The sequence below is a fragment of the Pipra filicauda genome, unplaced genomic scaffold, assembly GCF_003945595.2.
Source record: "Pipra filicauda isolate LSUMZ 115617 unplaced genomic scaffold, ASM394559v2 scaffold89_size2521313_pilon, whole genome shotgun sequence".
In the NCBI taxonomy this organism is placed as follows: domain Eukaryota; kingdom Metazoa; phylum Chordata; class Aves; order Passeriformes; family Pipridae; genus Pipra; species Pipra filicauda.
In genome coordinates this window covers 1,277,815-1,520,090 of record NW_024105086.1, presented here as the reverse complement: position 1 = coordinate 1,520,090, position 242,276 = coordinate 1,277,815, and the positions used below count along the sequence as shown (strand labels likewise).

Genomic DNA, 242,276 nt, shown 5'->3' with positions numbered 1-242,276 from the left:
GCGCGGCCCCCGCGGCTCCGCCCTCCCGCGCCCGCACAAAGCCGCGCGGGCGGGCGGGGAGCTCCGCGGCGCGGGGCGGCGGAGGGTCCCGCGGAGAGGAGCCCCCGCGGGCGGGGAGCGAGCGCGCGCCTCCGTTCGAGCCGCCGGGGAGCCGCCGGTGCCGCCCGGACCCCCCGCCCCGCTCAGCCGGCGCGCATCCCCCAGACCCGGAAAAGCGCGAGCGCGGGCGCTTTAACCCGAGAATCAGCGAGAGGGGCGAGGGGCGGGGCGGAGGGGCGGGCGGGGCCGGCGCGAGCTCCGCCCCCCTGGGCGGGCGGGGGCGGGGCCGGCGGGCGGCGCGGAGCGAAGGCTCGCGAGGCTCGGGAGGGGCCCGGCGCGTGCGCGTTGAGGCGGCCCCGCCGCCGCGCTGTGTGAGGGTTGGGGGGGCCTGGAGTTTCTGCTGAAAACAGCTTTTGTGCCGCCTCTGCGCCCCAAATAAAGCATTTTCTGCATTCACCTACACTCGCAATAAAGCATTTTCTGCATTAATTGCATGTAGTGCACGTCAGTTGGGATGCGCTGCCCCAGTCAGTGTCCATGGGCAGGGCTCGCTTCGCTGTCATGGCACCGCTGCCCCTGTGCTTTGCCTGCCTTCCCACCTCTTCCTCGCACTGCTGTTCGCAGGACATTGGCCTCCGTGATTCCTGAGCTGCTCCAAGCCTTTGGCTTGGGGAGTGACCCCATCCCCGCGCTGCCCACTGAGGCCTCGGGCATGAGGGTGGAAGGATGGGCCTGCGAATTGGGAGCTCTTTATATTAAATACAAAAAAGCTGCTGGCACAGCTCAGGAGCCCTGTGGGGATTTACAAAGTTCTCCCAAGCCCCGCGTTCCCAGGACCGACGGCCCCTCGGGGACACCAGGAAGCCGCCGTGTGTCAAACACGCCTCGGAAGATTTCCTTCCTACCCCAAGTCCAATTCTGTAAATTTAGGAGATCAAAGCTATGCAGGCACACAACTTGTGTTTGTCCTTTTTTTTTTTCCCTCTTTCCTTCCTAACAAACAAGAGTGTTTTTGTTTCTCCCCTTTCTCCAGCCACCCCTTCCCATTCTCTTTACCACTTGCCCTTTATGGCACAATCGTCTTTGTTGTGCTCAAGGACTTTATTGTCCATTCCAAGTTGTTTTATAATATTTCTAGTGTTTTCTTCAAAGAAAAAGCTGAGGAAATATGACATTTCCTCCACTGTAGACTGTGCTGGGGCTGTGCCTGGTACCATTGCAGATACAACAACAGCGGGATGGACAGCCTGGATCTTAAAAGCAACTACCTTTAACATCACACAGTCATTACCCTGCAACCACAACAGAGAGAACATAAGATGCTCTCAAAAATGAGTTGGTTTCAGTCCCATAAAGTCTAGCAACGCTCATTTTCTTTTTTTTTTTCCTTCATTTTGAACTTCCGTAGTAAAAGTAGCATTTCCAAATACCATGTCTATTATCGTTCCAAAGGTCAGAAGTTTGTACTAGTTATTTGGCAGAACACGTTATCCTTTTTCAACTTTAGTACATAAAATATTATTTCCACTAGTGTGGGAATCTTCAGAGATTCCCTGCCAGGAAACCAAATGGAAAAGATGGAGATAAAAAGTTCTCCTGGATAACTGAGGAAAAGAAAGAATAAAAGAACTGAAGCATTAATCCTTCTTTATTACGATTCTTTTTTTTTCTTATTTTTTCCTTCTTTTTTTATTTTTAACCGGAGATGTAAGAGCAAATCAAGTAATTTTCAGCCCAGTTTATATTTAAAGATAATATAAAAGACTAGTCAATATTCCCCAGGTGGAGGTGGCTGGAAAAAAAAATATATTAAAGACTAGGAAAACACCCCAGATTTTGCTGAACTCTGTGCTGTCACAGTTCTCATGGATCTGTAAAAATTTAAGCCCTATTCTTGGTTTTTAGAAGGGAACTCATTCTACCACCTATTCTAGCTGCTTAGCATTCCTGCAATGAACATAATACTGAGGTGGACACACAGTATGGGAATAAAGTTAGTAGCCTAAAAAGTCCTTTTACTTTTGCACACAAATTCTCCTATTTATTGTACACCAGCCCACAGGCAAGGAGCAGTAGGGGAGCCAGAGCTATTCCATAGGAATAGCTGCTGTTCCAATTTAATTGCTTGGCAAAACTGACCCGTGAAACAAGACTTTCCTCTCTCCAAAAATACCCGAATTTGGGTGGGTAATGGCTCTAATAGCTGCAATTATTCCAGGGGTTATTTTAGCTGTCGGGTTTATTTTCCCAAATATCTGGAGAACAATGGAAACGAGTGTCATGATCCCAAGTGCTGACTGGTGTTACAGCCAAGGTCTCCCGGTGGTAAAGCCGACGTAGTTAAACACAATTAAGAGGCTTTCACAAGTGAGTAATTTTGGGGCTGGGATTGAAGGATGTGGCCAGGCAGGATGGTGATTGTCCATGCAGAGGGGAAAATTTGCTTTCCTTTAGCCTGGATTGTATCACTGTGCCCTAATGAAGCACCGTTACTTATCACAGAGGTTTTTTATTGAAAACCAGCAGTGTCTGTAGGCTTACATATAAGAATCAAAGGTGCTTTGCTATTAATACAGATGAGTTTCAGTCTCAGGAGACTGTTTTCTGCTTCAAACATCCGTGAATTTGGGAAGACCAGCTGAGTTATGGAGTACTTCTCCCCCTCCCAGCATGTTCCCTCAACTGTTCTGGTTCACTGACACTCCCGAAGATGCCTTTTCATCTCACGCCTTGTACCACCGTGTGCCCATCCCAGATTCCTCAGGGTAAAACTCAACTTCCTCACCTCTCCCACTGGGAAAGATTCATAATCAACATGCACTGAAATATTTTTAACTTGTATTTTTATATTTCTGTGTGTTTCTTGTCCTGTGAGTTTTATTACAGCCTGGCAATTTCCTTCCTCTTGTTCTCCAATCTGGCTGTTAGGCTATTGGTCTCTTAGCTTTGGAAAAAAAAATTCCCTTTGGAGATTCATGCATTTCATTGGCAACAACTACCAGCTAAGTATGTGGTTAACACACCGCAAGGAAGATACACAAATTAATTCTCTGCCTGACTAGAGGAAAACAAAATATTCTGGGATTCCCAAGGGGAAGAACCTCTTCAGACAGTTTTACCATATATGCTTATTCTGATGATGAACTTCCTGAATAGAACATATTTATGATGGTTCAGTAAAAGTCTGTGAAATGGGGGAGGCAAAGGCATCACTGGGAATTTTGTGGAAGTTCACCTTTTGCAGGAAAGTTACGTTTTTACAAAAGGCACAACACTGCTCAGGCAGCTGCATAAGAACATTGATCTCCTGGCTAAAACAGCATTTTGCAGCTTAAAATTTCCATTTCTGAAATTAAATGTGAAATACCAAATTATTTTTGCAAAATCAAAACCAAAAATGGTCATTCTGTATTGTACTGCTAATTCTGCCCCTTCTGAGGCGAAATTCCCCACTATGCATATTCCCAGAGCTTCAGTGCAAAGGATAAGGGTAAAAGGTGGAAAAGAAGCATCAGAACTGTGAGATCTCTATCTCTCTGCTGTATCATAATAACATTTTTAAAAACTAAACCCACATCTTTGTTCTCTCCAACTAAAGACTAGCTCAGCTTTCCTTCCACGTACAGGTTTTTCCTGAAAGGTAAAAGCCTTGTGCACATAAGCTCCTTGTGACAGTCAAACAATTGCTTCCCAGCCTTTATCCACAAGACTGAAACAAACGGGGAGCCTGACACCTTTTAAATTGGGGATGCAGCACTTTGTTACATAAGTGGAGATACTTAGGTTTTACCTCCAAGGGAGACTTTCCCTGCTTTTCCTGTTCCCTGTCACACAGCTGATGGTCTCTAGTGTGCTGAGTGCTGGTGTGAATGGACTAGGAATACAGTCAGCCTTAAAATTGAAAGGTTTTAAGATTATATTAACATGCAAAGAGAGGGAATGACAAGCCCCAGCTGCTCCCTGGAGCAGCCTGAGCCATAGCTCAGCTGGAGAGAGCAACCCTTTCCTACATCTTAGCTCCCACCTGAAGGGCACATCTCTCAACTGAGGGCAGTTTATGGGATGTCCACGGGAAAGGCTTCATGGAGGGCAGGTGCAAATTCTGCAGTAATGAATATTTTGTGCTTGAGGATGCACAGTGTGTTGGGAACATCCCACCCTGCCCGTCGTGTCGGGTAACCCTCGGCCAGTCACACACCGGGTCGCTCCTGGAATCCCAGTTCCCAAGTGAGGAGCAATCTGCAGAAGGAAGCAGTGAATTGGGTTATTTGCTGTTCATTTACTAAGGTTTTATGAACACAAAGACTGGCATTGATCCGGACCCTCCGAGAGCTGCCAGTGAGGACAGTGAAAGCTGCTTGTGTTGGAAGAGCACTGCCTGTCCCGTGACACTGACGTGTGTTCCCATCTTCCTCATTTCTCTTCCTTGTTCCGATGGGAGAAGACAGGTATGAAGACATTCCTATCCCTTGCCACTGCTGAGTGACTTGAAAGGGTCTGTCCAGGGCCTGCCACCACCCTGCTGCAGTCACCAAACCCTGATGGATGTGAGTGGGATGAGGAGAGAAAGCACTGCTGCCAAGTCACTGGAGCATCCAACCTGCCCCAGGCACGGTGTACTGTACAACAGTATCAACAGTGCCTGGTGAAACAGAATAAGAACTGACAAAAACATTCAAAATTGTTATAAAATAACATCTGAAAACCAGCTGGTTTGCTCCGAGCCACAAGTTCTTGCCCCAAACAGGTACACACTCTGCAAAGGAGCAGCTCTGCCTGAAACAGGCTCTTTTATCAATTTTTTTGTCTGTCTGATGCTGTTTTATTTTTGCTACACACAACCTACAGATATTTGATTCCAGCCCCAGCACTTTGTTGGCAAAACAAAAGAGCATATGGACCTGTCTAGATATTGGAGTCATCCAGCAACAGTATACAGATGTCCACGCTCGAGACTGAAAAAAATTAAAGATGGGGGTGGCGGGGGAAAACCTGCCCTGACAGGAGGCAATCTGGAGTCTGGTGACTGCCTCATTTGCGTGGTTTTTTTCCTATAATCAGGTTACAGCTTCAGCTGAAAGATTTTCTTCATTTGCCCTGGAAAGCTCATGCCAAAAACCATTAGAAAGGGGAGGGTGGGGAAAAGAATGGGCTGGGCACAGATAAAGATGAAGACTTAAAAAAGAAATAACAAAAAGAAAGAACACTCTTGCCATGGAAAACTCCCCACCAGTAATCTGGCATCACTTACCAATTTAACATATCTAATTCCAAACATTTAATGTCTCTTTCATTAATTTTTGGGGGTCATTAAATGTTGTACAACTATAAGCCACAAGAAGATTTCACAAACAGCGGGGATTTTGTGTCTGTGACCTGTTATAACCCAGAGAGAACATGCAATGGGATTTGTATTTTTCTACTGAGCAGCTATTTTCAGAGGCAAAAAGCCAAACACTTGCATAACTCAATGTGACCATTCTGTGCATCTGTGGCATTTGTCAGGGGACAACACTTTGGCCAACAACATTGAGCTAGTAAAAGAAGGGGACATGCCTACAGAGAACAGCCAGTTTAAATATGATAAAGATTAGAGTAAATAGGATTTTAGTCCTTCCCCTTTTTAAGTAAATGGAGTAATTCTCCGAGCATGTGGAAAAATAATAAACAACTTCTCCTCTGCCAAAGAACAGGCCAACGGTCTAGACTTTTTCTTAACTGGCAATCATCTAAGATTAAGAAACTGGGAATAAAAGCCTGACACACGATTTCGCTGCTTTATGCAATCGAATACATGCTACTTATTTGTGAAATCCTACGAGAACTATTACAGCATCTGAATCGAGACCAAGGCTGGGGAACACTCACAGTTCTCGCCGTTCTCTTGCTGCTGGTGTCAGGGTACTTTGCAACCACGAGCTTTGCTATCGTAGCTGAGGCCAGAGCGACAATTCAGCAGCATCACAGCAGCTTTCCACTGTCTGCAGACATTTTGGTCATTTGTAGGAAGGTACAGGTCTGTGTGTTTGTGTTTTGTGCGTGTGTGTATAAACTATAATTTGATTACAGGGAAATGTTGCACAGTTTAGTAGCCTCAGTCCAGGCCTGGAAGCCAGGAATGCTCGGTGAACTCATTGCAAAGTTATGTAGGCCAAAATTCCCTGTATCATCCTCTGGTTTTAGTCACATTTCAATGCTGTCGGTCTGATTTTCCTGATGAAGAGAGGATAAAGAGCTCCTGCTGACATGAGTTCGTGAGCACTCAGCTCCTCCACGCTGCTGAACTGGGTCCCCTCTCCTTGAAGCGCTCGGTGGCAGAGGCGGCTGCTTTTATCAGCTGTCTTCGCAGGATGTCATACGTCCTTATTATTCCTTATGATCTCTTCTCTGGTTTTTAATGACCCTACAGAGCTAATGAGATGTTTAGTTCCCCCACCCAAGCACAACCATACGGAGGAGATGATATCAGGCAACTCGCTGAAACCATTAAATCTCAGGCATGCGGAATATCCAGAAAGTTCCTGTTTTCAGCATGTCAGTTTGAGCCTTCAAATGCAGAAGCGCACGGCCTGCTCACATGATGCCAGCAGCACAACAGAACAAACTGTCTTCTGCAGACAAAATCCTGACTATTTTTAACTTTAAAAAGATCTGCAGATGACTCTTCTTCCACTCGATGTGGTTTTCCTCCCTTCCTTCGAGAGACCCTGCCCTTGGTAACGTCACACGGTAATTCTGTGTCAGGGGATGTTGATTCCCAGCAGCATTCCAAAGCCTGTGCTGGCCTCTTCCCACCACCCAAAGCTCTCCTGCAGTGGACAGCTGAGAGATCACCAGACTCCCTTTTACTTTCATGTGTCAGAAAGCTGAGACATGATGGAGATGGCTGTCCCTCCTCAGCTGCAGGGGAGGCACACGAGGGTGGGTCCAGAGGAACGGCCTTGCTGGGCAGAGCAGGAGCTGAAGGTACAGCCCCAGCCAGAGCCAGCAGAGTTAGACTCCTCCTGGAAGACCTGCTTACTTTTCCACACACAAAACAGGGAGAGACCCTCCCTGCAAGCCCTGTCATCCCACCCCGAGGGGCTGGGGTTTCACCCAAGAGGGGAGGCTGTGTCCAGCCAACAGCAACCCCTGGAGTGCCTGTGGTCTGTGGGGGGAGAGGGAAGAGATGCTCCATCCTGTGCTTTTCCAGTAGATGCTTCTGCTGGTTGTTTTTTTAAATGCTAAGAGCGCAACCATTCCCTGCATGAAAGGAAGCATTGTGTGTGGAGCACAGGAAGAATTTCCTTTACTGTAACTTGTAGGGAGCAAAGGAAATAAAAGCAGAGCAGCAGTTAGATGAAGGTCAGATGATTGTATGAATCAGAGGGTGATGCAAGTTATCGAGTGTGTGGCTCAGTGCTCCGCCCAATAAACCAGATGCCACCTAAGTACACAAATACCACTTACCTATGATTGCTTACCCACATGGATGTAATTCTCTTGCTCAGAGAGAAGGGGCTGGTGTTTTTTTGGTTTCTTACTGTGATACTGTGAATTTAACAATCAGGAAAATATTTATTAAGTAGGACAGCAGTGATGACATCGAGGCAGACACAATTTCTTTAGATTTTTAGGCATTTCATTCCACCTAGGTGAAAGCTGAGACACAAGCATTCCCCAGTCCAAAACACTGAAGAGGTGACAGAGGCTGCTGTCGGGGTATTGGCAGAGTCGTGTCTGGAAACATATTTGCAATTTCCATTAAAAAGGGGGAACACCATGAAATTTCTGCAGCAACCTGCCTGGCCCATAGGAAGCACAGTGACTCCCACAAACACCCTGTCTCTAGGAGGTGTTACAGAAGTGATGCACTTTTAAAGAAGGTACCAAGAGAAATGGAAAGAGGTTGTGGGTTTGCAGTTAAGGAGACCTTGAGGTAGCAGGAACCACCTGAGTTTTTTCAGCTGTGTCTAAAGAAGGATGTGCACACACATAGTAAAGAATCTGCGATCAGAAACGGCAAGCAGAGTATTGCCATGAGAAACTAAGAGAGCAGAGCTCAGCGGAAGCCTGGATGGGATTCTCCAGTAAAGGATGGGAATCACCAATAAAGGCATCTCCTGGGGTCTGGTGAGACTGGGAGAGGAGACAGGTGTCAGGGACACCCCAAACCTGAAGGTACAGTGTCTGCTGCACAGCCCACCAGCAACAGTGGTCCAGCAGATGAAGCTGTAATAGAATCACAGGATGGGTTGGGTTGGAAGGGACCTTAAAGATCACCCAGTCCCAGCCCTGCAGGGACACCTTCCACTAGCCCAGGTTGCTCCAAGCCCCATCCAACCTGGCCTTGGACACTTCCAGGGCTGGACAGCCACAGCTTCTCTGGGCAACCTGTGCCAGGGCCTCCCCACCCTCATTGTAGGAAACTTCTTCCTTATATCTCACCTGAACTGACCCTCTTTTAGTTAAAACCATTTAGTTTAAACACTGTGGGCAAGGGGGGGGTGAGGGTTCTGCTGGGGAAAGTGTTTCCTTTGCTGGGATACTGAGACCACCACATGCTCCAGCAGTGCTGCTCAGCTGCCTCCTGGGCTGACAGCCTGAGCAGGAAATAGCCACATCCCAAATTAATTAGAAACGCCTAATGAGCTCTCATGCTTTGCCTGGAAGTGACGAGGGCAGAGGACAGACACGGCTGATGAAGACATTTCCTCCAAACCCACCTCTGCTGTAACCATCTCGAAAAAGCAGGAATTCACCCCGTGTTTCTGAGGCTGGTGACGTGCACTGGACAAACCCCGCGTGGGCTCCAGCTGAGCCAGGGATTCCTTCACTGGAAGGATGAGCCTGAGATCCAGCAGGGTCAGCAGCTTCCCAGCCAGCCAGCCTGGGAAAAAGCAGACGAGGACGCGACAGTCAACTACAACATCTCTGGGAAGCTGTATTTAGGTTAAGGATTATTTTCCCCCTAAAAATGGGTGTCTGAATTCACAGCTGTGAAGAGCTGTGGTTGCCAGGAGCCACAGAGAGTCTCACAGAGCCCTTGATTTTAATTCTAAATCAGTTCAAGCCTTACAGTTCTTAAAAAACTGTATCTGTTTCCATGGGAAGAGCCTGCTTTTCACTAACCTATAATTTAAGAAATAGTTTGGAGATTTTAAGCTGTATTTTGAAGACTAAATTCTCCTCCAGGCTGATGGCTTTTACAGCCTGACCAGCCTCAGAACAGTGCCGTGTGAAATGACAGAGATCAAGACCTTTAGTTAAACTGTACAAGAAAAACAGCTTTGGAGAATAAAGTGCATGATCATTAATTATTGCAGCACAAGCAACACAGCTGTAATTTTCTTGTTCGCCCAGAACATCTCCCTCAAATTTTATCAGTCATATTGTTAATACATGCAAACAGGAACCCTTGTTTTTTCATCTCTTCTGGTAGTGATCAAAATTAGGCAAGATTTTTAGTTACAGCTGCTATTAATAAATTTACTCCTTGAAAATGTGGTATTTAATTTCTTAGGATTCAGTGCACTCACGAAGCTATTGAAAACTATAATTGCTTATGGTTGTAATTTTGAAGCAATTAGAGAAGAATTGCTGAATGTAGTTTTGCAAGCACATCGAAGTCCTCCGAAGTGAAAAGCATCCCTGGCAGGAAAATCAAACACACAAACCCTTTGTACCCTCTGCCCTAAAGTCACTGTTTATTGACACCTTTGTAGCATAGGGACCTTTTGCAATCTCCACCCCAGAGCCCCCAGACCAGGGTGTTTGCTCAGGAGAGGTCCCACCCCCGGCCCGGTGTCAGCACCAGGAGTCAACCAAGGCACATGCTGGGATCCCCCTGCCCAGACTTGGGCTGTGCCTCCAGGTTCTCTCCCCACTGTGCTCTGTGCTGGCTCTGGGCTGTTCATAAACCACTTTTCTTCTGGTGACTTTAGTGGAAATGTTCTAGAAATTTTTTCAATGAGCCGAGGAAACTAAAATAATGAGCCCTTGGGAAGTAGGGAGCTCGTTTCTCAAGGAGATGCTCTCACCCGTCTTTCCTCAGCCCGGCTACAAGCACTTCCATAAGAAACACCACCTTCATTTTCAATGCCACTCGAGGAAAACATTTGTTTTCTGTTAACAGGCCTGGACAAACTGCACCTTGAGCTCTCCCAGCCGGCCCCAGCCATGTGACACATTCGTGTGTCCCAGAGCTGCAGCTTTGGCCCATCCTGCTCGTGGAGGAAACGATGATGAGAGCAGGGCTGGTCACAATTGCTCCAGCCCAGCAGAGCTGCACGTGACCTGCACAGCTCCCTGTTCCTCCTTAGTGCTCTTCCTGAAGAAAAAAGCTGTGTCTGTGCCACCAATGCCACCAGAACTCATGCTGAGGAGTTAACGAGGAAGGCAAAGCAAGTTCCAGATTAAACAGACACTCCGGTTACAGGGGGAGAAACTCAACAACAGGGGCAGCCAAAGGCATGGTGGCCACAGAGAGTTCCTCTCTCTCAGTGGTTTAGAAAGCATGGGATAGATGAAATCTTCAAACCAAAAAATAGCAGCATTAAACAGTGTCTTTATGGGCTCAAACCCAGTGGCCCAGGGATGGCCCTGAGCGCTGGCACTGCAGCCCCACGGGGCTCCCCAGTGACCTACGTCGGAGGAAGTGGCTTCCTCTCATTCACACAAGGTTGTGATTTTGTAATGGGAAAAGGACGAGCCAGAGCAGGACATTTCCCTCCTGCCACCTCCCCTCCCAGATAATAAAGGTCAAAGATTTTTCTTGGTCTGTAACTTCATCTCTGGGACACTCTGTCTACAGAAAAACTGTTACCAAAGGAACTGGGTTGCAGGTTTTTAAGGAAGAGAACAGCAAACAGGAAGCACAAAGGTGTTCATGCAGTGAGAGGTGGATTGTCCCAGGACCCACCAGCAGCACTCGCACTGGGGCTCCTCTCCCCGCCTGGGGCCTGGCCAGGGCCGGGGCACAGGCAGGGCAGCTGTGTCACAAGAAAAAGGCATCTGCTTATCTCCTGTGCTGCTTTGGAAATCCAGGACCAGCCTACGGCCCAAATACTTCCTCTGGGATGTTGCAATAAGGAGCTGCTGGCTGGGCCGGAGCCCGGTCGGTGCCGCCCGGCAGTGCAGCCCTGCCCGTGGTCACGGCCCTCACCCTCGGTGCTGGCTGGGCACCCACGGCTGCTGGGCTGGCCTGCAAGGTCCAGAAGCTGTGGGGAAACCTGGCCTTGAGACAACAGCAGCTGTTTGCAGCAGGACAGGAGCACCCGACCCCGGTGGGAAGCAGCCCCGTGGCCCTGCTCGCCCCACAAACCACCGGGCTGGTTATTCAGCCCCAGCCCGGCCTGTGGTGATCCCCTGGGTGCCGATGGGCCGGATCTGGGTGCACGAGCTGCCCTGCCCACAGAGCCACCCAGGGCATTGCTCAACCCACAGAGCTTTGAGCAACAGGTACCAGGCAGGGGAAGTCCCAGCGCTGGCGTTCAGCCAACGGGCACCCACGGGCACCAACATCACAGCCAGGAAGGGGCCGTGTCACCCTCCTGTCCTCTGAGCTCACGGCAGGAGGTGCTGCCAGGGGCCTCAACAAACCCACTCCTCATGTGCTCCAGGTAGCCTTTCCTCAGCAGTGACATCCCAAAACACAGGACCAGCTCCTTGCTGTCACCTGCCTGCCTTCTGCATCTTCCTCTTCTGTGCCACAAGCACCACGACTGGCACTGGGAGCCCTCCGTGCCCGGGTGCAGCTGGTTCTCGGGAGCACAGCTGAGGGCAGGAGCTCAGGCACTGATCCCCATCCTGGGAGCAGATGTCTTCAGCTCCAGCTGGGAACAAACAGCTGGAACACACAGAGGTTTAGAAATCAAATTCTGCCGCTGTACAAATATTTTTGGTAATGAAAATAAACAGAGACATGGGAGTAACATGCTGCCTCCTGCTACTATGCTTCCAGGAGGAGATGAGCTGCCAGAGAGCAGAGGGCCTGAGCAAGAGCAAGCGGGTGACAGGGGGGTGATGGCTCACAGGAGGCCGTTCATTTCCAGAGGCCACACAACAGGTCCAGCCCTGCAGGATGGCCAGCAGGCATTGCTGAGGCAGGAAACTGCCCAGCAGTGGTCCCTTGGGGGAAGGAGAGCCCCAGCACCCCTCCAACACACAACCCCTCATGCCAGCTCCTCAGCCAGGTTCCCAGGGGGATCCACAGCTCCACGGGATGCTCCGTGTTGGCACTTTCTGTGCCGGCTGGGGAAGGATCTCTCACCTCTGTACCTCAGTGAGGAGCTGTCCTGCAATGTCTGTTCCTTCCCACTGACCCCCAGCCAGGGGAGAATGAACACCCCTTGAGGGAGCCACCGGGCACGCTGGGCACAGATTTACCTTCCAGCTCCTCTGCCAGCAGGCTCCCAAAGCAAAGCTTCCACTGCTGGGGAATCAGATCCTGCTCCAAAAGCCTGGCCAGATCCCTCACGATTTGAACTTGTGGTTCTTCGACTGTCAGAGCGGAAAAGCTCTGATTCCAGTAAAGCAGCATCCCCAGCCAACACAGCAACACTTTCCAAAACCCCAAGCACTGGTGTATTTAGATTTGCCTGTAGCAACAGCAAGGATGATGTTTTTGTGCAGAGGGAAGGCAGGAAGGCTGCAGGGGCGGTGTGAGGAGCCTGTAACTGCTCCTGTACCATGAAATAAATGAGGGCATGGCTGGAACAGAATGTGAACGCTGAAGCACATAAACAGAGACGTTCCTTGCAGCACAGACACTCAGAAAACACGTGTATCTCCAGGCCCTCTGCTCATTTTTACCTCCCGCTACAAGGCCAATATTTTTTAACGATAGATGTTTAAGAGAGAAGAAAGCAACAGCAGCTCAGCAGAGAGCTGTTAGGAGCTCTTTGCTTTTGTGCAGCCAACACAGCAAGCTGCTTCCCACCCCTGGATCCAGAAATCATCCTCTGGTTACTCTGCACTGAGCCACACAGAAAAGAATCATCCCCTTTCCTGCAGACCCCTGGGAATCACGCAAGGGATGAGAGACCCAGTGGTACTCAGGTGCCTGTGGCTTCCCTCCTGCCCTTGCCTCAGCAAAGTAAATTAGCTTTCCCCTTTGTTTCAGGAAAATTAAGGGAATTACAGAAAAGAAGTAACAATACATTAAAAATACTGGCTAGCAAGTGCCATGTCCCAGTCTAGCTGGAGAGTTAAAAAGGAAATCAATTCTGGGCATTAACATCAGCGTTTTCTGGATGCTGCAGTGATTATACTGCTGAATGTACTGCTCCCATCATCTCTGCCAAACACCCACACAGACACATGACTCCAGCTACCCTCGCCATCCCTGTCAGGAGGACACCTCATGACCATCTACTCCAGTAACACCAAATTCTCTGCCCTGTCAGGTGCACTCAGCCCGAGGAGCCCTGCAGGAGGTCTGGCAGTGCACAGGGCACATCCCCAGCATCCCCTGGCAGAGCCTCCCCTGCTCCCAGCTAATGCTGAGCATCTCCTGCTGCAGGTTCTGCTGGAGCTGCCCTCACCTCACCTCCAGCACTGCTGTGGGACCACAGGCTCTGCCCTGTGAGTCCATGGTGGCACAGGAGCACCAGGCCAGCAATGAGCCTCTGTGTTATCAGGATTAAAACACAATGGTTCTGTGTTAATTGCTTTTTTGTTGACTCACCCACACTGAGCACTGAGCCATTTGATGCAGTGCTGCTTGGGCTGGGAACGGAGAACCGGCTGGGCAATCCACTCCTGCCCCCGGGGGAAGCTCACGGGGTGTCACAGGACAGCACTCGGGAGGGGGCTGCTGGGGCTTTCATTCCTGCGAGAGATGAAACCAAACACTGGGGTCACAGGCACCCTTCTACAGGGCAGGGCTTGGCAGGTGCAGGTGGAAATCCCAGAAGGCTCCTGTGCCATCCAGCTGTGCTGCACATGGAGCCTGCACTGTCCCCTGCCCACGGCTGGGCACTGCAGGACAGGGCTCAGGGACATCGACCTCACCTGGGGGAGGTACCTACCAGGGAAGGAAAACACGAGAACGTTTTATCACAAATACAAGATGCAGCTGCTTCAGGCAAAGGTTTTCATCTCCTGCTTGTTCTTTTTCCTTTTTTGGGAGCACCTGATTTAACTGAGATGCTCTAAAGCCTCATTTCTGTGCTCTGCTATATCTTCCTAAATTAGTTATTTTTCCTGTTGGATGATTATCACTTCACTTTTCTTGGCAGCACTGTCATCACAATTTGAACTTACATTTAATAAAAACTTAGAGACTCCTCAATAACCTCCCTTCCTGTGCAGTGACCCAGAGAGACAGAAAAGGGATTGTACCCGGGCAGATGGGCACCAATACAATGCCTTGTAGGAGAGGAATTGCAAACACTCCTGTGACAAATTGCTTTGCAGGTCACTTCAGCAATGAATGCACAAACCAGTGCACAGACCAGCCCCTTCTGCTTGTGTCTCTTCTCAAGCAAATTCAAGCACTGGTACAGAGGGTCAGGGCCTCCCTCCTGTCTCACTATTGCTTTTTGGGGGCCAATGACATTCCCAACTGAAGGGACAGCAAGTTCAAACACAAATTCTATTTGAAACTATTAATTCCTTAAGAAACCCCAAATTAAATGGCTGCAGCAGCACTAAGCACAGGAAGCATGGCCCAAAATGGACAGGGGAGAGGAGATGGTTCTATTCACACACTCACCCACGCTCTCATACATGCATAAAAAAGGGACACAAAAGGTACCAGAAGTAAACTGACGTATTGTATTTATTGCACAAATTTCCCCTAAAATTGGGAATGGTTATTATAATACAAGTGCACATCTTGGGAAATATATACAAAAACAGAAGAGATAACAAGTATGTACATTTTACCCAGCATTTTACAAGTACCACCATCTAAATAATTTAGAGAAAGCAAAAAATTGTCATAAAACATCTCTAAGAACTAATAGGGAAAACATATGCAAGGTGTAAAATCTGTTCTTTTAAACAGTTTTTGTTCTTAGCAGCCCAGTGTTTGCCAATTGCAACAAAACCAAATTTGCTAATTTGTGTTTCTAGTACACTTAGTTTTCAGCCAGAAAATTAAGACATGTTAATAATGGAGATTGGGAATAGTGGAAAAAAGAAATCAAACATTAGTTTTCTATTCACATAAAACAATCGCGATATATTTTAAAAAGTCGACGCTATAGCCTGTAAAAATCCCTTTTTGTGTTATTTAACAGACAGACAGACGTACCACATTGTTCATGTACCCCAAAAAAATTAACTCACGGGAAAACTTCCCATGCCACGAGGGTTTTGGTTGTGTTTTGCCCACAACACTGCTGAGAGGGGCCGAGGGGAGGGACTGGCACGGGGGAGGACACCGAGGAAGCTGCATCAGCCTGGGACTGACTGAACACATCATTAACACCACTAACGAGCAGCAGAGGGCACAGGACAGCACAGAAGGTGCCCCCCCCAGCCACCTCCTTCTCCTCTCACATTAATATTATTTCAAGCCGTGCAAGGGCCTCTCTGGAGAGTCAAACCCATTTCAAAGCAACCCCAACGATTTGCCAGTAATGGCTCGGAGGAGGACGCAGTTCTCCCGTCAGGGTCACTGCAAGCTCAGTCCTGGGGGGTGCCAGGGTTAGGGGGCAGCTGCCCAGCTCTCTGGGCACTGCTACAGACAAACCCACCCAAGGAAGGAGTGCACCCTCAGCCCCCCTCACCGCCAGCCCTGGCAGTGCTGCCATGGCCAGGCCACCCCTGCCAGCCTGGGCACAACTCAGGACTCAACTACTGCCCACAGCACGTCCCCAGCCAAGAGTTCAACAGCCACACGTGGAGCTCAACCCTGGAGTTCATTACAAATGTGTTTACACAATCAGGCCCTGTGTCATGCTCGTTCCAAAAACCAGATGTAACACAACTGTGTGGCGAGGAAAGGACATTTGAAAAACAGGGGAGAAACAAACCCTTGGATCACACATCGAGTTCCTCCCCTGCAGCAGTCAGCGTGAGGGTCTGTGCACAGGGTTCCAGTGACACTGCTGGGTGAACGCTGGGGTCACCTCCTGGGGTCACCTCCTGGCGTGGGGGGCAGCTTTGCCCTGTGGATTTTCCCTGGAACAGCTTTAAGGGACAGATTTTAAACAGCGCTGAAAAACCACCCTGGGTGAATCCTGGCCCCAGAGAAGGAAGGGAGGAGAGTTCTGTCGCTGACAGTGGTGGGGGGCAGGGATCTCCCCGTTGTTTTCAGGTTTATCAAATGGTTCAAATAGATTTGTATTTGAAGTAACCCTGCAAACACCAATAGCAGGCGTGTTGTACTATGGGAGGGATGATCACAGAATGATGCATTTATAGAATTTCTCACAGAGTTTAGCCACCAAGTGAATACGTGTCTCCCACTTGTGAGGATAATCCATGAAACTCAATATACTGAACGTAATCAATGAAAACAGAAGCTAAAAATCAGCAACATTAATTGGCTGCCAGGACAAATACGTAAAGCAAAGCCTAGAATGAAGTGTCCAGTTAAACTGAGGTAGTAGAGCCTTTGAAAACATAATCCACCTCCCACTGTCTATTTACATGACTTACACCAGGTTGGGTCCATCAGCTACTCGTACAACTATTGTATATACAGTGACAAACCAGTGATGGCTGAGTAAAAGAGAAATGCTGAGAATAAAACAAACAACATTTCCTGCTGGTAATTACACGAGTGAGTAGAAAAGGGATTAGAGTCATCTGCAGGGTATATTTGTCAAAAAATAATTTGGATATTACTACACTATGGTGTAATCAATGTTCATTTCTTTTGTAGAATGCTTTTAAAAAATGTATCAATTAGTTACCTGAGCAATTAAGGGTAATAGTCTACTCATTTTGTCCCCAATGCTTTGGTACAATTATTTCTAGTTCATTATTTCAATAGCTGGCTGACTGACTGCTGTAAAAAGAACATGGTGTTGCAAGAACATTAAAGATCATAAAAAAGTTAGAGGTAACTGTCATGTCATTCTGGGGACCCCGTGGGGAAATTTCAGCCAACATTCTCTTTAGATTATTTTTGTTTTTAACATTTTGATTACGTTGTGGAAGAAAAGCATCACTTAGTATAAAGCAACATTTAAACATTATAAACATTTAATACTGGTTACAGCATCCAGCCAAGAAAGAATCTCCATCGCTAGTTTGTCTGTTGGCCTCTTCCTTCCTCCTCCCTGTCCCCCTCTGTCCCCTGCTTTTCCCTCTTCCCAAGAGAAAGGTCATAAATAAATTCTGGAGCTGACTGTCATTAATAAGCCTTTTACAAAACAAAGTGGGCCCCGTTCTTCCTCTGGGAAGAATCCAGAACTGGACTATGACATGAAAAAGTAGAAGTTGTTTACAAATCATCGCAGCTTGAGAATTACAGATCCCAAGGAGATCCTGCTCAGCTGAGGCCGGGCTGGAGGCAGCAGCTGCTCTCTCCTGTTCAGTTCCTAAGGGCTGATGGCATCATGTGTTTCTCAGAGCAGTTCTTCCTCCGTTCCCCAGTGTAAGTCACAGTCAGCCATTGTGGCAGAAACTGCTAAAAAACGCAGATCTTCAGCTTTGCTAAAATCTTCACTTTTCCGTGGCTGAAAGCTCGGGCTTACTCAGTTTTCTTTACTCCTTTCTTTATCCTTTTTGATAAACGGCCGAGTGGGAGAGGAGAAGTCTCCAACTGTTTGCACACTGTGCAGTCATATATGGAGGTGCTGCAGCTCAGCGAGCAGTTTGTTTGAATTGCTGCAAAGAGAAAGGAGCCAGAACAAGTTGTCTTCCAACTTTGTTTCCAGAGAGGCAAAAAGTTTAAGTCTGTGGGCTCTGGCATGTTAAAGTAGGATCTGGGCAACGTAGGGAGAGTGAGTGCTCGCTACAGCTGCCAGCAAAGGGAGGTCGCTGGATTCAATCCTGGAAGGAAGCAGAAGAGTCACATTTAATCCAGCCCGGAACATGGTGGGACTGAACACGTGTCAGTGCCCACAGAGCCTGCTCAGCCCCTCCACTTGGGCCCTGGGTTACTCTCTGCAGCTGCCACACTGTTCCCAGCACCCTCCAGCTGTGCCTGCTCACGCACTGCCAGCGCTGCCTCAGCTCCTACCTGTCTGGGGGGGTTTCACAGCACCAACAAACTGGTGAGGAAGCAAATGGAGGGAGGAAGAACACCCAGTTCCTTCCTAACCTAACAGCAAAGGGAGTAACAGCTGGGGGACACAGTGCAGGAGCAGAGGACTGGGCTGAAGCAGTGGCAGCTGCTCCCCCAGCTCCAGCACCACACGTGCTCCATGTGCCTTCCTGCTCACCCTGTACTCCTCTGCCTTCCTGTGAACACCCCTTCAACAACTCCTCTGCCTGTGCCCCACACCCACAGAGAGGTACTGTGTGCCTTACATGACACAGAGGGTGTTTTGTGCCACATTAGGGAAAGCCAGCCTGGAGGAATCAGGAACCCGTGTTGTTCAGTGCTGACTGACCACCTAAGCAGGGAGTCTGATAAGCTCCAGAGTGCTGAGCCCATCTTCCTGCCCGGGGGGAAGACACAGGCTGGGGATCCTTGGGATCCAGCAATGGCTAAGCAGAAGCCTGTGGCCATGGGTAACTTATGAGTTCCAGTCCCATTTGGGAATCCATTTTGCTGTGCTTAGAACAAGCCCAGGCAGGGGATGTGGCACCAGGACACCCAGGGTGTTTGTGACCATACCCCAGCACCACGCCCAGCTCCTTCACGTGGACTCTCATCTGGCCCTTGAGATACTCAGACAGCATCTTGCTTTTGAAGTAGAGCTCCTGCAGCCGATCCTCCAGGTGCATCACACACTAGAAAGCAAAGGCAGATGTGTGAGGGAAGACAGAGCTCTCTCTGAACCAAAGCAGCCTCAGAGCAGAACAGCACAGACCACACATGCCTGTTGCCTGTTCTGTGCTTGTGTCTAGCAGAGATATTCACTGGCAGGACTCTTGCTTTGCAGCAGAAGCCTTTGATTACACGTTAAATCAGAATTAATGAGGCAGCTGTTTTAATTACAGACTGGCATTTCAATAGGCAGCTCAAACAGCTACACCAGAGGATGCACTGGCTACTGAAATTGTGGCTACAAACACTAGGCAGAATCTTACACTTTCTTAAAGGGTGCTTTAAAACCATCACCCTCTCGATTGCCATTCAGACTTACAAAGTTCGGAGATAAATTATGCTTGTAAAGCTGAAGAGTGGAATGAAGCAGGTTGGAGACAAGACTGGAGACTAACACTTCTTTTCCCAGTTTATTGTCAATCATTCTTCTCTGGCTACTGGCCACTTGCACCGTCCACTTGTCTGTGTCTGCAATAATGCAAACGGCCTCTGCAATGGGCTCGTCCAGAACAGGGTGCTGGGAACACAAAATGAAGAGCAGAACCCTGAGAATGACAAATGACAACGGTCTTTTCACAAAACATCACCATCCTGGGCAGCAGGATAGCACCCCTGGACAGCAGGATAGCATCCCAGACACTGTTTCCCCTAAAATCCAGTTACATGTGCCCACGCTGCACTCCATCCATTAAACAGAGGGGTTTTGTGAGCAAGGCACAGTCTCAGAAGGATGGTGGCTATTCTACCTTCTCTCCCAGGCTCGAAAGTGTGTCACTGGCTGACAGCTACATATTTTGATATTTGGCATAAAGAGTTCTGACATATCTAAAGTATATTTTAAACTCCTAAAACTGAAAGTACCAAAACTCCAATTCGCTGTTCAGCACGGCTGTGTTAACAAGGTCGGGTTACTCCCAGTTGTCACTGGTTTCCCTTCATGGGAGGCCAGCAGAGGGAGTCAGGAACCAAGCCTGTGCCTTGCCATTCCTTCCAGCGGGTGCTGCACCTCTCCCAAGCCCTGAAAAAGGGGTTGAAAAAGGGAGTATTTAGAAACCCACCGTCCTTCCCTAATACCTTTTTTGGCCTGGACTGTTAGGAAGCACCTCCTTCCAAAGAGTCCCACAGGGACCTCACACAGTGCTGGGATGCAGTTACTGTTGTACTTGAAGAGAAGCATAAAAATGTGGCTCAGTCAGGCTGTGTTTCAGCCACATCTGTCCCACAGCAGCAGGTACCTCACACTGCTGCCTCTCTTGCCTGAAATTCAATTACACTTCCCAAATGGCTTAAACATGTGGCTTAAACCAGCCCCTGGAACAACCACCCAGGGAGCAAAACTCGTTCCCTGTGGAGCTGGGCACAAGGGAAGGAGATGAAATGTGAGGAAGAGCCACAGGTCTGATGCACACTGTTAATGTGAGAAGATGGAAAAAGGGGATGTTTTGGAGGCTCTCAGGAAAGCGGCTGCTCCCCAGCCTGTGCACATCTGGGGTTTTTCCCCATTCCCTTGGGAATAAATAGAGGGAAGCAGAATCACACTTTTCAGTGACAGCCCACTTTCCACTCCTTTCCTGGGGACTAAAAGAGGTAGGGAATACCACGCTTCCCAGTCATGCCCCAGTTCATCCAGGGAAAAGTTTCTGTGGAGAAGAGATGATCGATCACCAGCACACGTGAGCAGCACAAGTCCCTTTTGGACAATTATCTTTACATTGGTTTCTCCTTTTCCAGTGAAGCCATCACCACTGGACACATGGACTACAATCCTAAAGAAGGAGAAATGCCCTCAAAATATCAAACATTCCTGGTGGCTTCACTGTGGAGGACACATTCTGCTGCACAAGCACATTGGTCAGACGTGCAGGGACAGAGGAGGGAGCAAAGGGAGCTTCTGCCCCTCTGCAGCAAGACCCTGCCCAGGAAGAGATGCACAACCTCAGCTTTTGGGCTGGTTTAACATCATCCCATCCTGTGGGCACACAACCACCCCCTGCCATGCCTACAGGAGATAATGATTCCTCTATGGCTTAGCACCAAGATCCCTCTTCCCAAGGCAAGGGCCTCCCAACTGGCTTCAGTGGGAGTCTAATCTTTTGTGATCCAGATTTGCAGTGAAACACCCACGTGTTTCAGATATATGAACTGAGAGAAGAGAAAAAATTGGTGACCTGGGACTGGGGAAACGTGACAGGAGCTGCGACAGTAAATATTTCCACTACCAGCAGGTTTGCATGTTCAAAAACATTTACCTTCCCCTACTGTGAGAAATACATTTACCAAATATAGCTTAATTACCTGCACAGCATGAGACAAATCTGACACCAAACAGTGCCTCAGCTTTTCATCACTTCCTATTCCTTGCAAAACAAAGTCAGGGACATAAGATGAACAGTAGCCTCCTAGTAAGGATCTTCCAAAATTGGCAATACTGGGCTGGACAGAGTTCACTTCAACTAATTTTGACCTGCAAGAAAGGCATATCAATAATAAACAGCAAATTCCGCTTGCAGAGAGGTTGCATTTCCACTTTTATCATAGCTCTTCTAACTTCCATTCAAGCACTTTTTAAGGAGTTTAAAGTCAGCTTTTGCAGTCATGGAAGCAGAGAACACAAGCCAAGATCACAATGCACAATTAATACTTTTTTCCAGACCACTGATCTTGCCATATTCCTTAACAACCAGCAAGCTCAAGAGACACTTTTCCAACCCTGATGCCAAGTTAGGCTACAGTCCTCCAAACATGTGACATGAGAAGAGGCTCCATCTTCTTTAGGCTGTGTTACTGCTGAACAGTACTTACCCAGGGAAGGGAATCTCATATTCCTCTGCCCAATCTTCTTGCTCTCCTCCATAATAGTTACTGCCCAGTCTAGTTAGATCATGGCCTGTATCCTCACTTTCACTGTCACCCAGGGCACTGTCTGAACTCTCATTTCTTGGAATGTCCCAATCAATCCCTGGGGCGACTTTTTTCTCTACGTTTTCTCTGTCCCCACAGGGGACACGAATAGAGATTTTCTCTCTTTGGTCCTGCTCATTAAAGCAGTTTTTGTAGGTCTCTTGTCGAACAGAGTCCATGAATTTACAAAATTCACTAGGTGGTTTGCAAGCCTTTGTACACGGCTTTTTAGAAAACTCTAAACTACTGTTGTGAGCAAGAAGGTCCGTAGCTGCTTGCCCTGGAATATCATCAATAGTCCGGGTTTCAACTGAACTGTCATCAGTGAAATACTCGTCAAACAGGCTCATGCTCTCAGCACTGCACGGGTTTGGGTTCCAGCTCTGATGCTCACTAGCAACTTGAGGAAAGGGTTCAGCTGTCCCACAGTCTCTATTTTGGTCCTCAACAGTTTGTTTAGCTTCACAGTTCTGATCAGCAGACACTGCTGCCTCCGCTGCTGGCGGGCTGTGATGCCTGGCAATTTGTTCCACTACTGCCTGACTCCTCAGCTCGATGTCTGAGTCAGGTGACATGGAATCTCCGATGAGGAAAGTCACCTTTGTCTGGGCCTCAGCGGCGCAGGGGAAGGCGTCGCAGAAGAGCTTGTCAGGGGGCTTCTTCTCCACGGCGATGCCGGGTGTCCGCGTGCCCCCGCCCGCGGGGCTGCCCGGCTCCAGCCCCTCCTCGCCCCTCCACGCACTCCCTGGGGCCTCCACTCCAGAGTCTGGCCCTGCAGCCGCCCCCGTGCACACCACAGTCTCCAGCTTGGTGTCCATGCAGGGCCTCGGCTGCTTCACATCCACAGCATCTTCCTGCCCGTCGTCGGGGACGATGGTTCTGCTCTCGTCGGAAGAAGTTTCCAGCTCTCCCTTGGGAGTGCTCTGCGTGTCTTCTCGCTCGTGCTGTGGAACCCCTTCTATGTTCTGTGCCAGGGAAGAGGGACATTTGCAGTATTTACAGCTGCAGTTGGCAGTTCTCGTCTCTTCAGACTCCGTGGGCAGCAGGTTGCCCCTGTTCTTGTGCATCGTGACGAGCACATACTCAGACTCTTCCACTTCTCCTTTCTCCAGCGTGGTGGTGATCACAGTGCCGGGCATGACGATGGCCTCATCCTCCCCGTTCTCTAGAAGATGCGTCTCTTGAAGTTCAGAGCATCTGATGAAGTAAGTGAGGAAGTAAAGCAATCTCTGGACCAGGTCATGCCTTTTGCCAACCACAACTGTTTTTGCCAATCTCACAGGTGATCCAATAGCCCCATACAGGTCACCTAGGACAGGAAATACACAATTATTTGGCATCTTTGCAATAAATTATTCTCCTAACAGCAATTGTTGGGGCTGGATTTCAAAGACCAGGTCTACAACAGAGAAATACTAAAGCAGCAGAGTGATGACAGCTATCCTCTAGTTTGTTTTCAACAGATAGAATCCCAAAGATGCTGTTGGTATCAGTCTGTAAGGTGAGCCACTGGTCAGGGGGACATCTGATCTCACACATCAGGGACCACCTCACTCCAGCTTTGGAGGCTCGTCTCCTGGGATCCTTATATAGCCATGGGAGAGAGGAGGCGTCTGCATCCACCTACCCTGGAGAGTCTGGAAACTGGGCTGAACTTTTACCCACAAGAGAAAGCTGTAAAAGAAGCAAACCTATGCCAGGAATGAGGGCAAAAAGTGATGGTGGCAGGTGCATGGCTGGAGCCAACCTCCTTCTGTTCCCCTCCTTGAGCTCTGCTATGGGTTGGATGGGGTGTTCTGACTGTACTCGAGTCACCTGGGCAGGTGTTGTGTGTTCTGGAGGTATTAGGGAGCTGCAGGGATGAGGGGACAAGGGGCCCAAGAGGCCTCAAATGCCACTCTAACCACAGTGGGTCCCTCAAGTCCCATGAGCTCTGAAATCAAGTCTTCTTGCCAACTCCCTGGCCATTCTTGCCTGTACCAGAACAGGACAACCTCCCAGAACTCTCCCTTCCCTTCCCTAACCAAATTCCAGGAGAGTGTGTGCAGAGCAGGGCATTCTGACCTTATCTCCCCTCCTCTACTTGCAATTAGCAGACAGTATGACCAGCTACACTGACTGGGCTTTGAGACCTTCCCAGGAGGTTGCTGAGCCATGATTTCCTGTTCTGTATCAATCCATTATATTAAGAGTGTGTTCATTTCTGATCAAAAGATGGATTTCCTCGATTTTCTCTTTCTAGAATGAGGCTTATTGATAGCAGCATCCCAAAAATTAAAAATGGATTTTCCTTCTAGATAGAGGGCCAGGGGAGAGCTGGAATCCTCCACCAGCACCAGGACAGGTGACCTTAAGGGACCCCACAGAGGTGACTAAAGAGGGCCTTACTTTTGGGCTAACATTTTACAATACATAATGCCTTAAGAAACTAGAGTACACATAAAAAAATACAGTGACCGCCTCTAAGCTGGAAATACACACTTTTGTCTCATTTTGAATTAAGAAATAAATAACTTGGGAGGGAAGTAACAAGCATCATAAACCCATTCCTGTAAAGCTGCTGGTGGTTTAGAGGTGATTGCTACATACCAAGCTGTGCCCACAGAGGGTTGTAGGGATGGGTTTTGGCCAGCATGTCCACACTCTGGGAAGAATGCTTCTCCAGGAAGATCCTTATGGGCGGCTGGCCATTGGGCATGACGGTGGGGACCCAGGCCAGGTGGTTAGTCAGCACTGCAGTCAGCAAAGCTGGTAAAAACCTGAAAGCAAAACGTCCAGCAATGGGGTTTTTTTCCAGGTACACACTCAGGATGTTAAACTGACAGCAGCTCCACAGTCTAGATGGATCAAGGATTGCAGAAACAGCCTGACAAAGTCAGCACAGATCATCCCTTCAGTCCTGGTTTTCAGGGACAGAAGGGGTGGCTGGACCCTCCCTCCCACCCCTGCAAAGCTCATTCTTAGAACACGCATTTAAAGTAAAATGAAATTTTTACCTCTGTGGCATCTCAGTTCCTCTGTTTGGCAATAACTACGAGACTTCCTATTTTGCAAGTTTTATGCTGTGAAACATCTCAAAACCAACTTATTCTGTTCACTGTAAGAAAGCAGTGGCACTGTGTGGCCTCTGTACTCCAAGGAGATCCCAAACCCACAAGATCTGTGACTATGGATGAGAAGGAAGGCTATCACTACCAAACCTGTAAAATAGCTGGGTGCTGTGTTCTTTCACATAACTGTTGTGCAATTCCAGCACACAAGGCTGCTCCTTTCAAAAATAAACCCCCTCAAAGTTCTGTAGCTCAGCCAGAGGAGCTGTGCCCTTATGCTGGCAAAACAGTTTTCACTAGCTAAGAAATTAAGGCTAAAAACCTTTCTGAAAAACGTTAACTATCTGATTTATTGCAGTGATAGAGCATGGTTTCTGCTCCGTGGAGGGAACTTCCCTTCCCAGTCAGTTTTCCTGGCAGGAGCAGAGCCCAGGAGCCTCCACACGCCAATAGATGGTGCTGGTGGCCTCAGCAGCTCAGGTGTGGGGAGGAAAACAGTTAAATGCCTCAAAATAACATTATTTGAATAGTTTACAAGCATCAGGAACCCTACAGCTTCCATGCAGCCAATTCCTCACTGGAGACAGCCAAAGGAGGAGAGGAGATTTAAAACTGGATTGGAAAGGATACAGAGCATAATTTCTTCTTGCTTCCATCACTGTAAATCTTACTGTATTTAAAATAAAGCAAACAAACCCAAATAAAGGACCATTTAAATGTAACCAAGATATGTAGGTCTCAGAATGGCAAGGATCAGGATGGCCCAGGAAAAAAGCTTCCACTGAAGCAGGAACTGATTTTAAGAAAACACATTTGAACCCCTCACAGTTCCCTGTGGTTTCTCCCCTTGCACTGAGGCAGGAGCAGGTGGACCACACTGACCACTGGGGAGAGAAGAGATGACAAAGGTGGTGGCAGAGCTGGAGGATGGGAGCAGCAGCCCCTTCCCTGAGCCACCCCTTCCCCCCCTGCAAAGGGAGCAAGCAGCTGCTCTGCCAGTGCCATTCCCACCCAGCACACGTCCGTGCTCGTTTTAGGACCTCACTGGAGCCAAGCGCTTTAAAAACTTCCCCTACTCGTGCCCTGGGGAAAGGGGATGAATTGTTGACATAAGAGTAAATTTATCAGATTCACCCCAGTTTATCAGGAACTTTCTTTCTCAGTTTTCAACACCCGCTCAGGGCCAGGGCCTGAGGCCAGAGAGGTGAGCACTGATCAGCACACCAGTGGCATTTATAATGATTTAAGGTTTAAGAGCAATTTGTGGTCAGACAGTATTACAGAAACAGCTCTTCCTGAATGTCTAACCCTGCTCATCATATGACAACTGATTCTGAAAGGTAGATTAGTGCATTTTGTAAGGTATGTTCACCCACTTCCAGACATCCACACCCATCACATGCTTCCTATGGACATGTTTCAGATGTTCAGCCTCTACCAAGATTTAGAGGATTGTGGGGAAGCAGAAATGTACTGAGATAATTTCTTATTTCTTTTTTGTTTTAAAAAGAAGGTATTTATGGGCGGCCTTTTGATTCTTTGATTGCCAGGATTTTAACAACCGATTATTTGAAATTTGGTTTGAAACAAAAAGGCACAATCACATATGGAATTGAAAAACTGAAATCCACCATACTGGTTCTTGGAAGCGTTTTCCATCAGGAAAGTGAACTCCTTCATGAAGCGATGGCAGAGCTGGTTCTTCTCGGGTGTCCCTGACATCATGGTGAGCCAGACGGGCTCCCCGATGCGGGGCATCGTGTACAGGTTGCAAATTGTCGTTCTAGAAAACAAAACCAAAACATCAGCAGGCTAAACAAACAAACAAAAAAAAAGGAAAGGCAGAGATCCCAGCTTAAAGAATTCACTGCAATGTTTAGTTCCAGCTGTCATTTCTATCAGAAACAAAATTTCTCTCGTCCACCATCATTCAAACCATGTTGCTCGTTCAATAGTAGGAATTCACCCTTCACCAGGGAGAGCTGAACCTCACAGGTTCCTCCTGCATCCACCTGAACTGATCCCAAACACAGCAACACTCCCTGCCACAAGTCAAGAGCTGCCCTACTCTGACTGCAGAAGGAATGATTTCTTCTGTTATCTCCTTGCTTTCTCCACTTCATTCAAAACATACTTCTGCTTTATTTATGACTAGGACAAGTTTATCTATATCTGACTTATACCTGAACTTCCTCCTTGCTTTAAAAACTTGGTGTATCTCAAGGCCAAACCCACCCAAGTGTGATGTGTAGAGCAGGGGAACAGCTCACCTCTTTAGCTTTAAATAGAGAGTATGAGAGTCAAAGTCACCCCATGGCTGTTCAGGTTACACACTCACCCACATCCTTTTTGACTCTACAGAGGACAGTAAATCTATGATTAAAAATTTGGCTCTGCAGTAAAATACCAGATTAAAACCCCTCAGATTACTGTTAAACTCTTGAAAATCTAAACTAAATCATAGTTTAGTTTTAAGTACAAAGCCTCCATTACGACACTATGGGAACTTGTATTTTTATCATAGTAAAAATGTAAGCCCGAAAAAAACCAAAAGGACAAGGGAAATGACTGATCAATTCAAGTTTCTCCCCACTTAATGCACTACTTTTTCTAGATGAGGTATTTTTGTTTTACAAGACAAAGATTTACATTATCCCATTATCCCCAGTACCACCCCCTGATTTATAAAGATCTTCTCTGCATATCTTGGTCTCAAAATTTATGGACACTTCCAGAAGTAAAGCCATGGCTGTGCATGCCAGGCAGGCAAACACACTCGAGCAGCAGCTGCCAAATCTTCTGTGGTTTAGTGTTTAAAGTGCAACTCCCAGGAAGTGAGAGCAGCACGTCAGCAGCAGCACAGCACATCCCAGCCCTGGCACGGGGGCTCCCAGGGGAGGAAGGAGTTACCCCCCAGCTATTTGGCAGAGAAGCAGCTGGGTGGGGACAAGACCTTCAGAGCAGCTCCCCAGAGGGCACTGAAGGTGACTGGAGTCACTGGGGCTGCTCCAGAGGGAGGGAGGTGAGAGGGCAGTGCCATTCTCTGCCTTATTTTTTCCACCTGTGTTCACCAAATACAAAATCCATCCTATGTGCTCACAACAGTCCAAAAAAACCCTGTCTTCCTCAAAGGTTACAACTTCAGACCCTCCACTGCCACAGGCATGATGAGAACACCAGAAAGCAGCCAGTGGGCTGGAGAGAGGGACAGCTGAGTTACCTTTGCACTGCCCAGCCCTCAGAGGCTTTGCTGGCTGCTGGGTCACTGCTCCATGTTACCCTCTGCTCCTGGTCCTCTCCTGGGAGGAAAGCCCAGCCTGGTGACAGACTGGGCACAAAGTCCTGCCAGACTGCACACGAGTGGGGCACCAGCACTGCCACATGCAGGGGACAGGGGGTCTCTGGCAGCACAGGGGCTTGGGGCACTGGGATTTCATTCCTCTGCAGGAGCAAGCTGGGACTCCTCTGCAGGAGCAAGCTGGGACTAGGGATGGGATTATTAAGGGAAAGCTTTCTGTTCACAGCTCATTAACTGGAGTGGATGTTAAAGAGGCCCCAAGAAAAGGAGAAACCCCAAGTCCAGGGACTTCAAAGCTCAAAACAAGTCTCAAGACCTACACCCCCCAGACACAGCTGACCTGAGAAGCTGAAGATAAACAGCACAACTTAACGTAAAATACAGCTTATTTCTCCTTCCTATTCAAACTAACCCGAGCCAAGCCTCTTGCAGCTCGGCTGTTTTGAAAAAAGAAACTACTTTTATACTAAAACCAACATATTAAAATATTTGTTTTCGTTGAAAAGATAGCCCGAGTCTTGTGATTCGTTATTTACTATTCTGGTAACCCTGGCTGCATCTGCAGCTGATAGTGTTTCCTCCGAGCCAGATCAGATTGCCCTGGCCCCTGGCCAGCAGGCATGTGACTGCAGTGCAGGGAACCCTCCATGCCAGCGCAGGCAGCAATGGCACAGAGACCAAGGGCAAGGATTAACTGCTTCCCAGCTCTGCAGGCACCCAGGGAAACGCTCCCCTGCCAGTAAGGAAAAGGCAAAACCGAAAACAAAACAAAACATAAAAACACGAGAAACCCTCCCCGAACACTACAGGGAAGTTAATTGGATTTAAAAAACAACAACCATTACAAACCCAGTTGGCCCCTCTCCTCTCAGCCATCTGCAGCAGGAGCCCCCTCCCCTCCCCTCCCTCACCGCCCCCACACACCAGCGAGGGAAAGTTCAGTTAATGAGAGACTCTGCTCTTTTGAGGGTTCCAGTGCATTTAAATTGGTTTATATTTGGAAACGCCTCCGGGAGGCTGAACTCCAGCCCGGAGCTTACAGGCACCTCAGCCCCAGCACTGCAGCACCGGGCACAGGGGCCGGGGAGCCCCTCAGGAAACACCTTCACACCCCACAGGGCGGGAGAGCCAACTGCCAAGCGGAAAGGGAGCCCTGAGCAAACCCCTCCTCAGCCCCTCTGGGGTCTGCCCCAGCGGGCACAGATGGCACCGAGGCGAGCAGCCCTGCTCCTGCAGACACGATGGCACAGCACGGCTGCTCCTGCCTCACCCTCACCCACACACACCCCAAACCACCCTGGCCTTGGGCCCGGATTTCAGTACCAGTCTGAGACATCTTTCCCTGGTGCTGTGCAAACCAAACGAGGCAGACAGCTCCTCACGGATGAGAGCATCCTGCTGCAACCCCTTCCTCCCCGAGGAAAACACACGGACCCCCAGCCCTGTGCCCCCAGAGCTGCTCTGCCATTTAGGAGCCGCAACACAACGGCAAAGAAAAAACACCAGCGGCTTATAAAGCTTAATTCACGTGCATTTGCTCCCTTATCCTCATTTCTTCCTTCCAAAGATGGCTTTTCCTTAAAAAGGAGCAAGTAAACAAAGGCAATCCCCACTGCAGGGAGTGCAGGAGCAGGGGAGCCCCCGCGACTCCGTGCCCGTGCTGGCACCACCAAGCAGAACGCACCAGTCAGTTCACAGCAGCATAAGCTGCTTAAAAATTACTGGCAGAAAATAGGATCAAATCTGTCTGCCAGAAAGCAGAGAGAGGTGTTTCCCCAGGCCCCGAGATCAGGGTTTCCTTGCCAGCCTGCGTCTGTGCCACACAGGTATTAGTCAGATGCATAATCTGTGTTATCAATGTGCTGCGCCGGCCTCGGGGACTGGGGGAGCCGAAATGTTTATGCAAGTACAGTAGCTTATTTCATAAGTCATGTGTCTGCACAGCTGACATCCACAGAGAGTTCTAAGCCTCTAAGTCAGGTGTTAATAGCTAAACCCATCAGTGCTTTAGAAAATTAAAAATTGCTGTAAAGTGACTAATGATGTGAGGGTAGGCCTGGAGCTGGGCACCAAATCGATGGCAAATTTATCAACAGCATCCATTTGCAGAGGCAGCCTGGGCCTTCCAGAGAAGGCAGCTTTGTTTTTCCCTACGTGAGACAACAAAAGTAAAGCAAGGGTCTGTTTTGCTGTCTTTTCCCCCTCTATCCTCCAGTAGCAGCAGATAAATGCCTGCTGACCCTGCAGGCAGCTCCTTACAATTTCTGTTGCAGGTAGTGGGGTGACCTCCAACCACAGCCCCTTTCCTGCACGCTCCCTCCTCCCTTCTCTGATCAGCACAGCAGCACATCCCCCGTGCCCCACTCATCTGAGGTTATTCTGATCACCAGACTGCACATCAGCTACTCTTGGGCACCTCTGAAAATGTGAGGGTTTAAAGAAAAACAAACAAACAAGATTCTCCTTTAAAGCCACCCCAAAACCAACCAGACTGCAATGAGTTAAACCAGCATGGGATTACATTTTAGAATCACCAACCCACTGAAGTCAGCACCCTTCTTCCCTCCAGCACAGTTTGCTAAGAGGGCAGGAATCAACACAAGTCTCAGGTTCACCAAAGGACTCGGCTCCTGACTTCCCCGTGACTTCAGTGGGAAAGCAGACGCCTAAAGAGATAATAGTGTCCTAAATGGGTTTGCTGAACCTGTGCCAAAGCATCTTTGCATCCAGCCTGCAGTATTTAAATATGCTTCTTGCTTCTTACCAGACACATCCTGCATGGCTTTGAAAAGCAAGGGGCTCTTGCCTGCCACAGAAATGGGGATGTCACAGGGGTACAAGGACCCTGCCTGGGCTGGGGGCACCGGCTGCTGCCCACCTCTGAATGCAATCCCTTAAAAAAGCCAACAAAACCCAGAATTGCCAAAGGCTGCTGCCCCAGGAAATTCATTTCCATGAAATTAAACTGGATTTAATTTACCTCGTTACACTATTAAGGAGTAATATTTATATCACCATGGAAACCTCTGCATAAAACTGGTGGTTGGACACATGCTCCCAGTGCTGGTTATGCAAGGGCTGTGTCATGGGAATGATCCCAGCTCCTGGTGTGCAGGAGAGTGCCGATCTGCACCTTCCTCCTCAGCCTGTCCACAGCACCCTTCCTCATCCCATCCCAGCTCCACGCTGCTGAGCTCCCCTCCAGCAGGAAAAGCCAGCATGGGGGATTTGGCTTGTGTTTTCAGGGTTATTATTCCTACTTTTGACTCGGGATAAGTGCCCCTCCCCAGCCCTCTGGAACTGTTTAACTTGGAAGGACAAAGGAGAACGGGCAAAGTCCGCTGAAGGTACCTTGAGGAGGAATGTTTTGGGGGAAGATTTGGGCAAACAGCTGGGGAGGTGCTGTAAGAGAGGGTGAGAAGGCAGAGAAATGGCTCGGGGGGAAAGCAGGGGTAGAGGCAGAGCAGAGCTGGGGGAGCAGAGAACCACGGCGGCTGCTCCCAGTTGCTGAACTCGTCTCAGGCCCCTGGGCAGGATCAGCGGCTCCCAGTCACGAGCTCTCTCTGCTCCCTCTCTTGGCACAGCTGATCCCATCCACCTCTCACCGCAGGCCCACGTGCTCCCTCTTCCCTGCCTCCTGTCCCTACAGAACATATCCTCTGCCCTTCCTTGTGACTGCCTGGAGCTTCTGAAAAAAATAAAAAAATATACTGTGCCTTCATCCTGCAGCACCACCTAATCCATGGCATTCAGGTAGTACGTGGAATTGTGGAAAAGAAAGTGAACCCTCAGGATCCTTCGCTGTTAGTAAAACACATCCTGATGTCAGGATTTTCTTTTTATAACATCAGAGCACTGTCTTCAATAATGTCTCTAAGAAGTAGCTCTACAGTGGTTGTAAAAGGAAGCACCCTGCCACTCCCATCTGAGAGGAGATGAATCACTCAAAACAGATGGATTTCATCTTAATTCCCTCCCCCCCATGACTTCAACTATGGAAAGAAAATACAGCTAAATGCCAGGGATGTGCTTATCTGTGTTACTTTGTATATTAACTGTTGAACAGAGAGGCTCTGCAGGCACTGATAGCCAGAGATTACAGCACTGCATTTTACTGTGGGAAAAGACAGCTCTCCTTGTTCCTACCTGGTTATCTGAAATACCTTTAGAGCACAATTTAGAGTGGGGTGGGCTTTGCTCACACATCAGGAAAATACACACTAAGGTGGATTTCCCAAACATGGCTTTGCAATGCTTTTCCCCCTCTCAACGGGCCATAAAAGATAATTTAAGAGGTCACTGTGAGCTCCATTAACACCTAAAGCACAGAAAACATTGATCATCTGTGTCCTGTTCACATCAGGCCCTGAGGGATACACACACTTGGCAAAATCTGAAAACAGAGACAGGTCAGAATGGCTTGATATCACCAATCCTTTGCCGTAGTTACACTTGCAGAAGACTTTACATATTGTAAGTTACTTATCCTGCACTAAGAAGGTCCTCATAAAACAGACTCTGCTTTTGAAGGAACAGCCACAAAAGGCAGAAGTCACACTGCTCACCTGAATTCATTAAGGGCATCCACAATCCTGTTATAGGCCAAACTCCGCTGGCTGGCATCAGCTGATCTCCGGCTCATTTTCATAGCCTTGAAAGCAATCATCAAACAGATGAGTAACACAGAGCTTCAGAAGCACAGAAAATGGAAAACAAAGTCATGTGTTTGCCTCTATCTTCCATGCAACTGGTCATGCAAAAACATTTGTTAAGTGATAAAATGATGGTACAAGTGCCAGCTTTCCTATCTGAGGGAAGACAGGTGAGGCACATTTGCAGCTTCTGCTTCTTCTATGCATTTCATCATTTAAGGCACAGGAGTCAAAGTTTTGACTGCAATGATGCAATTCCTACACCCAAGAGCAAGTTGATCCCACCTTTTGTAACAAGCAACAGGAGTTAGGAATTAAATCTGACAGGGCTGGGGGAACACAGAGCAGTACAAGGGCAAGAATCCAAAGCGAGCGTGTTTACCTGTTCTATCGCACTCTTCAGTTTGTTCATGTGACTCTCAAAAAGAGGGAAGTGTGAGAAGAAGAACTCGTTGAATTTGTTGTTTTCGTCTTCATCTCTTGAGAGTGAAAAAATAACCCCAATTGCTATCTTTTTCTTCCTAACAATTCCCGGGCTTGGACCAGAGCTGTCATCTGACAAGTTGAAACTTTCATCCATGGACCTTGGAGCATGAAAAAAAGAGAAAGTTAATGTAATCCACTGATAAAGTTGTACCTTGGTTTGCTGTGTAATTCAGTTCTTGAACACTTAACTTCAACAAACACCTTTTGTTTGCATGTGTTGTCAAATCATCACCTTTGACAACATCCACTTTGTGATTTTTTACAAGCAACCATTAACTGATCCTGCAATCACAGAAGCTGGAACCGGATTGAAAGTGTTTGTGGGATCAGAATATGGTATTCTAGTTCTCTCCCATCTCTGCCAAGAATTTGTGTTGTGAGTAGGATTTTAGGGCCTCTTATCCTCAAAAATACAGCCTACAGATTTACATGCTGCTGAAGGCTTTCCAGTTAGTGCAAAACAATGAATTGCATGAGGAAAACAGAGACTAAAAAAGATCAGCCTGACTTACACCTCTGTCAATACCCCACGGAGAGCAGCAGCGAGCGCAGATGTACATATGCAAGAGCAGAATCAGGCTGACAACGGGGGAAAATGTATGGGCAGCAACCAGCATTTGAATTCCCAGCTCACCATCGAGGGAAGACCCCGTTCTCCAAGCTGGTAGTCTGGCTGCGACGCCAACGCCGCTGGTAGCTGCTAGCACAGCTTTTGTTAAACGAGGAGCCCGGGGATGGGAACGGAGTGATCAGCAGACTGCTAAGAGATGCTGCAAGAACAAGAGGAATAAATAAAAATCTCTCCTAGAAGAAAGAGCATTTGGAAAATAACACCAGCAGCTAAATGAAGCCCCTCAAGATATACCGGTGTTGCTTCTCGGGTGCTTTCTCTTTTGCTTATCTGTGTTTCTTATCTAAAAATAACCAGTTTATAATGACATTAACGAGCCATACAAGCATTACGAGGGTGGCACAGTCCTGCAGCTTTACATAAGAAGCAACGCACAGGCTGTACCTTGCTCAGCAACCTGAGTATTGGGAAATAAATTCTTTGTGGAAAGGAGTAATGTTGATGACATCCTTCCAATCCTAACCCCAGTGCCCAATATCCCAAATTTTAAGGGAGGAGAGGGGTGTTTTGGAGGCGAATTCATGTTTTAATGTCACTGTCAGGGAATCACAAAGTCCCAAACTGGTTTGGGTTGGAAGGGACCTTAAAGCTCATCTTGTTCCAATCCCTTCCACTAGACCAGGCTGCTCAGGGCCCATCCAACGTGGCCTCCCTGATTTGGAAAGGAGATGACAGCAAGTATTGTTTAGAAATGCTGCAAGCTCATTTCAATATTTAATCTGCTTTGCTTTAATAATTGGCCCTGCTGTCAGGTTACCTGTGAGATGCCTGAAGCACCATTTGTTCCTGTACACAGAGGCATCATTAATGTTATACAGAACAAGCCAGAGCAATCCCATTTCAGCACTATTTGCTGATGTGCAGAGATCCCAGTGACCAACATTACTGAGTCTTTCTGGAGTGTAGGGGGTTAACACACGGAGCTGCCATTACCAGATCTTGCTATACCGCTGTCTCTGTCCTCATTCTGCTCCCTCCCAGGCATATCCATAGGGTTGCTATGAACTGTAAAACAAGGAATACCAATTAGCAGGGGAATATACAGTTCCTTTCTTGTTTGCAGATCTCCATGTAATTAATGAAACAAAAACATGCTCATTAATTCAGATCAACAGCACTGCACAAGGCCATCACCAAGAAAGGCTGCTTAGCTGAACAAGCCAAAACACTTATCTGAAAAGCCTGTATGTGTTTTTCTCCAGTCCATACACCTACCTTAGTGCAAACTGAAACTGGTACACTTTATTTCTTTACACAGATAATTTTCAATGAAATTTTAATGTACCAAGAGGATGTTGGTCCCACTGGTAATACTCAGTGTATGGACAAAAAACCACCAAAACCCAAAATGAACACAACTTCATTCATATACCAGCTTTCTCAGGTATTATAAATGTAATTTCATAAGAATTTTCAATGCTGTCTTGAAGAAAATAATACTTTTGAGTTGTGAGCAGTGCATTGGTTGTTCAACTAAGCCAAAAGCTGTCCAGATTCAGAGTCTGTGTACACACAAGATCAAAAGTGTCTCAGGCTCAATGGTCTTTAAATGTGATATATTTTACAAATGTGTGTGTGAAATAAAACTACTCAGCCATGGAAATAAGACCCAGCCACTAAAAGCAAGAAATGTCCATTTTGAGTGAATCTAGGTTAGCTTTAGTTTTTACAGTTTAGTTGAAACCAGTCCAGATTAAAATAGCTTGACACCATTGTGAAATATTATTTCCAGAAATACGAAATCCATATTAAAATATATAAGTTTCCAAAACAAAGCAACACAAACAACCCCAAAGAGGACTATTAAATGCCTGTTGTCCTCTGGGGATTTAAGGAACGTATCCAAAAAGGTAAGAGAGCAAACATCACTGTCCGTTTTGTATTTAAAAAAAAAAAAAAAAAAAAAAAAGAAATCTTATTTCCAGGGCTGAACTACAAATGCCCCCCCAGTTTGTCACCCAGCTAGACTAGCCCACAGCACACAGCACACTGCAAACCTGCAAAGAAAGAGGCGCTCCGGATGAGGCGGAGCGGACCTTGCTCTGAGAATGCCCGCCTGGGGCTGCAAAGCTGGGAAAGACCTACACGGCAAAACGTAAAATACACATGAGAGAATGAGGTTAGTAAAGCAGAACAGTCCCTAGGGAGGGGGCCAGGGCAGGGAGAAGATATGAGCCAACATAAATGCAGAGTAACGTAGGCAGAGAACAGCTCTGAGGCCTGACAAGAATGCTGGTGTGAGGGTAAGTCCTGCAGTTGGATGGCACAGTACTTATAGAATTAACATAATAGACCCAGCTTTCCAGTGTCTCCCATACAAGGATGAGGTTTCTCAAAAGGGCTTTTTTTTTTAAGGTTGAAAAATGATTAATTTATGCAGGCTCAAAGCCTAACTTGATCACAAACAGGAGATTCATCATGGAGTATAATGTTTGTTTTAACATCCACAGTGGTGGGGTGGCTGGGAACACTGGTGCTGAAGAGGAGAGGGGAAGGGGGAGAAGGCAGGCAGGAATTCATCTTAGTAGAACCAACAGAAAATTATGGGCTGAAGTGGTTGTTGTGAGAACAGTCAGTACATCAGTTGAGTGAAACGATCACACAGAAAATAAATGTTAGCAGTCTCAGTAGTTCATTTTAAAAGTAATACTGGGTTGTAGATATACCAAGAAAACAGTGTATTTACTGTACACAAAGTCAGGAAAAGCACTTTAATGAGTTAATTGCCAGTCCCTCTCCTACATGTGAAGCAAATGCCCACTCAAAGTTTTCGGATTATACAAAACACGAAGGCTGCACCTCAAAGCTCCCTTCCATTCTCTCAGGCCTTCACTCATTAAAGAGAACACATGACCAGAGCTGCTGGTTTGTTTTTTCAACCAGTGTATCTAAAAAAAGCACGTTGTAAATAGTTCCCAACCAAAACACACAGACCCTTCTCCTGCCACAGGTGAGTCAGGAGCTGCTGAGCACAGTTGTTAGAAACGCTGCAGTTACAGATTAACTCCTTTTTCCACTTTGCCCAGGGTTCCCTCTGTGCTTAAATGGGAACTGTAAACAAACACTGCTGAAAATTTGTGCAGCTCAATCACAAAGAAAACTTCAGCATCCTCTGCTTGCAGGCAACCTCGTGCCTCTTGCCACACACCCTTGCTCCGAGGTGCCCACACCTCCTGGGCAGCTCTCAGGGCAGCCACTGGGCTGCTTGGAGGGGAAGAGTCACCCTCACCTCAGAGCTGGACATGGGTGGCACTGCCTACACCTGAATCACATTGAGTCCTCTCCTAAGAACTGCCTTATCTGAATTGGAACTTGCAGTTTAGATCTCTCTGGTGATACAGCAAACTTTTGCCAAGCACAAACCACAGCAAACCCTAAAAGTAGATGAAGTGATCTCCTCTCTCTTAGATTGGGCACCTCATGCACTGTGAAAAATCACAATTGAAGTCTGAAAGGAATAGTGAATATTAAGAAAAATGCCACCTTTTAAACTATCCTGACCTAGTGAATTCAGGAAGCATTTAATAGATAAAAGGTTCTTGCAACTTTAATTGGCTTCCCTTATAGAGAGACTATTGGGAATGACTTTAATGAGGTATACAGCTCATGAGCCTGAAAAGCATTTAAGCCCATGCCTAGGAGCAGTCTTATCAAAGTCAGTGTGAAGGAGAGAAGTAAACACTCCCAAGAATTAGGACCACATCAAAGTCAGAAACCCAGTTAAGAGTAACACAGTCATCAAATCCACTCCTTACTTCCAACCCTATAAAAGCATATTTTACATACAGCAGTATTCTGGAAAGCAATTCTAAAAAGAAGCCCCTTATTCTACCTACAACAGACATTTGCTTGGAGAGTCAACAATCAAAATGAAGGGACAGGGAGGACGTGCTATAGAACCATGAATCAGGTGGCTACTACTGGAACGAAGCACTGAAGCCCAGTATCTCTACTGTCATCTCAACTGTTCCCAAAGGGAAGAGCCAAGACCTTCCCCTCTTTGTTATCTAATGTTCATGGGGCCTCCACCCACAGCCCTTCCACGAGGCTGAGAACCAAGGATGCCAGATGGCTTCTCAACACTGCTTAACTCCCATGGCCAGACAGAGGAGAGAACACAAAGATACTCTGTCTAATCTGATCCAAAGCTGCAGCACAGCTGTGCAAGGTTAACTGAGACTCGGAGGAAACACGTGGCCACACGTGCTCAGGTGGGCAGAGTACAGAGCAGAATGAGAATTATTAACGAAAATAAAACTGGGGAGCTGAGCCAGGCACAATCAATCCTGCCTGACCTGAGACGTGCTGCTCAGGACGTTCTACAGAATGTTATTTTCCAACATTTTCTGTATTTGCACTGAAGTATGTCTAAATATTTCTATTATGCATTTTATATACACATAAACAGCTGTGTATACTGAACTACTGCTAATTCCCAGAACAGTCTGATTCATTCTCCTCCAAACTTCACCAATATTAATTTTCTATTGCATCTTTAGCTTTTTTTATGTGATTCTCTTTAAAAGACTTGCATATTCTAGAATCTATGATTACTCAATTAAAGATATCAGCAAATAAAATTTGTTTGTAATTACCTATATTCCCAAGAAGTCCATTCATAATTGTACTGTGGTCAGGCTTTAATGTATTGCTGTCTTGATTAATGAACTCAAGACTGTCCTGCAACCTATAATAAATATAAAACATACAACAAAACCAGTGATTTGCATTTCAGTAGAACAAAATGTTAGTTCATTATAGCCTGAATGGAACAGACAAGGTAAGAACACAGGCTTCCACTAGGAAAAGCTTTCAGAGCCTAAGCCATGTTCTCAGGTGGGTCAGTTAACACACAGAAAACTAAACTCTGAAGCCAGATATTTTTGTAACACCTTTTTCTTCATCTTGGACTGAATTTCCCCCGTTGCAGGCACTTCTGTACCTTACAACATCAAGCTTCCCCATATCAGCATGGAAGGAATGGTTCATTCATTCACTGAGAGCAAACTGAGGTGAAAACAACTGTGAGGGGAAGGTGAGGACGCTACTGACAGGATGTAACAAGAAGTTACTTTTTTAGAGAAAGAATCTGGAGGGTCCAAAAAAAAGTCTTGTGTGTTTGTACTGTTCACCTGCTCGTGTGCAATGGCTACAGGCTGGGGGGACTCACGTGTTGAGGCTGCCGTAGATGCTGCTCCCGGTGCGGGCTGTGAACACCTTGCTGAGCATGAGCTGGGGAGGTGAGCTGAGGAGGGCAGGAGGGGAGAAGGCAGTCAGAAACACAGTGCCAAGCCAGGCCTGGCTTTCCATTTCACAACCCCCCAGATTTTATAGACCTTCACACGACACAACGGCCTTTTGTTTCAAAAGTGACATCAGAATAACGTTAAGGCAAACACAGAAATCCCTTTTACTCTGCACTTGTGCCATTCAATTCAGTAGGCAGTAGCACTGAGTGAGTCTTCTGAAAACACCAGCAGCAAAACATTAATCTTACCGGATCTGGTGAATTTTCAATGTGGAGCCCTTGTAGCTCATGGCCACAGAGCCAAACATCATCTCTCCAAGCATGTTGGCATCTGAAGAGCACCGAGAACCCTGCAAAAAACAAACCCAACAACATTTGGGTTTAAGCCTTTTAGAAGCACACTTCTATTAGGGGGTGTAAAAGACACGAAAATATTCTTTATCTAAAAGATAAACATGCAAAATATCTTCCTAGAACACTGTTGAACACGCTAAATTGAACGGTTTAAAGAAGATAATGCTAGCACGGAAAGTGATCTTCATATTGGCTGTGAGCTCAACCACTAAAACCATTGAAGAAACCTAACCCATCTGGGTGAAGGGAAGCAGATTCCAACTGCATTAAGCCAGGGGACTAAAGTTTTAAGAATGAGATAACACACCTTGCTGAATAAAAACCATTAAGCTTAAACCTTGCCTCTCCTTGACAAGAAGAATCACCAGTTCACTGGAGGTCTTAGACAGACTGTGCACTGGAGCCAAGTTGGACCAGTGTTTTCTTGACAAACACTGATTCACAACTTATCCTTGGATGGTATTTTTATGGGATGACTCTTTCCCTCGTGCTCCCGTGATGGTACCAGCAAAGAGCTGCAGCATCGTGATGCCAGGCTACAGTTGTGCAGTTCCTGCTTCTCCGTTGGCAAGAGCTTGCTGTAAGGCACCCAGGCTAAATACCAAGGAGGGATGTCACTATGCTGCATCACAGGCTAGGCCAAATTCTGCAAACAAAACCTTAAAATTAAAAAATCACTCAGGGCAATCAACTGGAGATGACTGCTCTGCTGACAGTCATCTCATTTGTGTACTTTGAAAGGCTGAGATTACTGTCCCTTAGTCCAGGGCTGTCTCATCTCTAGGCTGGCAGAGTATTAGTGCTGGGTCCCCACTTGTGCCTTGCCCTGACTAATTTAAAATATGGTGATCGCTGACTCACAGAGCTCAGCCAGTTCACAGGTGAGTACTTTGGTACTGTGCAAGAGAGCAACACATTTCCTTCAAGATGTGTGATAGCCCTCCACTTCCTTGGAGTAATCCTTCCCAAAGATCCCTAAAACCAGTCACAGAAACAACTCTGTGCTTGGAAAATGCTAAGTGCCAGGTCTTCATACTCCTCATCCAAGCTCTGAACAACCAGGATCCTCACCCAGATTGCTACACAGGATTGGAATATAGAATGATAGAATGGTTTAGGTTGGAAGGGACCTTAAAGCTCACCCAGTTCCACCCCCTGCCTTGGGCAGGGACATCTCCCACTAGACCAGGTTACTCAGAGCCCCATCCAACCTTTCCTTGAACACTTCCAGAGATGGGGCAGCCACAGCTTCCCTGGGAAGCCTGTGCCAGTGTCAGACAGCGAGCCCAGAGCACACCCAAGGACAGAGTGTCCCCACCACGGGCTCCTACCAGCAGCAAGGAGGGCTGTGAATATCCCACTCGAGGTTTCTGCTCACACTCACCCACAGAACAAGGGCAGGAACAAGGAAGTGCTCATCAGCCAAAAGGCAACACACAACACATCTCAATCTTTAGCTCTTCTCAAGCACTCTCAATTAAGATGATGATACTTTAACAGCCATACTATTAACCTCTGAAATCTGCTATCCCTGCAAGAATCACTAAAAGCAGCAACCACAGTTATAAAAATGAGGATACAATTGCAAGGTTTGTTAGTGTTCAATGACAGGGCAAAACCTGATCATTAGCTGGGCCTCGGTGAAATTTCCACCTTTCCCTCCCAGGATATCCCACTGCCCAGGTGCACTGCAGGCAGTACTGGAAAAACCAGAATTTAAAACCAGTCAGTATGACCCAGCAGCTCCAAGGAAATCCCAGCATAGATGTTAATGGCTCTAGGAAATAACAGGTTTGCCAGCATCATGAAATCTTGACTTGAGAACACTGCAAATTACTACAGCCACACACTATGATTGTTGGTTTTAAATCTGTTGCAGATCTCCAAATGAAGGACACAATTCTGATTAAATGTCAAGCCCTTGATGGTCGGTTTTGATTTCAACTTTCTGCTGTTGTGAAAATCTAATTCTAAAGCTGAGGAAAAATACTTTATCTTAAAGTATTGATTTTCTTTGTCAGGCAACCAAATTAAAGTGAAAATCAGCTGCTTTCAAATTTAATTGTAGGGGTTTCCCTTTCCTTTGAAAGACAGACAAGCACTGCTGAAGGCAAAGCGCGTGATAAGATGTGCCCATGGCCTGTTCAGTCTGGCATTTCATCTACACTTAATAACAATAATTTTACCCTGCATAACAGAAGACACATATTTAATGCATTTAATATGGAAACACTGTTACAGCCCAACTCTTCGGGCCTCTAATGCTGCAAAATAAAGGTCAGTCAAGACCAAAGTAAAGTGCAATCAACTGAGGAAAGGGGTTAAATATTAAAAACTCAAACAAAAAATAGCTAAGGAGCATCTGGCAAAAAGGGCACAACCTGCAGCGCTGCCAGCCTGGCCACAAACCAACTCCCCAGGCCATGGTTACCAGCTCCCATAAAAACTGATCATAAAATACCCACAAGTGTTGGTGAGTGCACATTAGCATATTAGAGGCAGTAACATGTGCATGATTTGGAAATTACACTTCTGAATATATTTACAGCATTTAATAGTCCCTCTGCTGTACATACTGTCCTGTCAATAACCAAGTGCATCTGAAAATTAAAAATGAAGAAATAAACGTCAAATGTTGTGATCAACAAACCTGAAAGACCTTCAGTCCTGCCTGCACTGACAAGCACAAGGGGCAACATCAGTGACATGATGTGCAAATAATTGTGGGCAAGCTTGGAATCATGTCCAGCTTCATCTTAATGGATTCTAATCATATTTTGAGGGATCTGGATGGGACATAATTACAAATACGGAAGCCTGGAACAAAACCCCTGAATTTCACACTGCAATTAAAGTTGCTCATATATAGTCAAAGTGTATTTAAACAAGAAAACATAAAGAACTATTTTAAAAGTCCCACAGCATTGTATTATTTGAGCTTCCATTTACGGCTTTACAAAAAACTGAACAAAACAACTTATAAATACTGCAAATACATTAGGTAACCTCTGAGGTTACAGACACAGCAGTGAGAACATAGGAAATGCCAGGCTGAGTGATGTCTGGACAAACTTACTCGGGCCCTTCTGCAGACCTGATACAAACTTTTATTGGGCATTAAAGAATTCTTGTGTTTATAGCTCTGTGCTCACTGGCTGGGGAAGCCTGGAAGGAGTCTGATGAATGCAGCAGATAGTTTACAACAAATATGTTGTGGAAGACCAACTTCAGCTGGAAGTCTGTGGCACAGTCACGTAGCCACACATCAATTCACCTCAGCAAGACTCTGAGTGATACACATGAGGAAGTGGGCACTTAAAAGGGGAAACTTTCCTCAGTTTTACACTACACTGTCATGCCAACCACTAAAATTAATTTCCCTTAATAACACTGACCACTGTTTGGACAGAGCCTGCCCAGGTGGAGAGACAGTTTCTGGATAGTGGGGGGCCATCGTTTTCCTTGGGCACACAGTGCACAAAGGAGGTTACTCTGTGCTGGAAGGGAGCTGCTGACAGAAATGTCTCTTCCCTTCACAACCGCAATTAAATGCCCTTCCAGGAAGGGAGGAACAGAAAACAGATCTTCAGCCACCTTACCAAAGCTGTGGAAAAGAGTGTGATGAGAAAGAGAAAACAGGAATACACAGCTCTCCAAATATAGCAGGAGCTAACGTGACAGTGGGAGAGTCAGCACTGGAAGGTTCTTCATTTCTATCTACGGGAGATTAAGACATCAGTAGTACTGTACTTCAGAGCAGGTTGTGGAGATAGCTTCCCTCAAACACACAATTACTTCATTACAAAGAGTGGAAGGGCTTAGTTCTATTTTAGGGTGGCTTAATATAAAACACTTGTGATCCATGGAAGGAGAGATGACAGAAATATATCTGTGTCAGATGACTCTAGCTACTCTCATGGCCAAAATCTCTTATGTAAAATGGAACTCAATTGCACTGAATCCCTTGTTACAAAGCTGTTACACAGACAGTCCCTATAGAAAGTGTTTCTCTCTGTTATTTCCCTGGCATTTAGCAATAAAGTAAAATAAACTACTTCATCTACACCAAGATATTTGGGCTGAGTCTGATCGTACTGAACAAATGGTATCACTTGGGTCATGAGACACTACAAGTGCTCTGGAGAAGTCTGGGATGTGTCTCTCAAGACACATCCCGAGAGAACCAGCTGGCTGGTTTCAGACTTGTTCAAACCCAAAGCTACAGCACCAACCATTCCTGAGTCAGAACCAAAGCCTGGTTCTGACTGAGAACTGAGCTCCAGCCTCTCACTTCGAGCATTTTAAAACAGTCGGAACCTCACGTGCTCATGGTAGTTGACATGGGTTATGCAAACAAAATCAAAAGTGACTCACCTGGTATTTTGGGCATTGTTCTTTTGGATCAGAGAACGAGGAGGATGAATTGATTGAGCTATCCAAGGAAGAAGAGCTGTCTCCTCCAGGCTTCAGCTGGCAACATTTCCCAAACACTCTCACCTGAGCATCACTGCAGAGTTTCTGAAATAAAGACAATACATGTGACACACTAAGATCCACAACCTGAAAGCACTGCTAGCAGCATTGTACTTACCTGTTTAGGTAAGATATTTGACAGCTGAAAGGCTTATGCCCCAGAAAAACAGGTAAGAGAATATACATCTGTGCCTATTGCAGCCTGGCTGTACAAAGGAAAGCTGAGCTCCTTTAATTCCAATTAGCCCGGAGAAAACAGGCCATTCCAACTCCATTTTCCTGAGTAGCCATCCATCTCTGAAGCTTTACAAATTACATTTTTAGACCCAGGATTAGGAGAGAGGATGGCAGCAAAGCATTTCCAGCTGTCTTCACTCTGCTCCCCGTGCCTGTCAGGGCAGAGGTGACACAGCAGTGATGGGCACACAGAGAAGGAGCAGTTCACCATAAATAATCAAATAAGAGTAACATTGAATTCAGGAGATTCATATTACAGGGATAAGTGGACAGAAAAGATCCTGGTTTCTACAGATCTCTCCCTGGCTGTATATAAGCCCCTTAGCCTTTTTAAAGAGTGGCACAGAGGTGACACGTTCCTCATGTTTTCAGTACGAGGGAATTGTGAGGCTGAAAATGAACAAAGCTGAAAAAGTTAGTGTTACAGTGATACCTAAAGATTTTTAGGTTTTTTGTAGATTGTAATATAGCTGTATAGTTTTCTTTCACTTTAGACAGTTACTAAAGTGTTTTCTCCTGGTTTGCGCTACTTTCCAATGAATTTCTGTTTAACAATTTTTACAAGAGATTTTAGCAAGGACATCCTGTTTGGGATGTGCACCTGGACCAGAATAATGAGATATATTGTAGTCAAAACAAGATAGAGGGCCCAGAACCCTTGGAGGGGCTGAGGGTGGTACCAGGGGCAAAACGGTTTTTGAATGTACCCACTAGATATGGAAATTAGTTAAAGTTATAGAAGTGTGAGAATTCTCTGTGTGTGTGTGTGCCCATGTACTCCCTGCACCTGACAGCCTTCATTAAAGAACTGCTCTCTGCCTTCCCTATATTTATATTGTTTGGAGAATTTTTTCTTCCATTTTAGGCATCAATAGAGAAGTCAGAAAAGTTTCACAAAATTATGAAGAATCAATCCACAGGGTGAATTCTGATGGAGATTCAGACAAAGCACAGCAGAAAAGGGAGTTTGGAGGGCCCAGATGGAGCTGATGTACAGGATGGGCAGGATCTGCATCCACTCCCCACACACAGTATAATCAATCACTGGCACAGGAGGTGCTCCACTACTGTTTCATTCACAGTTTTAAAACATTTGTGATTTCCCTTGTGAATCTCAGCAGCCCAAGCAGAATCAGCATCCACATAAGTTAATGGTGTTTATACCAGCACTGGCATTGCCAACCCTCTTCACCTAAAGATCTCAATGTATTTTTCACACACTTGTTACACTTCAGCACACCCACGTAAGGTTGGCATTATTTACATCTGCTGGTGGGCAGCACTAGGAGACAGAAATAGCCTACACTGCTCAGAATTCCATACCAACTCTGCCCTGAGACTTCCTCAATTAACATTTCCTACACAATCAGCAAACCAGTAAGAGCAAGCTGCAAGTAAATCCTGCTGGAAGCAAGATTCAAGGGACAGATGGAAACCCAGAGCTGCTGTTGTATGTCACAGCTTCACCTCTGGACTCACCTTTCATCACCTCTCCTTTCAGCCAAAAACATTAATATGCCTCAATCCTTAATAGCTATGTAAAAAAGGAAAATGCATAAAGAAAAGTGTGAAATAGCCAAGGCACAGGGTGGTAATTCCATGACTCTGCTCACTAATCAGGAAGAACTGTACAAAAAGATGACTGGCCTTACTGCTGTGGATGGATTTTGAGGAGGGACATAATGGGAATCCCATGCCTCTCTTCTAGGTTGTCCAGGTTACTTTTTTAGGGAGAGGTGACTGTCATTTGTCCCTAATTGGGGGTGAGATTTAGCAAAGCAGCAGAACACGTCCAGGATTACGGAGCCCCACGTGGCAGCCTGCACTGCTGCTCCCTCAGATTGCTGCTGCCACAGAAAGCCTCAAGGAAAAATGTGCAGAGAAATCAGTAATTCCGTGGCAGAGGGAGGGGAGCGTTCCCTGCCCAGCGAGCCCTGTGCTCTCCTGACACATTGTAATATCCTCTCCTTACAACATCCCGGGGAGCAGCTGAATTCCTGCAATACGTGGATTTGCTAATGGCTGCTGAGGATCTGTGGCTTGAGCACAGTGCACAATGGCTGGAACATGTGAATGATCATCATATGACTTCAGTAGGAACTCGTGAACTAGAATTGCATTTTATCTCTGACACAAACAACAATGTCCTAGGCTAGGCAAGCATCATGTGATAAAACCACATACAATCCACAGGGTTACAGCAGCTTTTGCAGGCAAACCACATTTCAGCTTGCATTTTCCATCAGATGTTGAAAGTTCCTTCTAAAAAGTTACAATTAGAACTAAGCTTCCTTGAGAATGAAGAAATGCATTTACTGGCTTTTTTCTCTGCATTAAAAAGAATAGGCTAACTTTGCAAATTAATTACTTTAAAATCATTTATTCTCATTGTCACTGCATTTTTCTGCACAGCAGCTTTCCCCAGATCCACTGGGGAGTCTGGTAACCTGAAGTAACAGTGGCCTAATTTAAATAGCAAACCAGGAAAATGGCTGTTTGGTCTTTGCAGTGGAGTTTAATGAACCAAAACTACTGCAAGGAGTCTTTAAAGCAGGTCAGGGTCTTTCAGCCACCACTTTTCAGAACCTTGCGAACAGTAAATCCCTCCTAAAATGTAGATCATGGATGAATTTTGGTGTTTGCTCTCTTACAAACTTAGCATATGCTCAAGAAGAACTTGTTGGACAATGAGATCAAGTACCTGCAGTGACTCTGTGCTCTGCAATTTCTGACTCCAAATGCCAATGAAATTTTAGATGCTACAAATCCCAAAATATTATGCATCAAAGGAGTGGGATTACTTGCATTCCAATATAATAGTCCAAAGATATTCAAGCCAGGTTTCCAAGAATAAAAAGGTAACCTAATTATTTAAGAACTGTACGAGGGAAAGTTTCAAAGTTGTGAATTTTCTTTCCAATTAGACACGGTTGCATCAAATCAGCTCCCTGGGCAAGGTGCTGCCAGAGTGCTCTGGAATGCCCTGTTTTGCTGGAGAGCAGAACATCTGCTGGAAGGATGCCGTGGATCCTGGCTGCCACACTGCTCTCCCTGCTGGGGCCACACTCTTTGTTCTCTCTCTGCCAGCTCACTGCAGATACCACCCAGCTCCAAAGAGCTCTGCCAGTCCCAGTTCTTACATTAGAGGTCATGGGTTGCTGAAAGTCTTGGAGACCTATCAGGTAGTTCTGAAGATAACTTAGAGTAAAGTGTCTCTATAGTATGACAGGGTACAAAGGAGTTTTCTTCCTCAGTTCTTCTTCTAGAGTCTTTTTTCTCCACATCTGTCAGCAAAGACCTTTGACTCTTTGCTACAAGGTCAATAATCTCCTCAATAAGTGGAAAAAACATGCCCGGTGCTGAATTTCTGCTGGGCAGGTTCTGCTTTGGGGATAATAAGAAAGTTGAAAGGAGCCTGGTGTGTTGAACTAAATCAGACTGTGTGTAGGTGTGTTAGGGCTGTGAGTGACAGGAGGAAAGAGAAATGTCATCCTATGCTTTATTCTTTTCTACCTCTCTGAACAGCAGGTGCTCAAATACCACTGTGGTGGCAGTGATAGAGAAATATGTGTTTCCAAGCCAAGTTGCTACTCTTCAAGAGCTCTGTACCTCGTTTCCAGGACAGGTTTTCCAGCAAAGCTGAAAAATTATTCCGAAACAGATAAATTAAGTCTTCTGCTTTATTAATATCTGTTAGTCTGAATGTGCAATTAAATGTATGCATCCACCTAGGACATGGGAGTAACCTGAACAGGCATTCATCTCTCCCCTTCAGTGCTGCTGTAAAAATCCAGGTATCTTTCTTAAAACACAGCTGTCAGTGCTGCAATCTCCCTTTATTTCCAGAGTCGTCAAGTTCCTCTATTACTCAGAGGTCACTGAAAAAAGTCAAGACAACCCCGTGCTCCCCCACTCCACTAGTATTTTTCCATTTCTGTTTAGAGAGAATAAGCAGAGCTAAGAAGGTGGGACTTGATCTCTGTGCTTACAGCTTTATCCATCTGCTCAGCCTGGCTCAGTGGAAACCTGTCCCGAGAGCCAGACAGAGTCCAGAGTCTCCATTTCACACAACTCACCTAAAAGCAAAAGGCTCACTATCCAATTACTAATCCTTCAAAGCAATTTGCTGTTCAACATTTATCCAGTGCTGAAGTATATTGGAACACGTGGCTAATCCTGGCTTGTTTCAACCAGCATGCCACTTCTCTACTTTGGGATAAATATGACATTTGGAGTAAAAGAAATTGCCGCTGTAGGAGATCAAATATCATGTGACCTTTCACTGAAATTATCCTGAATATAAAGACAACTAGGTTACATGGAAAAAGTGAACTTTCCACTCCCCAAACCCAAGTTCATTACTGCACCTCTAGATCTCAAATTCCACATCCCAGGTCGCTCTTTCTCTTTCATTTCTTCAAAAAACCAAAACTAATGCTGCTTCTGAAAATCCCCTTCTGCCTCTGGGTCCTGGCAACAAGTCACTGCCCTTCTCTGATTCCTTGTCTTTCCCTCTTTCCTGCCACACACCCAAAGTCTAGAGCCCTGATCAGCACTGCGCAGTTTGGCTCTTCCTTTCCTTCCTCCCTCCTCTTCCTCATGGTCCCTGGACACCCCTCCTTCCCCCCTGGACTTCACACCTTCCTCTAGGCTGATCTTTAAGCTTAGGAAATCTTTTAGCTCTCACATGTCCATCAGTACCTCTCTTCAGCCAGACCCCAAATGGTAACCACGGGGTCATAAATCCCCAGCGGACAACACGTGAAGGAAAACAGTAAAACGAGACAATTAATCCCTGTCCCTGAGCTCTCCCTCTCTGCTCCAAGGGACACTATGACACAAGGTTCCTCTTCTGAGCTTCTACTTCACTTTACTCCCCGCTGCTCCCTCGTGGCACCATTTCCATGGCATCCTTATCCCAGTCAACTGGTGGCCCTTGGAGGCAAACCCCTCGTCCTTCAGCTGGCCTGTGCACAGGGGCATTTATGGGGACACAACTCAGCACCACACAGTACCACAGTGCCAGCCCCAGCGCCAGGGGAGCGTGGGTGCAGCGTCAGGGTTGGGAAGCCAAGCACAGGGCTCAGGGAAGGCTGAGGGCCCAGCCAAGCACAGGGCTCAGGGAAGGCTGAGGGCCCAGCCAAGCACAGGGCTCAGGGAAGGCTGAGGGCCCAGCACCAGCCGGACCCCTCAGCTGCTACACCTGAACCAGGAAAAGGAGCTGCTTGTTGTGCTTGATTGGAAATACGAAGCAGGCCCAGTCCCACAGCTCCAGGAGGAGCACACACAGCTCCTGCCTTGGGAACTCGGTACAGCCCAGGGGCTGGCATGGGGGACAGGAGAGCAGGAGAGGGGGTGTGGGAGGAAAGGAGCAGACAAGCACAGAAATGACTCTTCTAGTAGATACCAGTCACAGGTTGTAACACTATCACCTGCAAATCAAGTAATACAGTGTCACTAGAAATGAGACACTTATTGGTATGAGGAACAAAAGAAAGAGCTCTCTAAAGGAGATAGTGTCTCAAACCCATGAGCTTGCCCACAGAAGTACTTTGATACCCCAAAATCTAAAGGATGTGGATGCTTGGATGGGGTCTGAGGCTGTGTACAAAGGCATCAGTAATGTCTGCTTCTTGTACCCCACACTGCCCTGGTACATTCCATGTGCAAATGCCTGTTCTGATCCCTTTGCTCATGACCTGGTGCCACAGGGCTGGAAAGGGTATCCATTCTCTTCTAGGACATCCTGGAAGAACTCAGATATGGGAGGTACCCAATTTTCTGATGCTTGGGAGGCAGCAGCCTTTCCCCTCTGCTTCCAGAGCCCGGCTGATCAATAGCCCATCCCCTGGAAAGGCGAGGAAGGACCTCTCCTGCTCAGCACCAAAAAAGGTATAGGACTCACAAAGGGGATCTCTCTGCCTCCCCCATGCCAAGTGCCCACAGCTGCCCGGGGTGGATCTCTGCCTGGCCTGGTGCAAACGCCTGGCACAGCCCCGGGCCAACATTCCGGGTGTTGGGAAGAGCTGCCAGCCCTCCGAGTCACCAGACTGCTGCTCAGCTTCCCTGGCCAAGTTTAACTCTAACAAAACCTGGGGAAAACACGACTTCTCCCGAGCAATTCAAATATTGTAATGGCCATGCTGCAAACTCTGAGCTGCCTTCAGTGTCCTGCTGTGCAACACCCTCTCCAAATTCTTGCTTACCTAATATTTAGCTTTACTGAAGACATGAAGAGGCTGATTTAATACCCAATGAAAACACAAAGTCTTTATTTGTGTTTAGTCACATTTCCCTCATGGATAAGATGAACCTAGTAATGCTTAACTAATTAGAGCCCCGCTTGGTGTGAGCACAAACTCAGCAGTTTTCACTCATCAAAAATTCAGAGCTCACTGGTTTATTTCTTGAAACATCTGAGTCTGGAAAGGTTTGCTCTGATGCTCCTTAAATTTTACAACCATACCTTCCCTTATAGAATGCAAATGCCTGAGCCATGTTCAACCTTGGTCCACTGTACATATCTCTTGACATATATAGAGATTAGATACATAAAACAGACCAAAACATATCTCACCTTGCTGCAGAGGCATACAACTCTTAAATTATAATTGCTTTCATGTCTCATGACAACAGAAAACGGGAACTGAAGAGCACAGCAACATAAAGCAAACTTTGATTCTCCACATAAGACTGATTAGCCTTCAACCAGAACAGTCTGGGCACTGACAGGCACTTTAGCAGATCTCCCCCCCACCCTCAGTGTTATTTGTAAATCCAGAGGTATAAATCCTGTTGGGAAATGTCGGGGGGAAGAGATGTAGAAAGCATTGGCTTTTGTGGGGTGCTGAACAGACACCCTTTGAGAAGGGAGAGTGCCCAGCCCACACACAGCTTGCTGCAAAAGGGCAAGGGTGCCTTGGAATGTGCTTAGAGCCAAGATCTGGCTTTGTATAGGCAGGGTGTGTCTTTGGTAGGAAAATCATGATAAAGAGCTAGAAAAATAAACAATGCAATTCCTTGAAAATGGCCAGTACGTCCTGCTGGCTGCACAGGCCTGTGCTGAGCTCACAGCGAGCCCAGCCGAGGACTCTCCTGCATGTTTTTACCTGCAAAGTTTTGTTTTACGAGAAAAGTTTTGCCTGACATGACATTATCTGAGTGCTGCAGAAGGCAAGTATTGTAGCCAGCAAAGGTTTCAATATATCCTCTTTCAAAGTCTTCTAATACTATGAGAAAAAAGAAATATATCAAGTTTCTAGAGATGAATTCTGGATATTTCAAGTGCCCTGGGAACAGTTTTCTCCACCAGTATCATGTACTCACTTCACAGAGATGGTGACTACAGCTGTTTCCCTCCCCCTTAGCAAAGAAAAAGAAAGGAGAGATTAATATGGAACCATATCAGCTCCATTATCAGCCATTTATCCTCTTGTTGAGCTGCCAACGAACTTTCTGAAATAACCCAAACCAGTGAAGTTTGCAAGTTCAGTGTGCAAATACACAACTTAAGGAGGCTTTCAAGAAATTAATTTAAATAGAGCAAGAGGATTTACACTGTACATCTTTTTTATTAATGAAGCAATACTTTATAACTAATGAGGTAACAGTGATAAGCACAGACAGCAATTCATACCAATAAACCATTTGTAAAGATCTCTTGTCTTTAAAAACCTGTTTTCCTGGCAAGAACACCTGAAAGAACAAGAACTAATAAAACCATTCTAACAAGTTCAAATTAAAAAGAAAGATGCATTTTTTTTCAACCTTTGTGAAACTTGCTTTGCTTCAAAAATTCTCTGTAAGAACTAGGAAACTGGGATCTTGATTCATGGCTATAAAAGCACTGGAGTAAGCAATGGAGAAGCCTCCAAGTTTGTGCCTGATAAGACACCAAGTGACTTCAGAGGTTTGGGTATTGGACACAGGCAGCACCCAGGACCAGGGTGAGGAGCATCAGGCTGGCAGCTCTCAGCTAGAGGCTGGAAGAGTCTGCAAAGCTGGATGAACAATCTTCTGGCTGTACTCCAATAGCCAAAGGAAAACCAGAGCTTGGGGTAATGTGTTACTTTGTGTACTCCTGCTTACAGAAGGACCTCAGTACATCCTACAGGTAAAAGCAACTGGAATCATAAATTTCAGTTCACACCATGCTTTCTGCTTGCAGAGCTTAAAATGGTTTGTGGGTGCTTTTAGAGATGGTAAAAAGGAAGTTCAAAGCAGTGAAATAAGTTGTCCAACCTCACACCACCACTTACAATAGCACTGTGGCTAGAAATTAATCTTCTGGCCAGAGCCCTTAGAAGGAAGTATCCTCATCTGACCGCATCCATTACAGTTTCAACTAATAGATTACCATGCAAACCATGCCAAAATGAAAAACAGAGGAAAAGTTTTCAAGTAACTTTGTGGGGGAAAAAAACTGTCAGCAAAGCATACAAACAATTGGCAAAAGCTAAACAAACAGGACACAAGAGGACACAGGACTGGGAGGACCTTCTGATTATGAATGCAGAGCCCAGCACAGTACAAAAGCAGGTCCATAAAAACCAGTTCCTGCCCTGCCTCAACCCCCAGCACTGCCTGCTGCAGCCCCAGGAAGGAATCCTTCTCACTGAAAGAGCAGAAAGTAGACGAGCCCCAGAACACAGGGATCACTACAGTATTTAAATCTGGTAAGAGTGAAATTACTGAAGCCTGAATAATTTGCAACTTAACAGGCATTTAAATATAGCCCTGCATATAACCGACGTTTAAATGTCAATGTGAATAAAACAAACACGTGTGCTTTGTCAATCTGGCCATCTGAAAAAAACACCAACTATAAACACGTAAATGGGCAAAATACTCACCGACACTGAAACATCCTCGATTTTTCTTTTAGCACTGGAGTCAAACAAGACATTCCGTCCCCTCCTCTCGCAGTCCTGATACACGATCAGTCGGATCTGGCTCGGGTCAAACTCCGGCAAAGGCCAGCTTTAATTAAAGAAGAAAAGAGCAGAAGGATCAATTACCACAACTCTTTATTACACTGTTATTTCTACATTATCTGTATATACAACTTGATTAAAACATAAAGTCAAGCAAATGCAATGCCATTTCATCAAACCCTTTGATGCTGCAGCCAGAACTATGCCTTTTGTTTTTTTTTCTTTCTCCTACACGTGCCAAATTACACTGTCATAAACTCCACCAATCCACTACAACCACATAAAATGTTCTCTGCAGCATTAATAGATCTTGTGCTCTGTCTTGTGATATGTTTTCCTCAAGTTTCAGCTATTTAAAATCAAAGTCATAGAAGAACTCAGCTTTTGTGTTGGAAGACAAAAAAAACCCACCAAGAATAATAATCACAGGATGGTTTGGTTTGAAGGGACCTTAACCACCTAGTCCTCTCCACTTAAGCCACTGTGACTGCAGGCCATGGTCAGCAAAACACACACAGCAGTCCTGACACACCTATTCCCAAACTGGTTTTGCATTCAATGACAAGGGAAGGAGCTTTCCTGAGTCTCTGCCTTCCCTAGTGCCACTACTCCAGAGCAGCTCTGCAAAGGGAGAACCTGCAGGGCTCAGCCTTGAGAATCACTGCATCATCTTGCCTTTAAGGGTGCTTTGTAGCCATCATCTCGAGTTTCCATTTTAAAAAGCCAGCCATCACTTTAAAGCCCACCAAGCATTGTTGTCCATTGGCTTGGGAATCCATTTTCACTGATACCTTCTCTGTTCTTGGAAGACAGGAAACAAGACACCTGCTCTATCCATGGAGCCACCAGGAATCATCTTTCAGCTAGTTTACGAGCCACTTCCTAGACCAAGGGAAAATTTTAGCTTCCTTATCCTTGGCTTTTAGGCAAGCAGCATTAGCATGAAACCCCAAGAAGCCAGAAACAAGGTGCTGGAACTTTCCAGCCATTAATGAAGCACACAGGCTCCCAATTTACAAGAAGCAGCTGTACATTTATTTCAGCAAAAAGACACCTATAATATGTATTAAGGCAAACCTGGCATACTAGACTCCAAGACAACAGGGAATTTTCCCCTCTAACTCACCACCCAAAAGGTTTCCTCCTCTGCACCCATGTTTTATGTGACCAATACACCAATGATGAAGTATGACTCAACAACTCCTATGACAGCAGAAAGTCAATTTGATCACCAAAGTCATCATTGCCTATCAGAAGCTTTTAAGACTGCCCAGTGTAGGTACACAGGCTTTACAACCACCTTAGTCCAATGAGGTGAAACTAAGCATCAAGACATGCAGTTATTCAGCCTCCTGACAGAGGAAATCCATTTCCTAATCAGCCCAGCCCCACCATTTAGCAACAGGAGAGAAAAACAGAAGCTGCTGAAAAGCCGGTGTGCAACAAATGTCAAAATCAACTTGTTACAAGAAAAAACCTTGAGTAACTTGAAGCTGAAATAACTTGATGTCTAGATTTGGGGTCAAAGAGCCATGCACCTTCCCATTTGGGCACCTAAAGCCAAGTGTCCTCAGCAGAGGGACATGCCCACAACAAAGAGCAGACACCCAACTGAGCAAATTCTGTACCAAGACCCAAGCACAGTGAAAAGAGCTCAGCTTACATTTACTGGGGTCTCTGCTAAATGAGCCCCATCTTGCATTTCATAAAATGAAAGAAAAAAAAAATCTCTGTTTTTATACATGTCTGGGGTGTTACCAACCAAGAGGCTTGAAGGCACTAATGCTGGGGGATGGTAACTGGTAAGAGCATGACTTTGGCTAGAGGTGAGGAGAACCACTGGATAAACTGGCTTCCTGGAAGAACAGCCTCCATATATTTAAATGAAATCAGGGCAAGTCCAGAAACTAATATTTTTTTCCAGATAGGCCACCGTGGTTCCTATAAAGAAGCAGTGTGTGACAATAACAAGGACTTGCTGGCCAAAAAGGTGCTATCACTTGCTCCACCCTTGCAACGCATTTGAATTTCCTTCACACTCGGACAAAAGCATGTCTTCCATTACCTAGTACTTTTGATATTTGACTTTGAAATTACTGGCAAAGAAGGGCAGTAGCTGTTCCAGATCTTAGGAAAGTCTACTTATAAAAAGCTCCAAGAGCAGATTACACACTAAGAGGAGAGAAAGCTAAATATAAAACTCCTGGTGTATTCAGAAACATATCTGATCAAGGTAACAGGAGCTTGTTTACTTCTCAGCTTCTTCACATGACATTTTAACTTTCTCTAGACAAGCATTTAGTAGCTATTATCCATCATAATTTGTGATAATTCCAAAGAAGCGTTATCTCTGTTACATAATAGCATCCTTAAGCACATTTCAGCCTTGCAAAAACATTCCCTGGCAAGAGCGGGCCACTTCCCAAAGCAGAGGAGCCTTTCCGAGAGCTGGGGGAAAGTTCATTTAGGCAGACAGTAAACAGAGGCAGCCTGGCACCTCCGACTCACCCCCGCCGGCCAGGGAGAAGCAGGACACAGAGTAGCTTTGCTTTTGTTGTTAGCAGGTTTAAAATACCGTTAAGCTTGATATCTGCATAGATTATCCCCAGAAACAGAGAAATTCCTGCATGCAATAGGCAGGGCGCGTTCTCAAAACAAATATACCAGGGCAGCACTCCAGCCCTCCTCTTCAGGCAGATGAAAACTGACCTAGATCTTCTGAATATAATTAGTTCTGTTTATAAATGGAAATTAACTTTGACATTTAACTGATGTTTTCTTGAGATTCTTACAGGAAAACCAGGAGACGGAGAATCAGATGTTCTGGCAATGTTAATGAAAGGTGAGTCTCCGTCTCTCACCCTGCTCTGGAAACGACAGTTTCTTAATGAGGACTTTTTCCTGCCTGACCTGTCTGCCATTCTTTGATCTTTCCTTGAATCCGATTAGAATTAAAGGAAAACACAAAAACAAATCCAGAACAAAAACACACAAAAACCACCACCAAGAAAACCCCAGATATCAAAGACATTTTCCACACAATGCTGTGAGTTCATGGAGGGACAGAAAAACTAAAAACTAATTCCTTCTGAGCAGGACACTGCTCCTGAGAGATCTCCACTACACGTGGGGATTCTTCTAGAATGACATGTCCAAAAATACCTGTATGGGGTAGGAATCTCTTGATGCATAAATGCTGTATCAGATGTCTCAGAAAAAAAAAATCACATAAACCCAGATCTCACACCGTGACAGATCGGTCAAGGTTGGAAGGGATTTCTGGAGTCCAACCCCCCTGCACTGATGCTAATGCAAGTACGAAGTGCAAAAGGAAGGAATTATTTGGGACAGAATGGAAAACTTCCACATGATTAATGATGAAATTATTAGAAACTAATAATAACAAAATCAGGGCCTGAAAAATGATATTTTAATGCATGTTCACACTTAAGCCCTACTGTTGTTCAGCTCTTCACCTCTTTCACCCTTTTTGTTTTCCTGCCTTTTTTATCTTCAATCACTAGGAATATTACCTGTAGTTTACATTTATAGATCCATGGCGTGCTTCCTGACACCTGTACTGTAAGATTCATGGCAATCCAGAGCTCCAAATGCTCTCCAAGGATGGATTTTCTCCAGTTCCTGGAGTTTACTACTGCCATCGACACTTCTCAGCAAGAACTGAGTGACTGTAAATTGGTATTAGTTCACTCTGGGCAAGTTTTAATAGATGAAATGACAGACACAGCAATCCTTCATTACCCCTCCATCAATTAAAATACAGGACTTTCCCCTGTAACTGAATGCAAGTACATCCCTTCCTCTTCATTCCCACTTTCAATACAAACAGTACTTCTTCATTACATGAAAGGTTTAGCTTAGTATTACTTTTTCTTCTGCCTGAGACTTTAGTTTTAAAACTATTTCATATTAACACAGCTTAGATAGTATCAATCATTTTTTAATAAACACAGATATTTTAGAAGTCATAAAGAAAAGCAATTGAGGCAAACTGATCAAGGTATTAAGAAGACAGGAATTGTAAAAGAGTTTTCTAAAAAGTAAAGTTGCTCAAAACCAGAACGTGACTAAACATTGAAAAAGTAAGTTGAAACTATCAAACTATTGTTTTCCTACATCATGTTACCCATAGTTATAAAAATTGCCTGGTGATGAATCACTTGGAACTATTTTTAAGTGCATCTACGCAAATGATATTTATAGTTTATGCCAGCTTATCTGTTCTGCGTGGTTTTCATGTTAGCACCTTTTTAGAGGGTGACAGAACAGCCAGGCAGAGCAGCCGGCGGGTCCACCTTGCCCCGCGCTCCCCTCGCAGGCTCCTGCTGGAGGAGCATCAGGACACAGGCACAGGGATCCCAGGGCTCATCTGCAGCTCCTGCAGATAACTCTCCATGGATTGTCATTGCTGCAGGTGCTCAGACCCAGCCAGCTTCCACACAAACACCTGACAGAGCCTGTGCCTGCCTTGAAGAGCTGATGTAAACACAGGACTGTTCCACTGGGTGCACTGGGATTTCAGATGCAGGTTATCTCCATGTTCCACATCAAAGCATGCTCACCTGGACCTACACAGCCCAGTATAATTTAGGATCCTGCAGTTGCTTTGTTGTATGGAAGGATGATCAGATGCAGAAGGAAAATGGTCCTTGCCTAGTCCAGCCACCATATCATACTCCTCTCACCCCTGACTGAGATGCCTTTTCCAACAAGGAATTCCCTTTTCCTGCCCAAACTCCTCTGCAGATTTCTATTCTGTTACTGGATTTTCTCTCTTTTGGCTTTGAGAAGATACAAAAAAAGTCAAGTATATAGGATACCTGGAGAGGGTATTGTACATATTTTAATACCTTCTTACATTTAAATAATTCACTTATTATTTGACCATTATTGTACAAAAACAGCTGCATAGACCGTTCTGAAAGAGCACAACTAATTTGGAAGCAATGAAAACAGAACTGTACTGTATGTTAATAAAGCTTCCACCTTTGAAGACCATCTCTTTTTAGAGGTATGGGCAGGTTATTTATTTTTTTTAGCAATAACACCTGAAACACAGAAGAACTTTCTCAGGATTCACATGACAAGGATGATCCAGGCAGCACTGCCAATTTGCAAAGTTGGCATTTTAAGAGAGAGATTCCATCGAAGTGCTGGTGACATAACAACCATAAGGCTGCGAGGAGGAAGAAGATCCCTAAAGCAGAGAAACCATGGGGCCCACACTTAGCAAAAATTTTGCAAGATAATTGTCTTTACGAGAGCTGAGGTCACGTCAGGGCTGAGTGACTGGTGGTGAACACTTGCTGATTCTGCACAGAAAACCAGCGATTGTGCCTGGCCAGGGCCAGGGAGGAGCCCTGGAGGGTGGATTGCGAAGGAGCTGGCCCAGCGCTCGGGTGACACTGCCCTCTGCCACCATGACCTCAGCCAGGCTTTCGCAGAAGTCACAGGACCTGTGTTCTGGATAGCCTGGAAGAGCAGACACATTCTGGATCGCCCCAGGGACAGCCACCCTTGACTGCTCCCAGCGGGGACACGGTTTAGGTTTATCACACTGGAACAATGTTTCTTTGCCATAAATTAAATCCAAGCGCTCCCCTTTTCCTCTCCTGAAGGAGGATGACCTGTCCACAGGCACGGCAGCGCTGTGGAGGTCAGCTCCTGCTCCATCCCTAAGTCTGGCTCAGTCATTTACCAGCTTAGCAATCCTCACCTGGAATAGCTGCACTTCTTGAGCTCCGGGAAACTTGTGCTGCTTATCCTAAGCACATATTGTACACCAGGCACAGAGTGCATCAGCCAGGTATGTCACAGGCAGTAAATAAACCTGGACCTGGACTGCAACTAGCTTCCAAGTTCCTTGGCTATGTCCAGTTCTTTAACTGTATACGAAGCTGACTTTAGTTTGTTTTCATTTTTTTCTCCCTTCCACCAAGTCACTTGACTCTCATTAAGATACCTAATTTATACTCTAAAGTCTAATAGATGAGCCAGATGCCTTTCCACAAGCAAAAAGACATAATATTTACAGGTTAAGTGCAGCCTAGTCAATACATTAATCATAATCTGGAGTGTGATATTGAAAATAAATTGGTGGGAAGGTTTTGTTTAAGACGTGCAGCATGTTGAGTAACTTTGCAATTCGCACAGCTTCAGAATTTACAATCAGTATTCGTAATTTCATAAAATATTTTTCACGTCATTTTAAGGATCACCTGCTCAGCTTTCAGCTGATTTAGGCAAACATATGCATGCAAATATTTGCAAATGCACACACAAGCTCCATGCTCTTTTGAAATACCTGTTTTAATTAAAACCACACACAAACGAGACACAGCTCATTTCAGTTAAATTCACTAGCACTGAACACAACGTTTTACATTATTCAAGCAGACTGCACTTCCCTTTGCAAAATTACAACAGACAGAATCAATCCAGGGAAAAAAAATTATTCGTGCCGTTTAGCATGAAATTATAATAAAAATCATTTAAAAAATTAAATCTGTAAAAGCTTCACGTATCCGGAAAAGAAATATTTTCATCACAGGGAAAATAATAAGCTTTCGAAAAATCAAAATAATCTCAAGAAGTGTGCAGTGACCGTACCTGGGAAGCATCTTTGTCCCCCGAGCAGTTCCACTTTTCGAAATCCCTATAAACTCCTGTTGTGCCCGGCTGCCAACTCAGGTTAATAATAGCAATGAGCCATATTCATCCAAAACCACAAGACTGTCAGGTGACATATCAAGAGGTCTGAATTTAACTCAAACAAAAGACTCTCCACGCTGCAACGCAAAAGGCTTAATCCTAGCAACAGGATCACAAAAACCACCTTAAGGGCAGCGGCTCCGGGGGTTGCCCCAGGCAGCGTTCGCGCTGCCCCGCGGTGTCAGACCCCCAACGCTGCCCCTCCATCCGCGGTCCCGCCCGGGGAGCGGAGCCCGGCCCGGCCCCGCCGCCGCTTTGTGCCTTCCCGGCGGAGCTCAGCGCGACCCGCGGGGACGCCGAGCGCTGCCCGGGCTCGTCCCCGTCCGTCCCTCCGTCCGCGTCCCCGCGCTCGGTCTCATGACACGCTCCCCTGGCAGCCCCTCAGAGCCGCGGCCGGGGCGCTCGGCCCGCCCGGGGGTCACAGCGGGGCGGAACCCCCGCTCCCCTCACAGCCCGCACAGCGCCGGGGCCGCGGGCGGCCGGGCCGGCGCTCACCGCCATCATGTGACCGCCCGTCAGCGCGGGCCACCTGCGCCCGCCATGCCCGCCGCCATCCCCGCGCCCTCAGGGACGGGCCCTCGGCCCCGCCGCCCTGCTCGCCCCCTGCTCGCCCCCTGCCCCGGCCGCTCCGCCCGCCCCATCCCCGCCCGCGTCCCCTCCCCGGCGCCCGAACAAAGGGAGCACTGTGCGCCCGGCGGGGGCTCATTAATATTACACGGGAGGCACCGCGACCATGCGAGACAATTGGATGGCAACGGGGGGGGAATGAAATATGTGAAATAATGCCCCCAAAGAAAACTCGACCGGCCCCACAGCTGTAAACAAGGCTCCCTGACTGCTCCTGCCGTGCGAGGAAAGCTGCCCAGGCATCACAACAGCGACTGATGTTGAACAAACTTTTATCTTTAAATGGTAGGGGAGGAATGAGAGAGCTGGACAGGGAAGTGACAAAGGAACTGGGCAATCCAAAAACGCAATGCACATCAAAAGCCATAAAAAGTCTTGTCACGGGCATATGTGAAGCTAATCACTCTTGCTATTAATTCTGCATTCCTTGAATAAAACTCAATTAATATATGAAGGCAGAAGGCTGCAACATCATAAATCCTACTTCGATTTTTTTTTTTTTGCAGTGTTTGAAAACCTACAGGTTTTGTCAATATTTTAAACAGAAAAGCAGCAAAAACGCATTTATCATCAAGATCTCCTTTCCACTGCATCCCACAGCCCAAAGCACGGGACTGCCGATGGTACCCCTGTATCACAGAGTGGGTGAGCTGATGCACTTGTTCGTGGGCTCTGCTCCCAACACCCAGCAATCCCAAGAGTCCAGTTGTTGTTTGCCCTGTGGAATGGATTCCACAGGGGAACACCAAGCTCCCTCTTCTGCTACACATCTGGCAGAAATCCTTCATCTATTCACACCACAGCAGTTTTGCTGCTGTTGTATAGAAAGGTAATGTTTTTATGTTTGGTGCTGGGCAAGTGTTCTGACGCAAAAGCGGCAAACCTAAAGAGAGATAAAACCATTATCTTTTGTTACCATGAATGCTTTACAGGAAGTTTCTCATTTAGAAATGAAGAGTTGGGGCCCTGACCTCACAAACACATACATTACAGACTTGGCTTTTCATACCCCACTAGTGCCAGGGAATTCAATGGAATTACTCACATGAGCAAAACTGGGCATGTGCTGTTTACAGGAGACCCATGCCTTAAACCCAAATCTTGCCTTCAGAGCTTAAAATGCCAAGCTTTGGGAGATGTAAGCAGTAACAGCTGACTTCTCCTACCTTCTTGATCTAGTGAGGAATGTGCTGTGCACAGTAACTTTCTTTACCTGTGTGGCAAAGGCACCACTCTCTAAAGGTTACTGATGTCAAAAGTGACCTTTTTTCTTAGACATGCAATGCCGAGAAGTTCAGTGCCATGTATTATGTAAACATTTATTTACAGGAGTAACATCTAAGGTTTCCATTTTACCTCAGGGTAACCTGATGCGCTTAAAAGACAAGTGCTTTGAAAGCAGACCCAGCCTCCATCCAAACAACTGACCAGGAAAAATATTGGAAGGAATTTCTCTGCAAATAGAGACAGACTCAGATTGTTCGGAGAGTAAACAGTGCTTTAGCCAGATCAGTGAATACTTATTGCTTGAGGAAAGACTTCAGATACTCAGTGTTTGTTCATACACCATACCCATATCCAAGAAAACACTCAGGCCTTTGTAAGATGAGATATGCACCATCCTCTTCTCTAGGTGTATAGCCAGGCATCTCTTTGAAAGGGTGAAGGCTTTCTTTTGTGTGTGTGTGTATAAATATGAGCTTGAAAAACAAAGCTGGTAATATGATTCTAGTTCAGAAAAACACTTAAATTAAAAAAATAGAACTGTCAAAATCTCCTGCTGCAGCCCATCACCTTCCAGGGAGATATTTCAGTATCCATGCACATCCACCTGACTGCAGATGGGAAAGATGTGGGTGATGATGTTCAACCACATCCAACAGCCCCGAGCCCTGGACTCTCTGCAGACCCCCATGCCTGACCAGGGCTGTGGCACGTTCTTAAACATATGTAAGCCAAAGAAAACCTCAAAACCAAACAGCACCAAAAAGATTTTCCCCCTTCATTTTATCCAAAGGCATTTCTGAAAACATTTAAAACCACTGCAGAGGCTCATATGCACCTTTTGGGTATAAATCATCTGATTTTAAACCGAGCAGACAACAGAGTTTGCTCCAACCGCAGGCTAAAAAGTAATGAAATGATTCATTTTTGGTCTTCTCTGCCTTAACGAGTTTTTTTCAGTCTTTCTCCTGAAGGAAGGCTTCCCTCACACATGTTGGAAGCACACACAACAAAGAGCCAGTAAGTGAGCCAAGAAATGTTTATTGCTTAGTAATGCACGAAGGTAGGAGCTGGAAGCCACAGCAGACCAAAAGAGAGAAAACCAATTAGGATTTTATTTGAAATCTGACTAGAAATACTTGGACACCATTTCTCTACAAAATACTTGCCTTAGATTGCCACTGAGCTAGACTTCTAAAAAAATGTGCTTTTTGTGCATTTTTGTATCCCTGCAAAAAAGGATTCTACTGAATTCCTCGCTGCTGGAGAGGAAGAGTGGAGGTATTAAAGCATGAACGTTCTGTATACACCTGGAGCACATACACATACCTGCACACACGAATATAAGCCCAGCCAAAGGTCAGCAAAAGCCAAAACAATGAGAAAGATCACTGCAAGCAGCCCTCAGGAGTTTCAAAACCTGGGCCCCCTTTTCTTTAAAGGAAACCAGATTTTTAAACAAACACTAAAAAAAGTGCTTTTGATATGCAATAAGAAAAAAAAACAAACCAGAAATCAACAGAGAAGCAAAGGTTATAAACTCTCCATTCACAGGATTCTCACTACTAGCCTGAGGTCTCATGACTGGAATGAACTATCTCTACCAGCACTGTAAAGGAGCATCAGCACAACTACAAATCTGCCCGGGAGCATTTCTGGAGGGTAGGACATGGAACATGATCTCTCTTTTAAGAGCATGGATGCTGAGACCTCAGCAGATGGACTGTCCCCTTCACTGTTGTAATTTCTCAAGTCATGATAAAAGATGATGAAAATAAAAATAACTATCAAAGTAAAAATCTGCTGCACGGTTAAGGCACTGGAACATTGGTGTTTGTTTTGTATCACATTTCCATTCACAATCTACTATAAATAAGACACCAAACAAACCTCCATAATACCAACTGGTACTGCAAGACAAGAGGGCATTTTCCCCCTGCCAAACAGCTATTTTATTGTGTGCACTGGGGTGTGCAGAGCAGAATCTTCTGCTGTAGCTATTAAAAATAAAGTGTAAATAGCTCAGTACTGTGTGTGTCTAATGAAAAGTTGGGGAGAAAGAAGTTCCAATACAAACTGCTTTTGATGAGCACACATAGTTGTTGGAAATAAAGAACCTTCTAAAACCACCCAGAATTGTGTAGTGCAGCAGAGGAGGGTCGTGGGGAGAAGTCTGTGTTCCCTCCTTTATGCTGTGCAGTTCTGGAGATGTCGTGACAGGTTCAACAATCCTTAAATACACACATAAAACCAACTCAACAGAATGAAATCAAGCTCACAGGCTTGGATTTATCAACTGCAAAGTTTGCTTAAGGAACTTAGTGGTGAATTGATGCTTTTTATTTTGGAGATCATGAATATTAATAGATGAGACAAGGAAGAGAAAAGAAGATATATTACAGTCAAGGTTAACTGCAAGACCTCTCTTGCCATGAAATTGGAGACATCTTAGAGGGATCACTGTAGCTCCACTATTGCTATCAACCAATATTAATAATAATAACAAATCCTTGAATGATTCTTGATGGAACTAGAGTACTTTGGTTGAGGACTCCTAACATTTTCCTGTTTTTAACAGACAAACATTGAGTTTGTCTATTAAAACCCTATATTTAAACCCTATATTAAAACCCTGTTGTCTGTATTTATCTTCAGCTTAGAGTGTCTTTAAGGCTTTTATTTTCATTCACTTCCCAGCAACTGTAATGACTATGGCAGTTTTCTTCTTTTTGCACCACTGAAAACTGAGATTCTCAATACATTACTTCAGGAGATGCTAAAAAAAAATAAAAAGCTGCAAGATGCATAACCAAATTGCTGGTGTACTTTATTTATGCCTGACATGGCAGGCAATTTCTGCACCAAGTAAACACATCTAAAAAAGCTTTTTTTTTTTTTTAATCAGACAGATATATCTAAAATTTTTCAAAGGCTAAAAGAATGTAAACAGCTGCATTTTTTTATGTCATGTTTTTTAACTGTGAGCTGGGCTGGGGTGGGTGATGCTGTGCCCAGGAGATCTCTGCCAGGGCACCTAACCAAACCCTTTCTCCACTCCAAAAGCCCCTGGCCTGGCAGCAGGCAGCTGGGATAACCCCTGGTGGAGACCTTCAGCCTGGAAGTGCCACTCCACGGAGTGCCCAAACCACTGGTACATGCAGTGCCAGCACACGGGGGTAAGGACACGGCCCGGTGCAGACCCTGGCACCTGCTGCACAGCCCTCTGCTGGGTCGGGGTGCAGGGAGCCATCTGCTTGTGCTGATTAAAACATCCTGTAATACTTGTTTTGTGACTTTTATAAAGGGAAAAAATATTGCCTTGGTGGTGAAAGTCATCCTGTGCAGGCAGCGTGGGGCTCAGAGCATTCCTTGGCTGCAGGCCACGGCCCTGTCATTGATTAAGGTGGCTGCACTTGTGACCGAGTGATAATTGAGAGCCCAATAAATCTCCACACGAGTATTTGCCACTCAGAGATGGAAAGAAACTGTTATGGACCTTCATAACGAGCCGAAAGCAAAAATACTACAACTGATATTAAAAATGTCCAGAATCCCCCCCGATCACTCCCAACTTCCCTGCCCAACATTCACATTTTCAGTTAAATTTCCAGGGGTGTCAAATGCACAAGGACTACATCTTCAGGCTTTCAGCTAAGTCATCCCCAGCACAAACTCAAATCAGTCCAATTTCTCAAAATTTTGTTGAATACTTCCAAGTCTTCCTTCCCCCTACCCCAGGTCTCATTTATCTGCACAGGCAGCATTGCTTTAGTCGAGGTTTACGTGATATTCTTTCCTTGGAAAAAAAAAAATTATTGAAAAAGAAAAGCTGCAGCTGTTCAGGGTTCCTTGGAAGAGGAGGAAGACAGATGTAAGTAGTTATTCTCTAAAGATTCACAGGGATCAGTGCCTGAGCAGCATTTTACTCTGTCCCTCATGTGACTGTTTAATTAGGTGTTGATTCACTCAGTCATGAGACACAAGGAAACAGGGCTGCAAGCCCCAACGTCAAAGAAAAAGTAATGCCTGTTCTGCCAGTTTCTGTATTAGCAAAGCACAAAAGGGACATCCAGTTCTGAGAAGCAAAACTCGTGTTTCCTTGCTCATAAACCAAATCATCAAATCACTTCAGCCTTTCCATACAAAAAAAGAAAAAAAAAAAGAAAAAAAAAGACCCATGAATTACTTCAGAGGAAGATGCTTGTGAACTCCCTGATTGTTCTCCACTGTCAGAGCTGGGACCAGTGTGATGTCCAAGGGTGAGCTGCCTGGCCAGGCTGAGCAGGGTGTGCCCTTCCCTCTGGCAACCCAGGTCCAAGCTGCTTCGGGACACCGGGCTTTCTTCTGGGGTTTGTTTGTTTGTTTGCTTTTAGAAAAGGAATACAAGCTATTTTGCTATGCCTTTATTCCTGTTGTTAACTGAATTTCTTAGTACCACAAAGCTTTTCTGTTATGGGGTCTGGTTGCCATAGGAACAGGCTTTAAAAATATCAAAGAAATTTTCAGCACATGGTAAACCAATTTCACAAACTGTGTATGTTTGTAATAGGAAAAGCTGGCGGACAATCATTTGTATGTACTCAGTTCAGCCGAGGTCTAACGTAGGGATAATCCCAAAATGCTGCTCTCAGTCCAAAGCCTGGGGTTGTAGAGGACTACAGTGAACTTTAGCTTGCTATGTTACCAGGTCATTTATCGAGACAGTCACATAAAATTAACAGATGACGATCATTTTTCCAATGAAGGTGACATTTAAACTCAGTGTGTCACTAAAATGGATTAAATGCCAAAAGCTCTCTTCCTGAAGAATACTACAGTAAACCTTTGATTTTAAACATTGTGTGTTTACAGTCTCACCCTCCTCATTTGTGTAGGTTTTACAACTTATTTAAAACACATGCCTAATGCTAAGCTCATGAGCGGCTTCGTTGGGAGCAATCAAACCACTTACAGACTTAGAGCACATGCTTAAGCAGAGTGCTGACTCAGCCTTATTGCCCCCTCAGACTGCACCAAAACCCCTTCTCAGTTACACAGGAACAACTGCAAACTAAAGACAGAGGATGATTGTACAAGTATAACAAATTAATATCCATGGAATGAAATCCCAGGCTGCGCTATCTGTACGTGATGCTCATTTATACCGACATCCCACGAGTCCTAATGATAGATCCTCCCTGTGAATCAACAACTGTCTGGCACCATCACATGCCATCTAAGCATCTCCAACACCTCCAAATGTTCAATGCAATGCTTGGCCCAATTCTGCAGCCTTTCAGCACAGAGTGGGACCTGCGGCCGTGACAGCCGTAAGCCCAGAGCCCTTAACCCGTCCCCTCAGCTAACCCTCACAACTACTAACCACCAAGTTCCCTGCATTTCAAGACTACTGCCAGGCTCTGAACCAGAAACAATTAAGAATGATTTCATAGCTCTGCCAAATAACACTAATGAATATCTAGGTGGACTGGATCTATCCTACAGCTGCTTTTCAGGAGGGAAGAGTTTTCTTGGCTCCAGCCCATGGACTGAACATCCCTCCCTTACTGGCTCTACAAGTCAAACAGGCCTCTACTTAATTTGCAGAAGGGATGAGATCTTGATTTATGCAGATATTGAAGAGCCCCAAGACTACTGTGAGGAGCCCAGACTGCTCAATTCTCCAAGGCAAGAGTCATGCTGCTCAACTGTTTTCCAAATTAAGCATGCAAAGGTGACCTGAAACTATTTCAGGTAGATCTATATAGAGCAGACACTAAAGACATTGCTTGACTTCGCTTTTATGTAACTCATAAGGACATGAGGAGAAATAAAAAGCAGATGCTTGAACAAGCCACATGGCCATCCAGCTTCATTTAATATTGGCAAAAAAACACAGACTGACAGAATAATGGAGCAGCCTGGCACCTACAAAAAATGCACTAAAACTGTGATACCTGAACAGTTTGGTTCCCAGAAGCAGAAGAGCACATAAGCATGTTTTTAGCTATCAGCTAAAACTTGCTCAGCCTTTAAACCAAGCTTACTGAAGTGCTCTACTGGGTTTGCTCTACTGTGCTTTGCTTACTGCCACAGGGCACTCTGCACCCTCAGGCTTTCTGCTATCCCCTTCAGTTTTCTAAGTCTCACTACATGCTCACAGTTTTGGGTTTCCAAGAATGGTAGGAATGGAAAATACAGGGAAGGACTGGCTATTGCCCAAGCTTTTCAACACAACCATCCATCCAGAGGGATTTTCCACTGCAGAACAACTGAACTGGTCAAGTATTACTGAGAATACCACAGCACAGATACATGGAAGTTCTAAGCACCAGCTGAGCACAGCTCCTACATGTCCCCAGAGCTTTTCTTACAGCTAAAATCTTTGTCTGTGATCACGAAACTGCAGGTTCAGCTTGGCATGCCCTCCCTGGGTATCAGCACAGGAACTCACTCCAAACACACACCTTGCTTATCACGGGATTGAGCTGGAACACACAGTCCAAACCAGCTCTGCCTCACAGAATCAACAGAATCACTTGATAAAACCTACATTGTTCCACTGGGAGAGGCTGTACTTAATCAAGATTATATATATATATATATATATATACACATATATATATATATATTTAGTATGTGTTCAATAAACCCCTTTTTGCCAGTGGTAACAGATTTGATGAGAAGGCAATTCCAGCCACTCCCAGCCACCACAGCTTGCCAGCAGATTTTAGACAGTCCACAGGAGCATCCCTAAGATGTGGGAACTTGAAGCAGCCTAGTGGTGCAGGTATCCTGCTGTGAACCAGCCACAGCACCACATGAAGCTGTTTATTCCACTGCATCAACAGGAAAGAAAGGCTCACGTGCTGGACAGCAAGAGCTGTCAATGCCATCAGGACATTTTGGACTGGGCTGTTCTGTTGGATTTTTTTTTTTCCCTGAAAGGAGCTGTTGGCAAAGTCATCACTCCCTTGGCTCTTCATTTCCCTTTCCCCTTCTCCTGCTTGTGCATGTCACTTGATGTGACACAGCAGTAACCCCAAACAGGATGCACCCCCCTGCTTGTGGCAGGAGGAGTAGGGGACAGTACAGCACCCAGAGGAACCCTTCAGAAAGGAGAGGCAGCACTGCAGGGCTCAGACAGGACAAAACTAAGAAGAGAACAGAAAAATGGAAGGGAAAGCAAGCTGGGCTTTAATTCTCTTCTTCCTCTGTCTCTGTGTGCATGTGTGTAAATACTGGTTCCCAAAGCAGAGCACAAACAGGGACAGTGACAATGAGGGAGAACATTAGGAGGAACAAGGAATCCCAAGCAAAATGAATCACAGAATCATTAAAGTTGGACAAGTCCTCCAAGATCATCAAGTCCAAGCTTCGAGCGAATACCACCATGCCCACTAAACCATTAAAGCCTGTAAAATGTATATATTTCATCACAGCAGCACCATCCAACTGCTTCCAGCTACACTTGCACATGGACCTTTGTAACCTTCTGAACACAGGGCAACTCCAAAATGCCACCACTTCATACTCGTTACACTCACTTCACACCCAGCATTTCCAGCCTGACTTTCATTTTTTGTACTTAGCAGCTGTCAACATTCATGTTATTCTTTCCAAATAAAAGCCCACTGGACCCCTCTCCCCCCTGCTTTACTGTCACCATGCAAGAGGTGTTCCCTGTAAGTTTTCTTTTCCTGTTTTCTCTATCCATACAATAAGAACAAGTGAATTTTACATTATCCTGCATGGTTTTTTTTCTTCCAGTGTGGGCACAGACCAGTGTCACCCCCTGAGTGTAATTTAGCTGATTTGTCCTGCTAGCTACTGACAAAAAAGATCAGTCTTTAAATGAATATATACTAAATCCAGGTGGGGAAAAAATAACAAAACCCCAAACAAACAAACAAGAAACATGCCACCCGCTGTCTTACCTTCTGACCCCAATGTGAGAAAAAGTCTTACAAGACACAAAACACAAACTATCCACCAGCCCTGTGAGCCTTCCTCAATTCAAAAAGAAAATCTAATAGCACATTTTAAAATAGCTACATTTTCAGGCTAATCAAAATTAATCATTTATTGATAACTGCACATAAAATACTATGAAAAAAACTACTAAAATTTAAAGCAAGTAAATTAATCTTATAGCAAAGTGATATTTTTGTTTATCTGAAAGAAGTTTGATAAACATTTCTTTGTAAAGATATAATTCTGTTTTAGTCTCAAAAGATGTTAAAGTTGCTTTGATTTTTTTTTTAATTCTATACTTTTTAATTATGTCTGTTTTGGGAAGGGAAAAAAAAAAAGGTCAGGAGTTCATGATTAGCATCTCCTGGATGACTAGAAAATACACTCAGTTAAGAAACCACCATGCTCATTTTCACAGCTTCTTAGCCCTCCATGCTGTCAGTAGAACAATTTCCTTTTCTACTAAGCAAGTAATTTCCAGTAACTCACAGCAGCTGAAATATGTTTAAGTATTGAAAAAACCAACCACCTTTTTCTGTCTGACTATTTAAGTTTTATGTCAGAGTTTGGGCTGCCTTTAAATAGAAACACAGTTAGCACTGTAAGCCAATTCACAGTCCTGACATTTGAGGCATTTCTTTAACTCTGTCTTAAGGGGTAGTACTGTTATTTTTCCTGGAGGAACAAGAAAATTCTGGCAGACTTCTTCTTTAACAGCTTCTCAGAAGCTCAGATAATGTCATTCACCAGAACAGGGTTCTGAGAAGAGGCTCACGCTCCCCCCGTGATGTGCAGCCTGTTCCCTGAACACCCAACCCCACAGCTTATCATCTGCACTCAGTTTTCATTAACACCTGAACTAACGGAGCTTTTTCTATCAATTTCTGGTGTCAAGTTCCATGAAAGTGAGTAAACAAACTATTCAGCCAAATCTCAAAATGGCAAGAACATTTTCTAGGTAGGGCTTCACAGGGCCTGGGGGGACGGGGATGGGGGGAGTGCAAAAATACCCGCCAAGAATCTCATCATTCCCATCTAACAGCTCACACATGATGTGCTTCCTTCTGCCTGACTGTCCTCTTCCATAAGCACCCCCAAACATGGCAACCTAAGTGCTGAGCCCACTGGCTTTGGAGGCCTGACTTTCCTTGGCACGTGGGTATGGGGCAGACAGTGTGTGTCTCAACACTCGCTAGAAAGCACAATAATTCAGCAGAAAAAGGTTTTGATATTCTGGTATTCACAGTAAGCCAGGACTGGCCTTTCTTGTGGTCACACTGCAGCTGTTCTCTGGGCACACTATGGAGCCACATGTCTACTGCCTTCCTCCAACATGCCCCAACTCTGGCTGTCCCCAGGTCCCTTCTGACACGCCCCTGGAAACAGGAATATGATGAGGTGCAGCCAGCTCAGAGCTTCACTGGTACTACTGGGCAGGAGGCACCCAACAGCACCCACAGGATTTTCACTGAAGTTAAGGAAACTCAGCTCACTCAGACTTCTCACAGTCTCCACCAGACACGACTGAGTTGATCGAAAGGTTCAGAAATCACCAAGGGGAGCGCGGGGCCAAGCCCTGCACTGTGTGAGCCACCATTTCCATGGCTACTGAGGCTCAAATAAAACAAAATAAGGAGGCATACAGCAAAGCAACTCCTCCTCTGGGCAATGCTCACACAAGCTACCTTCTCTCTCTTTGAGTGGAAAAAGGCACAGGAGCTGGGGTGAAGATACTGCTCTGGCTCAAACAGGCACAATGCCAGGACCTAAAGTCAGGGCTGAACTGCGCTCAAAGTTTCTTCATTTATCAGCTAAAACAGCTGGCAGAGAACTGTAATTTGGCTCCTGTTTCTTCCCAGCTCTATATCACACAAACTGAAAGAGCAGAGGGTTTTTGGTACTATTACAAGTTTTATGCTTTGTTGACATTTTGGCTGGAGCAAGGGAAAAAACATTTGAAGACTCTGTGAGTGAGGCACACGCAGATCTGGAGGAGCATCAAACACCACGAACGCACAGGGCACGATCAGTACTCAGAGTAAAGGAAATAGGACGTATTTTGCTCATTTTAGGCCAAAATCAGTACTGACGATGTTGTGGAAAGGTCCTGGAGAACCAGAGCAGCATCAGTGTTGTGTGACAGATGATTCCCTAAGTGACACTGGCATCACTGCAGAGTCCTTCACCTGTACCAAGTCAGGGTTTCTTTCAGGGCCAGAGTTTCAAGGACAGACAACACATAAAAGCTGGCAGATACCCAGATTATCACCCCAAAATCATCAGACAAGACTGTTACAAAGAATTTTTACATACAGCCAAACTGCTTAAGTCCAAGGGTTGAATTGTCTTGATAAGGACTATGAAATTAGTTTTTCAGAAAAGACGGAAAACTTTATACAAGCATGTTTTACTTGCAGATGCACGTTACATGCATGCACTGTTAATGCTCTGTGTGTAGATTGTTGAGCATTTTGTGCTGCAATTCACGTGTTTGAACAAGTTTCTCTGCAGTGCATTGTGTTCTGAATAATAGTATCTCCAGAAGCTATCGGTCTCAGAGAAGAAAAAGGTCGTTTAGGCAAATGTGTGGAATTACCACAATTAAAAGCTTCGGTTGAGCACTGAGCAACAGCACAAGACATTGTTGCAAAAATAAATAAATCCTTTTCGATACAAAGACTACATAATAACCATTCACACTTCTATGAAGCAGAACACATTTGGGCAGGTATTGTTAGAAATTAGTGATCAGTCCCGCAGGGATTGCCCCTTCTGAATGCAGTGGTTATGGTCACATTCCACAGGCACAACAGAATCACGTGTGTATTTTGTGCAAATATATTTCCCACATATGAATATTTCCCATATATGAATTCTGCTACTACTCAGTGTAAGGTGGAGCAGCCAGTGCATTAGCAAGCCATTTAGAGATAAATAAAATTACTTCCTGTTTTTAATGGGCATAACTTTTTTTTCCTCCAGCAGATATTTTATAGATTAAGGTTCTCTGTCTAATACCAAAACCAGAAAATTTTTCAAGTCCTCAGAGACAAATTCTGCTCTTGGCCAATTCTGGAATCCGTGCTGTGGATTCGCTGCTGCAACTGAGCTCTGCATTTTTCCTAACGTTACTCACGGACATGTGATCCTGCAGACATTCAGTTCCAGATGTAGCAATGGGAGGGAACACAACCTCTGAGCATGAAACCACCGCCTGTGTTACTTTCCACTCGTAAAACACGCTTCTAAAGTGGTCACCTCCAGCATTCAGCCAAAATTACAGCACAAGTTTCAGGCTCCAAGTCACACTGGACCAGTTCATTCCAGAACAGAAGCCTGGATGCAGCCAAGCTGTCACCATGAGCACACTCTAACTCAAAGCATACACACAGCAAGGGATAAAGCCCTCTGAAAACACAAGGACAATCCATCAGTCAAACAGAGGAGCTGATCATCCCAAGGCAGCAGGGTTTGTAACATGACACATGTAAACACACCTTTAGTCACCTGAATGGTGGAACTGTTTGGGAAAAGGAGACCCCACAGTGCACAAACTGCACCCCATGCCCTTGGTATATCCTCATGCCCTATGACCTCACCCAGAGAAGGAAGGGGAAAAACCAGAACCCTCAGGTTCACAGAAACACCCTCTCACAACAGTTGCCAGAGTAGCCCAAGTGTGAGGAAGCATTTCCTCTTGAGCATATCTACACGTACATGATTCACTTACTCCAACCTCTCCTCAGAAAGTATTCTAATTTAGAGGAAGGAGCTGAAACGCTGGAAGGGGAACCAAGAAGGTGCCTGTTCCAGGGGCTGCTGGGTGAGGCAGGAGACCACAGCTCTCCCCCGACACGCCGGCCGTGCCGCAGGGAGGAAGCCGAGCTGGCAGCACCGACCTCGTGATGTCCAGGGCGGGCAGGGTGACCTTGTGATGCCAAATTCTCCAGATCCCAGCCAGCCCAGGACATGCCAGGAGGAAAGGCAGTAAGGGTGACCCTTCACTTGTTAGCTCATTTTGTAAGGAGCTTCAACTCCTTCTAAAAAAGCAGCAGAAAAATTTGTGCAAATATATTTCCCACACATGAATATTTCCCATATATGAATTCTGCTACTACTCAGTGTAAGGTGGAGCAGCCAGTGCATTAGCAAGTCATTTAGAGATAAATAAAATTTAGCAGAGGGTTTTCCACTCCCTGTTGCCCGTTCCAAGGGCGATGGGAGGAAGCTGAGGAGAAGCGAGGTGTAGGCAGGGTGAATTCCCACCAGGGCAGAGGAAAACCTTCCAGGGCACAGAGTCAGGTAGGCACAAGCACCCCAACAGTTTAGAAATTATTTGGTCATTCTCTGCATTCACGTGCACCTACAATGCTGGGGATACCAATCCAAGTGAATTCCTTTGGATCTGATGATAATATGAGTAAACAAGCACTGGGGGAACTGCCAGCCCTCTGATTTACAGCTCCTTAGCCACTGTACAGACCCAGCTTGCAGCACTGCCTTACCCAGAGCTAGCACCTAATTTTCAAGGACATGCTGGATGTTTTAGCAGCAGCACATTCCTACCTGGAGAAGCACTTGGGAGACCTACAGAGTGGTGGCAAGGAGGGCTGGGAGAGTGGCCCCTCCAGCCAACTATCTCCAAGCTCCAGAGGTGCTTACTGTGGTTTGTATGCCTCTGCTTCCAAGATGAAAGTTGACTTAAAGCACTGGAAGGTACATAAAAGCTCAGATGACAGGAAATGCAAAACAGAATTTGGCAAAATGAAGTGCTTTAGAAAACAGCAATATATTTCAAAATACAAGCCAAAGTCATCAGAGCTATAGAGAAAACTGCACATAAATCAAAGTGAAGTATTTATTAAAACTTGCTACACTCAAGCTAATGAATGCAACCAAAAAGCCAAAACCAAACTCTTCCAGAGATATTATGGAAGAGCTGGGTTTTTTTTTATAAAATCCAAAACTTAAAAGGACATTAAAGGGCAGAAATGAGCTTAATAAAAACACAATAGAATTTTAGAAGTTTAACATTTTGAATAGTCTTAAAAAATTATGGGACAAAAGCTTTTTAAATTCATCAGATAACTGGAAAAGATGAAAAGCTGGAGCTATTACAAAATGAAGTCCAGCTAAAGTTCTTTTTGAAGATAGATTCTGAGGTGGTGAAATTCCAGGAGTTTTACAAAAATTGGCAAAAAACTTGCACAATGCCAGAAATGAACAAAAATCAAAACACACTATTTCTTTAATAGCAGGTTTTGGTCAGACTGGCTGGATGCATTGACAGCAGTGCTGAGGAACAGCTTTGGAAAGCCTTGTGCAGAGCTGTTAGGATCAGGAATTTGCTGGCTGCATTGCTCCCAAGGACTGACACAGCTTGGCAGGAGATCTGCTTCCCTGGGCTCAGCTGGGCTGTACACAAAGCTACCTGCTGCTGAGGGAAAAGACATTTTGTGGGGAAAACCTCTGACTGGAAAAATCAACGTCAAGACAACTTTTTATGTTCCTCCTTCACCTCACTCCAGCCTCCACATTAAAAAGTCCCTGGTTACATGTTATTAAATGTTTCTGAGTGTCTTTGCACTTTGTTTCAAGAAATCAGCCTCCGGTTCACAAAGCAATTATGCCTTTCTAAGAGAGCATGTACTATTTTCACTGTGCAAGAACAATAGCTCTGCAGAGGAACTGGCTCCTGAAGCATCTTTGCATCAGGCTACCCATTCCAACTCTGGGTTTATTGCAATTCCCTGGATGAATCCTGCTGCCAAAAATGATGTGAAAGGAAACAAATCTCAGGATACCATTTAAAGTCACTGCCACGGGGAATAGAAAGAGTCTGGGCTGATGGGGGATGCTTGCCTAGACAGATTTTGCAAAGTACTACTTTGCAGTCAGCCTGAGGCCCTTCCTATCTCAGGAACCTCCAAACTATTCTCCCTATACAGGAGCAGCACGTATCACACTAAGACCCCAAGAAAGCACATTTCCAGGATGACCAAAAATGGCTTTCTCCATAAGTAAAGAACATTTAGAGTCATTTATTCCTCTATCTCCCCACATGAAAAACTGCACTGGTTCTCAAAAATAACCAAAGCAAAGCCCTAAAGGAAGAATGTGCCCAAAGATACCCCACACTGTTGGTAAGACTCGAAACTGGAAGGGGTTCTGTCAAGCTTGAACAATCACCACACAGCTGTACCTCTACAACAGGTGCTTTAACAAGAGCAAAGCCGTTTGCAAACAGCAGTGGAATGCCCCTGGGGGTGAGAGGGCTCTTTAGAGCTCCCTAGATTAAAATAAAAAAGAGACACTGAAGCTTTTATTGAGCTGCAGTGTAAAAAGAACTCCTGATTAATAATCCCTCTATCCTCCAGCGAGGCAGGAAGGATGTCTAGAGAGAGAAGGGAACAAGTATTTGAACTTTATACAGAAGATGGAAAAAAAACCCCCACTGAGTTTCCCTCCTACAAAATGTACAAGTCCTTAATTCAGTACTACAAGACCATCCCTCTCCCTCAGGTTAAGGGTGCTCTGAGCCCAGCCAGGACCCCAACAGGCACAGTGTCCTGCAGAACCTCTGCTGCAGTCCCTGCAGCTGTATTTACCCTTGGAAATGCTGCCCACACACCTCGACAACAAAGCCTGAAACCTCCCAGGAATTTACTGAGCTTTGGGCTCAACCTACCGAGCCCATTCTGAACAGCTTTATGGATTCTTACAACTGCAATGCTCTCAGTCTAAAATTCTAGAAAACTGCTTACCTGAAATTTTATATTCCTAATAACTGTAAGAGCCCAAGCCTGGGCTGAGCTCTCCTGTCACCAGCAGCCTCCAGTGCCAGATGCTACAATATGGCCAAGAGCTCCTATTTATAGTAAAAGTTACCCTCGGGGAAAATCCACTCACGTGATTATTATTTGCAGTAGACAGCAGGTACTCCACACCTTGGAATTTAAGGGCTTGTCTCTTCCCTAGAATACTTGCAGGTGTTTCTGTGTTTCTTGTAAACAGATTGTACCACTAAAATTTTGAATATTCTTGCTCACCGTGTGAATGTCAAGCTGGGCTGAGAGATTTCAGCCTAAGGGCCAAGCCTGCCAATTACCCTGGATTAAACTGAAGAGCTAAAAGACTAATAAGTAGTGGATCTATTGTGATTTTCTAAGGTTTCTTCTGTAAAATAAAGTGCATATATATAGAGATATTAAAAACATATATATAAATGGCAAACTGGCACCTCAGCAAATATTTTACAGTTGCTAACTTACTGGTCACATTACTAAACCTGTCAACTTCTCCAGCACCCAGTTCTGAAGGGTTTTACACCGTCTGGGTAGACCCAGGCTCACAAAATTTCACACACCCACAGTAGAAAGAGATTCTGGGCAGGAAACAAAAAAAAAAAAAAAAAGGAAGAAGAAAAAAACCTCCACCACAAACAAAACAACAACTAAACAAAATACGTTTCCACTGAAAAGTATGGTTTCATTTTTGTAACAGTGGAAGGTGAGATAAGTAGAATTAGTAAATTTTCACAGTGAGCCTGATGGAAATGCAAAATATATTCATAGTAAAAAAAACCCGAGCATCTAAATCCTCCTGAAATGTTCAGCTATACTGGTGTCACTGCCACAGTAGTGGGGCTTCTCTCTCCAAGCACATATTATTCACAAAATACAGTAACAGAATGTATGCATTTTTATGGCTGCTCTACACAGTCTCCTCAAGAGGAGGACAAAGCTTTCCAAGTGAAGACAGTCAAAACTAAGAGTGCTCAGAATATTTGGAAAACATTCGGTTATTTAGAATATAAACAGATAATAATGTATCAATCCATAAAAATCACCTTGTCCCAATGGAATTGGTGAGGCTGTTGCATTCAGGTTCACTGGAACCAGGAACAGTCTGAACTCCAGAGTGCTTGTTCCCAGTGTCTAAAGACTAAGCTGTCATAAATAACAGTCTTTATTTTGTGCATTATCCAAAAGTTTCACCAGGAATTGATAATCCTCACTATGTACGATCTTAACTACAGACTTATCCCCATCTGGAAAACAAAAGCAGCTGTTAGGCAACGTGCCTAGAGGGCATCTGTATTAGTCTTTAAAAACTACTACTTGGCTCTCCTGAGTCAGAGCTGGGTCTCCCACCCTCCCCAGAGCCTCCCCCTGCAGTTTATACCTGTGGGTCCACCAAAAAATCCCAACTGCAAATTCACCAGTTACCAGGGACAGTTGACATCACAAAGTGAAACAGCCCTGTGTACAGGGAGGAAGGAAGAGCAGGTGGAGGGACATCCTTTTTAAATTTCAGGCTCGGTTTTGCCACAGAAAGATGCAGGTAACGAGGGGAGCACAGACTTTGCCAAACACTCCTTTCAACACAGGTGTGATGCCCACATTTCTGCCCCAGCTCTGCACTGCAGCTGTTGCTTTAACCACCAGTCTCTAGACAAACCCATCACTAAGGTGAGGGAAAAGGGAAGACAATTACACAGAGCAATCCTAGTGCCCCTTCCCTGCCAAGGGCTCTGGTCCAGTATTAAGCTGATTTGGAAAATAAGATGACACCAACGCCATTAAAATGCCTTGTTTCTTAGAAAAGATCATTAAAAAAAGGATCCACTTTCACAGTGAGTAGCAGAGGGGTGTGCAAGCACCTGTGATCTGTGTCCTTAAAAGTTGTAGTGTCCAGGAGCATGTCCTGACTCCATGGGGGACTCAAAGTCCATCAACATTCTTTGAAAATCCTGATGCTTCAATAACTGCAGATACACTATTATCCACCTAAACACTGCAGCTAAAAGGGGTGTCTCACCACAGAAAACGAAAGCCATCGGTCAGAGCTCTCCCTTCACAGGGCAACCCAAGGGCCGATCATTTGTAGGTACAAATTTCAAGGCGGCGGGTGGGAGGGGAGCTTCACCGCCCTGCCAGCAGTGCTCCAAGACGCGCATAACTCTTACTGATGAAGCAGATGGCATTTGCATCCAGGTGGCAAACTGCGCTTTGAAACGACTGCGCCGGCTCTCTCTTCTCCGCGCCGGCCGGGACGCGGACACGGCATCGCTTTCGAGCGTGGTCGTTATCCACCCGTGGAACGGCACTTATGTCACAGCCACAAAAACTACCTGTTTCCCAGCAAACCAGCCCGGGGAGGCCCCGGGCGAGCTCAGGCCCCGCGCAGAGCCCGAGCTCGGCCTCCCTCCGCCCCGACCCCGGCCCGGGCCGGGTGAGCCCGCGGGGGTCCCGGCCCCGCTCCCCCGCCGGCACCGCCCGGCCCGGCGCTGCTGCCAGAGCGACACAAATCCCAACAGAACCCCCGCTCTTCTCTGGGCCAAAACTTGGCGTTTTCTCCCCGTTCCTGCGGCTGCTCCCCCGGGACCTGCCCGTCCGTGCCCCCCTCCCCGGAGGGCACGGCGGGGTCGGGGCCCCGCACACGGCCCGGGGAAGGGGGGTCACCGCGGGCCGGGGGCCCGGCGGGCGCTGGAGCGGCCCCGGCAGGGCAGGGAGGGAGGGAGGGAGCGAGGGGAGGCGGCCGGGAGGCTCCGCGGCGGCCCCGACGTGGCGGTCCCGGGGGGTCCGGAGGAGCGGGGGCACCGCGTCCGAGCGGCCCCGGGCAGGGCAGGGCAGGGCCGGGCAGGGCAGGGCCGGGCAGGGCCGGGCAGGGCGTCCGACCCCGCGCCCCCCCGGCGGAGCAGCGAGCGGGGAACTCGGCGCACAAGTTCGGGGCAGGGCAGGAGCGCGGCCCCGTCCCGCTCACCTGAACACACAGTCGTCGCGGGCGTCCCTGGCCGGGGAGATGAGCCCGTGCTTCTTGTTGAAGAGCTTCTGGAAGAGGGTGGGCGGCATCTTGGGGCGCCGCCGCTGCCCCCGCCGCCGAGCGCCGGGCTCCGCGCAGCGCCGTCCCCTCGCCGCGGCTCTAGTTCCGCCCGCCCCGCTCCATTCGGTGTCACAGTCATATGACAGAAATTAGTCACCCGCCGCTGCCAGGAGGGGCGGGGGCAGCGAGGGGCGGGCGCAGGCGGCGGGGCCGGGCGGGCCCGGCGGGGCGGCCCCACGTGCGGAGGGAGCCCCGCGGGAACCGGGGCTGGGCCGGGGGGCCCTCCGGGGGTCCCTCCGGGGGTCCCTCGTCCCCGCTGCTCTCGGCGGGTCCCGCGGGCAGGGCCGGGGGATCCCCGCGGCGGCGATAACGCGCCCTGCCGTGTTTTCCTTCTCCGGACGGAAGTTCGGGAGGGAGCCCCGGGAAGGCGGGGGAGGTCACGGGCGAGGCATCGCACCCTGCAGGGCTGCACCGAGAGGGGCGATGTCCCTTCCCCCAGACCTACAAATCCCCTCTCCCGCCCCCTCCCCTCCCAGGCACACGGCGCTTCTCCCACAATGGCACAGCTCAGATGCGCTCGATTCACAACCTGCAGGGAAGGTGGAACGTGTGTGTTTGGTGGCAGGGGAAGCCATCATCGCATCGCAGGTAAAATACCCAGCCACAAAGCGGCGTTTAAGCACATAAAGCCCAGCAAGTCAATCCAAAACAAATTATAAGGGGGGAGGGGGGAAGTGTGATAGGTTTTATAAAATCAAGAGGATCTGAGGATTTTTGCAAAACTCTTTATTAGTAAATGCTGAAGTGAAATAGAAATCCTGGTAACGTTAACAGTCTCCTTCAATGTATCACTGTTCAGATACAACGCTGCTGGGGAGTTTAATTAAGGACTGACAAAACTGACTGACTCATCTGCTTTCCCTACAAAATGGAATTAAACTAAAACAACCTATGATGTAAGATTAAATTAAGCAGATTCTTTTTAAGGCAAAATTTAGTGCATGTGTAACATCTACACAACAATTCTTCACAGTCACCCATCTGTAGGAATTTTGTTTTTCATCTACCAGAAGTTGAAGATAATTCTAACAGAAAACAGGAACTGATGTTTAGATGCATCCCTTTCCCCTTGTTCTGTATGGAAGACACACCTGCCTGCCATAGATTTGTACATGACCAACCTTTACATCCCTTCACCAGGTAAAACCCTCCTGGCTTCAAGGTGGGCATGTAAATACAGTCTCAAATACAAGAAGTCCTCAGGGAGCACTACAAACTGATAAAATTTTGGCCAGGACATGTAACTCAGCTTTCAGTAATTTCACAACTGAGAGCAATGAAGATTTAGCTCATCTCGAGTGCATTACAATTCCAGCTGATGGAGTCCCTTTAAGAGTAAATATTAACCTGTTCCAAAATGCCTAAATTAACAGCAGTTGATTCTGATAGGCTTGACTGTCAGACCTTAATTGAGGGAAGGGAGGAAGGACAGTGAGAGAAAAAGGATGGGTACAAATTTAATTATCCACTTCCCCATAAAAACCTTTCTCTAGGCAAATTTTCATAGCTACACAAAGAACATGAACTTCTGTGCCCATTCAGTACATGCTGATTTGGGCCCCAAACCTCTCCTTTCCGTGTCTGAAGATTATGAACCACAGCAGAACCATTTGCATGCAAGGTTTTTACCCCCCACCAGCCTGTACATGCACTCCAGTGCAAGAAGCAAAACATCTTCCATCATCTCTGAACACTTTAAGTCAAAGTCTCCTAGAAGTGCACTTCAGATAACAAAAATAACTGAACAGTGTTAATGAAAAACCTCTTACAGATTAATGTACAATACATTTACTCAACATGCATCTGCCATGCACAATTCCTGGTGATAAAGGATTATCAGAGTTCCTGCATGGACTGACTCGCTGGGAGCGATTCCATTCAAGCCATTAAGGCTTCATCATGTCTGGGACGTGACAGAGCAGCCCTGGTGACACTGAACAGATTCCTCTCCTGAATCACTGCACAAATAACCTCCTCTGTCCTACCCATTAACAGGCCACGACCCATAACCTTTCTCCACCAATATGGAAGAGCCAGTTTCCACTCTGAATGAAATTTTATGTAGTAGTTCTGCAGCTAAAAACCAAACTATGGGGAAATGCCTTTCCTTTGAGAAAAGCAGAACAAGAGTAGAGATTGTTCCAGCCTCCAAATGAATTTCCTTCCCTGGGGCACAGAGCTAGCCTGGTAATTAATTACACTTTCTCTGAGAGTCAGACAAAAGATGAAAATAAGAAGCAGCACTTTCATACTGAAGGGAAGGACAAGAGATTGTGGTTCCTGTTATTTCTGCCCTCCTATACAGCCTCATCACGTCAAGAAAAACAAAAGCAAAATGCAGCAATATTCAGGTTGCTACAGTTACACACCATATTTCTTTCTCTTGTACTTTCCAATTAATTTGCCAGTATTAGTCTGTCTCTTGTATAAAACTACCAAATGGTCTGGGGCAAAATAAGTGTTTTTAAGTAGGACTTCTAGAATACCCTTACAATAAACACATCTGTATTCAGGACCACCCTTTACTTGAGCAATCATCATAATCACAACTTTCTAGATAACTAGCTTTCAATTTTGCTTAAAACTACCTCAGGAAGTTCACGTCTATCTCTTAGGGGCTCTAGATTCTTGCATAAATGCTAGTGACTGAATATTTGCAAGAACAAGGATATTGATAATTAGAAGCACATCTGAGAGGACTCCAAGGAGTTATTGGTAGAACTCATTCTACTAATGCTTAAAAAAAGAAAAATAGCTTAATGGCATAATTTTCAACCTTGAGCCACATAGTGTGTTTATACAATACTTCTTCATAGACTAATCCAGCATCATTTATTTGCACTTCCTTCTGCCCCAAAGCAATGGGGAAAGGCTCAGGGTTCAAACTTTCACAGGTTATTTTCAAACGTAGTCAAACTAAAGTTGTGGATTTTGTATGTTTTCTTGGCATGTCTTTTTGGAAATACAAAACTATTTTCCAGAGTGATAACACTGAGAAACAGACTTTTGAAAGCCATACTGGCATTTTGAAACATCAAAAAACTTCCCTTTTTGTCCAGAAAAGCGTCAGGGTGTTGTAGTGAGAACTCTGTAGGGATCCAAATAACTTTAACCTGCAGTGAATTCAGCTGGAAAAAACTGTGCTCTTGAGAGTGTTTTCTGAGGCACTTGGCACACTAAGAATGACATTTAAGAATTAACAATCCACAAGCTGAAGTGGAAATTATGTGGACATAGTGTGAACAGTAACCTGAAAATCCAGAATGCCAATATCCAGCTCTTCACACAATTCAGCTATAAAAGGGTTTTTCCCACCTTGTATTCATGGAAGGCATCTGCTGCTTCTAAGTCTGAAGGCAGTAGAAGAAACAGTGACTGAGAGATGGGATACTACAGAACAGGTGAGATGGAACAGGAAGGACTCAGAGGTGCCAGTGGCTGGGCAGTGGATGTGCCCAGAATGGTGACAATGCTGATCACTAAGAGCCAGCTCACACTGATGGCAGGGTGATGATGACCTATATTCATGGTTAAAAAATCAATTTACAGCAGAACACACAGTCCTGCACCTCCAAAGTTCTGCAGACCTAAGCATTCAGGGAGTTTAATGGCAGCATACTATTGACTTCCGGGTCCCTGAGAGTACATGAATGCTTTCACACCCACCCCCATAACCTGTATTAACACTTAAACAGAGGTCACATCTTTAAATGCTACTGCTACTAGAGAAAACTAGAAATCCTGGCAGAGCAAGAGCCAAATATAACTCCATAATTAATTTGGTCTGCTGTTCTTGAGTCATGCTTTCTAAAAATCTAAGCAAACTGAAGAATCATCTTTATGGAGTCCTTGCAGAATGATGCCCAGAATAGGATCTAGTTGCTGTACAAAATAATTTAATGTTAAGTACTTGAGTAAAGTACTTACAAGCTTACTGAACACATAATACCAAATTTCAAACAATGTATGTGCAAACAAGAAAAAAAACACCAGCCATTTGTTAGTTCTGTTCCATCACCCTGACACAGCAACAAGATGGTCATTTCTTCTGTTGACTCCTGCTGAGACCCAGAAATCTCATCTCTGTTCACAGCAGATCCAATTTTTGGTACTTGTAATAGTATCTGGGGAAAAAAAAAAGTGATAAATAACTATCAGTAAAGTGGCACATTCTCAAGTGTAAGAGAAAGCTCATTGATCTGACCAGCTGTTGAGATGTTCACTAGATATCCAGGCTGTCATTTGTTTGGAGGAGTCTGGATCTTGCAGGTCATTTGCCAGTGAGGAGAGAACAATAGTTTTGAGTACCTGTACATTCCTAATGAAAACCAGCATCATCTGAAAGACTCCTTGTGCAGAGAATAAAACATTCAGCATAAAACCCCCACCACAAGCAGTCTGATTCCTGATCCCAGGATCCTCCAGAAAAGCAGGAACAACCCCAAACTTTTGTTCTGACACCACCACTTGCCTATTTGTGATTACCAAGTACAACCTGTGTTCTGTATTACAACTTTCCTAGGACACCTGACCTAGCACCCTAGTTCTTTGATCTGTACAGAAGCATCAGTGCCATTAATTAATACATACACACAGTTAAAAGCATTTCCCTGCATTCTAGATGCTGCATGAAACTCAACTGGTAATAAAGTTGGAGAGTATTTGGAGCTAGGAGACTGCAAATGAAAATTTGTGTGTGCTCAGTCTTTTTGAGAGCTGTCACACCTAGGCAGTATCTCTGTATTGGATTAAATGACACACACCTTGCAGAAAACCTGCAGACGTTGCGAAGAACTACTTTGAACTTCGGAAGACATGTGCCATCCAGTGGCACACCGAGAAACTTCACCGGAGACGGCAAAGGGAGGGGGTTTTACCTCTGTGGCAGTGATGAGACAGTTTTGTTCACAGTTCTCATTTCTGTTTAACAAAAATCTAGGAAGTGAAGAAAGGAGCTTCCCCTGTGTTAAGGGTTTCAGGAGAAAAGAACAGAAACCTTAAGGGAAAGTGGTGATTTTTAAAGAAAAACATAACTGATAACTTGAACTGCTTTGAGGATGGGGGGCAATACTGAGCATGACATAAACCACACCAATGGCTGAAAGCTCAAGTCAGACTTACCCTAGAAATAAAGACAGGATAATAATTCATTAAAGAAGAAGGTAAATTTTCTAGGGAATCTCCACACCAGCAGGGAAACCCCAAAGTTGTGTTTAGAATCACAGAACCACAGAATGGTTTGGGTTGGAAGGACCTTAAAGATCATCTCATTGCACCCCCTGCCATGGCAGGGACACCTTCCACTATCCCAGGTTGCTCCAAGCCTCATCCACCCTGGCCTTGGACACTTCCAGGGATGGGGCAGCCACAGCTTCTCTGGGCAACAAGTTACTTCAGGAGCAACTTGAAGAGGCACAGATATTCCCAGAGTTACCTAGAGCACCTTCTGACCTTAATTATGATACAGCCTACGACTGTATCAATTCCTGTGCTAAAGATCCTTGGAGGAGAAAGTGTTAGTGCAGTTTCAGTGAAGTACTGTTGCACAAAAACACCGTTAAGTCAGAAATTTGAAGTTTTCTGCATCTTTTACTCTTGTCAGCCTTGTGATTTTTTCAAAATATTCAGACTTTAAAAAAAAAAAACAACCACCCTTAAACACTTAACTAACCAGTTACCACCTGCACAGCGAACCAAGTGTTTATTCTCTCACCTTCAGGCACTCCTTTGGGAAGGGAGAACCCTTTCCTGGTAACTGGAACTTGCTGCAGCCTGGAAGGCCTCTGGTGTGGTGACAGTCTAACAATGGAGCAGATCTCTTGTCTGTCACACAGGGGCTGAAAAGATTAATGACATTTCATTCACACAACTATTCCCCTTGAAGAAATAGTCTTTTAGCTTTCTTCTAGGGAAATTACAGGTGAAATGCAGATTTCAAGGGATGCCACTAGAAAATATTTAAGACTACTTCTGTACATTTAATATGCTATTGTAAAGGGTGAGAGAAAGCTGCAGAGCTTGAACATTCTCTTCAGCTGTTTTAATACTGTAAGGTTTAAATATACAGTACACTACATACTAGAATGCCAAAACTGGATTTAAAAAGTGCAATAAAATTAGAACCTTAAAAATATTCTTTTCTTCTGGACTTTGAGGAATAATTTCCTTTTCTGAGCTCAGAGATGCAGGAACAATTTCTTCTGAATTTACACATGGACCTGTGGTATTCAGGAACAGGCTTTCCCCAGGTGAGGCTTTGCACACTGGCGACAAGCTGAGCTACAGCTCCATCAAAATACAAAATATACAGGAATAACCACCCAGTTAAATAACAGACAACAATTCAGATTGGATAATGCTTGCTGGCTCATACAAAAGATGTTCTATTGCTTCAAAAAAATTATTTAGGACTGCAACAAGACCTTGATGTTCTCTATTTGTTAATCTAGTATGCATTAACTCAAGTGTGCAGAGACAAGTGGCAGTACTGTACTACCTGTACTGCCAAAGAATTCAAACTGCCATTTAAATATCAAATTTGTACTGAAGGGGTTGTGCAAGTAAGGCTACTAGTGCTGGGTTTACATCAGAAGATGTTGTAAAGATACAAACCAGATTCCTAGGTTGGGTTGCTTGGGGGTTTTCTAATTGTCCAGCTGATAGAATTTATCACAGTTTGTTGTGCAATTTGCATAGTAACATATATAGCCACAACTGGACTGTGCCACAAGGAATGACTTCTTTGGTTTGGATCATTAAAACAAAAAAGCATTGGACAGACACTCACCTTTAGCTGTGCAAGCTGAGCATTACCAGGATTTTTTAGAGCTTTATTTTCCTCAATCATCAGCATGGTGGAAGTCATTTGCTAAATAAAAACAGAGAAGAACTCAGTATCAGATTCAAATTCTTTGCTGTTTATTATTACTCCTTCAATATCCCATTAGTACACAATACCATAAGAACTCTGTTTAGAATTACTAATACTTCTTCAGATTTAAGAACTGAATTCCTGTCATTCACTTTTTTTTTTTTGGTCTTGTGCTTTCCAAAATTAAGACAAAGAACTAGTTTACAGCAGCACAGACATTTCAGATGTGGCATTTCCTGCCACTTCTCCTATTTAATTGTAACTTTTGCCACAATTCAAAACTCTCACTTCTCATTTCATGCCACTGCTAATCAGCAGGACACAATGGGAATACTCACCACCACAGCATCTGTTGGTTTGGTTGGCACAACTTCTGCTGTCAACTCCCCTGGTTTGGCTGAAGTGTTTCCTGGGGCACCAAGCTGCCTGAATGATGATGAACCTTCTTCTGCTGGATTAGAATTGTTTCCTGTTTCCTTACGCTTCACCCTTTTGGGTTTAGCAGTTTGCTTGTCAGGCTGAAGAGGGAAACAATTACATTTCTTATTACAAAGTGACTCTCTGCAGCCTGGTAAGCACTAAAAAAAGAGAGTCCCTCTGTCACAGTCAAGCTCTACACACTGACTCAGTACCACTGGCAAAGCCAGTCTGAAAAACACTGAGCTTGGGGGCATCCCTGACTGTTCCTCTATGGAGAGGGAGAGGCAACTGCATCCTCACTCTCTGCCCTGGCTGCAGGCACCCCTTTCACAGGTGTAGCAGGAACTACTACTCCTCTAGGTGGAGTTTTCCACCCATAGCAAGTCATTTGTGTCACAACCTTGCTGATTTATTAAGGATCTTTCACCTTGCTGTCCGGTCCTAAGGATGAAGCACAGCGCATACCACTTTTTAGGTCTGGTGTTCTCTCTCTTGCAGCTGTAATTTTACAGAGCTTTTTTCCTGTGACAAATTTCCAACAAATTAATTAACTTTGAGACAAAGACCACAGCTACTCTTCCACCCCATGTCTTACAGGATGGTTTTCAAAGAGGAATAATTCCAAAGCCACCCATGTAAACACAGTTCCTCCCTTCCATACAGTCCTCATCTCCCTCTCCCCACCACCAGGACTGCTTTACTCCTCTCCCATTCCTTAAGGAAACAAGGTTGCCTATTAATCTTATGTTCACTTGGCTATTTACTGCTGGACATACACACAGTGGGAGCAGAGACCTTCATAATCACAGCAGTCTTTGCCAGTGGCAACTTCTGCTGCTATTACCCCCCAAATTAAGCAGGGGAAAACTATGTGGTACCTGGGCCACAGAACTGCATCAGTCACAGATCAGAACTGAGTTCCATCAGGGACTCACTAGTATTTGTGAAGCTGGTATAAGTTCAAAGAGCATGACACAAACAGTTCTGTTCCCAGGTAAGTTAAATAAGAAACGCCAACTTTCATTGAGCATCATGGGTGATTAAATGGAAAAATGCAGGGTTTGAGACTTTGGTTGGTTGGTGGTTTTTGTTTTCTTCTCCTAACACATAAATTAGAACCAAGTCTTATTTACAGGGAAGACTTTTTCAATATGCACTTTTCCTTCTAGACAGAGTCTGTGCTGGAGGACAAATGACCCAGTAGAAACCTGGCTTAGAAACTGTGCCATCACTTAAGTTTGGGTAGCATATCCTGTTCTCACAGCTAGTACAACTGCTTCTGGTCATATTTTACCTGACAGAGTAGCTGAAATGCCTAATGCTGAAGAACTGTAATTGCAATTTGATGGTCTCTTTCTAGGAGAGGAAAAAAAAGTGAACAACTATTCTGAATGAATGTTAACATTAAAAAACCTACGAATACAGAAATCCTAGGAAAATATAGGCTGAGTGAAAAGGATAAAGCTTATTTTTAAAAATATTGTTACAGAGTTGCTTCATCACACCTTAAAGTTCTTTGATAGTTTATCATGAAGTCACAGCTTATCCTGAGGATACTTGCAATTGCTTAAGAACATAAAACATCTGCCCCCAAACCTGATTTTTTCCTGGGTGAGCACAGAATGTCAGAGACTTCAGAAGGACTTAACAACAGGTACCCTTCATACTCTGCACTGCACAGCAAGCCTGGCCAGGCACCTGGGCACACCCCTTTTGCTGCCTGTGACTGAAGGAAATCTGGCAGAATTAGTGCAATTGGATAAAAGCAACTCATTTAGGGATTTTGTAAATAAATGTCACCTTCCTCTTCCACAAAATCCTTCACTGAGTTCTCTTATATCAACTTCCCTAGAGCTGCAAGGCCAAGCCAGAAGTCTGTAAGGCAAACTCTTCCCTGACTTAATGCACCAATGTCAAAGTTAGTGAGGACACAGGTAGCTGAAACTCCACAGAAGGGTTTGCAGGAGCAGAGGCTTATTCATATTGGCCTTTCTTTAAAGCATCACTCAAAAGAGAAAAACCTGAACACTCAGGTGCATCAAAGAGTCTGCTGTGCAGATTACCTTCTAATGCACTGGTCTTGAAAATCCTTTGGTACAGGTTCTAGAAAAAAAAAAAAAACCAACATAAAAGCTAAACTTTAAATGAGAAAGCTAAGATAGCTTAGACCAGACAATGTTCTAGTGCAAACTAATTTCTAAAGCACAATATTAGAAGCAAACACAGACCACTAGCAGGGAGCTGCTCCCTATTATGCAGACAGGCCTTACATAAAATGATCATTATATATTTTATACCAGTTTCTTGCACCGAAATGAAATTTGTTTATGTATGTATCCTGAAGAATTGTAAAAAAGAATTACCTAATATTGCTGAAAGATTTGAGATCTGTGCTATCTTATCAATGGTCACTGCTTTGCTGGAGTCCAGTAGAGTAGAGTTCTTGTACTTGCCAAGGTCCACAGAGTAAAAATTACTTCTTTCTGCACATAAAAGATATAAGTGCAGGCTTCTTATGCTGAAATTCATCCAATTACTAAATTTGTGACAAACTGAAAGCAATCACATTTGGAGGATGGGAACTAAATGAAAGCATTGTCTTGGCTCAAACAGCTGCAGAAAAGTTTGGAAGGAATTTGACTCAAAGCACTTCAGTGGGTCATCCCCAATAAACAGCTTGTATCAACTGTGAATACTTCAAATTTAAAGTGTGATGGAAATTACATCAGGACCTGATTCACTCCAGACTGGAGGACAGGTTGGCTTGCAGCAAAGATGTGATCTGGTGAGTCACACCCAGAGAGACCACCAGTCTTTTTATTGTCAACAGTCTCCCCACATTTTCTACATCAAATAAAGCTCAAAAAAACCCCAAAGTCTCACCTGAATCATCATCTCTGAATGTTTCAGGGGATGAGTAAGTCTGCAGGCTGTCACTAGTATTGTTAAAATCTGCAGTTGAATTGGCATCTAAACACTGAATGAGAAAGGTTGAAACACCTGTGGGAAGAGTCATTCCTGTACCTAAAGAAAGAGACAAAATAGGTGGCTAAAGAAAAGTATCATCTTGCAGAAACCATCAGGATTTCCTTATTTAAGTTTCATTCCTGTGATGGGCTAAATATTGTCAAGTCAGTACTTTATACTGAGTCATAATGCAATTGAAGAAGCAAAGAAAGGGCATCCTGAAGCCAAATCTACACTACCATAAGCTAAGAGAAGACACCTTCCTTGCCCAAGGCTCACAAGGCACACCTGAAGAATTTAGCCTCTGACAGGGTAATTCTTCAACAGGTTTGTTTTCAGAAGGACAAACTATTTAGTCGCAAGCTTTTAAAAATGCAGGTTTGAGTAAAATGAAGAACTCATGTCCACAACTAGTTCTGTCAAGGATAAAACCAAGATCATGTGGCTTCCAGCAGGCTGGGCTCAAGACTGTCTTAGGTGCTGTAGGTCTGTTTGTGCTGCCTCCAAGCAGTTCCTGTGAACCAAAGCCTCCTGCTGCAATAAGGGCCACGAGTCCAGTGGTCTCAAAACCTTCACTTTCCAATTATCACACAGTCAGAACCAGCACAAGAACAGCACAGTACAAGACCAGTGCTTTTATAGAAAGGTAATTAGAAGTACATAATTAATTTTACATTTAGTTTTATATAGATATAAAATATAGATATAAAAGTATATTTAATAATATAATGTATTGCCATTATACTCACTAGAAGTCATTTCTGCATTTTGCAAACTTTCTTTACTTTCAAAGCTGATCATCGAGGATTTCTAAAATTAAAATACCAATACAAACAACTTGAGAAAACTGGATGTAGACAAAGAAATGCAATTAAATATCATCTATACCAGCAGATTCTTAGAAACTCATTGTCTGGTACTTCACCCCTTAAACTTGCTATTCACAGTAATTTGTGCCACGTTTTTTCTTACACCATTAACAAATCTGCAGTGTGACTTATAGTTCTAAAATTCATGAGGAATACCCCATCATTTGATGCTACAATCTTTCCTGGATGAGATGCCAGTGAAGGCATACTGACATCAACTTCACTGTCTTTTGAACTGTTTTTTTAGAGGCCCAATTCTTACTTTCAGAATCCTAAACCATTTCTCTAAATACAAACTATGACATGCAGGCAGTAGATTCTAAGTTCAGCCTGAAAAATGCGTGTGCACACACACATAACTCACAGGAAATTTTACCTGATTATAAAAACAATTTAGCATGTCACATTTCTTTGGTTTATCCTCCAGACAATTACGAGTAGATAAAAAGCAAGACACCATTCTCACCTTCAGTGATACACTGCTTTCTTCTGATTCCTCTTCTTCTTTTTCCAAGTCTCTTGTTTCTCTGACATTCACTTGATTGCTGCAGTTGAAGAACAGAACTAAGTTCAACCACAGAGCTATACCGTTTTAGAGAAAGGCAACAGCTACAAAATGTCTTTATGGAACACCAATAAATAGTCTGACAAACATCAGTGCACTGATAATTCAGACTGCATAGCTCCAAGAGCCACCTCACAAGGCAAAACAATAAAAATGCTTAGCTAATGTTAATAATGGTGTGTTTGAATGAGTTCTAACAGACCTTTGGTTGCATGAAGCGCTCTCCTCAATGAGTTCAAGATTTTCTGTAATTTTTGGTAGGGTTTTCCCACTCAACTTTTTTTTTGGGCCTAGAGAAAAATAAGTATTTAGTTCAGTAATGATCATTTCAATATTAGAATTTAGATTATTATTTCTAATAGGGCACCTTTAGCTATTTCCCCCTTCCATCCCCATAATACCTTTTTGACCCTATTGTCACAAACAAATGTTATAACAGGAAAGCCTCACCTTTAAATTACCAAGCCCAGCATGGGATCAAGACATCCCATGCTAGTCTTCCTCATTTACTTTAGCCTTGAATCCCATCCCTTCCCCTCAGACTGCATTTTGTTTCTTAAAGGTCTGCAGTTCTTAACTTGGTAGCTGCTACACTGCATTCAACGAGGCAGCTCCTGAGCAACAACTCTGAGCAGTTTTGGAAGTATACCCCCAAAGAGCAAGGCTTTTGTCTGGACCTTTCTACAGGGCCCCTTCCAGCTCCAGACGTTCTACGATCAGACGGCGGGGAGCCACTTTACAGAAGTGGCTTTATGACTAACTAGCAGCCAGACCAGAGGAAACACCCCTCCTGCTCCCAGAACAGCTGCCTGCTTTCCCCAAGCCGTGAGGGACACGGACAAGAAGAAACCCCTTCCCAGCCTCACGCAGCACCCGCGTGCGAGGACCCGCCGCCGATACACACCCGGCCCGCACCGCCCCGAGGGACCCCGCGGGAACGCGGCACCGGGCACAGCGCAGGGCCCTGCCCGCCCCCCCGATCCCAGCCCCGGCCCCGACCCCGGCCCCGCGGGGCAGCGCTCACAGGCGGGCTCGGGCCCGCGCGGCCCCGCTCTGCCGAACAGGCTCCGGCGGCACGGCTGGGGCGGCCCGGCCCGCCGGCCCGGCAGCGCGGCCGCCCCCGGCAGCGGGGACTCGCGGCGCCTCTTCCGCGGCGCCTTCCCGGCGCGGGGGGCGCGGGGGATGCGCTGCCGCTCCATGACCGGCCGGGAGAAGCGGAGCTGGCCCCGGAACACCGGCTCTGGCCCCGAGCGAACCCGCCCTGCCCCGCGGCCCCTCAGCCGACACCGCCCCGCGCCCCCCGCCCGCATGCGCGGGGCGGCCGCCCCGGCCCGCCCTGAGGGCCCGGACCCGGCAGGTCCTGGCAGGGACCGCTCCGGCCGTGCCGGGCTGGTCAAAGCCCGTCCAGCCTGGCCTGGGACCCTTCTGACCCTGCCAGGATGATCCGAGCCCGTCCGGCCTGGCCCGGGACACTGCCAGGGATGGGGCAGCCACAGCTGCTCTGGGCAACCTGTGCCAGGGCCTCGCCACCCTCTGAGTAAAGGAAACCCTGTATGAAAACGGAGTAAATAAATCATGTGTGTGATACCCCTTTCACTGACCAGCCCCGTGTTCCAGCTGTGAGGGATCTCGTAGCTCAAATGTTTCATGTAATGAAGCAAACTCACAGAACCATAGAACGGTTTGGCTTGGAAGGGACCGTAAAGCCCATCCAGTTCCACCCCCTTCCAAACCTTCCACTGTCCCAGGGGCCTCCAAGCCCCGTCCAACCCGGCCTTGGACACTTCCAGGCATCCCTGGATTTCCAAGCGAAAAGAGATGCAAGTGCACGTAAAAACCGGAATAGAGCCCAAATGTTTTGAAACTTTATTGGTTTAGACACATAGTCTGAAAAAATACTATGCATTCCCAATTGTCAATTCATATTAAACAAGCATATACATTTGGCTATGTTATTACTGATTCAAAATTTAAAAAAAAAAAAAAAAAGAAGCCATTACAGAAAGACTTCTGCATCTTCAGAGAGCTTTGCAACAATTCTTTTTCTCATAGGAGATTGCTACAATCAATCTCATGTTCCAATAGTCCTTTGGTCATTATTTTATTTTACATAATTTCTCATTCTTACAACACGTTTAGTCCAGGCACGCGTTCTGAACAACTTCGTAACCATGGTGAGGACAGAGTGTCACTGGAGGAGCAACAGCTTTTAAAAAAGAGCTTTTATTGTATGTCAGTCCACAAGAAAATCTCATGAGCACTTTTGAGAAAGGTGAAAAGTTAGTTCTTTACAAAAGTTTCCATAGATGATTCTTTGATATACATGCTAATATACCAAAACTGAAAAATCTTTAATTACAGTTAAGATTTTTTTTACACAAATGTATACGTTATATTTTAACCCCCTTCACTTTCAGTTGAAAATAGAATAAGCAACACTCACCAAAATACCTCATTTGTTCACTGCTTTTACTTTGCTAAAATACATAACAAAAAGCTGAAATGAAGGGCTTAAAGGGGCTCCAGATGCCTCAGAAAACATTTCATTTTGGAGCAATTCCAGGGATCTAAACCTTTTTCCCTCCCAGACTACAAGCATCTAGATCTCTTCTCTGAAAAGCCTCCCCATTTCACAGGAGAAAGGGTGATGTAGAAACCACCACATATGCAAAATACTGAAGAATGTTAATTCCTAGAAGAAACAAAGATCCAATTTTGATTTTTTTTTTCCCCCAGAGAAAACCAAAGTGAGCTAAAATACAAAAAGTATGCCAATAGAATTGCCTCTAAATAAAATGCTTTTCCAAATTCTCTGTAAGGCATCAAGAGGTCTTTAAGTAACCTACTACCATGCAAAAATAGTATATTCTTTCCCAGTTTACATTCATCTTGTAGCATTTATTTACATATAGATCAGCAGTTTGTGCTTTTAACACACATAAAATTAAAAAAAAAAATCTAAGTTAATTTTTTAATTCCAGAAGATCGAGTCAGATTATTTTGTTATACATGAGAAATTTCATATTCATGGCAAAAACGAGACTGGACTTTACTGATGCTGACAGATGCTGACTAACAGTGAGGACAGATTGCAAAATAGTACTTTATCAACAAAAACTCACCGTCTCTCTCTCACCTGATGTGCGTCAAGCATTTTAAACTGCAAATGTGCCTTTCGGGACAGATTATTCCATGTGTTTCCTGCCCACGTGGGGTTAAGACTCTGGTCTGGTTTCTGCTCACACTTGGTGCGTCTTGGCAGAATGGTATTTTCTCTGTGCAACACATTGAGCAAAGAACATACAAAATACATAACTAAGCAAGATTCTCTTCCTGGAAAATGTATTTTTTTTCTGGTTTTTAAATATGAGAGTCTTCCAGTGATTCCAGAGGCATAGCACCAGGCTCAGGAAGAACCTCCCAACGTTTAACATGTCCGAGAACGCAGTACTCTGCAAAAAGAGTCTCTGCTCTTTAAATAAGATGAACAGTAGAAACTAATTTTGTAATTAGTTATCTTGAGGGGAAAAAAACCCCAAAAAACCAAACAACTGGTTATTGGACAGCCCTGGGGATTATTTTTCCTTGGTGGTCACAAGAAGTGTTTCAGTTTAAGAAAGCTCGATGCAAAATAAATATTCCTGGAATTTGAGAAGAAGCAAGATTGTGCTGAGCTCATGCCTTACACTTTTCAAGTGTTAATCTCTTATAGCACTGTTATGATTATGGCGAGAGAGAGCGACCTGCCGAGGAAAATCTGATTACACAAGAAAGTATAAAAGAGAGCTTTTAGTTTATTTATATAACTTTTCACAAGTTCTGAAAGTATTCACACTTTTGGTGTGACAACACAATTTCTCCCAGATTTTGCATCATTCTAATGTGGCCAAGTCTGTATTTTTATTTCTTATTCTTTCAGTGTTCATCTCTTTGGCTCTTGTGCATCTGACATTTTGCATCAAATACCAAAAGCATTATATATGTAAAAATAACAGCCACCTAAGCTGTAAATAAACTTATAGTGGGATCTTTTATACTTACACAGAGTTTAGTTGTCCTGAAAAGCCTGTAATCACCTTAGGAAAAAAGTAAATTGAACGGTAGAAAAAGGTCAGTGAAAAAGTAGCTTTTCTCTACTTCTAGGGATGACTAGGCTTTGGGGTTTTTTATTTTAAAACCCTGTTGCATTAAAACAGACAGGAAATTGTACTGAATCTAATTCTCCATTGCTTTGGAGCTTTGTGTATGTAATGACTGTCTTTTGGCTGATACAAAAAGGAGATGAACTAGACTCCGCCGAGATAAGAATCCTTTCTGACTTGACCTAAAGAGCCAAATTTGACACAGTAATTCCTGTGCTCTGCTGACGTGGTGCACACAATTCCCCAGGGATGCTGTTGCTGCGTATGTTGGTGAAAAATGAATGTGTGATCCCAGCAGATCCCAGATATTTCGTAGTTGCTTTGGACTGATATGAGTCATTGCGCTGGAATCAAATGAGGAATCGGGCGCAAAAAGGGATTCAAACACTTGCACATCTGATAAATCAAATTGCCACGTTCTTTATGAGTCATTACGTTACTGCTGCGGTTTCCTTTGTATCATTTTATTCTGAAATCACTTCAATAAATCAGTCTTGGTGTAACACTAACCCATTAATTCGATTTATTTCATTTGGAAGCATGCAACGGAATTTCAGAGGGAAAATAAGAGACCGTTTAGACTAAAAATTTTAACCTTTAGCTTCAAAAGTCTACAGCGGATTCCAGTTTAAGAGAAAAAAATAAGTGTGCTTTCACTGTCCTAGTAGAGATCTAGCAGGCACAGCTCCATGCTAGTATGCACTGGTGCAGCAAACAGCAGCTAGTACAATACACACAGATATTTAGGATCCTGTTTAGCAGAAAGAAGCCATCGACAGCCCACGTATTCAAGCGACTTGACATGACAGTTTTCTCACTGTTTTGTACCGTGCTTTGTATCAGGAAAGAGCTCTAGAGTCTGTTCCTGTTCCTTGTGAGACTTTTCTGCTTTCTGATGACCACAGAAATCTAAGGTTTCATCCAGACAACTTGCTGCTTATTCCAGAGAGGCCACTGGAAGTGATGCCAGGGGGACTTGATGCTTCCAGACGTCCGGACATGGAGATGTTTTCTCAGCAGGCCTTTCTGCCACCACATCCAGTGTTCTGCCGTCCCGTGACACCTGGCACAGGGATGGCTAACACAGCCTTTCACCATCCCCATGGCCCTTTGGGAGCAGTATTCCTTCCCCTTCCGTGGCCAGACAAAGGATGCCCTCCACTGCTGCGCCTCAGGCTGGCCTCTTCCCAAACCCACTCATTGTGCTAAGCCCCATCCAGAATCACAGCTTATTCCCTGGGCTCCGTTTCTTCAGCGCTGTTTCCGAGAGGGAGTTAGTCCAGCTGGACTACGGAGGACTAGCAGCATGTAAAGTAACAAATTGGGGACTGGGAGCGTGTGGATTATCGTGAACTCCCACCGAAAGCTGCCTCAGAGCCAGCAATGCTTTTGCAACCTTCTCAGTTTGAGCAGTTCAGATGTCCGTGAGTGCACTGGGCTGGAGGAGCCCGAGTGCAGAATCAGCATGCCATGGATAAACTGCCTTGGGATGAAAAGGAAATAGAGGGAACTCTATCCTATCGCTGCCTACCCTGTTCTTGCAAGTTCAAGGTAACATTTATCCGTTAGATGTAATATACTAATAGGTCTATTAAGTACAAATAGCAGGAGATTCCTTCCTATTTCTATTCTGGTCATTAGTTAGGTCATTAATGATTAAATCAAATCAATGTCATTTATGTCCTGGAAAATATAAAAACTATCACTTCATATATAAACCAATATCCATCTTGAAGTTCCAAATCAGAGAAAATAGACTTTCACCATCGATCACTGATTGTTTGAGGTAGACCACATTATTGAATTATCCATAATTTTAGTTTTTAATGTATTAGGTTATATACAATCAAATATTAACAGACACACCTGAAATTTTCCCTATTTTAATTAGAAATGTTTGTAGTTATTAATAAGTTTCCATAATTTAGTCATAGATTGAAATGTCTGTATATTTTGTGGCAATTTAGCATAATTCTTAGTAGTACCCTGTGCATAGAGTAAAAAAGAAATCGTATCACACCTGATGGAAAAAAGAAGGAAAAATGTGGTTAGTGGCGAAATCCTAGAACAATGAAAGGCTCAAATATAAGATTCAGGTGCTTATCCATTTCAGCAGTGTCATTCTGGCTCTGTACTTTTTGAGTATTATTCTAATATTGCTATGAAGTCCATTACTCAGGAGATTCTTCTTCCTGTGATTTCAGATGGAGATGCTTGAATATAGCTCTTCTATTTGCTTTTTGAAGTAATCTCTTAGTTCTGGTCTCTTGGCCTTTAATGTTGGTGTCAACAAACCGTTCTGTACCGAGAACATATCAGAGTGAATGTAAATGGCTTTGACCTAAAATAAAAAAGGGACATATTTATAGTGAAGGTTACAGGCACCACACTGGATAAGTGTAACTTTGTATGCTGTGCTTCCCTCCGGCGGTGCCTGGAGTCCAGGGCACTCTTCCCCAGGGTTTCCCTCCCCTGCCCACAGAAGGGAGCTCTCCAAGAAAATGAGCACATAAACCTCTTTTCTGTAGGAAACCAAGGCCAGAGCACAGCGAGGCAGCACAGGAGGGACAGTGTCACCATATGGGGTGTCGTCCCTGCAGGGTCACACAGCCCAAGGGCGATGGGGGAGCGGGCAAGGACAGGGAGCTGTGCCAGGGAACACCACCTTAACCCGCTGCACAAGTAAGCAGCACTGATTCAGTCTCACAAAATTATCACGAAGCTTTGCAGGCACAAAGTGTGTGCATGATGATGATGATGATGTTTGAAGAGGATTTGAGCTAATTACAGCGATATAAAATCCCCCAGCCTGTGCAAACAGCGTTTCACAAGGCTGCCCTTGTTGGAGGGGCTGGCTCCCAGCACAGCGGGGAGCCTGGCAGCACAGATGGGAGCGAGCTTCTCCTTCCCCTGCTGGTGTGGGAGAAAGCAGGCAACTGCTGCCTGACTGGTCAGAGTCCACTGATTTAAGACAAAATTCCCCAGCCATCTGCTGCTTTTGTGATTCCCCAAGACAGACTGCTTTGCAGTTTGCTCGGCTGGGAGTTGCAGGAATATAGGCTGCAAATCCATTTTCTGTTCCCATTCCTCCCCCCGTGACATCCTTCATGAAATCAGAATTCATGCTATTAATGCTTCCCCCACTTGCTGCACCAGCTTTCAGAGCCTGGAAGCTGATGGTTTTAAAAGCCAGAGTTGAAATTTCCAAGACAGAGATCCAAGTGCAGATGAGGACCGGGATGATAAAGAGTATCCCACACAAGCAGGGGATCCCATTCCACAGGAACATCAGCTACAATATCTGGCTTAAAGTTTGATTTTAAGATTACATATTGCAAGAGAGATGAAGTTTTGAAGCTGTTTAGTTTTGACAATTAAAACGTGTATTTTTTTATTCTAATCTATTATTATTTTATTCTAGTTTTTAGAAAGATGGCAAGGCTTTCCTACTACTTCATACTTTATTAATCACAAACTGCTGGTAGAATTGATTACTTGAGAATATTTCATACTGTGAAAACCATGGCAAAGGCAAACAGGACATACTAGCACAGACAATTATGAGCATTATAAACTGTGCTTTATATCGAATTTTTTTAAATTAATTTCTTTTGGCTATCATTTCATTCACATAGGTAACTGAGAAATGAAGAATAACAGGGTTATGTTTAACGATGCTTCTGCTCCACTCCAATGTGGTGAATTACTCATTAGAATTATCACCCAGAAACAGTGCAAACAAAAGAAAAAGGGCCCTTGCTAATTATATGTAACAATTAAGACGTTCATTATTTTAACAGAAATAAGCCTTTGACGTTTTAAAATGGGGTGGATAATTTTGCTGTGGTTTTAATGCTGTATAATCCACGGCTGATTTCAGATCTCTCCTGAGGTGTTTGTAGCTCTGTTGCAGAAGTATTTACAGAAGCACCCGGAAAGAATTAGTGCCCAGACTGAAAATAAAGAAACCAGAAGCATTCTGAGGTCGGGTATAAGACCGGTAATTAGTGACCCAGTTTCTAACGGAGCTTTCAGTGGCAGAAGAGTCAGACTCCTGCAGATGTTTATCTTGACCTCTGGTTGTCAGTCTGGAGATTATCCATGTGCCTGATTTAGATTTTGACCTCTGCACCCAAAACTTTCATTCAAAACTTTAATTCAAACTTCAAGCACGACTGGGAGGCAGAATCACAGCATATACATTTTTTCAAAGGAACAAATGTAACTTGCCAGCAATAAAGCTCTTTCCAAAAACATCATGTGCAGCTGCAACAAGGATTTGTAGGAACATAATAAATGCTGACAAATTCCTCTTCCATACAAACAAAATTGCCTGTCTGACCCCACTGAATGATGTATTAATTGTTTCATTTTACCTGCTCAAAGGAGTGGAGCCCACTCTCCTTCCCCAACCGTACCATGTCTTCCATTATTGCTTGCTTCAGTTCCTGGGTTAAAACACAGAAATTCCTCATGAATTATCAGAGTCAACCTTGCATGCAATTATTGCTCATTCTTCATCCTATTGTTCACTGTTTATTCATTGTTGATTCTATGATTCATCAAAAAACATGTTTCTGAATAAAGTTCAAGTGCTTTATTGAGAGTTAATACATAACTAACAAATATTCTATTAATGAAGAGTACAAACATTAAATAACTTGTGTGGTGATATTATCTGTCTCCTTGGTATGAAAGGTAAAGTTCTATTGTCAAACCAGCTATGTGACATAGCTGTTTAATTTACAATGCTTCAGCCATCTGCCAAGCTGTGCTGCAGAATCACTGCCCCCAGACACCAGTGGGATGGTTCAGTGGTATCAGGGTTCACTGATGTGATCCAATGCAGTTACTCAGTATTACAGAACACGTGTAAATAAGGCTGGGATCCTTATCATGGAATCACACAATGTCCTGGGGTGGAAGGGACTCACAGGGACCATCGAGTCCAACTCCCAGCCCTGCACAGGACAGCCCCAAGAATCCCACCATGTGCCTGAGAGCACTGTCCAAGCAACACTTCTTGAGCTCTGTCAGCCTTGGTGCTGTGACCACGTCCTGGGGAGCCTGTTCAGTGCCCAACCACCCCCTGGCTGAAGACCCTTTACCCAACATCCAACCTAAACCTCCCCTGACACAGCTTCATGCTGCTCCCTCAGGTCCTGTCACTGGTCACAGAGAAGACTCATGACAGGTCTTATTCAGACACAGTATTGTGCACACATAATGCTGCAGCGAAAAAACATCTGCCCTGCAGATACAAACCTTATTTTTACAGAGTTCTGCATATGTTCCATCAAACCCTCTTTTCTTTGCCCAGCCTGGCATAACTTCAGAATCGGGCACCACAATTCCCACCAGGAAGGCCTGCAGGGGAAGGAGAAGGAGAGTTGCAGGCAAAAGCTGAACCACATTCAAGTGAATACACGAGTCCAGTGAATTTCTGTGTGTTTATCACTTCATGTTTAATTATGTCAATAATTTGCTAACGTGCCACAGTGGAGCATATTTTAATGTCTGTGCCTTTTTCTCAGATAAAAGGGTTCTCTGTCACTGTTTCTGCATTTGGCAACAATTTTAACACCCTCAGTTGGGTTTGTGTTGTGCTTGGACATTAATACCAGAGCAGAACATAGCCCCTGTCATTTATACACCTGCAGTTCACAGCCCTGCAAGTCCCAGGCAAACTCTGATGCCAAGGGAAAGCTCATGTTTGTGGGCAGTGAATGCAGAGGATGAATTGCATGGTTTCAGAAGCTGTTCGTGTGTGTATAAATGTGCAAATAAACGGGACAGGGTTGGTCAGAATGAGCAGGCAGTGGTGGGAAGGCAGCAGTGGCTTTGCCTTGGCCCAGCATGCCGCAGGCACAGTGGCAAAGGACAGCATTAGAGACCCAAAGGATGGCACCAAAGCCAATTTAAAGGCTTGATCTTTGGCCACAGCCTGCTCCAAGCTGCTCAGGGTCACACCAGCAGCACAGCTCCTGCCTGGCTGGTAGCCAGCTCCAGAGCAGGATGGAGACACTGTGGTGTGATCCACTCCCACTTTCCCCTCGTTCATGCCCAGCTCCCTGTCTTCTGCCTACAAAGAGAAAAGTAAGATCTTCTGAAAACTTGTTTCTTACCTGCAGGCTGTCTCCATGGACATAGATCTGGGCAACAGGGTCGCTGCGGATGTAGATATTCTCTATCTTCTCCGGTGCAATATATTCTCCCTGAGCAAGTTTAAATATATGCTTTTTCCGGTCAATAATTTTAAGAGTCCCGTTCTGTCAGGAGAAAGAAATGAGAATTCCCAGAGAAGTTATTTAACCATCGAGACCCAGCAAGCAGCCTGGCTTTAACAGAGCTTTCCACTGCCTGTTGCGCTTTCAAACGCTCCACTGACACATCAAGCTTACCCGGCCAAATATAAACTTAATCCTCTGCAAAGATAAATCTGCTTGGAAATTTAAGTTCAGTCCTTGAAAATTTACATGGGATAATACAGTGGCCATGAGAACTGAGTGTGTGAGCAGTACGCACAGGTAACCATTTCCCAATGTCTCCCGTGTGCAGCCAGCCCTCCTGGTCCAGCGCCTCCGTTGTCTTCTCTTCATCTTTCAAGTAACCTTTGAACACATTGGGTCCTTTCACACAGATCTGAAAAAGAGCCAGGGGTGATGATAAATTAATTTCTTACTCTGCTATAAATACAAATTAAGCAGTAACTCTCAAGAATTGAAATATTTTAATCGCTGTGCTCCATGAAATTAAAATAGGTTGGGTTATAAAAATACCTATGGATTTTTTTCCAAGCTAATGGAAATATGAACTAGAGTTTACAAAACTGATTTGCTTGAAGTTGATTTGCATTCGATTTGCAGTTAAAAATAACAAGGTTATTTCAATAAGTTGAATTTTTGTGCAGTATAGAAATAACAGCAATGTAGAAACCATAGCAATTCAGCTCTATTTAGCTGAACTAATTAATTCAGTCTTAAATGTTCAAGGAATCAGGCTGGAAGTACTGCCACAGCTCCTTTTTAATTAATGCTTTGCTGCTCTGTTGCTAAATTGCCTTTTTCCTTTCCTGATTGCAATATGTAACACATCAGCAACCATGCACCTTACAAAGGTCAAATGCTTCTATAACTACATAACTACTTCATACAGTGTTAACTAATGAGAATTTGATATAAAAATGTGATTTGCTACCTCTCCTTCTCCTTTGGAAGCAAAATAATTCAGTTCTTCCACATCCTTCAATCTGATTAAGTTACAGGGCAAAGGGGCTCCTACATGACCTGGAAATCAAAGTTATGAAGTCATTTGTCATCTCTCCTATAAACAATAATTAGCATTTTATTATTAGTCAGTTGGATAGTTGTAGATATACTGGGTGTTCTTGCAGGAGCTGTGTCTGTGTGCAGAAATAATTTCCTCAATTAAGGTTTTGCACTATTAAGACTAAATACCCAAACCTCCTCTTCAGATGTAGAACCTATTTTCAAATAGCACAGAATGGTTTGGGTTAGAAAGGATCTTAAAACTCATCTTGTTCCAGCCTCCCTGTAATGGGCAGGAACACCTTCCCCTAGCCCAGGTCTCTCCAAGCCCTGTCCAACCTGGCCTTGATGTCCAGAATTTTCTAAAGAAATGTGCATTTCTTTTATTTCTGCAAATGGTGGAAGAAAATCATTACCTGATGTCCAGTCACCTGGAGTTGTAAAGGTGCATCCAGCTGTGCACTCTGTTTGGCCATAACCTTCATAAACCTGACAAAGAGATGGGTGTCTTTAAAAGAGCACAGAAAATTTCTCAATTACGGGCTGAACTCCCAAGCACTGCCTTGTGGCACAGCCCCGGGAGCTGATCCTGCAGCTGCAATGCACGGGTGCACATCTCCCACAGGGACACTGTCCCTGGCTCCTGCTGGGTACAACATTGCATTTCCATGACTGGAAATGACCATGGCTCTGTAGAGCTGAAAATACTGAGAAGACAAGGTAAACACTCAGCCTTTGAGTGAAGAAATGTGCTGCTCTATAAGAGGAATTTATTAGCGGGGAAAAAAGATATTTTTGTGGGACATTTTGAAAATATTTTTTTTCCTGCCTAACTTTAGCCTCTTGAATGAGACCTTTCAGTTGCCCCGGGCTTCCTAATCACAGAGAAATAATGCAGTGGACACCTTAAGTGGGTTAGGCTGATGTCTGAAGATTATCTATCTCCATTTATATAGAGAATAAAACTCGTGTAATGATGTTCCCAGCACAGACGCATTTAATTGCCCACACTCAGTTCAGCACTCAGAGGCAGGTGGGATGAGCCTCTGGGGTTTCTCTGGGAGGTGCCCACAGTGAAGGCAGCTCTTCCCTGCTGCTCCCACCTCAGCCCCCCCGAGGGCTCTGTGGCCACCCCAGCCCTGCTGCAGCTGTTGGATCCATCCTGGCACAGCTGCCCTAAATGCAGTTCTGGGGGTCTAACCCCTCTCCTCTCTCAAATCCCATGTTTTCTCACTAGCAGTGGATGAACGGCCCCGAGGAGCCCCACGAGCCCACCTGGCATCCGAGGGCGGCGCGGAGGAAGCCCAGGACAGTGGGAGAGGCAGGGGCAGCTCCTGTCACTATCATACGGACACAGCCCCCCAGACTCGCCTGTTTGGGAGCAAAAGAAAAGCATCAGAAGCTCCTACAGATGGCAAAACCAGCAGCAAGGTGAGCACTGCTTACACAGAGCTTGCACAAAGTGCCCTCTCTAGGACAGACGTGGAAGGTTCCCTGCCCATGGCAGGGGTTGGAACGAGATGATCTTCGAGGTCTCTTCCAACCAAACCGTTCTGTGATTGTGTGATTCTGTGATTCTGTGATGTGGAAATACAGACTGGCTCTGAAGCTTTCCTCAGGGATAAACCCCCATTCAGTGTGCAGAGGAAGGAGTCCCCACATCCCTGGCAGGACAAGCTGCACAGCCTCAGCTCCTGTGGCTGCTGTGCCTGGGCAGGCTGCAGACCTGGCTCTGGGAACTGCTGGGAAAAAGCAGACTCTTCCCCCATCCAGTTTTCTTTGCTTATTTACACCTCACTGGTTTTAATGAATTGCCTCTCAAATAATGCTGTCCCTTTTTTAAGGCAGATGACCTTCAAATATTTCTGGAGGGTATTACATCAATTCCTGTGTCCCATTTTACTTCTTTCTCCTCCCCCTTCATTTCCTTTTCCTTATTCTAAAAGTGAAAAAGAAAACCCAGCACAAAAGCAAACAACTGCTGACTGAGCCTGCCCGTCTCGCCAGCCCCTGCATCAATATGCAGCCTGGCTTGCTCCTGGCTGGGTGAACTCTGCTATCTTTGCACACTGAGGACAACTAATCCACAGACCACAAGTACAGGCAGTTTCTTTAGTTAAAAATAAAGTGGCATGTCTCCATATAAGTTATCCAATTAAAAAATGAAGCAATCAGAGCCTCCTGGAGTAGTACAGAGCCCAAAAGACCTGGTTTAAAGGCAATTTAACTTTTTTTTTTTTTAACTGAGACGTGTGGCACACAGCAGGGCATTCTGATTTCTTTCCTCTCTTGCTAAACTATGACTCTTGTGTGCGTTTTGCTTTACACCCTTATTCTTGTTTTCCTAGGAAAAAACCCCAGATTTGAATATGCCCAACTGAAACACAACCCTAAATCTAATCCTATCTGTAGAGAATTTGCAGGAAACTTTGGAGCAACATCTCTGATCTTTATGACCTTCCTGAATTTCATTCCTGGAATAGATTTGACATAATCCTCTCCCTGCCTGTCACTGGGGAGAAACCATTCACCACAGGCATGGGCAGAGCCTGGGGTGGGTGACCTGTGCCCCCAAGGCAGAGCACCTGAGCAACAAAGGGGGTGACAGCTGCCCTGGTGTCAGAAGCTGTGATCCTTCTTCTGGGCAACTTCACCTGGCAGAGGGAAGTGCCTCCACACAGCATCACATCCCTCCGTGGAGCCTGAGCAGGGGCACAGCTTGGATCTGAGAGCTGCAAAAGATTTTGGCACTATTCCATAAATAAGTGATTTCCTGGTGCTGCTAAAGAGGGATGTGGCAAAAGCCATCTTGGTCTGCCTTATGTTTCTCCATTCCCCTCTGGAAAGCTATCCCTAAGAGAACTGAAATATTGACATGGTGCATGGTGTTTAAAAACGAAAACATAAATAAAAACACGTGGGGAAACTTCATGGAACAACAAACTGTGTTCTGTTTCCTTCTTCTGTTCAATTTTCCAGTCTGCTCTTTGCTGGTGAGTAGCAATTGCCCAAAGTTCATCACCAGGCACATGGACCACACTGACTTCAGGGAATCACAGAATCATAGAATTGCTAAGGTTGGAAAAGACCTCTGAGATCATTAAGTCCAACTGTCAACCCAGCACCATCACTACTAAACCATGTCCTCAAGTGCCACATCCACACATTTTCTGAACACTTTCAGGGATGGTGACTCCACCACTGCCCTGGGCAGCGTTCAATGCTTGAAAACCCTTCCTGTGAGGAAATTTTTCCTAATATCTTAATGTTCCCTGGCAGAAAACCAGTCACTGCTAGAAGAAACAACAGTTCTTTGACTTCAGACTCACTTCTTTAATCACTTACCTGTATTTTATTAAAGAAAAGTTTATCCCACAAACTGTCATTCCTGATGATGCCGTTTCGAACTTCCGCCTTTTTCCGTCTGGCAGCAAATTCCAGGATCCAGCGCTTGAGGGACGTGTCAGCCTGGCTGAAGATCTGCAGGAGCATGGGGTGAGAGAGCCCATCAATACCTGTTCTGCCCATTGCAGCCACCCAGCCAGGGGTACAGCTGCATTTGCAGCACAGCTGAACAAGGGTACCCCGGGGCTTTGTTAGTGGGGGGAGAAGGACCGGAGTGTTTCGCTTCATTCCCTGTTGTATGTGCTGTTCCTTTGGGGAAAAAAGGCAGGATGGTGGTGCAGGTTTTGACTAGACTGAGAGGGCTGCTATTTCTATATGATTTCCATGATAGGATTCAGTGAAGTCATGCAATTTAAACAACAGGGAATGAGCAACGTGAACACTGGAGCCGGTCTTAGTGCTGCCTGGTGCTGTGATGGGGCTGCACTTACCTTAGCTTAATCAGGCACCAGCACAAACTACACCTCAACAAACAAGAAATCCTCAGTGCCCATCCCTCTAATGAGGCACCAGACCCCCTGACCCGACAGTCCTGACCTTGGGGAAAAATTAAATTGGTAGCTTGTGCTTAAGCTCGTCTTTAGAGGATAAGTCTTCTGAGGAATAAATATTCCCAGCTCGTCAAACAGATTTAGCGTGATGACCAGACGTGCCTATCTTAAATACCTTGCAATACCTTTACCTCAGTTTTAAGGATTTCTAAATCCAAAAGCCACCCTCATATTTACACTGCCTAAATCCTCATAGGCTTTTTGAAGTTGCCACCAGAAAGAGAAATTCAAGTTGCAAAACTGGTTGAAGGGCACAAGAAGTCCTTGTGCAGTCAGGTTTGACTGATGTTTCTGTGATGAACAAATCCCCTGTGTCTAGAAATGTCACTGGTAAGCTCAGTGAGAACAGGGTAAGAGGCTAAAAGAGAGGGATTTCATATTCACACAGCTGTGTCTGGAGCCTGTGTAAATCATCATAATTCAGACTCAGAGTGGAGGAGCTGTGTCGTTTACACAGCATGAAGAATGTGTTTGCAGGAGGGCAGAAATAGTGAAATCTGCTTGGGAAAACTCCATGACTAAGGGAATTCTTCCACATAAGTACTGTACTGAAGGGACATTACACTTCATTCCTCCAAGAAGAGCCCACCCAACAGACTCACCTTGTCGTACATCCTGTTGAGCAGGCGCGGCACGACGGGGAAGATGGTGGGACGCAGGGCCTTCATGTCGTCGGACAGGAGACGGATGTCCCCCTGGAAGAACCCGATCCGCCCTCCGTGGCAGTACACTACAGACTGAGGGGGAGGAAAAGGGACACATGGAGCCTCCCTGCTTTCACTTCCCACAGCACAGCATCCCTCCCAAGCACATCCCTCCCTTCTTGAAATTCTGCTCTCCAGTACAGCAAAAACGGGGCTTCAGAAATACACGGAGAAGTAACAATGACTTTTGCACTGAACAGAAATATTTGGATGGTTCTGGGCACTTTTCAGTACTGGCAATTCAGCATCCACCAAATTTGCCACTTGTTCTGGAAGAGCAAGGAATCAAAGCTTTCCCTCCATCCCGTGCATACAGGGATGGAGAAGTCCCAGTTGTGGTCAGATTCTAGATCAGAAGTCCCCCAGCCCTCCCACAGCAGCTCACAGCACGAGGACCAATTGTCAATACAGAAATGTACACTAAGAAACATCGTCAAACACTGAGCAGCAGCCGATTTTTAGAGGTTAATACTTTAGTTTTGTTTAAATACAACAGTACAGACTACGTTAGCAATACAGTGCCTGATCCTGTACCCAGAAAGAGAAGCCCACTTCACAGAAGGTGCTTGACTTGTACAGCAGCTACAAATCCAGAAGTTTTGTACTTGGAAAGGAAGCAGGGTGCTTTAATTGGACCAGAATGGAGCTGGATGTGTGGGATGGGGCAGGGGGGTAACTGGTAACCAGTAATCCTGCAGAGGACCAGTCATGGACTCGTTAAAACTGGCATTTTATCACCAAAGAACATTTGGAGACTGGCACCACTACCCTGCTTTTAGAGTGCAAGGAGGAGAAGGCATCCTTAGCAAGCACCCACCATGCCAGGGCTGAGCTCAGCCTTCCTGAGCAGACTGAGAACTTCAGCTCCCTTCGGTGGGCTTGTCTCCCCCAAACAACTAAACCAGTTGAAAATTCCTTAAGAGACACCCAAGTATTTTTGTGCTGCTCCTAAAACCCTGTGATATTAACCTGAGCACTCTCACTGCTCTGTCAGGCAGTTAGACTGTCTCCATCAGCTGAAACCACAGGAATTTTATACATGTGATGTGGGTTTAATAAACATCACACTGCTGAATCTGTGCTTTACACTGCACATGGATTTAAAAAAAAAATGTCAGTGCGCTCAGTGGGAATTAAAAATAACAACTAGAAGTTTTTATCTTTAAAGAATGTATCTGTATGATTTTAACTGTAAATTCCAGGAACTAATAATGGTGGCTAAAACTAGGGATGCTGACACAGTGCTTGCTGTTCAGAATGTTTTTGAAAATTACTTTTCAGCCCTTTTGAAAAAAATCTTTGCATTAATGAGCATTTTCAGCAGGGAGGATAAACCTCAACATCCTTTGGAGGCTGTCCCTTTCAGTACAGCAACATCCTGTGAAACGAGGGCATTTCAAATGTTTTTAATTTCTTCCCACCCCCCATCAGATGACTTCTGAATAATTACATTCTTGTTTGCTGGCAAAGCCATTTGCCCAAACAGTGCTGGCACACTGACCAACTTGCCTTGCAAGTGGAGAAAGGCTGTGCTGTAATTCTCCAAATCTTTCATGGGCTTTCACTTCCAATTTGTGAGGTTTTTAACAGGGCAGAAATATATTATTTCTGGCACAGATGTTACCAAGAAGTGGGAGGTTTACATTAAGACGCTTGTCTGACTCAAAAAATATGCTTTCAGCCTGAAACAGTCCTCCCTGAGAAAGTACAGAGCTGCAACTGGATCCAGATCCACTCTTCACATACTGGATCAGTTCTGAGCTTGCAGCTTCTCAGGCCAGCAGACCTGATGTGGTTGCCTAACCTGACTTGCCCAACACACCAATTGCAGCACAAATTATCACCTTTTTTTTTTTTTTTCAGAAAGACACTGGAGTCAGTTCTGCTGGCTGGCACGAGCCTGTGCAGCCACCCTTCCCAGGGGACACTGGCTCCAGTGGTGCCCACAGCACCCTGCCCTGCCAGGAGCATCACGTGTCTCACACCATGACCTCAGTTTCCTCTTCTGCAGTGTAGCCAAACTGGGGTGGGTTTTTTTGCAGATCTGGTTATTTATGCAATAAAACAATTTTAGCTGATGTAGAAAATGGCATAAAATTATCTTGACCCCCATGAAAGGTCATCCTGGAGTGCTTAGAAAAGCTGCCCCCCAACCTGCACAGGCAGCAGTAGCCATGAGCTGAACAAGCAGGTAGCTCGTTGCTGAAGGGCTGTTTTCCAATCTCTGAGCCAAGTGTAAGCTGGAAAACTTGGGAAACTCTCCTGGAATAGCTCTGGACTCACAGCCATGGCACTGAGACTGCAGCTGGGCCCTGGTGTTATGCATGTGGCACTTCTGGAGTACAAGCTTTTTTAGTTCTACAAGGTATGACTGGTTATTTAGTATTTTATTCATTTAATTTTTTTCTTTTTTGGCGTGGAAAAAAGACGATTTCCACTGACACCAGGACCTTACCTGTACCATTCTCTCAAACATGTGTGCTAAAGGCAAATAGGAAATGTGTACATCCTCACAAGTAGGAGACCACTGACTCTGGAAGAAAACACAAGGAGCCCCACGAGGCCTCGTCAGTTCAGGCAGGTTTCTTACCTGTATAACTCTTTCAAACATGTGAGCCAGAGGCAGGAAGGAGATGAGCACATCGTCCTGTCTCGGAAAGATCACTTTCTGCAGGTGGAGGGCATGGGAGACAGAAAGGAAAGAAACACTGACAGGAAGACAACAAGAAAGTCATAAAACAATAAAGAGAAAAATGGCACCAGAGGAGCAAAAGGGTAAAGACTGTCAAGAGAGGAGGGAGCGGCGGACACAGGGAAGCGTTAAAGCCACAGCGTCATGGAGCTGGGTTAGCAGGAGGAGCAGAGAGATGCACACACAGGGCATGGAGAGGCCTCCACAGCAAAGGCAGATGGGAATCTGGGAATGGAGGCTCACCCTGGCAGAGAACCCAGGCTGTGTTCACTGCTCTCTCTCAGGAGGTGCTGAGCCCCCCATCTGTGCTCTCAGCTGGGTGCACAACAGCAGGATCCAGGAGCAAACCTGCAGGAGCCTCCAGGATCCCTGTGCCAACCTGCAGGAGCCCCCAGGATCCCTGTGCCAACCTGCAGGAGCCTCCCGGACACCGTCAGGGCTTTCCCACATTGCACAGAGCCCATCTGAGAGTCACAGTGGTACTGGAGTCAAAGTTATAGATTTTTTTTTTTTTTTTTTTTGCTTTTCCTTTGGTTATTCATTGATTTGAATCAGAGTATGTTGGGAAAACAAATGATTTCATTTTTAGCTGCAAAAATTATTGACTTCTGTTAGCATTTCTCATCATTTTAAGTGATTGAAATGTGATTTTAAGGGCATTGTCACTGTCCCACAGACAGGCACAGTGGGGAAAGAGAAAGTTGGGCAAATTATTAAGAAAATAACTGACCAGTCTTCAGTTTGCCAAGTTTTTAACTCTCTCCTGCAAGCTGGAATAAACAAAGGCTCCAAGAGCCTTACCTAACCCATGCCCCAAAAGAAAATAGCTTTTCTACCTGCATTTCCTAGGGTAAGGCCTGCTATACTATTATGGATTACAAAACCTGAAAGGTTGACTACCTAATAATTTGCACCAAGGCCAGTGGTTAGTGGAAAATGGGTATAAAAATCTATCAGGTCACAGTAGTAACAGTTTATACCCACTCTGCATCTCCACTGCTCGGGTGGAACCGATAACCCATGAGCTGGGATATGGTGGATGCAGGCACAGGAGTTCCTCCCTCAGGGGATATTTTATTGAAGTTAAATCTGGGCTGGTCAGATTTGGGTATGGCCTCCCAACCATCACCTCCTGAAGTCAAACAACACTGACCACGTGGGTGTTTTCAGCATCCCATTACATATTATTTTGTCTGTCAGTCTGAATGAAGCCATTAGGGCCTGCAGACCTATTTATATGTTATTACAGTTTGGCCTCATTTTTTGCAAGCACAGTAATGCAAAACCTTTAACATCACCAGGGTTTTTATGTACTGCTTTAAAGGCCCAGACAAAATAATTTGGTTTTAAATCAGACCAAAATGATGACATTGAATGGTATTTCAAAGTTGGCACAGTTGTCCAGTTAACTGTAAAAATTAAAACAGCCTCTTGGCATTTGAGACCAACCTTATAATGAAGCTCTGGGCTCACTTCAAAATATGCTCAATTTCTAAAAATCACTGATCTAAGTAAAACTGGCATGAGAGTATGTAAACAGCAACTCTACAGGACTTCTCATTTTATTTCACTAATTTATACTCTTTTCAAGTGTTTTGCACTTTGCTGAATTTCATTACTGTGGTCAGACACTGGCCAAATCTTGGGGATCAGCTACAGACCTTTCCCCCTGCCTGCAGTACTCTGGTGACTGGAGCTCTCAAATTCACAACCACTTACACCAGACTCTGCTCTCAATCTGATACCTTTGAGACGAATCAAGGAGTCCCACTGCAGTCAGCAAACACTAAATCCATTTTTATGGGCCAGTCTTGAAAGATGCCAAGTTCCCTCAGCTCTAAATGAGGTCTCTTCCAAAATAAACGTTGCTGCCCTTTGGAGCTCAGACCTCCCCACACCTCAGCTTTCATTTGTGCCTCTGAGGCCACCGAGAGCCCGAGGGCTCCTGCAGCAAAACACTGCCCTGGCCCTTCCCACTGCCCATGGCTGGAGCCACAGCCCTGCAAGGACTGGGACACGGGAGCTCAGTGGCATTTCTCACATCACATGTCCGAGTTTCTTTACACCAGGAAACCTCAGAAAGTTCAAGGATTAAGGTAATAAGACTGCAGTAATTTCAACCTCAACAATAAGACCAGCGAGGGGTACGAGGCAACCAACTGTCCATCCAATGTGCATATCATGACTTTATAGAATTGCTTGTTTGCTACCAAAAATTAGATTATTTATACTTGTTCTATTTAAGCTGTTAATCCTTACTATGTTGTGATAAAGTGATTCTGCTCCCTACAGTGTTTCTAAACACAAGTTTACACACCGTGTGAAACATATTATAAAGGCACTTGGCCAGTACTATGCTTTTTTAGAAACATGTATGACAGAAACTGAGATACACTGGAATATCAATGAAATTAACCATTCTTGTTAAAAAGTATGTATGTTCTTCTATATATTAATATATACACACACCCACTTGGTATGCAGAGAGCTTTCAAATCAATGAGGACGTTGTGGGGCACAATGGGACACAAAGAGCACAACTGCACCCTGAACTCCTCCTCAAGCACCAGTTGCAACTGTACAGGACTTGTCTGCTCTCCTAATTCTTCAAAATGAGTTAATTAATTGATTTACAGGAGTCAGTATTGCTTCTCAGCAATTTGTGCCCTACAGAGCCTGGGAGCCAGGGCTGGAAAGGGGATTTAATGCCCTCTGGTGCTGTAGGCTCAGCCTCGCTCCCATTCCCATGGATTTGGCCCTCTGAGCAGGAGAAATTTCACCTCTAATCTGCAAGAGTGGATTTGCAGCCCGTGCAGGGCCCCAGCTTAACCCCCACACCGTGCACATGGCAATGTTCTCTAGCTCAGGGTATTCACCTCCGTCACTTTCAAAAAGCCTGAAAAATCCGCCACCACATTCCCATGGGTCAGCATAGCACCTTTGGGGTTCCCTGCAAGGAAACAGAGAGGGAGTTTAAACCATGAGCCAGAAGGGAACTTTTGAAAATTTAACATCAAAAAAAAAAAATTAAAAAAAAAGAAACAAGAAATAGTTAAAATATTAAGTTCTCTTCTTGAATTTTAAAACTTACGTAATCTTCACCATCATTTCTCTGCAGTAACATGCACCTAAAGCACTTACTGCAATACTCAAACTTTAATGAAATGATACTGTAAACACAAATATTTCTGTTGGAGACTCTGGACAACAGTTTCCAGCAGAAATAACCCAACTGCCATTTCTGAGTGCTCATATGGAGCCGCTTGATAAGCACAGGCATCAGACCAGGCTGGCTGCTCCAGCCTCTCCAGGGAGGATTTATTTCATCCAGATTTTGACTAAGAATGATATTGAACACCAAGAAACATCATTTAAAAGGCTCTTACAGTCTTACTCAGCCAGTACTCTAGATAACCTGAACAATGCAGAAAACAAAAAGACTCTATGAGGCTGCAATTAAAGGAAGTCATTAATAGTGTCAGCAGCAGAGGAGAAATGTTTTGGAGACAGCCCTAAATCCATTAGGGAGCCAGCAAAGCCCCGGAGCTGGGTACTGCCCCTGCAGTGTTTCACCCACCACTGGTGGGCAACTCTGCACGACCAATATTTGCTTTCTCACCCTCTTTTCTCAGCTGGCCACCCCTTGCATCTCAGATCTGTTTAGACGCCAAAATACAGGGTTTGTTAAGCAGCAAACACAGAGGCTGGAACCTCCAGGCACACAGACCAGTGGCACGGAGAGCTCTGCACGTCCTCCTGTCACAGCACTGTCCCTTTTCATCACCCTCCAAGGGTTTATTTCTGAAAAGAAGGTGTAGCTCAGCTCGAATAAAGATTACAGGCCCAGCCTCTCTCTCTCTCCAGCAGGTTTTTAAGCAGATTGTTTTAATTCAATCACACCAGTGCCACGTAGCAGCACATGGGAGGAGCTGTGCCCTGCGGGGCCCAGCACGGGGGGCACAGGCAGCCTGGCAAAGCTCCTACAGGTAACGGAGCTAAATGGCAAATCAGCCAGAATTTCATCCTGCCTTCCTCGGATTAGAAGGGGCACAGGTGCTTTGTGAATATGTTTCAGCACAGGAAAAGATGTTTAATCCTCTCACTTCAGAGGCATTTTGCAGGCTGGGAGCCCTCCGGGGTGGGCACGGGCACACACAGCACTGAGCCCTGTGCCCTGCCAGTGTCACCAACATCGCTCCTACTCAACCTCACAACTAATTAAAGGCAGGCCCAAACGGCAGGAGCAATTGCTGCACACATTTATTGCACCAGAGAGGGATATATTTTTAACACAATATATTCCACTGAAAATCCATATCTGCTGTTCCATGTGCCTCGAGTAATTCAGTCCCAAACACTTGCAGATGAACACGGTGCACAGGAGGCTGGTTTGGTGTCGCTGACATTCATCCTCATCCAAGGCTCAGGAGTGAAGCTGGGGCTGACAGCTCTGCCAGCCACAACTGCTCCTGCCCTGATGTGCTGGACCAACGGGCTGGTGGGTGCCAGCTCAACCTGGCAGGTTATTGTCACAGCTGGGTGCACACATGGATCCAGACTTCAAGAAAACTCCACAAACCAGTGTCAGTTGTAAATACACATCACAGCCCAGAAATTGTTTGTGTTATTCCAGCTGAGTCCAGCCAGACACGCGTGCGCAGCCCTTGCAGCTCCCACAGCTCCCACAGCTCAGAGAGGATGTGCTGAGTACTGGTTTGGAAACTCAAAACTGTGCCCTCCAGCTATACCTACAGCAGAGTTGGTCCCTGCACCTTGACAAAGCTCTTCAGTTGTTTGGTTTTTTTTGAAGATTTCAAGTATTCAAGGCCAGGTTGGACAGGGCTTGGAGCATTGTGATCCAGTGGAAGCTGTCCCTGCCCATGGTTGGAACAAGATGTGCTTTAAGGTCTCTTCCAAACCAAACCAGTCTGTGATTCTATGGGAAGATTTCTCAGATCTCAGACTCATTTACTTGCTCCACCTCTGACTTGAATGCAGTTCAGTACCTCTGTTTAAGCCACCCTGCCACGCCTGGAAGCAGAGTGAACATCCTGGCTCCTTCCCTGGGTCCCTCCTGCTCAGGTTGTGGGATAACGGTGTCGGAGCAGAGCAGCAGTGTTGGAGCCAGGAGAGCCTTCATCGGGAGAAATCCAGAACAAACCACGCTGCCACAGGGCAGCTGCAGCTTTCTTGGGCTGGGGGACTCCTGTAAATTCTGACCTTCCTCAGTAGTTCTGTTCTAAGAGTTAACCCAGCAAATCAGGTGCCCCTTTCTGTGAGCCCTTTCCCAGAACTGCCACTTTGAGAGAAGAAGGTTGGCAGTCATGTTGCTGTTCTATTTTAAAAAAATCAATGCCAAGTCTGTAATGCTGCTCTTGTTTGAATTTCCTCAGAAAGACAGACCCAGTGAGTCTCCTGTTACGGAACAGATGCCCTGTGATCCCAACCATTGATAGCCCGGGAACGTCAGGTCCTCCTTATCTTGGTGCCAGGGTTTGACAGTTCTCATTAGCAATAGAACCTTTCCCACATTGCTAAAGGGGTCTTTCAAGTAGCAGCTCCAGCACTAACTCAGAGGTGTGATCCATCAGTGTTTTGGGATGCAAGCACTTTCCTCGGCCCGGGAGCTCTGGCAGACAGGAACAGGCACTGCCAGGCTGGGAGAAACCGCTGGGAAGTCATTTTTATCCAACTGGTTACGGGTGGATCCTTGAGGGAATGACAGCTGACTCCTCTGGAGTAGCCAGCATGAAAAATTTTATCCTGATGGTTTGGGGACATCTGTGTGCCTTTGGCCCATTTCCAAGTGCTGATGGTTTCTTGGCACAACCATGAAAGCTGGTCTTGTCATCGGAGCTCAACAACCTCAGACTCTCCCTTCTCCCTGGGGAGGCGTTGGGACATCTGGTCCTATCAAAGAAAAGCAAACATTAAAGTCTACTTTGGGGAATTGTTTCCAATTTTACCATTTTCAGGTTACAAATTCTACAGAAGAGATTTTTTTTTTCACACTATACTAAAAATACTTAGAGCCCTTCAGAATTGAAAAAGCCCCAGAGAACATATTCTTTGGAAGAAAATTCTAAATCTGGTCATTAAAAATGACGGGCTATACAGAACTCCAAGCCTTTTACATCAAAACTAATACAATGTAGAAAAAAGACCAGAGTGTTGATGCAAACTCTGGAAAAGCCAGAGAGCGGTGTGCAAAGTCCTGCACTAGCAGGGTGGGTCACAAAGCATTGCTCTGAGAGAGTTCAATTTGAGAGGTTTGCAGAATTTGAAATCTCTGGTTTGGATGGGAGAAAGGAAATGAGCTCCCTGGTTGTCCTAATTCTGTAACCTCGGGCATTTTTCTAAGAAAAACACAAAATCAGAAGCTGGCCCATGACTGCATTTGCAAATAGGAAAAGAAAGTTAAAAAACCCCCTTTTCTATGCAGAATTGCTTATTTAGAAATAAAAATATCAACAAAAATGTGGCTTGACAAATTAGTCACTCTGCACTTGAGAATGCACACAAACACTCTGTGCCCTGCTGTATCCATGGCATGGCTCCTTCATCTTCCTGCAGGTCCCAGCTGTGCCCAGCCCCTCTGCACTGACCCTGTACATGGCTGTGATATCCATGTCCTGCACTGACTTGAGTCTTTCCCATTTAGGAATTCCCAGTGCTGGGACACAGCAGAGTCACAGGCTCCTTTCCCTCCGTGCTCTGCCCTGGGAACTCTGAAGTGCAGATCCCAAAACTAACAGTGATGTACAAAAGTAAAATACCCAAACCCTTTTAATACACCTTGAGTTTGTACCTGGGGTTGATAAAGCAGTTGCCTACCTGGTCTGCAGCACAGGTCTTCTCTGGGGGGTGGAAGATGAAGGTGTCCCCTCGTGCCCAGCCTGACCCACAGGCTGGGCAGCACCAGCAGCTCCAGCATCTTCTCTGGCCTAAAGGGGCTGAGGCCAAACCGAGGATGCTTTGGGGTAGGACCAAGCATTAGACAATCCTGAGAGCACAGGTGAACGTGGAAGAGCTGCTCCAGCAGTCCCTGGAGCATGGGAAGTGCAAAGGCAGCTTCCCAAGCAGTGATGTCTCGTGCATCACCCTGTGCAGCTTTTAGGGAGACGTTACAGGGGTTGAGTTCTCAAGAGCAGGAAATTCCTGCAAGCTGATGAAAACCAGGGTCTGGAGAGAGGAGAAAGCACTGCCTCTGCTGCAAACAGGCAGGAAAATGATGCTGCTCATCCCCAAGCAAAGGAGGCCAGTGGCACATGGGTACCAGCACCCAGGGCTGCCCAGGCTCAGCCCCGACCTCCCCAGCACGTGGTGCCCCAGGGCCAGCCCAGGGACATGGGCAACACACCAGCAGAGGAGACAGAGGTGACAAGGACCTTGGTGAGGCTGAGGACATCAGTGTGCTTAGGATACAGAAAATGGGAAGCTGTGGAACCACATTTCAGTGTTTTAGGTTGGGGGTTTTTTTAAACATCAGCAGAAGATAAATACAAATCAACCAAGTGCTTCACAACTACACTGTAAAAGGGGAAGCAGAAACATGGGCAGGTTCCCAGATAACTGGAAAATTGCACTGGCAAAGTGTATGTCAGAGAATTCAAGTGAAAAAGAAAAATGTTATTTTTAATTTGCAATCTACAGAAATGTATATACATATATATATTCTAAAATATTTAAAGTGCATAGAAATATCATTGCCATGTCAGTATAACAGCAAGTTTGCATATATTGAAATGGGATTAATGAATAATTTCATAATATATTCTAACATTTCAAGATTTAAATGCCTCTTTTACCTGTAGTGCCACTGGTAAAACAGACAATTGATAGATCTTCCGGTCGAGGAGGCTGGAAATACACAAGGAGAATAAGAAAATCACATTAATCAAATGCAGAAGGGTTAACAGGAGAGACTGTTGCCATTGTGTAAACCTAAAGACTAAACCAATTATGTTTTAGCTTTGCCATAAAAACCTTTCTGTCCCCTCAGACCATCATAAAACTCTTTTTATCAGGTTTCTTCAGTTGATGCAAACTCTATTCCTTGTGCTTTGCTCCAGCTGCACTAAGGACATGCTTTAGGGTAAGAAGACTGAGGGAATACTTGCCTTGCCATTAGTATTTGCAAAGACATCATCTATACCTGTAGGTGTGTGGGAAAACTTGAGACAATTTACTGATTTCCAGATAATTCTGGAAACAACTCCACAACAGGGAACAAGATTCCAAAGCTGCTGATTGCTCCCATTTCCAGCAGCATCTCTGTATTCTCAGCACCACCTCATGTGTGTGCTATTTTGGGTCATGAGTGACTAAATAAAAAGCTTGAACATCAGAAGCTGTTTTTGAGAGTTTTGCACGAGTATGAGCAGCCAGTGAAAAATATCACAGCAATTTTCCAAAAATATCCCAGCTAAATACTGCCAAGGAGTGTTTCTGAGCTACAGAAACCCCAGCAGAAAGCAAAGGGTGCAGAGACATTCCCCCAGTGCCACCCTGGGTAACTACTGGAATTCGAGTGACTTAACCACAGCATTTCACTGCTGTCCCATTAAATGTTCAACAGGGATGAAGCAAATACTGTCCATCCTTCCCTGGGAGGGTGGGCACAGGTTGCCCAGAGAAGCTGTGGCTACCCCATCCCTGGAAGTGTCCAAGGCCAGGTTGGATGGGGCTTGGAGCAACCTGGGCTGGTGGGAGGTGTCCCTGCCCTGGGCAGGGGGTGGAATGAGATGAACTTTAAGGTGCCTTCCAACCAAACCATTCAATGATTCTGTGATCTCCATTGGATGGTATCAGCAGTCCCTGGGCTCCTCCACTGTTTCCCTCGTGGAGAGGCTTCCTCTGCCAGAGAAAACCGTCCCCCCTTTTGTCAGTGCAATAAATGTCACACTGTCAGCTGCAGCTGGAAGTGGCAAAAGCAACATGCCAAGACTCACCACAGGCACATGTCGACTCTCACGGCCACGGTCCTGGAAGAGATTAAAGTAACAGAAGTGACTTTCACTTTAATTCCTGCAGTGTAACCCACTTGCTAATCATCTGCAAACCATTAAGGGAGAGTGTGAGCTAGAGCAGAAAAATTCGTGGCTGGCACTTAGGTCATCTCTTCTCTCCAGACTTTCTTGCCTTAACTGCAGTGCCATCCTTGGATTTCAAGCAGTGCTTGGGTTGGTTGAGCTGGATCCAGGGTGTTTCATACAAGTGTGAGGCTGTAGGCTTATATGTAGGAGGACAGCATCTCAAATAACAACCTGTTTCCCAGGCCTAAATAGCAGCTGATAGTGTATTTGAGGAGAAAGGACTGGAATGTTGGCTCTGCCATCAACAAGGAACAACACCAAGAGGCAACTGCACCAAGCTCAGTATTATCAGCCACAAGCTCAGTGTTATCAGCCATAAGCTGCTCTTTTGTGCTCTCCAGACACTGAACCTGCCACGTGGTTCACAAGTCCCCGTATATTTTACTGTCTTTTTATAGAAATTACAAAGAATTGTTAAAAGAGAGGGAGAGCAAACTCACCTCCACCTCCTGCATGGTCTGGATGCGAACCCCGCAGCGCCTCCCTCTCTCCACCAGCTCCTTCTCAAAGGGGTCCATCAGGATGATGGAGCTCAGGCCTGGTGTTTCCTTCCTCTCCACGTGGTCCAGGAGGATCCTGGCTTTTTCAGGCTTGTCACAAATGACCGTGGAAATGTCAGCTGGAAGAAGAGCAGCCAAACAAGCTGTTTGCAGTAAATCCTTTTTAATGCAAGACTCTGGCTCACAGCTAACGCTGTATCAGTTCTGATAGTCACTCCAGGCTACATCAGAAATCCCAGCACTCTCTTGAAAAATTACTGCAATCTTAGCTAACCTAAATCAATACCAGAGCTGCAGCTGACATCCACGATTATTCTGGGATTCAGCTCAGAATAATAAAATTGCTCCCCACACGGGTTATAAAATCCAGGAGGCAAAATATGAAGCAGCACAGGAGTGGGTGGCTGTGGAGTAATTCCCACACCCAGAGCAGCCCTATCCATGGCTATGCACAACTGGGACTGTGAGAAACACAGCAGAGGCAGCCCTGACCCAGCATGGGGACACACGGCTCCCCAGGAACCTCTCTGAGTGACTTCAGGGCACTCAGAGAGTCACAATGCCCCATCCCTGGGAGTGTTCAAAGTGTTCAAAGCCAGGTTGGACGGGGCTTGGAGTAACCTGGGACAGTGGAAGGTGTCCCTGCCCATGGCAGGGGGGTTGGAACTAGGTGAGCTTTAAGGTCCCTTCCAACCCAAACCGTTCTAGGATTCCACATTCCCCTGTCTTTTAGAAGCAGAAAATGACCCATTCTGAGCAACAAAACTGATTTCTGAGAAGATTACATCAATTTTGGTGTTACCTGTGTTGACAATGTACCGAATGGCTCCAGGACCCAAAGTGTCATAGAGGGGAACCACCACCATGGAGTAGGTGTAGCAAGCCAGCTCAGAGATGATCCACTGCAGGAGGGCAGGGAAGCACAGAGGTGAGAAGGGGCCGTGGGAGCAGATTTAACACACTGAGAACAAGCTGACAAGTCAGGAACATTATTAATACAACATCAAGGTGAACTTAAAATCTCACCTCTGGACGGTTTTGAGCAAAGACCCCAATGAACTGCTTTGTGGATGGCTTGCAGCCCTGCTGCAGAAGGCCTGAACCCAGAGCTTCTGCTCTTTCAGCCACCTGGAATTTGGATAGGAAAAAATACATTAAAGAAGAGGAATATAAGCAATACCAAACTAAGTGAAGAGTTATACAGGGAGGCTCTCAAATTATCATATTTGCTATGGAAAAGTGCAATTTTTATCTTATCAGGAGCCATCATTAGTTGACTAGCAGCTGATGTCTGGCTGGCGATGCCCCACAGCTCCAGAGTGTGTCAGTGCTGCAGTCAGGAGTGGGCTCATGGCATGGAGCCAGCCCCTGGAAGCTGACACACCGATACAACACCTGGATGTGCCAGGGTGGGGACACGGGAACCCTCGCACAGCTCAGGAGCTACACCCTGGTGTGGCCCGTGTGTCACCAACGGGCACCCAACACCCCTTCTTCTGTCGGGCAGGGGGAGAGGATGGACAAGGGTGTCATCTCCAGCTCACCTCCTTGTAGGACAGCCACTGGTAGGGCTGCTTGGGTTTCCTGAACCCCAGGCAGGGGCCGTTCTCTGGAAGACACAAGCAGAGATGACAAGTCATGGGGGTTAATGCCCAGTGCCACACTCTGGGGATGTGGCAGAGCCCTCCCACAGTAAATCCAGTTACTGGGGGGGCTGCCTCTCACTCCAGCAAATTACACACACAAGAGCACCTGATGGAAATTGAGCTGCTGGGATCCCAAAGAGCTCTAATCCCCCCCCCGAGCTACAGGAGGGACAGCAGCAGTTTGCCCCAAACAGCTTCATCAGAAGACACTTCTGGGAAGGTCATGTGAGCATTAGTGTCTGATGAGGGCTCTCATCCCAAACCCCAGCTCCCACTGCTTGCACTGCCTTTTGATTAAAACAGTTCAAAGTGAAAACTGCTATTTTTAGCCCAGCCTACTCTGGAGGAGTAAAAACAACACGCAGCACTGTGTGACAGGATGAAGATTTGAAAAGTTTAAATAATTTGCTGACTGTACCTACCTGCACAAGACCCTTTCCTCCATACACCTACTGAGTCATTTATTCACCCCTGTCCTGTGGGGTGGAACAGGTGCAATTCCACTGAGGTTTTTGGTGGTATCAAAAATAATAATCTGACCATGAAATTGTTGTGTCCAATGAGGCATGACATCATAAACAGCAGACACAAAAATGGTTATGATAGAGCAGGGAAGAATCATCGTGGCTTTTTGGAGTGGGACTCGATGTCTCAGGAGTGTTTGAGAGCTTTCTGATGGTGCCATCAACTGATGGGTAAGGACACCTGCATCACCTGGTCCCCCCCTCTGCCCCCAGGCCTCCTCACCACCGTGCTCTCACCAGAGATGCTGAATCCCCTCCTGAAGACCTCGTACATGGTCCTGGCGTCATCGTAGTAGTGTGTCAGCAGCTGAGGGCTGTCCCCGATCACCGACCGGCGCGCCCCGGCCAGGCCCTGCGGGACATCAGGGGACAAAGGTGACACGGGTGGGACAGGGAACCCCCCCACAGCACCACACTCCCCAAAGAGCGGTGAGACCTCTGCACCACCACCACACCCCTGCCCCAAAAAGGGACGGGGAGGTGGGACATCCCCCTCAGCACCCCGGTGACACCTGCCCAGAGAGGAGCTCATTGTCATGGGAGAGGGCTGATACTTCCCAAGGGGATTTAAGCAGGAATTATGGATCTGCAGGTAATGGACTGGGCTGTGCTGGGGGCAGTGACTGCTCTGGGCTCCACAGATCCCCAGGACTGGCACCACGGGCACCTTCTCAAGGACATCCAGACCAACATGAAGGACAGACTAAGGCAGAGGCTCAGCAGGGGTGTTTTAGGAGTGGGCAGGGGAGATAGCCAGCGTGGGGGTGACCAAACTGGGACTGCACTGGGAGCCAGAAGAAAGTCTAACTAAAGCCCTAACCACAAGGGAAAAACTGCCTTGAAAAATGTAAATTCCTCCCACCCTTTTAAGAAGGGAATTAAAGACAATAACTTTTTAGAGGGAACATCACAAAAGGTTTTAAAAATTCTCATCCCACTTTCAGATATTAAATTAAGTGGAGATAAGTTTCAGAAATATTTCTGCTCTTTAAAACAGAGCAGCTTCATTAAACTTTAAAACCTTTGCAAGCATGAAAATTAATAACTCTTCAGCCTCTGAGCATGGATTCAGGTCTACTTTTTTCTTACTATTACCAAGTTTGCAGCAGCAAACTCAGCAATGGGCACACATGAGGAGTGCCAGTTGATCTGGTCTTACCAGCTGTTACCTCTCAGTGGTTTCTCCCATGCAATAGCAGTGCCTCTAATTTTTGGCCATGGACGGTTAAGTAAAGCTAAGACCAAAATGTTACTGAGAATGTAAGAGAATAAATTAATGTGCTGCATTCTAGTTTTCCAGTTTTCAGAAAGAGGTGAATTGGTGAACGAAGGGGTGAGAGGATCCCTGGCACAGTGCATTACATGGCTGATTTCAGGATGGGGTTGGGGAACTACAGAAACAAAAAAAATGCCTTCCTGGCATCCCTTGTGGACACAGACCTGTTGGGGCGAGTCCAGAGCAGGTCACAAAGGTGATTAGAGGGATGGGACACCTTCCTTAAGAGGAAAGGTTGAGAGAGCTGGGGTTGTTCACTCTAGAGAAGAGAAGGCTCTGGGGAGACCTTATTGAAGGGGGCCTATAAAAGAGAGCTGGAGAGGGACTTTTTGCAAGGGCACGTAGTGACAGAACAAGAGGCAATGGCTTCAAACTGAGAGAAAGTATTAGATTAGATATTTGGAAGAAGTTCTTCCCTGTGAGGGTGGGGAGGCCCTGGCACAGGTTGCCCAGAGAAGCTGTGGCTGCCCCTGGATCCCTGGAAGTGTCCAAGGCCAGGTTGGATGGGGCTTGGAGCAACCTGGGCTGGTGGAAGGTGTCCCTGCCCATGGCAGGGGGGTTGGAAGGAGGTCCCAAACCATTGTATGACTTCCAGGCATGCCAACCTCGGGGACAGGCAGTCAGGGTGCCCCCGGGCTCACCTCCACCTCCTCGGACTGCATGCGCAGGTCGCAGGGCGGTTTCACGGCGCGGGGCCGGCTGGCGAACCAGTAGGCCACGACGGCGGCGAAGGCGCCGATGCCAACCAGCGCCGTGGCCGGCAGGTTGCGGAAGAACTGGCTGAGGTCATCGAACTCGGGGAGCCGCAGGCTCCGCAGGATCTCCTGAGCCTGCATCTTCTCCGCCAGAGAAACGGCAAACTCTGCAAGAGCCACAGCGGGGGTCAGGTCAGGGGAGGCTGGGGATGGACACGGGCAGCACGGGGCTCTGTGCAGTTTGGGAAGGGGAGAACATGCTTTGCCAACCTCCAGGATCCAGCTACAACTGTCCCCTCAGGACCACCGGGAGCTCGCTCAGCCTTCCCTGAGCAGGACAGGGGCTGTGTGGTGGTCACAGCCCTGGCAGGGTCACAACACAGCACCAGCACCAGTCACGAGCCCTCAGCTCCCGTGGAGTGGGGCAAAGCCAGGTTACCTCTGTGTGAAGAACACTGCACAGACACCCCCAAAACACCACTGCCTTCCTCTTTGCCAGTTTCACATTCCCAACTTTGAGCTCCTTATGATTTACATCAGGGTAAATTATAGGTGATTCAAGCCATGAAAGTTTCATTTCATTGCCTGAATGTTTTCTGGAAGAAACAAGTGGTGACTGTGAAGTGAGGATAAAGGGGTGCCAGGGTATCAGGCTGTGAGCACACCAGCACAGGGTCCCACTCTGTACCCTGCCATGGGGAAGATGGGTGGCTCCCAGGAAGGACAAACGCCAGGGTATTTCCCAAGGAGAAGAGAAGGGCTGGAGGTTCAGCTCCCCGCAGACTGGGGGGGTGCTGGGCACCCCTGGCCCCTGCACTGCTTGGACAGTGGGGAAAAAAAAAAAAAAGAGGAAACCTGTTCTCCTTCTGTGTGAGGAGGGCTGTGCAGGAGGACACAGGGGATGAGACAAGGGTTACGATAGGGCATGATGACACTCTGCTGTCTGCAGCTCATTCCCTTTAGCTGCCAGCATTGCTTTTCTAGGAGTGCAGGGAAGGCAGGGAGCCCATGTGCTGGGCTCATGGAGCAAGACCTGCTCCTGGAAAAGCCAAGGGCAAGCTGCAGGTCAGGCACTGATCCAGACACCACCACAACAGGTTGCTTTGCTTTTGCCTCTTGCACGTACAGAGAGAGGGGAGAGGGGGAGCCAGGCAGGGGGTCACTGCTCCAGGGTGCAAGGTCAGGGCTGTCCTCAGGGGACTCCTGTTCGGCTGTTGACTACACAAGGAGCATTTTAAATAACTCCTGTTTACAGTGTTGGTCCAGTATCAACTCCCCACTGGAGAGTCTCCGGTATCAGCCAGCCCTGTGAGGGATGAGCCAAGCAGGTGCTGTCCAGGGGGAATCCAAACAGTTAAGGTTTCACACAGCTCTATTTATGACTTTACGGGAGTCAAGGTCTTAAAAAAAAAAGTTTTTCAGCCACAGGAGCCCAGGCAGCCCCTTTCCTCTTGCCCTCTGGCCTTGCTCCAGCTTGTGGAGTTACATGGCTTCACTCCCATGGGGAGGCCAGGACTTCCCACACAATGGCACCACTAACATTAACACAAACCAGCTTTTTTCCTCCTGGGAACAGCTTCTGGGCTGTGCTGTCCTGAAGGTCAGGCTACTCTCTCTCAGCCTTCTCCTGTGTTTGTGCCAAGCGAGTGCTGGGGCTGGCAGAGAGGCCAGGCAGCAAATGGGGGGCACCCCTCACATGAGACTCTGGAGGAGTTTATAAGTTTGCACAAGAAAAAAAAAAAAAACAAACAACCTCACAAACAATTAACCTCACTCATTGTTGGGCTATGAAGTGGTGGGGGCAGCAGAGAGGGGACAGTGACACAGAGCCCATACTCCAGGCCATCTCCATCCCTCGGGCCCGATGCTGCACCCCAGTGCCAGCCCAGCATCCCACAGCCACCTCTGCTCCCCTGAGAGCTCCCCACCCTACAACCCTCTGGAACCACAATCAGCCCTTCAAGAATGGTAGAACCCCTGCAGAGATCACACCCAGCTGAAGTTACTGGGCAATACCCACCCACAAGGTTATTTTCTCCTGAGCTTTGACCACCTTTTCAGAAATCTTCACATCTAATAAAACCCTGACTGTGTGGCTGTAATGATGTCAGGGTGAACTGTAAGGGTGGGGAGGCCCTGGCACAGGTTGCCCAGAGAAGCTGTGACACTGCCCCATCCCTGGAAGTGTCCAAGGGCTTGGAGCAACCTGGGCTAGTGGAAGGTGTCCCTGCCCACGGCAGGGCAGCTGGAACTAGATGAACTTCAAAGTTCCTTCTAACCCAAACCATCCTGGGATACTATGAACTGAGAAGGAGTACTGATTGCTCCCCTCAGTAGTTCTCCACACCAGACTATGAAAGCAGCCTGCCAAACACACTTTTACTACAAAGAGTGGGAGAGCTCAGCAAGGGAACTATTCATTCACAGATGAATTGGCTATTTGTGCAAAAGCATTTCAGCAAGTCCCACTTAAGACTGCCTGCTCCCAGAAACAGCCTGTCCCACCAAAGGCAGCCACCCAGTTTGCCACGGTTGCTAGTTACACTGAAATCCTGGGAATTACTCCCTCAACATCAGCCTGTGAGTGCTGTTTTGTATCCGTCCATGCAGCCAAGCTGAAAGCAGAGAGCTGGTAAGGTGCCTGTGGGAACAGCACTGCCATGAGGGGATGCTTGGCCACAGCCACGTGCTGCTGCCCTGCTGGGCTGCAGGGATTGCCTGGGGGGAAGCAGGGCCGGGCCTTTACATCTGTCCAGGTATGGGGTGTCCACAAACATCTTGGAGCTCATAGCATCATCCAAAGGATCCTGAGAGTCAGGGCTGCAGCCCCTGCTCACACTGGATTTTTGCACTACAGAGCTCACCCACCTTGCCTTTTGCAACAGTTAATCCTGATTTTTGCATTCCAAAGCGATTCAGGATGAGCCCGTACTTGATCTGCACAGAGCAGCCAACCTGCCATGGGATGGTGGCCAGCAAAGGGGCCCAGGTGTGTTGGGAGCACTGGATCTGCAGGAGGAGGGCTCAGGGCTGCCTGTCACAGCCTCCTCCTCCGAGTCAAGACAAGCAGGGGAGCCCCTCACGCTCACATGCTCTGGGAACACATCTCTCATGTGAGGAAAAGAAGTAATTGTAATTTAAACCATCAGCAAGGCAGTGTCATACCCCAGAGCGCTGCTGCCCTCACCTCGGGCTTGGGATCAGCAGCAGGACGGTCTCCACACCCCTTCTCCTCATTTCTGCCACCTTTGGCCCATTTCTGTTCCCTGCAGTGGATCCACCACCCTGCTGTGGTGCGTGTTCCCCACAAGCAAGTGGCCCTGGGTGCAAGGGAGTGGAGCAGAGCATCCATGCACGTGGCACATGAAAACACGGACATTTCTGTTTATCCCAAATGGGACTTCACATTACCACCGGATTTCTAAAGTATTCCCATGGCAAAGAAAAGAGAAACGAATATGCAAGGAGGGACAGAAGAAAGTGGTTTGGAGGAAGGAAGCAGTGCTGGGGAGCTGCCAGGAGAGAACAGCCATGGGTGAGAGCTGGGGATTTGGAACTTCCCAGCCTGGGTCTGGGGTGAGCAGAGCTCCTGCAGTGGCACTGGGCTCTGAATCACCCACCAGCCTGTGTTCACAGCAATCACCCCCGGAGCAGGGCTTATTTATTTATTTTGGTAACAAATGGCTCTATTGTGCAATTCGGTTTTCATCTTTTCCTGCTGGAAGTGATTCTGTAACTCCAGTCAATGGAGTTTTAGTGACATAAGCCAGTGTGGGAACAGCCTCAGACTGCTGGTGTATGCATAATGCAATTAAAATTTTACTAGTCCTGTGCAGCCATGCAATCACATCCTTCCTACCATTCCATCAGTGCCTGCTTGGGAAGAACAACTCCTTTTGGGACACCCATATCCTCCTGCCCCCCCTTCATTCACAGCAGGGTGGGGAAGAGGAGGGTGATTCATTTTGTCTTGGAAAGTGGGCAAAGTGTCCCATTACCATCCCTGTATTCAAGCCCCCAAAAAGGCTATTTACATTAGACTTTATAGCACTAAAACCGAACCCAAATAAGCAGCTTTTCAGCATGTCTGAGAGAATTAACCATTTGCAGTGGGGAACTGCAAAGGGCAGCCAGTGACACGTGCTGGCTCAGAGCCCGCAGACCCTTCTCTCAGAGCAAGCTGGAATATCCCGGCAGTGCCCTGGATCTGTGTCCTTGGCTACAGCACTGGCTGCTCACTCATTCCACTGAGGAAACAGAATTTACAGGAGCTGAAACATCTCAATCCAGAGAGGCAGATTTAGAGAGATCTCACTCCAGTGAAACAGTACGAGTTTTTCAAACTCTTTTCTCACACTCAGCTCTGCAGACCCCAGACCCTGAGATTTATAGTTGTTTTCCCGAAATGGGGTTGGTGACAGAAGATTTGCAGAAGGAAGCACCCAGCAAAATGTGGATCATTCTCCCTCACCACCCCCTGAAGAAGAAAACTGTGCTCAGTGCCCTGTACAGAGGGTTTAGGGGGTTTTGAGATAGATTCAAATCATGACTATGTCTCTATAAGAGAGTCTGCATTTACAGAGGGGAAAGGGAGCATCAGCATTCCCAGGGACACATGAACCTGCTAGTCAGACTGCATCACTGGAAACCATTTGTTAATTTAAATGAAAGCTGCTGCAATAATTAACATCTTTATGAAAACATATGCACAGAGGCTGCCACAACTGTGCAGGCAGAGGCATTTTGGGGATGTTGTGTATTGCTTGCAGAGTACAATCATTATTTTTCCTTTTTCCCAAGCTCCATGCAGGCACACAGGGGGACATCAACCCTGGAAGGAACCACTGCCATTAAATGCAGCTCAGGTACCTCTGACCTTCTCCAACCTGGCCAGGGAGCTCTTGGGACACCACAGGCTGTGAATTCCTAATCACTGCTGTAATTAAACCCAGAGAGGTGATGCCAAGTCAGCCTCTGCTCTGCAGCTCCACAAGTCTGGCCTGTGTGGGCACAGAGGATGAGAAGCTGGATGAGCCTTCAGTTCCCATCCTGAGGCCAGTCTGGGCCGGGGTTGGGTCCAGGTGAGGGGGGGAACACCAGCCACACCACAGCAAGCTGGGCTCACACTTCCATAGATTTTATGGGAACAAGTGATCTAATGAGATCTCCAACTACAGAGGGGGTTGTGCTTCAGCCACAAACACAATACCCAGACCTCACTGACTGTGGTTCCACTACAACTCAATGAGTTATAATTGGGAAGGGACAGGGGGAAAGAAGAGAAAAAACCCAAGAAAGAACCAGTTTAGGGATAAAATTGCTTTTTTTGGATTATTATGCCAGTGCTCAGGCAACATAAGAGGGTGTGAGAGGTGAAACAAAGGAGGAAAGGCACACAGAGCCTGTGAGGCTGTGGCACTTCTCCAGGGAGTGGACACTAGAAAAGCACCCAGTGAGCAAGAAAGGCAATAAAGGGAGCTTATAATTTTATATTTTATTTTTACAAATGAAGAACGTTCCTCTCCCTTTCCTTTGAGAATCAGACCCTTCCAATCTGTGAAACTGGCCTCCTGCCAACAAGACTATTAAAGAACAGGGTTTCAATGGTACATAAGCCTCTTTAGCTCAAATTGCTTTCGTGCCGGGGGTCAGTGCCCCCCGAACTGGGTGTCTGGGGCACTGGGAGCAGAAGGGGGGCTGCAGTGATGCCAACAGGGACCATCCCTGTGCCCCTGCCTCCCCACCCACCCCTTCCCAGGGCTGTCCCTCGCTGCTCAGCAGGGCAGTTATCTGCAATGGAAAAAGGCTTTGCATCCGGGTCAAGCCTCGGATCTGCTGCAGAGGAATAAGGCAAATAAACTTCATGGCAGGGAGGCCAGCCCTGCTTTCCTGTGACCTCTGGTGACTGCAGGAGTGAGGAGAGGACAGGATGGATGAAAGGGACCAGTTCAGCACCAGCATGTGGCTGGGGCTGGGGTATTAACTTGGCCCACCAATGTAAACTGGATTATTTTTTTAGGAGAGGCAGGCAGTTTCACTCAGTAGAGAAAACCTGTCTTAAAGGCTGCTAAAGTGTTTGGTACTGTTATATGTGATATATGTATGATATATACACATGTACAATTACATATATGCATGCATGGCTGTAAATGCTTGTGTGTGCATGTGCATTTATTGCAGAGGCATCTCACTCCTCAAAAAACTCTTTCTCATCAAGTAACTGCTGCAAGAACAGCCTGGGCTCGGTGTGGCCATGGCACCACATTCCACTGTGGCTCCCGGGGACAAAACTGGTGGCAGATCACAGCACTGGGCTCACAGGCTTTGCTGACCCTCCAGCCTCCCGACCATCCCAACGCCAAAGGCAGGGCTCAGACAAAGGATGGAAATCTCCAAGCAACCCGGAGGAGCAGCTCTGGCCTCTGCTCCCCCCTGCTCTGCCGAGAAATGCATTTGCAAAACACAAGATCTTTGCAAGCATCCGCTAAAAAGGGAAAAACGCTAACAAGGAGCTCAATGTCCTGAGAGAGCCCAGTAATCACACGTAAACAGAGGTATTTAAAGTATCTAAAATATCTACAGCATACCAGTCCCTTGCCAAGAGAAATTATTCAATAAATAATTCAGTGCTGTGCAGAAATCTTACTTTAGACACTTGTGATGTTTCAGAGAGCAAAACCTAGCCCCCCATGCTCAGAGCCACACAGGCACCACATCACCAGCTCATCCTTATCCCTCTGCATCGGGTCCCTATTCATCCACTGATACCAAATCCTCCTGGAAAACTTCACTCTCCACCCCACTCCTCCTCACCCACTCAGCACAGCTCACAGATGTGGATCGACCCAAAAACATCCTTCACATCCCTGAGAAGAGCAGTGCAGTGCTCAGAAGTCACCATGTCTTATGGGTATGGGAAAGCCAAGACTGGGATCCTGGTCCAAATCTGCCACTCCTCTGGATAACAAAGCATTAGGAAGCCCGTGCAAATATTTTAAGTGTCCTACCAAAAGGGAAAAGCTTTGTGCTCACCCCAAGTGGGTTCAGGCCATTCCTCCAAGCTGGAGGAATAACCCAGCCAGAAGGAAAAGTAAAACTCCAAAGCTGTGGGGTTTTCTGGCTCTTTGTTCTCTTGCCTGCAGCTCTATGGAGCCAGCTGACACAACTGTGCCAAGACCAGCACAGGGGCTGCAAGGTTCCATCTGGGGAAACCACAACCTGATCCCTCCCTGCCTGCTTCCTTGGCCCTCAGGCAGCACAGCCCACAGGAACACCCCAAGGAGGTGACTGCAGCAGGAGAGAATTTGCCCCTCAGCCTCAAGGTGAGTTCACAGGTGGCAATGAACCCTGCACATGTTCCTGGGGCTCAGGCTGGAGCACCCTGTGCTGCTGGCATCCTCACAAGGGCGGGATCCTGACCCTGCACTGCCTTTGCCAGGCCTGGGACTCACTTCTGGACACTGCTCACAGAGCACCAGCAAAGCTCCCCCCTTCCCAGTGATCAGTTGTAAACCTCAGCTCTTGCAAAGAAGGAGGTTTGTTGGGTTGGGTTTGGGGATTTTTTATTTTTATATTTTTATAGTGACATTGATGGTTGATTGCCCCATATACCATATGCTTCTTGAATACTCCGTGTCATGCAGCAAACAAATAGCTTAAAAAATAGCATAAAAATAGTTATCTGGGGCAGAGTACAAAGAGAAGCAGTGAATGGAGAGGGAGAAGGGAGCTGCACCCCTGACAGCCAGCTTGGCAGAGCGGAGATGCGAAGGTGCTCCACAAAGAGCTTGATGGCTTGCTGTCAGGAAAAGTTTTCATGCTTTCCTTTAAATACTGGTTGGATTTAAAGAAGCCTTAGCACTGCCTGTAGAGGCCCTGGTCCAGCTAAGAACCCCAGTCACCTGAAGGTTCTGCAGCAGCAGCATCAGTGCTGGGCAGTGCAGAGGCGCAGGGACCACCAGGGGACATCCCTTCCATGTGCCCAGGTGGGATGCACTCTCCTCTCCAGCTCATTGCAGGGCTCATTTTCAGTCTCTTCATCTGAACATGCCACAGCCAGACCACTTCAGTGTGCAAAGCCCCTAGCCCAGGGCTGGGTGGAGGAAAGGAGATTTGGGGTGAAATGTTCCACGCTTGCAGGAATGAGGCGGGTACACGAGCACACACTGCCCTGACTGCTGAGGGCTGGCTCTGCTGGCCCCATGGCAGGTAGGCTAGACAAGGGCAGACACACAGGCAGGTCCCTGCACTGCCAGCTCCCAGCTCTCCCTGACCATTCACACCGTGCCCTTGGCTGCATCTGCAGGTCACTGTGGGCCACATTGGTCCCAGTGACAGTGGGAGGGTTGAAGGGACAACCTCGGCCCTGGCTGCTCTCCCACTGGGTGCACATACTGCACAGGTCTGATTCCTGCTGGCTGCTTGCACAGTGGGATGGGGTGACCCCAACCCACACCACTGCTGGGCAGGGCCGTGGAGATCCCCCCCTGCCTTATGCTCACCCTGGGGCATGTGGTATTGGCTCAAAACTAACTGTCCTGCCAAAGTACCAGGAAAAAATGGTTACTTTCCAAGCAAATCCCCACCTGGCATGACCAGATGGCATCTTGGTGCCACACCCTCCCTGCATGACTCCCTGACCCACCACTCACCCACCTCCCCCCCTGCCTGGAGCACTCACAGGCTGTGATGGCCCCCCTGCATCCCAGGCCATGTCTGGATGGCAGAGCAAGTCCTGCCACTGCAAGGAGCCCTCCTGACCACCTGCCTCCTCCATCAGTCCCACACCCACCCTGCCTTTCCCAGGCACCAGCACAAACATCTGTGCACCAGCCCAGGAGTACTGGTCCAGCTGCAAACCTTTTTGGGTTCGTTGCTGCCGTTTCTTTTGGCAGCAGCACCAGAATAAAGTGGTTTCTGAATAATAGTCTGAGCATCCTGCCCAGCCAGTGCACTCAGGAAAGCATGGCAGCCCTGGGAATGCTTCATCCAACGTGACACAGAGACCTAGACAAGCTCGTAACAGAAAACCTTCCAGAACACTTCAGACACAGTGGCGTGCTCAGAGCTGGTGCTGCAGAGGACAGGGAAGCACAGGAATGTTTTGTACACCGCTTCCCAGCCACGTGTTAGCCCTCATTGTTTCTCTGACAGCTCAGACTGGATCAAAACTCTTACGTGGTCAAACTTCAATTCCATGCTGCCTTCTGCAATATCAACAGTTATGTGGCAAGTGTTCCCAGCAGGGCTGAGCGGGCCAGACTGCAGCTGGCATTGCCTCCAGCCAGGAAGATCCTGGGAATCAGGCCTGTTGCTGTCTGCAGGATGCTGCCCATGCACTATCACACCACAGATTCTCATCTGCCGCTGCAGAAGAGGTAGACAGAGGCCTCCCAGCTTGCGCCATATCATAGCTAAGCACTGCCTTTATTATTATAAGGAGCAATTCTCTTTAAGCCAATCTTACAGCTCGAAGAGCTCCAATACTAACTGACCTGCCACTGCAGCAAAAGCAGAACCATATGAACAACAGTGTTACAACTGTCACACTGGAAACTGAGACTAGAAAATGACACTGGAAATGGGAGCTTACAAAGAAAGAACAGTAGTGTCATTAACTATAATAAATACAATTGTATCCCTCACTTACAGTAAACTGGCCATAATTAGACCAGGTTAATTACAAATCAAGTGCCCTGCAAGTTCATAGAATCACAAGAGTAGTTTGGGTTGGAAGGGACCTTAAAGATCATTCAGTTCCACCTTCCCCATGCCACAGGCAGGGATGCCCCCCATTAGATCAGATTGCTCAGGGCTCCATCCAACCTGGCCCTGTAGTTGTAGTGCTTTTCTAAAGGACCCTGTCTGTGCAGAGGGGAAGGAGTGAGGAGACCCCAAAGGTTAAGTACACCTGGACAGAGCAGAGTTTTATCCAGACCCTGTGTACATGGAACATGACTGCCTGAATCTGGTCTGGGTTTTATCCCAAAACAAACCAGCAGCTGAAGGCGCCTTTGAAAGTTGTTCAAGGGTTATTTGGCAACCTGGTAGTGCAATAAGGGACAAGGAAATTAAGAGGCAGGTCGTGTGCCAAAAAACCCGAAGGAAAGCAACTCCCCCCTCTCCCTGCAGGTGGGGGGACAGCAGTGGGATGGCAGGTGGGGCAGGATGAGCGTGATGCAGCAGCCCTGCCCGCTGCACAGACCTGCCGGCTCCCGCCGTGCCCTCTGCCTGCCTGGGCCCTGCGCCAGCAGCCTCCGGTCATCACCGAAACACACTGCCTGCGAACAGCCAGAGCCTCGCAAAACAACCTCTTCTGCGCACGAGAGCATCACCGCGCTTTTAAAGGCGTGGGCTGCGACCCCACAGCCGGAGCCCCGCAGCCCACGCGGGACCTGCGGGACCGCTGCCCCAGCGCGGGGAGCTCCAGGCAGAGCCGGGCGGGAGCTTTTCCCCCTCCGGGGCTGTCGCGGTAACACCCCAAACAGCAGCGAACCGCCAAAGCCACCAGCCAGTGCCCCCCGTCCCGCGGCTCTCCCGCATCCCCCCCCGAGCAGCGGCCGCGGGGGTCCCTCTGCACCGCGGCTCTCCCGCAGCCCCGGGGGTCCCTCTGCACCGCGGCTCTCCCGCAGCCCCGGGGGTCCCTCTGCACCGCGGCTCTCCCGCAGCCCCGGGGGTCCCTCTGCACCGCGGCTCTCCCGCAGCCCCGCTTTTCGCGATCTCGCCTCGCTCGGCATCCCGGGGCCGGGCTGCGGGGGTTGCCGCGGCCCCCCGGGCTGGCACAGCCCCCGCGTCCCGGCCGGATCCCGGCGGGCTCCTCTCACGCCTTTCCCCAGAGCGATGCCCCCCCTGCGGGACTCACCCTCCGCCGTCCCGGTGCCGGTCAGCTCATGGCCGGGGCTCTGCCCTCCCGCTCCCCGCGCAGAACTGCTGACTCCAGCCCGGCCCGCCCCCTCCCATCTGCAAACGGCTGAAAGAAGTTAAGCTTGGCTAATATCGGCTTAGGCTGAATTAGCGCAGCAGCAGCGGCGGTGCCCGCTGTAACCCTTGAGGCACTGGAGGCTCCACATCCCGCCTTCCAGAGAGGGAAAACCCACCCCCTCAGCTCCTGAATACTGCAGTATTTTCACACGTCTCTGTCACACTGGATGCTTTACAGGCTCCAAGCAAGGCTTTAGGGTGTAAAACTGCAAAGCCTTCCTGCAAAATGCTCGATTTAAAATTAAAAACAGCCTTTTTTTTTTTCCCCCCTCTGGGGAAAAGTCGTCATAGAAGAAAGTTTCTGACACGAGAAAGTTTGCATTGCCAGTCCTGGTCTGCTGGATTAAAAACTTTATAGGTTGAGTATGGGCAGACAGTGACAGGACAAGGGGGAATGGCTTCTCCCTGACAGAGGGCAGGCTTTAGATTAGATGACAGGAAGAAATCCTTCCCTGTGAGGGTGGGGAGGCCCTGGCACAGGGTGCCCAGAGAAGCTGTGGCTGCCCCATCCCTGGAAGTGTCCAAGGCCAGGTTGGACGGGGCTTGGAGCAACATGGGCTAGTGGAAGGTGTCCCTGTCCATGGCAGGGGAGTGGAACAAGATGGTCTTTAAAGTCCCTTCCAACACAAAACATTCTCTGATAATTGAGTGGAATAAATATAAGTCATCTGAAGCAATAAAATAGCAAGTTAATAACTTTGCCAAATCATCGTTACATTGTTACCTATATTAAAAGAAAAAAAAAAACCAAACCCCAAAACATTCAAACCCAAACCAGGTTTTGTTAATTCACAGTGATAATAGCAAACCAAAACTTAGCAATTCATTTGTTGGTAAATTATTAATATTTACATTTGAGAGGTGTGGCTGAGCTGTTTCTCCTAACTAAAAGAGCATTCCTTTCAACTGAAAGCCAACAGTGTCTGGTAGCTTCCAACTGCCCCTTTCTGAGCAGAGATAACACAGGGTGTGCCACCCTGGGCCCCCTGGGAGTCCTCGATCCATATCACTGTGTTATTTACTGTTCATTATTTACTGTTGATCCCTTCTTAGCACTCTGGCCTTAGGAAGGCACTTGAGGAGTCCATCCCTTCCTCCAGGAGTTGGATATCTGCTTTTATTAACGCTGAAATTATTGTATTCCTCAACTATTTCTTTTTTTCCTGAAACTGTATATAGGCTGCATCTCCACAATTACTGAGCAGTAAAGTAGGGAGCAGAGGGGGAGAGGCTCTCTGAACACTCACTGTTACCAAGTTAATAAAGTTTCTGTCTGACCTGTCCTAACTTGTGCTTGTGATATTGGAGTGCATAATGGAGAATTCTCAAAGAACAGTTAACATTCGTGAATGAAGAGAATATTTAATGAGATTTCAGGCAAGCTTGTCAAATATCACTTCTTTGGCTCACACGGGGAGTGTTCTGCAATCAGGCTTAATTCATCAAGTTGCCCGGGTAGGGCAGGGAGTACTGAATGGTCTGCAGGTGCAAATCAGCAGCACAGTGCTGCTAAACGGGGCCTCAGCAATATTCACCAGCTCAGATTCCTGCCCCTTTCTTCCTTATGAGCCACAGCTTGAGAGAAACTTTGTAGTCAGGAAATGTTTCAGGTGTGTGAGCAGCCCTGGGCTGGCTGGGCCCTTCAGTGCCTGTATCCCACAGACACAACACATCTTGAGGGAATGCCCCAAAGGGGATGTGGGAATACTGATTTTAAATAAATACTGGATTAAAAGCAAGTTACTGTGCTACTGAGCTCTTCTTTCAAGTTCCTGCTGTGAAGGGATGGTCTTGCCTACCTCCATTAATCTCACAGTGGGCAATAATACCCTCAGTATAGGTGGAGGGATTCAGTAAAACATGTGTTTCAGGACAGCCTCTGACCCTTTTACGTCCTCCATAAACACCCTGAGCAGTAATTCCCCTTCTCTTGTTCTGCTTTCCTTGCACATACACACAGCATATGGACTCACTCTCTGGAACAACCCTGAGAGAGTGATGAGAGAGAACAAAGCAAGGAAGCTGGATGCAGGCAGCCTACCTTGAGGGAAAAAAGATGTAAGCAGACTCTAAGTAATACACGGAATAAAAGCTTCAGCTTTTTCTGCCCCAGCATTTTCTGCCAGGGGATTGCAGAGCAGAGGGGTCAGGACGGTGCTTGGTGGGAAGACAACCTCTTTTTTGGATTCACAGCTGAGGGAAGGATGCAGGTCTCCACAGACAGGGATTTGCTCTGAGATCCTTTGGCATGGGAGTGCAGAGGGCAGTTCAAGCCTGTTTTCAGTTCCTCCTGCAGGTGTAGGAGCTGTGCCCTGTGGATCAAGAGCACCCAGGACCTGACCAAGGCAAGAGGGGCCACAAAGCCCTTTAAGCTTCAAACCAGGACTTAGGTGACTTCTGCTTCTGTAGAAATCTGCCCCAAGCTTCTGCTCCTCTTAGAACATTAAGTAGCAGGGATGCTTATACAAGTACAAGAAATTAGACTTCACCTTTTGTGCTCAGTCTAAAGCCCAGTGAGACTCAACTACCGGTAAAATCAATGGAAAGATTTCAAAGGACTTTTATGGGATTTGGCTGAGATCTCACTTGTCCAGGGGAAAAAAAAAAAAGGTGTGTCAGTGAATCACAGTGCTTTTAATGCTCCCAGCCAAATACAAAATGAAAGAAGACTCTGTGGAAGAGTTACACATGGCCTTCAGAATTCTGAGGATAACTCAATAAAAACTGCTGCTTTCTTTGTCTTTCAGGAGATTCCCATAAACCAGGGCAATAGCTTTGGATGCAGAACAGAAAGCCAACAGTACCTCTACATTCCTTAAGACCCGTCATGGAAAATCCTGCCTCAAGTAGAAATAAAAACAGCCACTAATTCAAATAACGTAAATTGTGTAAGATGGGGGAATTTTACTGCCTTGTGTTTCTTTTCAGTAGCCTCTTTTTCCTTTCTAAGTCTTTTGGTCAGATATTACGCTTTTATGATTGCACAGCCTATATTTTGACCACTTCCAAAGAGCAGCAGGAAGGAAGCATAGGGCACAAATAGAGGATTAATTCAATAATTAGGAACATTAATAAGAGGCTACCAGGCGAGTGTTTCTGCCTTGTCTCCCTCTAGCCCTCAATTTCCTTACACTGCAGGGATGCCAATGGATGGCAAAGGAACAAAAATAAACCCACGACGATGAATTTACTGCTTATTCATCTCTTCCCAGCTGTCATCCTCAAAACACTTTACAGGCACCCAGAAGCACAGTCTCCATGGTGCAGCTGAGCGTGGTGGGTGCAGAGAGGTGCAGGGCACATGTCCTGGCACATGGGGACCAAAGGGGCCCCTTCTGCACCCTGACACATCAGCAGGGCTGCACCCACCAGCCAGAGACCCCAACTTCATCCCACACCCAGCTCCAGTTCCCCTGGCAGCCAGGGCCTGGCACTGTGCTGGGAAATGAGGGAAAAGGGGGGTTTGGCATCATCCCATGGAGGGCTTTTGAGAAATCTGTGGTTGGGCTGTGATTTGAGATGTCCTTAAATATTCCAAGTTAAATACTTCGCTGAAACCTTTCTTCTCCTGACAGTAATAACAGGCGGTTACATTGTTTGAATGTTTTTAAACACTCGGTTTATGTTTCAGGATCTTTCTTGTTGCTTCGGGGTTTTTTATTTATTTTGCTAACTAAAGCAGCAATTAGGTTATTTGTATTTTTGTTTCTAGGCAGTTGCCCTGTCTGATTCCACACCCTGGGGCACCCTGTACCTTTCTGTGCCTGACACTGCTGTAACTTGCTTCTGCTCTCCTGTTTCCACATGTGTTTTCAAGTCCCCATGAAGTCCCTGCTAAATTTTGCAAACTCTCTCCGATTCTATGGCTGCACACAAGCAAATTTTCAGTTCAGAGGTATATGGCACCTTTTTGCTGCCTTCTGTCAGGGCTTCCCCCATCTCCAGCCTCTTTCCCCATCCCTGCTGCAAAAAACCCCTTTAAATCCCCTTCTCTGGATGTTTTAAGCCGTGTCTCTCCAAGAAGCTGGAGCAAGGTTCCAAAGGGTTAAGGTGGGGGAGGCCCCCAGACAGCCCATTCTTCAGTCTCAATGACCCAGAGCTTTTGCCTTTTCAAATGTATTTAACCAAATAAGTGAATAGAGGATATGCAAATGCCTTTTCGGAAAGGAAACACAGCCCTGAATTGTTGTTGGCAGGTCAGAGCATCACACCACCCTCAGCAGCCTCTCAGCTGCGGGGGATGCAGGGCCAGAGGAGGAGGCACAAAAAACCCTTTTCAGGCAGAATAAAACCAGGACTCGGGTATTCCGAGGGGGCAGAGGGAGGAGGTCACTGGGGGGCTCCCCCGGCACCTCAAAAGCCCGGCTGGTTCCCCATGAGGGTGGGGAGGCCCTGGCACAGGGTGCCCAGAGAAGCTGTGGCTGCCCCTGGATCCCTGGAAGTGTCCAAGGCCAGGGTGGACGGGACTTGGAGCAGCCTGGGCTAGTGGAAGGTGTCCCTTCCCTGTGGAAGCACGAGCAGAGTGTGCGAGGGAGAAAAAGTGAAGGAGGGTTCCAGGGACATCAGGGCTCTGGCACACCTTGGGTGACCTTTCACAAGCTGGTGCTCACAGGCTGCTCACAAGCTGCTCTTGGCTCCAAGAAGTTATTTGGACATTTTGCAGAAGAAAAGATAATTCTGAATGAGATCACCTGGAGTTACGGAGAATTGTTTTACCTAAAACTGAACTGTATTAGAAATACTAAATAAAGTATATTTAACGTTTCAAGAGGATTCTAATATATTTGTTTTTTTTTTCCCCCCATCATTGCAAAGGATCTTGAAGCAAACTCTAAATAAAGTTCTCTCCACTTTTTATATCTGAATACTGTTCTCTGCAGAAAAGACATTTAAATCTACATAATTCACATCTTCTGTAATTTCAGTGCAAGCTTGGCTTAGATCACTTCCAACTCACTTCAGTCAACAGCAGAACGATTGGCTCTTTTTCTAGATACTTTCTCAAAGAGGATAAAAAAAAAGTAAATTAAATCAGTTTAGCAACCTCAGTGCTCGTTCCTGTGCCGACCAGCTCGTACTTGTCCCAGCTCAGCAAACCCCTCTGTGCTTTCCCTGCTGTGGCCCTTGGCCGGGGCCATCTCACAGTGACTGGGACACCCGGTGGTCACAGCAGTGTCTGTGTGGCTCACGAAGCTGGTTTTGGGGATTTGGCAGCCCTGAGAAAGCAGCTGCCTGTTGCTCTGCAGGCAGAGGGGAGGGTGGCTCTGACCTTGCCGTGAGGAGCCGTGTGTGGGTCCTTCCCTGAAGAGGCTGTTCCAGGGTCCCCGTCCCCCCTGGGCACCATCACAGCCCCCACGGGTGGGCACAGCCCGGGGGCTGCTCTACCTTGGGCATGGGGGCAACTCAGCCTCAATTGCTTAGTGTCTGATGGGTGAAGGAAAGGTCTTCTCAGCCCCTTTGGTTCTTGGCCTTGAACAAGCACAGTGGTTGCCCAGGAAGGGGAGGCTGTGCAGCTTCTCATTCCATGGCAGGTCAAGGAGCAGCCCAAAGCAAGCCAGGGTGCCTTCTGCACCCACCCAGGCACTGCCTGTGCTCTCCACAGCAGGAAAACCCACCCTTTCCAAAGGCCAAAGCTGCCAGCCTGAAGAGAGGGCACAACCCCAGGAGCAGACAGGACGGGGGCAGAGCTATGCCACGTGGGAAACTGTCCCAGAGAGGAGGCTGTGCCCAAGATCTGAGGTGAAAACACGGGGGAAAAACAAATAGGTTGGCTGAGACATGGTGCTAGCACACAAATAAGCAGGATCTGGATTAGTCATAAGCAAATCTGAGCGGTAACTTGGAAGACTTTGAAGATAAAGTTTCTAGAACAACTTTCCCAAGTGGAAGTATATTTACAGCAGGGAGAGTTACACTTCTGGGGAAGGGCCAGCTGAGGTGACACCACACACCAGGGCCCTGCCACTGCAGCACTTGTACTCCTGGACCCAAAGATGCACCTCAGAAATCACAGAATCATAGAATCATTATGGTTGGAAAAGCCCTTGAAGATCATCAGTTCCAACCGTTAATCCAGCACTGCCAAGATCACCATTAAACCATGTCCCCAAGTGCCACATCCACCTGTTTTTTGAATACTTCCAGGGATGGCAACTCCAGTACTTCCCTGCACAACCTGTTCCAATGCCTGATCGCCCCTCCCATGAAGAAATTTTTCCCAATATCCACCCTAAACCTCCTCTGGCACAACAAAGTCACATTGCAGTGGCTGTGATCAGGCTGATAGCTTTGAAGCTTCTGTCCTTCATCTGTGGCCCAAGCACAACCTCAGGTGTCCAGGTGGAACATCCAGGTGTGGGGCTGGTGCCCTCCACCTTCCTGCCATCACCAAAACCCTCAGCAGCGAGAGCAGTGAAGGTTCTCTTGGAATTTGGCCACTAGAAGATAGGCTTTCACAGGTCCTCTGCCACAGACAACAGCAGACAAAAGACCCTTTGCTGGGCCTGGTGTTTTTCCAAATAACCCTGTACCTGGAATTGCTGCTCCTGGGCCAAGTGACACACCTGACCTCAGCAAGAAAAGCCACCTGAAAAACCCCAGGTACCTCTGGAGCCTCAAGGAGGCCAACTCCTCCTGCACTGATTTTGCAGTTCCTGTGCAGTGCTGACGTGGGGACTCCTCACTGCAGTTCACAGGTGGTGTTTCTGAGATTGTATCTACACCACCACAGCCACTCTGTGAGCAAATGGAAATGTGAGCTGCACTCTGCAACACCATGGCACACAGGCTTTTCCTCCCTGAGCTGGGGTTTTCCTAGTGAAATGGTGATTTCCACTGGATGATACACTTTTTTTTTTTTCTACAAGTGACACTTTCTTCCTGTGGTACAGAAAAAATGACTTGGACAAGGTGGTTGGATTTATCTTCCCGTGTTTCTGAGAGCAGAATATCCCACACAGCACAAAAGACAAAAAAGCCCCTTGTGTGGCTGACAGGGGAGTTTGAGGGACAGTGAGTGCTGAGCTGGGGTTTGTGGGGGAATCACTGCGGGGTCTTTCCAAAGCCTTGCCATGGACTCAGCCCACATTGAGCAGGGCTGCATTTTTACCTGTACTTTTCCAAAGCATCTGCTACACACTATAGCTACATGACTGCTTGTAAAAGCCCAGGCAGTGAGTGCAGGGTGGTGAAGCACAGCTGCAGCAGGGACCTGGGGACCAGCTCACCAGGGGCTGAACTGCCCCTGATGCTTTGAAACTCCTTCCTGACTGAAAATCCCTACTCATCTCAGTGTCTTCCTCTTTCTCACCACCAGCCACCACGCTTTCCATAGCACAGCCTCCAGCAGAATAGTAAAATATTTATAATTTTACCTATGTACAGAGCATGAGGGGAAAGCAGAACAAGGCAAAGCCTCCGGTCCCCTCCCTCCCCACCAGCCTCAGGTCACCTTGGAGGCTCTGTGACAATGTTTACAGTGCAAGGAGGATTTGACACAGTGAATGGCTTGTAGTCAATAAGTGCTGGTGGCACACAATAGCAATCAATCCAGCAAAACATTCACCTGTGTCTCACTGTATGGCATCAACATTCCATTCCTTGGAATTGCCAAAAAGGGTTTGCAAAGAATCTGCATCAGCACATCTGGGAAAAAAAGCCCCTGGAGAGCCAGGCATGGCTCACAGCAAACTGCAGGAGAGTGTGGAATGGAGCATGAGGGCTCCCACTGGGAATTCATGGATTTTACAGATACACTTTGAGCATATTTATCTATATTTTATAGCCACATGCTCCCTGTTGCACCTTTCTGCACTGCATTTGACTGGTGTCACAGGGTCAGAGGGTGTCTGGGTTCATGAGATCTGTAAGCCCTCCTGTTCAGAAGGGAGAAGAGGAGAGAGGATGAAGCAGTTTGGACACGGGTACCTTCTCCAGAGGGGACAAGGCCAAGCTGCAGGAGCCACTGTGGTGGCCCTTCCCCGAGCTGTCCCTGCTCCTGGCACCTGCAGCCCTGCGGGAACGGCAGCGGGGACAGATGGGTCCCCAGTGCCAAGGACCTGCAGGGCTTTGGCTTCACATGGTAGCACAAGAGACAGAAATAGCAACGATGGAAAAAAACCTCATTACTTGTATTGACCCATCCCCAAAGAACGTGTGCAGAGCACTTAAAATTTAAAAAAAATGTATTAGTAGATGTTTTTCTTTCCTGTTCATTTCTGATCAGAAGGAGGGGGATTGAGTTGTTTTGTTTGGGTCTGCATGAAGAAATAATCTGGCAAAGTCAAGAAAAAGGCCATGAGAAAGGAGCTGCCCTGGATGCCTGTGCCAGGCAACCAACTGTGTCACGTTACCCACCATCCCTTCATCTCACCCAGACTTGTCTCCAGTTACCTACGACACATCCACGTGCTGGTTGCTGTGCAGTGATGAAGGAAGATGCTGGTATTTCTCTCGAAGAGCTCTCAGAAATGTTCTCATGATGAAAGGTTTAAGCCCACTGGTGCTCTGCAGTGTTCAGTGACATCAAAACACCACCACTTATACCCTTAGTGATGTAATGTTGCATTTCTTTGTTCCTGGCTCGCTCCCAAGTCTGCTTTCCTATTTCCGTGGGTATGTTGTTAATTCAGTTTACCATCTGTCTTCAAAGCTTCTCTCCTCTTTTTATTACTTAATATATTTGTAATATCCATAGTAGCATGGAAACAAGAATCACATAAATGTCTAGATTAGTCCAGAGCAGCAGAGAAAAATTGCTATGTGCTGTCCCTGGGAGGGAGCAGGGAAATCCAAATACATCTACTCTTTCCTTTTGATGGTATCTAGCAACTGTTCAAGTGGAGCAGTAATAGAGGGATGGAGAATAAAAGCAACTAAATATACCTCCTCAAATACCATGGGCTTTGCCTCTCGTGCAGCAGCCGGTGCTCCACGGGCTGGGCTGAGCAGCCTTGGGCATCTGCTCTGCTTCATACACAGAGCACAGCAGGAAATGTCTTATCCAGAGACCTGAACTGGCATCACCAAGGACTCCTGTGCCACGGTGTGAGAGCCAGGATTGGGAGTGGGACTGCACAAGCTTGTTGTGACCCCAGATGACCCTCCTGCCCCCTTTGCAAACGCGCACTGAGAAATATTTGGAGGTGCACCGGTGCTGGTGGGAAGAGACACCGATGGCAGAATTCCTTTCTTGTGCCCCCACACATGGGTGCAGGTGCCCACTGGGCTCCAGCTGCTGCCAGGAGGCGAGAGAGCAAAGCCTCCTCTTCCTCACTGCAAGGCAGGACCGACAGGGTGGGCAGCTCAGGGTTGCAGGCACATGGAAGAGAAGAGCAGAGGAGTAAAAGTAGGAAAACCCAGAGATACAAAGGGTAAAGTGGAACCTTGTACTGCTTCAACTAAACCAGCAACGTGCAAATCCCTGGGGTAATTTGTTGTTAAATTTGTATTTTGTTTACTATATCACTCTCTGCATCCAACAGACCATCCAAGACTCCACATTAGGAAACAATTAGCTTTGTCTTTCAGTGACTTCTACCATTACTTCATCGAGGGGAATATTATAGACCTGTTCTCAACTTGTTAAAACCTTTCTAATGGTGCCAGAAATTGTATCAAAGAAGAATGCTGCACTGGGCTGTGGTGGCCAAAGAGCTCCTTATTCAGGAAATCAGCACAGCCACAGTGACTCCTTTGCAGCACAGAGCATTGTCTGATGGGACAGGGCCACCAGAAAACCAAAACCAGGCATGAGAGCAACAACCACTGCTCCAGGGCTGAGCAAGTGCCATGCTGCCAGGCCAGGCAGACCCACTGGGATCCATCTCCCAGAGATGACCTGTGTTGACAAACATTTTGGCTGCTGCTGAGGGTGCCACTGCAAAAGGCAATAACAGCACGTCTGTCTTCTAAGGGTACCTATCTTCTAGACAAAAACATTAGGCTAAAGTCATGTCCACACTAAAATAAAGAGAGCATGGCATTAAAAAGCCCTAAACATGGCATCAAAAACCTTGGCCCTTAGTCAGAGCCATACCTGGACAGACACACACTTTGGGAGAGCAAGATGCTCAGTGGAGAGGAGCTTGGACACAGCAGAGACACATTGAGATGTGAAGCACAGGAATCAATACCCCAGGGTGGATGTGGAGGCCTGAGGGCAGGAGCTCACACAGGAGACCTGTTCCCAGTGGGTCCTGTTCTCCTCCTGCTGTCATAAACAAGCCTGGTGTAGCCAGCAGTGTGCTTCAGAGCAGTCCCTGCGGCCTTGGGGCCCAAAATATTGTAACAAACACTTGCCCACAGCCTCCCAGCCACATGGTCCTTTCTGCTTCACCCATGTAACTCCCTGGGCCATATTTCACTGCATGAGTTTTGCTACAGTTTTGAAGCAGCTGATTCAAGCTGCTGATATAAGCAGCTGTAAGGCTACTGCCTTTAATGGGAGCCACAAGGATATTTTCAGAGGCAAAATTCAGGACAGCAATATTAGGTTCCTTTTTTTTTCCTCCTTTCTCCCCCAGAGTGAGAAAGGAGTGAGTGGTTTTTCATAACCAAAAAATAGCAAATAGACATGAACATAAATAATTACGATATTTTCCATTATCAACACTCTCCCTCAGATTATTTACCTAATTATGCTAAGATGTTGTCTTTTAAAATGATTTCCCCTTTTGAAAGTCTGCCTGTCTAGAGGGAAGCTCTTTTAAAGATAAAGAGGGAAATAGCACAGACGTTGAACGTTACCTTTCCTTAGGAAAGACACTTCGCACAGATTCAAAGGACCCGATTTCACATTGGCACAGCAGATCAATTCAACCTGAACCTTTAAATACCTTACAGAGATCCTCCTATTATTTCGGACTTGCAAGAATTTCCTAATGCGGACACACTTGGAATCGTCACCGCCTGCCCACAAAACAATGGGATCCAGCATCACACTCTGCCCAGCAGCTCTACCGCACACACCCCCCTCCGAGCGCGCTGCCCTAATTCACACACCCGCTACAGACAAAGTGCCCCGACAAATTTACCGGAGACGCACCGACAGAATAAACCGGCAAGAGGGTTTGAGAGAAATTATGTAATGCGGCCGCCGAGCTGCCCGCAGCGCTGCCATAGCGGCTCGTGGTGCCGGCTCTCCACCGCTCGCATCCCGCAGAGCATCATCCCATCCCATCCCATCCCCTCCCCACGGCACAGCGCCGCTCCCGCCTGCCTCTTCCCTTCAAAGCGCTTGGAATACCCTTTATCCCGGAGCCGGGAGGGCGATGGGGAGGCGGATCGCGGGCCCAGAGGCCGTTCCGAAGGGTTCGGGCCGGTATCACCGCGCCGGGGCGGGGAGCGGGTCCCCGCCCGCTGCGGGGAAAGGAGCCGGGAAACGCGGAGCGGGGAGGGGACAAAGCCCCGGTGCCGAGGCGGTTCGGGGGAGCACTCACCCAGCAGCAGGCAGCCGGAGCCCGCGGAGCCCAGGAGCGGGGCGAGCATCCCTGCGGCGCGGCCCCTCCGCCCCGCTCCGCGCACTGCGGCGCGCACTGCGCACCCCGCCGGCCGGCCCGCCGGGCCCCGCACGCTCCCCGCCGCTCCCCCGGCGGAGGGCGGTGTTTTTAGCAGCCCTCCTCCTCTCCCCATCCCTGCCGAGCCCTCCAAATCCCTCTTAAAAGGGGCGATGCTGCCGGTGGCGCACGGTGCTCGTCAGAGCATCCCTGTCCCCTCGGACCCACGGGCGGCGGCGGGAGCAGACAGGGAGGGAGGGAGGCGAGCGGGGTAAACTTACTCCCTTTTGGTTGTTATTTTCGCTTGGGCCGACGAAATCGCCGCTGAGCGCTGACCTGCACAGCAGCGGTACTTAAGACCATCAGAGATGCTGAAACAATCACAGCTTCATCAGCAGAGGCAGCTCGGCATTGGTTCGACATGTCTCACCATCATACACTCAGTGGCTACTTAAAAAAAAAAAAAAAAAAAAAGGGCCGGCAAACTGTGCCTGTGATACTAAATAGGTGGGGAGAAGAGTCAATTTGTGTTCCTGACGATTCTGTCTGTCCCTGAAGCTGGTTGTAGGAAAACTAATCTCCAACTCCATGGTACATGAGGGGCTTTGCAAAAAAAGACTTTTAAAGAGCTGCACCAGTGGTGAGAGCACGTCTTGCATCCCTCTGGGAATCTCAGTGCCAGTGGGGTAAACAGGACAGGAGTGCCAAGGGGGGGAAGAGATGCTGTCTTTTTATTCAGCCTTTTGAGTGACTAACATGGCAGGTCTGCACAGCAGGCACTTCTGCCTGCTCCAGGCTCTGATATGCAGCTGTTTAACTCTTGGCGAACGTGGGCCAGATATACCAATAAAATTCCCTGCTTGTACCAGGAATTAGCACTAGCTGGGGTATGGTTACAGTGGTGCAGGGCACACATTTCCTTTGGAGATAAAAAGCTTTTGGTTTTCTTAAAGGCGAGAATGAAGCGGACGGAAATAAAGAATTTCCATTCCATGACAAACATTTTTCACCATGTAGTTTCCTTCTGATTCAACACGAGGACTTGAACTTCCCTGTGTATAGAAGCCCAGCAGCTGATGAAACCTGATGCAATTTGTGTTAGTGTCACCACTGCACACTCCTGAAAGCTGTTATAAAATTGCCACATCCATTTTACTCAAGGGCTATTTGGCTTCCAAGATTCGTAGTCAAGGCAGAAAACCATCATCAACCACACTAACAAGCGAGCTGGGAAACAAAGAGAACTGTATCTGATTCCTCAGGCTGCAGTCCTCACAGTAAATGCCTCTAAAGCAATTGGGACTTCAGCCACACCTTCAAGGGTCAAAGAAAATATAACAGCTATAAAATAGGACTTGGCAAAATCATATCTACAGCAATCTATTTTGCTTAAGAGTAAAATAGATTATAGATTAAATACTGCACAATCTATTTTACTTAAGAGCATTTGTAGCCTATTCCTAAGGCCTTCTTTTTTTTGAGAAGGAAAAAAGTCTCCACACCGGGTTTTATTTGCCTCCCTGCAGCAAATTTTTTGTTGCAAGGTTGTTAGCATGTCTCATCTTCTTCAGGCTACCCAGATCCTACTGTTCCTGTGTCGAAGCAAGTCCAGACTTCTCCCTGAACCACCAGTTCTGTTTCCTGAGCCCTGTTCCTGAGACTCCTGGAAGCCTCTGTTAGCTAGAAATGACAATACTGCAGCTAACAGATAGAACAAAACAAGTTGTCCTAGAGATATTCAAGACCAGGTTGGACAGGGCTCTGGGCAGTTGAAGGTGTCCCTGCTCACAGCAGAGGGGTTGTACTATATGACATTTAAGGTCTCTTCCAACCAAACCGTTCTGTGATTTGGGATCTCTTGATCTTTCAGGAGATGGAGCTTTTCAAATAACGCTTCCTTAGGGAAGGTGAAGGACCAGTAGAAACTGGCTGAAGAGTACCAGCTCCCAGAACTCCACTAAACGGGTTTACAACAAACAGATTTGCACAAACAGTTGCACAGTGAGTCCTGAAAACACCTTTTCCCCATCTAACATAGGAGTGAAGATCATTGGCACAACAAATCCCCCTGGACCTCCATGCCCTTGCTCTGGGGAGCCACAAGGTGTCTGCCTATGCTCTGCAAAGCAGAGCTTTCCTGACCTCAGCAGCTCCTGCAGCAGCTCCTCCAAGCTCTATGCACATTAAAAGACAAGTGACTTCCTGTGTTTCACCACAAACTTCCTGCCTCTCTGCAAAGTTCTCATAAAGCTTTCTCTAACTCTTGACTTTAAAACCTCTGCTAGCTTTCTGCTTCTCTGTACACTGGAGCCCGAGGCAAGCTTGGCCCAACTGACCATCAAAAGGCCAGCCACTGTTTTCTGAAGTTCTCCACTCCTCAACAGCAGCCAGTTTAAGTGCTTTCACCTCCTGCCATAATAGTGATGGAGATCCTGCCTTTGGAAGTGTCACAGTGACACACACCTGTCATCATGACATTTTCCATGATAAGAAACCACCCAGAATTTTATGATTCGCAGACGTGCCCCCAGCCACTCTGACACCACAGAGCTCTCCCTCCTGCAGAGGACACCAAGAATTCAGCCACCAAGAAATTTAAGCCACAGACCAGCAGTGATCTTCCTAATAGAGCAGAGGACAACCTCAGGAAAAAATGGCTAAGGAATCTAAGCTTCTGCCTCTCTAAACTCTGTTAAGTTTTCCAATTCACCCCAAGACCTGTTACTGCCAGAACCCTCCTTCTGTGTTGCATCACAGCCTGGGCTGGGTTATACAGAACATGTGCTGGAGCACCTCCCTGTGAATACACAGAGTGGCTCCTACTTGCTCTCACAATTAGATACAATAACATTGGCCTAGCAGGGAAGAAATCAGTTTACTTCTTGCTTGAATACACTTATGTGTCTATTCAGCAATCCAATATAGTCTGTTTGTCCCAAGTAACACTAATATAAAAAAAAACCTTCAGAAGTTCTCCATTCTGTTAAATATTTTTAAGAGCATATGCAATATATTTCAAGCTGTGACTTGCCTGATTTTTATTGCAGATTTTTCAGTCTCTCCTCATTCCCAACCAGCTGGTAAATAGTTACTATGGCAGCACCTAATGCAGAGTGACTCAGCACTCCCCCACGTTTCAGTAGCAGCTCTGTCTGCCCTTCTGGTTTCTTATGATAACCTTGTCTTCTCTTTATTGTTTCATTGCAGAATTATGATGTTTAAAAGATAATTCTTCCCTTGTGAAATTCAGCATTTATGGATGGAATCAATGCAAGGATCTGCTAAATAAAGATCGTACCTATTCAGGATGCTATTTCAGCTTTCCTTTTGTGTTGATCACAAAGATGTTTGAACTGTTTCCATCATCTCTCAGTGTTTCTTTGGAGCTTTACATTACCCACTGCCAGGTGAGCTCGTCTCAGATCAAACCACAGCAGCCCAGCTCCAGTTTGACTGGAGTTTGACAGTCTGTTTGACTGTGAGAGGAAGCCCCTCTTCCCTTTGTTGTTGTTCAAAGCTCCCTGCTTTCTGTACCAGGGCAGGCACACTTTTTTTTTATTTTTAATTTACACCTCAAGTTTTCTTCTTTGTCCTTTCTTTGCATTTCAGTTGAACCCAGAGGTGACTGGTCAACCAGTTCTCATTGTTACTGGCAGCAGAGAGAAGCCACAGACCTTTATATCCGTGCCTTAAAGCAAGTTATGGAGAAAAGGAATCATAGAATAGTTTGGGTTGGAAGGGACCATAAAGATCATCCAGTCCCACCCCATGCCATGGGCAGGGACACCTGCCACTAGCCCAGGTTGCTCCAAAACCCTTCCAACCTGGCCTTGGACACTTCCAGAGATGGGGCAGCCACAGCTTCTCTGGGCAACCTGTGCCAGGGCCTCCCCACCCTCACTGGGAACAATTTCATCCTAATATTCAGTCTAATTCTGCTCTCCTTCAATTTGAAGCCTGAGGGACACCACTCAGCACTGACATCAAGCTGTTGACCACAACTCTTCGAGTGTGACCATCCAGCCAGTTCCTTGTACACTGCAGTTTGTTGAGTATAAGAGCATGAAAAGGTTTTGGCAAGTTATCAGCTTAGAAATAATTCTTTCTGACAAGAGTGGAACCTTCAAAGCCTGTGGTTTCCCATCTCATGCTTGGATTTCCCCAGAGCTAGAAGGGTGTGAACTCTCTCATCATGGCTTTTCCTGCAGTTGAGGTAATTGTTTAATGTGTATTGTGACATTCTGGAAGAAAGTGAGTCTAAATTGGCTGGTTGGGGATCTCAGCTGAGCTAATTTCTTAACTTTAACTTTCTAAAATTTTAGCTGACAGATTTACAACGAACAATATATAGCAAGTATCTGTGGGAAGGGTCAAGGTACTTTTCCAGTGCACTTCATGAACATTAAGGTAGTTTTTTTTATACCCAGAATGCAAAAACACGCCTGAGGAAGAATATTTTTCTGCCGAGCTCCCCAGGTTTCTTTCACTTTTCTTTCAGCTATTCCGAGCCCTCCCAGTCCTGACATCCCACGGGAAGCTCGAGGCCCTTCCCCCGGGTGAGGACCCGGTCGGGTGTTTCCAGAGGGCAGGTGAGGAGATCGCGGCCGGTCCCCGCGGGGCAGGGACGCCTCCAGCACCACGGACAGCGGCACCACGGTAATTACCGCCCTTAATTAACGAACCCCTTCTGTGGCCCATTAAGTCACTGACGGCTGTGATGGGCTCCCTGCTGCGTTCTGTATTAGCACCAATATCAGAGATAGCAACATGATTAATGTGTTACCCCAGAAGTTGCAGTTGTTCCTTCCCCGCCTTCTGCTTCAGCACCAACCTCTTCTTTGGCCATTTTATTTTTTTCTGCCTGTGGAAGAGAAGATAATTAAATCCATCTTGCACTTCGAACCACAGAATCCTTTAAGTTGGTAAACACCTCTAAGATGAAGCCCACCACTAAACCATGTCCCCAAGTGCCACATCAACACATCTTTTAAATCCCTGCAGGGATGGTGACTCCACCACTGCCCTGGCAGCCTGTGTCAGTGCCTGACCACAGTTCGGGGAGGAAATTTTCCCTAATATCCAGTCTAAGCCTCCCGTGGTGCAACTTGAGGACATTTCCTCTTATCCTGATGCTTATTCTGTGGGAGAAGAGACCAGCTTCTCCTGGCTCTAATCTCCCTTCAGGGAGTTGTAGACTGAGAAGGTCCCCTCTGAACCACCTTTTGTCCAGGCTGAGCCCCCCCAGCTGCTCCTCAGACATTCCAATGGTCATCTCAGAGATGAGATGAGGCCTGGAGGCAGCATGCATGTTCAGGATGAGCAGAGGATTTGCTTACCAGGGGACAGCACACAGGTCAGTGTTCCCTGGCAGCCCAAACCAGGATGAAGAGGTAGAACTGCCATTACAATAAATCTATTTTGCATCTCATAGCCAAGGGAATAGTTCAAATTGCTGCTGAAAGCTACACAAACACGCTGCATGGTGGCAGCTCTTCATACCTGCCTGACTTTGAAGATTTAGAGAAACAGATTTTGGCTAAATGAAGAGGCAAAATCAACCCTTTGAGGTTCAAGAAAAACATTCCCTCAAGCCAATAGAAACGACTACTTCTTCTGACCACTACAAAGTTGCCTAAAGCAACTTCCCAGCTCTTGTAGTATTCCCATCAGCTGGCAGAGCCCTGTGATTTGCCAGCAGCTCTCATTTCAACTGTGTTTCCATCTGTCTGATCTTACCTTACAAGTGCACAGCTACAGTCAGGGTGCAGGGAGGGCTGACAGCTCCCTAAGGGGAGCCAGGAGGGAAGCACAATAACACACCTCCCAGCCAGGGCACAGACCCATGGGATCCAAGCACAGCCAAGCAGGACATGCCTCAGGGTGGACAGTGGGGTCAGGCAGGACCCCAGAGCAGTGGTTACCTGTGGGGGTGAGGCTGCTCCAAGGTCAGGAAGTCAATCCACAGGTCGGGGCCCAAGTCACAGAACCTGCTGAGCTGGAAGGGACCCACAAGGATCACAGAGTCCAACCCCCAGCACTGTACAGGACCATCCCAAGAGTCACATCCTGTGTCCTAGAGGATCATCCCAATGTTCCCCGAGGTCAGGCAGCCTTGGGGCTGTGCCCAGTCAATGAGCCCCACGGCCAAGCCCAGGCATGGCTGTGACTGAGCTGGAGATCAGCATTCCTGCATTATAGGGCAGGAGGGAAGGCCTCTGGGACTGGGCTTAAATAGTCTCCTGTGCCCATAGGAAGGGTGTGGCAGGAGCCCAGGTGAGGCTGGTCAGGACCATCAAAGCCTGTTAGAGCCCTCAGGACTCTGACAGCTAAAACCTTCCTGCTGCAGGGGCTGTCTCAATGTTTATCTCCCACGTGATTGTGTAATAGCACTAATGAACTGTCTTTGTTAAACTTTCACAGTAAATACATTTCATTTGGTAAATGCATATATACACACAAACACAGAAATTACACTGAAATTATAACTTTTTGACTCTGAAGCAATTTACCCAATGCAAATTTTAATATGTCCCATTAATTTAATGAAATTTAACCTAAGCATGACTGTCAGTTGAGATCAATGGCTTTAGTGCCAAAACTCTTCCTGGCTATGAGGAAAAGGCTGGAGACAAAACCTTCACTTAACTGTTGACAGGAAAAATCATTTGATTGACTCTGAAAAAACTAGGAAAACCACAATATTTCAGTTTGGGGATACAAAAATACCAACAAGCATTAAAGTAGAAATGGTATAATGACCTAGTTTGTTCTTTTGGTTTCTGTTTACAGCCATTCATCACCATGAACTCTCTGAACTGCTTCTGGATGGGTTAAGCCAGGAGAGCGCTGGTGCCAGTGCTGCTCTGATGCTGCCCCAGTGAGTTTCCAGCTGCAAACACAAAGAAAGAGAGATTTTTTGAGAAAAAAACAAATCCCAGACCCACTCTTCCTTTGTTACAGCAAGAAAGGAGAAAACAAGTAGTTCTATTATAGTTGTTATGGAACAAATTAAGATATCAGAGTTGGCCAGAAGCTGTTTAATCCCATAACCCTTCATGCCAGCTATGCTGACATCACATAAAGCAAATAAGTGATATTCAGCTCAACCTCTCCTGGCTTAGAGAACACACTCACAGCTCAATTCCAAAAGGATCCTGTCAACAAAGAGCACTTCTGCTGTGGTCAGAAGAGCTTAATGCTATTGAAGGAAATTATGTTAGACCTCCATCAGACTGGAAGTAAAGCTTAAACCCCTTTATATAAAAATAAACATAAACATAAATGTATACTGTAATGACCTTTGAGCTTTCCTTAGATGGAAGCTCTTCTCTTTGGATTTGGATAATGGGCAAATACAGGTTGAGATTCAGCTTGGGGCTCATGAGCCACACCTCTAAGGTAAGTAAAGGACAAAGCCAATACCTGAATACACATGAAAGCTCAGAGTTCCTCAGCTTTAGGCAGAGATTTAAATGATAGCTTATGTATATTAAGTAATTTTGACACAGATTTTGACTGGAGGATTCACCAGAGTATAATGGTTTTATACTAGCTGTTAAACTGCCTGTGCTTCCCTTTCCCTTCATCCCCAGCCTGTGGATGGATGCCAGGAGCAGTGGAATGGGGAGCTGGTGCTGACCTGTTCACAGCAGTGTTGTGTGGGCAGTGAGGTTGTGCAGGGGCTGTGAAGCTGCAGACTCTTCACTGAGCCAGTGAAGTGTCAATCCTATTATTTAAAATGCATTCAGGCTCTTCTGAGCTGTGAAAGCTCCAATAAAACACTCTGCTTCCCCGGCCTGTGTGAGGAGACACATGTCCTCACAGGCAAATCCTGCCACTGATCCACGGTGTGACCTTGTCCGTGGCAGCAGGCTGGCAGAGCAGGGCAGAGCTTTCTGCCTTGCTCTCCCCTGCAGCAGTCCCTTTTGGACCTCTGGTTTTGAGGAAGATGCCATCTGCTGTCAGAAGCTCATTCAGACAACTGAGACAGAGTCAACTCCACGAAAAGTATCAGAAATCAAAGATCTGCAGAAATTGCCTCATTGAGAGTGCAGGCTGAAATGCTTTTTATATGACTTCTTACTTGACTACTATCTCTCATCTCACACATTTATTCATGATTTTCTATACTTAGTTTGTACTCAAAGGGAGCATCTTTTAAACAAGCAATTGCATTGCAGACAAGAAGCTCTTTAAGCTGGTCTATCAGGGCTTTTGGTGACATTTGCCTTCTTGCCACGACCAGCTGCCAGCTGCCTATTGGTTTAACTAAAAGATAGAATTGATAAGTCATGGCATTTCTATAATACCAGAGTTAAGAATACAGAAAACTGCTCAAAAAAAAGGTACAAGAGGTATGAATACCAGAGCTGAACCTGAATGTGGCAGGTACCATAGAAGTACCATATTTATTCCACATGGAAAACTCACTGTTTACCAAGGTCACAGCAAAAGTTGTTGGGAAAGAGTAAATATTTCATTAATATTTTGAATCAAAGAATATTTCTCACCAGGGAGTGAAATAAACTGTATGGTCTAATAAAATTAATGTGATGGAAAGAAATCGTAGCTGGAATGAGTGTGGAAAAAAAGGCCATAAATAAGATAAAGTGATAAAAGGTTTGGATTGTTTCTGTCAAAGGGAAAAGCCCTTGCATGAAACAATTATTACTCATAAGAGCGTGTTTCAGCATTTAAAGCCAGAATTAACAGTAGCAGAAACCTGCATTGCTTAATATCCTCTGGAAAAGGAGGTGGGTGTAATGTAGGAAAGCGTGGAGTGAAGCCAAGTGCTCTCTGAGGCTGAGCACGAGGTGTTGTAGCAGGATCTCACAAACATGAGCGACTGGGCGAGAAGATGGCACAGAAATCTCAGTGTTGGTAAGCACAGACATGCACCCAGGAAACATCCCATCCCTAGGTACAACAGAGACTGAATTAACTCCATTAATGACACGAGGAGTGTTTCTGTTGAGCTGAACTCTTCGTACCCAAGAGGAGAGATGGTAAGTGAGCTCAGGTCACTGCTGAGTGCAAGCGTGGGTTGCTTTCCATGGCGAGGTGCTCTGCTTTCCAGAGGGCTTTTGTTTTCCATTTATGGCAGTATTTTAAAAGCACCTCTTGAATGTTAAAGCAGCTGGCCTTTAAGCACACAAGAGGCCTCAAGATCTTCTCCTAAGCCACGTCAGGCCGTTCCCTGGAGAGCAACGTTTCCTTCTGCCTTGCAGAGGAGGAGAGCGGCAGCAGCTGGAGCTGCCAGCCAGCAGCACTGAAGCAAAAAGCATCTTGTGCTGCCTGTGACACTTCTGGCTAACGATGGTGCAGGCACTGCCTGCTGGGTGCTCTAAAATAACGCCCTGACTCCCACAGCCTACTGCTCTTTTCCGAAGGGTGAGAGATGTTGAAAGGCAGGAGTTTATTAGGCAATCAAAAGAGATCTAGAAAGTTGTTTCTCAGTACTCAGGTGTGGAAAACCAGACTAAAATCCTCACAGCAACCTGAAATCTCCCCCTTTTTTTCTCTGCTGAATAACCTGGCTCTGAGACATGTTTGATTCCCCAGCTCTGTGTTGTCTCCTCAGTTTTCCTGCAGCCACAGGGATGCTGCCGTGTCCCCCGGCCCGTTCAGTGCTCACCATGGCACGGGCTGTGTGCTGCCATCCCCATGGCTCTGTGGGGAAAGCAGCCTGGGAGACAGAGAGGAAAAAATATCCTGCTTGTTTGAAATGGCTCGGAAATAAATGGCCTCTCTTTTTGTTTGTTTAAAAATAGCACAGCAATTCTAAACATTGATCTTCCTCTCAGCTGACTTGGAGATGTCAGAAACTTCCAAAGGATGTGATTAATCTTCCAAGCAGGGTCTCCTGCAGCTGCTGCCTCTTGCAGACACTTCACTCCACAAACTCCATGTGGGGTTCTTTAACCTCTGACATTTTTGTTGTTAAGGGGGTGCATCACCAGCTCCCACACAGCCACAGGTATTTTTTCCATCATGCTGAATCCCACTGGTTTTACCAAGTTGAAGGTGATGCTCTCTCCTAATGCACTTCCAAAAGATGCATCTTTTCCTTTTTCCTGGGAAGCCTCATGTATTGCCTGTTGTTTCCTTTTCCCAACAGACTTATCAATGTTTAATCACCAGGGCAAAATTTTCAATACTGGCTGGGAGTTCATCTTGAAGTTGTCAGTTCAGTAGGTTCTAAAAATAGGACCAAGTTCAAAAAGTTGCTTAGTAAGACTGAAAACATGAAATGACTTTTTATTTGAAATATCTACAGCCTTATATAGTGCAGTTAACTGAGTTCCTAACCATGGTGGTGTCACTGTGACTCCACAAGGTACTTTGCCTGGGGTTTTGGTTTACTTGATTAAAAAAAACAAACAAACAAAATTACATAGGAAAGAATTACCTGAAAGGATTATTAAGGAGGCAAAGCAACCACTTAAGTGTTAGAAAATGCTACAACAAGACAACTACCACCCAAGAAAGGTCCATCCTGAGCAAAGTAGGGGCTGAACAAACTTTTCATGGGAAAAAATGTACAAAATATAAATAAGAAAGTCTGAAAGCACAATGTAAGGAGACTAATATATGGTGACATGAACAAACATAATTTTAGGATTTTCTTGCTCAGGAATTATAGAATCATTTAGTTTGGAAAAGACCCTTAAGATAAGCTCCTGAGTGTTCAACTTCAGTGTTATTAGAGATAAGGTATAAAAAGTGGTAAAAGGATTCATTACACAGACAAGAAGACAAAGATGAATTTTTGAAATCTGTTATCATGTTACTTGTATCCCAGACAAACCTGTAAAAAATGCCCAGGTAAAACCCTTGGCTACAAGGACCCTGTCAGCAGCTATGGCTTTGTGCTGATAACTCTTCTCTTGGGGTTTGAAGGTTCATTTAATTGAAGATATTCATGTATAAATCCACAAGTACTTGTAAAAACGACCTTTCCATTCTCTCTGCAGTCACTGTGCATGGGTGGCATTTCTCCTCTGAAATGGAAACCAGTACATGTTTTCTGAGCATCATCAGCTCCCACCACTGGGAACCAGGAGTTTCCAGTCCCTTCCCTCCACCACCTGTGTCCCAGTGTGCCCAAGGCTGCCTGCCACACACAAGGGCCTTGGGGGAAAATGGACTGATTTTTGCACTCATTGTTGACAGGGGCCTGGTGATCATCAGGTTGTCACCAACAATTTCAATTCTATTTTGCATTTATTACGTTAAATATCCCAAACTACTTGCTGTACTTAAATCATCCTTGTCTGCCGGGTCGACTTGATGGACCTTCCCTGATTTGTGTTTCTGGACATGATTATGGGCTCATTTTCCTGCCCTGGTGCTATTGGTGTCTCTCATTCACACAGTGCCAATGCAGCCATCTCAAGCTGATGCCATGGAAGTGTTTGTACAGCCCCCACTGTATTTCCCACTCTGTGCACAGCCCCTGCCCAATGCACCAAAGCCATTGTCAGCTGGAACATTTTCACATCAGGCTGAGAAGCCCCAGGACATCCCCTCCTAAAATCTGGAAACCTTCATGTGACTCAGAGCAACTTTTTCAGAGGTCCATTCCACAGCACCAAGAATTTGCTTGCACATCAGGGTGTCTTTGGTGTCTTGATTTGACCTTGCAAAGGGTTTGCTAAGAGCACAGAATAGCAGCTGGTATCTGCACTTGTGGTTTTTATGACAAAGCATCTGTAAAGCTTCCACAGGAGGCTGGAAATAAAACCTATGTGAGCTAAATTTACTCCCTGACACAAATATTTCTGTAACTCTGCCCATGGTTCCCTGCCCGAGGCAGGGGAGTTGTAGTGACGTGATCTTTAAGGTCCCTTCCAACCCAAACCATTCTCTGAGTCTATGTTTCTGTGATTCCACTCTTTTATTCCCTTGGGAATTTGGTTAATTAAATGTAATTAACAGGATTGTTTGATCAAGATCACCCAATAGTAAGTCTTGATAGTCCCAGGAGAAAGCATTATATGTTTGCAAATATATATGCATTTCAAAATAAGTAATTGAAAGGAGAGTAAATAAATCAAGATTACTGAGCATCAAAGAAATGTACCACTTTGCAGAAGCTCACTCCAGAGTGGGCATCCCAAAAATAATTAAATCTTCAGCTCAGCTGGGTGGGAAGCTGAGTGTGAGAGTAATCCAGTGTCATGCAGTGCAAAGTTGATCGTTGATTCACCCATGTTTCACCACCTGGTTTCCAGTAACCTCATCACTACTGAAGAAATCAAACACTTCCCCACACAACTGGGTGTAGTGGACAGCACTGATGGCTGTGCACGTGGGCTCACTTGCAACTTGGGTTATGGACTGAAATATATGGAAATTAAATCCATCTCATTCACAGGGGATTCTCTCTGGGGCCAGAACAGAGGGCACTCTTCCTCCCCCCACGTCCTCCAGCCCTGCTCTCCAGGACCAAAAGACCCTCTCGGACTCTGCACGTCTTGGGGCCCATCTGGGCTCACAGAAATAGCCCCTGGCCTGATGTGGGTGCCACCAGTGACTGTGCATAAATCTGCCTCTCCAATGTAGGTCAGCACAGCTCACTTGCCACAGGTGTCCTGTTTCCTAGAAAGGGCTTTTGCAGGTTTCTTAGAACAGACTTGTACATTGTTTGGGAGGAGTCTGTAGTTTCACACATTGCCAAACCCGGCACAGAGGTTGGATGCTCATGGTGCTGCTGCAGTTTGAAGTTTAGGGCTTTGGGGAAATTTTCTTTAACCACAGATACTAAACACTGACTGGGCCAAACTCTGAGATGTGTTTGTAGAGGACAACCCGTGTGCTGACCATGTAGCCCTCTGTAACTGGGTTGTCTTTTTGAGGCTCTTCCTTTGCCACCAACACACAGCTGTTATTACTCATCGATTGCAGAAATTTGGAGCAAAGATTCTGTAAACCAGGATGTATGTAGGTGATCTGGTCAACAAAAAACATGAGTTCTCCTCCTAAAAATATTCCCCCGTAGAAACTATTTGAATAAGATAACCATAGCTGAGTCTGCAGGACATGATGCAATTGAGTTTTGAGCTCTCTGCAGCAGGACCAGTGGATGACTGCTACCAATCCTGGAAAACCCAGAGGACTCTGGGAATTTCTGGGAGTGGAGAAAGGTAAACACAGCCTGGGACCAGTAGAAAGCTGAGGTGCTTATAGAGCAACCAGTTCAGCTTGAGCTGTGGGAGGATCTGGGAACAAGTTCTCTGTCAGTCTCCCACTAAAAATAAGGTGATAGAGGAGTTTTCATGCAGCACAGAACAGTTTGCCTTGGAGGGCACCTTTAAAGGTGATCCAGTCCAAATCCCCTACGATGAGCAGGGACATCTCCAGCTAGACCAGGTATCTCAGACCCCCATCCAACCTGGCCTTGAATGTTTCCAGGGCTGGGGCATTTAAAAATAGTCACTATGGATTTGGGGTGACACAATCTGTTCCTCACACTTACACTGTTCTTTGATGTGGGTGAGGGTGAAGAGATTGCTGGGCTCTGGCAGGGCTGGAGACTGAAATGTTGAAATGTCTGAAGGCATTTTCTGCACAGGATGAAATGTCTCATCATTGTGGACAATTTCCTATCAAACAGAAGGAACACACTGTGGTGTGTTTTCAGAGGCAGTTTCCTGACCCAGATATGATTAGAAAAAAAAAAAAGTAACAATGAACTGTTTGAATTCTAAACCAGGGACAATCCTTATCAGAATTGAGTGTGGTGTTTTCTTGGCAAGGCAAGGCATAAAGTGTGACACTTAGGGAGGCAAATGGCCAAAACACACACACAGAGTGGCCAAGCATCACTGGGGGATCACAAGCACCAGCTAGGTTTGCCTGGTGCAGATTTCTTTTTTTTTCCCATTTCTTTTTCTTCCTGCTGCCCATTTCATAAACGTGCACACTCCCTGTGGCACACACCAGCAGGCTGTGGAGATATAAGACATGACAGACACTTATTATGCCCTGCACATCCCTGGAAACACAGCTAAGCCTCCTGCTGCTGTGCTGCCCGGGGTTGGCGAGGCTCCCTCAGAGCAGTGCTGCTGACACCAGACAGACACACTGTTTTTCCGTCTCCTCCTCAGCACAGCTATTTGCTTACTCCACTGCTCTAGACCGAGTCCAGTAAAGTAATTGTAAAAGTCATAGTCCTGGCATTTATCTCAGATTATCGTGTCAGAGTTTAACACTGGCTTCTGTTGTTTCTGGCAAGTGCCCTGATTGCAGGATGTCACTGACTGTGTGAGTAACTGCTTTATGCTGGCCTGTTGTAAATCACTTGCTGTTTCTGAAGTGTTCTTACTAATACATTTTACACTTGTTAGCTGGCTTTCAGCCAGTCTGCAGCTCTCCCCTGCACACCTGTCCCCTGCTTTGTCATGAAAGTATGTCCAGGATGCTAAAAAATTCATCCTGAAATATGCACGACCCTGACAGCTACACTAAAAATGTTGGGAATTACCAGAGAAGTGTCATAGATTATTGAAGGAATGTGGAAGGAATTGTTAATCACAGCTGAAATATTAGTAAAACGACGAGGAAATTATAGCTCATTGCTGGAAACTACCCCTGAGATGAACCATACAGATATGGAGGAGGAGAGGTGGCTGGAAGAAAGCTTACTGATGATGTGATCTGATAAAACACTGACTTATGAGATATGCTTTCTCCTTTGCCCTCTTATTTCACATTGTTTAAAGACTATACAAATTCACAATGTCATCTACAAAGCACTTGCAATGTTGAGTAATTCAACAGGAGAAAAGCAGATTGTTATCACGGGGTTGACTTTCCAGGAGAGGAATGCATTCAGTGAATTTAACAAAGTGCATCTGGGAGATGGAAAAATGTAAAACTACGTGTGACTTGAACATATCTGATCATACAGGAGCTAAAATGAGAGGGAGCATCCAGTTCCCTGAGCTGTAGGTGATAAAGTGCCTGCACACAGGCAAGGGAGTGTTGCCCTCCCTGAAGATCACTCGACATGGTCCATCCAGAATAATGACATGGTCTCCTCAAGGGACAACCTCATTTTAAAACCTCTTTCATTTCCAGAGAGCAATAACAAACACACAGAGAGCAAAGCAGATCATGTCAAACATAACGTTTGGGAAAAATAGTTCGCTCTTTGGAATTCTGCTTCGGTGAGTAGAAAAACATTTATTCACATTTTTGCCAAGACTACAGCATGTTTTCATAAACAAACTAGGGGAAAAGAACAGCAATTGCTGTATTAAGTGTATCACTGCTCAAATAAGCAGGTACAGAACAACTCATCATCAGCTTGCAAGGTCATACCTAGCTCTGGCTGTGAGGATCTGGTCTGGGTCCAGCATTAGTCAGGATTTTCATTCACAGTATTGGATTAAAGAGCAAAGTACACCCTAATAAAATTTCTGGATAACAGAGAGTGTACTCTTGCTACTGGTTCTCAAAGTGTGCCAGGCATGGGGAAATTACTGAGCAGAGGGTTCCTTTGCCTACCCAGGAAATGGTTCTAACCTCAGCCAGCACCCACAAGTGCATCCTCAATAATCCAGGAGTTAATAAATATCCTGATAATACTCTGATTTGGAAACTGTATTTTATACATTAAATAAAACGTGGAAAACTACTGCTTGATTCCCACCTCCACTTGTAGCCCAAGACCAAATCAGTGAGAGATGACACAGCCCTGCTGTGCAGGGTAAAGTTGATCTAACCTCTCTTTTCCAGGGCTCCAGCATCCATGGTAATCTCCCTCTAATGCAACCCAGAGGACAGCTGCTCTTGTGAAATCTGGTTTTTTTTATATTCACAGGTCACCAGACTTCTGAATCATTCTTTACCAAATTTCTCCACTTGATATTCATAATTAGTGTGTCCTGTGCAGCTTTACACATATTAGGTGAAGTTTGAATACAAACTTTCTCAGTTGCTATTCGAGTTGTTTTCTCCACAGAGAGCTGAGAAATCTAACCCTGGGGCTACGGTGCCTTTCCTAAGAACACCAACACCTTGGAATCTCTGGCCTGACTCAGTCAAGTTGCAATATGTTTCCTAAATTAGGCACAGAATTCCCTGTAGAAACTCTACAGGATAGTTCTGGTATTTTCATTATAAATCTGAAAAAAAAATGTAAATATTCTAGTGCTGAGCACTATAACCCCAGTTTTCTGGGGCAGCCTGTATATTTTCTTTAAATGACTTTCAAATTTTTGGAAGTGCTGATGAATTCACACAAACCAAGATTTAGTTCTCCAGCACCCACAATCGTGTGCACATTTGTCTATATGTCTATGTACAGTCTATGGATACATACACACTATGGATACAACACAACTTCACAGATGGATACAGGTGTCTGTCTGTACTTTACCCACACTAAAGGGTTCTACAGCCCATCCTGGAAATACAAACTGCAAAGGGGTTCAGGTAGAGAGCCTATAGAATTGCTCTTGATGCAGAAAGCACACAGGCTCTTCCTCATTTGAATAACCAGCAGATTCCATTCTTCAGGTAAATCTTCCCCGCCTCCCCTTTAGCAAGAGCATGTTTGTGGTGAGATATTAATCATTTCCTGCAGCACTGTGTATATAAAGGAGCCCGAGGCAGAGCCACAGACAGCTGAGAGCTGAGGAGCAGGGCTGGCAATGCTGCTGCAGGTGGTGGCTCTGCTGGGTCTGGGGGTGCTGGGCAGCTCAGCCCTCAGCAGCCCCGGGAGGGCCGCGCAGGACGAGCGCTCCAGGACCTTGGTGGGGCTGATCATTCGAGAGCTTCTCCAAGACATGAAGAAACTCTATTTAAATGCAGTAAGTTGCTCTGTTTTGAACAGCTTTCCCCTGGCTGTCCTTCTATTGCAGGTTGTGTTCTGCAATTTCTAACCCTGTTTTCTCTTGAACAGGTTCCCAGTGTTGTGACTGTGAATGCTACGGTAAGAAACCACATACTTCTATTTCAAATTGTTGTCTCAAGTCCCCAAATTTCTTTCCCACTTCAGAACTCTGATAGCACCAAGAGTTCTTTACAAACCCAGGGAAAGGCAAAGTTATTGCAAGAACCTACAGAAAGCTGCTGCCAATGTGAAAATCCTTCAGTGGTTCTCTCAGTAGGGAAAGGTCTTATATGTGCACCAGCATCTTTTTGGAAGCCTCACAAATTCACTTTGATCCCTTAGTTTTAGAACAGGCTATTTGGTCTGTGTCCCATACAGACCCATTCATTTCACTGAGCTGTATTTTCCTGCAATCCAGTGAAAAAAATGAGCTTTTTATGGAGGACATGAGCACTACCAGTGGGAAACAAGAGCCAATCTACTATTAAAAGTGAACAGAAAACAAATGGCTTCACACCCTCTTAATTTCAGGGAGAAAAGTTGAAAACTCACACCAGCAGCAATAATTACTTGTATTTAATTAAGAAAATTCTGATCTAGTTTCAAGAGAGAGATGATAACAAGACATGAAGCCTTAATGCAGGGTTGGACTTCCTTTCCCTTGAGGAACAAATATCTCCAGTATTGGACACCTCCAAATTTTATATGCCCAGTTTCTAGTGGCACCTACAACGTCCACCTAAGGCAGTTGGGAGTTTTTGGACCCCGGTGTGTTTTTAAGAGAAAATTACAGATTGTACACGATTTCCTAAGTTTGGTGTCCAGTACATTGCTGAATAGAGATTCAGGGCTTGTGTTTGGAAACACAGCTCTTAATCCCTATAGGTCATTATTTTTCATGGGTCTGTAAATTTCTGGGATATGGTGTTTTATTTATGTGCTACCAGTGATTACTGCTGCAATAACTCCTTGCTCTCTTTGCAGGTGGAGAGATGCATGCACAGCCACCTGAAAACCTTTGCTAGCACCTTGGCAGCTCTCGACATTCCCAGCAAAGTCATTGCCAGAAAACTGAACAGAGTTAGCATCTACAAAAACATCCTCCCCGAAGTAAGTCTGACTTTGTGCTGTTTAATAGCAAAATATTCACCAAAGGCTCTTCAATAATGGGACATGGCAGCTGGGGTGGCACTGAGCTGCCTGCAACTACAAATCTCTTCTGAAGATTGATATGGTTAAGAAGGGTGTGAATACATCCGCTGTCTCTCTTGGGGCACTCTCTGACACTTTTTCCTGTGCTAATCTCAATTACAAGAAAGATAATAATATGAAAAAAAACCCAAATGTGAGTGTAAGCTGGGACAGCAGTGGGGCTCAGGGCATCTTCTTCGTGCTGCCAGGTGATCAGCTATCACCCAAACATCAGCACTTCAGCACACCATCACATCAGCACATCAGCACTTCATCACCCTGCCCCGGAGCTCCCAGGGGTCAGCTCACCCAGCTCTCCAAAACACGCTGTGGGATATAATAGCCCACTTACTTGTCAGTATTTTTTACAAAAGGGATGTATCAAATTCCATCAACTTAAATATGACATTCAAGTTACATGGCTGAATTATGTTACCTTCTCTCTTTTTTTTTAAAGGATCTCGATAAGGAATGTAAGACTGCACAAGTAACATGGGAGGACTTCCTGAACACGCTAGAGAGGTTCTTGAGATTGCTCTCTGAAAAGATTCAAGACACTTAAATAAAACAGCTACAGCAAACTCGAGAAGAAAAGGAGAACCTGAACTCTACTGCAACCAAAATGTGATTTAATTAACTTATCCTCAGGAATATGGTCATAGTATATTTATATATAGAGAGATACTTTGTGTACATACATATATATATATAAGTTATTTAAATATATATTTGTAAAAAGTGATGTTATCATAGCAATGTTCTCTATAATGATTGAAACATGCTGCTTTTTTAAAAGACAAGTGTTTAAATATTTAAATATTTTATATTGTTTTAATATTTTAATATGTCTCTTTTTCATAAAGAAAGTATTTATTTATTTATTTATTTATTTTATGGAGATTTTGAGATATTTATTGTGATGCTGCTGTATTTAAGTATTTGCTTTGGGAAACTGCTGTGTGATGGTGTGTGAGGAGGAGCTCTGGGGCTCCACTTTGGGGTTTGCTGTCACACTATTTCTCTCTCAGTGTCCCAAGCCACAGCCCCAGGGCTTTCAGAGCTGGGGCAAAGCCACTCCATGGGACAGTGACAGAGCCATTGGAGCCACCCAGCACCTTCACTTCCCTTTGGCTCCTGGACCATCTCTGGGCTGGAGAAGATTCATGTCAGTTGTGGACTCCGACCTCCATTCCCTCCCTGACCATTCAGATCCAGGATAACTTCGACCACTACGTGTTTTATTTTTGAGGAAGCAGAGCCATGACAACCAAATCCAGCCAAACTCCGGGTCATACAACAGCAAAGAGGTCTTGTTTGTTTTTCTTCCAAGTTTACTCAGCTGATATGATGTTTCCTACATCTCATGTGAGCTGAATTCTACTGAACTTAATCAGACAATATTGTTTTTCCAACTGTTTAAGTAGCCATAGTTATGGCAGGTACTCACAAAGTGCATGCCTATGTAAAGCTATCAGTTGAGATTCCAAGAGTTAATGTTTAATAAAAGACTATTAAAAGGAAACGTCCCTGCATGGGCTGATTGCAGGGACACCTTCCATGTGCCGCCCGTGCTTACGTCTGTCACCGAATGTTTGCAACTCTCCACTAATGTAAACGGACCTGCACAAAAATAAACACATTTCCCTCCAGAATTCAGCCTGCTTTGTTTGTGAAGGGCGAGGGGTTTCGGTGCTATTCAGGGGAGCTGAGTGTGATTTCCAAGTGGGACGGACACACGGATGCTGCCGGCGAAGGGGGACACGAGGGCGAGCACCCAGGTCTGCCCTCACGTGTCCCAGCACCTTCCCAAGGGGCAGAGCCCTGAGCTCCAGCCTGGCCCCAAGCTCGGCTTCTTTACTGAGTCACACTGTGCCTGAGCTTTTAAGACGAGGTGCCCTCTCACCAGCTGGGATGACTCACGTCCCTGCCAAATGTGCAGTGCAACCAAAGCAGAAGAGCTTTCACTTGTCACAGCTGAGAAGTGTCCCCTCACCTGCACCGCTGCGAGAGGCTCCAAGCACCGAAAAACTGAGGAGCAGCCGTGCTCACCAAGAGGATGGGGATGGTGGGACAGCCCAGCTGGGGCAGGAATGAGTGCCCAGAGAGCCAGAGATGTGCAGCACCCATGGAGCCAAACACAGAATGCCCTGCAGAAACCTCCAAAAACGTGGTTTTTCCCTGCTGACAGCATGATGGTCCCAGACAGAGCTCACTGCAGCTCCTGCATCCTCCCACGCTGCAGAGCACATCCGATTTTTCAGATATCCACTTCCAGTGGTCAAAATGAAAGCAGCAGCTTTGCATTGGCACAGCATCTCCCCCGTGCAAACAGGGTGTGTAACAGAGCCCAGCCAGGCTGGACAGACAGACTTCATCCCCTGCCAAAGGGGCAGCAGCCCCAAAAACCCCACACTGGGGACAGGACCACCAGCCCTGTACAGGGTCAAGTACCCCAACCATCCCTGGGTACCACAGCCTGCCCAGGCTCCACAGGCAAGGTCATCATGCATTGCTTTGTACTGAACTCTTGTAGGAACCAGGAAACCTGTAAATCAAACCAAACCCTGAATCTGTTAACTAAGATCAGAGAAATGAGTGAGTGTCCAGCTGGGATCCCTCAAGTTAAACAGTCAGGAAGACCTCTGCTCCTGAGCTCTGTCTCATTCAGTGTTGTAATAGTTTAAGAAATAAAAAGAACGACCCCGAAGAAACTCTTCCTGCCACTGAATTTCAAAGTTTTCATTAGCAATGAGGTGTTTAATATTTCAGATACATTATTTGAAATTACATCTAAATGTTTTACATTAAATTTTAAATTCACCCTTCAGATAAATGGGAAGTCTGAGAATCACAGGTATACGGAAAGGAGAAGAAGGTCAGGCTTCTAAGTAGAAAACATTAATCGGGCTCGGCATTCTTGGCGTGGCAGTCCAGGAAACTCTGACAAACAGACAGGAGGGAAAAGTGAAGCATTAAATAACTCAAAGTCAACACGGGGCTGGCTGTAGGCAGAGGCAGCCAGAGCTGTTGCCGGGGCAGCAGACTGCTGGGGAAAGCACCGGAGTGCTGGGACGGCTCTGCTGCCTGGCAGGGTGCAGGCAGAGGGATGCAGGCAGAGGGATGCAGGCAGAGGGATGCAGGCAGCAGGGTCCCAGCTCCAGATGGAGCCTCCCAGCCCTGTTGCCAGCACAGCCCTTTCTCCTCACTGAGAGGAGAACTTTGTCCTCCCCCTGGCGAGGAGCAAAGTCCGTTTGGCTGGGCCTTCCAAGAGCCCTGCTGCCATCTCTGATCCCACACAGGCTCTGAAACAACCTGACAGCATTAAGCTGACCAGGAACTGCCATCAGACAGGAGTGCAGGGAATGCCTGGCTCCGAGCAGGCAGTGCAGTCCTACCAGCACATGACAGCCCTGGGTGCCGAGCACTGCACGACAACCCCGACTGCTTCATGACAGCTTGACAGCCCTGATAAGCATCTTGCATCATCATAACACGGTTAAACACACACATGCCTTGATGTCTCGGTGAAGCCATGCCTGTGACTCTCAAGGGCTGCCACAGACTGATTGGAAGAGGAAGTAAATTTTTTATTAAAAAATGATTGTTGCATTTCTTGCACCGCGGCAGGAAAAGCAGCTCCGTGAGCCCCAGGTGGGGACAGGACGAGCTGCTGGCACAGCGGGGGAAGGTCTGCTCACAGAGGCTTGCTCTACTTTTAGAAGCTGTAGGTGTGAGTTATATTTAGCATTCCCCATTTGATAAGCAAGAAGTTACTCTTGGTAAAACCCATCTCCCCAACATAGTGGCAGGACAGCAGACTCCCTCCAGTCTGCCCAACTCCTTTGGGGTGCACACCCCATGTCTAGACCTGCCTGTGCCCATGGGCTCCATGATGAGCTCTCCATCTTCCATGGGAAGAGCCTGTCCATCCTGTGTAGGACCAGCCACAGTCTTCTGGATGCTCTGAAATCCTTCATAGAGGCAGTTGTCCTGTGCCACCACCACGAGCAGGGCTGGAGGAAGGTTTCCCAAGACATGTAGGGCTCTAGAGCATGTGGGACATACAACACACCCCACCCTTGCATAGACACCAGCATTTAAAGACCGTGTTTTGCAGCTTGGTCCAGGGGTGTCTGTCCTGCAGTCCCACTTTCCAGGCTGTGGATGGGTGTGGAAGAGCTCCTCCTGCACCGGGGGATGTGGCAGAGCAGCCACAAGGGAGGCAGCTGCAGGTGAGACCCCCTTCATGTATACAGGGACAGAGCTGACAGAAGACAGCTTGGACATGGAAATGCTGTCCCCTTGCTCCATCCTTCCCCTCCTGCCCCAGCATTGCTTTACTTGCCAGCATTTCCTGGCACTGAGGGTGGGAAATGGAGACCAGCCGTGGCATTGCTGCCCTGCTCAGCTGTGTACAGAGGAGGGTGATGCCATCGTGGCCAGATGAAAAAGCAGCCTCAGCTCCATCCAGGAGCAATCAGCAGCTAAATCGGGGCTAATACTCTACAAGGGTAATTCCCCTGTTTTCTTTTTTTGAAACATTCTATTACTCATCTTCTGTTGATACTTTACTTCCTTCTTCATCTCCAGTTCTCATTAGTCACTTGTCAGGATTCACAAACTGTTTCTATTTTCTGCAGAACATGATCCCAATTTTATAGGCTTTGGAATACTCTTTTTTTTTTTTTTACCTCATTAGTACATAGTGTCTTTGCAACTGAAAAAGTAAGTGTCCCTTTCTGGCCACCACATCTCCAGAGCCACATTTCATCAGGTCAATGAGTGAGACTTGAAAACACCCATTACAGACTGTTTGGATTGATCATCTGCGTTTCTCTCAGAGTCACTTGGTTTCAGACAAGTGACTGAGAATGCAATGACTCATCATTAAATACAGTTGACCTTTGGACGCTTATCAACAACCTCCAAGGCCAAGGCACATGGGTGACAGGCTCCATGTGACAGGCTCCAGCTTAAAGATGTCAGAGGTGCAAAATTGTGGCTGCTCCCATGAAGTCCTGAGGGAACTTGAATGGGTTTTACACCATAAACTGAAGTCTAGAGATGTTTTGCAATTTCTCTCAATGGATGGGAAGATATAAAAACTGTAGACATAATTTCTTTGAAAAAACAAGGGAAGAATATTTGATTTTCTCCAGAGGGTGAAGTGTGCATGTGACAATGTGTGTTGTCCCATGAGCACCAACCTGCCATCACTGGGGCTGGAGAGGCACTGAGGTTGCCCATGAACTCTTTCCTAACCAAAGAGGTATCTCAGTTCTTAGAATTTAACACGGAAATCCACAACTTATCACATCTCTAATTTTGCCTGAGAGGTAGGGGATTTGTTGTGGATCTCCAGGACATCTCTCCGAGCAAGCAGAGAGATTTTTTTTGCTTTCCCAAAGTTAGGTAGCTACAAAAAGTTCTATCTATGAGTCCTAAGGCATCCTTTCACAGGGTGAAGGAGACAGGGTAGGCCCTGCTGACCCCCATCAGACAGGGAGACCTTGGCAGAGCCTCGACAGACAAAGGGATTGCAGCAGAGGGCAGGGGGCCAGGAGGCTGAGATGTGCAGAATGAGTCGCCTTTGGATTAATTTCTGATTTCATGAGTCTGTTCAACTCCTCCACCGGGTCCTGCAAGGGAAGGGCATGCCTCTGTGACTCACAGGCTCTTTGTTTCTTGAGGAGCTGCAGAGGTAGTCATACAAACCATGGGGAATACCTTTTGATTAAATAAAAAATCTCTCTGTCTCCAGAGCCTATTTCAAAACGCGCAGCCTCTGCTCTTCAGTTAGCCTGACTTGGCCCCATGCTCCAAGGGCCACTTTCCAAGGATGACAGCCCACTGGCCAGACAGCTGGTCAGACCATCGACCTCAGCCAGAGCACGAAATGCAAAAGGAATGTCCTTGGGCTGGGGAGCAGAGCTGCACATCTGCTGCATCTGCCCTGACCAAGCACAGTCACCAGCGACAACCATCTCAGCTTCTGCTGGTTCTGAACAGCATTCAAAGCCACTCTGCAGTGCAGGGAGAGGCCTGGTTTCCTCCTCTCTGCAGAGGCAGACCACAGAGGTACAAAACTGCTTAACTCCTTCCAGAACCGAGGGACATGGTGTCGATGCTGTGCTGCAAAGGACACTGTAAATCATTTCAAGATTAAATCAAAGTGGAAGAGACTCAAAAAGGGGAATAGGGAGCCCATGGAGGCTGAGGAGCCTGATGGTTTGGTCTGCTCAGAGGTGTGCAAGTGCAACTGTCAGCTAGAAATGTGGCAGAGGCAATGCCTGGGGAGAAATCAAAACACTTCAAGGTTGTGAGAAATCACAGAGAGATGAACTTGGCATGTGTGTGATGAGGGCACTCAGAGGAGAGACAAGAGGCACTGATCAATCCTTTCACAGTGGAATGACAGCAAGAAGATAGCTTTGAGATGGAGCATCAAAATTGGTAAAACTATTGCCAAAACTGTTTGCTTTCCCACTGATAGGACAGGAAGCCTCACAAGAGATGCTCATGTCTCCCTTCAGCAGGCTGAACTTCCACTCCAGTGAGTTGTATGGGTGTGATGATCACTTATGGTGGTGATGAACCAGAAGTTCTCTAAATCCTCCTCACAACAAAAACAGTCTCTGTCCCATCACTATCCTGAGACTTCTCACCAGGATTTCTACTCTAGTGACGCAGAGCTCAGCTCATAAAACTGGAGCTCACCATCTTTCCAGGCTTAGAAAAGTGAACTTTTCTGTTAGTTTTCAGTTACTTTTCTGTTAGTTTTCAGTTACTTTTCTGTTATCTTTTCAGTTTTTCAGTTAATTTCTTTTTAAGCTTTTAGTTAATTCCTAATGGGCCCGGCCATTTTCTACTCGTTAATTTAATTCTGTTCATTTTTATTAATTCCGTGTCTGACCAGGATGTGGGTATTTCAGATGGCCCTGCCTAGAGGTGAAATCATATCACTGATTTCCACCTCATCAGCGCTAATCCTCCTCGGATTTCTCGGTGGAGGTGGAGTTGGACGGAGGTGCTGCTGGCTGGAAACTCCCTGCTGCCCTGTCAGATTCCCACAGCTGCTGTCCCCTCAGTACAGAGCGGGAAAGAAAGGTCACTGCTGGTCCCCCCACGAGGGGAGCAGGGTGGTCACAGCGGTTTCATCTCCCAGTGAATATTTGCAAGTGAGTCAGTGTGTGAGACCGACCGATGGATGTGCGCACACAAGCAGACCGCAAGTTCCATCTTCCTTTCTGGTTTTGTCACCTCTTTTTTTTTTTTTTTCCACCCTGGCTGCAATCTAAGAATGTATTTGCATGTCATTAGTGGTTATAAAAAGAATAAAGATAAAAAGGTGGAGTCCCAGCTTCACAATTCTGTTTTTTCCCAGCAGTAAAAGTCCATCCTGCCCACACCTTTCCCTCCCGCCCTCTCTGCAGGGACTCATCTCTTTAGATATTTTGGAGATAAAAGCAAAATCCCCAGTGCTCGCTGGTACGTTTAGCTACAGCCCTAACTCCTACTGCCTCTTCCAGGGGAAGAAATTCTTTCCTGCAATTTGAATTTGGTACCAGCAGGCACAGTCAGCCATGCAGGGTAAGGTTAGATGGAGCTCTGAGCCACCCAGTCTAGTGCAGAGAGTTGGAACAAAATGACCTTTAAAGGTCCTTCCAACCCAACCCATTCTATGGTTCTATGATTCAATACATACAATCCATTCTTTCCTTTCAAACCATACTGTAATCTGTTTTATCTCCACAACCACGGCGGTGCCAGGGACACACAAAATCCTGAACCACCCGTTCCCTGCAAAGGCAGCAAAGATGGAAATTCTGCTTCCCGGGGTGTTCAATGCACAGTGTCCCTGGGAGGATCCACACTATTCCTGAACTCATCAAAATGAAGAGAATCTCAAAGTTTTCCTAAAAGAAACCATGTGTGTACCACAGACTGGTATTACCCACTGCCAGTATTGATGCAAATCCCTCGATGGCACAGAACAGCATTCCAGTGGATGCTGCCCTACCAAGGTAACACACAGTGGGTTAATCTCAACTCTGGAGTAAAACCAGTCTGCTGGTTACAGGGAAATATTGGGAATATCAGTGTGACTCCAGCAAGGCAGGAAAACTACTCCAGTTCCCACGCCAGCAGATCTGGGGCACGCGGGCGAGGGAGCAAGGTCTGCTCCACAGCCTGCTGCTGCTCCAGGGCAGATCAGCCAGCAAAGGCTCCCGAGGGCTGAGTTCTGGGGAATGGCAGGGGAGATGCATCAGCCACCAAACAATTAGCAAAATGACTGAAAACAAAGGACTGAACAAGGCTGCTCCTCAGGGGAGAGAGGTGCCCAGCAGCAGCTCCAAGACCTGGTTTGTAGCTAACATGACAGGACCTTCTGATTTAATTACTATTATGCAAGGCAACCAGAGGAGTTATAACGTGTTTCTGTAAAACATCAGCTCAGGGACCAGTAGGAAAATGCCACGAGTGTGGGAAAAGCAGTATCTGGGCTTGGATGGCACCTGTGTGTGGGCTGCCTGCCCTTGCCTCGGGAGGAGCACAAAGCAGTCACTGGAGCTGTGTACCACTGGGGAGGGGCAAGAAAACCTAATGCACATTAAAGAATGTCAATTACGTAATAAAACTCCTGCATTATTGAAATAGCACAAATTAAACTGCAGCAAAAACGTGGAAACAAAACATTCCGAGGTTTTGGACAGTGAAGACCCAACGTCCTGTGGGTGTAATCCTGGCATGGTGTTCATTCCCCTGGGGCCAGTGCAGAGGAGCTGTGCAGCAGGGCCAAGGGCAGCCCCACTCTCCTCCTCAGCAGGCTCTGTGGGGTCGGGGGACAGGAGAGGGCTCTGCACACCCTGGACCCACCGTGGCCACCCCAGAGCCCACCCACAGCTCCAGGAGCAGTTCTGCCACCGACGGGGTGCACCCCATCACCCAAACTTCCTGCACACCAAGTGTAATGAGATACCAGCCAAATGGTTTAAACCTCCTCAGGAGAGCACAGAAACTGGATAAATGCTCCTTAAAAAGCAGCAAAGGAACAGTTTTTATGCCCCCTTTTATGCTGAGCTGCCCCGGGAGCCCTTGGCTGGTCCCTCTTTCCAGCACAGGCATTGCACAGTCTTGGGACGGCTCTCAAATCTGTCATTTATATCTGAGCAGGGTACCATTGAGTAAGTCATGGGGTTCTAATGACAAGCACACAGAAAAAGGCCAGATAAATAGTTAATAAAAGTGAGAGTATTATTTCGTGTAATTGCAATATTAACTAGGGCAAATGTGGATATAAAGATCTGAGAGATTTGGTTAACTTGCATTAATCTTTAGACAATATCAGTTCATAAAAAGGCTTCGGTGTTTGATGGGCTCAAAGATCCAAATTACGTAGCTCTCACTGAACTTGTGGGGGAGCCCTTATTTTAGAAACAGGTAGTTTCCTCCATCAGATAAGAAACTAACAGCTTCCATCCTACAGGTGACTACTCGCCTTCAGTTTAGGCATACTTGTGGTAAGGGATTAATCATTTCCTTGCACCAGAGCACTATAAGAGGCAGCCTGGAGCCAGACAGAGGCAGTTCAAGCAGGGGAGTGCAGCCCCTTGGCCAGGATGCTGTGCCTGCTCACAGTGTTGTCCTATGCAGGGCTGTGCCTGGCAGCCTCTGTGGCACTGCCCACCCAGACAGCCTGCCCTACCATACCCTTCTTCATGGAGACCATACAGGTCCTGCACAACCTAAGGTCTAAGGTTGGTCCGTTTTCTCTGTACCCCGTGTCTGACTTTTTGGGTTAGTGGGGAACCTGCTAATGTGATTTTTATCAATCTCTTTCAGGGCAGCAGTGAAGTCGTGCCTCTGGTAAGACCCCTCTGTGGCTCACATTGCAGTCCCCGTGCTTGTGGGGTGGCTGGTTGCTTTTTGAGAGGGAAGGGGAAAGCAGCTGCTGTTACAGCCCATTCAGGACGCTGCAAGCTCTTGTGCTCTTAAGCCAGGTTTGAGATGGCAGCCAAGTCCCCCATGGGCTTTTTGGGAGCAGCGTGCTGGGTTTGTGTGTGCTGAGAGGTGATGTGCAGGGCTCTGCTCCCCAGCACGAGGCCTCCTTCTCCTCCCTGGTTATCAAGCCAAGATCTCCCTGAAACACCAGTACCTGAGGCTCTGCCTTCAGAGCAGCGGTGCAGAACTGCTGGCTCCCAGCAGCACTGCTTATTGCTCTTTTCACAGGTGGATAATCAGAACTGACATCTTCCACAGTCAGGTGGAGGCAGGTGCCTTACTGCCATTGGAAAGCAGAGGACAGGTTGCTTCCCTGCCTCTTTGGGAACAAAATTTTTGTTGTTAGAGACCCATGCCGGCAATGGCATCAGCAGCATGTCTCCTGGGGAAGCTCAGGAGAAGCAAAGCATGGGTAGAATGGTTGGAGGATGGAGATGTTCCTCAGAATCACTGCTTTCCCATGCCAGAGTGCACTAAGGAGGCAATAAAAAAGCAAGTGGTGCCCAATCCTGCCCAGTTCCACCTCCACAGGCTCACTCTGTAGCTTCTGAAGGTAATGTCAGGCTTCAGTGGGAGAAAAGCACTGGCTTGCAGATTTTAGCTACCTACTCTAAAGTGCCAAAGTTATGATGTAATTTGGGCTTCAAATTATTGTGCAACATTATTTCTTGTAGCAGGCATTAGTGTGATGGATTCTGTGCCAGCAACACAGTACAGAAAAGACAAAATGACTGAAGTTTGTTGTTCCAGAACAACGTGATGGAGGCAGGAGGGAACGCAACCACCCATCTGAAAGGATTTATTGAAGCTCTAGAAAAGAGCAAAGAGAGTGTGGAGCAGAAACACCTGATTGTGAACCTGCAGAAAATCCAGAGTTATGGACAGTCGTGCACGGGGTGGACGGTACGTTTGGGGTTTGGGCTGATTCCCTGCTCGCTCTTTCTGGTGTTTGATGGCCATGAAGGGTCCTGAGCCCTGTCCTGGCTGCACTGAGGACAAGTGTCTGACCAAAGCACAGGCCCCCTCCTGGCCCTGTGGCAACAGGAGCAGCTTCCAGCCAGCAGCTGGCACTTGGCCATGGCCCTGATGCCTCCTCTGCCCAGCTCTTCCCAAAGTCTCCTTGCCAAGAGAAACTCCGTCACCTGGCAGAGGTGCCCTGGTGCAGGCGGGGACCGAATCTCCAGCTGTGCCCCAGCCTGAGGCTGCTCTTGCTGAGAAACAACTGCACAGGGTGCAACTTGTAACACATTGCTCAAGAATTCCTACCCCAATATCTTCCTCAGAGCCTTCGTGGCCTTAAAATTAATTATTAAGGAAAAAAAACTTAGTCAGGAAACAGAATGTAACTTACACGTCCTGATCCTTTTAACTCCTTTCCTTTCAGGCTGCCCTCAAGGAACATCAGTGGAATGCAGTGAAAGAGTACGATTTTTTTGAAAATTTGGAATATTTCTTAAGGTTCCTGAGTCACAATGCCCTTCCAGAGGAAACCATGTAAGCTTCAAAGAAGTTCAAGTCACCTGTCCAGCCTGCCAGGAGACCTGAGCTTAGCACATCCTCCTTCAAGCGAGGCTGTTGGGAGCTGTTATTTATTCACATCTCTATTATTATTTATTTATTCTATTTATTTATAGAAACCACAAATTATTTATTTTTACAATGAAGAAATGCCATAATTATTTGCTTTAGGAGACTGCTGTGCAATGGTGTGTGAAGAGTTGCCCACTCTGGGCTCTGCTGACACACTATTTCTCTCACACGCTGTCCCAGCCCAGAGCCCCAGGGCTGCATCCCCCGGGGGCTCTCTGAGCCAGGGCAAGGCCAGCCCGTGGGACAGAGCCACCAGTGTCACCTACTGGTGTCACCCACCCCTGTCACCTCCCCCTTCGGGAGAATGGGGCTTTTCCAGGGGACAATCTTGTGAAAGGATGCAATTCTTCGATTTATGCCTAAGCACTTACTCTAACTGAAGACCATTACTGTGCCAAAAATGCAGTGACAATCATCTCAAAACCTTAAAAATGTGAAGTGCAGATTGTGTTAACAGGACTGTTCTCCTTGCAGCTCTGTGCTGCTGCCACAGGACTTGTGCATCCTTTACTGTCAAGTATGTGGGAAACTTGTATGCAGAACTCTATGAAATGTGCCCAGACTCTAACAGAATCTATGCAAAATAAATTTCTTGCACAAAGATGTAACTCTCAGCTGTTTTTATTTTGTGGCATATATACCACAAAGATATAGATTTTTTTTTATATGAAGATGTATTGCGTTATATATAATAAATAAATATAATATATGATATAATAGATATATTTTAGATCTAAAAATATAAACTGTATAATATTTGCTTTAATATATTATATATAGACTACATCTTATAATATAAATATATATTTATGGTAATTCAAGGAATGTTCTATCAAAAAAAAAATTTAGATTGATTCAACTAATGTCTTCTACCAGTGAGTTTGGGACAGTGTCAGCAGGGTATTATATTCAGAAATCTCTAAGGTGATTATCTAATCTATAAAGATTGACAGGGCTGCGCAGAGGATCACCAAAATTTCAAATTTGTGTAAAAGTAGCACTTAAATAGTGCATCAGGATTTTGTTCCTTTCTTTCCTCTCACTTCATCATGGATGTCTCCCTCCAGCATCTCCCCTTTTCCACTCAGATGGATATTCTGATTTCAGAAAGATTCACCCATGCAGAAGAAATTAAAAAATGTAGCAAACATAATAAAAAAATCCTGTTTGGGGCTGGGGTGGGGGAGCAGCACTATCAGGGACCATCAGGACTCCTGGACACACACCTTCCCCTCCCAGGGGATTCTCCCACTGGAATTTCAGCTCCAGGAAGCAATCCAAGCCTAGCCCATCATATTTACCTACTTTTGCAGGCATCACTGAGCACCTGCAAAGAATTTCCCTAAACCCCATGATTCATGGAGGTTGTAGCAGAGAGCAGTGGTTGTGGGATCCCCCAAACACCACACTGTCTGCAGGAAAGGGCAGGTTGAAGAGGCAGGGAAATCCAGGCTGGAATCTGCAGGGATTCCTTGAGGCAACTCACACACTTGAAAAATTAGCCAATGTTTTTAACAACACCTGAAGAGGAGTTTCTTGAGCGTGGGGGAAGACAGACAGCAGTCATTGTATGAACAGGGGAGAAAACCCCAAGCCAACACCAGGTTCAGTCATCACCCCTCTGCCACCCCCAAATAGTCAGGAGTAAAATATTAACCAATACCTACAAAAATACAGAGTGCCAGAAAAAGAGGTCCAACACTTTTAGTGGGTTTAGGTCAAAGCAGCTCATCCTGCAAGTGGGTAAGAAGGCAGGAGGAGGGTGACACTGGGCACATCCATGCTCTGGGATGGAGCTTGCAATGCCCACTAGGACAAGCCTTGTGAGGGACTCGAGGGAATGTTCTAGTCCCATCACCCCAAGACTGGCACACAGCCTACTGAAAAGCTGCTCTGAAAGGGTAGTTATTGGCCTCCAGCTCAAAGGCTGAAAGTCCTTTGGAGAGCAGGAGCACAATCCAACACACTGCATCCAAAGCCAGTCTCTCCTCTGGAATTGGGTGCAAAAGGGAGGAACAGTTACAAACCTCTGAGGAGGGAAGGGGCCACAACCCTGGGGGATGTGAGGGGAAAGCATAGCAAAAGGCTCAGTTTTCTTCCAAATAAAGTTTTATATTTATTAGCACAAGTGTTCTGAGAGGGAGACAGAGCAGTGGGCCAGGACTACCAGGAGATCATCACTCACGGTGGGGATGGAAGGCTGGAAAATGGAGAGACACTGGGGCAGGATGCTCTGGGAAGTTCTCATTGCCCCATCCCTGGAAGTGTCCAAGGCCAGGCTGGACAGGGCTTAGAGCAACCTGGGCTAGTGGAAGGTGTCCCTGCCCATGGCAGGGGGTTGGAAGGAGATGAGCTTTAAGGTCCTTCCAGCCCAAGTAGTCTGTGGGTCTGTGATCCTGTGATAATGGTCCTCTTGGAGCAGGCTGAGCCCACCACCATCACTGGGGACAGCAGACACACACACACAGACACACACACACAGACACTGCCTTCTCAATCACTTGTTCAAATTCCAATTAAATTACTACAACTCCCTAGCTCTCGGATCAGTCCCGGAGCAGGCAGCCCCACCTCGCCCCGGTTGCTGCCCGCACTCGGGATGTGCTGAGGTTTAGCGAGTGTTTCCCAGGACAAGGCAGAGCTGTGTCTGTCACTGGCGGTGGCCGCTCTCTAGGTGGCAGCCCCGGCCCGCGGCACACCCTGAACTCGCCGCGGGCATCAGCCGGAGGAGACCGGGGAGAAAAGGGCTGCCTGCGGGTTACTCACTCGGGCTTTTAATCATCTTTTCTCGGTATTACTCCAAAGAGCTCAGTAGTGTCACAGAAAGGTGAAGGAAGATTTCAGATGAGCTGTTTTCTGAACGAGCCTGAAAAAGGGCTCGTGTGCCTCAGGTTGCCCCTCGGCTCCGTTAACCCCACTGGTAAGGCATCCCCCTGGGGAACAACTGCCAGGCTTTACTGTCCACTATTTTTCACCACTTTGGGGGATTTGGTGTGCTGCTTGCTCATCCCACATTCTCATAACTCCCCCTGCCAACACAGAGGGAAACTCTTGGAAACTCTTCAACTGGTTACAAACGTAAGCGCTCCCGTTTAGAGCACCTTTGGTATAAAACACCTTTTTGTTACCAGTACCTATAGATCAGAAGGGTTTAATCAAGTACATCAGATTATCACCTTTCATTACAGAAGGAGTTAAAAGCAAACCAATGTCAGGCCCCACAGCCCCCGAGCCAGCCCTGGCTGTGAGCAGGAGTCAGTGAGGGCTCAGTGCCGACATCCGGCCCCTGCAGCATCACCCAGAGGTGCATCCTGTGCACAGGGAGCTGCTCTCTCTCAGCATCAGCCTGTTGATAACATCTTGCTACTTCTCTCCAGCAGCTTTAAAGCTATTTGACATTAAGTCAGGGTATGTGTTCCAGGTGGGTGAGGATTAAAAGGAGTGGCGCTGTTCCAAATGGTGTTTGGTACGAAAGTGATTCCATAAATGGATTTAGAAGGTGTGTTTGCCTAATGGCTTAGATGAACATACAGCCTACATAGTGCTTTGTATCTGCTGGGTCTGGTTATTAAATCCCCTTACACAGTAAGGTGGTGGTTTAACCTCTTGTCAGCAGCTTCCTGTGGGGCAAATGATCCAGACAGAGCTGGGGAAGGTAAAGGACACTGTCCTTCCCTCACCTCTCCCACCTCCAGAGGTGAGGAGCAGAATGGGCTTCCTTGTGTTACCAAGAGACATTGGAATTCACATAGGAGAAAGCAGAGAGATATGTTTGTTGGTTTTTTACTTCTGTTTCTCATCTTTCATTGTGCCAGTTTAGTACATTTAAACTTTCATCTTGGTGACTCATTTCAATCTGCTGGTTGTCAGCTGAAAAGAGCTTGCAGATGCCTAAAGCTATGTGGTGTCCTAACAGCCTGGGTGGGAAATGAGGGGGCCTGGACACCAGGGGACCAAGAGCAGCTTGATACTAAAATTTTGCCCTTTGAGAGGATGATTCAGGCCTCTCGTCAGAGAGCAGAACCAAAGCAGGGCTGGAAAGTGCTGTCATGACAATCATTCCCCACGTGGTTTATGCCATAAGAACCTTTCACATAGTACTGGAAAATATAAATAACTTCTCCAGTGTGCAAAGCAGGTAAATGAATAGTGAATAACATGGCCATGGTTTACATGTCAATTTGATTGTTAAAGTAGGGACAACCAGAAACATACCCAAAGAACTTAGAACATCATCCAGTGTCAAATATTCATACTGTAAGACTACCCAAAGGGAAATGTATCCCTGACTCAACACAAAATTTCCCTGCTCAACCTGGAAAAGCTCACCCACCACTTCTGTGCTTCGTCAGACATTTCTTAAGAAATACCATATCTCAAAATCAAATAGAGGTTTAGAATAGAAAACGGGCCATTCTGGAAATACTTAGGGGAGACCCTGAATCAGCTGGCCCTGGCTGATGGGGGTACTGGCCAAGCTCGGTGCTGACGTGCTCCAGCTGAGAGTTTGGCTCCTTCCTCACCCTTTCCAAACAGGGCTCGCCAAACATGTTTCTTCTGGCACTGTACAAGGGCTTCCTCCCAGCTCTCTGCTGGAGCCAGGGCTGTTCCTGAGCACAGGGTGAGGTGAGGCAGCCCAGGTGCCCCAGGACAGGTTACAAAACCTCCCACTGCACTGCCAGGCATGGTTGGCACTAAGGCTGATGACGAGCAATTTCCCTTTTCTTGGTGGCCAGAAATAACTTCTCACTGAGAGCTCCCACGGTGACACTTCTTTTATTAGCTGAAATATTAATTGCCACATAGCATGGAACAAATCAGCCTTTTTTTTTTTTTCCTTACAGATGCATTACCTTCACGTTAGCAAAGTTCTGGCTCTGCAATTGCACTTTTGAACAGAGAGTTCTCAGGAAGGGAACTGTCCCGTGTGTTTGCTCTGAGCTGATTGTGCTGGGAGAGCCCTGGCTCCTCTCCTGGGGGACGCTGGGTCCTACCCCAAAGCACCCCTGGCTCTCCACCACACAACGTGCCACTGTCCTTGCAGCCCTCCTTCTCACTTACTAACACGTCCTCATGTAAAATTACCTCACCACCTTTGTGAAGTGCTACATAAGGGCCCAAGTAGCTTTAAGGAAGAAGCAAACATTGCCCCCACTCCAAAAAGGAGAAGCTGTAGTTGCCAGCTGGGATTGCAGATTTGCACAGCACTGTCATACAAATTAATTGTGCCAGGGTAAGATCCAGCTCTCACACTTCCTAATTATGATGAGCAAACAGCCTCTTGTTTTCTTTTCAGGTCAAATAAAAGATATTTGCAAATAAAAGCAGTCAGCTTTGCAAGGCTGCTGTACATATCTGTGCCCCCCCCCGCTCACAAAAGCCCACCCAAGTCATGTTGCAGCTGCACATGGATGGTTGATTAGGTCCTATGGGCTTCATCCTCAGCTGATATTTGCTTCAGATGTGCTGAAATCTTTAAAGAAAATATTTACGGCAACATAAGATGTGGTCCTATCTGAGGGCAAACGCATGGCTGCGTTACTACAAGTTTCCTCCAGTATTTTCCTGGATAGGACAGGCTAAGGAAAGCATAGGAATGGCTTTAAACTCATAGAGGGAAGGGTTAGACTGGATGTTAGGAAGAAATTGTTCCCTGTGAGGGTGGGGAGGCCCTGGCACAGGTTGCCCAGAGAAGCTGTGGCTGCCCCATCCCTGGAAGTGTCCAAGGCCAGGGTGGACGGGGCTTGGAGCAACCTGGGCTGGTGGAAGGTGTCCCTGCCCATGGCAGGGGGTGGGACTGGATGGGCTTTAAGGTCCATTCCAAACCATTCTGTGAGTCTATGATTTTATGGTGCATAGGTTTTTCTTTTATGATCTCTCACATATTGTTTGTGCCCTTGCATGTGGCTCTGGCATCAAAGTGTTGCAGCATTAGGGAATTTACCAGAACATTAATCAGAAAAGTTTCTTAAACCAGATATGCTGCTAATTCAACTCACCAAGTTGTTGTTGCTTTCTTATTTTCCTGATTTATGACTGAGATAAGATGGTAATCACATCCTGCACTTACTCAGCTACTCTATATAAGCCAGTTCAATATCTGCCAAGAGAGATGAGCTTGAATTCAAAGCCCATTTCAGATTACAGGGGTCAAGCTCCCTAAAATGAACACTTTTAAAATGCATCCTTGCTTATTCTTGCTACTCTTGAGCTCTGGGGTGTCCAGTAACTTTCTCCCTCTGGAGGAATTGCAGAACAAGATTAAAGACACGCTGATCGATGAAATGCTCTGTTTGCTCGAGGCTGAAAATGAGACCATAAATGTAAATGATTTTCCACTTCCCTCACACTACATTTACTTTTTGAGATGATTTCTAATTTCTGACTAATGGATTTCTGTTGTTTCCAGGCGAAGTTCTTCAAACCACTCCACGTACAGGTAAGAACCTGTTGTTTCCCATTCTGTTGTTATCATTCAGAGTCTCCAAAGGGAACCTGGAGCATAACCTCTGTCACAGCAAGCCTGAGGACATTTAAAGATAAGCTGTAATTGCTGTAGATGTAAATGCTGTCCCAAAATACTGATGCAATGCCATATTTTTAAGAGATTATAAGAATGTAGCTACTAACCATTCAAATTGCTACCAGAGATGAATAGTACCACACCTCAGTTTGTATCAGTTCTTTTTAATGCTTTTCCAGAGAAATTTCTGTTGGTGATTGCAAAGCCTGGTCTCCAAATGACTGGCAATATATAGAAAATGGTTAAAGTAGTTCTCTCTAAGTGTCCTACTTCCAAGGCAAAGAAAAAGGAATCACTCTCTGATTTAGATGGAATTGAATCAAATTCCCAGTGTGGTCACATTCACCATTGACAGAAAAGCTTTCTAGTTACAAACTAGAACGCTATTTATTTTCCCTTTTCCTCTCAGAGTCTAAGTTGTGCACACAGTAACACCGAAATATTTATTCAAGAACTGAAAAAGATTCCCACATGGAAGTGCATGAGGAGAGTGGAGAAAGGTTTGCAAAGGCTAGAAGAAACCTGCTACATTTTGAAGGTAAGCTTCTACTATTTGTTTGATTTGACTTTCAAACATTTTCTTGTAATTACCCATTTATCCAGAGGTTTTAACACCAAGGGATTCACCACGTTCATTTTTTGGCAACGAAATTGTCACTCATTTTTAATTTTGGACCAGCTGCAGTTCCAGTGAAGGCTTTCAAACTTTGTGTCTCATGTACAAAATCAGTCTTATAAAGCTGGTATCAAAATAGCTCATTTAGACCTGCAGTAATGAAGATTATTTATTAGGTGCAATTAATAATGATCTGTACAGCTCATCCTTCAGGAAGGACAGGGTAACTAATGGCAGAAAAGACACAGACCAGGAATACTGCAGAGAAAGAATCTGCCTTTTGAATCTGAAAGGGAGAAAGACAGAGAAATTAAGGGGATAAAAAATTGGGTTTGCATGGACCAGTGGCTGAACTTGCAACAGTGACTGGGCCCAGACAGTTCCCTCAATAGCAAAACAGGCTTTAGGAAGCAGCCCAGATAAGCACCAGTTTGTAGCTGCTGCAGCTGCAGAACAAACCATGTCTAAGGCTGCCATCTGACCAGTGTGCTGAGCTCCACACTGCTGCAGCTGGGGATGCTGGGAGCCAGCCAGCATCCCGCACTCCCTCCCTGTCCCCAGGATTTGGGGATTGTGAGAGAAACGTTTTGACCTGACTTCCCTTCTCCCAGTTTGGCAGATGACTTCCCTGCCCCCAAAAAACAACCCAGAAAAATCTGCAGTATCCTGGAAGTCAAAGAGAATGGCTGATGAGTAATGATTTCTAAGAACTGTGTGGAATGTCCTGGGGGCTGTGAAGGGCAGCCTCGTCCTCCATCCCAGCGAGCTGAGGAGGAACGTGCAGCATTTGGGAGGGATTCCTCTGTTAACTCACACATCAGCATCCGCTCTTTCCTCTTAGAAATCTCCATCCAAAGATGAAAGATGCTCAGAGAAGGCAAAAACAAATTTCTCACGATTCAAAGAGAGTCTGAAAGAATTCTTGAGATGGGTGAACGAGAAGCTGGACTGCAGCAGTGACGGGAGAAGTAACTGGAGTTTGTACATGGACGGCAAATGCACCTGCCGGGATCCCTGGAGATCCTAGCAAGGCTCAGGCTAGGGAAGAGCTGCCCAGGCAGTGTGGGGCTGGGGAGGAAGGGGAGGGGGAGAGATGGCTGTTACAAAGCAGAGTCTTTGCTAATTAACGTGACTATTCTGATGCTAATTAATGCTAATCTTTGTTGGCTAATGCAAGCAGGCACGTTAAAACTGCACCCAGTGATTAAAGCTCTGTATAACCAGCATGGCCAAGTATTGTCATTTATTTTGTGTCGTTATCAAATGTGTTGTTATGTCACCTGAGATACGTAGTAAGGCATGATGTCTGGGGGGTTTGCACAAAGGGACAGAAAACCCATCCCTGACCCACAGACAGGGAGATCCAGCACAGCCCCCCAGGATGGAAGAGACCCAACACTCCCCATTCCCACCCTCTGCTTTAACCCCCAGCACAACACCCTTGCTTTTAGTTTCTACTGCTTTACACTGGGCTTGAACGTGAACCTGACCAAATAAATCTCCAGGTTCCATGTGCTGCTCAGTGTCTTCTCCCATGGCACTGAGTAGCTTTTGCTCTGCCTTTTTCACATTTTTTCAGTATGCAGCATTTATAGAGGTTTTGACTAGATCCAAACCAGTGCTGAATCACATTTCAAAAACAACACAGAGCATAATATTTCTTGCAAGAGACCTTGCATGTCTCTGTGTAAATCAGTACAAACTGGGTGCCAGATGCTGTTTTTCTGGTATACGTTTTTTTTTATTTTTACAAAAGTCTTAGGCAGACACTTGAAAGGGGAGAAAGTTTTTAAAAAGGCAGACTATCACAAAGGAGTGATTAAGGGCAATTCCTGTCACAGGTTTACCAGTATTCCCAGTCTGCAACACCACCACCAGGATAACAAATACAACATGTCATGGATGACAGGTCTCCCAGGGGTTGGTGATGCCTGTTTCCATGCAGCAGCAACACAGTGGTATCACAGGATTCACAGGCACCAGAGAACTCAAGGTTTTGTCTTCACTGCTTAGAGAAGATGGGGGAACCCAGCCTTCTCTAAATACAGATAGATTGAGCCAAAGGAAAATTGGCATGTATCAGATTCTAGCTGATACCAGTTAAAAATCTATAGCTTTTCCCAGCTCAGCAAAAGGCTGAGACATTAATTTGAAACTACTGCAATAAAACACAACGGAGCCAGTTTGGTTTTTGACTCCAAAATATCACAGGTATCTGCTTGCAAGACAAATCTTATCTTTGTGCTTAGACCTTTACTGCTACAGAACACACGTCACCACACATACTCACAGCCTACCCAAGGCCAGTGAGTTTTGGACAAGGATTGGTGTTGAAGCCACGACAACCACAGAAATTACTTGTCATGGAAGTATGATTTATCACACATGTAAACCAGATAAAATTCAAGCCAGAAGGTTTGCACCATTTCCCATCATGTCTTGAACACTAACCAAAATCCAGTCAAGAGTGAAACATCAGAACTGGTTTTTGCAGCTGACAAAACAGTGGTAAGAGGAAGAAAGAGATGCAACATTTATAAGTCATGTGGAGGAAAAATATCTGTCATATTTTCATGCCTCAGTCCAAACATAAGGAGTTTTCTATCATGCTCAGCAGGCCCTGAACCACCAGGTATCTCCAGGTTAAAACAGCAGTGGAGACATGGTGGTAAAATTCTTGGTGTAGCTGTCTGCACTTTTCTGCATCCCAGGCAAGACAAGCACTTCAGAAACCCCCACGTTGCAGTGACCTTTGAAATGAAGGATAAACTGGCAAAGCTCAAAGCCCATGAAAACATCTGAGTCCCAATGTGACTGGAATTGCAGCAGGGTTCTGCAGGGCAGTGTTCCCACAGCCAGGGGGAGGATGAGTTTCCATGGTTGTGTATGAAGGGAAGCAAAGCAGCTGAACTGCTGTCCTGGAGCAACTCACAGCACATCCAGTGAATGCAACCAATACTGTCCTTCCACTCAGCAGCCACTGAGTGAGACCCGAATTTGCTCAAATGTTCAGCCCCACCTCACCTTCCAGAGGATTTGAAACATATTCAGCTTAAAACAAACCACTTTTAAACTGAGTATCTTCCGATATTTTTCATTCTCGAGGTCACTGTTCAATGTTACGTGTCTGTGTTCTCACCTTAGTCCCAGGGTTTTCTTTGAGGGGATGCAGAGCTCCCTCTCCCACCCAGCCCAGCCCCTTCAAAGGACAACTCAGTTTAAAAACCAGAAAGAAATTGGAGAGTGCTTTGTTTGGTTTCACAAGTCCTAGAGATTAACAAAGTGCTCCTGTCCAACCCTACGAGAAAGAAGAGATCAAACCACAACATTGTCTGGACTGGCCCTGTCCGAACACACACTGCAAGGGCTCTGCAGGATCTCACAGAGCTACTACACCAGTCAGTGTTTGACCTGGGATGGTCAACACAAGAGTTGTGTTATCATCAGAAAGACATTTATTCTGCAGCAGTCCATTGTTTTAGGGAGTTCTTATCCAAGAACATCTTTCTATTACTGCTTGTGGTCAGGTTGGCTGAGATAGAGTTGGGTTTTTCTGCTGGGCACCCACCTACTCCAGCAGCTCCTCCGAGGCTTAATTTTAATATAATTCAGTTTGGCTTTGAAAATTCTGAGCTGACATTTGGGCTTGCTATCCCATTGACCTGACCAGAAAGTCCTGTAGCACCCCCAGCACGACTCATATTTGGATTTTTAAGTTCATAACGAGAGGAAAAAAACCTGCTGCACTCCTACACCCACTCTTAAATCCATGTCATTCCCCCATACAGATACCTACTTTTCCATGCATCTGCTTGCAGCCCTCACATCAAGGAAATGCAGAAAAGAAAAGCAGTTCAGAATTCAGTTTTGACCTTTCAGATTGGGTAGGTAGCAGCATTTTCCTCACCAGCTTTATAAATGCATTTATTCTGTACTTACAGCATTTCCCACACATGTTTCCTGCACACACACATTTCCCTTTCACACAAGGCCCTCAAGGTCAAACCCATGCCCAGTTGTTCCTCATGATTCTACAGGGTGAAACAACCAAGCAAACCTTACAAAGCAAACAAGTAAAAAATTAATGTCATCCCAGTGCCCTGGTGTCTTTTAAGATGTCAGAGTATGTACTGTGATAAAACAACTAAAGCTTTTAAAATACTCTGATTCAGGTTATACTTAATGCCAGTGCTGCTATAGAAACAAGAAGAGACATGATTTAGGATGATTCCTGATACCATTCAGCAATCTGAAGCTGCTCTCAGAGCCCTCCTGCTCTCAGTTATATCAGAGAGAAGACACACAAGTCTCACCCGCAGGATTTAACCCAAAGGAAACACAGTCAGATAACTTCAGTGTGTAAATTCTTCCCATGACTTTATCAGAGTGGAGAAATACAACAGGCACTGAGGCTGCAGTCATAGCTGAAATATTTTAAACTCAGTTTTGTTGTGTGTTAAGACACAAAAGCCACATCCTTGAGTCACAAACGCTGTGAGCTATAGCAGGCAAAGAATATACTCTTATTAAAAGAAACCATAACCTTCTCTAATAACAATGGCCCTGACTACAGGACAGAATGGAAAATAATTAAAAAAAAAAAAAAAGTCAGTGGAAGAAATGGCAAGTATGAAATAATTCGTTTGAACTCACGGCACATCAGTAATCCATGGACTGTAAGTCTGGTTATCATTGACAGTAACCTTATGCAAAAGCATAAAGAATTTATTTCCCAAAGATGTAAGACCCTACGGAAACCCCATCTAAGTCTGGTCAGAAACAATCCTGAACCAACCCTAATTCTCTATATCCAATTTCCTAAGTTATTTGAATCTTCATCCAGACTTTGAAGCTTTTTAAGTGCAGTGCTCTGAATATTCTCAAAGGCAGTGGAAAAAAAAAGAAATCTGGATCTAATGTTCTTGGCAGCAGCATAATCTGTGTTCTAATAACTTCCATGAGTACTGGGCTCGCGTGTCTCAGAGCATATTTTATCTGTGATACACTTCACATGCAAGGGCTTTTAATTTTTATTAGTTGCAATTAAGCCTTCCTGCTTAGTCCTCACGACAGGGTCTGAGGTTTGGGTGCAGGACAGAAGTCTGAGTGCACTTTTAACCACCTCCCATGAGCAAAGAAACCAACAGAAGGAACGGGAAAGCCCTGTCCCTGCCTCCCAACACTATCTGTGACAGCATCATCCCTGTTCTCTCTGACTGGAGCAGCCCTGCAGATGAGGCACATCCCATCCACCTCCCTGCTGAGTCAGCATGGATCCATGCCTCTGGACACAGAGCACTTGAATCCACTCTCCACAAATCCTGAACCCCTATCCTTGAAAAGCCACAGCCCCACTGGCAAATTCAAACATATCACAATAATGGTTGCCCCCCCTTGCATATTTCAAATAAATCGTGGAAAAAATACAACAGGTAGAGTCAGAGGTACAAATCATTTTCCTGGTGGCCAGAAGGCTACTGGGTATATCTGATAGTTTCCAAAGTACACCATAGGAACGAGCTTACCTGATTGCTTCTTTGTTCTTTCAAGATGCCACACAGAACTGAGTCACCTGTGATCATCTCCTGTGATGGGAGAGATTTTAAAAGTATTTTACCTTTAGAAAAGCTATAAAGGAAATTAGAAAACAAAACAGAAAGAGGTGTGATAGACTGAGAGAAATCTCCCTCCCTCCCTGAGACGGAGGGGTGAGATAAGGCTGTGGTTGAGGTGGTGGGAGCTGAGCACAGGCCGTGGTCATCACTCCCCACTTCCTGCCCCCCTCTAGAATTCACTCCTCAAAAGCATGTGAAGTGGAACTAAAATGAGCTTACTTCAGTTTTTGACATGAATGCAGTGCTGCTGGAAGGTTGGGGATGGACAACCCTGGATGAGGGACTCTGCATCCCAAGGATGGATCCTGCCTCCCCAAACCCCACTGAAGGGAAGGGTCTCACTGCAGGGCCCAGCTGGTTCCCATCCCCTGCCGGGCTGCAGACACTGGGCAGGCTCAGGCCCGTAGGATCAGGTCTGGTTTGCAGACTGGCAATCCAGCAGAAAGCATAACCCAATTTCCAGGAGCTCAAACAAGCTTCTCATTTTGCAGTCTCATCAGGATTCAAATCAGTCATCACAAACATCCTTTATCCAGTTGTTACTCACTGAGCCTCTCAGTTGTAGAGAACACATCTCTCCCAGCAGCTCTTCTGCTTCTGTGGCTTTCCAGTTACAGCAACACCTCCTTGTCTGAGGGAAAAGGCACCAAGACACAGTCCTGAGCACTCAGCCCACAGCCAGCCCCATTTATTGCAGGGCAGGTCCAGCTCCAGAGCTGGGTGTGAGATGCTCACACAGGCACTCACACACCTGAGGCCAAGCACACCAGGTGAAAAGCTTTGCCCACGATTGGCACCTGCAGGACCTGCACAGCTGCTCTCCCTTAAAACCATCAGACACAACGTTAGAAACATTGAGCTGGTTCCCAGCAGCTTCTGCAAGTGCTGATTTACACCTGGTGCAGATCTCTGCTGTGCTAACAAAACAGTAGCTCTTGATAACAAAATTCCATTTTAATTTCCAACAAATTTTAATGGAATATTAATAGCAGTTTCTACATGTAAATCCTGGACTCTCTTAGAAATACAGCTACTGGCCTGTAGCAACAGCAGGACTGGGAAAGGACTTGGAGAAGAGCAAAAGTTCCTCTGCCAGCCCCTCAGAAAGCTCCTTGTCCATCCTCTGTCCCTTTGCCCTGGCCACACCACTCTGCCTCTCAACGATTTACTTTTGTCAGAAGGGTTAAAAAGTGTTTAGTTGATAACAAGCTAAAGCAACCACAGGGTCCTTCTCACCCAGTATCCCAGGAACACTGACAGAGGGCTGGGCTAATGTGAGGGTGCTCTGGAACGAGTTCAACTCTACTCTGCCTTGTTTGATGTGCTGAACAACACAGGTCCCAGGTGTGCTTCCACTGCAGGGTGGCTCAGATCCCATCCCACAGCCTTGACAGCTCAGGGCAACTCCACTGTGAATTATAAAAGCTGCTAAAAATGTGTAAAATATTTTTTACTTACTCCAGGTAACGTGCCAAGGAGACAAGGTCACTGGTTTTCCCTGCCTCTCTCCAAAGGACATTGTGTAGACTGAGCACAACTATTTGTTGCTTGTTCTGTGGAAATGTACTTCAGCTCCTGTGGAAATGTACTTCAGCCTGTTCTGTGGAAATCTACTTTTTCAGTTGTGCACTTCACAACAGTTGCTCTGTCCTTTCACCTGGCCATGGCTCGGGGCCACCACGACATGCTGGCCACTGCTCCTGCTGCCAAGGACTGCACAGGCTCCTCAAAGGCACTCAAGGGATGAGCATCACTCACAGGAGATAATTCAGCATTTTATTAACAAGGAATTTGTTTTTAATAACACTTGGTACATTTTAAAGTTGTTTGGTTTGGGTGTTTTTTTATGAAAGTGCTTTGAAAAAATGAAAACTGGTTCCTAGGAAACAACTGAGCCCTGGAGTGGTCAGGCAGTTGGACCAGATGATTGCTGCAGGTCCCTTCCAGCTGAATAATTCCATTAATTCCTCCCTCCCAAGCTCCAAGTGTTCCTTCTCACACTATCCAGCCTCTCTGGCCAGCAGCTGGCCCAGCTGGATGGGATCAGCCCCCTGTTCCCTGCACAGCTCTCGAGCCACCCTTGTGACAACGTGGCAGCCCCAGCACAGGCCAGGGGCACTGACAGAGGACTCAGGTGTGGGACACCCTGCACACAAGGTCTGGGCACAGGGGAAGTGTTTGACAGTGCTGCCTTTGAAGAATTTCCCAAATTGATATTTCCCATAGGATTAAACCCAAATTGCAAACTCATTGTGACTTTATGGGTCAAGTGTCCCACTAACAGGGGCTGTTATGTATTAACAGCTCAGGAAGTTTTCCTGACAACACAAGCGTGGCTGGGCAGATCCCTTGTTTAGACAGGGATTTCTTGGCTATCTCTGTGGTCTAGGACACGTGAGGGATCTGACCTGACAAGTATTTAGAAGAAAAGTGGGATTAGCACAGTGCTGCTGGGGAAACTCTGGGCATGTTCCCAGGACTGAGCCCCTGAGTCCTTCTGAGCCTTTGGGGGCAGCTGCTCAGCCCTGCTGGGCTTGGTGTTGGGTCACAGGTGTTAAATCCCCCATCCCCTTGGCTGCACAACTGGCACTGAGAAGTGGTGAGTCGTCCCACTCGTAACTGAGGGCTGGGAGATGTGGTTGCCTTTATCTATATATCCATCCCCAGAGTTGTACTGAGGCATTTCTTAGAAAACATTTAGTACCTGATGGTGGTTTCTTAGAGACAAAAATCTTCCTGGCCTGTTTTATCTGTTTTCAACTCTAACAATAATTTCTGTGCTGATTCAGTAGAAACCAGATAGGTGTTTCTAAATAGTTGTGAAAAGGAAGGGGTTTGTTCATGATTAGGTGGATTGGACCATTATGTATTTGTTCATCTCATCCTGATGGTGCCTTTTCTGATCTAATGGAGGAAAAGGTATTTTTCAAGCTATTTGCTGTTCCCTACAGCTCCTCTGTCTCTAAAGAGGCACTGGGTGAGACAAACCCCACCTGGCAGCATCCCACCAGGAAAGCAAGAGCAGGGCAGTGCTGGAAGGCGAAGCCAGACCTTGGATTAAACTACACAGGAGAGCTGAGGGAGAAGAGCATTCCTGGGAACACCAATCCTACCCCATTCCTGTAAAATCCAACCTCCCAGCTGGTACAAGAAACACTTCTGATTTCCTGAACTCAGAGCTGCTGTTTCTGAAAGAAGAGAAAGTGCAACCGCAGTCAGAGCAGCACCTTGGCAGAACTGAATGCCAAGTGCCAAAGACAGGCACTGATCACATGAGGGTTAGCAAGCAGCTGCTGAACTCTCTGAAGCTTCAAGCTTGTGGTTTCCCAGGCATGAGATAAAAATGGCATTTCGTCATTAAATGGTTTCCTCCTAACAGCTCTCCAACCCTTTTGTTGACCAAAAAAGCCGAAGCACCTGTGCAAATCTGGGATCTGCTCATTGCTTTGGCAGGTTCACAAGGTAAGGACTAAATAGGACAAAAATGGGTTTACCAAAAAGAGATATCCCACTGCTGAGGGCACTGGTGTGGGTTTGTGTCCCAGCAGCTGAGAGAGCAGCTGGTAAGAACCAGGTAGTGTTTGATTCCTGGTGCCCTCCAAGGGCAGCAGCTCTGCCTGAGCAGCCTGGATGTGTGTTTTGGGTGAGCTGGGCATTCAACACCCTGACTCCATTTCTCTTTGCCCAGGTTGTGTCTTGCAGCTCTTCCCTTCTGCATTCCAACCCAACAGGGACATGTCTCTCTTGGCTCCCAGATTTCCCACAGTCCAGTTTTATTTGCTGAAGCAGTGAGATAATATAAATGCTTTTCCTCTCCCTGCTTTTGCAAAAGGTTCATAAATTGCCAGAAAGAAAATCAGCTGTGCCTACATGGAGAAAGAAGTTAACTGTCATATTCTGGTCATCTTCTACAATAACAGGAGACAGAATAGGGAGTACAATCTGCCAGACTATACAAACATGCCTGGGAGGTTCCTGAATCCCACAAGCCACATATGTTCTTCTCTCTCAAATTATTTTATTTATTATCTATTATTCTTCAGATCAGATTAGCAGCAAGCAAATCCTGCACACAGCATTAAAAGCAGTTTAGCATTCCAGCAGTTCTGCATCCACACTCATCACCTCCTACTTTAGATGGGAGCAAGGTAGAAGACAACTCAGAAGATTGGATTTTTCCCAGAGAAAACAAGCAAGCAAGACTATCTTTAAAAGTTCAGTATGATAACACACAGTTAACAGTGGCATTTCCCAGCCCCCTACGCTGTTTCAGAAGTGGGATGTGCAGTGTTTGGCCAGAGTCCTGATGTGAACTTTATGTGTCAACACACCACGTTGACAGAAAGTCTAAGTAGGTTCCTCCTTCTCCCCCTGAAACCCAAAGTGTTCCAACCAGAGATTGGGGCTCTGGTTCATCATCAGTTGTTCTTCACATCTCAGACTGTCATACATGAAATGCTTTATTATAAGCAAATGTCCTTATTTCCCAAGTTTATATTATGATGAGACATTTTACTAAGAAAACTGGAGGTCAACACTGAACTATTCTGGACAGGCAGCCAGCAACCACAAAATTCATGGCAAGCAAAGGAGCGCCCGGGGAGATTAGAGAGCAGCTCTTGAGCTGTGCTGTGCCAGGTCATTACAGCTTTCAGGAAAAAACACTGCAATTCCTACAGCTACCTGCTGTAACTATTCACACACAGCTTATCTACAAGACTAGAGTCTCATTCCTGGAAAGAAATGAAAGAGGAAAGGTCCACTGTCCCCCAAAACCAAGCACCGACGCACCTATTAAGGACACCGAATAGAGAATCACTTCTGGAAAGAACATTTATTTTTGTTTCAAAACTTGTGATCCATAGAAATACAACAAAATCAACATGTACACAAAACTTTAAAAAAAACCCAACCAAACAACTTTGGTTCAAAGAAATATTTAACATCTAAATCTTCTGAGGTACAAAAGGCACAAGACCAAGCACCCAAACACTGAATTGCCCACAGCACTGTTTGCACCACTACTACAGAGGAAGACTGGAGGGGGGAAGGTAGGGGGACATGGAAATAACAGCACCCAAAACACAAGGATGTGTACAATACCATTTACTTTCTTTCACAGGTGTTAGATAATTTGTTGTCCTTTTTGTGTAAAGTGACAGGACTCTTGGAGAAAAAGATGGATCATTTCTTAGAAATGAATTGGAACAAACAACAGTAGAAAAGGAAACAGAAACAAAGGTCTGCAGCAGGTTGGGGTTCAGTCAACCTCTGTTCTCCCACAAGGTCTTAAGAATTCATTTCCTCTTTCATGAAACCATTTGTTTGAAACTGTGGAGACAAGGAATTGGAGTTAGTCACCACCATGTACACAGTGTGAGTGTCACCACTACCCAGTTGGTTACACCAAGTAAAATCTCATCTCTCAGTCTGAGGATCCATGCTTAGAGTTCTCTACTCACCCCAGGGGAAATACATACAAAGATGCAAAGGGCCGGGGAAGAAAGGATCTTCCCAACTGCACAGTTGTGGAGCCAAGAGCAGCAGAGCAGTGTACTCTGGCTCTGGGATCACTGTACTCTGGCTCTGGGATCGCTGACAGGCCAGCGTGCTCTGGCACTCCAGGGGAACACCTTGGAGGCTGGGGAGGGCAGGTGTGGGAAGGGATGACATGAAGTTTGAGAAGCTTCAGCAGTAAGCAAAAACTCCTAGACATTCCCATTTACATTACAAGGAGCTCTCATCCTTTTGCAGTTAAAACTATGCACAAAGTTTTGTAAGAACAGACCTGATTCTGGCCAAACGATAATTCAAGTTATCCTGACGCTGATGCACCACAAAACCCAGTGACATTCTTACACTTTGTGCTGTCATTGGCAACAAAACAAACTCACTAGAAAAGCTACAGCTAAACAATGAAGCTGCTTAATGCTTCATGAGACTGATTGTGGGAAATTTCATTAGGGCCAAATGATTCTGGTAGTGAAAATGGCAACACTCAGGTTATTAAATGCTGTTATAAGGGGTCAGTATATCCCCAAATTGCATATACATGAGCCTTCCTTCAGGTTTTGTTTCTAGAGGAGAATTACTTACCCCATTTACACCCTACTAGTACTGGACAAGCTGCATGCCTTGTTCTGTAATCCCCCTCACCACTTCTGAAGAGATTGTACCAGAACACTGCTGTTCCCTGAAAAGTGAAATCAGATGTGGATTAGTCAGGGCCAGGGGAAGTTACAGGTCACACCAAGGAGGGGGGGTGCCTCTGAATTCAGCTACAGGCCCTTAGGAAGCACTGGAACAGATCACCACTGACAGCTCATGGAGAACCTTCAGCACCACTCTGACTCAGAGTACAGAGGAGTTCTACCTGAACACAGGTTTATTTTGCTAAAAGCAGCTGTACAGAGAAACTGTTCACTTTATACATTACAAAAAAAGGGAGATGCCTTTTAGTCTGCAAGATCAGCAATGCAGAGCATTTTGTCACATCAGCTGACTTTTACATGGACTGTGCTGAGGCAGGGACAGTAACTAGAGAGAGAAGAAACCAACCAAAACACAAACAGGCTTTACCTTCTTGGGCCATATTGCTGCCCCAAAATCTGGGAAAACTGTAGCTCCTCCAGCTTCTACGTCGCTCATCTGAGAAAACAAAGCCCACAAACTGTCCATTTAAAGGTTTTATATCCATGCAGTCCCACAAGCTAAAGTGCCCCAAGGCCTGAGATTTCCACTTGCACCTCTACAAGGGGCACTGAAGAGAAAGGATGTGCTTCAACCAGCACCAACTGCAGAAGTAGCAGTACCTGTTGCTGAAGAATTTTCTTTCAGCTCAAGGCTTTTGTCCAGGTTATTTATGTCTAGATTATATAGTGTTTACTTCAACTATCCACTAGCAGTTGGGTACCTGCAGTGTTAATGAGCTAATGCTCTAGAACAAGAGAAAGGACTACAGAGTAAGTGTTTCAAGAATTTCATTCCAGTTTATGGTCCAATTAGGAAAACCAGTGTCTGTTAAACCACATGTTTCCTCATAAATTGAAACCATGCCTTTGGAAATATTTTTCATGATTTAGTTTATGCATCTTGGTCAACCACTTCAAAAACTATACAAACTATTAGAAAACCTCACTTTCTGCACCATTTCTATGCTGTTCACCAGCAATGTTATACCACTACAAGAGCTTTATGCAGCTCAAGCTTTAACACCTACAGCTATGGGACTCTAAAGAAAAGCATTTATGCTTTGCCCTTCTACACTGGCATGAATTTAACCCTATTGAATCCATCAGTAGCAAGGGATTCATCATAAATTCTAGACTTGACCCAAACCCCACTGAAATTCCTGGGGACACTCCCATTAAAAACAGAAAGTCTTTCCACTGATTTCAGTAAGTTTTGGGTCACATTCTGATTAAAAGAAATAAATGAGTTGGATCCAGCTCCCACTAAACTTTGAAACTACTATTAATACACCCCCCAAGCCCCCATATTCTCTGTTGCAACTTGGATTTCTGTTTAAAGCAGATGTTATTACCACTCTGGTGTCCTCCTGCTTGGCACCTACAATAAAAGGGCACAAGATGCCACAGGTACCAGGTGTTTGCCCCTACCAGCTAGAAAGCCTGTGCATGCAACTTTGCAAGTTAATACCTGTGTCTTAGCAACACAACCACTCTTTTTAGTAAGGCTGTTGGCACATGTGTGATGTGTTCTACATGGGAGAAACAAGGGCAAAGTGCCTTTGACCATGTACAGCTGGCAGAGAATAAGGGGTGTGTAATTCCCTCTAAATCAAGGCTTGTCCAAAATTCTGAGAAGCAAACAAAATACAGGTTGAGTTAACCTTAAAATGAAAACCTCTTTGCAGCAGACTATTTCACAGCTACCTATCTTACTCCAATTTTTGTTTCAGAAATTATTTCCTCCCCCCAACAAGTCAAATTAAAAGTATTTCTGATTCTGTTTTGAGCAGTATTTCACACTCAAAATACCAGCTCAGCCACACATTTTTCATCACAAAATTTTAAAGTTGTATCACTTAGAAGTTAAACATAGATGATTAGGTGATCCTAATGATATAGTGAGTATATGTTTACAGATAAAATATTGTCAGGGGACTGCTGTGAAAGCCTGAGGCCGTGGTGGCAGTGATGTTTAGGATTCCAGTGTACATGGTCTGTGGGCTGTATAATGCATGCAACTAATGGATCTTCCAACTTTGCACTTGCAAACCCACTGGCACCAAGTTTATCAGCTCTGCCTCCTGCATTTGTTGAAGCAGCAGCTATGCCAGAGCACCTCTGGCTTTGGCACACAGCTGAGGAGGAGGCTGACACACCACATCATCAAGTGCTGTCCAACAGTGGTGGCAGAACATGACTGTCTCATTACATGGCTGACAGTCAAGTTCTCCAACATCACACCACAGGAGTACCCCCTACATTTGCCTTTGGAAAATCAGCCAAATTCTCCTCTCCCCACACGGAATCAAAGTAAGTAAAAGATTCCATAGCAGAGTGGCCAAAAAGGGCAAGATGGGTCCTGAATTCAAATTTTCTGCTCTGAGGTTAAATACCACCAGAATTTTATCAGTTCAGATGGGACAGCACCTGATGCTGCAAGAATAATGAAATCCCTACTTCCAGATGTCAGGGGTTTCTCTACAGATAACCAACTGCACAAGCTGTAAATAAGATGCTGCTCAGGTTATGCTCAATGCACAAAGGATCATCAATCATACTTACATAGTTTAAAAAAGTGGCCACACGATTTCCAGTCCCTAACCGCTTGAAAGCATCTGGCTCATCTTTCTATAAAATTAAATGAGAACAAACTGCAAATTTCGAGCTCTCAGACAGCAGACAGACAGACAGAGGTACTTACATAGTTAAGAAACGTCGCTAGCCTATTTCCTTCCGATTTGAGTGTGCTGTCAAAGGGGCGCTGCAACAGACAACAACTTTAACCCCAGTTCCACACAGGCTCCCACCAGAGCCACAGGGAGCTCTGCAGAGATCCTCAGGCCCAGTTCAAAGAGCTGGCAGAGAAAGGGGACAGTTCATTCGGGGCGCCAGGGAAGCCATCCCAAGCTGCATGCACGGAGGAGCTGCACCAAAGCCATTCTGAGGGCAGAGGAGAAGCAGTGCCTGTGGCACACACGTTAGCCAAGGAAGGTTAACAACAGGCCATTGTTGTCCTGGGCACTCATCCAAAGTCAACAGCTGAGGTGAATACAAAAAAACCTAATCTTCACTGGGCTCTAGATAACACAGCAGATTCTCATAGACACAGCAACTCAAAGAAATACTGTCATGAGAGGAGAATATGCATTTTTTTTGCCAGCAGACAAAACTGTAGAGTAGCAATAATGAACTTCTTTCAGGTGGTTGCCTGTCTACAACTAAAGACCACATCAAAAAGATCAAATTGTCTTTAATCTGTAAGAAAAATTGAGTTTCATTTGTCGAAGTAGGAGATCTCACTGGTGCCAGTTTAGAAGCAGAAAGAAAATCTAGAATACCAGTGTCTCTCTTAACTTTTCATTTCATTTGTTTGAAGGTTATTTACATTGCTAATAGTCAGGAAATCATTTCAGTCAGGAGATCTTCAAGTGCATTCTTACACACAAAAACAATATTTAACATTTAAAGAATAAATCAGTATTTAAAAAGACAAACAGTAAGGAAAACCACAGCCACTGTCTCTAAGGTGTTGCAGTTCAATCTACTTGAAATATATTTTAAGAAATAAGAGGCCTTTCCTGAAATGGGTTCACAAAATCCCCAAGACTCTGCCTGTGCAAATTCAACCCAGAAGAGCAAACACTGGAGCACTGAGATACAGGGGATTCCCTGGTTACTGCCACTGATGTGAAACCCATGAATTTCTGAACTTCAAGAGCAAAAAAAAAAAAAAAAAAAAATCTAACTCGAACAATTACTAAAATCTCCAAGTTGCAATATGCAACTATTGAAGTGCCCCTATTTGAGAACTGAGAGGGAACAAAAAGCTGCAAGGCTGATCACAGCAAATCTGTGATGCACAGAGAGCCTGCAGGACCAGCCCAGAACTGCAGCAACCTCTGCGACCGCCCGGCCCCGGCTGACCCTGCAGCCAAGGGCACGTTCCAAGTGGAGCTCTGCCCCAGCTGCCTCTTCCAACAGCAAAGCCCACACTGGCCAGTTTGATGCCTGAGGTCCCTTGAGTTCAAAGGCTTTGAAGAGAATTTGAGAGCATTTGCTTGACTCAGGAAACGAAGCAGTCAAAGCTAACAGGAAAATTGTCTCAGCGGGCCAAAGCTAACAAGTATGAGCTTCCATGGTGTTGAAACTCAGGATTTTTTTATTTTATTTTTTAAACAGTGCTAAGTTGGGTGGCTTCAGTTCTGCACTCAGCTGTTGGGTTGTGTGCTCTGGCTGCAGCAATGCCTTCTACCAGGTAAAACCACCCTGACAGTCTGAATTAAGCCAGATTCCACTGAAGTACCACAGAAAGCAAGACATCAGATGGGTTTTATATTTGAAACTACCAGTCACTACAGCTCTTCAGTGTGATTAGCAGGTTCATGAAGTGGCTCAGGGTAATTATTAAGAATTTACTCTTCTTTTCTCCCAGCCTGGAGCAAACCAGAGCTGTTCTCTGCCAGGCAGAGCCCTCTAGTGCCTGGTGTGGATCCAGCACCCACCACCGGTACATTCCCCTGCTCCTGGAGCACTGTCCTCCTTAACACTGACCCAGGAAACCCCACATCAGTGAGGCTGGAAAAGACCTCTGAGATCTTCAAGTCCAACCTGTGACCAAACAGCACCTTGTCAACCAGACCAGAGCACTCAGTGCCAGTCCAGCCTTTCCTTAAAACACCTCCAGGGACAGTGACCCCACCACCTCCCTGGCAGCCCATTCCAATATTAATCACCCTTGCTGAAGAAATTCTTCTTAGTGTCCAGCCTGAACAGGACACTGTCCAAATGCTAAAAACTAGCATCATAATACCCTCTTGAGAGCCCAGAGCTGCAGCCACAATAAGGCTTTTGCCAGAAGGGCTGTATGACCCGTGAGGATTTCCATAATGGCTACTTTTTTTGGTGGGAATGTGGAGTATCTCTCCTCCTCGGCCACCTCCTCCAAAATGCTTTAAGACATCCAGCAAAACAGGATTTGGACAACCTCGTGGAACTCAAAAGCCTAATGGAATAAGGCAAACACAACTCAGGGCTTGCAGACCCCAGTTTACAAATGAAGCAATGGAAAGCACATTCAAGTGCTACGTGGCTCTTTTACTGTCTATACTGTGCAAGGAATCGAGGTCACAGAGATATGCAGGAAGATCTGTTCATTATTCTCTTGAACTGTCAGCATCAGAGAAGGCAGTGCAAAGGCTTTCCAAAAGTCACAGTCCATCCATGCAACAGGCCTGCATGATAACTGCTATAACAAAAAACAGTTTCAACAGTGTTCTCTCAAACCAAGCCGCTCCCCCCTCCCCATCCCTCCAAGAAATAATTGCAAGTGTGATCTTACCCTAGAAAAATCAAAGTGTGGCTCATACTGCCCTCCCATTCCGTAGTTGGCAACCTACAGCATGGAAGGAAGCACAAACATCCACTGAACTGCAAGTGGCTGCTGCTGCTGAACAGCATTTGCTCTCAGAAATCCAAAACATGCTCTGAGAAACAGCACTCTGTGGCAAGATTGTTATCTATAGCACACTTCATTTCTTTTTAGATTGCCAGGAGGGAGGTACACAGATGAGAAATGACTTCAGTGCTTTTTCCCTTTCGTAGTTCGAGGGTTTCTACTTATCACTAAAACAGCCTGTTTCGTGTGAATTAGCAGCAATAGCTTTACCACACACTTGCTTCTCTCTGAAGAGAAGGCAGCTGAGTGGGATCAATTCTCTGTGTCCAGCTTAGGAGACAGAATTAGATTTGTTGTGTGATTTGTTACATCCACATGTCCCTCCAGGACTACAGAAGGCTCAAAGTAGATTAAAAGCACCCCTTTGCTTACTTTACCTGACCACCACATAACATATGATTTAGCTACTCTGAGGCTGCATTTAACATGTCTCCCAGATCCTTACACCATTGCCTGGTTTCTGTGGATATTCTGTAATAAAGCACTTTCATCAGGCTCTGAAACAGGAACTCAAGGAGCATGGAGGAAGAGAAGCAGCAAACAGGGCAGGTACAGCTACTCTGGCAGTGCTGCACCACTGCTACTCTCCTTCCCCTCCCCAACAGCCAGTGGTCAGAATTCATATGAGGACTACAGCAGGACTATGAAAAGTATTTGGGTCTTTGAAAGGTTCAAATAGAAGGAGGTTCAGCTTTTGCAGACTTGAAAATAAACAGCAGGCATTTTTCTCAAAACAAACTGGTAAATCACAGATTCCTGCACAAAGTCATCTTCCATTTCTTCGATATCTCCACCCTTCTCTGCCAAGCACACTCAGGGCAAACATCCACCTGCACCAGACCACCAGCTAATTCCACCAGGATGAAGCCAGTGCACTGACCTGCAAGAGCTCAGCTGTCTTCACTGTCAGCCCTGTGATCTGCTGCATTCGTTGGTTCACCTTGGCCACAACAGGATCATCATCTTCCTCCAACCATGAGCTGGCACAAGGGAAGGATAGAAACACGTTATTTTGGAATACTAACCACAAGAACATGCTTCCTAAGGCAGAAGGATTCTTCTGCCCTCAGTTAGATGGCTGAAAGAGCCATTTTCCATGCATTTGTTGGGAAGCTTTGGTTACATGCAAAGCAGTTCAAGTTTTCAGCTGTAGGTAGGAAGCAGACAACAGCTGTTAAGCACAAAAACCTTAGAGCTCAACTCTTCTCTCTTACCTCTTTGACACCCTGTAGCTAGCCACTGTAAGGACACCGGTTTTGGGATCACGTACTGTGGCTCGTGCCAGCTGTGTCAAAAAAAATCCCAAGGGGGAAGAAACACATCAACTACAGGATAGAAATTTTTTTTTTATCTCATCTTAACCAAAAATCAAAACCTGGTTTGTCCAACTTCAATATATACCACTGAATGAAAGTTAGAGCTCCAACCTAGAGTTTGTTCTGATTTCACACTCAAACAGTACATGCAGAAACACAAGTACAATCCAGCACCTGCAATTGATCCTGGGAAAATAGTCTGATTTGAGTGCACAAGCCATGATATTCATTGAATCCATGAGTTCCTTGCTGAACACGTTTTGGAGGCACTTTTTTAAACAGCTGGAGTCAATATTAGCAAGAGGGAACAACAACGAAAGCTAAGAACATATGAAGCCCAAGTTCCTGGCATAGAGAAAAATCACTGGATACTCCAGAAATTTAATCAGCCCGCTCCTGATGTGGACTAAAATAACCCTACCTCATTCTCAAATGAAAAATAACAAGTGAAAACTTTTACAGAATGAGTTACAAATTATGGGGTAGGCAAATCCAGTGGTAGAAAACTCCTGAGGGCAACTCTCAACATTCCTGTGCTCAGATTTTCCAGCTGGAAGACACCTGGAACATCTAGTTCAGAGACAGTTTGAGATGTATTATTACATGATGAAGATAACTGTAAAAAGCACAGCTCACCTGTAAGTTTTAAGCAGTGAGTTTATCACCGTGTTTAGGCCATATCACCAGATTTGTAGGAGAAATTTGGAATTTGGCAAAACTGATGAGGTTTGCTGTGGTGTCAGTGACTGCTAACAACACAGCAGGTCTCTTTGGTTTCATACTTGCAGCTGAGAACAAGAACTGGGACAGTCCTTTCTTTGACTGTAAGCTCAGACCACATTTAAATTTAAACTCCTGCAAACCACAAACACTCTAAATCATGCCTCCTTCCTTCCACTTAATTACAGGTCATAGAAAGCCTTTTTATTTGAAAAGCCACCTTCTCTGGAGCATGCAGTCATTATTTCCCTCATTTTTCCCTCCAATAAGTCTCCAGCCAGCTTTACAATCCATGTCAGCTGTCTTGTCCCTCTACAAGAGTTCTTGGCACAGCTGTTGCTGTAATTCTGACTCACTGCTATTTTGTTCCAGATTTCTCCTGCATAAATCATAACAGACGAGCCAGGCTGACTGAGTGCTGTTCTTCACTTGTACACTGAAGCACAGCTTTGGGGATATAATTTTTGCTTCCCAACCTTTTCATTCTGCTGCCATTTTCAAGCTTGTATATACTTGATTTCTGCACCTAGCATTTGATCTAAATAAGTCAGAACTAACATTGATATTATTCCCTATCTGCTCTGATAGACAGGCTTCTTCACTTCAGACATACAATCTACATCTCAGTTGGTGTAATCAGCTGATAAATGTGAGGCTTCCTCTCTCAGGGTGGAGAAATCAGCCTTATACCAGGCATTTGCTGGGCTTTGAGGAATCATCATAACACACTACACTGGCCAGAAGCCTCATCTAGTTTTCCTCTGGGAGTCTGTGTTTAGTTTAGCAGGCACTCCCTTGGCTTTTCCTTCTGAAATTGTGCACTGCTGGAACCCTGCAGCACCAAGTTCAGAGGTCTTCACATCCCCCCAGCTCCAGGCCATGGTTTTGCCTGTTCAGACATGCCTGGGTTGCAGGTAACATTCCGAATTTTGGGAATAAGGTTCTCCTACTTTGATGGCAGACCTGTCCCAATGCTATCTGCATCAACAGAGTTAAGAATTCCCTTGACCCTCCCCAGCCAGCTCTGATGGATTGCCTGAAAAACTGGAACTATTCTTTGGAAGAGGAGTAAGAGTGATTGCATTTTGCAAGGCAAGCATGCAAACCCACTTGACTGCAGCTACTCCCAATCACATACAGATGTTGTTTCTCTACAAAAAATATTGGCAAGTGTAAACTGAGATAATGTTGAAGTGCTTGGACTCAAAAGTAGAAATTTCTTGCAAAATGTGTTTTAGAATAAAGAAAAGTGCTCATCTTTCTAAGCCTAAAACTAAAATACCACTTCAGACTTCTATCTGAAAGCTCCCATAATTACTAACTAAAATCTCCTGGCTAAAATTAAGCTGTATTTATTAAGGACCATCTCATCACAGGACTTGCATTTTCCATTCTTTCAGTAGTACTACAGAATTTAAAGTTATTCCTGCAGTTGAATATAGACAGATTAAAAAAAAAAAACCACAACCCACCCTCAAAATGGTTGCTTTTTTTTTTAAAATCAAAAAGTTTCATCTGACTCTTAAGACCATAATATTGACCTACTCCTATAGGGACTGATCCCAGTCCTACACTACAGAGATTAAATGAAAAATTCCTCTGACATTAGTAGTATAAGCAGAACTCAGTGAGCAAGACTTAAGACTTTCCATAAAACTTTGAATAAAAAGGGAAAATAAAAAAAAAAAGCTGCCTTTAGAAAGCTCTTTATTTGATAAAATAGATTAAGTGACGTGCTCTATGTGAATGCTTCCATTTTATCTGAAGCTCTTGAAGTTTTATAGTATGATGTAATAGGAAAAAGTCTCCATTTATGGAGGTGAGAGTCCTCCCTGGGACAGGAGTGTTCTGCCAACACTTCCATAGCTGGCTGGTAGTCATACAAGTCCAGCTTCACAAACATCCCAAATTATTCATGTTCTTGGGAAGCCTCAGTTTCTCAATCTGTTTCTAACTATTTATGCTTGCATTTAGAAATACATACAGAAGGGTAATTCTCCATGGGAATTTTAGTGCCATATTTCAGAGCAGTAGCCCAAAGAGGGCTAAAATGAACCCCTCATCTATAAGCCATGAGGTGTTCAGTTTTACTGCTTCTGAGACCTGACAGAAAAGCTCAGGTGTAGCATCTATTACTGCTGTCACACTGCCAAACCCCTCTTGCCAGACAGGTGACAGGGAGGAAATTCCATTTCCAGAAAAATCAGTGAGATAATCACTACCTTTGCATTAGGTAGCTGCTTTTTTATTGTGTGCAGGGCCACCAGAACTCACACCATGCCCAACAGGTAACACCTATGGCTTAAAACAGAAGCAGAGGATTCCAGGACCCCCTAAGCAAAACAAACAAGGCTCTAGATATTTTCCTAGCACAATTTAAAAAAAAAAAAAAAAATCCCTATTTTTCCTTCCTACTTCTGTTGAGATTTGGGCTTTTTAAATGTCATTTAAGTCTGGCTCCATTTCAAAAGGCAGACTTCAGGCATACTGCACACCTACTGCTATCGCTGTAAGTCACTCACCATCTCCCTTTTCAGGTCTTTTCAGGTTAATTGCTTAAAAGCTTTCTAAGCCATTTACTGAGAGCTTTGCATAATTAAGTGCAACAATGCATAAATACCTTCGGGAGCCTGGGCTTTACGGTCCTACATCACCAGGCAGTTTCCAAATGGTTCCCCTTAGGCTCACAGCTGCAGTGTATCATCTGTGGTATGAAACCAGATCTTTCAAATCCTTTGCCTAGTCTTTGCTAACGGAGATTAAAGCATGGAATTAGCAGTCATTAGTGAGATGGAAAAAGGGAAACTTACCCTTGGCTTAGCTAGTTGTTTAATTTTCTCGATTTCTTCATCAGACATGACATCATAGTATCGTACAATATGAGGGCTGTCCCATTCATCCTCCTCCTTAAAGGGAGCTATGAGCAGGTGGGGGTTTCTGTTTCCATCGTGGTACCTACAAAACAGCCTTTTTTGTCTTCGAGGTGTCTGAAACAAAATGCCAAACAAAGCATTGTTTGCTCAAACACTTCATGAACTGAAAACACGTAAGACAAGAAAAGAAAATGAAGCTTCATTCCACAAACACTGTAAAAACCATCAGCTGGCCAGCAGATATGAGAGGCAAGCAGGAGTGATTCTGCAATTTACTGCTAATAAAAAACAAGGTATTCCACTCAAGGTGCCACTGAGCAACACCTGAAACACAGATTAAATAAAGAACTACACAAGCAACCAGCTGTAAAAAAGCCTGGTTTTTATAATTAAGGTTATGCAGATGGAATAAATTGATTCTTTTTCCTGCACTAAGAATTAAAGCCGTGTTTTTTGAGAGGTACTGAAGACTCATTGGTCAAAATAGTCACCACAGGACATGTCTTTAAGTTGCAAAAGGGAAGGAACAATGTGATTCCATAAGCAAATTATAAGCAGCTCTCAGGGGAAAAAGGCTCCTTGGATATCTGTACAGCTGGCTTTAAAAGGGCTGAGTAGACAGACTGAGGAGAATCAATTTTCAACAACCTCTAAGAGGTACAGCTGAGAGCTGTTTGTGTGTCTAGGATTAAGAGTTAAAAGTGGAGAAGCCAAGACATAAGGCACAAACCTCAGCCTGGGCAGAACTACATTTAACTTCTTCTGAAAGCAGCTTTACAGAAGGAAGAACTTAACGTGTCCCACACTAAGCTTGACCACCCTTATGCCAAGGCAGCACAGTCAGGAAATTCTTGTCTTTCTCTTACCATTTTCACCCCTTCCCCTCTGCAAAGGGCCTCGTAGATGTCCCGCTCTGGCAGGTAGTCAAGAGGCCTCTCATAGGCTCCACTCTGCACCACAGCTTCTGTCGTTGTCCTGGTCCTGTTTACTGGCTTTTCTCTCTCCTTCTCCTCTCTTTCCTTCTCCAGCAGCTTCTCAAAGTACCTCAGGTTGCTGCCTGCTCTCTCGTGAGTGCTGTCTTCATGGGGACAAAAGCACACACAGCCAGTGACCTTTGCAATCTCAGGAGCTGTTAGTATGTACAAGCCTTTGAATCAAGACAGCAACAGTTCTTCCCTTCCTAAACCAATCATCAGGCTCCAGTCTGCACTAAAAACCAGCACTGGGAAGTTTGTGTCTTTACAGAGGAAAGAGAGGCGCAGTGTGCAAAAGAATCTTTTCTGGAAAAACCCATCACAAAACTTGTATTCCGAGGAAAAAAAAAAACAGTAGAAGTTTTTGGTCTTCACATTCCTCATTTTCTCTCAACTTTTCTGCCCAGTTCTACCCAAGATAAGCAGATCACAGAGCTCATCAGCCAAGATCAGGCCAGCACTCTTGCTGCACCCCTGCTCTCCACACTGTACAAGCACCCTTTAACCAGGGACTGTGGTGGAATCCAGCCAGTCTCCAGTTCCAAAGACTTCCCCCACGTTAGGAAGCTCCAAGGTGTGTGTTACCACCTTACAGCCCACCTACAGCATCCATCCCCAGCTGTCCCAGGTTTATAGGGGAGGTATCCTGGATCACAGCACCTTTGACAGATCATCAGTGATTCATTAGTGACGTTGGTGTGAATCAAACATCAACAGATCTTTACCCTGCACAACTAAGAAGGAACCTGTTCACCAGTGTTTCTGGACACTGGCACCTAGAACAGGTTCTTTCCCTTCTGGCCCTGCCAAGCTTATTGTGTTTATCTTGTGGAACCAACCCCAAAGGTCACTGCAGTCACCACTCATGAGAGCACAGATAAGGAAGCTGAGCCCAGAGCAGAGGAAGCTGCTGCTCCCAGGGGAGAATGCCAAGTCTGCTTCACTGTTTGCTGCTGATAAGGATTTGCATTTATCAGTGCTAAACCCCATTGCAGAGGGAGCTAGATTCAATATATATTCACAGTCTTATAAATTTTAATCTAAGAATCCTAATGTCTGCAGAAATTAGACCAATACATGTTTTTCAATAGGAAGGTTTCACCCACACTCAGGATGCTGCTAACATCTAAACTAAGAACCACAGCTCATTAAAAACCCAACAAATACATAACACAGTAAATGCTAACTCTAATTGAGGAGGACAGACCTTTCCAATGCAGGAAGCAGGCAAAGCTGGATAGGAAGCAATGATTATTTGGTTATTCAAGAGAAAGTTCGAAACAGTCCAGAAATAAAAGCAGGTTTTAAGAAACTCAATCTGTTCTGAATATTCAGAAATAAATACTTTAAGATCTCAGGCAAAGTATTCTTCTGGCATTGAAGAGTACCTGCACTGAGGAAAAAAAAGGAGTATCTGAAGTCAGTAGGACTTGACAGAAGGTGCAGCACTCTGCCCAAGTCTGTGGCAGCCTCAGTCTCCACTTGAGACAAGCAAGGCTTGAACCATTGCCCAGCACAGTGTCTCAGCACACTGCAGCAAAGCCCACGGGTCCTGCAGTCACACACTGGGGGCTCTGGGTAACAACAGCAGGGACCATCAGACAGCTTGTTAAAGATACTTCATGTATAAATAACCGGATTTTTTCCAGGACCCACATTTATTTTAAGTCCTCTGTCAGGACCTCCTCCCAGCCAGCTCACAGCGTGCTGGGGCCACCAGTGCCCTCAGCTCTGCTGGCAGAGCTGCCCAGGCAGACAGACAGACGTGCCTTTTGTCCTTACCCAGGGATATCAGGCGCCTGGTGAGCTCCATGGCCCTGTGCAGGTCCCCAAACTGGAACACAGCATAGCTGAGATAATCCAGGATCTCCACTTTGCTGACTGCAGTTTCCTCCCCCTCGTCGTGCTGCTTCAGGGCCTGCTCCATCCAGAGCACGGTGTGATAATAGTCCCCGTCGTTGTAGGCTGTCTTCCCCATGCCAAAGCAGTCACCTACTGTCAAGGTGGATCTATATTTTGCTCCTAAAAGCAAAAAGACAGTTTTGAGCAATCCACACAGAAGCACTTTTGCCTTCAAATACATTGATGAATATCTGTAAGTACATATTTTTGTCATCCAAAAATGCTTCCAAAAGGCAATTCTTTGACAATATTGTAGGTTCAGTATTAAAATGGTCACCTCCGGAATTAAAGAGAAAATTCTATCCTAATTCTATTTTAATTAATTCCTTTGGAAACCAAGAGAAGTTTAGCAGAAATTATAGTGTTCAGCTATTGTGTTTTCTATTGTAGACAAAGGCAGAGAAGCCTGACTACAGGCAGAGCCAGCTTGTTTCTCTTTACTGGAGATCTATATTTGTGCATAAGCAAGCTGATGGTTATTTAGACAAACTGGGTACACATCTGACTGTAACTGCACTGCTCTTCAGTTGCTCCAGCTCAGCAGATGCACAGACTTAAAACTAAGTTCATTATTAAACCTCCACATATAATAACTAAAACCACTGAGTCAGCTCATCTACTTTCACTCTGCCAATGCCTGTTCAGTTTGTAACCAGTGTTGGCAGTAACCATAACCTGTTTCAGTAAGTCTCTCATAAGCAGCAGCAACAAACACTTATCAGGTCTCAGCTACCAAGACATCCCACCGTGTCTCTGTACTTTCTGAAACATCTGTGGCAAAAACTGTTAATCCCCATTTCACAAAGGGCTTTTGGAGAGAGCTTGAGGATGTTCCCACTTCTGTTCAAGCAGAGGAGACCCTGGTGCACTTACCTGGTAAGTTCCCTCGGGACAGAGTCTCAGGATCCAGTTTATAGGTGTCCTGCAGACGCATCAGAGCCTTCGCAGCTCCAGTCTCATCCTCCTCAGTCGGAAAAAACTGGCGTTGGATTGTCAGATTTGCAATAAAGCCTTTGCAGTAAAAGGGAAAGACATTACTTCCAGAGCTTGAATAAATATCAGTACTGGATTAATACAGAAGAGGAAACATCTGCTTTGGCTTGGGAAATGAGATTCAAATAATCCAGATTTAAAGCTTTATTAGGCTCACAAGTTATAAACACATTGTTTTCTGTCTCATTTTATGAAATACAGTTAATGAGGAAAAAATAAGGGACAAATAACTAAACACCTCAGTTTTCTTGTCACACAATTACTGAAGTACAACGTGAACCTAATCATCTTCATTTTCCTGTAATGTCTCTTTTTGGCATGAAAACTTTAAATAGTTTTCATCAGTTCTCTTGCAATATCCACAGAGACAACTGTGGATTGTAATACTGGTCAAGGATCTCCAACTCTGTACTCCAACCTGTAAAGCCATAAGAGCTTTTCAAATCTCAGTTCAAGGGACAGAGACCCTGATCCAGGATCACCTCAGTAGGGTTGGACCTTACCCAGTGAGAGGGTTAAACCTGACAAGTAAAACTTGTCAAAAAAAAATTTATTCAGAAATAAAATTAAATGCACTACATAACATATCAAGGCTACACAGCAGGCTGGCTGGGCAGGACTGGGAGCCATCACCTGAAGGAAAACAAACCAACTATTTCCACTCATGCAGCAAGAAAAAGTATGAAAGGAAACCTTTACAGAAAGAATTGGTGACAGAAGTACTCAAAAGAATTGAGTATTTTATTTCCATCTAGGATGACTATTCCAAAAGGCAATAAAAGTCTTGGCTGGAAAAAACTTCCAAGTACCTAAACTTCAGCATATGCAGAGAAGAAAGGGAAAACATGCAGTGTTCTGCCTGAAAAACATTGCCACCTCTACCTCACTGTCAAGGAGTCCAGTAAAAATAAACCTTTAAAAAAAAAAAAAAGCTATGGAAGCAAATTCAGCCAGACACTGACAAAATGATGCAAAACCAAGGATTAGTATTGGAAGCACTTGATTTAGAAGCATAAGTTTACAGATAGCAACTGTACATTATCCTGTTATCAACAGACTACCTATGAACATCTGCCAACTCTCAATGATACAAATTCATTCACCAATTCAGTATGGGACTCATTTTGAATCTTAATCTTATCTACTGATCAACATGATTAAACAAAGATCAACAAGAGAAGGAACAGACAGGGAAAGCAGATGAAGTAGTTTATATATAAAGGAACATAACCCAACAGTTGGCACCACAGCTGACAATTTTAGTATATCCTTTTCTCCCTTTTCCCCAAATAAAGCAGGTCACAGTTTCTTTGAGCCCTCCCTGAGTGTTCCAGTGGCAGCTTTCCCTCTCCTGGCTGACCAGCACACAAGTGGCCATTAGAAACAAACACTAGTTTGCTTCAAACAAACTTGGCAATAGTATTTAAACCACAGCTGAGCTTGTGGTTTTCCAGAACACGAGGGGATAAACAACTGTCCTAAGGCTGCCTCCCAGTAGCTCCCCAGGAACTCCTTACCATGTGTTGTATCCTGAAGAACCAGGTTTTCCAATTCCAGCCAGTCAGTGTTCAAACGCTTCACGAGCTTATATGCATTGACAGGGTGTGCCAGGTACCCTTCTGGATCAGAGGTTGATTTGCTGGTCAGTGCATCCATTTTTTCAGCCCAGCTGGAATGAGAAGTGTGCACCTCAGCCTGAGAACAATTCATGAATGCACATCTTCCTTAAGTCATTCCAATTACATACCTAGATCCAATTATTGCTGCTTTTGCTATCAAAACCAGCTTTCAACCTTTCAACTTCAGAAGTATAAAGCAGATTTTTTTTTTAAGTTACAACAGTTTCTTTTAAAATGAAATAATTTCCCTGATTACTACTTTAAACCTTACTACAGTAAGCATGCATCTCACTTGCAATGAGTCTTAAAAGCACCAGTTTATACACAGAATGAACAGACCTTGTCATTATCGATACTTAAGGAGGAGACTGCTTCTCCTCCAAAGGGCAGCTTTTCAAGAAAAGAACATTTTGGGTATATGTCACGAGAATTCCTATCATTTCACTCCTCCACAGCCCCATCCTCACCCTACACTCCCAAAGGGTCACATTGACATGTACAGCCTGGAGTTCAGAAACTCTTTGGAAAGCTTGGCTCCTTTTAGAGGCACTGGGCTCTTCTGAACCTGGACCTCATTTAGACTATCCTAGTGTCACACCCTAGTAGACACTGCTTTTGGCTAGATAAGCATTAACAATCTTCCCTCATGGACACAGAAAATTGCAGTTGTCAGCAAAAGCCTTTCAAGTGATCCAAGCAATCAGGACAATGTCTGACATGTGCCACAGCCAGGTCAACAACTGAAGAGAAAAAGGCAGGAGAACTGTCTCTGAGGGGTGTCTGTGGGCAAAGCCAGCATGGGATGGAATCCAGGGATTCAGGATGCACCACCACACAATGCCCCTGGCACACTCTGCCCTTGTAAGGGGGCTGATGGCACGAAACAACAGGTAGCACAGAGTACTGGCACACAGGGGCATTCAGCTCACGTGACAAGACTCCTCTGATGTGACTTGTGCCCTCTCCACAGGAGTTCTGTGATGGCATAAGGACCAGGCAAAGAAGGAAGGGCCCAGCAAACCACCATTTCTAAAGAAGCAAATTCTAAATGACATTTAAAGCAGGGACCCCTCCTTGCAGGTTTATGGACACAAATTAAACTAAGTTAGTACCTCTGGTCTCACTGTGATCATCTGCTGAGGACATACCAACAGCAGAGAGTGGTGACAAAGGTGGGGTGCGACTGAACACAGATGAGCCATTTTGTCACTCTTCATTACACAAACCTCCTCCCCTACCTTTTAATCTGAGAGAGTTTGTTCTCCTCTGCTCGGATATATTCCTTTAGAGACTGGACCAAGTCTTTCTCTGCATAAATCAGGTCTGTCATTTGACCTAAGAAGAGAGCAGGAGCAAATGTTCATCAGACCTAAAAAAGTAATGATTTCCAAGTACACAGAAGACAAACCTTAAATGCTCTAGGGCTATGAAAACCACCATAAAGAACAGACAAATGAAGGGTGTGCACTTCAATGCCTGTAAACCACAACAGCTATTAGAGATACAAGTCTGGCATTCAGATCCTTCCAGGGGCTTTTGAAGTCTCAGCTTCAGTGGCTCATGCAGCTTTGCTGTGACCCTCCCATTGACTTTTAGCATTGCAAGTGTATGCAGGACAATAAAAATAAAGGGTTTACATTCATACAGCTATTGAGTTGAAGCAACAAAAGATCCAAAGAGTTGCCAAAGCATCTGTGCTACATATGGATACAGATTAGGTCACACTAACAAATTATTAACCTAATCACTGGCATCATTTAAATTTACAGCTCTGCAATCTGGGTAACTGTGGAAACACAGCCTAACATTACATACAGAGGGATTTCAGATTAATGTTCATAGATGACACACACACTCTCTCCTGATCAGCATTAGTGGGAATTGCTCACACGTCTGTCCTAATTGCTATGACAAACTTGGCTTTTCGAAGCCCAAACCGAAAGACTGGCTGAGATTTGCAAATGCAGCCACAGTTTCAGCTGCAGCATTCCAAAGTCATTATTAATGAGGCATGGTTAAGCAGATAGCAGGCAGCAGGCTGTGCTATTTTCAGAGTTAGGAAAGGTTCAGAAACAGGTAAGTGTAAAAAAAAGGTGATCCTTTGGGGAAACTTTACATAAAAATCTGCTTAACTCAGGAAAATGAGAAGCAAACAATAGACATGTAGTTCAATATTGTTTAGCCAAGCCCAGAGCAGGGAGCACGTGAGGAGGTTGGCAGTGGGACAGCTCTGCTGGCTCCAGCTGAGCAGTTCCACAGTGGTGCAAAATAACCCACCAGGAGTTCTGAGCTTTGCCATTCAGAAGCACAGCTCCCCTGACTCAAAGGACATCCTGGAGAACAGCCAGTGGTAGTTAATCAGCCTCTAAAGCCCTTATGGAAGGGAAGTCCCCACACTGCTCCATGGGAAAACATTGGGCCAAGTTACAGCAGAAAACTCAGTTTGTGCTTATTTTGAGGCTCTGCCACAATCAAACTTGGTTGTATCACATCCATTAGAACACAGGAACTAAAGTGTCACAAAAATCAATTTGTTTTTAGAATTTATAATAATGTGAATTCTTCAGGATTTACTCAGGCCTAACAAAACACACAAGGCAAGGGGGTTATTAATTTTTACTTCTGACACCCAAATCCAACTTTTTGGGAAAACAGGAGACTTCAGGTCCTGTGAAAACACATATTTCACATACTTATCATTTCAATTGTTTTCATAAATCAAATTCAGGACTAAGCTTTTTAGCATAAAAAGTTGTGCTGTGTTAAAGACAACAACAGATGCACAATTCTTAATAGAACACAGGCCCCGCCTTATTTTATTGACAGAGGCCCCAGAGAAACTTGTATCCTGTTGGTCACAGTGTGCTAAATTACCCAACTGCAAACAAACTGCAGAAGAGCAGCATTTCCTAGTACAGACAGTGTTTGACAGGGCCATGTGAAGAAAGCCATGTGCTTTAGCTGTGAACTTGAACAGTTCTGGCAATCACATTAACTCCAGCACAGCATCGGGCACTGGTTCCTTCCATACCTATGGAGGTGAAGAACTCTGCTTCTGTGAGCCAGAACAAAACACAGCTGAGGAACACCAACTGCAGCCAGGGCTTCATCTTCCAGACAGCTCAAACCTGTAACAAATTGAAAGGAAAAGGAGGAGTAAAATTAGTTAACTTACTTGTGAGAAAACAACCCAAGGCATTAATCTTTACCTTCAGTCATTTTATCCTCATGAAAATTATTTATGCCCTTGAAAGACCGAATTCTAATTAGTAAAGCTTGAAAAAAGTCTTCAACTACAAAAGCTCTTAGTTAACAGTCTTAAATGCTATCTTGTATACTCTTTGGGATTTACATGAAAGGCACTGGAAAGCCCACATGAGAGAAGTAAAGGAAGCAATATATTGTCCACTGAGACAGTGAGAACAAGCTCTTTTGCAAGAGCAGCTCAGTGCCTTCCATGTCATGCATAACTAGAGCTGGAAAATATGAGACTCACAAAATTGTATTATATTCCAATAATAATAAGTCTAAATTAAATGGTCAGACTTACAGCATGCTATAAAATTCAGTTATATAAGACCTGTCTAGAAACACAAATAGTGAGAAAGCCAAATAGAGAAATAGAGCATTTTGTAGCGTGGAAGAGGCAGCAATGGTTGGAAAAGTTAAAAGTGAAATTTCCAGCTCTGCTTATTCAAGATGCATCATCTCAGCATATTGGCCTCTGGGCACAGGCCTTATGACTTCTGTATTTCAAAGGCTGTGCCAGTTTAGAAACTCAGCCCCCAGAGATGGAGGCTAAAAGCAGATTGCTGTGCTTCCAAAAGCACAGCCTGAGGGAGCATGGAAGGGAAAGGCAGCCCCAGCAGACAGGGTCAGGTGAAGGAAGGGATGCAAGGTGTGTACAGAAGAGCCTTCTGCGAGCTGCAATCCTCTTGGGAGATCTGATGGCCAGGATCACCATTTCCAGTGAATTTATGAGGTGCTTGGATGCACTTGGATCAGCCCACAGCTCACTCTGGAGCTGCCTGTTCACCAAGCAGGACCAGCCACCACAGCCAGCCCCGAGCAGGAGCACAGCTGCTCAAACACTGAGCTCAGGAACACCCTGCACAGTGGCAGAGGGAGGGTGGCAGCTCCTCACCTTGATTCAAAAACCAATTATTCCTTTTTCCTACCCCATATACCTGGGTACACTGGTGGCTGGAAATGATCACTTGCAACCTGCAACCAAATACAGCAAAAATGCAGCTATTTGGGGCAAAATGGAACCACTTAATCTGAGGAGAAAGAGGAATGGAGGGGAGAAGAGAAAATACATGGAATATCCTAAAATTTCAAACAATGCAGCACGTAGGAAGGCATTAAAATAAGATAGTTCTGGAAAAGCTCTAGCTTTTTATTCCCTTGGGCTCCACATATCTGCCTGCATGGCAGGAGGCAGAAGATGAAAAGTGGATACTGCCCTTTCCTTCCGGGATTTTCAAGCCCACAGCACAACAGAACCCTCAGATGAGCTCATGAGTGCCAGGGACACAAACACCAAACACACCAGTGACACCACCATCACTGAGAACACCAGAAATAGCTCTGTCCTCTGCTGGGTATTACCACATGGCAAGATGATTGTTTTAAAATTATTCTTCCGATTGCTTTACAAGACTACACAAGCAATTAGAAACGTTTACCACAACAGTTTGCAAGCATGAGTAAGCAGGAAAATGTCTCACAGCATCACAATAAGTCTTCTCCTTTCTCTCTTCTGTTTCTCACCCTCCTGCAAACCACATATTCCCAAACTGCTTGTTCAAGTCAGTTCAGAACTAGTACATGGGTAATCTGAGAATTGAGCAAAGCTGAGTGAATAGTACCATGCAGAGGTCTGCCAATACTACAAGCCACAATAAGTGATGTAGCAGAAAGCCCAGCAAGTCAAGAACACTTGGGAAGTACATTAATTTGGATATATTAAGCCTCGTCTGTCCATCTGCATAGCCTGTCATCATTTAATGGAGTGGTTTTTTGGATGCACAACAGAAAGCCTGGGAGAACAATTACAAGGGAATTTTCCAGTTAAAACAACACAACTCTACATTCTGCTGCACCTCCCCACCATGTTCTCTCATGGCTGAGGATATCTGCCAAGAAGTACACTTACTACAGCTAGCAGCTTGTCTTTATAGCAGATCTTTAACAGTTTTACCATCCTACTCAGTTTTACTTGAGTCAATAAACAGAAACTTCAGTAAACAGAGAAAGCAGCTCTTGCTGAACAAGCAGGACACCTGGCTGCAGGGTTTGCAGATTGTTTGTACACATTCTTTTCACAGCTGTTACTGGGAAAACCAGCACAAATAATGAATTACAGGAGGTTGAATAACCACAGTCTTGGACAGCAGGAGTATGTGTGCACAGACACACGTATGCCTGCCCACCCCACCCCAGCTGAACCATCTGCTAACAAAGAGGGAAAGAGGGGCAGAAGGGGCACTAGCAGCTCCTGCCTCAATAATGGAGACAAATATTTACAAAGCCAGTCTGTTTTATTCAAACAGAAATGCCAGATAATAGGCCTGTGTAGAACAAATACTGCCTATGCTCTTGGCTTTTTTTTTCTACTTCTTTACAGTGTAGTACCCTAATGAATCATTGCTCCCACTGGAAAGAGTGCTGTCAGGCTTCAGAGAGTACTGGCAGCAGGAAAGAAGGTCCTTCTAGACAAAATAGTCCAGGCTGGAATTTTTCTTCACAAGTTAGACTGAATTCTTTATTAAATAAGCTTTCTGAAAGCTCTTAATCAACATGATATAAAAATACACACTTGACCCATAAAAGAAAAGTTGCTTGCACATCCACCAGGGTTATCAGTTCCTCACCCACTCAGAAACCAATATCCAGTCACTGGAGACTCAAGCCAACTTCCAGAGCCAGGAGGGAGGACTTTTTTTCAGGTCAGAAGGGGAAACAAATACCTATTACTCATCCAGTGCCTTTAGGACTCAACTTCTGATCGAACTGATATGCTGCAGTCTCCTTTGTTCACCACAGAACAAGAGTCCTCCAGTTGCCTGACAGTCTAAGTAAGAACAGGGACTAAAAAAGCAAGTCCTTCATCCAGGCTTCAAACTTGCACACCCCTCTCAGGCAGAAGAATTAAATTAAGTGGAACCAATATAAGACCAGTCTGGGTAACGTAAAGAATAAAAGTTATGCTCTTTATTGTGGTAAATCAGGCCAGAGTGTGACTCATGCTCTTATGTGAACACTCATTTTCTCACATGAATTCCAGGACAAACCCCACAATGTTCTTCCACTCCACACTTAGAGGTGACAGCACTCCCTTTGCTATGGGGCTTCTCTCAGGAAGCTGTGGATCTGGGCTGGGATGTAGCTGCTCCAAACTGCTACCAGCCAAGTCACCTCTCTTTCCAGGGGCTAGGTGGGAGGGGAATTTTTTTTCTTCCAAGAAATTAAGGCAGACCACTGTTCCCTAGTGTGGTTCCATTCTTACAGACCCTCAGGTTGCTACAGAGGCATCAAGTTTGTGAGACAAAGTATCACAACTAGCTACTGTCAAAATCTGATTAAGATACCATTTTTCCAAACTACCAGAATACAATGTACAAGCTGATGACAAAAGGTTACAGCCCAGTCTCCTCCTCTGTGCTTGCCTGTGCTATTGAAGACACCTGGAAAAGCACTCCTAAAACAGCTGCTAACACAGGCATCTAAATTTAAAATATCATGGTGAAGTCCAACAAGCAAATCACTACTTCAAGGTCACCTCAGGCCACAGATGAATTCTTGGTGCACACACAGTCGGGGCCCACACGCCAGGCTCTGAAGGATGGTCCATCCTCAGACAGCAATTTGAGGTCAGACTCTTGGATGAGACAGGTCTGTCTGGGGCTTCTCCAAATGCCAGTGCTTTCCACCCTGTCTTATTGCCTGCAGACACAGCAAGGGGTAGTGGTGCAGATGGCTTCATCCCCATCCCCTCCACAAACAGTGGAGCTCCAAAAGGAGGCAATAACCTGCTATCAGCATTGTCAGCTGCAGATAAGGCTAATTAGATTTAAGTGGAAAATGGCACAAACAAAAAACTGCAAGACTGCTTACTTAGAGCCAAAAGAAGGGCTTAATTGCAAACAGATTTTCAAGTTGTTGCCATGGAAGAGCTTCTCTCAGTACCAATCAAGAAAACCATCCAGCTTGTAGCAGTATTTCAAGTCTTGCAGAATAGCCTGACACATGATAGCAGCTATAAAACTACTTAGAAATTATTAAATGCTAAGGAAAGATTAATTTCATCCTAAGGAAAAAACCTACACCATTGCCTGAAGACTCTGAAGCAAGTAATTCAGACCTGAAATTCATTATCCACATGCACTCAGATGCTCCAACGTTCAACCCCTCCTCTGAGCCAAAGAACTCTTGATTTAAACACCTGTCAGAGCCCCACCAAGACCATGCTGTTATTCTGGACCTCATGTCAGGAGTCACCTCACACTCATCCTCAGTCCTACCCAGGGACAGCAGGGACTGCTCCCCTGCAGCACTGGGAGCCTCCTCACAGGTGAGTTCTCTCTCCACCCAGCTCCTTCCCCCAGAGCATGTTGGCTTTACTGCTCAGAGCAGCTTGTGCCAACATCACCACCTTTCTTTACAAAGGATTTAATGTGCATCTGAAAACAATTATAATTGCCTAGCAAATAACTCACTACAATTGCCTTGTGTTTTTCAGGGCAAGTCAAAAGAAAGTGAGGAAGAAGCTGCTCATTTGCAAGCATTAATGAGGATACAACACATTCGCACACAACTGCAGGCATTTCTTCTAATACAAAATAAATTACAGCTACCTTAGAAGCCATAATCATCTTGATTAGCTCCCCACAGTTTTTTAAAGCCACAGCAAAGAATGTTTCTTCCACACTCCAGTAGACAACAAAATTGATGCCAGTCTAAGGCACAGCAAATCTGCCTTCAACTTACTCTGCAAGCTCTGCCCATATGAAGCAGCCTGGAGTCAGATCCCACACTGTTTGTGAAGACAGTAAGATTCCATGCTCTTTTTCCACTACAGCTTGTTTTTTCAGCATTAGCATTTAGACTGCATTTTACTGTGCAAAGCCCATAACTTTGATATATCATCATACTTAATATACCCTGCCATTTGCTCCCATATAGCACAAAAAATATCCTCCTGTTCAGAAATAAGGGTGGAGGTTTTTTTAATATTAAAAGGTCTACTGTCAGTGAACTATTTCTTCCATTTAATATCAGCAATTTAATTAAAATCCGACATTATCTCAGAGGTGCAGGGGTTGTCTCTGCTCTAACATCATCCTAGCACATGCCCACTTTCCATACTCCACGTTCCCATGCCTCAGACATATAGAAAACCATACACAAAAATCAGAACTAGTCATAGGAAAAATATCTATGTTTACAGCTTGCTTCTTTGGAGGTTTGCCAATGTGCACAACATGGAAATTATAAACAGATTGAATTCCTGACTTAAACCTCGACTGAAAAACTTCTTATGCTAACTGGTAAATCCTGCTCCCTCTGCTGTCACTGTCTTTGAAGTACATAATTCCTGCACTGCTTCCCAAAGTATGATTAATCACATTAAAAAATTGCATCTCAAGAAATTATGGCATTAGCAAGAAGCCCCATTCTCGTCTGTTTGTGTCAGAGCAGTGCCAATTTACAACTGCAGAATAATGCTCTGCTTGTGAAATGTGAGTGGCAGTTATTGGTTGCTATATATATATATATACTCACAACATACCTGTGGGATTATTTCCAAGTCCTTAATGCCAGAAAGATGAAGTATTACCCTGGTAAAGATGGCTGCAGTGGCCGCTCAGCTCAGCTCCACCCTCACAGAGCACCTATAAAATTAAAGAGCAAGAGGTTTTGTTACAAAAACTTCTTCTGGGGAAGCTCACCTTCAGGATTTACTACTGAGGAAGAGGGGTGATTACCGGCTAGGAACACCAAACATCACAAAGTCAGACAGCTCCAAAAACAGTCTTTATTTACACATCCTCCCTGCTTCCAGGTTACAAGGACATTCTTTGCTGCTTGAAATAAAATCATTCCTGTCTGGTCAAAGGCATGTTTTGCATTACTATGACACAACAAGCCGCTGTGCCCCAGCTGAGCTGCGATAACACTCCAGTGCCTTCAGCTTTCACTCCAGCCCAGTCCCGTGCGCTGCCCTTGCGGAACCTTCTCCTCTGGGGCTGCGGCCGCTGCCCCGCCGGGTCACCCCCGGCTGCTGCGCTCCCCTGGCTTGTCCCCAGCCCAGCTGCACGGCTGTGTGCTCCGACCCACACACGGACGGGCTTTTTTGGGTAACGCAACACGAGACGCGAGCGGAGCAAGTGAGGTTCCAACACCTTCACGAAGCATCGCTGGCTCTGCGCTGAGCCCACGGCCGGCAGGGATCGCGCACAGGCAATTAACGATTAACGCAGCTGGCACATCCAACCGGGAACACCAGTGCCACCGAGCCCAGAGGGCAGGAAACGAGGAGCCAGCCCTCGCACGGTACCTGTAACCGCGACACCTGTGACGCGCTCACAAACACCCCAGGGATGTTTCGCGATGCCACGCTCCCCCCTTGTCCCGCAGCGCCCGGCCCGGGGGCGGCACCGGACCCGCCCCGGACCCCCGAGCGGGGCCGGACCCGCCGAGCCCCGGCAGCGGCGCGGGCGCTGCCCGGGGCCGGCCGAGCGTTTAAACTGAGCAGAGCAAGGCTGGACGCGCGGAGCCAGCGCAGAGCCCGGCTTAGGGCTCAGCGCTCCCGGGACCGCCGCGAGTGCCGGGGGCTGCGGCACCGGGCACAGCCCCTCAGCGCGGGACCGGCCCAGCCCCTGCCCGGCCTGGCTCAGCCCAGCCCCGTCCCGGTCGCTCACCCGGTCCCGGTCGCTCCCCCCGTCCCGCTCCGTGCCGCGCTCTCCGCTCCCCGTTTCTAGAACCGCCCGGGCCGTTCCAGCCGCGCCGCCGCTCGGGCCCCGCCCCCTGCTGGCCCCGCCCCTATTGAGCCGCCGCCACGTCTGAGGCCCCGCCTCCGCCCCGCCCCTCCACCGTAATGCCGCGAGTAGCGGCGCACACCCCAAACCCCCCGCCCGCCCCGCCTGGGGAGCTATGACATGGAGATCTGCTTTAAAACCAGGAGAATCAAACATCTTGTGGATGTTTCAAACCCTTAGGTGCCTTAAAAGTGGAGTAAAAATCCCTCTGTGGAGAGCTTGGCTGCCGAATGCACACCAGAGTATTTTTGGATGCCCCCTTGTCTCTCATATTACAAGGGTTTGTCTGAGACCTCAGCAGAGGAAATATTAAAACTATCTGAAGAGTTGTGCCATATAGTATTTCCCATAAAACAAAGCACTGAGTCAGGATGGGGGAGGCAGGGATATGTCTGGATAACAGAACTCTTTTTGACCTCAGCATAGATCAGGTTTCTCCCTGAAACTGTACCTAAAAAATAAACGTGTAAAAAGGCCTCTTACATGAACAAATTCTAAATTCAGCTGTGTGTCTGTCACTCTTCCTTTGTTTTCCATGAATGAAAAAATAATCACAGCAGATCCTAGAAGAGCAAGGATGGGAGCCAAAAGCCAAGGCATGCCAACATCCAGTCTCTGCTGTTCAAAGATCCAGCCAAAATTCTGACTGGTGTCTTTGCATCAACCATAGCTAAAAGATCATGCCAGACTGTGGAGGTGCTGTCTGCTGAAGTATCATCTAATTATTAGCCTTCCTTTAGTGTGTGCACAGATGGACCTCACGAGCTGAGGATTTGGCACGCCAAGGGAGATACAAACTGCATTAGCAGTGATGGGCAGAAGCAGGGGGGCTTCTGAGGTGGGAAAAGGGGGTATGGACTGGGATGGGTCCCCTGCACCAGCTGCACCTCTGGGCTCAGCACTGCCTGGTACCCATCTGACAGTGAAATCACAGAGCATTTCCTGACAGCAAAATTCCTTAGCAATGTCAGGGAGCCATCCTGAATCAGACCCTCTGAGCATTGCAGAAACACCTCCATCAGAAGGAGAAAGTGGGACTAAGGTGCAAGATTGGCCAAATACTGGAAAAAGGCTACGTGGCTGGACATGCACACCTCCCCATGAACAGATTGGGTACAATTTTCTCTTGGAATAACACATTGGGCACAGCAGCAAGGAAAGCTACACCAGGTAACTGCACAATCACAGTGCAGCTTCACAGCCCACCCAGAGCTCCACATGCTCCCACTACTCTCTGCTCAACACCTGCTCTCTGGATTGCAGGTAAGTATGTCCAGCAGCCAGCTCAGGCCAGCTCAGGTGTCTCTGCACAGGCTAAACAAACCCCCAGTGTGTGGAACACAAGTATCAGCTCTACCACGCTTTCCTCCAACAAAACTCAGAGACCTTGGCTGCAAACTGACTCTGGCTCTGAAGGTTTCCTGGGCAGTCTGACCTGTGCCAGGGTTCTCCCGGAATAGGCAAAAGGCCCTTTGCCCTCACCCTGGTTTGGGAGCTCAGTCCTGTGAGGCTCTGAGCCACCCTGGTGCTGGTACAGCTGAGTTGAACCGGCTGGGAGGCTGCAGGCAGTCATGAATAACTCAGTGTTATTCAGGGCTGCACCCCTTGAGGACACCAAAGTGCAACCGAGAGAAGTGAAAGGACGGGATTTACGCCTTAAATTCTGCTGCAGATAATCCAGACGAGACTCAACGTGAGATAAACACGGAGCGTTGGGATGGAAAAGGTCTGTCACACACAGCGGTACCTCCCGCTGTCCCCGTGCCAGGTTTGGGAGACTGAAGCCGGATTCACCAGGAGGATAAGCCGGGGAGGAATCCCACAGCTCGTGTTCCTGTTCAGGGTAATTATGGTGCAGCCGGGACTGGGCTGGCAGCGCTCTGAGCCGTGCCCAGCTGCACGTTCCCAAGGTCACTGAAACTTCTGCAAACACAGAAATAACTGGTAATTGCCTGCCTGGCTTACTTGAAACTGCCCAAGTGCACCCACACAGAATTAGGGGTGTCTGTCTGCAGGGAGGGGAAAAGACACAGGTTCTCCCCTTCTCGTTTAAAATGACACTGCCCATGTTTTAATTAGATTTTCCAAATTGGTCAGGAATGCCCAAAAGAACCAGGGGATGCAGGGATGCAAATTGCAGGCCTTGCTAAGCATCTGAGGGGCCTGTAGGGAGCGAGGCAGCTTCTGTGAATGATGTTCTGATTTTCTGCTCTGAAATCTCTCTGTGGGCACTTAGGGTGGACAGCTCTGAGGGACTGTGGCCTCCATGGTTTACTTGCAAAGGAGGCACTGTGCAGGCTGAAACATTTTTAAATCACATTCATATTTTATGCTTTTTAATCAAAGTTTGTCCCCCGTCTCAGCAAATGAATAAACTCTTTTGTAAACTTGGCTGGCAGGGATGATGAATCACCCTGTGTTCCCTGTTGGAACTAAGAAGGAAATGCTGTAAGCGGTCGGAGCCTGAGGAAGATGCTGATTCCTGCAGAAAGACACATTCCCATCTCCCTGTGTCAGCAGGGCCGGGGTGTGAGCAGCACGGAATGTACCTGGGGGCACAGGAGCAGGCACCGGCAGGCACTGCCCCTCTGCCCTCTGTGCTCCCCACAGCAGCCATCTCTGCTGGCTGAGAAGTAAAGGCTTTGAACTAACACAGCCAGGTCACCCCTGCTGAAGCTCAGAAAGCAACCTGCAAATGATTTAACCTGGAGACACCCTTAAAACAGGAGTTTGTGGAGGAGAAGTACGTTTTGTTGCAGAATAAAGTGCAAGAGAGAACGTGGAAGAGGACTGGGTCATCCCACGCTGCACTGGGCAGACCTTCCTTTGCATGCCCTGGATTTCAACACAGATTCTGTACAAGGCTGAGCAGCCTCTGTAAAGACTCTGTGAGTCATTCCTGCACAGACTCCGGCATAAATCAAATCCAGAAATAGGAAAGGCCGGCCGGTCACATCAGTCGTTTTAGGTTTAGGGAAAGTTGTAGTTAAGAAATGTGGGTAAAAGGCATTACAAAACCATGAAAAAAATCCACAAAACCTCCATTCTTATTTTATTTAGGCTACTAATTAGTGGATGAAGAAACAGGCCTTTAAAAAAACCCCATATTGAATCAGGCTGAAGTTAGATCCGGATGAAATCTTTTTCTCTGGAGAGAGGGTAATTTGCAGCCACTAAACTTTAGGTGGCAATCATCTGCTGGGCATAGCTCCTGCTATGTGTGTGGGTTTTCCACATGGAACTGAGGTATATTTATCCAGAAGAGATTCCTCAAATGAGGAAAGGGTCACTACGTTTGGGTTTTTTCTACTAAAGAGAGCAGCCTGGGCAAATGCTGCTCTCAGGCTCTGTGGTTTCACTGCTGACTGGCTCCAGCACTCTCAGCTCCATGTCCTTACTCATTCATCATCAACCTGTGCTGGCTTGTCACATCCTGTCTTTGAGCACAACTTACTTTACAGACAACTTGGAAGGGAAACCCAGCTCATGAAAGAAGCCCGTGCAGAGGACTCGTTAGCTTTGTGCTGAGGTTCCGGGATCTCAGATCTCAGAACTGAGATCCCAGGGAGGATGGCAGCACCCTTCCTCAACTTGATCCATCACAGGTGTAAGCTCTACTCTGACAGACTCAAGACCTCCAGGCCTGCCAGCAGTGAGCAAGCAAAGGGAATGTGTCTTTCTTCCAACTGCAGAGCACTTGGTCCTTAAGCTTCTCATCATTCTCACACAACACCCCTTCATTTGTGTTTTATATCATTCATGGTCCATGCACAGCTACCCAAGCCAGAAGGGAACAGGGTCAGTCTTCTTCCCAGATGCCCTTCCTCTCCTGTCTGATCTGGAGCTGCTCCTGCAAAGGGTCGTTCCTGAATTCCCATTTCAGTGCTGAAGCAGGGCAACCCCGGCAGTGAGTCCTGATCCTCTGAGCAGCAACATCTGCACAGCAAACTGCAGCAGTGGAATTGTTAACTTCTGGAGTTCCTGAAATCCTTTCTGGCACATCACTCGATCTTAAAAATATGTGGCTGACTTAACAGTAGATCTTTATTCCTTCCCAGGCAGAAGAAGAGGTACAGTGTGTGCACTGTATACTCAGCATAAGTAAACAGTGAATGCCTGAGCGTGGACATTCATGTAGAGGTATTAAATAAGGCAGCGAACTACTTTCACTGCAGCTGCTGGAAGGGGAAAACACATCTTCTACATATGCCCATGCTCCAATTCCATAGGTAAAGTCACACCATTCACTTGCTGGGGTTATTCCAGAGCAAACACTTCTCCTTCTCTGTCTGTGATAGGACACACCAGGCAGTTCATTTCTGGCATGATCTGGGGAAGTGCAGGAGGCAGAGATTTCTCCCACAGTGACTGGTTCTGCAGTGAATGGCATGTGTGGAAGCACCATTCAGCTCCTCATTTACTAAGCACATTTGAATAAACCCCAGAGCTTAAATCAGGATGGGCTGTGTTCGTCCCTTACATCAGAAAATCATCAACAAGAAGAGGAATAAAAGAAGTAGGCAGGCAACAGATTTAAACTGTGACTGCAAGAAATGCAATTGAATGTCTGTAAAAAGTATATGCATTTAACAATTTCTGACATCTGAACACACTCCAGGGTTCTTTATAGGCATTTTTATAACTCCTGGTATAATTGCAATGCTATAACTGTGTGGTTTTATTTCCTAGTTTGCTCTTTGTCAAATGTGTCTAGCTCTATTTAGTAATTACTCAGCTGAGTTATTCTGGTTAATGAAGACTTAAAGCTCCATTTTTGATGAAGAAAAATAGTATGTTTGAAAAATGTATATTAATACAAGCAAGAGGCTGATAACAATACCTGCTGTAAACATAAAAAATGTCCCTTGGCTTTTTTACTTGTCTAGAGTTGGGTGGAAATTCAGAAGAAAATTTAATTATATTTTCTCATTTCTAGTTCAAAAAACACATTAAAAGACCCCAAAATAAATCTTCATTCACCTTTCCAGTCTGCTCAGTCTGGGTTTATACTGCATGTATGGGTGTGACAGAGGAAACTTGTCACAAAATAAATAATTTTGGCCCTACAGACAAATAGCTCACACAAATTACAAACTCCAAATAATTTCAGGAGAAAGACTCTAATTAGCAAAGTTTCAGGCCCCGAGAGATGAAGCTCTTTTTAATAAGATGTGGATCCCACCCTGGTGTTGTGGCCTAACAAGCTGTTCCTGTAATGATTTTGAGAAGCCAAAAACGAAATGACTCGCCCTGGGCAAAGCCAGTTTTTGTGTTTGGTTGCCTTGAGGGCTGCAGCCCTTGGCACAGCTCTGCTGCCGTGGTTTTACACCCCAGTGCACACCCTGCCCATGGGCAGCCAAGGGCAGCCCGGGAATGTGGCCACGGCTGCCCAGCTCCCAGCAGGGCCTCTCATGCCTGGAGCTGCCCTTTCACATCACTGTCAGAGATCATTTTGCTGCAGGAAACCAAAGGACACTCTTGGGCTTTTGGGAAGTTCCCTTAGAATCATAGAAGGTTCCTGAGCTGGATGGGTCCCACAGGGATGATTGAGTCCAACTGCTGACCCTGCACAGGACACCCCAACAATCCCATCACGTGTCTGAGGGCATTGTCCAGTCACTGCTCCAACTTGGAGCTGTTCAGTTGTGCAAAGTGACTTTTCACACCTCACTGTGGCAGGATTACCTGCTCATTTCACGGGGGCTTATTTCTCAAGGCAACCCTGTGGTTTCTAACGTGAGACTGGCACAGCATTGGCCCTGTGCTGCCACCCAGATCCCCTGGCATCCCTGGGAATTGTCCTCAGCCCGTCCTACCACCCAGATCGCCTGGCATCCCTGGGAATTGTCCTCAGCCCGTCCTACCACCCAGATCCCCTGGCATCCCTGGAAATTGTTCTCACCAAGGGCTCCAGCTGCGTTCCCTTCCCTGCAGGAAGGTGTTAGAGCTGTTCTCCCCCAGGCCAGCAGCCCACTCACCTCTCCCCCCGGGGAACACCCCGCTTTATTCCTTGGGCAGCATTAAATAAGGTTCCTCATGCTCACCTCCCCACCCTCCCCTTGCTGCGATTCCCGGAGCGGCCGGGAGGGAGCACGCCGAGCCCGGATCCGGGAGCAGCCACGCTCGGGATCAGCCGGATCATTCACCCTCTGGAGCAGCGTGAGGGGCTGGATGCCTTCTCCAGCCCTACATTCCAGTGCATCCATTTCCAGCCTAAAAACCTCCGCAGCTGCAACTTAACATTGAAATAATGAACACTTCCCTTGCTGTAGGTGCTCAGAATAAATCCATTCCCCCCGGTAGCTGTGCTGGCTCCACATGGCTGTGGTAAAACAGTTATTACCCTCGAAGGGAAGAGCCTTGGCCAGCCAAGGAAGCAGAACTGGATAATACTCAAGTATTTGTTACCTCACATCAAACTGAAATAAAAATTCATGTTCTGCCAACATGTTGTGGCTACACATGTAAGCAATATATTTGACTACAGGTTACACTAAGGATTTTTAACACGATTCCAGCATCTGCCATATGTAGTAGGGTACTAACAAAGTAACTGACCCAAAATTCAGGAAGTGGGTTTGACAGTTCCAACAGTTCTGTTATAGCCCAACTGGAAAGCGATAGGTATTTTTTGAATTTGGGATGTGTGCCACACTTATTTTAAAGTAAAAGAATGGAATTGTGTTCTGCAAAACCTGAGGATCGTGGTTCTATCCCTAAAAACATTAAACATACACAAATACAGACCAGTGACTGACTCAGCAGCTCGACAGTGAAACACAGAATTGGTGGGATCAATAATCAATTCAGCCATCCTCACGGGTAATGCAAGGGTTACTCTCTCCTGATTTTGACAGAATTATTTTTGGATTAATCCGATTCAGCTGAAAGGGAATCTGCTGGCCATGAAGGGAAGGTAGTTTGTGACAGCTTCTGTGACTCACTGGCACAAGCAGAGCAATATCTGGATGGCATCAGCTGCTGCCACAGCTCCTGCTAAATGCAGCCTTTGTCAGGGTGGCCAGGAAACAATGAGCAGGAAAGAATGAGCTCCCCTTTGGCACTCACTCGCCAGGGACCTACAGAAACTGTGTGGCTTGAAAGAGCCTGTTTGTAAACTAATTTACTTAAATTGGGATAGTTACTTTGTGGGTGGGAATTCAGGTGAGCAGGAAGCCAGAGTTAGCTGCTCTGGGTCTGACCTCACACCAGCCAGCCAGGAGTTGCATCACAGACTGCTGGCTGAAAAAGCAATTGAGACACGGCAGGACTATTTATTTTTGTTGTCTTAGAGACACTTTCTCAAGAAAGGCAAAGTGAATAGACACCAAAGTTCATCCTATCACTGCCTGGACATTCCCCTGCATCCCTGTCCCTCTTTTGGCTGTGAACTGACCACCAGCTCCTCTCCCTTCTCCTCCTGGCCTTGGTTTTGGGCTGGCTGTGGAAGGAAGCTGCAAAGGAAGCAGAGAGGGATCATGCAAAGGGAGAAGGCATGGGGCTGCCTGCAAACCCTGTGTGTGCATCCTGGAGTATGGCTGAGCCTGGGGGACCCACTGCTCCCTGCTCTGGGTCAGACCTTCCCTCCCCTCATGGAGCATGACCACCACCAGCTGCTTGCTCAGCACAAACGAACACTCTGCATGTAACCTCCACCCCTTGGGAGAGGGCAGAGCATCTGGGGCTGAAAACCTTCCTGAGAGACAAAGTAAAAAAGAAATTTAACCCAGCTCCTGACAACTAACACAGGCACACAGTGCACAGGGCAAAGAACAGGTTAAAAATACAGCAGGAATGCAGCCAGTCCTGAGCAGACACTCCTGTCAGCTGGGCAGTGTGTTTAATACAACCTCCCTACACAATGTTTTAGAAGCATTCTCAGAACTCCAGTGGGCAGTGGCCAGCAGCTGTGACGCTGCCCAACGCGGGCAGGCCTGACAGCCCACACAGAACCTGCTCCCCGGGCCTGGCTCAGCTGGGCCAGGCCTTGCCCAGCGCAGTGTCAGGGGCCTCCCGCTCCAAACTGCGGTGGGATGACCCCACCCTGCCTTGGATCTGCTCCTCCTGCTCCAGCTCTGTGTCCCTCCTCCTGCACAGATGTGATGCATCACAGATGTGAGTGTTGTAAGCCAGAAGAAGACCAAATTCCCACCAGCTTTGAAGACATAGTCATTTTATGTGTTCATCGGCGGCCTTGTTGGGAGCCCACTTCTTGCTGGGTGTTTTCTGTGCCTTGGCACAGCAGGGATGGCAGCTGAACTGGAGCATCAAGGCCTTGCACTCCCCTGCCTCTCACCTGTGCAGGTGGAAATGCCCCGACAAAGAAATGATGGGAACTGGCTCCTCACCTTGGCCCCACTGCAACGCTGCAGAAGTCCACAGTCTGCTTCTAATCACATCAGACCATTGGCAGAGGGTGAATCTCAGTGGTGGAAAAGGACTTTGGGGACAGAGGGTGTTGGTTCTGGAGCTGGGTGTGACACTGAGCTCAGTTCTGCTGGCACTGCTGGGAACCAGCCCTGGCTGTTTAAAGAACCTCCACCAGCACTGGGGAGCTCGGCACAGTCCTGCTGTCTGCAGGACATGGATGGTGCAGTTTGACCTTCCTGCTGCTCTGTGACCTGGCCTTTTTATAGCTCCAGATGTGCTCACTAACCACAGAACCATTCAACTCCTCTTCAAATCCTACTCATTCCTGAATAAAAGCAACCCAGTGATCAGACTGAAAGATGAAAAGCCATCATGGCTAACATCTGGGTGCAGACTGCAGACACTTGTGCATTAGTATGTTAACACAAGATATTTATGTGAGCTGGAGGCAAATAGAATCTTTCATTTCTTTATGAAGTATTTTACTCACAGAAAGTCACGCAGAGAGAGAAGGGGGAATACATTGTCTCATTTATTAGTGCAAGCACATGAAAAATCACACACAATATAAGATTACATTATGAGACAGTCATAAGGGGGACAATTTATAGTTAAAGGTCAAAAGAAACAGAAGACTAACCCGCAGAGCAGCTCTTGGCCTTTCATGTCTCATTCCTTTTGCATGTCATTGTTTAAAGACAGAATTCTGGGCATCCTTCTCAACAGGCAGCCTTCTGCCCTCCGATGTGCTGCAACTCTGGTTCAAGCTCCTGTTCCCATGGCAACAAAACGCAACAACATTATTGGTATTTTCCACACAATCATGCAATTTCCCCTCTCCCCAGGACAGAGGGCTCTGTGGCCGACCAGGGGATCCAAGCATGTGGGCGGGCAAGGATTCTGGCAGTGTTGGAGCAAACAGAGCAACAAACTGAAGGGTCAGCTTCAGAGAAATCCAGAATATGGTGGTAACACCCCAATAGCAAGCTGGGAGGACAGGCAGAGAAGCCATGTGGCTTCTCATGCAGTGATGCCAAAGCCCAGAGTCACCCCAGGCTGCTCAGGCAGCTGAGAACTTCCTGACATTGGGAAAGAGCATCAAAATCAGTGGATTAAAGGGTGTAAACCAGCTGTAAGTGATGGTGGGCAGCTCTACTGTTACAGTTCTGCTTTCAGTCTGTTCATTTACAGCCTCAGAAGTGCTGAATACCTGTCCTGGGACAGTTCTGCAGCTCAAGCTGCTCCTTCCACCACGGGAATCTCTGTGGATGGGTTATTAAATGACATACCCCCAGCACAGGACTGTGACCCAGAGGATGAAGCTGTCCTCAGAGAGGTTATAGTAAAACTGATTTACACAGAGACAGTTGTAAATGCCACTCTTGCTCCCTAAAAATAAAGGCAGGATTTTTTAAAGCTCAAAGCACAAGAAAAACCTGATTTCAATCGTTAGTTACAAACCACAGAAATGGAGAGATCATGCCCAGAGTGCCAAAAAGTGGGATTGTCAATGAAAGGCTGTCAAAGGCCATTTACTTCATGTCTCTGCCCTAAAAAGGACCAGCTTGCATGACTCACATCCTCACCAGCTGGGGCCTCTCCCCCAGCAGGCACAGCAGAAGGGTTCCTTTGGTGCTCTCACACCAAGCACTGCTGTGTGTCCCGGCAGGACTCGTGCAGCTGGGGGGTTATTTGCTTCCACCTCTTCCAAACAGAAGTGAGCACCTGTGCTTCTAAGGACTTAGTCCAGAAAGTCCACCCCAAGGCAGCTGTGCTTGCACAGCACTAAGTCAGCCCAGTGAGTGGCCAAAATTCAGCTGCTGGTCTAACACCTCTCTGCATCTGAAGGGATTTTTTCTTGGGGATTTCATATTGGATGAGTCACTTTTCCTTTTAACCTCACAACTCTGAGTGCATCCGTCATCCCAGCCACAGCTGGGGTAATGCAGAGGTCAAAGGGATAAATAGCAAAGAAGCTTTATGAACACTCTTCCACACAAAAAAGTCCCTTTTGTGGCCAGGAAACAAAAATCACACAAAATCCATCAAATTGCTTGATTGCATAATTAGTACTATTGTAAAAAATATCTTATGCTGACTTTCTTTTCCTTTTTTTTCACCACCATTCTAAAAGCCTATGGAGTAGGAAGGATTCCCTGTTTTCCATGTTCTCCTGACATGGTGCCAAGCAGCAGAGAGCAACTGAGGCCATATTTTGTCAAATAACCCAAAAGCCAACGTACTTGGCAATGAATATGGACAACATGTCATGGTCATTCTGATACAATGACCGGGTTTCATTCCACACCAGTCTGTTTTCATTGCTCTTAGAGTCTTCATGGCAATGCTCTGGCAGGGTGATCATTTTCATTCACAACCAAGTTAGCAATTTGGTCCTTGCTAACACCATTATTACACTAAATTATCAGGAGGGCTTGAAGTCCCTGCTCACATCTGCTGTCCATCTCAGAGACCAGAAATAAGGTCCGAGTGCTCCTAAGTTTGCATGACATTGCCTGGAGTTAGAGACAAGTGGATTTCTGTCTCTGTAAATTCCCCTGAATTTATTAAAGAGGAGTTTGGAAAACAAAGCAGGGAGCAGCCCCAAGAGAGCTGGTGGGAATTACCAGGGTGCACTCTTCCAGTGCCTAAAGCGGCTCCAAGAGATCTGGAGAGGGACTTTGGACAAGGGCCTGGAGGGACAGAGTGAGGGGAGTTGGCTTCAAACTGAAGGAGAGTGGGTTTATATTAGACATTGGGAAGAAATTCTTCCCTGTGAGGGTGGTGAGGCCCTGGCACAGGTTGCCCAGAGAAGCTGTGGCTGCCCCATTCCTGGAAGCGTCCAAGGCCAGGTTGGATGGGGCTTGGAGCAACCTGGGCTGGTGGAAGGTGTCCCTGCCCATGGCATGAGGTGGAATGAGATTGTCTTTGAGGACCCTTCCAACCCAAACCATTCCATGACCCTTGTGAGGAGGAAGCCCCGTGTCCCAGAGGATGAGGGGGGAGCAGAGAAGGCCGGGGGCTGTGACCTGCCCAGCTCCTGCCCCAGCTCCTGCCCCACCACCCTGCTCTGGGCACAACCCGGAGCTGTTTATGGAAGGAGATGTTTGCAGCAGAGCCAGCAATCAAACTCCATTCAGACAAGGATGGCAACCCTAGAGGGGACTGGGGACAAGTGAGGATGTGTTCTCTGCTCTCTCACTGCACCTCTGCCCTCCCCACAGGACAGCCCGTCCTGTCCCCATTGGCACCATCAGGCTCCTTTTAGGAACCTGCTGGTTTTCCCTGCAGAAGGACATCCTCCTTGACCGTGGTCCTTGTCTGGGCCTGTCCTCTCTGCCATGTCTGAAATGCCAACACTCGAGAATCCAGACTCCTGTGTTGTCTGTGCCAGTAAAAGTCCCCATTTAAGAGCCACTGCTGATTTCCTCAAATAAATAATTAGCAGTGAGTCAACGCGTGGGGCCGGCAGCTTAGCTGAGACAAACTGGGAAAGCTTCATCAACAGAGGTGTTCTCCAGACTAAAGCAAGCAGAGGGGCTGAGTGGGCTGCTCACAGGAGCTGGGAGTGACTAATTCCATGGGCACTTTCCAGCCGCAGGGAAGGGCAGTGGAGGGGCTGCTCCCTGTGCTGCTCCTCAGGCTTGAGCAGCCGAGGTCAGCTCCAGCCTCCCGGGGTTGTTCTCCCGAGCCAGGACTCACAGCTGCAACCACCGTGAAGGTGGTGACAGGAATTTGGGGTCCTGGCTAACACATCTCCATGCATTTCATGCTGGGACACAGCGACGTGAACAGCTGGAAGGGAAGGAGAGGGCAGCAGCTGGAAATAAACTGTGTTTAGCCAGGGTGAGCACAGCCCAATAACAAGCAAGGGATGTAAACCCAAAGCGTATCTTAGGCAATCAATTAACAGGATTCCATATAAACAACCCCAGTGGCAACCCTAACTCGTCTTCTGCTGTAAAAACAGACTCTGACTACCAAAATGCTGCAGCCTGAGGGTTGTAACATCCCTCTTGGTTACAGTCACACAGAAAAAAAAGGAAAACATTTGCAGGTTGGGCTCAAGGAATAAGTAAATAAAGAGCAAGATACACAAGACGCATAGAGAGCTGTGTAACACATTTTAACAGGATCAAATTCATTTTTCTGGTCAGGTTGTTATTAATAGTAGCACTACACCAACAGTGTAGCCCAGTTTACGTGCATTTGTGAGCACCCGGTCCTCCAGCATAAAAGCAAAAAGCCTAAAGCTAAGAAAAAAACCTTTATATTTTTTCCTTGGCAATCGCAGCAAGTGGAATATATGATTTCTTCCATATTTATAAAACAACAGGTTTCCTTGGGGTTATCCTGAAATGAACTCAGTTTAGGGCCCCACCACAGCCATAGCAAGTTAAAAGCCATCTTTCCACTCACTTCAGTGGGAACCAAAGATTTGTGAATAAAATGTTGGCACATCTTTAACAACACAGGAATTTTGTACTCAGTCCTGTAGGGAGTAATCCCTTCATTAAATGCAGCAGAAATATAGCACTGTGCTAGTTATTGTCCATGAAGAGAAGCAGGTGCTCCTAACGTGACTTCCAGACACCGTAGGAAATGGAGCCCCAGAGCAGCCCCTGAGCTCTGGCAAGCAGGATTCGTGTGGAAAACATCCATCCTGGCGTGCTGGATTCCCTGTATGCTTTGGAAACACCCAAGTGGGAGAGCAGCAAGCACCAAGAGGAGCCTCCATCCTCTCCAGGTGTGACCCCCTGGGCCGGTTTCTGCTGCTCCTCCTGGAGTGGTGCCGGCCCCTGAGGCACAGCTGCTGCTGAAGGGAGGGAGCAGGAAGGATGGGTTTGTATCAATACATGGGACTGCAATTTGAAAGACATGGACCATGCTTTTGGTCCCAAAGGCCTCTATCAGCTCACTTCATTTCTGCACATCTCAGCTTTGCAACCTGGAAAACAGTTTTTCCTTCTCTCCATCTCCCAGCAAGATTTCCAGTCTCCATCCATTAGCCCTGGAGACACCAGGGAGTGGGACATAGCAGTTCCTACCTGGGACAAGCTCTCTGCTGGCTGGAGTGACTCCCCAGGAGGGCAGAAAGACAGGCTGGGACTGCAGCTGGCTCAGAGGGACACACCAGGGACCACAGAGCTGCTCTGTGACAGAACACTCCCTACAGCTCCACCATCAGACCCACAAAGGGACAGTCATTGAATCACAGAAGAGTTTAAGGAAGGACCTCAAAACTCATCTTGTTCCAAGCCCCCTACCAAGGGCAGGGACACCTTCCACCAGCCCAGGTTGCTCCAAGCCCCGTCCAACCTGGCCTTGGACACTTCCAGGGATGGGGCAGCCACAGCTTCTCTGGACAATCTGTGCCAGGGCCTCCCCACCCTCACAGGGAAGAATTTCCTCCTAATGTCTAATCTAAATCTTTCCTCTTTTAATTTTAAACCATTCCCCCTTGTCCCATCTCTATCTGCCTGTGTAAAAAGTTACTCTATCTCCTTTTAATAAGCACCCTTTAAGCACTGTAAGGCCACAATGAGCTTTCCTTGGAGTCTTCTCTTCTCCAAGCTGAACAATCCCAGCTCTCTCAGATATAGAAACAGGAACTATTCCCACAAAAACACCTTACACTAAAAGGCCCAAACCATAGTACTCCACTCACATCCACCCCATGATCTTATTCACCATATGATTTATTATTTATTATGGTCATGGTTTATGACATAGGTCTGTTCTGCTTCTGGAGGAGATGAAGCACAATTCTGAACAAAGCGAATGCATTTGCACTCACCCAGAAATATTACAGGCATTTACACATCCAGCTGCACTGAGGGATGGAGGATGGGGCGTGTCTGGCTGGAAAAAGCCCATGGAAATTAAGACTAGACACGTGCTGTGGCATAAGAGTGACACATTCCTGACAGAGCTGGGAGTATGGGATACACCATGCCAGGAAGTGTGTGCTGTGCCTGCATGGGGTGGACACTGTGAATGCACCCAGCATCACCCCACTACTAATGCTCTGCAGCAAGGTAAGCCAGGGCTGGGGGTCCAGGGAGGCAGGGAGGCAGGAATGAGGGAGCAGGGCTGGCCTCTGTGATAGTATCTGCTCAGTGGTGGTCTTACCGGGAAATTTACTTCCAGGCAGTGGAAAACAAATGAGGTGATTTTATATATCACGTAATGCTGGGCTACAAAAAGCAAAACAAGGGCAAGAACTTCATTGTGCTGAGAAACATCCCTGTTTCATTAGAAACCAAATACACTTTGTCTTCAGTGACTATAAAGCAAATGCCTGGGAAATATCTCAAGCAGTCCATTCCTTCTCCTGGCCTGCTCTGAAAAGCCACACTGACGGGAATGCTCACGTGGGTTGGAGTGGAGCCAATACACAAAGTCTTTAGGGGCCCCTCAGTGCATTCAGCAATAGTAAATCCCATTTAGGCTCCAGCCTCACTCAGAAACTTCCCTCTCAGGCACCTCCAAAGGGACAGCAAGGTCTTTTCTTCACCCCAAAACAATTTGGGGACATCTGTGCAGGACATACCACCTGGAACTCATGTCTGTCTGTGCACATCCACCTAAAATGTCCCACTGCTTTCAGTGAGTGGGTGAGCCAAGGAGGTGCCACATGTCCAACAAGGAAACCCCAAGTTTTATACAAAGCACCATGGCAGTGTCCCCATGCACAACAGGGACCAGCAGCCATTTGTTCCGTCCCCAGGGCGACGCTGGCTCACAGCGCATCAGGAATTGACCCTATAGGTTTTACAGATCTATAGGAAAATGTTAATATATTTTTTAGGAGTGCTTAGCACCTCTAATTGGAAGCTGAAAACTTTCCATGCTGGGAAGGCACAGAACTTCACACTTGTGTTCTCCCACGGTGACGGGTGCCAGCAGCCCGAGGTTGAGGCACCTGCATTTCCTCCTGACACGGCAGCCAGGAATGTGGAGGAAGTGCCTCGGAAGGGCGATGGAAGAGAACCAGGTTTCTTTATAAACCAGCAAGCCTCAGTTGAATGTTCAAAGGAAATTACTTTAATTTCTTGCATAGAAAGCTTTAGGTGAAAGTGATTTGACTGCCTATGAGAGGAAAAAAACAGGAGACAGAAAAAAACCTTCCTGATAACGCTTTATAGAGGAGTTACACAACCTTGGGAGTGGGAACTGGGAGAAGTGGAGATCTCCAGCTACAGAGAGTCACAGAGTCATAGAATGGTTTGGGTGGGAAGGAACTTTAAAGTTCACATCATTCCAACCCACTGCCGTGAGCAGCGACACCTTCTACTAGATCAGTAGTCCCATCCAACCTGGTCTTGAACACTAGAACATGAAAATACGTGAGACAAACTGTTAGTTGGCACAAAGCAGTGGAGATGAGTACACTGGACACAGCTCCCCTGGCTGACACCAGCCAGGGATCCATCCTCCCTGATCAGCCGCCCACGAGGAGGATTATATAAAAAAGGCTTCTAAAAACACGAACAATAAATTTGCCACCTGGGTATAATTTGTGGATTTTGGTATTTGTTTAGGTCATCACATATTTTCTCTCAAATGAGCGGCCACAGAGTAGCTTAATATTCTGTCTAACATCAAATAACTCCATAAATGGAGATAAATTAACAGGAGCTCAGTTCAAACCAGAATCAGGCTTTGTGGTTTGTTTGGGTTCTGTGTCCTGCCTGCTCCTCCGCTTGGATGTGATTGATTCAGCAGCCAAAAGTCTCCTCCTGCCTCGGGCCCAGGCTCAGACATGACGGGGTGTGCAATTTTGTCTCTTTTTAGCTTTTTACAGCGGGCGACCCAATCTGATGAGCTAACAGGAACCTTACATCATCACAGAGGAAAAAACTGTCAGGACTAAAAATACCACGTTTGGTTGTCCAAAGGGAAAGAAAAAGCATGCTTCCCTCAGCATGTTGTAACTGTTGAGTTGGACACTGGCCTCAAGGGCCTCTTACTCATTATTTCTGTCTTCATAGTCAAAAAATAGAGAAAAAACCTAATAAGCTGCATCACTCATTCAGTGGAGAATATTTTCCTGAACAGCATTGTCCAAATGTTTTTTGCCAAGTTCAGCAAAGGGACTTCCACTGTTTCCATTGTCCAACCCCTCGCAGAATCAGAAACTCTTAGGGGCTTTTTCCCCTGGTATCCATTGTTGTCAGCTGGATCTCATCCCTGCCCGACAGCACGGAAACGGCGCGTGCAGCCAGGGGGTCTGTGGGAGCAGTGGGATGGAGGCTGAGTGCTGGCTGGGGACAAGCTGCCAACAAATCATTTCCAAATGAGTCATCAGCAGTTGATGCTCAGTGACTGCAGGACGCAGAGTAACCTCTCTGCTGTTAACTCAGCTACGTGCCTGCTCCACCCCAGCTTCACTTTGGGAACCACCGAGACGCTCGAGGAGTCTGTGGCATTTCAGGAGCATTATACAGCTCTCCTTCATAGAATCATGGAATGGTTTGGGTTGGAAGGGGCCTTAAAGGTTGTCTAGTCCAACCCCCCTGCCATGGGCAGGGACACCTCCCACCAGCCCAGGTTGCTCCAAGTCCCATCCAACCTGGCCTTGGACACTTCCAGGGATCCAGGGGCAGCCACAGCTTCTCTGAGCAACCTGTGCCAGGGCCTCCCCACCCTCACAGGGAAGGAGTTTTTTCCTTATGCCTGATCTAACCTGACCCTGTCCTGGAGGGATGGCCTGTGCTTCCCAGGGAGCCAGGCAGGTGAGGGGCTGGAGCCAGGCTGGGCTGCCCCCAGCACCAACTCAGCAATTTCACCTCCTCTGCAAAGTGTGGTCTAGAACACTCCTTCTGTCCTGAATCATTTTTCAGTCTCTTTTAGAATAACAATAGTACACCTATTTGAGAAATTCTACAAAAGCACAACTTGGAAAAATACCTGGGGATCCATAAACTAAAAAGCTTCCTTGAACACATGTTAAAACTATTCATGATTCTCCTGAGACATTCCAAACAGGCACAACTGACTCCACATCCATGAAAATAGAAAAGTAAATATCCACCTGGGCCAAGTATTTGTATTCTCTCTCCCTCGGCAGCAACACTAATGGTTTTAAAAGTAATGCTGAAATGAAGATGCTGAAGGAAGCAGTGAAGGGTTCTTGTGGTGAACTAAAAAAGCAATGGAACTTGGGCTTGGTGAGGTTTTCCTGGGAAAAGGCAGGCTGAGGCCATGGCATGGGGCTGCACAGCAGGGCACCCTCTGGCCAGGCCCAGCAGAACCATCCACAGATTGACCTCGGGGTTGCTGGGAAAAAATAATGAGCTCTGCAGTACTGTGAAGATTTAAAGCCAACCAAAAACCCCCTATTAAATCTTCAAAGAGATATGGAGGAATTAAAAAGGCTGAACGATCCCTCCTTCCTGCCCGTTTTGTGAGCGTCGGACCTGTTTGATCCTGTGACACCTCACCCCGCATGCCTAAACATTCATAAAATGTCATATTCTTTGGAAACCAAGTCTTATTTTCTGTGGTATCTTTAATAGGTGAAATATCTTGGGTGGGATACCATTAACTTCTCCTGCTAACTGGTGGTGCATCCAGACAGACTTCAGGACCATTAATGGGACAGAAGAGGACCCTCAGTCCCTCATGGGTTTTTCAGACACATCCATCTTTGGCTTAAACCACAGGAGAGTGCATGAGAAGCTTTTCTGGCATGGTACAATTTCTGGCATGACTGTTCACCTTGGAATTGGTTATTTACCCACTTGATGCCACAGTCTCACTTATTTATTAAACATCATTTATCCTGTGTGCAAGGACAAATTTGGAGCTGTTGTTTGCAGAAGGCCCTTAAATGCCTTAGTTAGAGAAGCAGATGGGAGCTATTTTTTTAATAATAAATTAAGGTAGAGACATATATTCATTATCATAATGTAATACTGTGCTTGAAGCAGAAAAATACTTCAATGATAATAACATTTATTTTCCATGCTCCTTGGATTTTAAGTGATTTTTATTAATTTTTCAGACATAAGGCATTTTATTCTATAGTCAGGTCACACTCTTTCCTAGAAAAGGCAGAAAAAGCTGAAGAACATAGCAGGCTGCATGTGTTGAAAAAGAAACAGTGAGATCTGGCCCTTTTTTAGGTGGAATCCCTGGTTATCCTAATGCCCACTGGACACTTGGCATACTGGTCAAGCTGCTCATTGAATCAACGTTCCCACCATTGCTGGTGGGAGCTTTTCTGTTGACATCACTGAATCTTGGATTGAGGTTTTCAGTGCTGTTCTATAAGGTTTTGTACAATATCACCTAACAGCCTTGCAGGTTCTTAAATATCATTCGTGTTATTTAAACTCTGAGGGCAAATTCTACTCCAGCTCATGTGACACAGCTCTCTCAGCCTAAATGAGTTGCCCAGATGCAGCTGAAGGCAGAACTTTGGCCTGGCCAGTGAAGTTTCTGAGTAACCCATTTTGTTCTCTCCACTTCCTTGCACTCCAGTGAATGTCAGATCTATTTCTCTGGGTAATGACAAATCCTTCAAAACACATTAAAGGTTTATTTCAGCTTTTCCACGTCCCAGTGACCGCATGCTTGGAGGGAGGGGAAAAAGAAAATTAAACTACCATTTGTGCATAATCAGTTTCCTCGAGGAATATGCTCCAGAAGATATCCTAGGGCAATGTTCTGGAGAGATCAGAGGAGCACCTTCACTGGCAGGAGCCTGCAGCTGATCAGCCACACAGTGATGTGTCAAGAGGCCAATAACACCGGAGAAAAGATGTGCTTGAACTTGTCTGACCAGGGATGTGGATGTGTGCTGACCTCTGACTGCAGCCACCCTGTTCTGTCTCAGCCTAGACCGTGCCCATTTAACCACCCTCTGAGGTCCCAACACAAATGCCCTGTGACAAAACCTGTCAAAACTCATCTCGCTCGACTGAACCCATTCATGCAACCGGCCCAGCAGGTCCGGGAGGGGAGCTGGGACACAGGAGGGGATCACCCCATCACCCACACGGCTCCAGCTCCACAGGAGGGGAACCTACACCCTGAAACATGGGGGAAATCCAGACAGCTCAGACCTGACGGGGCAGGTACAGAGAGCGGGCAGGCGGCTGGAGGGCCTGACAGATGAAAGGAGCAGTGATGGATGGTGTTGTAGCAACAGCCACTGCAAAGGCAGAAAGGGAAACAAAAGAAACAGGATATGGCTGTTTAAGGAGGTTGATATGTTACATTCCTGCAAGCATTTATGAATTCCTGCTTATAGGTTAGAATACAAATATTGGCAATTACATTGATTTTTTGCCTACTCAGTAAAGTCACTGCCCATAATCAGGGTTGGAATCTGTGCTGTTACATTTGTGTAATCTGAGTGCACAAGTGCAAACTTTGGGAATATTAAGAGAGAACTAAGACAAGAGACATAGCAATTCAGAAGACCAACCTTGGATTGTTAGGGTAATCTTTAAAATTATATTTGCATGTTATTTGCCTGCTTTTGGTCTCACGTGGCGCCCATGAGTTTAACTGCCAGAAACGGCAGGATTTGGACACCAAAGCGTCTTAATTCTGGCCTGTAAGCCCTGGCAGTGAGAGGAAGGCTTAGGCTATTTGTTTCTGTACAGTAACCAAAAAATGAATGGGAAAGCTCCTGTGAAACCCACCTACAGGAACCTCTGTGATCACTGAGTCTGAAAGCCGGCGTGTGTGGAGCTCAGCCTTTCAAAAAGAGTTAGTTTGTTGTACTTATCTCTGAACGATAAAAGGCAAACTTTCCTTGACCTGCATAAATTGGGAACATTCAGCCTAATTTTCTCCAGTTGTCTGCATTCTGGAGCTGTACAACACCCAAAAAAGGAAGCATCGCTATAAACAGGGTCAGGAGGGAGGGTGATAAATACTGAAATCCCCAAGAAAGGCTGGGGACCTCCTCTGCTGGATAGGTACAATCACTTGGACTCTACTGTGTGAAATAACGATATTAAAAATGTGCCAAATTTGTTTGCAGAATAGACCAACAGCTGCCATCTGTCATGATTTCACAAGAAAAAAGCCAACAAAAATCTCAGTGTTTAGCTGCTCAGTGAAGTGACTCACACTAGACCACAGGTTTCGACTTTGTTCTTCCAGGCACCGTTTCTGACGGGAAATCAATCAGTTTAATCCCATAATGGGAACAATTAGCCTTACAGAAAAAGCAGATCGCTTGTAATCTCATCTTCTGCTCACAATATCATGCCAATATTGCTTTTTATTTTCTCAACTGCTGCTCATCGGTCACAGTGCCACGGAAAGGTTACAGCTCTCACAGGGCAAGAGCCAGGGTTAATCCTGCCCCTGTTGTCAGCAGCAGCTGAACCCCTGGGGAGGGGGTCATGTGCTCCCAAAGCAAACAGACCAGCTCCCTGCATCTGGTCCAGGTATTCCAGACCTGCAGCTGCCCAGGTGAGATGGAAAGGCCAAGGATGTGCTCTGGGGCAGCAGCAGCGAGTGGCAGGGCAGAGGGACAGTCCCCACCTACCTGCTTTGTGCTGCCCAGGCCTGTCACTGGGTTAGTCTCAGTCCGGGGACTAAGGCCATGAGTAAGGTTAGACCTGACCTAACAAGCATCTGTTTGCTCTGACTCCTGAGATAGAAAGTGGAACCGAGAACAGGGTGAACGTGGAACCAGCTCGTTTTCCAGCAAAACTGATAGGAAGAAGGGAATATATTTTTAAAAAAAGTGGTCTGTTTGTAATGTTTTGAACATGTTATGACCTTTCCATGAGCCCTGACATGAGCCTTGTCCTTGTCCACAGCCTTCTGCAGAGCTGTCTGTTATCAAGGACAGGCTGCTGCTGAGCTCTGGCGCGAGCCGGCCACGCTGTGTCATTGCTCCCCGGTGTTCCCCTCAGGAAATCCATCCACAGGCCCTTATCTTCTGTTTAGTCTGCAGTGTTTGGGAGGTATAGACTCATCCTTGCTGCTTAGTGTATGAATTTCTGGGAGATGACTGGTACCCCAAGGAGAAAGACTCAGAATTACGTGTAAAAATTGTCTCGTGAGTATTTGCCAGAACAGAACAATAAACTGCATTTTGTGTCAGGCCCTGCTGTGGTTTACCCTCTGAACTCATCTTACAAAGCCAAAGGATTTGCCTTTGTCCTTTCTGTGAATCTGCTCCTGCTGCACAGTGTTCAGGGGAATCA

The 242,276-nt window shown here is 46.2% G+C and overlaps 4 protein-coding genes and 3 long non-coding RNA genes across 20 annotated transcripts; 2 read left to right on the top strand and 5 right to left on the bottom strand.

Annotated features, from left to right (window-relative positions):
• Nucleotides 1-1,707: 1,707 nt before the first annotated feature.
• Nucleotides 1,708-8,905, bottom strand: LOC120325246. The gene is made up of 3 exons (XR_005567151.1): nt 8,745-8,905; nt 7,489-7,569; nt 1,708-4,278 (listed from the first exon to the last, which is right to left on the bottom strand). It is a non-coding gene; the product is annotated as an uncharacterized LOC120325246 (long non-coding RNA).
• A 5,877-nt stretch (nt 8,906-14,782) lies between these two features.
• FNIP1 (folliculin interacting protein 1) lies at nt 14,783-79,672 on the bottom strand. Of its 5 annotated transcripts, none has more exons than XM_027747697.2 (18): nt 79,478-79,672; nt 53,096-53,222; nt 43,908-44,051; nt 39,429-39,529; nt 39,102-39,176; nt 38,527-38,618; nt 35,929-36,012; nt 34,865-34,936; nt 33,935-34,070; nt 33,197-33,398; nt 32,728-32,813; nt 26,501-26,647; nt 24,404-24,573; nt 21,716-23,123; nt 21,209-21,377; nt 19,233-19,430; nt 18,761-18,876; nt 14,783-17,970 (listed from the first exon to the last, which is right to left on the bottom strand). In XM_027747697.2, exons 1-18 carry the CDS (start codon nt 79,564-79,566, stop codon nt 17,892-17,894), a joined length of 3,495 nt encoding a protein of 1,164 aa, XP_027603498.2. In that variant the 5' UTR covers nt 79,567-79,672; the 3' UTR covers nt 14,783-17,891. The 5 variants fall into 5 exon arrangements, with proteins under 5 accessions (XP_027603498.2, XP_027603499.2, XP_027603500.2 ...); XM_027747698.2 differs by lacking the exon at nt 79,478-79,672 and adding an exon at nt 59,807-60,453; XM_027747699.2 differs by lacking the exon at nt 35,929-36,012.
• LOC120325247 lies at nt 74,222-75,273 on the top strand. The gene is made up of 2 exons (XR_005567152.1): nt 74,222-74,366; nt 74,971-75,273. It is a non-coding gene; the product is annotated as an uncharacterized LOC120325247 (long non-coding RNA).
• A 634-nt stretch (nt 79,673-80,306) lies between the features above and the next one.
• Nucleotides 80,307-92,571, bottom strand: MEIKIN (meiotic kinetochore factor). 3 transcript variants are annotated; one of them, XM_027747721.2, is made up of 14 exons: nt 92,314-92,571; nt 91,492-91,579; nt 91,191-91,269; nt 90,605-90,665; nt 89,772-89,912; nt 89,252-89,371; nt 88,952-88,991; nt 88,183-88,244; nt 87,316-87,410; nt 86,807-86,986; nt 86,385-86,465; nt 85,721-85,876; nt 85,311-85,434; nt 80,307-83,721 (listed from the first exon to the last, which is right to left on the bottom strand). In XM_027747721.2, exons 1-14 carry the CDS (start codon nt 92,486-92,488, stop codon nt 83,675-83,677), a joined length of 1,449 nt encoding a protein of 482 aa, XP_027603522.2. In that variant the 5' UTR covers nt 92,489-92,571; the 3' UTR covers nt 80,307-83,674. The 3 variants fall into 3 exon arrangements, with proteins under 3 accessions (XP_027603522.2, XP_039246925.1, XP_039246926.1); XM_039390991.1 differs by lacking the exon at nt 85,721-85,876 and having other exon boundaries at nt 92,314-92,570; XM_039390992.1 differs by lacking the exons at nt 80,307-83,721; nt 85,311-85,434 and having other exon boundaries at nt 85,825-85,888.
• Nucleotides 92,572-95,931: 3,360 nt separating this feature from the next.
• ACSL6 (acyl-CoA synthetase long chain family member 6) lies at nt 95,932-146,611 on the bottom strand. Of its 5 annotated transcripts, none has more exons than XM_027747715.2 (21): nt 146,544-146,611; nt 123,734-123,954; nt 122,054-122,168; nt 121,191-121,255; nt 120,673-120,774; nt 120,449-120,548; nt 119,587-119,765; nt 119,003-119,035; nt 117,860-117,911; nt 112,928-113,001; nt 109,815-110,027; nt 107,258-107,392; nt 106,045-106,179; nt 103,975-104,070; nt 103,116-103,188; nt 102,629-102,717; nt 101,957-102,073; nt 101,557-101,700; nt 100,697-100,798; nt 99,808-99,879; nt 95,932-97,772 (listed from the first exon to the last, which is right to left on the bottom strand). In XM_027747715.2, exons 2-21 carry the CDS (start codon nt 123,926-123,928, stop codon nt 97,632-97,634), a joined length of 2,232 nt encoding a protein of 743 aa, XP_027603516.1. In that variant the 5' UTR covers nt 123,929-123,954; nt 146,544-146,611; the 3' UTR covers nt 95,932-97,631. The 5 variants fall into 5 exon arrangements, with proteins under 5 accessions (XP_027603516.1, XP_027603514.1, XP_027603517.1 ...); XM_027747713.2 differs by lacking the exon at nt 146,544-146,611 and adding an exon at nt 146,206-146,306; XM_027747716.2 differs by lacking the exon at nt 146,544-146,611 and adding an exon at nt 146,206-146,306 and having other exon boundaries at nt 109,950-110,027.
• A 35,687-nt stretch (nt 146,612-182,298) lies between these two features.
• On the top strand, nt 182,299-184,072 carry LOC120325248. The gene is made up of 3 exons (XR_005567153.1): nt 182,299-182,324; nt 182,818-182,946; nt 183,866-184,072. It is a non-coding gene; the product is annotated as an uncharacterized LOC120325248 (long non-coding RNA).
• Nucleotides 184,073-193,454: 9,382 nt separating this feature from the next.
• On the bottom strand, nt 193,455-220,692 carry P4HA2 (prolyl 4-hydroxylase subunit alpha 2). Of its 4 annotated transcripts, XM_027747636.2 has the most exons (17): nt 220,609-220,692; nt 219,477-219,579; nt 213,714-213,810; nt 211,921-212,017; nt 210,581-210,732; nt 208,944-209,081; nt 207,951-208,190; nt 206,061-206,272; nt 205,132-205,308; nt 201,500-201,570; nt 201,166-201,265; nt 200,169-200,222; nt 197,532-197,591; nt 197,393-197,458; nt 195,219-195,287; nt 194,736-194,832; nt 193,455-193,970 (listed from the first exon to the last, which is right to left on the bottom strand). In XM_027747636.2, the coding sequence occupies exons 3-17, from the start codon at nt 213,790-213,792 to the stop codon at nt 193,900-193,902; spliced, it is 1,683 nt and encodes a 560-aa protein (XP_027603437.1). In that variant the 5' UTR covers nt 213,793-213,810; nt 219,477-219,579; nt 220,609-220,692; the 3' UTR covers nt 193,455-193,899. The 4 variants fall into 4 exon arrangements, with proteins under 4 accessions (XP_027603437.1, XP_027603440.1, XP_027603439.1 ...); XM_027747639.2 differs by lacking the exon at nt 197,393-197,458; XM_027747638.2 differs by lacking the exon at nt 197,532-197,591.
• Nucleotides 220,693-242,276: the final 21,584 nt, after the last annotated feature.

Excerpts from the sequence above, each read along its gene's own strand:
- ACSL6 (XM_027747713.2), bottom strand. The coding sequence starts at position 146,254 with ATGCTCGCCCCGCTCCTGGGCTCCGCGGGCTCCGGCTGCCTGCTGCTG. Across the intron at positions 113,002-117,859 it reads TTTTACCAGTGGCACTACAG|GGAACCCCAAAGGTGCTATG; the intron begins GTAAAAGAGGCA and ends GTTTCCTTGCAG. Across the intron at positions 99,880-100,696 it reads CAGAACTCTGTAAAAATAAG|GAACTGAAGCAAGCAATAAT; the intron begins GTTTGTATCTGC and ends GTTTTAACCCAG.
- MEIKIN (XM_027747721.2), bottom strand. The coding sequence starts at position 92,488 with ATGGAGCGGCAGCGCATCCCCCGCGCCCCCCGCGCCGGGAAGGCGCCG. Across the intron at positions 90,666-91,190 it reads AAAGCAGTGTATCACTGAAG|AAATCCTCGATGATCAGCTT; the intron begins GTGAGAATGGTG and ends TTTTAATTTTAG. Across the intron at positions 86,466-86,806 it reads AACCAACAGATGCTGTGGTG|CAAATGACTTCCACCATGCT; the intron begins GTGAGTATTCCC and ends GTTTTTATTTAG.
- FNIP1 (XM_027747697.2), bottom strand. The coding sequence starts at position 79,566 with ATGCCGCCCACCCTCTTCCAGAAGCTCTTCAACAAGAAGCACGGGCTC. Across the intron at positions 26,648-32,727 it reads GATGCCCTTAATGAATTCAG|AACGACAATTTGCAACCTGT; the intron begins GTGAGCAGTGTG and ends TTTGTTTTCTAG. Across the intron at positions 19,431-21,208 it reads ATTTGTCTCATGCTGTGCAG|CACCCTGTTCTGGACGAGCC; the intron begins GTAATTAAGCTA and ends TTGTGTTCCCAG.
- P4HA2 (XM_027747636.2), bottom strand. The coding sequence starts at position 213,792 with ATGAAGCCCTGGCTGCAGTTGGTGTTCCTCAGCTGTGTTTTGTTCTGG. Across the intron at positions 201,571-205,131 it reads AACAACTAGCTAAGCCAAGG|CTGGCACGAGCCACAGTACG; the intron begins GTAAGTTTCCCT and ends TTTTTGACACAG. Across the intron at positions 195,288-197,392 it reads TGGCCACTTTTTTAAACTAT|ATGAGCGACGTAGAAGCTGG; the intron begins GTAAGTATGATT and ends TTGTTTTCTCAG.